The sequence below is a fragment of the Zootoca vivipara genome, chromosome 3, assembly GCF_965207765.1.
Source record: "Zootoca vivipara chromosome 3, rZooViv2.hap1.1, whole genome shotgun sequence".
Lineage (NCBI taxonomy): Eukaryota > Metazoa > Chordata > Lepidosauria > Squamata > Lacertidae > Zootoca > Zootoca vivipara.
This window is the reverse complement of record NC_142586.1, coordinates 28,913,881-29,202,238: the sequence shown is the minus strand read 5'-3', so window position 1 is coordinate 29,202,238 and position 288,358 is coordinate 28,913,881. Positions and strand designations below refer to the sequence as shown.

At 42.3% G+C, this 288,358-nt stretch overlaps 2 protein-coding genes and 1 non-coding gene across 6 annotated transcripts; 2 read left to right on the top strand and 1 right to left on the bottom strand.

Annotated features, from left to right (window-relative positions):
* Nucleotides 1-57,592: 57,592 nt before the first annotated feature.
* On the bottom strand, nt 57,593-75,475 carry DDX1 (DEAD-box helicase 1). Of its 3 annotated transcripts, none has more exons than XM_088665742.1 (26): nt 75,142-75,475; nt 73,790-73,841; nt 73,349-73,412; nt 72,856-72,885; nt 72,501-72,597; nt 71,928-71,975; nt 71,064-71,147; nt 70,672-70,755; nt 69,563-69,639; nt 67,980-68,052; nt 67,809-67,885; nt 67,247-67,361; nt 66,947-67,085; nt 66,750-66,810; nt 65,963-66,061; nt 65,233-65,322; nt 64,220-64,408; nt 63,562-63,613; nt 62,880-63,026; nt 61,983-62,074; nt 60,330-60,402; nt 59,696-59,768; nt 59,573-59,615; nt 59,136-59,231; nt 58,297-58,417; nt 57,593-57,904 (listed from the first exon to the last, which is right to left on the bottom strand). In XM_088665742.1, the coding sequence occupies exons 2-26, from the start codon at nt 73,837-73,839 to the stop codon at nt 57,774-57,776; spliced, it is 2,205 nt and encodes a 734-aa protein (XP_088521868.1). In that variant the 5' UTR covers nt 73,840-73,841; nt 75,142-75,475; the 3' UTR covers nt 57,593-57,773. The 3 variants fall into 3 exon arrangements, with proteins under 3 accessions (XP_088521868.1, XP_034965713.1, XP_088521867.1); XM_035109822.3 differs by having other exon boundaries at nt 75,425-75,475; XM_088665741.1 differs by having other exon boundaries at nt 75,153-75,365.
* A 1,513-nt stretch (nt 75,476-76,988) lies between these two features.
* On the top strand, nt 76,989-251,630 carry NBAS (NBAS subunit of NRZ tethering complex). Of its 2 annotated transcripts, XM_035109823.3 has the most exons (52): nt 76,989-77,205; nt 81,194-81,248; nt 83,505-83,541; nt 84,127-84,204; nt 86,766-86,813; nt 87,921-87,964; nt 88,524-88,657; nt 90,136-90,269; nt 91,558-91,656; nt 100,660-100,804; nt 101,844-101,909; nt 108,530-108,658; nt 110,832-110,895; nt 113,093-113,286; nt 116,337-116,594; nt 117,932-118,057; nt 119,474-119,625; nt 120,461-120,598; nt 121,642-121,720; nt 122,365-122,469; nt 123,967-124,103; nt 142,568-142,651; nt 144,476-144,629; nt 151,651-151,836; nt 152,675-152,848; nt 155,837-155,970; nt 156,929-156,991; nt 157,793-157,915; nt 159,944-160,046; nt 163,133-163,362; nt 165,357-165,469; nt 169,461-169,574; nt 180,439-180,552; nt 181,243-181,400; nt 183,815-183,919; nt 190,748-190,915; nt 191,642-191,755; nt 192,272-192,395; nt 196,726-196,802; nt 197,715-197,852; nt 202,490-202,719; nt 205,690-205,800; nt 209,617-209,867; nt 210,606-210,940; nt 215,927-216,148; nt 216,369-216,571; nt 217,989-218,078; nt 222,466-222,661; nt 231,082-231,221; nt 233,190-233,334; nt 239,021-239,149; nt 250,865-251,630. In XM_035109823.3, exons 1-52 carry the CDS (start codon nt 77,050-77,052, stop codon nt 251,138-251,140), a joined length of 7,182 nt encoding a protein of 2,393 aa, XP_034965714.3. In that variant the 5' UTR covers nt 76,989-77,049; the 3' UTR covers nt 251,141-251,630. The 2 variants fall into 2 exon arrangements, with proteins under 2 accessions (XP_034965714.3, XP_034965715.3); XM_035109824.3 differs by lacking the exon at nt 190,748-190,915.
* TRNAT-CGU (transfer RNA threonine (anticodon CGU)) lies at nt 226,814-226,888 on the top strand. The gene has a single exon. It is a non-coding gene; the product is annotated as a tRNA-Thr (tRNA).
* Nucleotides 251,631-288,358: the final 36,728 nt, after the last annotated feature.

The following is a 288,358-nucleotide window of genomic DNA, read 5'->3' as shown; positions in this document are numbered from 1 at the left end:
TTTTGCATAGTCAATGAAGCAGAAGTAGACGTTTTTCTGGAACTCTCTAGCTTTCTCCATAATCCAGCGCATGTTTGCTATTTGGTCTCTGGTTCCTCTGCCCTTTCGAAATCCAGCTTGCACTTCTGGGAGTTCTCGGTCCACATACTGCCTAAGCCTGCCTTGTAGAATTTTAAGCATAACCTTGCTAGCGTGTGAAATGAGCGCAATTGTGCGGTAGTTGGAGCATTCTTTGGCACTGCCCTTCTTTGGAATTGGGATGTAGACTGATCTTCTCCAATCCTCTGGCCATTGCTGAGTTTTCCAAACTTGCTGGCATATTGGGTGTAGCACCTTAACAGCATCATCTTTTAAAATTTTAAATAGTTCAGCTGGAATATCATCACTTCCACTGGCCTTGTTATTAGCAGTGCTTTCTAAGGCCCTACTACATCATCACTACTACTACTAATTGAATGTACTGTATATTCCTGCGTATAAGACTACTTTTTAACCCAGGAAAATTTTCTCAAAAGTCTTACACGCCAGGTCGTATTTCTTATACGGCACGTATATCCCAAACTCTATATTTTAACTGGAAAAGTTGGGGATCGCCTTATACGCCAGTCGTCTTATACGCCGGAATATACGGTATATACCGACCTAAACCCGCAGGTCTCAGAGCGGTTCACAGAATAAAATCAGAATATAAAACCACAAAGTACATAATAAAATAAAAACAACGACCCAATAACACACCCAACACATTTTAAAAGGGCATAGGATATCAATCAAATCAACCAAAGGCCTGGTGAAAAAGGAATGATTTTGCCTGGTGCCTAAAGGTGTTTTATGAAGGATGCATACCACTACTGCCACCGTTTGGGATAAGTGCCAGCTCATCCTCCTCCCCGAGCTCGGCACTGGTGGCACCGGCAGGAGAAATAGGGGCATTCCAGGATCAAATCAGAAGCTGGGGTGGCTTTCATAATTCTGGGGCTGTCCCTGGAAAATCGGGACACCTGGAGGGTATGGGATCCCTGCCAGAGGGGCAGCCCAAGTCTGAATACCACCTTAATCTGCCTGGTGTTCTCTCACAGTGATGGAAAACCTATGGCCTTCCGGATACTTTTGGGGTGATGACTACCACCATTCCTGGACACTAGCTTGTTTCCTTAGTGATGACGGGCAAGTTTTCATTGGTACATAAAAAGTTTGGGAACCCCTGAATCAAAGAGTCCTGTAAGATGTAACCTTACATCCTTGCATAAAACCTTGTTCTGAGAGGAAGTAGGCCAGGTTTGATTGCTAGGATTGCTCATACGCCGCAGTTCCGAACCTTTGTTGCACAGGCTCAGGGTGACACCTGATACTTGCTAGAACATGTGCAGAAGTACTTTTATCTCCCCTGTTTTAGAAGTTTGTTGTCAAGTAGAGTAGGGATTAGTTTCACATATCAAAAACAGATGTTGGGCTAAGAGCAAAGTTTGGGGTTTGAATTCTTTCTCTTCCTCCCCCCACCCTTTTCTCCACTGTAAAAGCCTATTCCCCACCACCACCTTTTCTTTGGATAAAAGAAACATGATGAAGCATTTCCAGCAATATACATTTTGCATTTTGCCATTGAAGATTCCAGTCTCTGGCTCTGCAGACAGCTAAATAGAACATCAGTGATCAATTCCACCACCACCGCCACCCCAACCGCTGGCTAAAAACTTTGCTAAAGCGTATGTACGGGGGCTTGGGGTGGGGGAAGCAGTAGAATGGAGAACTATAATGCTCTGCTTTCAGTGGGAAAGGCAACTCTAAAACGTTTCCTGCAGCCAGTGTGTTTGCAAGCACCAGCTGATCCTTTACTATTTTCTGCTCGACACAAGCTACTCTCTTCTTCCACCTATGGTATTAATTGCCATGACCTTGCTTGAGGCTCCCTCAGTTTAGTCTTAAAGCAGAGGTGGAGGACAAGGAAAACTATTGAGATTCTCAGCTGTACTTTATAAACTCTTCCCGCCCCCTTCAATCATATAGCATTCCCTCTCTTTTTTCCAACCCCCCCCCCCAGCTTTCTTAATTGGCCAGCCCTCATTTCCTCAAGCATCATTTCAGTCTTCTTGTCATCAGATCCGAAATCAAAGACGGTTTGTGCTGACAGTGGGGGCAGGGCGATATCCTATCACTGCCTGTCACTCAGGCCGGCAGCCAGCTCTTCCCTCAGCTGATGCCTAAAACGATAATATTACAGTTGAACCGAGCTTTGTCACCCATTAGCAGCCATTCTTTGAGGTAGGGAAAGATTACGCAGAAGAGTCAGCAGGTCCTCCTCAGCTCATACAATGATTGCTGTATTATTACTATTATTTTAAAGGGAAAGGGGGAAATAATAAGCATTGATGTCTGTTTTGCTCTGCAGTGCCCGACCACCGCTGGCATTATCCTGCCACAACGCTGACAGAATTTTAGGGGCTGCAAGATTCCCCCATGGCATATGATCTCTCTTTCACCACCCTCCCTCTAAGATTCCCCCGTGGGAATTTGCATGACAGGAGGTGTGATGTAATGAAGCAGAAAAAACAGAGATTTGATGACTCTGTGCCTTTGGAAATCCTGCGCTTTTGAAGTTTGCTTTTCATCTCAGAAACTCTCCACATGTTATTTCTTTCTTTTTGTTAAGGCTGCTATGATTTAACAAATATAAAGCGTGAATGTGACCAAGAGGTGTTTAAAAATACACGTGTATTAATTATACTGGCAAACTGATCAGCAACCTAGGATTAGCTGTGACTCCATATGCTCCAACATTTCTCTGATGAAAATAGGGGTGTCCTATTCAATTATTATTATTATTATTATTATTATTATTATTATTATTATTATTCTATTTATACCCCACCCATCTGACTGGGTTGCCCCAGCTACTCTGGGCAGCTTCCAACATATATAGAAACATAATGAAACATTAAACATTTTAAACAACCTTCCCTTTACAGGGCTGCCTTCAAATGGCTCAGGGAAGGGCTAGATTTAGATGAAGAGAGGCCCTAGGCTACTCCACTTGGGAGGCCCCTCCCCACCCCCCATACTCATGACTAGAAGAAAATGGAAGAGTGTTATAAACAAAACTGAGTGAAGCCAAGGATGATGACGGGCATTTAAAATTCTGCAATTCACAATTTCTCCTCTAAAGGACATAAGATATTATTGTTAAATACCATGGTGATTTTTAAAAAATGCATACAATTAACACTGAAAAACTTTTGCAATAGCTGAACTTTGTTAAAATTTTGTGGAATAAGCATTATTTCTTAGGAAAATGAAGTTGTAATGTTATTCTTAAAATAAGGGCTGGGCAGGCCGGGTCTTCCTGTTATAATTGACAAGGCATCTGACCCTCACCTGAATCTCATAGCTCTGCTGACAGGTGATTTGGTCTGCAGCCACAGTGCGGAAATAAAGGAGGAGATTGCTCACCAGGCACTCTACTATTCAAATTAGGCCCCAATGTTTCTTACAATCCCCTTCTCAATGAATTGATCAATTTTAATCTAGCATGTAAATTCTCAAAACTTTCTTATTTGCTAATTCGAGCAGCTACTGCTCTCACTTCATTGCAAACAGCATTTCTACCTGCAACACACTTGAGCAAACCTGCTCCTCCTCCTTTCACAGATATTTTGTTTCCATTTGCAACTGTAGCTGCCTCTGATGAGTTATCAACTCTTGAGGGGAATTAGCATCACACGTCATGTGCATGGAAGTTGCCTTATCAATTCACCAACTAGAAGGATTGCCGTTAATAGTACCAGTTTTCCTATAACTTGATATTGCTGGTTACAGGTAGGTAGCCGTGTTGGTCTGAGTCGAAGTAAAATAAAAAAATTCCTTCAGTAGCACCTTAAAGACCAACTAAGTTTTTATTTTGGTATGAGCTTTCGTGTGCATGCACACTTCTTCAGATACAGTGAAATAGGAGTCCCCAGGCACTTATGTAGAGAAGAGGTGGGGATGGGGAGGGGAGGGGAGGGGGGATAACTCAGAAGGGTGGTGGAAGTGGGTGATTGACTGACTGGTAGCTGTTGATGACCGAAAACGACTGCAAATGGTTTTGCATGAAAAAGCATGGGTTGAGATGGCTGAAGATCGCTTATCATGTATAATGAGATAAGAATCCGATATCTCTGTTCAAACCAGGTCCCTCCATGGTTTTGAGCTTGGTGATAAGTTGTAATTCAGCAACTTCTCTTTCCAGTCTATTTCTGAAATTCTTTTGTAGTAAGACAGCTACTTTGAGATCTTGTATAGAATGTCCTGGGAGATTGAAGTGTTCTCCTACTGGTTTTTCTGTCTTCTGGTTCCTGATGTCAGATTTATGTCCATTTATCCTTTGGCGTAGGGTTTGGCCTGTTTGTCCAATATAGAGAGCTGAAGGGCACCGTTGGCATTTGATGGCATACACAATGTTAGAAGATGAGCAATTAAATAGTCCTGAGATGGTATGTTGGATGTTGTTGGGGCCAGTTGATATTGCTGGATAGTTTTGCTGAACTGCAAAAGCATTTTTAGTTTGCTTTCTGTTGCCACCCTGGAACTTTTCTTTATTAGTGCCACTTTGTTTTGTACAATTCCTTGCAAATGAAGGAAAACAACTTTTCTGCTTGGCAGGGGGTTGGACTGGATGGCCCTTGTGGTCTCTTCCAACTCTATGATTCTATGATTCTATGCTTGTATATGTTGATAATATAATTTTGGTTACTGAGAACAAACAAGATTGTACAAAAACAAGATTGGGTGTAAGCCTGGCCAAGACATAGGCGTCCTGTGACAAAGGTGACCTGTGTGCTTGCTTGACTAACAGCTGTTGGGAACTTCAAGGTCCCTGCTCTCCCTTCTTATGGTCTTTATATTGGACCTGGAGACTCCAATAGAGAGCATTCCATGTCAAGAAGAAGGGCTAGTGGGCACCTTATCAAATGACAGGGCAGGAGCTACACGGAGCAGGGCCTTTTCACTGGTGGTGCCCATTGTATACCTCACTCTTTCCAGACCTGCTCTCTTTTGGCCTGTATTTTGGAGCTTTATAATTTAGGAAGACTTTGGAAGAACTGGTTGACAAGTCTTATCGGTCGCTGACATATGAGCAGATTTTATTTGCTGCTATTCTGGGCTCCTGGTGCACCAGGGTTTACACCAGTGTAATAGAGTTGGCCAGGATCCCAGAAGGGATAAAACTTATGAGCTTTCTCCATTATCTGCACAGCAGGGGGGTATTCAGTCAACAGTGCAAAGGCTGAGCTGAAGTGTTCCCTGCTGGTTACCTGCTTTTAGCAATAGGGGTCGCTGTTTGGTAGTACCCAATTGGTTAGCTGTCAGATTCTAGAGCTCCCTATTGGTGGCTCTTAGGTAATTCACAAAATACAGAGTCCATTCATAAAACACAGTTCATTCATAAAGCAATAACATAAATCTCCATTGCTACATATTGGGCCCTTTATTTCCACAACAAGTCCTTGATTCTGTACTCTGAATGGTGGCACCAGGGACCTAGAAAGTGCAGGGCTTGTCAGTCCAACCCCTGCACAGTCTCATCAGGGCTGACCTTAAGGCAATTGGAACAATTTGGCCAAATGGGCCCCACAGGCTGCTCCTAAGGGGGGCCCCGCACCAGGGCAATCTAGATGGATTTTATAAATCTATAAGATTTTGCAGACTTTGGCTGTGAACTGGGGCCCTACAGAAAACAACAACCTAAAGTTGGTCCCCACTTCTTCAAATTGGGCCCCACTGGCTAGCCCTGAGTCTCATAGTTGCTGGGCCTGAGTTGCCCTCCCCTTGCATGAAGTCTTGGGTTTGCAATTTTGGGAGAGGGGAGACTGCAGCACTGGGGAGATGGCAGGCTGGCGAGGCCCCCTAGATTTAGAGGCCCAAGCTGCCCTGCCCTCTCATGAAGTCTTGAGTTTGCAATTTTGGGAGAGGGGAGGTTGCCTGCTGGGGAGCGGGCAGGCTGGCAAGGCCCCCTAAATTTAGAGGCCCTAGGCTTCAGCCTACTTAGCCTATACATAAATCCGGCACTGACTCAGGGGTGGGATAACATCCATACCCTCCAGCATTTCTCTGATGAAAACAGGGACGTCCTAAGGAAAAGCAGGACATTCTGGGATCAAATCAGAAACTGGGAGAGCATTCCTGCAGATGCTCAGTTCCTGCTTGTTCTTTAAGGGTATTCTCCTCAGCATCGCTGTGACTGCACATCTCATGAAACTAGGCAACAAGGTGGGCACTTACAAATAATCCTGGGAGATATCATTTGTTAAGGCTTTTGGAAATGTAGCTCTGGGTTGGGTAAACTAGGGTTCCCTGGAATCTTTGGAGGGGAGCGAACTTTAAATGTATGGTGTGTGAACAACCTTAAAAAGTTACCTCGCAACACATACATTTATTGCTTGATTGGTTCAATATTTTTTTTGCCTTATTAATAAAAAAGCAGATTGTGTGTATTTACCAGTATATGGATTTTTGGGGTTATAGCTGTAAAACGTCAATAAGATATACAAATCAATCAAAAGGTTTTTTAAAAAACAAAAAACCCTGTAACCATAAATGAGTGAAGTACAAAATATGCAGTGATGGGTCAGAAGGTGCATAATTTCTCTGTGTGTAGCTTCTTTGTCACTTCACAGGCACCGGCCAATTAGTGCTGCCTTTGAGGCAATTGTGCAGAACTGTATTTCTCTGCTCCTCACTCCCCCACCCCACCCCCAACCCTCTGTCCTGGGGCCCAAATATTCATCCTTGGAAAAATTTCTTCAGACTGTTGCTTCCCAAACACCTCTGTTGCTCTACAACATCATCTCTCTTCACCTTTAGCTTAACAAATAGCTCTGTCATCCCTTTTGGCCTAAGAAGCAGTTCTGCTGCCCCTTACAGGATATAAAAGTGAGCTAAGTTGTCATGAATAGAGGCAGGAACTGAATGGGAGCCATTTCTGGACTGAAGGAGAAAGACCCCTTTCTTGGGAGTGAAGCTGTCCCTCCACCAATGGGAGAGCAAGGTCCTGATGTACAATGAAGCTTAGAGAGTCGGAGCGGCGATTGAGGAAGGCTTCGTTTGTGCCATGGCCAAAACGGCACACGCAAACTTTTCAGGGCAGCAGCTGAGAAGCTGTGTGGTTTTGTTCCACGAGCAGCCGGAACACATGCTGCAGCTACTGAGAAGCTGTTTTTCTATTTCTTTTCTTTTCCAAATGAATCTCTGGTATCTTTCCAGTGCTGTTTTTCAACACCTTTTGTGTTGGGGGACTCAATTAAACAAAGAATGAATGAACAAGATTGGGTCAGGGCTGTTGTTTTTCTTCTCCCCCCTGCGCAAGAATAAATTCTAACCTTCCCCTATTATAGGGATCCCACTAAGGTTTTCTGATAATAGGGCAGGACTCCAAGCTCCCAGTTCTTGTATTTTCCCGCTTCTATGCTTTCAAAATATGCAGATTGTACTTTTGTTTACCTTCTTTGTCCTTGATCTCTCTCCCCCCTCCTTCTTTTTCTCTTTAAAATCATGCCTTTGTGACTTATCTTTGGATTTCTTACATAAGGGATGACAACCAAGTGAAAATATGTAAAGTGTAAATTTCAGATGGAAGTTGGGCTTCGTGCAGCATTGTAGCAATCTAATTGTTTTCATAGCGATATACAATAGCTTCCCCCCGGCTCATTCAATTTGAGCTTAAACGAGGTCTTCCTGAAAGTTCACAGGGTGTCGGCCTCTGAAAAGACAAGGCTGCTGTTATATTCACAAGGTGGTGTCTTCACAGTAAATGTTAACTGCTCTTGCCTAAACATAGTCTTGTTTTAAACAAATAAAAATAAATAAATGTTAATCATAAGACATAATCTTATAGCACCTTAGAAATAGGTAAGGTATTTATCACAACATAAGGTTTTGCGGACTAGATTCCATTGTATCAGTTGTTGTGGACTTGAGCTCACAAAAGCTTATGCTGGAACCTTTGGCACTCCTGATATTATAGAATCATAGAATCATAGAGTTGGAAGAGACCATAAGGGCCATCCCGTCCAACCCCCTGCCAAGCAGGAAACACCATCAAAGCATTCCTGACAGATGGCTGTCAAGCCTCTGCTTAAAGACCTCCAAAGAAGGAGACTCCACCACACTCCTTGGCAGCAAATTCCACTGCCGAACAGCTTTTACTGTCAGGAAGTTCTTCCTAATGTTTAGGTGGAATCTTCTTTCTTGTAGTTTGAATCCATTGCTCTGTGTCCGCTTCTCTGGAGCAGCAGAAAACAATCTTTCTCCCTCCTCTATATGGCATCCCTTAATATATTTGAACATGGCTATCATATCACCCCTTAACCTTCTCTTCTCCAGGCTAAACATACCCAGCTCCCTAAGCCGTTCCTCATAAGGCATCGTTTCCAGGCCTTTGACCATTTTGGTTGCCCTCCTCTGGACATGTTCCAGCTTGTCAGTATTCTTCTTGAACTGTGGTGCCCAGAACTGGACGCAGTACTCCAGGTGAGGTCTGGCCAGAGCAGAATACAGTGGTACTATCACTTCCCTTGATCTAGATGCTATACTCCTATTGATAAACTCCTAGTTTATTGCTAAACTACAACTTCCCATCAGCCCTAACAAACATGGCCAAAGGCCAGGGAGGACAGGAGTTGTAGTTCAGCAACATCTGGAAGGCCTGAGGTTCCCCACACCTGCTGCAAATTGGACTAGCACAACTACTCCTCTGGAAATAGAAGTTGCCAATTTCTGGTACACATGACCAGGCTTAGTATACTGCAGGTCAGGGGCAGACTTTGGTCTTTCAGATTTCAGTACCGGTAGTACCCTGTGCAAAGCCAAAATTCAGCATGTGCCCACCTCTTGCTTTCTGTTCTGCTCAATTCAATATATCATAGTTGTGGCGACCTGCAGTACCCCTAGGCTCAGCATCGAGTATGGCGGAATTGGTTGCGCTGCCTTAAATCCACCTCTGTTGCAGTAAGATCAGTGTGGTGGCCCTGTAGCCAGAGTGTGGCCAATGGGTGCCCTGCCCCTCACCCTGAACTTTGCTTTGCTTCGGCCCCCAGGAATATTTTTTCCAGGGACGGTTTTATCTCATTTATTTGTGACATGATGGTCAGTGACAGTCTCTATAAAGCATGGCAGCTTGTTTGAAGAGCAGAAGCGTTTTAAGAGTAGGACCCTCTGAAAAAATTCAATGGAAAAAGCAGAGTGAGTGCACACCAAAAACATCATCTGGAACGGCCTCCAAAAATCTGCTCACTTAAGACTTTCCCTGGTTGAGGGTGGATTTTTCATGATCCCAATCACCCTATAATTAAGTGACCTTGTGTTTTTATTATATATGCTATAAGCCACCCAGAGTGGCTGGGGAAACCCAGCCAAGATGGGTGGAGCATAAATAATAAAATTATTGTTATAATTATTATTATTATTATTAACATGAGCTTGAAGAGTTAAATATTAGAACGTTGTGTTATGGGCTTGAGTTAGACTGCATTCTTTGGACTTTCCTTTGTTCTGCTATTCCGTTTCTGTTTCATTTGTGTTCTCTATCCAGCCCACAACAAAGAAGCATGTTTAAATGCCTAAGCAAGTACAGTGGTACCTCGACTTACGAAGACGATCCGTTCCGCGGCCGTCTTCATAAGTTGAGGTCTTCGGTTGCCGAAGCGCTGCTTCTGTGCATGCGCCGACCGCGCGCGCTGCTTTGCACAGGCGCAGGGCGCACACGTCGAAAAGACTTCCGGGGTTGTCGACTTCGGAAGTCGAAACCTTTGGAAGTTGAATCGTTCGGTTGTCGAGGTACCACTGTAAAGGTTTTTTAACCTGGTGCTGAAACAATGGTAACTTTGGCATCAGTCATACCCCTCCAGGGAGGGGCATTCCACAGAGAGGGTGCCACCACAGAAAAGGCTTTATCACTTGTCACATAACAAACTTCACCTGACAATGGGATAGTAGTAGAATCTCCTCTGAAGATCTTAATATAGAATTGGGGTGTGTGTGTGTGTGATACTATGGAGGAGATAGTATGTGGAGAATTAAAACAACAACAACAGTTCCACATACATGGGGAGCTCAGCAGCAAAGTCATTATGGTATCTGTTTCAGCAGAAGAGACGGGGGTGGGCATAAGAGATCAAACTTTTACGATCCTACAAACTGATTTCCTCACACTGTGATTTGATCCGGCGGTTGTCAGGCTTTAAAAATACAACAGTGCCTTTGTCCACCAGACCATTAGAGAAAAATAATATGTTTACATATTGAACGGGGTGGGGGACGTTCTCAGTTTTCATTTTTCTTTCCTTTACTCCCTTTCGTTTAAACTCGGGAGATCAGCCAAACCTACATGGATCCTTCCTTCCAGAATCAGCTGAGTGACCACATTCTAAACATAACGTAGCACACCATAAACTGTTTGACTTAATCGCCTTACAAAAACTGTCACACCCGCAATCCCCGCCTTAATGTACACACAGAACCTCACATAGGGAAGCTCGCATTTGGAAGTATCAGTTAGCACCACAAGACCAGCTCAGTGACAGGTCGCTTTGTTGTTAATGAAAAATGGTTACTATTGGGTTCGGAGAACCATCAATGTGCAGCTCGCCCGTCCTCTTGCAGACAAACATCTGGCCTGTGTTAGACACTAACACTTGGACTCCTATTTATACAGATACGGCAAGTACTGGCAACTTACCAATATTACTCAAGCGATCTGCGGTGCTTTATTAAGAAAAAAAAAGCATCGGTGTTGAGTTTACATATTTAATAACATCTGCATGAACAATAAGAACATGCATAATTAATTCCTAGTGCCATATGCAAGGTTCGATGCTAATGAATACATAAGTTTACATTTGGAAAGTGTTTAAGACAATGTCCCTACTGCTGAATTTCAAAATTAGTTAAGCAAACCTTCCCCCCTGGATACGAATATGAAGAAGCCATATGCAAGGATGTTGAGGAGTAGCAAGTACTTCACCACAAAAGAAGTATTTACCTTAAGCCAGTTATCTCTTTGACTTTTCTGGAAGCTTTGTGTGAGCTGCCTGAAGATGCCCTGTGTCATTATTTAGCCTAACTTATTCTGCATACCTGCCAAATCCTGGACCGCAAAATCTGGGATCGGCAGCTGCGTGACACCGGAAGTTGCGTAGACGCAACTTCCGGTGTCGCTTTGCCAATCTATGGGCACCAAAAATGGCCAGTGCCAGCAACGGAAGTCACATCTACGCATGTCCGTGTGTAGACGCATCTTCCGGTGTCGCTTTGCCCATCTATGGGTACCGAAAATCGCCGGCGCCGGCGCCGGAAGTCACGTCTACGCAAAACAGAAAAAACAGGCCGCTGGCAGGAGCGGAATAAGGGAGAATAATGGGAGAGGAACCGATACGGGGGATCTCCGGGAAACGGTATGAAAAAACGGGGGTTTCCCAGGGAAAACAGGGTACTTGGCAGCTATGTTATTCTGTCCACTGTTCAACATCTCTTGAAAGCAGAGCAAGGCAGTACAGTTACAATACAACCATAAATTAATAGACACCAAGGGGACCTGATGTTTCCCAAACTTGGGTCTCCAGTGGTTTTTGGACTACAATTCCCATCATCATCCTGTAGACCCAAAGCAGCTGGAGATTCAAGTTTGTGAAACACGGCACTAGAGCAACGGTAGCTTGCTTAAAATCATATTCCGCTTAAAAACGGAAACAACCGGAGAAAGCATTGATGAATGTACACTACAACTTTAATCATTTTTACTGAACCATGGCAATTGTTTAAACATTCATTACTTCAAAAGAATCCTTTTTGTTTCATATTTTAAAAATACATGATTTTTCTCATATGTGTGTCTGTGCGCGCGCGTGCATATATATGTGAAAAATCATGTTATATATACACATATATTTCTGAGGGCTGTTCTTTTTTCCATTTCCAATAAAATGGTTATGGGAGAGTGTGAAAGCTGAAATATTATTCTAATAAATAGATATGTATGTGACAAAATATTATTCACTGGGAACTCTTAATATGTGTTGAGTGACATTTTATTTTGCCTACCCATCTTACTCTTTTTTTTAAAAAAAAAACCAGAAATGTTATATATTGCACTTAAAGATCTGCAGCCTAAATTTAATATTATATACATTCATTTCTGTTTAATTTATCTAAATGGTCTGGGATGAATATTGGAGGTCTCTGTAGATAGCTATGTTTCTTGTATCGTTTGCATTTGACAAGGGAAGAACACGGTTCATATATCTGAGGAGTAGATGAACATGCAGACCAACCTGATATTATAGGGAAAGCCAATATTGTGCTCTTCAAGCATTGTAGGACTACAAGTCCCATCAGCCCTTGCCAGCATGGTGAATGATGGGAGTTGGAGACCAGCAACACATGGAACTGTTATAATTTTGACCAGAATATTGCTAACATATCTTGAAAAGAGAATGTTCTAAGTTGTCACGCCAAACAGACAAGTATATGCAAAGTGATCTGAATACTTCATGCAGGCGTAGAGTTGAAAGTGATCCAAAAGGTCACCTGGTCCAACCTCTGTCAATGCAAGATATTCCCCCCCCCCATTACAGCACCCCTGATAGATGCCCACTCCAGCCAAATAAATGAATGGGATGTGCAGCGCTATTTTTCTAGAACCAGAATTTGCCATGAACACCTCCCTCATCTCTTAGATTGGCAATGGCGCCCACCTGAGAGGCATAGCTGCCAAGTTCTCCCTTTTTTTAAGGGAAATTCCCTTATGCTGAATAGGCTTCCTCGCGAGAAAAGGGAAAACTTGGCAGCTATGCTGAGAGGTGCCAGAACTGAGTTCCTGTGAGTTTCCCCTGGAAAAAAGCCCAGGAGATGTGTATATGCACACACACACACACACACACACACACACACACACACACACACACAAACACTGAGCTCACCTAGTTCCAGTGAGAACACATTCGTTGCATTCAGTTCAACTCTGCGCATGCACTCTACTGAACTGAGTGGAGAACCTCTTACAACCAAACTGAATGACAACAATTGTTGTGCCCCATACCTGGTACCCACATCATTTACCTGTAGCAAAAATCACTATCATAACACCGGAAACAGCTGGATGCTCTGAAGATTGCAATATCTACCAGCTTAGCTGATTCTGAGGCAGTGATGTACAACAGTGAGATTGAAGGGACTATGAGGCGGACGCACTTTCCGTACTTAGGCTTTGAGCCATAACAAAATGCTCCAGATTAGACTTTCATTGGACCGAGCCACTCTGTGCATCTCCCCACTGTATTGTGAATGCCTTACAAGAAAAGCCAATTAAGTCATTTGTCTTTGGGCTTCATTTTAGGCTGGGTCTGCATATTCATCTGGGAACCTTAGCAGCAGTCCCCCCCAAAAAATAAAAAAATATGTGGGTAAAAACACACAGTGTACAGAAACTTAAGCATTCTTAATGGTAACAGCTGTGTTTCGAGGACAGGTTTGAGGGTTTTTTTAGCTTAGAAAAAAAAGACAGCTAAGGAGGGGGATGACATGGTGGAGGTTTATAATATCATTCATGGTGTGGGAAAAGTGGATAGAGAGATTCCTCCTCTCTCTTATAATATGAGAGCACAACTTCCAATAATATTAGAACTCAATTACACTCATCCAGTGACACAGATTAGCAGTAGATTTAGGGTGGAACAAAAAAAGTACAGCAATTACTTTATAGTATTTGTTGGCATAGGATATGGTGATGATGATGATGATGATGATGATGATGATGATGATGATGATGATGATGAATACCCCGCCCATCTGGCTGGGTTTCCCCAGCCACTCTGGGCGGCTTACAGCACATAAAAATTGTAAAACATTAGACATTAAAAATTTCCCAATACAGGATTGCCATCAGATGTCTTCTAAAAGTCAGTTAGTTGTTTATTTCTTTGACATCTAATGGGAGGGCATTCTACAGGGTGGGCGCCACTACTGAGAAGGCCCCTCTGCCTGGTTCCCTGTAACCTCACTTCTCACAGTGAGGGAACAGCCAGAAGGCCCTCAGAGGTGGACCACAAATTCATTGCGGAAGGTAGGCCTATCTGTGGCTATTAACCATTTCTACATATTAGACAAGAGCCATCACCTTGAGTGTTTCACTGAAAGGTTGCATATAAATATATTAATGATTTTTTTTTAAAAAACCATGGCAAAATGAACCCTCTAGAACAGTGGTCCTCAACCCCCGGGCCACGGACCGGTACTGGTCCGTGGATCAATTGGTACCGGGCCGCCCAAGGAACATTTAAATACAATTAAATTAAAATTATTAAATCAAACCAATCTAAATAAAATATAAACAATCAACGTCCCCTCCTCAGTGGGCCGCGGTAAAATGATCAAACGTTGACTGGTCCGCGGCGATAAAAAGGTTGGGGAGCACTGCTCTAGAAGAACAGTGATGGGGAATCCACGGTCCTCCAGATTACAATTGCGATCATCCCTGACCTTTGTTCATGTTTATAGGAGTCCAACATCTTCTGGAAGGTTCCCCATTACTACCCCCAGAATCAGAGGCAGCAGCCTCCAAATACAAGATGGGGAAAGGTGATGTGTTGGTGGTAAAAAAAATAAAAAATGGCACCACCACACCAGGTAGGCTTGAGAGAAAAATGTCAATTGAAATCCTGAGAGCCATTATTGGTAGGCAATATTGAGCTAGACAGACCCATGGTCTGACATGGTAAAAGGCAGCTTCCTGTGTTCTTACAAGATACTGGGTAGCAAGAGAGGGCTGTTGGCTTCATGCTTCGTCCATGGTCTTCCAAGAGGTCCTATGCTTGACTGCTGTGATAAATAACATCCTTATGCAATTTTGCCCCATAAAGTCCTGTTTTCCAAAGCCAATTTCCCTGAATGCAATGTTGTATGTTATTTTCACTAATATATTTACTTTTACACACACTTTACCCTAGTATATGATTTGGCTGGAGAAATGCACTACAAAATTGCTGAAGCTTACAAATTTCAAAGGCCGTGTTTCAGTTTGGGTGTCGTTTTGGAAAGTCCAAACTAGCTAGGTATGTTATTACATTTGATTTCTCCTCCATCCCTAGGTACAGCTAAAGGTTAGCATGTTTTCAGATATTTATTGTGGGATTTTTACCATCATGGCCAACAAGATATCTCAGGCCACGTCTGGCCACTAAGAACCGTTGCTTGGGCCATAGCCCAATGTGACTGTTGGCCCTCCCATGGCAAATCACCATGTTAATCTGAAGTATGCATTGCAAAGCGGTGCCCACGATGTGTGTTTGTGTAGCAAGATGTATTCCTCTTCCTGCGACCTGTGTAATAGGTGGTCTAAGAGCTGGAATGCAGATGTGAATAGCAGATGTGAAGATTGTACCTGAACAAGGCTGAATGTGTGACAGCGGGGGCCTGGGAAAGAAGCCGTGTAATGACTGTGTTAAGATGTTTTAATGAAGAAGTTACCTATTGTAAATAAATCCATATGTCTTATAATCCGTAGCTCCGCTCCTTCTTAGGCATCTGGCAGCGTGAGGGATTTGGAAGTCCAAGCATTAATGCTATAGGCTTATTAGGTTTAAAGAGAAAGTGGGATGGAAATTAATGACTCCTTTTAAATTAAAGTCCCGAGGAAGGACTGTAGGTTCCTCTATTAAAGGCAAAAAGGCATTTCTTCTCAAGGAAGCTGAACTCCCCGACAAGAAGGTAATTAACAGGAAGCCAGCTTCCATATGCACATGCAAATAATTCTCCTTGGTAGAGAGGTATAAAATAGATTGTTCTGCTCAGAAAAGAGCTCAAGGACTGGCTTCCATTGGACATGGTCACAAACACATTTTATCTTCGCAACAACTCTGTACACACCGTCCATTTAAAACACCTCCCCAAAGAATCCTGGGAACTCTACTTTAACTCTACACAGAGCTATCATTCCCAGCATTTTTAATAAACTACAGTTCCCTTTTTTATTTTTCATTTAGGAAATGTGCTTTAAATTTATGGCGTGTGCACAGCCTAACTCTCAAGTAATAGAGAGTGTAATTTAGTGGCTGAGACTGAGCAGTGAGCCAGGAACTCATTGGTTCAAATCTCATCTTTTTCCCCCCTTTTCTTTTTTAATAAACTGTCTTGGTGGCCTTAGGAAGCAACAGCCCTCTCAATCTCAGCTCCCTGATTTGCAATATATGCTTTCAGATTTCCTATAGAAATGCCATTTTGATTATGATGATGGTTTTGGTATTATATCCATGGACCCATCGTTCATCACCCCTCATCACTCCATCTGAAACGAGGGTTTTGTATGTATTTTTTTCAACCCACAGTGGTATTGTCTTAAATCAAGTCAAGATGTAGAGACGCTGAAAGGTTGAACTTAAACTAGATTTTGTCTGAATATGCTCAGAGATTTTTTTGGCATATCTCTAGCAAAGATCTTCAAAATGCTGCAAGGTGGTTTTTTTGTGTGTGTTTTTTTTAAATGTTGCTGTTGAAAGCCCTGTGCTGAAAATGATCACAGATTTTCCAATTTGTAAAGTCAGTGATTTACTGCCATGACAACATTTCTACTGTGAGAAATGTTTCAAAGTGTTTATTCCATCCGTACAGCAGCACTTGTTACTCTATTTGGGGCAATGAAGCCAATGTAAGGTGAGGCTATTCCATAGATACAAGTCCCCCTGCCCTGATACCTTGGTTCTCGAACAGCTTAGTTGTTGAACAAATTGGCTCCCGAACGCGAAAAACCCAGAAGTATGTGTTCCAGTTTGCGAACGTTTTTCAGAAGCCGAACGTCCGCTGTGGCTTCTGCTTGAGTGCAGGAAGCTCCTGCAGCCAATCGGAAGCAGTGCCTTGGTTTGGGGAGTCGAACGGACTTCCGGAACGGATTAAGTTCAAGAACCAAGGTAGCACTGTACTGTTTTATTTTATTTATTGAATTTATATACTGCCCTATACCCACAGGTCTCAGGGTGGGTACGTAATCAAAACAACAACAACAACAACAACAACAACAACAACAACAACAACCCAATAACCCCCCTCCAAAAAAACCCAACACATTTTGAAAGGGCATAGGATGTCAATCAAATCAACCAAAGGCCTGGTTAAAAAGGAACATTTTTGCCTGGTGCCTAAAGGTGTTTAATGAAGGCGCCAGGCGAACTTCCCTGGGGAGAGCTTTCCACAAATGGGGAGCCACTGCAGAAAAGGCCCATTCTTGTGTTGCCACCCTCCGGACCTCTTGAAGAGGAGGCACTCGGGAAGCTCTAAGAATGACCTTCCTTTATTCTTTTCTTAAATACTTCATTAGTTAGTGCAACAGACGCTTCTGAAGTTTCAGTTTAATATCCCTAATTGTGTACTCCTATACACGTCTACTCAGAAGTAAGCCCTACTGGGTTCAATGGGACTTTCTCCCAGGTATGTCTGTATCAGATTGCAGCCTAGATGGCTCTTACAGGAGTGGAGTTGCATACATAATAAATTCATCAGTATTGCAAGGTACTAGATAAAAAAAAGACCATTATTGCATTAGACAGTCACGTTTCTTTGGTACAAATTAGATTTCAATAAGATTTACTAGGGAACAGGCATAGAATCTCCAGGTTGCAAGCACTAGTCTTAAAAACTGAAGCAATGAACATCTTGCATTTCAGCCTTGTTTTATCTTCACCAAACAGCTAGTGATGATACTGTTATCTAATTTTCAACAGATGCTTCACTTAAAATTTCAACAGAACTCTTTCCCACTACAGCTATGAAGCCAGATTTTGTGCAGCCTACATTCTTCATTGTAGCCATATGCAGAAAGAGAACATGACAGTTCCAGACAGCAAAAGCAAACATTATTTAAAAAAGAGAAAAGAAAAGGACAATTACTATTTAACCCCCTCCCCACAACAAAAGTTCTTGATCAGTACTTCACAGACTGTAGTACTTACAGCCCTTTAACACAGGATTTCTGGCACCTAATTCTGAAAGTGCATATAACTGCAAGAAGTTTGCCTTCAAAAAGAGATATTTTTGTTTAAAAAAATCCTTGAATGGTTTGCTGGTGAATACACTTCAAAAGTTCATGGGCTGAGTGAATATTCAGCAAATATTATCCAACCAGCATTTGACAGTATCTGACAACTAGTATGCACTGCCAGTCAGTGTTTGACAGTATCTCACATCTAGCAACACTGATAATTGGCATGCAACAGCACATAGTATTTGGCAGTGTGTGACACATAGCAGCCATCATTTTGCAGTTCCTAAAACAAAGTTGACATTCAGCAGCGGTGAGCAATTGATATTGCCCAACACGTAGCAGTCAATATTTGCACTCTATCTGTGGTGAATATTTGATGTGAGTTAACAACCAGAATGTTGCAATAGTGGACATTTGACAGTACAGTATATGAAAAGGAAACAGCAGTATTTGACAGCTATTAGACATTCAATAGCATTAGAAACTCAGTAACCAAAATCTGACAATATGTAACAAAGAACACATAATGGCAATTGGTTTCCTACAGCTGGCTTGTCAGAATCCTCTGTGCTACTATTTCACACCGTAAAAACACAACAATATGTAACATAGTAACAAACAAAAACAAGAGACGCCCCCCTTTTAAAAAGGCCATAGGTTGTTTAATTCAGTGTTTCTCAACCTTTTTTGGGCCACGGCACACTTGTTCCATGAAAAAAATCACGAGGCACACCAACTCTGTGCCGCCCTCCCCTTTTCGGGGAGAAAACTGGGCCTGGGGTTCAATAGTAGTGTAATCAATAATGATTGTGGTGGTGGCGATGCAATCGGATCGTCCCTGTGACGGGTAGGGGGCTGAAGGCTCTTACGCCCCCCCTCCTTTTGAAGCGAATAATATTGGGGAGGGGGTCATCACCCCCAGCACCTCACACCGCCTGCCCCCCCTCGTCGATTACTATTATTCCTATTACCATGAATTTATTCGTCACCCGCCCCTCACCCTAAGGACCCAGGGCAGGGGTGGGAGGGGGCACTTACCGCCCGCAGGAGGAGGCGGTTGAGGAGGAGGAGGCCTGCCGGGCCCCTCCGGTGGTCTCGAATAGAAGCGCGCCGCCGTCGCTGCACCTCACAGGCGCTCCCCCCGCGGCGGCGGCGGGCCTCGCCGCTTGCTGCTGCTGCTGCCGCCTCCCCTTCCTCCTCAGAGGGGGCTTCTCAGCCAGAGGGCCGCTCTCCATGCCGGGCGAGACCAGACTCGCCTCCGCTTAAGCCCGGGACGAGAATGGTTAATGGCGGCGGCTGAGGGAGGAGGGCCGGCCGGCCGCCTCGGCAAAAAAAAAAAGCCGTTTGAAAATGGCGGCGGGAGCCGCGCCGGCCAATCAGCGCCGACGACGACCGGTTGCTAGGAGACGGCGCGGGGTGCGAGTGGGGAAGAGGCCTAGCTGCCAGGCCTGAGGTCTTCTTCGCTTTGGGGATTGCCCTTCTCCCCAAATCGCCCTTCTCGTCGCCGCACTCGCGGCACACCAGCCAGCGATTGAGAAACAGCGGTTGAGAAATGCTGGTTTAATTAGCCAAAGGCCTGGGAGAGGGATGGTTCTGCCTGACACCTAAAGATATGTGATAAAGGTGCCCAATGAGCCTCTCTGGATTGGTCCCAGAAGGTGAAGCTGGAAGACTGCTGTCTGACTCCTTGGCTTATGGAGCTCTGAAGGGTCACACTATGCCCCCATGTTTCTCAGCATCTACATGAAACCATTGGATGAGGTCGTACAAAACTTTTGGGTGACACACACTCTCCTTCTCCTTCTCCTTTGGGAGGCCATGTAAACCTTGAAGTTCTGCCTGTCGGTGGAGAGGATGAACAAATTTCAAAACTGAATCCAGCCAGTGAAATGTCTCCGTGATTACTCAGTCACGTGCCTAGATCTGTTTGAACTAGAATGGGTGCCAATTGTTTCTGCAAAATTGCAAAGATTTCTGCTATAGATCTCTATAACATGCATGAAGATTTGGTGTCGGTGCCAACAGCTCACTTGTTAGTACCGAGCAAGAATCACAGATATCACAGAAACACAGAGTTGGAAACCTCCTCATGGGGTGGGTTCCTTGGCCCCATTCAAAACTAACTTTGTAAAAGGCAAAGCTCATAGCTGCCAAGATATCCCTTTTTTTTAAGGGAAATTCCATTATGCTGAATAGGCTTCCTCGTGAGAAAAGGGAAAACTTGGCAGCTATGAAAGCTTCATTTTCTGGACAATCTTAAATATACACCTGGAAGGGACTTCAAAAGTAACTAATCTCACCTGTCCATTTGTACTTATACCTGTATCCTATAGTTTTAGCAGGCATTAACATCTCCTCATAAGTATCCCGTTGATCCTTTGTTAAGACCATTAATTCTTTTTCAAAGTGGAGAAAACAGCACACAAAAAGGACACCAATAATCTGTAGCACCTTGTAATTTAAAGTAAATTTGTTTCCCTTTTATATGTCTCTATTTGCATATCTTTTCACAGTTCCTTTTTTTAATAATGGGAAACATAGGATAGCATTTTCGTTGCCCAACAGCAGAAATAATTCTCTCTCTCTCTCTCTCTCTCCATTTAATTTTCACCTCACTTTTAATTTGTATACCACCTTTCAACATTACTAGGCACAAGGTGGTTTCCAGCAACAAAATATACAATAAAGAACACTTTATGATAATCTGATTCAATACAAAAAGTCATAATAAAACATAACTTTAAAACAGAACGACTTGTATCAAATTCAGTAATCTATTGGAATGTTACAGTATACAACAGAATGAACTTTCAAAACATTAACATATAATAATTAAACAGAAATTCATTCTTAACAATTACAATAAACTATTACTAAACTGTGATCAATAAAAAAATAACTGCAAGTCACGATGCATGAACTACCACAATACTGTACGTACAAAACCATGTAAAAAGATCAGATTGCGAAACAAAGACACACAATTTATAAAACTTTTTTTAAAAAACCCTTCTCTCTCTGTGTGTGTGGGGGGGGGGGGGCTTGTATGAACACTAATGGAATGAAAGAACCTATTACTGTCGCTATCCATCACATTCAACCAGGCAACCCAGGCAACTGGAAGGTGTGTAGCATAAATACTATGGTGTGATAAGGAATCTATTTTGCTAGTAGCTGTTATGAAAACCTCTGTCTGAAGCTCTGATGAAGCCCCTTGGCCAACGGGGTTGGAAACAAGTGATTTCATGAAATATTGACAGATATGCCATCTGCCGAGCGATGTTGTCACTGTTTGAACATTTATGGAATCCCAGCTTTGTGACTTGAGGGAGAAAAACCAAACCTCACATAGGATGTGAGACATAGGAAGTGTGTTGTGGGCAAGCTGGGAGACTGAAGACAGGAATGCCGGTGGAAGGAGGTCATTGGGAGAGATGCTTGGGTTAAAGAACTCCACAGGTAGGATAGCTGAAAGGCACAAGAAGTTAGGAGGCAGGCAGGTGGGCGCTGGCTGAGGGTAGACTGATCTTTGTGAGGCAGTGACCCACTTCCCCAAGTGGACCACAGCCTCCACTGATTGTATGAAAGTGTCATTAGTCTACTCATTGGATAACACAAGCTGTCTGTTCAGCTCCATCTTTTCTTTTTCTGTGTGTACAATTGGCCTGCAATCATCTATGCACTCTGTTTTTTTAGCGTTTTTCATAGGTACCATGGTGGGAGGTCCTTGATAGGATGCAGAGGTGACATCTGGGTGGCTGTGGGGCATGGTGGTCCCCAAAATTTTCCAGGGCAGGGCCAGGGCCCCTCAAAATTCCTCGGCAACCATGCATGTGCCATGATCAGATCCTAGCCTCACAAAGCACCACAGGGCTGACTCAGGGAGAGTGGTGTTAGCAGCATTCCCACCCCCAAAAAATGTGCCCTGGGGGTCTCGTTCCAGCAGCACACCCACCCTAAGGACCGCCTTTCCCCACATGAACTCATCTGGATCCTGCAATAATCATCAAAGGCCTTTATTCATGCGCCCCTTCCACAGGAGGTTCGGAGGGTGGCAACACAAGAACGAGACTTTTCATTGGTGTGAAATGCCCACTTGTGTGAAATGCTCTCCCTAGGGAGGCATGCCTGGTGCCATCATTACCTATTTTAGGTGTGAAGCAAAGACTTTCTCTTTCCTCAGGCTTTTGGCCCTTAATTTGAAGGGTGGGCATTATGGCCTCTCTTAGTGGGGCGAGCTCCGTAAGTCCTGCCTTTTCTCTGTATCGCTGTGCTTTCTAGGTCTTTCCTTGGTTGCTCTCAATGTAAGTTGCTCTGGGGCTCTCTGTGAGAAAAGCAACAAACAAAAACAATGTGCCACTTATAGATGAAATATTCCTTTACAGAGGAACCTGCCTTGTACCAAACCTGTGGTTGGTCTCAGCTCAGTATTGTCTACAGTGACTGGCGGTGACTCTCCAGTGTTTTTGACCAAGTCCTTCCTATCATTGTCTGGAGAGGCTGGAGGCTGAACCTAAGGCCTTCTGCCTTCGAAGCATAGGCTCTGTCACTGATCTACATTTGGGCATGGTTTCATGTGACAGTGGCTCCATGCAGTGGCCGTAATATGGAAGAGCTACCCACCCACATGGATCACAGATTGAGCACTTGGGTGGAAACTTTCCATGCACTCAGGACTGTCTGTAGGGCAAGCAACTATTGTATCTTATAGCAGCTGTCTGGAGCTGCCATCACAAATGAGAATTTGCAGAGAAGCTTCTGCATCGTGATGATGATGATGTCAGGATCCTCCCAGTTAAGTTGCAGTCTCTACTTGTCACAAACAACGTTTGGACAAGCTTGGAAAGGAGTAAAACGGAGAAGGCGTGTAAAAATTCATTTTTTAAAAATTTGGTTCATGCATTTTCCAGCCTGTCATTTATATGCATTTATCATTTTATCATATTCCTATACAGACATCCCAACCTACCCTTCACCAACATCCTAGTTTATACTTTTTAATTCGCTTCATCTCCATTGTTTTCTTCAACCTCTTTCATTCCTTCTGTTTGCTTATTTTGTCTACTGCTGATCACAGATTCATTCTCGCTTGCAGGTTAAACTTAATACCACCACACACACCCCTTAAATATTCTCCAAAGCAATCCCGTGCACTTCTTTTCTTCTTTTCATCCCAGTTTCTTATTTTGGCCGTCATACTCGCTAATTCCATAAAACATACACTCCAATTCTGTTTAAAAGTGTGCAAATTCAAACTCTAAGACGGAAAACAAAACAAAGAAAGAGCAGAAACCAAGCTACTTCTTAGGCAGAATTTGTTAACTGATCCTATCATTACTAGGTTTTTAAAAAAATATTATTACTATTACTATTATTATTTAAATCATTGTTGTCCCAGTTCCCTTTCTATAACCTCAGCGTGATGAAATTCAGTGAGTATCAACTAACAAAGGAAGAAATGGTGGTATTAATTATTCACTCCTCTCCCAGGCCTCCAGGCACTCAACACTTGCACCCGTCTTGTGTACATTATTTAACACTTCATAGTTCAACACAGATACAATTTGACTGAGCAACACACAGTTCAGTGAGCAGCTGAGAGGATGGCTGTAAAGCATGTCGTGAGTGCTTTTTGATATCAATAGGAGAGGCACACGTAACTAAGGTTTTAAGGTTTCACATTCCAGCTGTTGTTATGAGTAAGGGTAGATGGATGGAAAGCTAACACAGAAAAAGAGCAACTGCAATTTTGAACCCCTTGTTTCAGCAAGACGTGTGTGGAGAAAGTCTATGTGCAGGATTCCAGCCAATATACAATATAAGGAGTCCTATAAATTAAAGTGTTTTGGAGCTGCAGATCTGTGGAAATTATGGATATCCTTCTTCTCAACATTATTTCTTTGCTTTGGGAATCTCACACCTTACACTTGCCTTGCCAGGTCTTTTATTTTTTAGGTATGACATACACAGGGGTCCAAATTAAAATTCTAGACTGTGGGAGTGTAGTAACAACACAGGAAGCTTGCCTTATAGCAGGTTTGACTATACTTCTCTACATAGCTGCCAAGTACCCCGTTTTCCCCGGGAAACCCCCCGTATTTTCTTACCGTTTCCCACAGGTGTCCTGAATGGCAAAATACCCCGTATTCCCCCCCGGATTATGGAGCTCCTGTCGGCGGCCACGTTCTTCTGGTGCCACGCCGGCACTGGAAGTCGCTTCTACGCACTTCTGGACATGCGCAGAAGCGATTTCCAATGTTGCTGTGCCCATTTCCAAAATGTCCGCAGCACCAGAAGTCGCTTCCGGACATGCGTAGAAGCGACCTTCGGCGCCGCAGACATTTTGGAAATGGGCACAGCGGTGCCAGAAGTCGCTTCTATACACTTCTGGACATGTGTAGAAGCAACTTCCGATGCCGCTGTGCCCGTTTCCAAAATGTCTGCGGTGGCCAGAAGTCGCTTCTACGCATGTCCAGAAGTGCGTAGAAACGACTTCTGGTGCTGCAGACATTTTGGAAATGGGCACAGCAGCACCGGAAGTCGCTTCTACGCATGTCTGGAAGTGCGTAGAAGCGAGTTCCGGTGCCACGGCGCTGCTGATCCCGGATCAGAATAACAATTACCAGACCTTTAGAAGGCATCTCAAGGCAGCCCTGTTTAGGGAAGCTTTTAATGCTTGATGGATTTCTGTGTTTTAATATTTTGTTGGAAGCCGCCCAGAGTGGCCAGATGGGCGGGGTATAAATAATAATTTATTATTATTATTATTATTATTATTATTATTATTATTATTATTATAATATTTCAATCTGGAACTTGGCACCTATGCTTCTCTATCCAGCCCAGTATTGTCTGCAATGACTGGTGATGGCTCTCCAGCGTCTTAGGGAGAAAGAGGGTCTGAACTTGCACCAGGGAATTGCTGCATTTGTTTTGCATGTAGGAAGTCAGCAACCCTGAAAGCATCAGACTAACACTGTAGGAAAATAAGTAGTTAAGCACATGGACGGTTTAGGAAGTTTGGAGGTTCCTCTCTATCTACCCTTTCCATGCAAATATATCAGCCTACAGTGCAAGCCAAGTTGCATCCCAGCACCTCCAGCAGTTCAATCCCTAAGCATTTCCAGGTCGGGCTGAGCAAGGCCCCTACCTGAAACCCCGGAAAGCCACCCCTAGAGGGACCAATACTGAGCCAGCTGGACCAACAGTCTAACTTGGCATAAGGCAGTATCCTATGCTCCTACATTCTCATCACCTGTTATCTATCTTCTAAAATTAGAAGTATTGAACCGGGGATCTTCTACACCCATAGCATATGCTGCCCCAGTGATGATGGTAGCATGATATTCCCTCTCCAAAGGTATCAATACTCCCAAGTGCATTGCTATTTATTTAAGATTTGTGATTTAGCCATTACTGTACATGGAATTATCTATTTTCCTTCCTTCCTTCCTTCCTTCCTTCCTTCCTTCCTTCCTTCCTTCCTTCCTTCCTTCCTTCCTTCCTTCCTTCCTTGTCCTACTTAATGGTGACAATCCAAAGAGGTACAGTGGTACCTTGGTTCTCAAACTTAATCCGTTCCGGAAGTCCGTTCCAAAACCAAAGCGTTCCAAAACCAAGGTGTGCTTCCCCATAGAAAGCAATGCAAAATGGATTAATCCATTCCAGACTTTTAAAAACAACCCCTCAAACAGCAATTGAACATGAATTTTACTATCTAACGAGACCATTGAGCCATAAAATGAAAGCAATCAAGAATGTATTGCAGTCACACAATCAATCAATCAGTAGCTGAACTGGATTCCACACAGTCACAAAAACAAAAAAGAGAGAGCCACAAAAACGCAAAATCAATAGCAAAAACAGACAGACCTCAGCGTAACACTCAAAAAGGTAGAGTGGCACTCAAATCGGAAGCGTAACACTCAAAACGGAGCACGTTTGGCTTCCACAAAAAGTTTGCAAACCGGAACTCTTACTTCTGGGTTTGCAGTGTTTGGGTTCCAAGTTGTTTGAGTACCAAGGCGTTTGAGAACCAAAGTACCACTGTATATGCATGCAATATTGCCTCCTCCTTCCTCACCCCCCAACAATTTCCCTTCTAGCAGAGTGATGGAATGCTGCTCTGGAAGGTTCACAGCTCTTCAAGGGGTGGCTTTTCACGGAGTAGGGGAAGCCTGCTGGCGGAAGCCGAGCTTAAATGAACCCGTATGTGTGCCGTAGATGCTGCACAGACCCTTGGATCGTGGCCAACTGCTGGTAGCATATCTAAATAAGTGCAATAATTATGAAGGGAAAGGGGGTGTGTGGTATTTTCTAGTCTAGACAAGTAGTCTAGACGTCTTCCATTATGTGGAAACCACAATGTGCGTGTCTTTCTCTGATAGAAGACCCATGCTCATTGGAGCCATTACTGTCGTCTTTCCATTCAACAGCCACCATTCCAAGAGAAATGCACTTATTTACTTCTTACATTGACAGATACCTTCAGACAAAGGTGTAAACTTGTTGAGGGTGCACTATGTTTCCCTTCCTTTGAAAGCAATGTGAGGAAATGATCCTAATTGTAGCGCAAAGCATGCTCTTAAGAGAGCATGTACAACTCTCTTCCCATTAGAGCTGCCACCGTATTATTAGGGATTGGCAAACCCACCCATTTCTGGCTCATCTCACTTTTTCGGTGTTCGCCCATAAGTCTGTTCCATCCCTTTTACCTACACAAACATTTGAATTTCTGTACATATTTAAATTCATCATTTTTAAGCAAATGCGCTCTCAAGATACGTATTTCTGGGTGTATATTCTCTAAGCACAAGTTCTCTAAAAACAATTCCCTCTAAATATATTTTCCTTGAAAGGTATTTTGATATGTGTGAGCCAAGAACTGCATTGGAACATTTAGGAGGAGCATTGAGTAGCACTGACTCGCCAGGGTTCCTGGTCTCATCCGGCATTAAATTTAGCACCTTCTGTATGGAAATGTGTGCTCTGCCCCTAAATCACAGCCCCTCCCACAGTGTCCACCCAAGCCATTGGCTCAATGAGGTTGTGTTGAGACTGTCCATCATGCAGCCCATGTGGAAGCGGGGCAGCGTGAAAAGGGGAAAGTATGAGTAATGTAGCCCTTATTAAGAACAGATGATATGGCTTCTTGTCCCTATGGAAGGCACTTGATTCAATTAATTAACATTAAAATATCAATCTCACACATATTTTCAAAGCATGCTCACGAAATTAGCTTCCCCCCCGCTACTATCAAAGTATATCCTTTACACATTCCTGGCACTACATCAAGGTTAAGTTAAAAGCAGCACTTGAAGGCAGTTGCATGTGGTAATAGGGCGCACAACAAGGCTCATTAGCCCATGGTGAGTCTTATGAGAAGGCCTTTAATGTGGTACAATGGCATTTCTTCCCCAGTCTTCTATTAAAAGGGGGAGGGGAGTTAATAATGTGGAAGTTTTATTACTTTTTCTTCTTTTAAATAAGTCAATTTTATTTTGGTGGTGGAATAGTGCAGCTAGTTAGTAGAGAGAGAGAGAGAGAGAGAGAGAGAGAGAGAGAGAGAGAGAGAGAGAGAGAGAGAGAGAAAACCCAGGGATTTCCTTCACTCTAGGGGACACTGTAATTGTACACAGGGACAGGACCACAACAGTAAACTGGCCATGCATCAAGGTCTTAACCTCTGAGGCAGGAGGTGTTAGGCATCTTATCCAAGTCCTTCAAAAGCATAAACATGTGGTGAATCCATTACCTAAACTACAAAGAATGGGAGCTCCCCAATAAACCTAGTTACTAGGTTAAGTAAATACTGAAAGTGTTTCTTTCTCTCTCTCTTTTTAAGGTTAGTGGTGTGACTCTTAAAAAAAACAAAACCCGCAAACATTTTTCACTTGTCAGTATTGAACATTTGGAATCTATGAAACTGGATGGCTCTTCAAACAAACACTTTTGCTCGGCCCTTTCTCGGCACATTAAAAAAAAGGCTTCCATATGTTATGTGACTTGTTTAAGACTGCCCTTCCCTTGGTATATATTTGCTGGTGGCTCCAGCAGTGGGAGATATATCAGAATGCTTTCATATACACAGCCAAGCTGATGTATTGGAGCAGCTGGGATTGCAGAACCAGTTTTCCACAGATAAAATCGGAGCTGTTTCCCCACCCCCGCGGCTGCTTCTTATTACCGGCCCATTAGAAACTGCTACATCTAAAATGGGAGCAGAAGTAGTGTGTGTTTGGGGAAGGAATATATTTGAGGGAACTAGGAATATCCAGGAAGTACTGGGGATTGGATTGGCAGTGAGTTGCCATGGAAACAGAGCAACAGGAAGTAAGATGGGGAATGGGACATGGGGCGGACTTCACAACTGGTGGAGCTGGAATCAGTGCCTGGAGGCAGGGATGCAAGAAGGAGACAAAGTGTGGGTGTCATAGTAGAGTTTCCATATTTCAAAAAGGAAAAAAACAGGGCACCCCTGAGCTTTCTTTAGGAAGACCCTAAAGTTGTAGAGACGGACGCAGGTGGTGCTGTGGTCTAAACCACTGAGCCTAGGGCTTGCCGATCGGAAGCTTGGCTGTTCGAATTGCCACAACGGGGTGAGCTCCCGTTGCTCGGTCCCTGCATCCTGCCAACCTAGCAGTTTGAAAGCACATCAAAGTGCAAGTAGATAAATAGGTACCGCTCCGGCGGGAAGGTAAACGGCGTTTCCATGCGCTGCTCTGATTCACCAGAAGCGGCTTAGTCATGCTGGCCACATGGCCTGGAAGCTGTACACCAGCTCCCTCGGCCAATAAAGCGAGATGAGCACCGCAACCCCAGAGTCGTCCGTGACTGGACCTAACAGCCAGGGGTCCGAAAGCACGTCAAAATGCAAGTAGATAAATAGGAACTGCTACAGCAGGAAGGTGAATGGCGTTTCCATGTGCTGCTCTGGTTTGCCAGAAGCGGCTTTGTCATGCTGGCCACATGACCTGGAAGCTGTATGTCGGCTCCCTCGGCCAATAATGCGAGATGAGCGCGCAACCCCAGAGTCGGTCACGACTGGACCTAATGGTCAGGGGTCCCTTTACCTTTACCTTTAAGGCTGTTGAGCTCCCCCCCCAAAAAAATGCCAAAAAATCCCCACAGTTTTTATTTGCTGAAGATCATGTTACTTGCCGGACAACACTCTAGCCTTTGAAATCCCAGTAATGCCTGGAAAAATCCAGACATATGGGAGCCCTACATAAAGAAAATACATTTTAGTAAACCCAAGAATTGGAAGGCAGAAGGGGGAAAACCCTTTATGGAAATAAAACGGGAGCTGCAGTAAGTTCGCAGTACAATTTCCCCATGAAGGGATATGGAATAAAACACTGAACTGTGCTTTTTTAAAGGTAATACTTGACAGAAATGGCTTCGCCTATCACCTGTTAATGTCAATGGTATTAGTTGCATCACTTACTTGAGCAAAAGGAGTGGAATAACAGATAAATGGCCCAAACAATTGTTATTGCATTGTCTGATCCTTTTCGGAGTATAGGCTTCCCTGATCTGATTGAAATCAGTGGGCTTAAATATGTCTAAGTCTGAATAGGTTCAGATTTCCAGCAATGATCTACGTTGTAAGAATTCTGACCCAACTACAAGCAGTACCTAGATCCAAATGGTTAGACAAAGAAAAGGCAGTAATATATGCTGCTGGCCACTCCTCCGACCTGTGTGCCATGGACCATAAAAACTGTGCTTAATAACAGCCTGAAGACCCACAGATCATTAACCATAGCCCATTAATCATGGGCCATAAGAACTGCCCTTAAGTACACTAGCTCAATGAACTGGAAGCTTGAGGTATATTTTTCACTTCTTAAAAAACATCTATTTTATACCAGATGGTCTTTGAAGAAAACTCTCGTTGCTGCTTCAGTCTTGGATTGAGTCACCTAAACTTTGAAGGACAACCCCAGAACGTTTGTAAAGTCTAGCAACCCTTTTTGTTTTTTGTTTTTACAAGTGTGCAAACCAGTCTCTGCATGACACAGCGTCTTGCAATCTGTTGTGGAAAACAGAAGACTACAGGAAGCATTTAGCTAAGAGAAAATAAAACAACCTTTTGTTGTTACAGTGGTCGGTTGCGGTAGTTGGTCGGACCATAGACTCTCATATTGATATTTCATTGTGGTGGTTTCTGAGTGGATCCCTGCAGCGCCCCTGTGGGAGATCCACATTTGTGGAAGGTGGGAATGTGAGTCTGCAAAAGGGGTGAGGAGAAGAGAAAGTAGAAGCCACATTGCACAAGGAGAAGCCCATACATGCAACATTGGATTTCACCATCTGCTTCATTCTAGCGAATCTCTCACAAAATATATTATTGTGGGGATATGTTGACTTGACTAGAGTCACAGTTCCAAAATAGAATTAGGGAATAGCCAGGGGTCTTTAATGGACGTTCAGGATTATTTGGGCTCTTAACACAAAATGTGTGTCATATGCACTCCCTTTCAAGATGATTTGTGACCTCAGAACTTTTGAGGTGGTCACCTGGCATCATTAGTAATCTGTGCATAAGAAGCTGCAACTTCCTGCTGAAACCCCATAACTTTTAATGGTACAACGATTCTGGTTTTCTTTTTTGCGCTATAATACTAGGATGCCCTGACCGTATGCCAAATGAATCACAGAAGCACATGATTTGTAGAGCTGGAAGGTACTCCAAGAGTCATGTATCACGACCCCTCTGCAATGCAGGAATCTGAATCTGCATAAAAACCTCCAATGATTCCACTACCTCCAGGGGGAGACTGTTCGCACTGTTGAACAGCTCTTACTGTCATAAAGTTTTCCCTGATGTTTAGTCGGAACCTCCTTTCTTGTAACTTGAAGGCATTGGTTCAAGTTCTACCCTCCAAATCAGGAGAAAATAAGCACGCTCCATCTTCCATTCAGCAGCCCTTGAAGCCGGCTATCATATCTCTGCTCAGTCTCCACTTTTCCAGGCTAAACACACCCATGATGATTTTGATGATGATGATGATGAATAATGATTTCAATTTCTTATCTGAACTTCACCATTGGTTCTGGTCCTACCCTCCAGAGCAGGAATGATGCAGACACTCCCACATTCTTCCTGTTAATGATGACACAAACATTCCTGTGGGTGGTTTCGTGGAAACAATGGAAAATTTAGTGCTGCATTCACAGTACAAACATTAAAAGTGCACAAGTGTCATGGCACAAGTACTTTTAAAAAGAGGGAGGGGGAAGCTTGCACTTGCCTCGATCAATGGCAGAATGTGTAGTGTAAGAGAGAGAAGAGATAGCTCTTGCTGGTTGTCCAATCTCTGGAGTGAGGAAGGGTTAGAACCTTTTCCCATAATGCTTAAATATCCCAAAATAAAAGCAGTGGGTTTTTAAAAGAAGTGCTTAGCCTGTTCTAGATTGTTATCAATGGCATCTCTTCCAGTCCGATTAATACTGGTCTGAAGTCTACAGCCTCAATTTTACAAATTCAGACATCGGACTGACATGTTGACAATGCCTATGTCAGCCAGCAATATCTAGCCCGAAGTTGCTTTCCTTGGGGTGAGGGTGCAAGCTATAGAAATAATTTCTGGAATGAGCTAAGCAGCACCAGAATGCTTTTGTTATTCTACAGAAAGTAATTGTACATTCCTCTTCTATAAACAGAAAATATAGGTTATCGAATATCAGTGAGATTATCCACAGATGCACACAGGTCACTCCTGAAGTAGAATTCTTTCCTCGGTTTGAATAGAAGCAAGAAAACTATAAAGTGATGAAATTATATGTGAGTTTTTGTTCCACCTGGCTTTCCATGAAGCACTAGGGTAGGACAACAATACTGTGACATTTGAGGCAATAATACTATAGGTCTAACCTCATGAAGCTGCTAAACACAGGCTACAAATACTTTATTACAGCAAGAAACATACAGAGATACTTAAAACACAAAACAACAGCCTCCCTCTCCAGATTATGGTTGCAATTTATGAATTCTGACATTATCAACCATCCATATTCCGGGATGAGTGAATCTGCCATTATTGATTTCTCTCCATTTTTCATTGTTCCAACCTTAACTTCAGATCTCCACATTTCCACACATTTGCAATTCAAAACAAAAAAAGGTCACGTGAAAAATTATTTGCATTTTTTGGCAAATTTCTCCTCATGTGCACATTTTTTGTATGCAGTTTTCCCAAATGTACGCATTTGGGCAGTCAGTTTCCCCGAGGCAAAGTCTTTTTGTTTGTTATTTTCACTAATATTTTTACTTTTATGCAGACTTGATTCTAACACACATTTTTTTGCACTTATCACTTTGCTGGACAACTGCATTGTGAAATTTGAAACAGTGTGAACTTCACAGGATTTTAATTTATTTAGACAGCCCTCCATGTCCGCACTGAATTCAACAGGGTTTACTCCCAGGTAAGTGGGGTTTGGATTGCAGCCCAGTATGTTGAGGAGAGAAACGCCATTTCGCCACAGCTTTTCCAATGAAAGCATCAGGAAGCCTACCTTACCGTCTTGGCTACTGGATAACCAGTACCTACTTCGCAAATCCCCCCTTCTTTGGCTGGCCCCAGGAGAGCTTCCATTTGTCTGTCTCAAACAATCTGTTTTAACCACTGGCTTCAGCAACTGCATTTAATGAGCTGAAGACTTATGGGAATTAGGATGTTTCAACTTTATGATGCAGAACATTACTTCAAATGTCATTTCCACAGGGACATGGAATGTGATACTATGAGAGCACACTGCCTCTTTGTGCAAACTAGTTATCTACGTGTGTTGCTGATACATTGCCAGTGGTTAAAAACAAAGCAGACATATAGGAGTGCTAGCTGTTATGCTCGTATCTAGCAAAATGAATTGAATTCCTAGGCAAATGAAATCTAACAAATCTTTTAAGTATGATATCCTGGCCCTTATCTTTGAGTTATAGTTGCTTTCTTGGCACGACATGAAACATTTAATGGGCTCTGTGCACAAGAATCAAAAGAATGGACCGATGGAGGTAATTTGTGCTGCAACGATGAAGAATTCGGCTTCCCAACCCGTTTGGCACCTTTAGTATAATTATTAATTGAGCTAATGTGTAGATTTTGTGTGGGAAATGTATAGGCCTACCAAAAATATCTATGATGAGCAGCAGTACCTAATCAATAGAAGGTGCCCTCTCTCGATCTTACAGTTAGTAATGCTAGGCTTGCCGTATTTCTAAAAGTGAAAATCCAGCCAAAATCTCCAAAGCATTTGAGCAATTTAAAGGAAATTCACCCTCCAAAAATCAACACTTCCAACATGGGTTGCCATACGCCCGGGTTTCCCCAGGCATTTTAGCTGATTTCCAGAAATTCCACCTGGACGCCATAGCTGCCAAGTTCTCCCTTTTTTAAAGGGAAATTCCCTCATGCTGAATAGGCTTCCTCGTGAGAAAAGGGAAAACTTGGCAGCTATGCTGGACGCTATTTACGAAGGACGAATCCCAGATATATCCAGGGAATCCCAGACATCTGGCTGCCTTAAGTAATGCTAATGGACAGTATCACATAGGGCAGGCATGTCCAACAGGTAGATCGTGATCTACCGGTAGATCACTGGACGTCTGTGGTAGATCGCTGGTAGATCATTGGCTCCCCTCAAAGAAGCTGAACAACTGTGGCTCCCCTAAAAAAGCTCAACATTTTACCTCCTCCCTGAAAAAACTCAACAACATTGACCTGAACCCCCCCCCCAAAATGGACCTTCCTCCTTCCTAAAAAAAGCTAAACAACTTTGACCTGAACCCAAAAAAAGGGGGTAGATCACTGCCAGTTTTTAACTCTGTGAGTAGATCACAGTCTCTTGGGAGTTGGCCACCCCTGACATAGGGTGTTCAAGGGTATCAAATAATATAAAGTCCTGCTTAAAGTGCCAGGGTGCCAAGAAAAGAACTTCGCATTCATAGGAAGTTGGATTTCCAACCCCATTGGGGTAGGGGGCTGCAGAGGGGAAATGAGGAGCAGCAAAGGGTGTGTAAACCTTCCTGCATGCAATGATCTGCCTCTTCATCTCATACCCTCACATCTTTCCCCATAGCCACAAGTTTAGAATCATGTTTGTTGGGGAAAAGGTAGGAAGGCACAGCCAGGGAAGGGTTGCAGAGGAAACGTCGGTTCCCCCTTGCCAGTTCTACTGCTCTACGCCTCAGTACTTTGTGCGGTCAGGCGCATAGCTGCCAAGTCTCCCGTTTTCCCCGGGAAAACCCCTTTTTTACTTACCTGTTCCTGGTGGTCCCCCGTATCACTTTGTCTCCCGTTTTTCTCCATTATTTTCTCCTGCCGGCGGCCATTTTTTTTCTTTCCTATTTGCCCTTCTATGGGCACCAAAAATGGCCGCCGCCAGCTTCAAAAGTCGCATCTATGCATGTCCGGAAGTGCATAGACGTAACTTCCGGTATTGGCGGCGGCCATTTTGGTGCCCATAGATGGGCGAAGCGACACCAGAAGTTGCGTCGGCACACTTCCTGACATGCGTACAAGCGACTTTTGAAGCCGCCGGCGGCCATTTTGGGTGCCCATAGAAGGGCAAAGCAACACCGGAAGTTACATCGACGCAACTTCCGGTGTAAAATGGCTGCCGGTCCCGGATTCTGCAGTCCGGAACTTGGAAGGTAAGGTCAGGCGGAGACCCCCAAAACCCCAGTCAGCCCCCGAGTGGAATAATGATACCAGACAACGTTCTATGGGATTAAAATTGGCCACAACTTTGTTAAAATTCAGATGTAGGGAGACCTTGGCACAGGCATTGGGCGTTTATCCTCCCAGCCCCCCATCCGGGGGTCTGGGTAACTTCCAGGTTATCCAGCATATATGGGGGTTGGGCTAGCTCTGGAGAACATATGTTCAAGCAGATAGCCCGTCCCCCTTTTCGTCGCCGCTGGAGGGGGAGGGCAATGACGGCCCCTGGGCAAATGGTCAATGCCTCCCCCCTAGACCCCTTTAACGGGAATCCTGGTATCGCTGCCGCAATGGGGGCGGGGGTCCCCTCCCCCACGCCCCCCCATTTTGGTAAATATCTAAAGGATTCCGCCCAAGGCCTGCAACCACCAAAGTTGTGACAAATTGCTACGGGAAAGTCGAAACCTGCCAATGCAGGGAAATTCCTTTCCGGCCCTTCAACAGAGGCCTTGTTGTAGCAGCGCCTGCGTGCGTGTTCGCCTGCGGAAGAAAAGAGGTTAACCTGCAATGTTAGCATTAATTTTTGGGAGTGGAGGGTGGGAAAGCTCTGGAGCCGTCAACTGCTTCCCAGGTATGTCTCGCCTTCTGCTGTGGACACTGGATGGTTACCTCCTCCTACCTGGCCAATCCCATCCTGGTAACACCTCCCCCGGCCGGATTGGACGGCTGGTTGTGTGGGCGGAGACTACAGGTATCCAGCCTGGGAAGGTGGTGCCAGCCTCCGAACTGCTGGGGGCTGCCTGAGGCTCCCAGGGTGCTACGCGCGACCGTGCAAAATGTGCACCCCTTTTATATGGGGAACGGTCATTGTATGTTGAGGGTGAGCACAGTGTTGTGAATCCCATACTTGCCACCGAAAGGGCAGTTGTGCCCTGAGTTACATGAGAAATGGACATGTCCACTTGCAAATCAGTGGATCTAGGGGGTAATTCAACATTGTGCTAAGTTAATAGAAATATATTATTTATCCTAGAACGTTGTTGTTGTTGTTGTTAATTGGCTACATTTATTTCCAGGCAAAAAGGCCAAGAATGAAATATCCATAGGTTATATTTTAGGGTAGCTATGAAAAAGATTTAAATAGTCACCAGTTTCAACATTTAAAAAAAAGAAAGAAAAAAAATCCATACAACCTAGTTCTAATTGCATTTATTAATGTTTTGATAGCCACTACTGCGAATGGAATGTTTAACTGGTTTTTTAATTACAGAGCCTGAATTCACGAATACTTGTATGCGCTATTAATTTATGTGCTGTGAAATCTGTTAGATCATTTGCTAGTCAGTAGGTTGTCTAGAATAAAGGCACTTCTACAAAAGGATTTCGGGGTGAGGGTCACTCATATAATCAGAAACATACCCAGCTGGCCTCCAGCTAAACATTACATTGCTTCTAAATGTATTTCTGGTTTTGCAATGGTAGCCTTTCGAGGGAATAGCTATTTCAACAAAACACGATTGTGCTTGCGCATGCTTGTGCGCTCTCTCTCTCACACACATTTATGCAATTATTTAGCACAATTGTTATATTTCCCCCCCCTTAAAAATCTAGAAGCCCCCTATTGATCAAGTGTGAGAAATATGTAGCACTCTGGATTGACTTGTCTGAACCTCTGGAATGAAATCTTCAAAGCTGCAGCAACTGTTGGCATTAATGCTAAGTAAGAAAGGCTAGGGCAGGAGTCTGATTAAAGATTTTGGACTTACCCACACAATGAACTGAGCCAAATCACTGCTTGTCTGGAGCACAAAGGCGCTCTTATGTTCTCTGCAGTTTAGGGAAGGAAATGACATGGCTTGGACCTTGAATAGCAATTTAGTGTGTACATCCACACTGAAGCGTACCGTTTATTGGAACAGCCTTTGCTAATGCTGCTGCAAGGAGGAATCTGTCAGCATTTCCATTATAGGTTGTGTGTGCGGTGATTGGGGGAGATGCAGCTGTTCCAAATGGAATATGGGTGGCAAGGAACGGAGCTCATGTTGGGCTTGCTAGCTTGGACGTGCTTCTTGTAGAACAAAAACCTAACTGTGGTTTGAGTATTTTCAGAGATGTATGTTACTTAAAATTAAGAAAAGCAGCAGCAGTAGAGTGGGAGGCAGCCGAAGGAAATATGGGAAGTGCTCACAAGAGCTTGAGCCGATGAGCATCTTATCCAGGGAAAGATTGTGGTTTTAGCATGGGGAAGTGACAATAGGAAAGGCTTACGTCCGTGTGATTTTTCTTTTAATAGGTAAAGTAATAACAGCTGTCTCATATTTCATGACCTACAAAAATGCAACCGCAACATGCTGGCTAATAACTGTGCATGAATATATAATCGGTTATGATGTCATTCAAAATATACGAATAAGCCACTTCAAAATGGTGTATATACCAACACATCTTACAAAATATACAAGCAACTACAAGTTGTTATATGTATCAGAGTCAAACAAATCAATGAATGGCAAGGAATGCCAAGCCGTCTCTCAAAGGAAGACGTCTCACAAAAGTCTCAAAGGAAGACGTCTCTCCGAAGTCTCAAAAGGACAGTATATCCAGAATAGTTCAACTTGTTTCAGAATAAAGTCTTCATCAGCTGGAAATGGAATATAAGGCATAGCTGTCAACCCTCCCCTTTTTTTGTGGGAAACTCCCTTATTCCAAGCCACAGCTGTCAGCTTTTCCTTTTTTTGCTGGAAATTCCCTTATTCCAGCGCCGTTTCCCGCTGCTATCCTAGATTGTTAGATATACCGTAGACTGTCCCCGGGACAGGTGAGGCTGCTGATCCCTTATTTTCAAATCCGAAAGTTGACAGCTATGATATAAGGCATTGCAAGCAATGAATGACAACAAAACTGAGCAACCTGCATGCAAGTTATAAAGTAGAAGAAAATATATAAAGAGGTACATACCAAATAATTATCAATGAAATATTCGTACTAGTGGGGATCATGCTAGTGGATCAGTGCTCACTGGGTGGTGTAGCTGCTGATGCTTGCAACACAAATGCCTAGGACATATAAAGTTGACCACAGGTGTATTTGTCCAGTCCATAAAGCCCCACTCCCCCTTTTAGCAAACACTTAAAGAGCCAAAAAAGAGAGAAGTGGTTTGGGCTCCTCACCTGATCTCGAAGGTCCCCGCACATTATATGTGCTGCAACTGAAGGATGCTCTGGTGACATCTACATCGCAGCAGTAATGTAGGCTTTTAGGCTCAACAAAAATAGATCCCTCCTCCCTTTCCTCTCTAGGCAAAAGAAAATATCTTTTATTCCTCCCTCAAGAGTTAACACCCGGCGCCTGCAAAGGTACACACCACCAGTGTTATTTATTGGGTATGCCACTGTAGAGAACCCTGCGTGAAAAGTTTCTAGATGGGAGGTGGTAGCAATGGAGAGGCCGTGTTTTGTTACAAGGGAGATGGAACAGAACCTGGACAGTTGGGGAGAGGGGATGGGGAGAAGTCGTAATGGGATTAAGAAACTATAGTGCACTTATTTTCTCATCAGAAATAGTGATGGAATGACCTTCTGATTTCAGTTCTCTTGGTTTCTCATTATTCCACTCTTAAATTCAGTTCTCCAAAATTCTGTGGAAATTTCCAGATTTTCTTTTTTAAAATCCTTGTGAGCTTTCTTCTGCATTTTTGTGCAATTTTCTCCTCATAAACACATGTTTGCCAGCAATTTCTCCTAATGAAATGTAGTTTTGTCTGTTATGCGTCTATTCCTTTTTATGCATGCTCTCCCTCAACGCATACAGTTTTGGAGAACTGCATGGTAAATTTTGGACCAGTGTGAATTTCAGAGGATGATTTTCATATTGTTTGGAAATGTACAAATGTGATAAATTCAACCTTAAATGAGAACTGAATTGAATCTCTCCTCCACCCGTAGTTAGAATCCCAATTGGTAGGTTGAACACCCTTGCCCTGAGAAAATGCTTATCTTTTGTGCGCATAGACTGAGCCTTAGTCACAGTTGTTTGGAATGAAGCTATGGAGAATGTTTGATTTATTTTGCTTAGTTGTTTCCTTTTTAGCTTCTTGTTCCCCATTTTACTAACACATTGCCTGTCCCCCCCACCCCCAGCAGTTCTCAGACCTCAATCTACCATTCTCATTGGGGACCCTTTGGGGGATGTGGTGTTGTATATCTGTGAGAACCTTTGCACTTGGTTGCCAATGAGTGAATTGGAACAATTTCTCTTTGAGGAAGTGATTTATGTACGCACATCCATCAAGTGTAACCTGCTCTGCTCTGTCAACTTCCTGTTTGATCTCTTGAGGGTTGAGTACATTAGGGAGGGTCTTCACAGCCTCTCAAGTTAACCTGTCTTGACTCCTGTTTGGGGATGTCTAATGGGTGTGCTTCAAAAGTGAGGAGAGGGGGGAAAGATGTTAACAAGTGTCACGGTTTTCTACTTGAGGCAAAACACACCAGCAATACCCAAAGGGAAACCCTGTTGTTGACTCAAATTTGTTGGGTATAACTTGGAAGCAAGAGCACGTTCCCTCCCAGTGCTTGTAAATATGGCACCCAAACCTGTTTTAAACGCTCTAATTTCAACCATAGCGGCCACGTAGGGTCCGGCAGACCAACTCTGCAGCAGCTAAGCATCTCCTGGCGTCTTGCACTGCTGTGGCTGGTAGAACACATTTTATTGTGATGGGGAATGTAGACCAGCTGGATGCTGAGGTTATCACTACACTTTTAAAATACTGCCAGAGAATGAATGAATGAATGGATCTCTGTTTAACATCTGCTCAACAGGAGATTACCACAATGAGGACAGCACACTGCCCTGGCTCTATGCTGCTTTTGACTTGTATGAGAAATCTGTGTCTGACCATGACCCTTGAACCCAAAGCTTTTGGTAGAGGAGCAGGAGTGCTTGAAGGAAAAATACCAACTGAGGTAGGAGAGCTATATAACTTTTCAAGACTTCCACTGGCTGCTTCCACATTTCATGGCTGGCTATCTACAATATGCATTGCACCAACCTGGATCATATCCCTTTTCTATTTCAGGCAATTAACAACTTGCCTCATATCATCAACACTGCCTGCTTTCAGGCAGCTGGAATACCCAGGGTCACAAAAGGGAGTCAGATGCCAAGAGAGTATCTGCATTTACCGGTATTTGCTGATGTAGCCAGTTAGAATACATCAAAAAGGACACAACCCAATTGAACACATTCACACATAAACCATAAGATCTAAAATAAAAATATAAAAAATTAACAGCAACAACAGCAACAAACCTCCTCCCCCCAACAACAACAACCCCCCAAGGAATACTCCAGTCCAAGAATCTCTCGGGTTTTTTTGTAGCTGGAGTCAGTCAGGGCCCAACCCTCCCAGACTAGGTTGGAAAACGCGCCTGCAAGCAAACCCTCCAATTATCCTTATTTTCCAGGGACAGCCCTGGATTTACAGAAGCTGTCCCGGTTTCTGATTTGATCCTGGAATGTTTTGCTTTTCCTTAGGATGTCCCTATTTTCATCAGAAAAATGTTGGAGGGTATAGAGTTATGCAACCCCTGAGCCAAGGAGATACGTAACTATACAAGCTTTGGAAGACACATGAAGGCATCCCTGTATAGGGAAGTTCTTTAATGTTATATTATGGGTTTTTTTATACGCAGGAAGGTGCCCAGGGTGGCTGGGGCAGCCAAGTCTGATGGGCATAGTCTCTCTCTTTGGCGATCACTCGTAGCCGAGTAAGATTGTCTTCCATAAACACGGTTTTAACAATGGGTCCGTAAGTGACTGTGGAGGCCAATTCTGGATCCACACATCCTTAAGGCCACAGTGGGGACATTGGTTTCCAGGCAGGAGTTGATCACAGTGTGGATTTGCCAAGCGTGCCTTCCTCTCAGTACGTTTCTCCCTTGTGTCCTGAGATCGCGTTTCTTCAAAGCCCATGACACCTTTGGTAAAGGCTGTTCTCCAACTGGAGCGCTCACAGGCCAGGGTTTCCCAGTTGTCCGTTTTATACGCTGGAAGGTGCCCAGGGTGACTGGGGAAACCAAGTCTGATGGGCAGAGTAATGCTACTACTACTAGAATGGGACGTCTCTATATTCATCAGAGAAATGTTGGAGGGTATGCTGCAAGGTAGGGAGCAGATCATCTAGGATTCACAGCCTAGATGGTCCTTACTTTATGCTCTTAGAAACACACACACACACACCAAAAATATTTGCTGTATCTGTCTAACATATATTATGACTATTACTGTGGAACTCCCCACCTGTAGTGCTATGGGAGAAACCACCCTGCCTTATTTCAGATGTCATACAGATGTTATACAGACCTTGACATTACAATTATTTCTTTAAGCCAACCAGTATCTACTGATGTTTTTGGCCACATTTTATAGATATTTGTTGTTTGGTTTTATTGTTTTCCATACACTGTAAGCTGCCTTGTTATGTTTTACAGAAGAGCAGATTATCAGTTTTCAAATAAATAAATGCATTTTCTGTTGTTTTTAGGAGGTCAAATTCATAATTAGGAATGCAGTGAAGGAGAAGCGACAGAAGACTAAGAAAAACAAGTGAAGCCCAAGGTGGCTTATCTTCATATATGAAAAGACTCTTGTGCCTCAGCGGCTCACTTGCTCTTGTATCGAAATCGTTACACAACATATACGAAGCCAACATGTATTCAGGATGTTTCAAATGCTAGAAAAGTATGAAAATCGGGCTTGGGCTCTCTGTGTGTGGTGCTTGGCTTGACCAGTTGCACAATAACAATTATTGCAGAAGCAGATACATGTTGTAAACTCCAGCTGTGGTTTTACAGCCACAATTTTCTTCAAAATGTATTCAAATTAAGTCATTTGCATGCAACTAGATCTGCGAGTTTGCTGCCTCCCTCCTTCTAATGATATGCATCTTACTGTTGAACTGGATTATGTCCAGCACTGGGAACATAATCTAAAATACATCCTGAGAAGTCATATTAACATTAGAAAATGACAAGGTAATATTCACTTGGCTGTTTTAGGAAGTTGATGAAGCAGTGTTTTTGTCTACTGCAATGATTATCTTATGTTGACTTCCATGGTGGACAGTCTTTTTATTTCATCCATATGTTGCCGTTTGTCTTCTGCATGTTTGTTTCCAGGTTTTTTCAAGGCATGGAGTATGTTTTGTTTAGGGTTGCCACAAGTCCTCTTTTTCCAGGACATGTCCTCTGTTACAGGGGTAAAATTTCTGTCCAGGTGGATTTTTTAAATTTGCCAAAATGTCTCTGGCTATACTTTCTGGATGTGACATAGACATAACTTGGTGGTTGAAGACTTGCTTTCCTCTTTTATTCTCCTGCCCCCCCCCAAACAATATATCACAGCTTCATAGCCTACATATAGTAGAGGTATTTAAAATGAGAGTCGTCATAGTGTCCTTTTTTGCACTTCAAAATGTGGCAACCCTAAATGCAAACCATTATGTTATTTTTTAAATAAAACTAATAAATTTCAAAACATCCGTCAAGTACTTGAATGTCTATTAAGCCATTGGATTTCAGACTATTCTAGTCAACAGGTTAACTTAAAAGTATTGAGCACTACTCAGAAGCTATTATCCTATAACAGCTGTCCAGGGGTGGCTACGGTAATATTTTGCCCTCCAAATGTTGCTGGACTACAACTTCCATCATCCTCATCCGTCAGGCAACATCTAGGTCAACAACCCCTGTTCTAAATAAACCAGTTGCTCTGTGATGTAACAGTTAAAAAGGAGGGTACCCAAAGGGCCTCAGTCCCTGTCCAGTTTGACCAGTACTTCTGGGTTCCATTTGAATGTGCTGTTTGAGTAGTGACCAATGCCAGGAAAGTAATCCCCCCCTTTAGAGTCAGAATGTGTTGCTATATTGCCACATGTTCACCACGATTCAAATGACAACTTTGAGCTGAGAACAAGAAGGGAGGTTGGTGTGTTATTCTAGTCTCCCCCCCCCTTCTTACTTGTCGTCGTCATCATCATCATCATCATACAACATCACACACTAAAAACTTCCCTGAACAGGGCTCCCTCCTTTCAGATGTCTTTTAAAAACCCCATGGCTGTTTATCTCTTTGACCTCTGCTGGGAGAGCACTGTCAGGGCTTCAGGGAATCTGATCCTTCCCCTGGTGACAGTCAAAAAGCAGATAACCAAAAAGAGTTCCTACCATGTAATTAATTCAGTATTCACAGAGAGAGAGAGAGAAAGGAATGCAGTCTCTATTAAATAATGGTGTTGCTCTGAGTAAAGCCCAACCCCCTCCGTCTCCATCATCCCTGCGCCAGCTGATCTGAGCTTTCTGCCTCTGAATTTTCTGTTCTACCATTCTCAATGCCCACCTAGTTCTGGGAGAGGGGGGTTCAGGAATGCTCTCCAAAGGCACTGAATCTGTCAGCTGACTCTCCCCCGGTGCTTCTTCTTCCTGCTGTTCCTCTTCCAATATGTCCCAGCTTTTCCCCTCTGAACTATGTCCTTCTGCAAACCACTGTTCTAAATCTATATTGTCCTCCTGTTCTTGGGAAGGTCCAGGAGAAGGGTGGGCGGCCCCCACCATTCCTCCTCAGTCCAGTCACTGACAGGCATTCTATATCCCATGAGTATAATGCTAGAAGGTAGTTTGTGTGTGTTTTGCTTATGCATTTAAGTCAGGGCATTAACTTTACTCAAACACAGTTGTGATGGCAGCTATAATAATATCTCAGCATTAAATATACACAGAACCATTATCTAATAATAAGAGGAAAATGAAAGGCGTATGAAAGTAATAGCCTGCTAGGCATACAAGGAGATTAATATTTATGAATTGGAAGGTCTTGAGTGCTCTGGGGTGCATACATTTTGCATGGGGTGGTGGGGAAGAGAAATCCACTAGATTTATAGGGAGGGAAAATACTTCAACCATTATCAACAACCCAGGAGCCTGATAAGTAAACAAGAGGTCTGTGTGGTCCTTGAGCCACCTCTTGCTGTTAAAGGTTGAGAGGAAGATCATCAAAGGGTGATTCATTCAGCAGCTAAAGACCTGTGCACTTTGCACGATTTAAATCAAGGAGCTTGTTTTAAATGTCATTTCGGGAAGTTATATTTCATGTTGTTCTAAAGCTGAATTAATATGGGTAGGCTTAACTGGGAAAAGCAAGCATCTTTAATTTGGACTTGGACCTTTTTGGGCTCTCCTTTAATGTTATTGCCATCTATACGGCTCTTTCTGTGCATGATCTTCATAACTCTCACAACAAATGCTCTATAAGGTTAAGTGATTGTTTTATCCCCATATTTCAGATGGGTAGCTCAGACTGAAAGATACTGGCTTACCCGAGATATTGTGGGAGCTCACGGCCAGAAGCAAAATTCGGATCAGGAATTTTCTCGTTCACAACTCAAGACAGTGGCTGAGGACCAGCCACTGAAGATGATTGTAACAGACACTTTAAATGTAAAAAGGGCCATAAGATTAGGAGTGGGGATATTTGGAGGTGGGAGGGAGGTGAGGGCATTTAAGCCCTTCACCCTGGCTGCCATTTCCTTGCACCAAATTGCACATATGCCTCAAGCAGTTTTCAACCCAAGTTAGGCTGTACATGCTTATTTCTGGCATTTAAAACCCAGTAAATGTAAAGGTAAAGGTACCCCTGACTGTTAGGTCCAGTCGCAAATGACTCTGGGGTTGCAGCGCTCATCTCGCTCTATAGGCCAAGAGAGCCGGTGTTTGTCTGCAGACAGCTTCCGGGTCATGTGGCCAGCATGACTAAGCCACTTCTGGCGAACCAGAGCAGTGCACGGAAATGCCATTTACCTCCCCGCTGGAGCGGTACCTATTTATCTACTTGCACTTTGACGTGCTTTCAAACTGCTACCGTAGGTTGGCAGGAGCTGGGACTGAGCAACGGGAGCTCACCCCGTCGCGGGGATTCGAACTGCCGACCTTCCGATCAGCAAGCCCTAGGCTCTGTGGTTTACACCACAGCGCCACCCGCGTCCCTCTTAAAACCCAGTAGTGTGTGTGTGTGTGTATATATATGTGTGTGTGTGTGTGTGTTGTGGAGTGGGAAAACAGCAGACAAGGAATGACTTTTCCCTATCCAAAGCATCTGCTGACTTGCTGTTGACACTGACTTGCAAGTAGCATGTAATTTGGGACCTAGTCAAAAATGCTAAAATAGCTTATGGAACCTTAAACCAGACCCTGTAAGTGACCCCATTTACCAGGGGCAATTCCTAAGTTACAGAAGCAGTCCCTGTTTCTGATTTGATCCCGGAATGCCCTGCTTTTCCTTAGGATGTCCCTATTTTAATCGGAGAAATGTTGGAGGTTATGGAGTTATGCAACCCCTGAGCCAAGGAGATAAGTAACTAGACAACCCTTAGAAGACTTTCAAAGGCAGCCCTGTATAGGGAAGTTGTTTGTTTTTTTAAAAAAAAAAAGTTTAATGTTTTATTATGTTTTTATATATGTTGGAAGCCACCCAGAGTGGCTGGGGAAACAGCAGCAGCAGCAGCAGCAGCAGCAGCAGCAGCAGCAGCAGCAGCAACAACAACAACAACGATGGAATAGGATGTCTCTATTTTCATTGGAGACATGTTGGATGGTATGTACCGGTAGTGGAATGCCTAGTGCTCCCCTTTCCTCTTTCTTCTGATGATCTGAGCTATGAAGAATGAAGCCTTCTGGATATTCCCACCCTGGGTTCCTGATCACACTGAAATGTGGCAGGTCCGAGATAGGTGAACGCACCCCACATTTTCTCTTTATTAGTAAGTTTGGAGCAGCTTGGATGCAGCTGATCAGATCCATATCCTCTTGACATTGCCTAAATGCCAGGGCTGGGGAGACCGAGTCCATCTAAGCATTGCTGGACTCCAACTCCCATCAGCCCCTGCCAACATGCACAGTGGTCAGGAATGATGGGAGTTGGAGTCCATCAACATCTGGAGGGCCACAGGTTGCCTACTTCCTGTCTACTGATCCTGTATATCAATGTGATATGCATTCTTAATCATGCCTGTCAACTGCCCGTCCATCATAAATATTGGATTGCCACAGTGATGCTGCTAAAATGCTATTTATTTATCACTAGTTACAGGTAGGTAGCCGTGTTGGTCTGACGTAGTCCAAAAAAAAAAAATCCTTCCAGTAGCACCTTAGAGACCAATGAAGTTTGTCATAGGTGTGAGCTTTCGTGTGCATGCACACTTCTTCAGATATCAGTTAGGAAATGTATTGACTTTATTTCAACATTCATGGATTATTATTATTATTATTTTGATGCATGTAAGAAAAATGGCTTTTCTTTGTATTTAATGTTCATTTTGCAACCCATGCTGCCTCTGACCACGCCTCTTTGTATAATGATCTCCCCAGACAATGTTATTTAGAACAAACTGTTGTTCTGTTTCTCAGGCCCAGCTTGGCTAGGCTGTAATGTCATCCTCAGCTGAGCATCTGGTAACAGTCAACACCATAATCTACCTGAGGGCCTGGGTGGCCGTACAAACAGACACCTCCCACCCCCATGCCCTTTAAGGACATATCAGTATGCATTTGAGTTAATTAAGATCAACATTCTTTCAATTTCACCCCTTATAAAACGTCTGGGAGGTTTTGATTCGGCGTGAAGCGTGACCCTAGCACAGCCCAATGGGGACCGTTCTTCTTGCACCTCATCCATAAAACAAAAAACCCCTCGGTGCATTCCACCCTCAGCTGTTTGCTTTGAGCTCAGGACCAACACGGAGTGTGAAAAGAAAAGAAGAAAACCAGCAGCCAGTAAGTGGCAGGGATAGGTAATGCTCTCAAGAACAAAATTCAGACTGATCGGGTTACTTTCCTCTGGATTGGAGCACAGTTGCTCATGACCTTGTTCTTTTGAGCTGTTAATAGGTTTTAGGAGCTGGGCTAATATTCTGTGACTGGCGCAAAAGTGCATTTTATAGCGCATTGTTTCCAGTGTTGGGAATTCGTCTGGCTAAAAGCAGCCACTCTTAACCCTATAGACTCAATGTGGGCAACTTTTCTCTCTGTCTCTCTCGCTCTCTCACATGCACAGCCCAAAAGGATGGATCTTTGTCACCAGGAAACAAATGGAGAACAACCACAGAGAAATGGAAGACTTAATTGCGAGGACAGAGGGGATAGCTCAGTTGGTTAGAGTGTGATGCTTATAACGCCAAGGTTGCAGGTTCAGTCCCCATATGGGACAGCTGTGATTAGAAGGTCGGTGGTTTGAATCCCCACAATGGGGTGAGCTCCCCTTGCTGTGTCCCAGTTCCTGCCAACCTAGCAGTTTGAAAGCACACCAGTGCAAGTGAGGGAAGGTAAACGGCATTTCCGTGTGCTCTGGCTTCTGTCACGGTGTTCTGTTGTACCAGAAGCAGTTTAGTCATGCTGGCCATGACCTGGAAAGCTGTCTGTGGACAAACGCCAGCTCCCTTGGCCTGAAAGCAGAGATGAGCGCCACACCCCATAATCGCATTTGACTGGACTTAACCGTCCAGGGGTCCTTTACCTTTACCTTTTTATTCTTGCATTGCAAGGGGTTGGACTAGTTGGTTCACAGGGTCCCTTCCAACTCTACAATTCTATGAATCTGTGAAATGCTGCAGTTATTTGAGACAGGTTTTTTTGGGGGGGGGGTATCAAGAAAGCATGAATTGTCTCATAGGTCAGTTTTATCTGTGGGAATGATAGGCAAATACACCTTGGTGAGAGTGGAGTAAAAAGGATCAACTGAGTTGTAGGAGATTCTCTTCCTAGGCACACAGTTTATAACGCTTTGCATATAGGTGGGGATGGATCATGTAAGAAGTGGTGCATTGTGCAGAATCCAGGGATATTGAGTGCAGAATCCTACAGTGTTACTATCAATGATTTCTTTCAAACTGTAAATCCACAGGCCAAAGGTTTTGAGGCCTCTTCAGAGAAGTGCCGACACCCGAGATATATCTGATAGGACTAGTCCTATTCCTCTGATTGTAAATTGCTTTAACAGATTTTAATAATCTGTGAAGAGACAAGATGAAATCTTGATCACTCTCATCCTTCAGTACCGTCTAATGTTAGACTCAGTCATTTGAGTGCAACTATGTCATTTCGTGCCAGTTTGATTTGCTACTTTGCAACGGGCACATAAAAACACATAGAAACAACCTCATTTATTTGCCAAGAAATCAGTTTGTACACATTATAAAATATTTAACTTCTGAGCCTTGGAAGTATTTAGTTCCCCAGTTATTTTCTTCCTTCTGTTACAGCAGGAGTGGCTGATGTGGTGCCGGACCCCAGTTCCAAACAAACCCAGTGGAAAAGAAAAGAAAAACAACTTGGGGAGAAGTGATTTTGAGTTTTAAAGGAAAGAGAGGAAAACGGTCTAGTAACATCTCTCCTTGTGTTTTTCCTCCATTCAGGTATGTAGCCTGTCTAGGATGAATGGAGTTAAAAACCAGCCAAAGGATAGATGGAATATCACCAAATTAATGATATAGTCCTTAAAGATAAAAAAAATTATAGATTTAATAATGATAGATCAATATTGGAGACTGGGGTATTTCAAGGTCATACGAAGATGTTGTCTAAAGTATATGAATTTTTGCTGGAATGGCATACAAAAGATGAAGAAATTTAGTCATGACTAAATGGGCAATGGACCTAGGATATAATATCGAATATGAGAAATGGTGCTGTGGGTTAAACCACAGAGCCTCTTGGGCTTGCTGGTCAGAAGGTCGGCGGTTTGAATCCCTGTGACGGGCTGAGCTCCTGTTGCTCAGTCCCAGCTCCTGCCAACCTAGCAGTTCGAAAGCACGTAGCACGTCAAAGTGCAAGTAGATAAATAGGTACCACTCCAGAACTGTTGGAAATGCACTGTAAAAGAGGGTAATTTTTTCCACATATGGTGGTTGTGTGACAAGGTGAAGACTTTTTGGGATAGTGTGTATAATGAGTTAAAAAAGATATTTAGGTACACCTTTTATTAAAAAACAAAACAAAAACAGATGCATTTTTGCTAGGAATGGTTGGAGAGGGCATTAAAAAGGAAGATCAGAGATTCTTCCTGTATGCCACAACAGCAGGAAGACTACTCCTCGCACAGAGATGGTAACAACATGTTATTCTGATAATTGAAGAATGGCAACAGAAAGTATTGGAGTATGCAGAAATAGCAAGGCTAACTAGAAGAATCCGACAGCATGATGACGAGAAATTCCAAAAAGAATGGTCCAAATTTATGGTATACTTAGAGAAAACTGTACATAAATAAAGACACTCACAAAACTGAAATAAATACTCATAACGTTTATTGTAAACATTTGGTTAGATCATAAGATGTAATGCTGTAATATAATAAGGAATGCATGTTTAAAGTATAATACAAAAAATATTAAGGAATTATAGACATTTATAGAAGGTATATATATAGTAAACACGCTTAAGTAAGAGTAATGTAGAGAAGCCAGAAGAGGGGTGGAGGGAAGTTAATTCGGATATCGATTTAAAGGAGAATAATGTTGTTAAGTTGTATTGTGTTTAAGATATTTGGAAAAATTAATAAAAATTATTGCAGGGGGGGGGACCAGTCAAAGGATCAATCATGAACTCTACATATAAAAGAGTTCTGGGAGATGATATATAATGAAACGGGGGGGGGGGACCCAGAAGTTTTCTTATTAGGAATTATAGGTACAGAGATTCCAAAAGACCAGAAAAAAACTTTTCATGTGTGGAACAACAGTCGCCTGGACGCTTCTAGCCCAGAGTTGGAAAGAGGATACATTCCTTACCAGAGAAGAATGGCAAACCAATCTGATGGACTATGTTGAAATGGCAAAGCTGACTGGGAAACTCAGGAACCAAGAGGACAAAGACTTTATAAAAAGAATGGGGGGAAATGATAAGTTATCTAAGAGAACACTGTAAGCAGCTGGAAACCCTGGCAGGATTTTGATTTCACCTGTAGTGTAACAATTATCATGGAAAATATGGATTGATATAGTAGCTAGAGTTTGGAGAAGATGCTGTTTTAAGTGAGTAAAATGGGACTCCAGGGAAGGGGTGGGTGGGTGGAGTCCTGAGATTTGGTGGAGTCTCTTTATATGCATATGGAATAGAATCTGCTGTAATTTCGTTTTGCGAAAACGAAAGAGAAATGATTTCAAAAATAAATAAATAAATCACGAACTCCACATATCATATAGAAGATGCTGTTTTAAGTGAGTAAAATGGGACTCCAGGGAAGGGGTGGGTGGGTGGAGTCCTGAGATTTGGTGGAGTCTCTTTATATGCATATGGAATAGAATCTGCTGTAATTTCGTTTTGCGAAAACGAAAGAGAAATGATTTCAAAAATAAATAAATAAATCACGAACTCCACATATCATATAGTCTGAGCCCCAGTACATCCAATTTACAAGAAACCAAGTGATACACATGTTGGTAGCATAAGCCAACCAGGGGTTTCCCTTCTCCCTAACCTTTGGGGCAACATTCCCTGTTTCTTAATGGAATCCTCCTGAAAGGATTGCATGAAAAGGCTGCCTATGCTGCCCACACAATTGTTATTAATCATTCATTGAAAACTTCCCTGGCTTCTTCCGTCTTTCTTGAGTGCTGACCTTTCTGGCGATCGCAGGGGGCTAATCATGCATTCTTAAGGAGGTGCTGTCGCACATGAAACAACATGGTTTTCAAAACAAAAACAAACAGCACCATCACCTGCTTTCTATCCATTTTAAAAAGAAAGAAAGGAAAAGCGAGTCTTTCTTTTAGTGCCCGTACATTGTTTACGCACAGAGTCAGGGCCGGATTTAGGTTTGATGAGGCCCCTAGGCTACTGAAGGTAATGGTGCTCTTTATATGTCTAGCTGTCCATTGTCAACAACAAATTGTCGCTGTTTTTGTGTGTGTTGAAGATATGCCATATGGGAATTTATGGACCTAATAGGTATCTAAAGCCATAATGGGATTGAAATAAATAAATAAATTATGTATTACAACCAGCAGGCATAAGACTCATACCCTTAGTCTATGCTGCCTGGTCATCATTCTGCAAACACTCTTTAATATTAGATAACAGGTACAACAGCTTGACCTACATTCAACTGTGCTGCCCTGCAGTCTGAAGCTGGATGCTACCCATTGCCATGCAACCAGTCCATGCAGAATGTAGGCACCCTATATATAGAAATGAGCAAACAGGTGGTATTTTAGGGAGCAGGCTAGCAGGCGGGGCCCATTACTTACATCATGGGAGCCTACACAACACAAAACATGGTTGCTGTATGTAGATCTTATTTTATTTGTTTTTTATCTTATATTTTTGAAATGCACATCCAGTTTTTTCCCTTTATTTTTTTTTGGGCCCCCAAGACAGTGGGGCCCTAAGCCAGGGGTCAGCAAACTTTTTCAGCAGGGGGCCGGTCCACTGTCCCTCAGACCTTGTGGAAGGCCGGACTATATTTTTGGGGGGAGGGGAATGAATGAATTCCTATGCCCCACAAATAACCCAGAGATGCATTTTAAATAAAAGAACACATTCTACTCATATAAAAACATGCTGATTCCTGGACCATCCGCGGGCCACATTTAGAGGGCGATTGGGCCACATCCAGCCCCCAGGCCTTAGTTTGGGGGACCCCTGCCCTAAGCTATAGCACTGCACAGAGTACAAACCATTCTGGTTGTCAACGCAGCATTATTTCCTGCCCTGCTTAAGTTGCACAGGTATGAATTGCAACTTCTTTCGACGATGGGCCTCGAGACATGCAAGCAGAGTTAGGCCAGCTAGAGAGTCCTTTGCCGGAAATAAATCCACAGACTAGGGAAGCGGCCTGAACTAAGATTGCACTTTGAAGTTCAGTCGGCACATCTATTTGCATGTTAAGATTCCAGGAACATGAGAACATCGAAGCAATGTGCGGTATTGCCAGAAGCAAAACCTCAATTCCTCCTCTCTCTCTCTCTTTTTTTTTCATAGTAGTAAAACAAACCATACTTGAAAGTGGGGGGAAAAAGCACTGAACTCTTACTCTGGGAGTTGCTAAAAGCAACCCCCCCCCTCCCACTTTTGGATACTGAGTCACAAGCACCAGCTGTATCCTCTTCCCGTTCATAAAGGCAGCCTTTGTTTTCCACTTAAAAAAGGGAAAAGCTACTGGTAGTTGTCTAACTACCCGACTGGGCAGTTCATCACCCATCGGAACAGTTCTGCTCTGTTAATTGGCTGAGATTATTTTTACCATATTCGTTTCTCTACTTTTGTCTTCCCCTTGACTTCAGCGGAAAGAGCCCTGCACATTTATTTGTTGCATATATCAGCATTATAATCATCAATTGTAATAAAAGCCTGCTTAACGTAGGACAGACAGACATCCTTACCAGAATGGTTTGTAGATAGAAAAGAAATGCACAATATAAAAAGGAAAGGGAAAAGGCAAAAAAACGCAGAATTGTTTTCCATTCATTTTACTTGAAACAGGATGAGGATAGGTAAACGGTTGAGACAGGTATGGAGACCTATGAAATTCAGTTTAAAGGATGTGATCGGCATCGCACACATAGCTCACAGGTCGTGTTCTGTTCTGTTCCCTTTCTGATATGCCAGGTATATTCTCTCATTTAGGAGACTGGTGAAATTTCAGTTCATTTATATAATCGTTTATAGAGCCTGCCTCTTCCACCTAGGTAGGGAGCTCACAGTATAAACAAGATTAACGACGCTAGGAAGTTTTACTCCCTAACAACCTTGAATGCTGGAAATCTAAGTGGATGGGAGTTGTGGGGCGGGGGGCGGGGGGGAGGAGGAAATGAAGCTCTCTAATCACTTTTGCCGCCTCTCCCTCCAATTTTCCTAAAGACCACTGATATTCTGCCCTGCTTATCCCCCAGTTGCTAGAGTTATGTTGCAACACACACATCCTTCCCTCTCTCAGCAGGTGATATAATGAGTTGGTCTATTATAGATACTTGTAGCCCTCAAACACCTATCATTTTACCATGCTAGTTGGGGTTCATGGGAGTTGGGAGTTACCATAAGGAGTTGGGAGTTGGGAATTACCTGGTGCACACCAGGAAGTTTGTGGCAAGGGGAAATGCAGTGTCTCCAACAAGTTCTCGCTCGCTCTGCTTCTCTGCTCTCAGCGCAGCAACGTTTCTTACCTCACAGCCACTCTAAGGGGTCAGCCACATGCCCACCTGCGCCATTTCCCCATTGCCCCGCTCCTTCCCAAGGGAAAACCCATTCTTTTGTGATCGATCAGAACCAATGGCAATCTGGGGAAAACCCAAATTGCCGTTTGCTCCGACTGAGCAGTGGGAAGCAGTAGTGTGGATAAACCCAAAGTCCGACTCTTCACATCTGTTAGGACAGGGGTAGCCAATGTGTTGGGAGTCCAACCCGTATCAGCGAATGGTCTGGGATAATGGGAGTTGTGCTCCACCTTTGGAGGGCACCATATCGGCAACCCTGGTTGCTAGGATGTGTGGGATGCATCCTCACTGAAGCAGTCAAGTATGTTTTCCTGTTGCCTAGAGTGGACACAGCGAAATGTGGCTCCAGACAGGGAGGGCTTCCTGTCATTGTTCTGGAGCCTCCTCCCCTTGTGTGTGACCAGATAGATGGGTGTGACCAACAGACCCTGTAAAGGAGCTAGCCACGGAGCTATCTTCCCCCTTTCCCATTTTTCTCTTTTCAGACTTCTCCTCTTGGACCTCCTCTTCTGGCTCTGAGCCAGCATATGGCTCATCCTTACAGAGGATGGAAGCCACGAGGTAGAAAGTCTGAGGCCTAGCTCTCAGACTTTTCTTCTCTACAAATTTAACTGTAACCACAAAGCCTGCCTTCAGATTACTGCTGTGAACTGAATGTCAGTAAACTTTACTCTTACTTTTAAAGAAGACTGTTGTGTTATTATTATTCTAAGAGGGAAATAAAGGGGAAACTTAACAGGAGCAATCCAGACTGGATTGCTAAAGGATTCTAACGAATCCATCAACTTGCTCCCAGCAATCTGCAAGGGAATGTGCTCTGCTGCTTGTTCACTAGCGTGAGCGAGGACAAATAATATTTAATCAATATATCCTCTCCTACCTTTCTCAATGTTACCACAGGATGACCCAAAATCAGTGCTAGTCAATACACCGGTATGAGGTCCATCACCTTGAACTGCAGTACTCCCAAGTTGTTTAGCTGACTTGGAGAGAATGCTCAGTCTAAAGTCTTTTTTCTGGCAGCCTTTTGCCAGAAGAACGTACGCTACCTAGTTTTTTTACATGGAAAGTATTTTATAGTTGTAAATTAAGTGGGACCACTAAGTGGGATCTGAAGGTGATACTGCTCCAAAGAGGCTGGTGGAAATTGTACCAAAGTCTTTCCCTGTGTTTCTGTCAGCAGCAGCAAGGTGCAATAGCCGCTGCTGGAATCTGTTCTGGGAGAGGAAAACAAGGACCTTTCCACTTCTTCTTAGCTTTGTGGCTCTAATAGTAAGTACAGTGACAGCATACAGTGGTACCTCGGGTTACAGATGCTTCAGGTTACAGACCCCACTAACCCAGAAATAGTACCTCGAGTTAAGAACTTTGCTTCAGGATGAGAACAAAAATCATGCGGCGGCAGCGCAGCAAGCCCCATTAGTTAAAGTGGTATCTCAGGTTAAGAACAGTTTCATCCGATGCAGCTTCTGTGGCTTCCGATTGTGGTCAGGAATCTCCTGCAGCCAATCGGAAGCCGTGTCTTGGTTTTCAAATGGTTTCGGGAGTTGAATGGATTAAGTTTGAGAACCAAGGTACCACTGTACTCCTTAACTTTACTCAGAGGTTTGTCCCGTTCTGCTCAAGGGAGGTCCCTTGCAAATGTACTAATTCCAATAGTCCAAAACAGGCTGCGTTTCTTGAATGAGCTCAGACTGATGCACACCAACCCATATGGGAAAATTGACAATTATGGTAGATAACTGGCGCAAAAACTTAGGATCATGTTGGAAAGAAACTAGCAGGACATATGACAATGCATGGCAGTGCAACACCCAGCAGGAGGGCTGCAGTTCAGGGCTCCTGCTATCACTCCTGTCTTCCATCAGAAGTTAGGCACTGAAGAATGCCGATTCTTTTTCTCCCATTTAGCTTTCCCCCCAAATGACTCAACATTCCACGGCTTGTGGACCCGCTTAGCATGCTCAGGCCTAATTCTCAGCAGCTGGCAAATGCAAGTATGTAAATGTAGCTATGAAAACATCAGAAAGGCAACAAATTAAAGGAGCAGGTTTTCTCGGTTAGCAGCTTCGGCAGTGTTTGAGGGAGGTAGATAAAACAGTTTACTAGATTAAATTGCAAGCCGCTACAACATGATTCAACAAGTCAGTTATTAAGTCAGAATTTTATTCTTAACATTGCAGATCTTCGCTCCATACACACAAGCTCTTTAATTAAGAAAATAGCTCGAAGCTACCGATTTTATTATACACGTTAGCATGAAATGTAGAACTGTTACCAAGTATGAGTAAACTTATCTGAGGCAGTGTTCTTACTCTGAGGAAAAATGAAACATTAGTGCCATCAAGAGGCAGCCTACAGATTGCAAGAGAGAAGGAAATGAAAAATTTAATTAGGTAGCCCTGGAAAACTGGCTCCAATCAACAAGCCGGAATGCTTGGATCTCTTTATATATTTATAAAGTCCAATTCTACCCAAGGAACCAGCAAAAAAATGACAGATGAACTGCATTCTAAGAAATTATTTTTGTTTTAAAGCAGTGCAATTTGGGGGCTTTGCATGGATTTTCTTTTCGCTAATATGACTCTCCGCAACATTTCTTTCTGAGGTTCAACTGAAGTGTACACTTATTCTACAATTGACCATGCTTCTTTAAATGACATTTCCATTCTTGTCGTTCCCGTCCCCCCTTTAAACTCCTCATCCATGAACACAATGGCTCCTTCTGTCCATCAAAAGTTTAGGATCCAGTAGAAGGATCCTGGTGGCTGAAAGGGAGGGGAAGATAAAGTTGTTCATATTCTCCCACCCCCCTGCAGCCCCCAGACCACCTCCCATTCTGTTCTGAAGGGCCTTCCAAACCACTGGAGTGGTTTTGGGAGGGTTCAAGGGGGAATTCAGAGAAGTTACTTTAAATATACTTCTGGTGTGGTATTCAATTAAATTTTACCAAGACTGGACCCATTGAAATTATTGGACCTAACTTAGTCACATTCATTAATTTCTCTGGAACTTCTCTAAGTAAAACTTAGTTGAATACCACTCTTTCAGGCTGAAACTTCTTAATGTAGGTACTAAAACAGGGGTCCCCAAACTAAGGCCCGGGGGCCAGATGCGGCCCAATCGCCTTCTAAATCCGGCCCGCGGACGGTCCAGGAATCAGCATGCTTTTACATGAATAGAATGTGTGCTTTAAAATGCATCTCTGGGTTATTTGTAGGGCCTGCCTGGTGTTTTTACATGATTAGAATGTGTGCTTTTATTTAAAATGCATCTCTGGGTTATTTGTGGGGCATAGGAATTCATTCATTTTTTCCCCCAAAATATAGTCCGGCCCCCCAAAAGGTCTGAGGGACAGTGGACCAGCCCCCTGCTGAAAAAGTGTGCTGATCCCTGTACTAAAAGGTCATTAAAAAATAAATCACAAAACCCTGATTTGGTGACCAGAATGAAGTCTGTAAGTTTGAATCATTCCTTCGTTTCCAGATCGTCCCCATGAGTCTAGATTAGGCTGGGGAATCCACGAGTCATTGGACTACAACTCCCATCTTTCCTGACCATTGGCAATGCTGTTGCGGCTGTTGGGCCAGAGTTTCCCCACCTATGGCTTAAACAGAAGCCTTAACTTTGGCATGGGAATTACTGGAGTTCAAGATCTACTTCTGTAAGGGCCACACGGTTTCTCACAGGCTTAGTTTTCAATCTGTAGAAGATTGTTTTGGAGTCCCATTTTTGGCCCAGCCAAGTACAACTTTTAAGAGAGATCAATTCTTGGTGCAGCTTTCGGGCCAGATTAAAATATATATATGCATTTAGCACAAGTGTAGAACTTAAGTCATATGCAGCTGAGGGCGAAATGAGCCTTCTCTCAGAAAAAATGGCCTATTCACTTGAAACAACAAAATGAAACACAGTTACAGTCTGTCTTTAGCTTGAAGCACTTCACATACAAGTCAGTGCTGTGGCTCACACTTCTTCGCATTTGTGTGGAAGAAGCTGTGAAGCAGAAAGTTCTGAGAACCCTACCTAAGTTTTAAAGAGGTACAGGCTCCCAGTGAGCTAAGATAGATATTGCTTGAAGTTCTCTTTGGAGAAACACTTAAAATGATCGATTCATTGTAGCCACAACTTTCTCCATACACTTCTCTTATTCATCTGAAGAGCACTGTTCAAAATTCAATTTCAGTTTGTGCTTCCATTAAGATCCTCCTTTTTGGCACCCCTGCTCTCAGCTTAAGCTAGCAATGGCATTTAAATGAAATCCTTGGAGATACATTTTTAAAGTAAAGCAACCACTTCCACATCAGTGCATCTGATAATTCACAGCACTTTTGCTGAGCAAAAAAAAAAAAGTCCTTTCATTTACAAGAGGGCAAGATTTAAGATTTCAGCAAATTTATGGAAACAAAATAAAGGCTACAGTTGACATTTTTAAACCTCAAGATTTACAGAATCACTATATATCCACATCAGGGTGGAGGACCTGATGCTCTTCAGACATGGTTGGAATGAAGCTTCCTTCAGCATCATCAATGGTCAAGAATGCTGGGAGTTGCAGTCCAACAACATCTGACATATATCAATAGCGATCTTGCATTTATGTCAGGTATTCTAAGCCTATATCTTGGTAGGGTAGGGGGAAGAAACAATTAACACACAAATACATAGTTCTAAGCAGTTCCGTTTTTATTAGATCAATGCTAATAGCTAATTCATCAGGGTTTACATTTTTTCAGAGACTGCTCGGCATGCAAGATTTGTATATGCAAACATAGTCCTACTGCTACAGGGATTTTCGCATTTCCAGGCTAGAAGCTTAAAACCCAACTCTCACCTCGGCACCAAATCAAAATGTTCTAAACAGTTGATTGGGAAGGTAACCAAGGTGCAAGAAAGATGTCTGTGCCTCCTTTTCCAGGGATGCCAACTCTTGTACTGTAGGTGCCAAAATATCCACATGGCCTTTATAGGATCCACCTGCCAAAGAACCAAAGTCGAAATTACGGTTGCCTGCCTACTTATGGTTGAGCTACAAGAGCTGAGAATATTGATTATTCCCACCGTACTTATTTGTTAAAAAAGACCCTTTGCCCCCTGGTGGATGTAATCTAAAGAACTGATTTAGGGTTGTGCGGTGATCAGCAAAGTTTGTGAAATTGTAAACCCACGTGCTGCTATCAAATCACATTAGGAGACCTGAAGTTTCAAAACAAGCTTGCTGCTCCACTGGGTGTGCAGTAGTCTGGATGCACAGAATAATAATCCACAGAAAATAAAAAAAAAAACAAGAATAGATTCCAACTGGCCAGAAAACCCAGTTTCCTATTCCAAAATGCAGCAAGTTTTCTATTCAATAATTTTTCACTTACCTCCAGCAGCTCTCCTTTTCCCATAGGTGACTTTACCATCAAAATCATCTACTGGGACTTTTATATCTGGCTCAACCTGCGAAATGGTACAATTCAGATGCTCTTCTACTTCACCCAGCAGCTAAGGGAAGAGAATACAAAGGAAAACAAAACACAAAGATGGTTCTTGATTCTTCATGGCGGCAAATGCGCATTTGAAGTCCACTAATCATCCAATGTCTAAAACCAATGCTATTGAAATGTAATTCCATTAAGAAACCTGGCCATATGATTAAGATGGTCGGGTGAAGGCACACCATTTTATTCATGCCAAGCATGATCCGGTCAAGAAGCTAAGAACGTAAGCTCTGCTGAAATCAATGGGATATATCCAATGTCCTCTGAGTATAGGGCGGTATATGAATTCAATAAATAATAATAATAATGCTGCACGAGGGAAATTCTGCCCACTCCTTCTGCAGCAGAATGGGGTGGGGGGCACAGGGGAGAGACTGCAGCGGGAAGGAGAAGACTCACTGTGTGACACAATTGGATGCTACCCAATGGGAATTCAAACTTAAGCAAGATCATCCCCAGCTTTTAGGAGTTAATGTTGGCGCATTCATAGAGAGTCTTAACACAACCTTCTGCCACTGCGTGCAATATCAAAGGCTAGCAAAAGTTGTACACAGGTGTTAGTACTAGCATTCGAAACCTTAAAACAGCTTGGGGACCCTAGTATTTGAAAGGCCAGAGTTTAAAGATCGACCATGAACTCATTCGAGGGTCTGACATCAAGTTGGCCTGATTTTAGAGATGCAAAGTAAGAAACAAGGGCTTTTAGTGGTGAAAAAAGTTACCTGCATCTCATTGTACCAAATGGTGCAACCACCCTCATCCTTCAGTCGGGTGTTATAGCAACCTTTTCCTCGACTGGGGCATGAGTGATACCAAACCTAGGTAAGAAGTTTGAACAACATGTTAGGAGGCAAAACCCACAAGCATTATTAAGGAACCCTCCCCCCCCTTTAAAACATCAAATAAAATTGTAGCAGTATCAAAATTTCTGACTTGACTTTGAGTTAAGTACTATGGAAAACCTAAATTCTTAATGGCTATGCGGACTGTTCTTTGTGATTTTATCAGCCACTGTGGGGCAACTTTGGATCTGAAAGGTTAGATATATACATTGCATATAGGTGCACAAAATTAAGACAGTAAAAAGACAAAGAGATCTTATTTGCTGTACATTCCCTCTGCATATTCCCTCTTTCCCTCTCGGGAAAGTAGAACTTACCTTTTCTTTTTCTGTTGCCACAAGAGAAATAGCCAGACCCATCCTGAAACACACACATATTTTAGTTAATAGACTCCGGTATAAAAAGGAATAAAATGGGATAAGAAAGGTTTGAAAGCATACCGTTCAGCTCTTCCCACTCTGCCAATCCGATGGACGTAGTTCTGTTTTTCATCCGGAAGTGTGACGTTGATAACTGATCAAAAGAGAAAGAGTAGATGCTGAGTTGTTAAAAAACATTTTGCACACAATTTATTTAGGTGAAATGATAAATTATGGAAAACTGCATATATTTCCCATATTACGTTTTTCTTTCACCTTTCCCACCTGTTTGGCTTTTTCCTTATATGTGTAATGTAACCCAGGCAGGGCTAAGAGCATCAGGCAGTGAATTCATCTACATCTATGTTGACTGGAAGTAGCTCCCCAGGACTTCAGAAAAAGTTTTCTCCAGCTCTACCTAGAGATCCTGTGATTAAACCTAGTAGCTTTTTCAGGAAGAGCAGATGCTCTACCACTGACATACAGCCCTTCTTCCAAGTTAAGCACTTTTAAGTTTTGCTGATTTTAACGGGAGAGAATCAGCCTGTGCCCAACTCTCCCACTGAATTCTATGGGATTATGAATATTTACTTGAAAATGGGTTTGAGCCCATAATTATTATTATTTAAATAACATGAAAGAGAGAGGATTAAATAGGTGTTCAGATTTGCCATCAACAAACAGTTACTTGCTAGTGAGAGTTTTCAGTTCTTACCATAAGGAACACCAGAGATATCAATTCCTCTAGCGGCGACGTCAGTGCAGATCAAGAATCTGACATCTGCTTTCTAAACAGAGAAGTTCGTTAAACAGCCATTTATTTTAAGTTCATGCACATATAACTATTTCAGTTTAAAGGCATCACCTACAACTAAAAGACACATTCAAAGGAAAGACACGGGGTCAGAGAAAAAGGTGCCTGTCTGTGCACAAATTTAGTCCTTCTATGAATGGAAGGGCCTTTGACCAAATGGTATTGTTAACAGGGGAGGTGGTTGGTTGGTTGGTCTCCCTCTCTCTCTCTCCCCCCACCACTTCCAATCCAATTCCCAACTGTCCCCCTGCCCTCTGGAGAAGATTTCTTTGGGGGTTGGGGAACTAGTGTAAATAAGTAAAAACTGCCTCCTGTTGACAGTACCAGGACCACCATTTACATGTGTAGCATTCTGCTAATTGAATAATAGAATATAACCCACTCTCCCCAAACCATGCTACGGACAACACTGTCCTCATCTCTCTGTAACTGGAATCCTAATGTTTAGCCTAATGCAGAAGCTGCCACTGGACTATGACCAGATATGGGAGCAATATGCCCCCCCCCCCGTGGGTTGCAGTTCCTGAACAGAAGCTATGGCGACTGCTCAGACCAACTACAGTAGTCTTGGTAGATAATACACAGATGCTACAGGCTCACTGCTTAGGATCCAACGGGGCTTCACTGTCTGCATTGATTATAAAGTATACTAGTATTATTGAGTGGATGTGTCAGTGCATATGGGGTTTTTAACAAAGCCCAAAACTCTGCTGCAGTTTTACCAAAAGGGAAAGAGGAAAAGAAAAATAGGGTATAAAATCTTAGCTAACAGTTCAGCCACATGTAATCCTAGGAAAATTTGAACAGTAGTAATCTATTTGTTCAATCCTCTTGCTATATTGTTTACATCTCCTGTCTCTGTTTTTGGCTCTCTCTTTTCTTTAAGAATCTCCAGAACTAATTATGCATGATTATTGATTTTTGGTTTTCCCAATAATGATGACTGATTCGTATCATTTGCTGTCTGTTTTTGCTCTCTTTTTATTAGCTCTGAAGCTAAATGAACTAAAAATGAACGAACCATGCCTTATTGATATTTTTGTATTTTCCCAATTATGACGGCGACAATAATAATAATAATAATAATAATAATAATAATAATAATAATAATAATTATTATTTATACCCCGCCCATCTGGCTGGGTTTCCCCAGACACTCTGGGCGGCTTCCAAAAGAAATATTAAAATACAAAAAAACTATATTGTTTATACTGCTGTATAAAATAATTAATAAATGATCTAAGATTACATGTAATTACTAGACCTGTTTACCCTTTTTCTAACTGATTACTTCCTTTCTACCAAATGAACTAAAATATAGTGGCATACTAAATAACCCTCAAATATAGATGCCATTTAAAAAGACTGAATAAATTGCAAATTACAATTTAATCGTAAGAAACACAACTACTATTTGTGCTTAGAAGGATATCTTTCCTTTTTTTTCCCTAACAGAAAGCTATATCTCATAGCCTCACCATTTAAAATCCCCCCTTAAACAAATATTTTTTTTTACTGGGTTAGCCTATTCAACATCACAGCCCTAACCATTACCTTAAAGCGCTCCAAATTCTGTTTTCTTTCATGAGGCTTTCTGTCACCATGCAGGCAGACACATGAGAACTGATGTCCTTTCCTATCTGGACCTTAAAACCAAACAAAACCAGCATATTAGGACTCTCATATATTGCTATATTGCTACCAAATTCTGAAGATAAGGATAGCTAGATATGAAGAAGTATGCAAGAGAGCTTTATCTTAAAGCAAACGTGATGTGGCACTAGATTTAAAACAGACAGCTTGCACTGGGGGAAAGGTGGAATTTCTTTTTTTGTTTTAGTCTTTTAAAAAAAATCTTTATACAACCTTTGTATTAGATGGCAGTTTTCATGGTTTGCATGACACACTAAGCTAAACTTGGCAGCAAAAAGGATCAGAAAAGCAGAGCAGCTGCAAGTCAAAGTTTGGCACACTGTGTTGTGTGAAATGGGCAATATGAAATAAAGTAGAAAAACAGAAAATAGAAAACCGAACAAATTTATAAATATGCTGACCAAACTAAACTGCCATCCAAAGGAACATGCAACAATTCTAACTGCAGACTTCCTCCACTGCCATGCAAATTAACAGAGGAGAGTAACCACGTATGGAGATTTTCGGGTCAAGTTAGTTTAATTAAGCAAAACTTTTAAAAAGTATCTTCAAGGTAGTTCATTACTGTGAGGGAGTTTTTTTTTAGGGCTATAACTGAGCTATACCACTGCCTCTAGTTCTTTGAGAAGGCGTTACATGTACACAGCGGAAGCAGGAGGAAAGCTAACCATCATGGAAAATATCCAGGATGAAAAACTACCATTTGGAACCAATCAATCAAACCTGGAGGAAAGATCTACAAACTGGTATCACCTTGCAAATAGACAAAATGAAGACTAACAGGCATGAAATTACTACCTCCTCCTTGCTGCACAAAGTATTGCTCCATGTTATCGCAATCTATCTTGGTTCTGCAGAAGATTATTGCTTGATCCATCTTGTGTTCCTTAATGGCGCGGACAGTGTATTCTCCTTTTAAAATCTTAATCGCTTCTGACCACATCTCTAAAGAAGAAGATAAATTATTCCTACACACTGTATTAAGCATGCATACACTGAAAAATGACCGTTTATTCTGACACCATGTACAACATTGAATTGATGAGGCAACTCATCCTTCTAGAATGATAGCCATAGATTTCACCTATGTTCTAAAACTTAATTAAGAAATGCTGGTTAAAAGGCATTAAAAATTTCCATTTGGTGAGTCTCATCTTGAGAGATTTTTTATTTATTTGGCTATACAAAGATTCAGCCCCCTGCCTTGGTTAAGTGTAACAAGATCTTAGTACTGAAATAAAGTGATGTTGCTTTATTGATTCATGCAGCTTCTCCTTTACTGGAGAACTTTGCTAAAGCCATTGGCTTCTACAAATACAAAAGAATCAGAGTTGGAAGGGACCCTGATGATCATCTAGTCCAACCCCCTGCAAAGCAGGAATATGCAGCTTTCCCTTATGGGGATCGAACCTGCAACCTTAGTGTTATCAACATCACACACTAACCAACTGAGCTATGTGTGTACCAAATGATTGGTTACCTGCAGAATTAGTACCAGGTCTTGTATTGTCCTTTGCATGCACCTCATCAGTCTGAAAAGTAAAATTTGAAATGTTAAAAATGACCAAAGGCATTCAGAGCTAATGCAAAAGAATGCAGGGCTGCAGAAAGCACACAGTCATTTATATTTCATTGTTTAGTAATCCTTAAAAACAGTTATCTGCAGCCACATGGCTTTGTAGCCCAATCTTAAGGTTGAAATTGAAATGATGCAGCCAAACACAGGCATCCAGGTCTCAGAGCTGTTCACAAAAAAACAAACAAACCACAAAACACGTAATAAAAACAAGAACAACCCAATAATCCCCTCCAACACATTTTATTTGAGGATCAGATGTCAATCAGCCACACCAAACCTCCCAACCTCAGCAAGGAAATAGGACATTATTACAGTAAAATAAAAAGGTTGCAAGGCCCACCACACATCCTATAATATGTCCAACGAGTTTTGAGTTCCTGAACTACATTTCAAGCTGAAACGGGAATTTCACAACGTTCTTAACATTCATAATCTGAGTTATGAAATCCCATTTCTTCTTTATTCCACAATTCCAATTTAAACATTTGTGTGCTCCTTGAAACCATAATCCAGAATTTTTAACAATTCTGTCTATTCCAATATATTTTGTACTACTTACCCTGATGTGGTTTTTACCAATCTTTTCCCAGTATTTGTCATTTTTCGGATTTACAGGGACAACAACATGGTGCACTGTATCCGGGACAGAATCCTCTCCTTTCAAATCTACCCAAGTGGGGAAGTGCATGATCTTTTCAGATAATTTCTTCACATCAAACGAATGCAGAGTTGCAGAGCACACAATCACCTAAAAACAACAACAAACAAGCAGAGATGAAAAGGGTTGCTTGCACATGTCACAAGCCCCTCTGCGATTACAGTTCTCGACTTCTGTCAATCTGTAGAATTTACAAAATAAACCTCTTTTAGTCAAGACAAATACTGGCGGAAGCATCAGCTGCTCAGCCATTTATATCTGGTGAACTGGGAGTGATGTATGGGGAATCTCCACATTAAGAACTGAGGCATTTGGCAGAATGCCTAGGCAAGTTATTGGAAGGGACATGGATGCTTAAGCACAACACTGGGACACTGAAATGCAGACAAATAAATGAGTAAAATGCAAAATCCTGTTATTGTATACTGTGTGTGTGTGTGTGTGTGTGTGTGTAAAGTCTTCCATTCATAAAGGTTAGCCTTGTGGCGCATGAATATAAGACAGAAAGAAAAGGAGAGAGAAGAAAGAAGCCAGCAAGGCTTCTCAACAATCATCTTTTCCTCCAGAAGTTTGGATCAATTTCTTGCTAGTGTTACTTTCCTGGCTTTCGCTTTTCATTCACTGCCAAACAGCAGGAACCTAAGGACACCATCAATTTGAGTAGACACATGGAAGTGTTCTCAGTTTTTGTTTACCCTTCACACTATTTTATTATGAAATCTATTATTTCAGCTAGAGCAATAGAAACTAAATTGTGCAAGTTCCTAGTTCACATTGGCTCAGAAAACATTGTGCACAGTTTTTAAGTTCCCTTCGAGATGTTGAAGCTTGAGCTAACAACGTTTGCTACATACAACAGCTATGCTAAGTTTTGGGGAAAGGTCAACTAGGAAACCTTAAAGCGAACCTCATACCTGCAGCCTCTTCCCGTCTGAAGTTATCTGAGGAATCTGAGAATGAATTCTGTTTATGAAATCTGAATACCCCTGGCTGAGAAGGCCATCCTGTACAAAAAGAGAATTACACAGTCTCATTAAGGTATTTTACCCACGGGTTTCAAAGCTGAAATAAAAGTATGTAGTAGATCCAACTATTCAACAAACAGTCCTCCTGACTAATTACAGGGGTTTGCTAAACCCATCAACTCCTCCTCTGGTTGGAATAGGCTATGAAGGTATTTTGACAGAGATGAAAATGTAAACAGGGGCAGATGGAAGTCATCCGCTGACCAGTTGCAATTCTCTTATTTGTTCTGCACTCACTTTGAGAGTCAGATGAGAGGGGGCTCAGAAAACCAATGGTAGTTGCACACTAGGCTATTTCGAGTCAGGGGATCTTGCCAGGACATGCAGGGTCCCAACTTTCAAGTGCTTGTCTGCCCCATGCATTTGCCAACAAGTCACGTAGGCCAGAGTCCCAAGCATAAGCCTGAGGGTTGGCATCCAACTGATGTCTCTTCCCTTCTGTCAGGGAAGGAATTTTTGACAATTCCTCAACACTGCTGTTCCCTGGAAGGTCCAAGAAGCCTCACACATTTTGGGAGGAGAAGGCTCCCAGAAAGAGGGGTAATCCACCAGTGCATGGGGCATGTTGTATAAAACTTTTAAAAATATGCTGTTCAAAAAAGAAGTTCTATACACTTACAGCCTCATCAAGAACCAGGAACCTAACTTGCGATAAAGTCAGTTTTCCAGTTGACACAAGATCATCTAGTCTTCCAGGAGTTCCCACAACTATGTCCACCTGTAAAATGTAAATAGTGCAATAGTACACTGTGTCTATGAGAAAATAATACAAAAACACTAACATTTGGAATCTAGCCATAAGGAAGTCTTTCTCTTTCAAGCATTTTAGATTATGTCTGAAACACATTATGTACACACAGAAATTATTGCTTAGATAAAACTTTAAGGGTCGTTTTAAAGGTCTATACAAATACAGTGGTACCTATGGGATTCGACTTACAATTTTTTTTGACTTACGAATGTGCGTTCAGAACGCATTAAATTCGTCAGCAGAGGTACCACTGTATTGCAAGAGAGGCATTAACTGTACATAGTGCTTAACAACTCTTTATCTCATTCATGATACTTAAAAAGCCACAATCAGCTAAACTACTGATTTCTCAACCAACAGCTATATTGCTTTAATGCAGTTTTATGTTGCTTTTATTTATTCCCCAAAATTATAGACTGCTTTGTACCACACACAGTCACAAAGCACTTTCCACTTCAATAAACAATCCATCAATCAAAATAATACCAAAACACAAGCTTTTGTGTTTCCATAGACATCGTGCAGTGAAAAGGCAATGGGGGTCATACTTTTTTTTTTAAAGACACACTCACTTGAGTTCATCTGTGCACCTTTTTTTATAGAAATGAAATAGATATGTTTGTAGATATGCAAACTAAGAGCAATTAAAACTTACCCCTTGCTCCAATACAGAAAGTTGTTCTCTTGCAGCAACTCCACCAATAATTAGGAGTTCCCTGAAAGCAACATGCATTAGATTACATTTCGTGCCATTAAATCACCTTATCCGGCAGAGCAAGAGCATGACTGTGCACGGAATCACGGGGATTTCAGCGGCACCCTATGACTCCCCCAGTCCCAATTTTATTGTACCTTAATTTAGGATTATCAACATATTTTTTGAATTGTTTCACGTTGTTCAGAGTCTGCTCTGCCAGTTCCCTGGAAGGCTCCACAATCAAGGCTTTGGGAGCATTTGGCTGATTCTTTGTTTGTGCTACTTGTGCACTTCCTGAAATGGGAAATGTTGAGAAAGTTGCCTTAGTACCGAGTTGACGTCTGGACACATATTTATCTCCCCCCCCCTACCCAGACGGGACTGTCTCAAATAGCCTTTCCAAGCTTTTAACTTTATGTGATATGAAATATTTCTTATGGTGGCTCCGAGCGTACCTGCATGCTGGGATTTTACAGAGTTACCCTCGGGAGCCTTATCAAGAGCAACGAAGCCGTCTTTGGGTGGAAATTTAAAGTCTTCTTCGCCGAAGTTGAATTTCAATTCAGCGTTCTAAAAGAACACACACAACATAAAAGCTTGCGTAAAGATTGGCAATGGGAATTTATAGAAAAGTCACACAATGTTTGCTGCAAGTTAGAGTGAGGTGTTAAAGCTAGCCCTTTAAGGAGAAGTGGTTCACCTGTTTAGAGCATCAATAAGGCAGCTTTCATCTTTAAACAGTGACAGCCTGCTTGAAATCAAAAGGTACTTTTGCCAGCACAATGACATTACCCAAGGCCCTGGATCCAAAAAAAGCCATGTAGCTAATTCCATGGAAGCTTAGGACCTGAAATTTCCAGCAACACCACCCTCACTGTGCCATGTGGAACTTCTTGAAGTTCCATAAGCAATGCTTGATGAAATGGAATGAGGGTCTGGCATGATAGAAGCAGAGTATGCATATTTTTTAATCAGTTAGAATGAGTCTCATATGCTTTGGAAAAAGTCAGAAATTACCTTTAGGACACAGGCTGCAAAGAGTGCTTGGTTCTTTAAGTGCTGTGGGATTTCAAACGCAAGTCCAAGGTCCTTGCCTGGGGGGGGGGGGAATAAAGCATTATGTTTACTGTTTTTTAAAATGAATTTAACCCGTTACTTAAATGGAGTGGGGTGGAGTAGACCACTTACCATTTTTGGAGAATGTGATTTGCCCTTTATCAACATCTGCATAACACCCTATTGTGTCATGCATAGTGAATTCCTACCAAAAGAAATAATAATAAAATTAAGGTTGATTGAAAGTGGTATGTTTCACAGGAAATATAAAGCATCAGCAGTTGTATCAAGCACATTACTTATCACAATGGCTTAAATACTTTTGGCTTGGATACTGGAAAGTGCAGGAGTGCACTGGTAGAAGGAGATCAGGCATAGGCAAACTTGGCCCTCCAGATGTTTTGAGACTACAACTCCCATCATCCCTAGCTAACAGGACCAGTGGTCAGGGGTGATGGGAGTTGTGGTTCCAAAACATCTGGAGGGCCGAGTTTGCCTATGCCTGAAGGAGATTTTCCTGCTCCAGGTCCCTCTGCCAGCCTCCTCCCTGCAAGTATATCCTGAAAAGAAGGGCTATGCCCAGAAGACGTGAAGGTCACTGAAAATTGAGTGGAGGCACATTCTGTGAGCAGGGGCTCCCCTCTGCTCACTGAAGGTGCATTTGCTCTATTTTCAGCAGTCCTCATTCTGTATCACCACAGCTCATCTCATTCAGGATGGTCCCCCAATTCTCAGGAGAAGTGGGGTTTTTTTTGGTGGGGGGGAGCGCTCCCGGATAAGAGGGACCGGAAAGTCTCCTTCCACCAACTCCCTTCTAACAGCACTTCACTGGATCCAAGCCTTTTGTAAATAGTTATGGATCACACAAAAGTATTATACATAAATATTAAAAAATCTACTCAATAGAACGAATTTTATCAGTTGTATTGTAATGAAGACAGAACTGCTACTGCCACTAAAGCTATTAGTCCTATCCTCAGACATGCTTGTTTTAATTACTGTTGGCCACCTTACCATTTTAGAAGGTGGATATAAAGGGAAAGAAAAGTATCTCTAATTATCAATACTGAATTTTGTTGGAGGTGTAAAATAAACTTGCAGAATACCAGTACCCGCCAGCTTCCAACCCACACCAAGGAGGAGATTTTAAATGGATAACGCAACTTCTGAAGATCTCTAGATAGTTTGTGTGAAATTAGTTGGGAATTATGGATTTTCAGGGGAAGCAAAACCATACATGACTATTTGGACAACAGGTAGCCACCTAAAAGTCTCACTACTGCAGCTGACACTCAGTGGCTTCTCCAATGAAACAAAACAAACATGAGCATATGATGCCATAGCAAGGATTTCTATTTCAGCTTACCACTGCAAACACTCCAAATGCAACATTTCCACTGGAATGTCAGAACTGAACGCACACAATCAACCCAACTCAGGGTGTTGTCGCTAATGATTACAATGGGCAGGCTATTCTCATGACTACCACATGCCCATATACCTGTCCAAGTTAGCTTAAGTCCAACAGTTATACTCCACAGAATATTAATGCTCATCGAACCAAACTTCACCATGCACATTTCTGTTAAAACCATTTGTTCTTTCCTCCCTTTGAGAGCTACATGAATTTAACCTACATTTATGCATTTCATTGTTGGTTCACTACATCATTTAATCATTCTATTCTTTGGTAAAATGGAAAAAGAAAAACATACCTCCCCATAACTATCAAACTGTTTGTTATGAGATTTCTTTCCAGTTCCGCCATAGCCAAAGCCAAACTTGTCAGTACCTAAAAATAATAACAACAAATCATAAAACAATATGAATTATTTCTTTAAATATTAGAATCAAACCATTCTCCGCTATCTCCTAACTATACTTTTGGAAGATAAGCAAGGGTTCATAGCGCAGCAGTGATCATGCTATAATGCAGCAGACCATATACTTTTTGGATTGCTGTCACACTAGAAATTTGCTTTCCTCTTTGAAAAAACCCCTTTGAGACAAGGACAGAAAAAGTTTTTTAAACTGTGCACTACTGATTAGCATCACGCTGAAACTGGGAGCGGTTTCTGAACCCTCCATAAAAGCAGCCTCTTTCCCCGGTAATATTCTGTTCCTCTTCTGCTGAAGAGAAGCAAGGAACAGATCCCTGGCGAATGGGCAACGAGGCTGCCAATCTCTCACCTGATCCAGCGCTACACAGTTGATTACTTTCAGAAGAGCGTGGATGGGGATGCACACCCACATTCTGCCACAACTAGTGATGCATAAGTAATGCAAAGCAGAAAATCTTGCCGTGAAGTGCTGGGACACAAGAAAAGCCGCAGTTCAGAGTAAGAACGACGAGCAGGCTTTGCTTAATCTGTTAGATCAGGTGTTAAAATCTGACTGATGTTGCTGTGATGTTGCCACAGTTATTACTGATCCCTGATCGGATGGTCACATAAGTAAAACAAATGCTGAGAATGGTACTGAAGCAGCCACATATCAGATCTGCAAAAATGGCAGGCAAGATTATTAAGGTAGTATGCCTGCATAGGAAAGCATATTCCATGTCCCCTAAATATTTGAATGTCAAAATTTGGTGCTGCTCTACAGATGATCAGTTTTAGATTATTTTATGAAAGGAACAGAACCATTTTTTAAATGAAACCTTATGTCCTTTAGCCTGATTTCTAAGCTTGAGCAGAGAATCCCCCACCCCAGCATTGTAGTTATTTCGTTGCAATAAGAAGGGATGCCCTTAATAAGCAAGAAGAATCAGTGACTGCTAGCAGGTAACCTAGATTTCAGTGTAGTTCCTGATGTAAATACTCACCCAAATCTAATGACGCTTGCAAAGAGGACCACCCAACTCTGCATAAACCCTGGTCACGACAGGATACTTCATAATAATATTTCCCTAGAACATTTTAGAAACATTTACATGTAACTAATTTCAGCTTCACTAGCTTTTCAATAAAGAAGAGATATATTTGACTTAATATTAAAAATAACCATTTCAGCTGGCACAAACAAAAAGTTCTTTTAGTCTCAAAATGAACTAGCCAACTGGGTGATGTTGGCTACCATGTAAAATGCCTGTTTGCCTAAATCTGTTGTCAGTATTCTGAAGGCAGACAAGACAAGAAAGTAAATGTTTATTTGGGGCATTCTTATTTCAAAAACGAACTTTACATATGCACACAACCACTGCTGTAGTTTTGGTACCTTTAGTCACGCCTTTCGTTGATCGGCATCCATGCCATTCCTTTATCTCCCTGCTTTGGCAGCACAGACCATCAGACCCAATAGCTGAACAACAGAAAGGACATATCTGAAAACCCTGAAGACCTCTTACAGTCACAGATACAAAATACCAGCTTTATGTAAAGACAGCAAACCTTGCAAAAAATAGCTGTGTACAAACTCTCGTGAGAAAAACAACAAAGCTACGGATATGTGTAATCATCTCCTTGTGTTGACAAAGTTAATGCATCATCTGACAAGAATCAAAGACACCCCTCAAAGCTGTCCTATCAAATGTTTTGATTCCACTGAGAGCAGCCCAGAAGTAAAAAGTGTAGCAAACAAGTTTAAAAACAGCAACTACTACTATACCCTCTTTTAACCCCCCTCAAACTCACATGGTAACATTTTGTAGACACATGAAGCAAATTACTGTACAACTCCAAAGACTCAACCCATCACCCTCTCATGATCTTTGAACAGTTTTAAAATCTGCAATGGCATCTTCATATCACATGAAGATTTCCTCTTTTTTGTGTAAGTGCTAAGATCTGCAGGAATATGTACCCCATGTCCAATCTGCTAGGCTTAGACATACTGTTGGAAATCAAATAATAATAATAATAATAATAATAAACAATAGTCGAGCTTCTCTAGTGACACCAATGGGTAAAATTTAATTTGGTTATATGTATGTCATTCCTCTAAAGATCAGAAAGGCACACAGAGGATTTTCAGATCATCTTACCTCAGACCCAAGCCATAGTGATGAAACGTACCTATGTTTTGGGCTTGATTTTCAGCTAGTCACTGTTTCATTGCTAGAAAAGTTAATATCAAACTTACCAAAAGCAGATCCTCTGTCATATGGATTCATTTGCCATTTGTTGAGCACTGTTGAGAAGAAGAAAAAACAGCTATATCATACTATGAACTGGTAGGACGCCACATTTCTATTTGTTGAACAATTGCAGCATGTTTGGCAGGTGTCTTCATATAAAACACCCCTAGATTCAAACCATTGGTATTTACATACTACACAGGTATTACTGATATCACAATGGAAATAAAATTGTGATATCAATTAAAAATGTTAATTCCACTGATTTCAATTGAATTTATTGAATTCTTTTGTATTTAGAATTAAAGTTGCCAGTTATCCACTTTAACTGAGTGACTATCACATGAAGCCAAAACAGGGAAGGAATATAGGAAGCAATCAATATAGCAGAAGTTTCCAACAATGATAATTAGCCCAGTTAGATGTAGATAGGATAATACAGCTATTTTTGTAGATTATGCATTCAACTTGCCTACCATCGGCACGGTTTCAAATATACAAGCAAACTACGTTTGTAAAATTCAACTTGCATCAGGTTTCAGGTATTGGGACAGTGAATGTTTTAGAAAAAGGCTTACCTCCCCCACCAGTTTTTATAGTGGTTTTTCCCTTTTTGCCTTCCTGTTGGTCCTTAAGAGTTTCATAAACAATCTGAATAACTGGGATGCTGAATGCCTGAAATATGAAGTTGCTTATTTAAATTATACAATCTGAACCAATTATTTTCTTCTAGACTCTGGTTTCAAAATGCTTATGATTAAACAAAGAAAAAAACAAATGTTCAGTTTCTGAGTACTCTATGTCAACATGCTAAGAAAACTTTCAGGATCTATTGCTATTTAATGGAGTACTTTAAACTTAAGATAAAACTGTCCACAACCTGAACGTATGTCCAAAAATTGTCTTATACTTAAGAACGTAAATTTCACTTACACCAGTTTTTCCACTCCCAGTTTCTGCAGCCTGTGTAGAAATGAGATTTGATGAGAAAATTAAGATACAATGGTTACCTCTACAGCAAATAAATCACAAGTTTAATCCTTTTGTGTTATTAAAATACAGGGAGAACTCTCTCCCATATTTATTGAATAATAAAATAATACTCAAACATAACGTTTGTTCTATGTGGGCATTAAGAGTAGCAGCTAAGGCATAATGTGCCACATACATAGGGAATGAAGAGCAGTAATTTCAAAGAGGATTTGATTTTAGGCAGTGTCTTCTAGCAACATAAATATACAAGACCTTCCTTCTTCATGTGCTCATTACTTCTGAGTAAGCATGCTTATAATAGTGCTGCACAAATAATGAGGGTCATAGGGAACAATACTAGTCTATAAAACAGACTGTGGCAAAATTATTATATTTTAACTGGTATATACTGCTTACAAGCCAGAATGGCTTCTGGGTGTACAAATATACATACCATAAGTACATCACCACCTCCCAAGATTAACGGGATGGACTCTGCTTGGATATCTGTAGGAAGCCTACAAAAAAAAGGTAACAAAGCCCAAGCTGTAATAATGTGGCATTTATCAGGGTGTTTATATAAAAGAAAAACAAGAATGTAGCAGGGGAAACCCCTGCTCTTAATTTGCACAGTGCTGCAATACAAGAATTCTGTCTGCAATACTCAAATTAGCTTTGTACATGCATTTTACAATCTGAATCAGATTTTTTTTTTGGTATAGTGGGTGCTAGAGTCAAACATCAGCAGAGGTTATTCACCACGCATGCATGGTAACTTCACTATCATAAGTAACTTCCATTGAAACATGGCAAGATTTCCAGAAGCACCATTTGCAGTATTATTGATTACAACTCTGGAAGGCTACACATAAATGGGTGTGTGTGTCATACTTACAACCAGTCCATCTCTTCTACAGCTTGAGCAATTTCTGGCATCACACCCATCTCTGCAAGAAAATTAAACCAACAAAAGTGTTAGCAGTCCATGTTATGGGTAGGAGAACCATGTATGCCACCTTGAGCTTCTTGAAGGAAAAGTCACGCTATATAAATGCAATAACCAAAAGAAGAAAAAACACAGCAAATCCTAAGTATGTATACTGAGAAGAAAGGAGAATTATATGCAGTGAGACTTACTCCCATATAAACATGCATAGAATCATAGAGTTGAGGCTCGTCTAGGCCAACCTCCTGCAATGTAGCAATCTCCGCTAAAGCACTCATGACAGATGGTCACCCAACCTCTGCTTAAAAACCTCTAAGGAAGGAGATTTTCCCACCTCTCATGAGTGTCTGCTCCACTGTCGCACAGCTCTTATTGCCAGAAAGATTCTGACTAAACACCAGGCACAACTATTTCCTTGTAACCTGAATCCATTGCTTTGGGTCCTACCCTCCGGAGCAGGAGAAAACAAGCTTGCTCCATCTTCCATGTGACAGCCCTTGAGATGCTTGACAATGGCTATCATATCTCCTCTTTTCCATGCTAAATAAATTGAGCTCCCTCGACCGTTCCTCATAAGGCTTGGTGTCCAGACCCTTGATCCTCTTGGTGACCTTCCTCTGCACACATTCCAGCTTGCCAACACCCTTCTTAAACTGTGGTGCCCAAAACTGGTCACGGCACTCCAGGTGTGGTCTGGCCAAGGCAGAATCAAGCTGGACTATTACTTCCCTTTGACCTAGACACTAGACTTCTGTTGATGCAGCCTAGAATAGCCTTAGCCTTTTCAGTGTTTTCATGCTGGCAGCATTAAAATAAATTCAACAGTGTAAATAAGTGTTGATGGATGTAATAAGGGAATATTGAACGGTAGAGTTTTTGTAAAATATTAAGGGATTTATGATTTGTAAAATGAACCATGGAAAGAGAAGAATGGAAGTCACCTTAAGGATATATAAATGAGTACTTTAAATTGTAAAATCCGAAACAAGCACGATCAAGTCTTCCAAAAGGACTGGAGTAAATTTATACGACATCTGAAATATTATTGTAAGCAATTAACATCACTAGCAGGGTTGTCTGAAGACTTGTAATGAGAAAATTTCTATCTTTCTCTTTTTATTTAAATTTTGAGCTAATTTGTAATGAGTGTAATTAGAACTGGAAAACGTATAAAATGGAATGATATAAAGGTTAATTTTGAAAGCCATGAGGCGGGAGGTCGATAGGCTGTAAAGAGCCAAAGCGGTAAAGTGGATAATGATGATTATTTTGCTGCAGCATCACCACACTGTTTTGCTTACGTTCAGCTTACAGTGTCTACGAAGACCCCTGGATCCTTCTGGATGCTTTCCGCCCAGGCCAAGCCAGGTGTCCCCTTCCATTTGGGATCTAGCTGGATCCCAACCTTTCTGGGTCGAAAGAGGGCTGGCTCTTACAGGAATGAAGGGGCTCCCCGGAATCCGGGAGGGGGGGGTAAAGCTTTTAAGTCCAAGCGGAACCCAGAGGAAGGCAACTCCCCCCCCCCAAGCTTCCGTTCTTCCTCCCGCCTCCCCATTCCCCCCCCCCCCAAGCTTCTCCACGTACCTGAGAAGGCCGCCATGTTCGCGTGTCTGCTGGCAACGCCTGGGCAGCGGTAAAGGGCAGGACGCGTCACTGGGCTCACGGCGCCTGCGCACTCCCCATCCCCGTGCCCACCGCTTTAGTCCTCCGGTCCGCAACGCTGCCCGCTCAGCCGAGGTTCCGCTCGGGGCAGCAGGCTCTGTCTGCAGCTGTGCAGCTGAGTCCCAGAGTACAGGGCTGCGTGTTAGACTACTGGACGCTTGAGAATAATGCCTTAACAAGCCGAAATCATTCCAATACTGTATTACACTTCTGTTAGCTTTTTCATGCCCAGAACCCATTTGGGAAAGAGAGCAAGGGTTGGCTGCGCAAGGCCAATATCTGACCTGCCCAAACCACCGAAAACATAACTTGTAACTTGAATTCAAGTTGTGGGAAAGGAGGTTTTCAAGCAGATTCCTGCATTGCAGGGGGTTGGACTCGATTATATCAATATATTGATCATATCAAATATATAAAACACCTTTCATAATCATATATTTGATACCGTAATATATATCATAGATCAAATATGTGATTTTATGTGCTTTGATGATACATTTAAAAAGATATAATTGCACTGTTTTAAGATTTTAAGTGTATAAATATATATTATATAGTACTGTATTATAGACTTAAATCTATATACAGTATGCATATGTGTGTGTGTGTGTGTGTGTGTATATATATATATATATATATATATATACATATATATATACACACATACATATATACTGTATATAAAAGCTTAGCGGGGTTCATTCACACATTATTATTTAATATATAATAAGATATATAATATATAATATATTGTATAAAAATAATATAATATATACTGTAATGCAATATAATATATTTAAATTAGTATATGTTTATGAGCTCAGTGGGATTTATTCACACATAACCTATAAATATATATTGTATTATAACAATATATGATATGCTGATATAATAACAGATTAAAAGAGTTTATGTATATGAGCTCAGCAGGATTTATTCACGCGTAATATACCCAGGTGGCGCTGTGGTTAAACCACTGAGCCTAGGGCTTGCTGATCAGAAGGTCAGCGGTTCGAATCCCTGTGACGGGGTGAGCTCCCGTTGCTTGGTCCCAGCTCCTGCCAACCTAGCAGTTCGAAAGCACGTCAAAGTGCAAGTAGATAAATAGGAACCGCTACAGTGGGAAGGTAAATGGCGTTTCCATGTGCTGCTCTGGTTTGCCAGAAGCAGCTTTGTCATGCTGGCCACATGACCTGGAAGCTATACACCGGCTCCCTCGGCCAATAATGCGAGATGAGCGCGCAACCCCAGAGTCGGTCACGACTGGACCTAATGGTCAGGGGTCCCTTTACCTTTTTAATATATTAATATATTGTATAATAACAATGTGATATGATATGATCCCGCGCAGCGGGATTTATTCATATGTCAGGCAGCACAGGACGTCTGCAGCCTCCACCACACACACAACACACACCTGGCTCGCATTACCTAGAAGCGCTCGCTGAGGGATCGTAAAGGGTTAAAAACCGAACGTCTCTATCTCGAGAGAGAGTTTTGTCCGCTACGAGCCGCCGTAGCAGCTGCAGCCGGGCCCGTCGAGGATCATGGCTGCTGCTGCTGCTGCTGCTGTGCGAGGAGGCGAAGCGGAGACGGGCAGAGGCAGCGAGGAGGCGGCAATAGAAGCAGAAGAAAGCGAAGAGGAGAACATCCTCTACGACTTGCTGGTCAACACCGAGTGGCCGCCGGAGACGGAGGTGCAGGTGGGTCTCCCTGTCCCCCGGGACTCCCCCCAGGCAGGCAGGCACTTGCCCGGCGGCCCCCGGGGCTCCAGCCACGTAGGAGGAGAAGGGAAGCGGGACGGGTGACAAGCTGCCTATCAAACCAGTGGGGCTCTTGCTCTTGAGCAGACGTGTCCTTTGGGGAAGAAAATTTATTCAGCTATGGGTATTAAGCATATGTTTCTGGCCAGTTAAAACTGTCATCTGTAAATGGTGTACAATAAGGTTACAAAAGATACAATGAAGATAAAATAAAACACAACAACAGAAAAGCTTACTTAACATGCTTGCAAAAAGTACTGGTGGCTTTTTTTTGTTATTTTTTGTTTTTGTTTTTGTTTTGCAATCAACTGGTGTGTAGATTTTACAAAATAAATATATAACCAGGGCCTATCTGAACTCAGCAGGGAGGGAGTTCTACAGTGGACTCACAATGCTAAATGCATAGCCTCTCTTGGATATGAGCCATGCATCTGAACTAGTTTTTAGATATGCTGTAAACTGCCCAGAGTGGCTGGGGAATAAATAAAAAAATACTTATTGTTATTTAGCTTGGTAAGTCTACATTTCATGACGAAGTGCATAAACTGCTTTAGGAAAACTGAAGGATTTCAATTTTACTTTCTGAAAATGGCAGGAAATGTGTAATAAAAAACTAAATTATATTAATATAACCAAAATATATTTTGAATTCCCAGCCTCTGCTGGAATTATTACATCCTGCAGTTGGAAAGTGCTTTCCGTTTTCAAGCCTGGTGTGAGTCTCACATCTGTATTGGCTTTGCTTGTTCCTGGCCTTCTCTTACAAAAGGATGTGTGGTCAGCAAGCATCCTGAGGATGTGAATGATAGAATGTTTCCCTGAATATGGACACTAGCCATCATTCTGATGTTTTGGTCTTCTATGGAGATATTCACATTGCATTGTGTATTTCTGCTTTTCCCGGCTCCAGCTGAAGTGTGCTGTAAGAGTCAAGCTAGGTTTGGAACTTGAAATATAGACCACCGTTTGGAGGAAACACACCAAATTTTATCAAAACTATTTTAATATGCAGCACTATGATTTCTTTATTTATTTGAATTAATATCCCCCCTTTTGCACAAAGGTGCCCAAGGTGGCTAACAACAAATAAAATATAGCATCAAACAGCCATAGAAATGACAAAGCAGTATGTAAAACAAGCTGGTTGGTAAAAAAAACCTCAAACAGATCAATAAACAGCTAATGCAAAATGTGTGCATAGAGAGTCTTTTGGATATGCACCTGTGCAAATGGAGTATTAAAGGTTGCTGGGGCTAGTGGTCTCACCTCTATGCATTCTGTTTTTACATTTAATTGAACATCTGTACAGGATTTATATCTAGATGACGTGTGTTTCTTTGTTTTTAGAGGAGTGCTATATTCTGTTAAACCTAGTCACTCTAATTTGAACATACTGTAGTGCAGGGGTCCCCAGACTTACCCGCCTTCGGGCCGGAGGGTGGGGGAGTGCGCGCCAGTGTGCATGCACACACCCATTTACTGGCCGGAAAAATCGCTGAAAATTGTTTGTGCACATGCGTATGGCCTCCCCCGACCCAGAAGTGCACCTCCCCCGACCCGGAAGTGCACCAGAAATGACCTCTTCTGGGTCGGGAGAGGCCCATACACATGCGCAGAAACGATTTTCGGCATTTTTTTCCCGATCTGGAAGCGCGTCGCCGCGCAGCGCGCCGCAGGAGTGGGCAGCGGCAGCGGGCGGCGGGGGTCGTCGCGGGCCGGATTGGGCGGCCAATTGGGCCGCATCCGGCCCGGGGGCCGTAGTCTGGGGACCCTGCTGTAGTGAGATTTACAATGCTGTTGCTTTGCTCCTCCTCCCTGGTCCTTTTTGCTGCCACATCATGCAGAGCTAAGCCAAATGCCACCCAAACTGGGGCTCATGGTTGAGGACAAACCTTAGCTACAATTTGAAGTTGGTGAGGCGAGAGCTGAACCATCAGCCCTGGTTCAGACAACACTAAGCCAAATGTAGCAGCAAAAAGGACTGGGTAGGAGCACTTCTTTCTGGGTGTGCACAGAGTATCACTGAGCCAAAGTTAGCTTGGTGTGTTATATGAATCAGACAGTTGAATGAATTTAATGTCAATCAGGACTACAGCTAATGCAGTCTTCTATGTTTGTACTCAGAAGTAGGCCCATCTGTGTTCATTGAGACTTGTTCCCAGGTAGCATAGGATTGCACTGTAAGTCTCAATCCTATTCCTGTTTATTGGGAACAAATCCATTGAACGTTTCCCTCTGCTCTTTGATCAGGTCTAAGACTTAAAAGAGGAAAAACTGCTTTGTTTCCTTTCATTTTGTAATTCTCCAAATGTTTCTATTAAAACAATTCTATAGAAGCAATTCTATAGGGTGGTAAACAACATGTGTTGTCTCCTCCTCATTCAAAAATATTATTATCCTTGTTCAAAATACTATTTCCACAGGACAACCTAGGCTTTGGCACATAAACAAACAAACAAACCAATGATTGCAATAGTTTATTTGCAATAACTTTAGGTAGGAGGGAGTGCATAGCCCAGTGGATCTTTACTCTTTCTTTGTTTCTTTTATTAAATTTGTTAGTTGCTTTATCCTGCCCAGGATAACCCAAAACGACTTATAACCAAACAAATAGACAATAAACCACACATTGATACATTAAAATCAAGAGGAAAGAGAAACACATTAAAAACATCCCACTCACTTCTAAAAGGCCACTGATAGTTAAAGGCCAAAGACCTGGTTATAGAGGAAAATTTCCGCCTGGCGCCAAAAGGTATATAATGATGGTGTCAGATGAGCCCCCGTGGGGAGTGCATTCCACAAACAGGGAGCCATTCTTGTGTTGCCACCCTCCGGACCTCTCATGGAGGAGACACACAAAGAAGGGCCTCAGGTGATGATCACAGGGTCCAGGTCGGTTCATATGGAGAGAGGCGGTCCTTGAGGTATTCAGGTCCTGATAGGTCAAAACCAGCATTTTTAATTAGGCCTGGAAACTAATTGGCAGCTGGTGCAGTCAAGCTGGGATTGTCATATAAGTATATTTATATATTTTTGTTGTTTAGTCGTTTAGTCGTGTCCGACTCTTCGTGACCCCATGGACCATAGCACGCCAGGCACTCCTGTCTTGCACTGCCTCCCGCAGTTTGGTCAAACTCATGTCCGTAGCTTCGAGAACACTGTCCAACCATCTTGTCCTCTGTCGTCCCCTTCTCCTAGTGCCCTCAATCTTTCCCAACATCAGGGTCTTTTCCAAGGATTCTTCTCTTCTCATGAGGTGGCCAAAGTATTGGAGCCTCAGCTTCACGATCTGTCCTTCCAGGGAGCACTCAGGGCTGATTTCCTTAAGAATGGATAGGTTTGATCTTCTTGCAGTCCATGGGACTCTCAAGAGACTCCTCCAGCACCATATTTATATATTAGTCACTGGTAATAAACTCCAGCAGCTGTTTTGTCAGTGTAATCTAGTACACCAGCACTGCAGCTGATTTCTAAACAGGGGCCAGCCCAAAGAATTCTTTTTTAGTTTACCGTATATTTATATTCATACTGAAGAATTGGTCTCTGGCCTGTGTCATTAAAGAGAGTATTGAGACTCCAGTGACCGTAGCTCAAAACTGGGGTGGGGGCAGTATCCCAAGGAAGAGATTATAACTGCTAAAACAGGAGTGCATTATATTACCTGCACATTTATATCATTACCTATTTGCCTATCCTTACACTTGTTTTGGACTGATGGCCATCCGCAAAGGGGTTGGTAGCATCGTCAGGTGACCTGGGAGTGACAAGCATGTTGAATTGCTTGCCAGCAAAGTGCCCTTGGAGCCGAAAAAGAATTTTAAATAGTTGCACAGCCCAGCAGGTAATTCATGAACTTCATTTTCTTGGTAGGTTGGTGAATAAAGGGTTCAGTTGTTGTAGACTAATTCTCTTCTTGTAATTTCAGCCAAGAGGCAATCGGAAGCATGGCGCATCATTTATCATCACTAGAGCAATTACAGGTAAATATGCATGGCTTACACTGATGGATTGTTTAGTGAATCTTATGTGGAGGAAATGAATGGGGTGTGAATTCACTGGATTTGTTTATAAAGTTTGTTAACTGATATTGCTGTATACCTATTGTTTTGGGGGCCAAGGGCAACATGTGTTGCATAACAATTATTGGGGAAAGTATTGGCGCTGTGGGTTAAACCACAGAGTCTAGGGCTTGCTGATCAGAAGGTCAGCGGTTCGAATCCCTGCAATGGGGTGAGCTCCCGTTGCTCGGTCCCAGCTCCTGCCAACCTAGCAGTTCGAAAGCACATCAAAGTGCAAGTAGATAAATAGGGACCGCTCCGGCGGGAAGGTAAACGACGTTTCCGTGCGCTGCTCTGGTTCGCCAGAAGCAGCTTTGTCATGCTGGCCACATGACCAGGAAGCTGTCTGCGGACAAACGCCGGCTCCCTCGGCCTGTAGAGCGAGATGAGTGCTGCAACCCCAGAGTCGGACACGACTGGACCTGATGGTCAGGGGCCCCTTTAGCTTTTTTATTCTTCCTCTTAATGCCCTTCGTTTCTTTTCTCCCTTTCTTCCCTCTCCCAGCCGCCCACCCCTTGCCTTTTCTGCAACGATTGTGTCTCATTGGCATTCATTTATACACATACAGTCAAACCTTGGATCTCGAATGCTTTGATACTCTGACGTTTTGGCTCCCGAACAGCGCAAACCCAGAAGTGAGTGTTCTGGTTTGCGAACGTTCTTTGGAACCCAAACATCTGACGGAGCTTCCACGGCTTCCGATTGGCTGCAGGAGCTTCCTACAGCCAATCAGAAGCCGCACTTTGATTTCTGAACATTTTGGAAGCCGAATGGACTTCCGGAACGGATTCCATTCAACTTCCAAGGTACGACTGTATAGGCATAAGTCAGATCTTTTGAGATTTCATAGTAATGATTTTCTGCAAACACTTAATTCATGTTTAGATATTCCACTAAACCATGTGCTCTGTTCTCCTCCTCCTTTAGCAAGGGAGAGGTCAGAAGCTTTTGCTTCTGGTTTAGATTAGCCCCAGCCTGTCATGTTGGCAAAGCCTTGCAAACCATGGTTAATCTTACCTTGTTTTAGACACATAGTTGACTTCAAGTACTGTAATGGGTGATGCTGCTGCCTTGTTTAAAGAAACTGCCATTACGGTTACGTGCAGTTTAGCATTCAGATGGCCCATTAAACTATTTGATGGAAATCAGGAAGAAAACCGTCCAGCTACCCTGAGGCTTGTTGAACTTGGTTTTCTTGTGCTAAACTATGGTTTGACATGACACCCAAACATGCTCAGTGTACATTATCAAAAACTGATAGCCTGATTCTGTTTAATCACTGATAGCTGGATTTATCATGCAGTTGCCTTTGATGCTTGTATTTTGCATTGATAGCACACTGGGTCCGCAAGGCAGCTAAAAGTAGTGTTTTGTAGCACCAGAGCTATGCGACATTCTAGACTCCTCTGGTACTGAAGAGGTAAAGTCATCTTTCTTGTCAAAGCTCCTCCTCCTGCCTATTGTGCCCAACTCCAGCCACAGTTCAAATAAGTGGGCATTGATTCAGTAATTTATTGGTATCTGTTGCACTAAGAGGCACCTGTGGTTTTCACTTCTCTGGATCTATGATAGAATGCCTGGAGTTCTAGCATTTGCCAGCATGAGAACCCAACTCTTGTCAGTGTTGAAAGAGGAGTAGTGAGAAAGAGACTTTTAAGGTTGCTCCTTAGATACAGTCATCAATACACCTGGCACCAAGCTCCAGTGTATTCAGTGGGGCTTACTTCAGAGTTAATCTGCACAGGGTTTGCGTTGTTGGAGCCAGGCCTTAAGACTCTAGCTGTCCAGTGTCAAACTGCCCAAGGATAAACTGTCATACATCTTCAACATGTGCTGCAATGAATCAAAACAAAGAATAATATTGTTTAAGGTGATAAAACACTTTTGGATTTGCTTGAGTGTGAGAATGCGTAATGGAAATGAGTGTTGAAAGGTAAGATTGGCAGAGTAAGAGATGGGATTCGGGAGTAAAAGGAGGAAGGTAAGCAATGCCTCCTTGGGCTAGAGTAGATAAAGGGTGGCAAGATAAGGAGGTCCCATTCAATATCTCTGAGTTGACTTTGAAGAATGTATAAGAAATGTACAAAAAGCTATAGAAAAATAGCCCTTTTTTGCCAGTCTCTCTTTCAAAGATTTGAACAGGGCCTTCTGAACTCAAACTTTTTCTTCTTTTATAGGCCCTGCCTTATTTTTGCTCCGATATTTGTGGTACAGGTAAGTTTCTTTGTCATTTATTAAACAGAAGCTAACTCAAACCCTGTGTTAAGTTAGTTCGAAAGGATGCACAGGGTAAGACTACAATTTACGTGTGGCTTACTTTCTGGGGATAGCGCCTGAAGCTAAAATTGTGTATAGTCAAAACACATTGGGTGCAATGGTGGGTGCGATTTCTAAAGTCTTTTCCTCTGGACATCTTTTTTTCCTTGTCCACCCCCTTAATTTTTTATTTTTTATTTTGCCAAGTTCATAAAGCTGAATGTGCACAAGTTAGATGCATGTAAGTTGTGAGCTTACTGCAGGACATCTGCAAAGTATTGTGCCTCCCACTTGGTGGTTGGTTGCTGTAGTGAACATCTTTTTCCGAAGCATTAGTATTTGCAAATAACTTTTGCTGAATAGAAGGGCATGGATGTATATTGTGCATGTATCCTAGGGATACAGGATTGTTGCCAGTTTTTAGGGTGTTTTATATAATAACTTTGGGGATATAGCTCTGATCTGGGAAGTTATATGATGCTGACAGTGTTTTTGTATGTTTGAGCTTTGCACACACCAACATTAGCCCGTATCTACTTCCAGCCCTGCAAAATTTTCTCTCCCTGTTGGACTTGTCCGTCTGGTCAGCAAGCAGATCAATTGGCACTTAGTGCTCGCAAGGTAGGTGACTATGCTTTTCCTGTGTGTGTGTGTGTGTGTGTGTGTGTGTGTGTGGTGTCATTCGAAATTGCTGGTGGGAGATTATACTCAGATGATATTATCAGAAGCAATTCCCATCTTACGGTGGCTTTTTAAAATATAAATATTTTCTTTAATGAATAGACATTACAGTTGCCATGCAAACTAAATGTCTGCGCAGACATTTGTAAGCATATCATATAATGCAACACATCTGTTATATAAACCATTCAATATTCTTAAGGTCTCTTAATAATAGGGAAAAATCAGTTATTCTCACTGTGACTTATGCTAGTGTAGCTGAGCTTGTTAAATATGTTAGAATAATTTTGCATCAGACCCAAAGCACTATAAGCTAGCGAGAGGCAGCATAGGGTAGTGACTAGAGTAATTGATTTGCTGATGCCATTGTACTGGAAGAAGCAAAGGTCACCAGTGTCGAAGCAATGATTCTTCAACATCAACTTCATTGGACTGGTCATGTTGTGCGGATGCCTGATTATCGTCTTCCAAAGCAACTACTCTATTCCGAATATAAAAATGGAAAGCGTAATGCTGGTGGTCAACAAAAGAGGTTTAAAGACTCTCTCAAGGCAAATCTAAAAAAAATGTATAAACAACAACAACAACTGGGAAACACTGGCCTGCGAGTGCTCCAGCTGGAGAACAGCCTTTACCAAAGGCGTCATGGACTTTGAAGATGCTCAAACTCAGGATGAAAGTGAGAAACATCCTAAGAGGAAGGCACGTTTGGCAAACCTGCACCGTGCTCAACTGGAAATCTATGCCTCCACTGTGGAAGGACGTGTGGATCCAGAATTAGCCTCCACAGTCGCTTACGGACTCACTGTTAAGACCGTGTTCATGGAAGACAATCTTACTCGGCCACGAGTGATCGCCAAAGAAGGAGAAGACTTGCTGTGTTGACTCTGCTTCACATCTCTACTAGTTTGCGAAGGGTGCTGGGAGTTGTCAGGAAACCCCTGACAGAACTACAGTTCCCAACAGCCTTAACAGACAACACTTTCCAGGATTCTTTGTGGAAAGCCATGACCATTAAAGTGGCATAATGGGCTTTTAATGTATGGTGTGGATATGGCCTAATTTGTTCTTTGTTCTGTGTTTTATTTATAAACTATTGCTCAAATAATATATCTATTGCTATTGTGTATCCAGTACTGAAGTACATTTTCCTCAAGGCCCTTCTTTCCTTAACATTACTCTATAAAGGCTTGTCTGCATAGATGTCACAGCATATATTATTTTAATAAACACCCACCATTCTATATTCTGGAGATGTATTTCATAGTTTCAAAGTAGCTATGTGCATCTTGGCAGGGAAATAACAAGTTTCCTCCTAAACAATATTTCATTGGAATTTACTGCTCTGAAGCGGAAGGCAAGTTCTGTCATTCAAGTCAAGTTACGATGAAATGACTTTTGGTGGGGGTTTGTCCTCTGAGGCAACTGAAATGGGAGTATGAATTGGTTTAAAGGTTTCCATCACTAAATCTCTGTGTGAGTGCAAGTTGGAGGCTTTTATTTCCCATAGGCTTGGGATTCAAACAGAGTAATGACAGTTGGTATTGGGCAGGCCTACAGGGAAGAATATTCTGGAAAACTTGTCAAAAGCCATTTAATGAAAGAAAACTCAAAACATATCCAGAAGGCCGTTTTGCCTCGAGTTTTCCTTTCATTGTGTGTGATAATCTACAGTCATACCTCGGTTAAAGTACACGTCAGTTTGAATACTTTCAGTTTAAGTATTCTGCGGACCCGTCTGGAACGGATTAATCCACTTTCCATTACTTTCAATGGGAAAGTTCGCTTCAGGTTAAGTACACTTCAGTTTAAGTACGGACTTCCAGAACCAATTGTGTACTTAAACCAAGGTACCACTGTATTTCCAAAAGGCACTTGGTTTGTTGTAATCATTGTAATTTTGAAGACAAATACTTGGGCACAGAGAGTGTTTTGCTTCAGAGCTTTTCTCATGCCCCGTTTCCCTGCCTGCTGCACAAGGATGACTCCAGAAAAAGATAATTGCGAGGAGTTAATTGGTTGGGAAAAGGGAATAAGAATTTAACTTATGCTATATAGGGCGTTAAAGCACTGTAACTGAAAGTGGCGTAGCAAATGGGGTGGTGGAATTATTTTGTGGGGAGCCCTCATGGTCTTATGAGGGAGCCACATTGATCTATGGTTTAGCTCAGCGCAGTGCAGCAGCAGAGCAGTTGAGAGGAGTGAAGCAGCCATGGACTCCCTTCTCAGAGCTTGTGCATTTGTGCTAAGCCATGGTTTGGCTTACCATGACATGCAGACCCAGACCACTGGTCTGATCTTCGACGCATGCTGGTTATTGGAGAGCGATGGCATTAGGAATTAGGGAATTCTGATACTTTATATGATCCAATTCAGGTTCCAAAGGAACAGTAGCTTACCCTTTAGGTTTAAGACTTGGAGGATATAAAATTATTCCTGAGATCTTTTGAAAGCAGTAATTATTATGTGAGATTTTTTCATTCAAAGCTTTTCTCTTTTAGCAATGGAAAATTGTTAGCAGCTGTTCAAGACCAGTGCATAGAAATAAGGTAAGATCAATAACAGTAGAATCATATGGATGTCTATTCAGAAGTGAGCCCCATTGAGTTCAGTGTGGCTTGCTCCCAGGCAAGTGAATAGGATCACAGTATAAGCATAACAGAATGTGCATACCTATTTTAGTAATTTTGCCTTGCCAGTCTGTGAGGTCATATAACACAGTAGCCATGTTGCTAGTCTGGAGGTTTTACGTAAACTTCCAGACTAATCTAAACAAATCTTGTGACCCTTGTTCTTCCCTGGGTGTGAGCAATGAAATCACAGGGAAAATCATAGCTTCAAGTTATGTCCAAACTGGGAACTATGGATAATGGCTTCCAAAAATGCCAGGACTTGGAAGCCAACTTCAATTTGTGGCTTCATATCCTGGTTTGTTTGGAAGCCTTAAGCATAGTTTTCCAGTACGGAAGTAATAGTGAGCTCGCTCTTGGTTCCTGGTTCCTTTGCTGCTTGTGTCAAGGAAGGAATGAAATGGCTGCATCTGATCATGTGAGGACAGCCAGTATTTAGTTAAATTCCAAGTCAGAGAATGGGGGGAAAACTGGTCTGAAACTTCTGTCCTTTAGTTTTAATATTTAATCTAAAGAGCTTTAATATCTGATACATGTTACTGAATTAGATATCCCCTGCATGTTGAATAATGTGCTAAAATCGTAATAAAGTTACCATATTGTTATAGAAACAGCTTATTCATGTCAGATTCATTGTGAAGTTTGTGTTGTGAAGTTTACAATAGAGGTGGCCAGTGTGCTGCCCTCTAAATTTTGTTGGACTAGCACTCTTACTGTCCCTGACTGCTGAGCACACATCCTTGAACCGATGGGAACTGGAGTATCCATATATACTTGGCACATTTCAGTTTGCTATTAATGCACCAGAATCTGTTTGTGCATGTTCATTATCTTTAAGCCAGGGATGGGGAACATGTTGGACTACGTCTCCCATCATCCTTGACTCTCGGGGCTCATGGGAGTTTGAGTCCAACCACATTTGGAGGGTTGCATTTCTGCTTTGGACAGGAGAATTAGCGACACAGCCACGAATCCTGACAAATGTACATTGCATCAAGTTTTATATATGAAATTCAAATCCTGCAGGTCTGCTAAGGACGAGTTTGGGTCTGTCATTGGGAAATGTCAAGGTATGTAGCTTTTCATACCCAATAAACTATGAAAAGTAGCAATTAACAAGTGAGACCTTTAAAAACATTCCGTTCTCTTACCCTCCAGCCCCAGCCACACTTGCCCCAATCCTCAGTTTTTATTCCAGCATACTGTGACTACATAACATGCCTGCTATCATTGGGCTGTTTTTCACATACACAATTGCATTAGGTTTAATTTTATTTATTTACTTCTGCAAACTTCAGGGTCACCCAAAGCCTGCCTATACCTTTCTCGGTGAATGGATATTTTATTAGGGTTTGTCATGGTGATGTTATGGCTGCCTTGTGGTAGCTTTTGTGTGCTGTTTGTGTGTAGGGTTGCCGTATTTCAAAAAGTGGAAGCCAGGACACCCCAAAAGTTGTTGAGTTTTCTTTAGGAAGACCCTAAAATGGTTGGCAGCCCTGCTTGTGTGGACCAGTTCATATTGCAGCTGAGACTGCCCCCTCCACAGCCTACTGGAAATAAAAGTGGCACTGCTGACCACATACACCTTTAGTTCTGGATTTATTAACATGTCTCTTTCTGCCCCCATAGTCCCGAAGGATCCCAACCCGCAATGGAGACGTGTAGCGTGGAGTCACGATTGCACTTTGCTCGCCTACGGCGAAAGCGCAGGGACCGTGCGGGTGTTTGATTTGGTCGGCAGTGAACTCTTGGTCATTTCACCGGTATTTACTTTTCTTTTCCGGATTTTACAAGTCCAATTTGCATGCAAATGGAAGCTTTTTAGCTATTATGGTTTTAATGTGACGTACTTATGCAGAGAGCTTGCATTGTGAACGCTTTATGGCTCATTTTGTTGAATGGTCGCTTTGCATGTTTATTGGTGAATTTCCATTCAGTGCTTCACGTAGCCAAACAGAAGTACATTAATTTTTATTTGTGACAGCAAAGCTGCTGGTGCTTTAGGGTGGAATTGCTTTTGTTGTGACCCTCCGAAAATCGTTGTTCCAAGGGGATGCGGTTTAACATCTGAACTAGTATGCTGCTTCCTGTATTGCCGAAAATACTGCTTGCTGCGGCAGCTTCCCCCCCTTTCCTTTTATTTAATCCTAAACCTACTATTTAGGCTTTCTAAAAGGCAGGTGATTGCAGCATTGTAACATCTTGAAAGCTTTAAGAAGGGGTATGTTCTAAAATGGGTTGGGAAATGTCTGGTCTTCCAGATGTTATTGGACTGCTGCTGTCATGATCTTGGACCTTTCTCCTTGCGCAGCAGAATATGCCCCCCTTTCATACCCCCATATGCACCCCCTAAACCTGTTTGGCATTCCCTCGCAACCTTCAAGAGTAGATTTGCGGGCAGCACAGGGCACGGATGGGGGGGGGAAGAGGAGGCAAATTCCCATCGCACTAGTCCTAAGCTTGGTTCTAGTGCAAATAGCGCTAGCACATTTATTTTATTTTCTATATTTTCTGTGTGTAATATAGAAATTTATGAATTTTAAAAAGCATTTTAATGGTTTCCATCATATCAAATAGCTACATTGTTTTACGAATTCACTCATTTCTGCAGTATTTTTACTCAAACCTTTTCTACTGTGTTACATCTTTATATATTAGAAAAAAGTTTCTCTATTACAGTTGCTTTATCCTTTTTCTTCTGCTGCTTTTATCTCAAATCCTGCCGGCGATTTCATTTGACTGTAGTATTTTTAAAAAAATTTCACAAAAAGCCTCCATTCTTCTATGAAAAGTTCATAATTTGGATCTCTTAATTTCACTGTTGACTTTGCCATTTCTGTCCCATTTCAAAAGCCACTCTTCCTTCATTGGGACCTGCTCCTCTTTCCATTTCTTTGCTTATAAGATTCTAACTGCTGTGTTTTCTATATTTATAACCCAATTTGCCTCCAGGCAGCTGCCAGTGGCCTACATGGTTTTTCTTCTCACTCACTCTTTTATCTTCACAACAACCTTGCGAGGTAGTTAGGGTGACAGATAGCAACTGGTGCCAGGTCATCCAGGAGGGGATTTGTACCCTGGCATTCTCAGTGTTTCCATCAAGCAACAATGACATTCATTTTTATTTTTTTGGTTCAGCGTAGAAACATTCCTGGAATTGTTTTTTTTTTTTTAACTCCTTTCCTTGCCGAATAAAATTGTTTTGAAACTTGTTTTTAAGAAATGTTTTATTTTGGTACAGGGCGCTAGCTTCCCGGGAGACTTGACCTATGCTATTGCTGGATTGATTTTTCTGGAATACAAAGCAAGTGCCCAATGGTCAGCCGAGCTGCTAGTCATCAATTACCGTGGCGAACTGAAGAGCTACCTTGTCAGGTAAGTGCTCGGTTGGTGCCACTGCACCAGCCGACAGTATTACCTGGGATTAACTTATTTTAGTGAAACAAACCACACATCTAATGCATTATTGCAGTGCATTTTCTGCTTTAAAATCACTTTGGGATACATTTTGGGAAGTGATTCATAAGTGGAATGTAAAAAATTAAATTGTGTGTGAGGTTTCCTTTGGAAATGGTCTGGGAATTTCAGCTGCTCCAGAATAGGTAAAGGTAATGGTAAAGGACCCCTGGACAGTTAAGTCCAGCCAAAGGCGACTCTGGGGTTGCGGCACTCATCTCACTTTTCAGGCCAAGAGAGCCAGCATTTGTTCACAGACAGCTTTCTGGGTCATGTGGCCAGCATGACTAAACTGCTTCTGGCGCAACGGGACACCATCACAGAAGCCAGTGCGCCCGGAAACGCTGTTTACCTTTCCACTGCAGCGGTACCTATTTATCTGCTTGCACTGGTGTGCTTTCGAACTGCTAGGTTGGCAGGAACTGGGACTGAGCAACGGGAGCTCACTCCATTGCAGGGATTCGAACCCCCAACCTTCTGATCAGCAAGCCCAAGAGGCTCAGTGGTTTAGACCACAGTGCCACCCGTGTCCCCCCCGGGTCCACAATAGGGCATTTAGCAGGGGAGTTGCAATTGTGATCACGTCGTGCCTGCACTTTGTTATATGCACTGGCTTGCAGTCTGTTTATGGGCCCAACTCAAACTGCTGGTTTCAACATTTAAAGCCCTTGATGGCTTGGGAATGAGACCCGGTTGACCAAAGGGATTGTCTTCTCTCTGCTTGATCCTTGAGATCCCCCTCAGAGGTCCTTATTTAGGTTTATTCACCTAATGAAGGGAGGCAAGTGGTTACCAGGGAGAGGGCCTTTTTGGCACTGGCCCCTCAATTATGCACTGCCTTGTTCTCACATTGTTGATTTGTACCTGCCAAAAAATAGGCAAAGATCTATCCCCCCCGCCCCCAGGCCATTTATTTTCCAACAAGTACATACAGTCTCTTTCGCTTTTTTAAAATTCTTGCACCAATTTCTTTTACCCTTCCTGGTTTAATGCTGGTCTTGAAATGATTTCTTGTTGCTGCCTCCACGCTGTCTATAAGACGGCCTGCTTAAATGGTGATTTCCACCGCGTATAGTTATTTTAACATTTTATTGAATTGTTTTGTTTCCTTTTTAAATATTTTGCAAACTGCCCGGAGGACTTAACCGTGGATGGGCAATATATGAATGCAACAAATAAGTAAATAAATACCTTTAATTTTGTCCAGTGTTGGAACGAATCAGAGCTTCCAAGAAAGCCACAGTTTCAGCTTCAGCAGCCATTATGTCCATGGAATAACTGCAGTAATTTATCATCCTGCACATCGGTAAGTTTGTTAGCCTTAAATCCCCCCCCCCCCATCTTATAGGTTGCAAATGGTTTGCTGTGGAAGATCAAGTTTGCTGGCATTTTCAGAAAGTGGTGAAATTCTGTTTCATTTTTGGGATGGGTGGCGGAAAGACTAGCATAGTTGCAGTTTGTTCTAGGCATGCCAGGGGACCTAGAAATGCCTAGAAAACTGACCCTCCAGAAATTGTTGGGTCTTTGTGGGGAGACCAGCTGAAGGTACTTGTTTGTCCCATCAGGCGTGCTGATATAGCTTCAGGTTCCTTTCGATTTGCCTTCCAATTCATACAGTTATTTAAACATCAAGGAGAAATGATTGCAGCCTAGGCTGCAATCCTATTCCACGCTTACCTGAGAGTAGGCACAACTGAATATTTTGTTACTTCCTTCTGAGTAAACAGGCACAGGCTTGCACTGTTAGTCATTTACGTCTGATTGCTATTCTGAAATGGCAGAATCTAAAAACTAAGATCTGTTTGGCTAATTTCAAAACATTCAAGGAGGGATGTTCCACAAGACAGGTTGTTCCATTTCTGCACGGATCTCTTCTCTTAATGTTCAAATCCATTGTTTTGCACCCTATCATTGGCAGATATTAGCCTTATTTGGTTGGTGCCAAGATCCAAGTTGGGGGCAAGTACTCTTTGGTGAGACAACCCTAGCAGAGATTTAAGTTTACCAAATACACAGCAAAGTAGATGCAGAAATATAGGCTGTTAGCCCTTTAAAATGTGCCCTTTCAAGTGAGTCCCAAAGTTTTCCCTAGGAAAAAGACCACATGTTTGGTAAGTATAAATATGGTTCACTTACAAACTCTCTGGAGGTCAGATTCATGTGCTTCAGAATTGTTGCACAGGCAGTAAAACTTAGCTTCGTTTCAAAATGGTGAAAGTTCCTAGATAATTGGTATAGGACTTGAGTCACCAGCTGTTGTTGCACTACAACTCCTATCATCCCTAGCTAGCAGGACCAGTGGTCAGGGATGATGGGAAGTGTAGTCCAAAAATAGCTGAAGACTCCAGTTTGGAAGAGCGACTTGTGAGAGCTATGCGGTTCACCTTTTGAGATAGTCTGGGGTAGAGCAAAGGCTTGATTATCTGGTTCCTTCAAGGTGAGGGGAGCATAGCTAAGCTTGGCAGTACAGTCCACTCCACAGTATCAATTCCCTTTCCTCTACCCTTACATTATAGTTCCTATGTAGCAGAATACAGTTAACTGACTCGCTGGGTATAATAATTGAAGCTGGAATACAGGACACAGGAAGCTGCTCCACACCTTGTTAAGCCATTGGCCCATCTACTGTCTGGCCACAGACTGGGGAGTCTCCAAGGCCTACCTGGAGATGTCAGAGATTGAAACTGGAATTTCTGGATGCAAAGCAGATGCTGTACCACTAAGTTATGGGCCATCTCAAACAAATAGAAGGGCTGTTGTTGCAAAGATAACAGAACAGCCTCCACAGGATCCAGAATTGTTAGTCCTTCTCACTAAAAACATTTCTTACTAGCAAGGTAATCCATGCTGCTAAAATGGATAAAAATGACTTTTGCATACTACAAGAGCTGCTGTCAGAAATCCCCAGCCTCCAAATGATAGCTTTTTTCCTGAGCACAGAATCGTCATGTGCTCCCCCTTTGGTTGTGTGTCTGTCTGGTCTTCAAAGTTTTTGCAGCTGCATTTGCGGATTTGAATATCACCAATGTGTTTCTGTCTGGTTTCGACACAGATTTGTTTTTCAGCCCAGCTTGGTTGTGGATTTTGGAATTTTCCCCATTGTGCAAAACAGAGCTGCCTGACTTTGATAACCAGAGCTTTCCGCTCTTCTTCTTTTCTTTGTAATATGTCTGGCTAAGATAGCGAATATGAAAGACAAGCTCATTATGACTATACTGCTCAGTGGTGGGATGTAATCTGCCTTTCGCCGTTCTCCTTTCTTTCCGTTCTTGTTTCTGAATGTTTGGAACTTTGCTTCCGATAACTGGCGTCAGTGGCTATGCTATGCCTCTGTAGTTGGAGTCAGTAATGCTTTTGAACATGGGTTGCTGGAAATCTTGGGAGGGCAGATTGCTCGTGTGCTTAGGCCCCTCTTCTGGGTTTCCCCCCTGCATCTGGTTGGCCGCTGTGGAAACAGGCCGCTGGGCCTATCCAGCAAGCTCTTCTTACCTTATGCTTACAAATATTACCCTCATTCAATTCCTTTTCACCAAAGCTGCCTTTCCCCGTGGATTTCTGTGACGATGGCAGCTGACAGCAGATTGACAGCTTAATCTATTTTCCGAGGGAGTGCAGATTATTTCTTCATCTTGCAGAATTGATATTGTTGTGTTCCGCCCCCTTCCCTCGTGTGTTGCAATAATCTTTAAAGTCCCCCAGAGAAGACACCTACCTTCCCCAGTAAAGTGCGAAAAGGAGTACGGCAGCTGTGTGGATTGGAGCTGCAGTTTACAATTTTCCTATGTCAAATTCTTTTTCATGCTCTCCGAGGCCATCGTGCATTTCGTGGCCTCGTTTTTATATGTCTCTCAACGGAGAGTGAGGACATATAAACCCCAGCGAGGTAAGTCACACTCTAGCACACCTTCAGCGGCATATGGTTGGAATCACTCAAGTTAAAAGTGTGTAAAATGTGACCATCATAGTGTATGTGTACTCGGAAGTAAAGTCCTGTTGAATTCCATTGGACTTAACATCCAAGTAAGCGGGGGTTTAGGATTGCAGCATTATGACTGGGGTAGAAGAGCTGAAATACAAATCACATCTGGCAACCACTGTGCCCCCTTTGGTTTCAGATAGCACATGGGTAGATGAGTCTAAAAAACCTGGGACACAAATTTTCACAACCCTCCAGTGGCTATGGTGGCTCCTTTTCCAGACGTGATGTATTTCACGTTAACAATGAACAGTTGTACCTTGGAAGTTGTACTTTGGAAGTTCAAAGTGGTTTGGAAACGAAGGCGCGGCTTCCGATTGGCTGCAGGAAGCTCGGGCAGCCAATCGGAAGCTGCGGAAGTTGTGGCAGACCTTCAGGTTCCAAAGAAGATTCTCAAACCAGAGCAATCACTTCTGTGTTTGCTGCGTTTGGGACCCAAAACGTTTTACTCACAAGTTGTTTGAGATCCAAGGTACGACTGTACTTGATTCTGACAAAACAAAGCTTCCTGAGTTACTGGTATATTTTGCTCTAGGAGGCTTAGTTTGGTCAGAATCAAGTATACGCTTCCAGAGTTAATGCTAAATACATTACATCTGGTAAATGAGCGATCATAGCTGCTAGAGGACTGTGAAAGTTTGTGTCCTGGGCTTTTTAGACTCATCTACTCATGTACTGTCTGAAAAGGGGTGCATTGGTTGCCAGATGTGAAATATATTGGCATTATTTTCAGCTCTCCTATGCTATTATATTTTGTGGGAAAATACTTGCTGTGGTATTTTCTTTCCTTATTGCAGTTGCTAACATTTTTGTACCCAAAATTGAAGATCAGTGATGAAAGGCAGCAACCTTGCCTGACTTCCCTCCCCATGGTACAAGAGATTTTGAGATATGCCCATTGGTGATGGGTTTTTTTGGTAGTTGATGAACCAAATGAGAAATTTGACTGTCTTAAAACATTTATCTAAAATCTCATTGCTTTTAATGTTATTTTCATAAAAGAGTGTTCATTGTATGTGTCCAAATGCCTTTCTGGTCCCAGCAAAGAACAGCACTGCAGGTGTTTTTGCTCTGTAATTGATATGGATCATTTCCCCTTCTATGCTCTTTCAATTGTTTTCTCTTTAAAAACCTGAGAACACTCTCCCTGACTATAATAATCTAACGTTAGATTAAATCTTCCTGCTAGAATTGTTAACATTTTATAATTGGTATTCATCAGTGCTGTATTCCTGTGTGAGTCTATTGCTGAGACATTTTTGTCACATTTCAGTATTAGAATAGTCTTCGCTTTCATCCAGGATACTGGTTTGTGTCCAGCAAAGTCGTTGTGCGAGTAGAAGTCATTTCACCTCCGCAATGAAACTTCTCCATCTTCTTTCTCAAACTATTGTGGCACAAGATCTGTAACTTTGACCATTAGGTCAAAGACTCTTCTGTGAATTAAGGGATATCACTGTATATATATCTTAATAACTTAAAATGGCCACATTTGGATGATGATACCATGACTTCATAAGATGAGATAGGCATGAACCTTCCACCTGCATCCTCTGTCTGGTCTTCTTTGCCTGACATGTTTAACCCGGGAGATCTTCAGCTAAACAGAGTTTCCCTTACACCCAATCTGGAAAACTATGTTTACCAGTACAGTGGTACCTTGGTTCTCCAACGGAATCCATTCCGGAAGTCAGTTCGACTTCCAAAAACGTTCAGAAACCAAGGTGCTGCTTCTGATTGGCTGCAGGAGCTTCCTGCACTCAATCGGAAGCTGTGGAAGCCACATCGAACATTAGGCTTCCAAAGAACGTTCGCAAACCGGAATACCGGTATTTACTTCTGGGTTTGCGGTGATTGGGAACCAAAATATGTGGGTACCAAGGTGTTTGAGAACCAAGGTACGACTGTAATGGACATACCAGGATCTTAAACCAAGGTACGAAGTTGGTTTAAGATCCTGACTTGTCTTATGGGCACAATAGTAACTTGCACCTGAACAGGGTCGATAATACTATTTCTCCAACTTGATATTATTCTCATCTCTCAATACAGGGGCAGCCAACATGGTGCCCTCCAGAAATCCCAACACCCCTTACTATTGAGCATGCTGCCTGGCGTTGAAGGCTTTTGGAGCCTGAAATGTATCAAGGGGAGAAACTTGGCTAGCCTGCCTTAGACGTTCAGTAAGGAAAAGTAGAGCTTGAACAGCTGTTTGGGTGTAAAAGTTGCTTGCCTGCTCTCCACAAAAGAAAGAGGGAGAGAGCAAGTAGGTGTTGTATCCATGATCCTTTCATTCCCTCGGTTCCATTGACTACTAAATTACAGGTCATTCATGGTGCAGGAATCTAAGCTCAGCCAGCTCGAAGTATCTGGACACTTTATGGCCTCAGGCTATCTGTCAACTTGTTTTGGTTATTCTTTTTTTTGGTATTATCGACTCTCTTGTCCAGTCCTTTAAAAAGTTAATAATTCATAAGTGAGCTCAGACCTCCTCAATGGAGCTCTAAGGTTCATTTGAAAGCTCTGCGTCTTGTTCTCTTAATATAGCTCTGTCTGCTTTGTGCTGCACTTCGCCAGCTCTGTGAAGAGTTGTTTAAAATTTTAAGCATGTGCTGCAATGATACATATGTCTTCTTTTGTTCTGCGGGAGCAGGGTTTTTGTCTAACCTGATATGGCAGCTTTACTCCAGCTTTCATTAAATCTCTCCCATCCTGAGATGAGACGCTTAAATTATAAATGATATTGTGGTGTCTGGTAGTGTTATGAACTCGAATGAATTCAGCTTGGGCCTTTTTTCTAATCTTTTCCCACCTGAGCTTCTTAACCCAGCAGCAGCAGCAGGCAAATGCACACGGCGCTTCCATATGGCCGCTGTGTGTGGATTGGAGAACTAAACCAACACTTGGGGTTAGAAAAGAACAAGGAGATAGCATCTTGGCAGAAGGGGGGAAAGCCCCATATGCTCATTGTCACGGTCAATTTCTTCTCTGTCAGTAAGCATTTTCCCATCTTCGAGCTGCTGCCACAAGTTAGCAGAAGGTACTTTGCAAGTTAAACCAACAGCACAGGCTACTAAAATAGATTTGACTTTTCTCGGGAACTTCCTCTAAGACATGGCACTGAAACCTAACTAAGCGCTGGAAGCATGGAATAGCGCTCCTCCTGGTTGGAGGTGTTGCTTACAGTTTCCGGCCCATGTAAAGCCTCCAGATTTCTTTGCTGCTAGAAGGACAACACCTCTGCAGGATCTCTCCCTCTCGTCAAAAGCCTTGCGCTAATCCCCAGTGCCTTATAGTTTGGGAACCACTGACATATGCATTGAATATTCCTAAGTGTCTAGGACAGGCACCCCCAAACTTCTGCCCTCCAGATGTTTTGGACTACAATTCCCATCTTCCCCAACCACTGGTCCTGTTAGCTAGGGATCATGGGAGTTGTAGGCCAAAACATCTGGAGGGCCGCAGTTTGGGGATGCCTGGTCTAGGAGAAGATTTGGGGCAATGGTGATTTGGGGCTATCTCAAGGGAGGCAGAACTTGTGGCAGGGTTGAATGGTCTGCTGTCACCATTTATTGCGAATGGGAGTATGTTCACACTGGCTCTTTAACTGCTGGACTTTGTCCTATTGCTAGAGTTTGCCCTTGACCATTGGTGACATGCTTAAATTGAGGATAGGTGATCCTCTAGGCCAGACATCCCCAGACTTCGGCCCTCCAGACTACAGTTCCCATCATCCCTGACCACTGGTCCTCTTAGCTAGGGATCATGGGAGTTGTAGGCCAAAACATCTGGAGGGCCGCAGTTTGGGGATGCCTGTTCTAGGCCTTGCTGGACTACTGCAACCCCTGATGATTGGCCATATTGACTGGGGCAGGTGGGATTTGGGAGCAAGGCACTGTAGAGGGAAAGACGAATTAGTGAAAATCGCATCCACTGCCTTTCCAGCAGTGCAAACAGCCCATCAAAGGAGTTGAGTTCAGAGGATCTCCTAGTATAATCAGCAAGAAGAGTAAAACTTTACACCCTACTAAATGTAGGAAATGATGTTCATATTACACCATTCATTTCTCTTTATTAGTTTCCCTACCAATTTTGGTTTGGACTGTTTCTCTTCTTAACCATTGCCATTAAGTTAACTACTGTTTTTTGTGAACCTGTTATGACTTTTACTCAGTACCATAAAAGAAACACTAAAGGATCTAAGAGTAGAATAAGATCAGCTATGAATTGTTTCTTTCACATTTTTTCAATCGGATGTAGATACCAGATGCACCAAAATTAAATGTTATCTTCAATTTCTGCATTTTGGAATCTCCAAAAATATTTCTATGGTAACCTTTACTTAAGACTTGTCAAGATGGAATGCTTTAATGCTGCTAGCTCAGACCAGTTCTGTACCTGATTTGATACAAGTTTTGGATGTAGCATTAAAACTAACCTATATTTTATAGTTAGCTATAAATACAGGTTAGCATCACGTGCATGTATTGCTTTCACACCGCAAATGAAATCTCTCAAGACCAGCTTGTTGACCATTTATTCTCTAACAAAAGGATTCATTTAACACCTCTTAGCTTTTTCCTTCAACAGTTCTTTGTTCCCCAAAATAATTTACCGTAGTTTCTTTTTATGGTAGTGTCCGGGGCAGAAACTTGAGCTGCTAAAACAGGGGTCCCCAAACTAGGGGGCCGGATGCAGCCCAATCACCTTCTAAATCCGGCCCGCGGATGGTCCGGGAATCAGCATGTTTTTACATGAGTAGAATGTGTCCTTTTATTTAAAATGCACCTCTGGGTTATTTGTGGGGCCTGCCTGGTGTTTTTACATGAGTAGAATGTGTCCTTTTATTTAAAATGCATCTCTGGGTTATTTGTGGGGGATAGGAATTCGTTCATATTTTTCCCCCAAAATATAGTCTGGCCCCCCCACAAGGTCTGAGGGACAGTGGACCGGCCCCCTGCTGAAAAAGTTTGCTGACCCCTGTGCTAAATCAAAGCATGGCACTTACTGAATCCATTTTTGTTGTTGTTGATCTATAATAGTTATGAGTATTTTTTTGGGGGGGGGAGGGTAAACCATTTATTAAAAAACTTCTGTATATAATTTAACCACTAGATGGTGATATTTTGCCAACTGAAATAAAATATGAGTAATCCGGCTTTTTATTTAATGATTTTACTTGGGTAAAATAATGCTCATACAAGCCTATTTCACATTTGTTTTTATCTGAAGAGGATTTCTGAAAAAATAAATAAAATTAAAGCAGGCAATTACTTTGAAATATATCCCGCTAGGTGAATTCACAGTGCAATCCTGTGCATGGTGTAAGTCCCGTTTAGTTCACGGGGACTTACTCCCAGGTAGGTGTTTACAGGATTGCGGCCTTGGAGGTTTAAAAATATTTTAAAATCCACATGATTTTTCTTCCCCTTGCTCTGAGTAGCGATTTGAAATAGTAAATGTTATAACTGATATGCCCAAGTGCGGAATTATTGCTATAAATATTTTCAGCAATTGTCAAGTCATCGCACGTACCTGTTTTTATTTATTTCAGAAATGGCAAACAGCTTCCCAACAAATAAGTATGGCCAAATACAACTTCCCTGCTCCGCTAGTGGAAAGTTTAGACAAGGGCTAGATAGCTCAGCTGGTTAGAGCATGGTGCTCACAATGCCAGGGTTGCGGGTTCGGTCCCTGTTTGTGGCTGCTGCATATTCCTCTGTTGCAGGGGCTTGGATCCTGCGGGACCCTTCCAACTCTATGATTGTTTGACCCCCGTGACTCCCGCTAGTGCAACAGAATTCCCCCTTCCCCCTTGTGCCTTCCTCAAATCCACCCTGGAGGGTAGAGAAAACCCCCAGAACAGCAAGGGGGCCCAAGAGAGGGGAGATTCCCTCCTATGGTCAAGGAGAAATCCTTGCGCTGATTGAACAATCCTAGGGCTGTCATATGTCCCAGACCGTACCTGGATTTTAAAGGCGCAATTGACGTACAGGGTGAATTAGTGAAAGGCGTCGCTTCGTCCTGGATCTTTAGGCAAGTCAATCGAAAAATTGCAGTTTGTAAAAAAACAAAAAAACAAAACGCACAACTCAACAATTTCGGTGGTTTCCTTAAGAAAATGTCAACAATTTTGGGGTCTTCCTGGTTTTTACTTTTTGAAATATGGCAACCCTAAACAATCCCCTTAGAGCTATATTGCAACCTGCCCATATTGTATACTACAATAGACATGGCAATCTTTTAAAAAAGAAACTTGCTGCGATTGCTCGTTGCTCAGAACAGAACTGGAGCATGTCAAACTCAAGATTCGATTCCTCTTGCTTGTGATAGGCTTTTGATCGTAGGTGGCTGCGAAATGGATGGAGAGGGATCTGGAACGTCCAAAGCAAGTAGCTGTGGTCTGTCGGCATGGAGAGTTCTTTCGGGATCCCCCTATTACAAGCCGGTTACGAGTTACGAAGATGATATCGGGACCGTGAGTAGTGCTGCTATCATCTCATAGCATCATTTGAGCATACTATTGGCCCTAAAGCTGCAGATCTCATGTTTATTCTTTACAAGAGCAACGGTTTCACACGTGTCGTCTTCCGTTTTAATATAAAGGCAGATCAGAAAATGCTCCCCCCCCCCCCCGTTCTAACATTTTCAGATGTTGGGAAAGCTGAAATGTATCATCAGCAAGCTCACAGGATGTTGCTGTTACTGCACTGGGAACTGAATTTCCGAATTCTTCCTCCTCCACCTATTTTTATCAAACATAACTTAGGGGAAAGAGCTAACCTTCAAATCCCACTCCCACCAGCAGTCTGCACAAGAGACTGGTTTCACTGAATGGCCCTATTACTTTTGTGTATTGGGCTACAGCCTTATACACACACATCTGGGAGTAAGCTCCAGTGAATACAAAGGGAATTTACTTCTCAGGAGGCATGCATAGAATTGTGCTGCTGGGAGAATTTCTGTTTCTGTTGCCCACCTTGCTCCTTCTGTGGCTGGGAAAAATGTACAACCCCCCCCTCCCAATTTATGTGGCATAAATGAAGTACACCTTGTGTACCCGATGGTCAAATGTGAAGCTGCGGTTTTTGCTGCCTTCCCAGTTCTTGACAACTGGTTGGTTAAAATGCTCTAGGCAACAAATACCCAGAACCCCTGTTCTAACTTATGTCATTCAGAATCTTTTTTAAAAAAATACTTTTTATTAAAGATTTCTTTTGCACCCAGTGCTACTTTTCTAGAAAAAGAGGTGCTGGACCCCTCACCACAAACACTTCCCTTGTTCTCTTATACTAATGGCAATGGCACCCGCCTGAGAATTGGTGGAACTGAGTTCTGGATGAAAAAAGACTCGTTTGCCCCTATTTTAGAGGCGTGTTACTGTATTATTTGTTGCTTCCGTGGTTTGCTTTAGCTTCTGACAAAGAAAACACTTGCACACACGTGTGTGTGTGTGTGATAAACACACACACATATACATACACGAGGTTAATTTGATATGGTTCCTTTTTTAACAGGCCAAGAGAAGGTCATTATTCAAGATTAGGGGTCTCAGCTTTTACAGCAGACAAGGAAGAGAACAGGTAACAGAGGATGTACATATATATCAATACCTTATGCTTTTGTGAGACACATGTCAAGGGCAACTTTTGCGTCAGGGGTGGCAGTTCTATGGCACTCGAGATTTTGTTGGGACTCCCAACTCCCAACCAGCATGGTCAGTGGCCAATATTTATTTGTCAATATGTGGTTTGTCTGTGGTGGTGACCTCTAAAACCTGCACCTCTACTTCTGTTTGTTCCATATCTGAGCACAACCTAATATTTCTGTTTCCAGCAGCCCGCAGTGGCAGAGGAAAGAAAGCTGTTTCCACCGATGGTCACATGCCTGGTTTGGTGGGGCTGCTGGATTGAAGACAACCGAGTCCTACTCAGAGTAGACTGGTTGAAATTAATGGCCGTGCCAAACTGAACTTCATTCATTTCAGTGGGTCTGCTCTGACTTAAAATTTAATTAAACATGGCCCATTCTCTCCAGATCCCCACACATTAATTGTAGGGGATTTCCTGGGAGCTTGTAATTACAGTACGTACATATAGTGGATGTAAATAACAGTAATAACAGATGATATTGTTGCCTATTGCCATTTTGCACAAGACCCACATTTTCAAAAGAATCGCAAATGGAAATGGCTATTGCCTCCCCATCCCCCATTTTGCCCCGTGATGGGGTGAGATCCCGTTGCTCGGTCCTTGCTCCTGCCAACATAGCAGTTCGAAAGCATGTCAAGTGCAAGTAGATAAATAGGTACCGCTCCGGCAGGGAGGTAAATGGCATTTCTGTGCGCTGCTCTGGTTCGCCTGAAGCGGCTTAGTCATGCTGGCCACATGACCTGGAAGCTGTCTGCAGACAATTGTGCCAACTCCCTCGGCCAGTAGAGTGAGATGAGCACCGCAACCCCAGAGTCGGCTGTGACTGGACCTAATGGTCAGGGGTACCTTTACCTTTACGTGTGAACTCAGGTACAGAAATTCCTGTGCGCATACCCAAAATGAAAAAAAAAAGTTGTTGAGGTTGGGTGAGTGAGTGCGGGAAATGATGGGAAAACGCAGCTCAGATGTGGATGGCAAAGCAGCAGAGTGGTAATTAATATAATGACTGAAAAATGGGAATGTGAAGAACATCACGTGCCAAATGTGTACATAGAAAAAAAAATGATCTGAAAGACTCACTTGTGATATAGCATCTCCTTCTGGAAGCACGTATCATAAGATGTGTGGTGACAATAGTCTCCTTTCTCCCCCAACTTGTTTGCCTGTGCGGTGGTAGCTGCTCATGGTGGCAGCTGCATTCCCTCCTGTGACCATCCAGAGTGAGGTCAATGCAATACAGGAAGCATTGCCCTTGCTCTGAATTGGCTGTGTGTTTCCCTCAGTGATGTCACAGTGTCAAATCTGATTGTATATTAGACAACATGATGTCATGACATCCTTCATTGCAGGGGCCTTCCTGATGCCTTTGGACTCCAGCTCCCATCAGCTCTGGCTAACTTGGCCAACGATCAAGAACGATGGGAGTTGTATTCTGCAGCACCACACATTTCTTTCTCTATTGGCTGTATTGTGTTGTGAGGAAGAAGCCTAGTGGAAAACGAAAAACAGCGCTGAAACAGCAGCCAAATGGGGCAGGGAATAGTGGGTGAATAGCTTCACTGTGTGCTGAAAATGTTTGCCTGAAAACATTTGGCACCGTGCTAAAACACCCTCAGTTTCTTACATTTGAGTCAGTTTAGTATTTTATATTCGAGAAATTCCCCTTCATGGATCAATGCCTTGTCGTGGCGAAGGGGCTTGAATAACTCAGAGAAGCTATGAGCTATGCCATGCAGGGCCACCCAAGTTGGACAGGTCATAGTGGAGAGTTTTGACTAAACGTGATCCACCTGGAGAAGGAACTGGCAAGCCACTCCAGTATCCCTGCCAAGAAAACTCCATGGACAAAGACAACAGGCATATAAAAGTTATGACGCTGGAAGATGAGCCCCTCAGGTCGGAAGGCGTCCAACATGCTACTGAGGAAGAGCGGAGGACAAGTACAAGTAGATTCAGAGCTGATGAAGCGGCTGGGCCAAAGCCGAAAGGACACTCAGTTGCGGATATGCCTGGAAGCGAAAGGAAAGTCCGATGCTGTAAAGAAAAATATTGCATAGGAACCTGGAATGTAAGAACCATGAGTGGAGGTAAGCTGGATGTGGTCAAAAATGAGATGACAAGAATAAATATCGACATCCTGGGCATCAGTGAACTAAAATGGAAGGGAATGGGCGAATTCAGTTCGGGTGACTATCATATCTACTACTGTGGGCAAGAATCCTGTAGCAGAAATGGAGTGGCCCTCATAGTCAACAAAAGAGTGGCAAAAGCTGTAATGGGATGCAATCTCAAAAATGACAGAATGATCTCGATACGAATCCAAGGCAGACCTTTTAACATCACAGTAATCCAAGTTTATGCACCAACTACCGGTGCTGAAGAAAGTGAAATTGACCAATTCTATGAAGACCTACAACAACTTCTAGAAATGACACCAAAGAAGGATGTTCTTCTCATTACAGGGGATTGGAATGCTAAAGTAGGGAATCAAGAGATAAAAGGAACAACTGGCAAGTTTGGCCTTGGAGTTCAAAATGAAGCAGGGCAAAGGCTAATAGAGTTCTGTCAAGAGAACAAGCTGGTCATCACAAACACTCTCTTCCAACAACACAAGAGACGACTCTACACATGGATATCACCAAATGGGCAGCATCGAAATCAGATTGATTATATTCTCTGCAGCCAAAGATGGAGAAGCTCTATACAGTCAGCAAAAACAAGACCTGGAGCTGACTGTAACTCAGATCATCAGCTTCTTATAGCAAAATTCCAGCTTAAACTGAAGAAAGTAGGAAAAACCACTGGGCCAGTAAGATACAATCTGAATCAAATCCCTTATGAATACACAGTGGAAGTGAGGAACAGGTTTAAGGATTTAGATTTGGTGGACAGAGTGCCTGAAGAACTATGGATGGAGGCTCGTAACATTATACAGGAGGCAGCAACGAAAACCATCCCAAGGAAAAGGAAATGCAAGAAAGCAAAATGGCTATCCAACGAGGCCTTACAAATAGCGGAGGAGAGGAGGCAAGCAAAATGCAAGGGAGATAGGGAAAGATACAGGAAACTGAATGCAGATTTCCAAAAAACAGCAAGGAGAGACAAGAGGGTCTTCTTAAATGAGCAATGCAAAGAAATAGAGGAAAACAATAGAATGGGGAAAACCAGAGATCTGTTCAAGAAAATTGGAGATATGAAAGGAACATTTTGTACAAAGATTACCATAATCAAGGACAAAAGTGGTAAGGACCTAACAGAAGCAGAAGACATCAAGAAGAGGTGGCAAGAATACACAGAGGAATTATACCAGAAAGATATGGAGGTCTCATACACCCCAGGTAGTGTGGTTGCTGACCTTGAGCCAGACATCTTGGAGAGTGAAGTCAAATGGGCCTTAGAAAGCATTGCTAATAACAAGGCCAGTGGAAGTGATGATATTCCAGCTGAACTATTTAAAATTTTAAAAGATGATGCTGTTAAGGTGCTACACCCAATATGCCAGCAAGTTTGGAAAACTCAGCAATGGCCAGAGGATTGGAGAAGATCAGTCTACATCCCAATTCCAAAGAAGGGCAGTGCCAAAGAATGCTCCAACTACCGCACAATTGCGCTCATTTCACACGCTAGCAAGGTTATGCTTAAAATTCTACAAGGCAGGCTTAGGCAGTATGTGGACCGAGAACTCCCAGAAGTGCAAGCTGGATTTCGAAAGGGCAGAGGAACCAGAGACCAAATAGCAAACATGCGCTGGATTATGGAGAAAGCTAGAGAGTTCCAGAAAAACGTCTACTTCTGCTTCATTGACTATGCAAAAGCCTTTGACTGTGTCGACCACAGCAAACTATGGCAAGTTCTTAAAGAAATGGGAGTGCCTGATCACCTCATCTGTCTCCTGAGAAATCTCTATGTGGGACAAGAAGCTACAGTTAGAACTGGATATGGAACAACTGATTGGTTCAAAATTGGGAAAGGAGTACGACAAGGTTGTATATTGTCTCCCTGCTTATTTAACTTATATGCAGAATTCATCATGCGAAAGGCTGGACTAGATGAATCCCAAGCCGGAATTAAGATTGCCGGAAGAAATATCAACAACCTCAGATATGCAGATGACACAACCTTGATGGCAGAAAGTGAGGAGGAATTAAAGAACCTTTTAATGAGGGTGAAAGAGGAGAGCGCAAAATATGGTCTGAAGCTCAACATCAAAAAAACCAAGATCATGGCCACTGGTCCCATCACCTCCTGGCAAATAGAAGGGGAAGAAATGGAGGCAGTGAGAGATTTTACTTTCTTGGGCTCCTTGATCACTGCAGATGGTGACAGCAGTCACGAAATTAAAAGACGCCTGCTTCTTGGGAGAAAAGCAATGACAAACCTAGACAGCATCTTAAAAAGCAGAGACATCACTTTGCCGACAAAGGTCCGTATAGTTAAAGCTATGGTTTTCCCAGTAGTGATGTATGGAAGTGAGAGCTGGACCATAAAGAAGGCTGATCGCCGAAGAATTGATGCTTTTGAATTATGGTGCTGGAGGAGACTCTTGAGAGTCCCATGGACTGCAAGAAGATCAAACCTATCCATTCTTAAGGAAATCAGCCCTGAGTGCTCCCTGGAAGGACAGATTGTGAAGCTGAGGCTCCAATACTTTGGCCACCTCATGAGAAGAGAAGAATCCTTGGAAAAGACCCTGATGTTGGGAAAGATTGAGGGCACTAGGAGAAGGGGACGACAGAGGACAAGATGGTTGGACAGTGTTCTCGAAGCTACGAACATGAGTTTGACCAAACTGCGGGAGGCAGTGCAAGACAGGAGTGCCTGGCGTGCTATGGTCCATGGGGTCACGAAGAGTCGGACACGACTAAACGACTAAACAACAACAATTCGAGAAATTAATGGCAGGAGTCCATTACTCTTTGGAATGATTCACTCATCGCTTTTCCATTTCTTACTCATAAATATGTTTGACAGCATTTGCAACTCCTTTATATTATTTTTAAAATGTCTCCTAGTCTAGTTTTTAAAATCATGTGGATCTTTCCCCCTCAGTATTTCATCAAAGTAGTTTCTAGCAATAAGAAGACATGACTTATCATTAAAAGCCACTGTGAGTTCTGATTGATTTATATTTTGCCCATTGTATGCATGACACAGATTTGACATGTTGCCCACAGACTTCTTTTTTCTTAGCCAACAACCTGACATTTCCCTGAATGTTCTGCTACTTCACGTCTATTCTGTCCTAGCTGATGGGTGATTGAATGGAACCTCCAAGAAACTGTATTTAGGATTCAAGTGCCACTCTATTATCCACTTAACTGCACTGCAGTTTATGATCCCCAAATTTGCCATCCTCAGTGGTGCTGTAGTCTAAACCACTGAGCCTAGGGCTTGACGATCGGAAGGTCGGTTGTTCAAATCCCCGCGACGGAGTGAGCTCCTGTTGCTCAGTCCCTGCTCCTGCCAGCCTTGCAGTTTGAAAGCACCTCAAAGTGCAAGTAGATAAATAGGTACTGCTCCGGCGGGAAGGTAAACGACGTTTCCGTGCGCTGCTGTGGTTCTCCAGAAGCGGCTTTGTCATGCTGGCCACACGACCCGGAAGCTGTATGCCTGCTCCCTCAGCCAGTAGAGTGAGATGAGCGCCACAACCCCAGAGTCGTCCGCGATTGGACCTAACGGTCAGGGGTACCTTTACCTTTACCCCCACTTGAGATGAGGGTTTGAGGATTTACTGCAGCATAGGCCAACTGACCCAGAAACTAGGCCTCTGAGCCAGAGATCCACCACAACCTATCACACTCACCCCAGCAGATCTGGGGTTAGGATTGCACCCTAAATCACTTCCAGCAAGCTGCATGGTCCCAATGACTCAAACATTACTTGCCCTGTGTGTGTGTCGGTTTTGACGGAAAAACTGTCTGCGGACATGCGTCAGCTCCCTCGGCCAATAAAGCGAGATGAGCGCCGCAACCCCAGAGTCTTTTGCGACTGGACTTAATTGTCAGGGGTCCTTTACCTTTACCTTTTTATATGTTTTGGACTACAACTCCCAGCATCCCAAACCATTGACCATGGTTTCGGGGAACCATGGTTTGTGGTCCAAAATATCTGGAGTGCATCAGGTTGGGAAAGGCTGGGCAACATCTTCAAGGCTGCAGTCCTTTACACCTGGGGAGTCTTAACACTTTTTGGCTCAAGGACTGCATTCAACCATGACCAACCCTTTGAGGACTCCCCCACCCCAAAATGGTGGGAACTTGGGATGTCAAATCAGGCCCTCAAACTAGGAGTTAGCCACACTTGTTTTACACACTTACCTGGAAGTAAAACCCATTCATAGAACTGCCCTACTAGTTTCAGGAATTGTGTCTCTTACTTGATGCTTCAACGTACCTGTTGTACAAATTTTAAGGAGCACTTCATGTTTTATAAGATCCGGGAGCTGTGCAAAGGGAAGCTACATTGGAAATGGGGGGGGGGGATGAGGCCTACGAGCTTAATGCTTCTTTGAAATGCCTTTGCTTTTAATCACTCATCAAAATCTTGCGCAGGATGGTGTTTTCAAGATGAGCCTTTCTCCAGATGGGACTCGCCTAGCAGCTATTCACTTTAGTGGAAAATTGACCATCTGGGGAATCCCTTCTCTAAGACAACAAGGAGAATGGGAGCAGAGCGACCAGGTATGTGATGATTAACAGTTTGTAAATACGGGAATCTATTTGATACATGAAAATTGTATGGCATTTCTTGTCACCTCCTTTTTTCTGCTTTTTAAATGGTGGTATTTATTTTTTTAGCATGTCCAAAATGCTAAAAGACATATATGCCTGTTTATATGCACAACATATTTGTTCATTATCAAGAAACGTTGTGCTTCTTAGCCATTGGAATGGTTATCCATATGGAAATCGAATCAATTGTAGACAATTCTACACATGCCTACTCGGGAATAAGACCCATTACTCACAGCTAAGAGTGTCTAGGATTCGCTTAAAGGATTCACTTGATCAATTAACTAAAATTTCTTTAATCGTGTAACATACCCACTACAGTTGCTATTTTTTATAATCGTCTATCTACGTTATGCAGCTGCCAGGGTCATTTGAGCTATGTGCTACAATGCGTAAAGATTAATATTGGCAAAAAATATTTGCAGCTGAGCTGAATTTACAGTCCAGTATATCTTACAAGATGGTAACATCATTAAACTTAAGATGATTGTATTCAAATCCGTTTGTTGTATACCTGGAAAGACAAAAGAGAGATCCACACAGGAATATAGACCAAGGTTCGAATCAGTATTATTTGCTTAATCACTTCTTCCCCAGAAACACTTCTTGGAGTACCAGAACATATGTTTCATTCATTGTTTTGATTCTTGATACTTCAGGGTTTATTGTCCCCCCCCCCCAAAAAAAACAATGCTCAGTTGTGTCCCATATACTCTATAACATTTTAAAATCGAAATAATTTAATCTGATATATAGAAATGTAGTTTTAATATCAACATGTGCGCACACACTGTTTGGCGGAAGTATTTTATGCCCCCTTGTGCTCAATTCAACACTGCTTCCCACTCTGTGTTTGTTTCTGTATGTGGGGTAAGATTTTTTAAAATGCTCGCTGTATATCTATCTTGTCATAGCAAGATAGACATTTGCAGTCATTAAAGCTTTGGAGCTGGTTCCCAATAATACACAGACTGCTGAATGCATACTGCAACTAAAAAAAGTTAGATGGCATCTTCTTGTGAAGTGACTAGGGTGGGTGGGAATCCTAACTGAAGTAAAAATGAAGTTCTATTTCATATCTAGCGTTGTTGTAATAGATGATTCAGCTACAGTAGAAATTTTGTTGGCAATGGTAGAAGCCTCCTTCATTGTATATAGTTATTGCATTGTACCAAAGTTTTGTTTGGTTGAAATTGTGGTTCAAGAACAAACAGTTTTGGGAATTGGAATTATAGGGACAGAGCTACCCAAAGTGTATAGAAATTTATTTTATACAGCGGCAAGAATGTTACTTGCCAAAAAATGGAATGAAGAAGAAGTCCCAGCGCAAGAAGAATTGATACAAAACCTTACAGAATATGCAGAAATGGCGAAACTTACTGGAAAAATAAGAAATCAAGATAACAAACTTTTAATAAAAGAATAGAAATGGTTTATTGAATATTTACAAAGTGTAAACAAATAAGAACATTGACAGGATTATTGTAATAACCTGCAGTTTTATAGGAGTATATATTTAAAGTAGATGAATAAATGAGTAAGTTGTTAATTTGGAATATGCAGAAAATATAAAAAAATAAATTTAAGGGACTGCAGAAAGAGGGGGAAGGAAGTCAAGTTTTGAAATGTTAAAATGATTGTAAAATTATTGAAATGTATAAAATTGAAAATCGTATGTATAAGAACAAGAACAGTTTGTGGAATCCAGGACTGACTATTTAAAGTAATAGAAGAATCCAGGCTTTTAACTTCCATGAAATTGGATCCCAATTCATATGTTAAACTTTGGTCATTTTTCTGACAGTGCGAATTGCTTGGGATCGGTTTAGGCTTATTGTACTTGGAAACTTTCATGTGTTTTAATTGTGCAGAAGTAATAATTTAAAAATGGGGCCTGATTGCCTTGCCAGCTTGAGTGATATTCCGTTCTGTCTTGCTCGCTTAACTCACCACTTGCTTCCATGGCGCCTTCTTAATGTTCAACCAATATAAGGAAAGTTTTCAAAAGGATGGCTCCACCTGTTCAGAAGTCATAAGACATTGCTTGCTGGTAGTGTTGTTTATAGTGTACATGAATATGTATAAAACTTAATTGGAGATTTTCTCCTCCTCCTTCTTTTAGCCGGGCTATGATGAAATCAAACCGGAATGGCGACTCTCTCTTGAGAAACGGAAGAAAATTAAAGGTTGGAGCCATAGTTTAGTTTCGTATATGTGTGTGTGAGAGAGGCCAAGACCTGAGTGAGCAGGAGGATGTTAATCCACCATTGTGTGTTCAAGTTATTGTAAGGGCTAACGTTATAATGCTGCCTTCCAAAATGCTAGAATAGCACATTTTAGGGACTCTGTCCATTCTGAGGAAGCAGTACTTAAGAATGTGTGAGTGATGGGCGCATCCCCTTTCTATTTCTTTCCATTTCCCTGAGCAATGTGTAAAATGTGTAGATATTCTTCACCCAGTTTGGAATCTGTGAGGAGCTGTCCATGGGGCCAGGCAGCCTGGAATTGGATCTCTGTACTGCTTGTGTTCTAGACCCAACACCTTTCCTTCAAAAGGATCAACAGATTTCATCATTCTTGCTAGGTTCTGCCCCAGCTGCATTTCCCCCCCTTTGCCCGCAACAGGGATCCCTGGAGGACAGCTCCAACAAGACAATTTACCCCCACCCCACCACCACAATACACATTCTGTCATTATCTTGATGGCTTCTCATTATGTGAAATTTTGTTTTGTGTATTTCTAAGATGAACTTGACTGTTACTTTTAGGCCGCGTTGGAAGGTTTTATATCTTGAAAAGTGGAGTGTAAATAATCTCAGAAATAGTGCAGTTTTGCGTATGTTGTTGTTGTTGTCTATTTACGATGCCAGTTTAATACACAATGTTTTGTTTACAAAGGGTGCCTTCAAGAGTGTACAAGTTGCTACCTTTTTGTGGAAGACCCCATTTCACTTCCAAACTGATATTAAGTGTCTCTCCTATTCTTCCTTTGCCTATGCAGAGTGGCTCATAGCAATTTAAATTTAGCCTCTTATAAATTAAGAACTCCTGTGTAATCATAAATCCTGCAAAATATATTAAAGGCAGAAACCAAAATAAAGTATAACCTTGAAATAAAAAAGCAGATCCTTAGCAGGGGAAAAAATATGCACCCATAAAAATGTGTTTTACCAGCCAGCAAAAGATGGATAGGCTATGTACATTCATCCTAGGGCAAAGTATTTGATAATATTGCTGCAGCTACTTGAAAGGCCCTGACACTTGTAACTAACAACCGGGCCTCCTCAGGCGAGACACAATAATAACAATAACAACAATAAGAATAAAATAAAATACAGCAACAATTTTATTACTTGTACCCTGCCCATCTGACTGGGTTGCCCCAGCCACTCTGGGCAGCTTCCAACATATATAAAAACATCATAAAACATAAAACTTTAAAAAGCTTCTCTCTACAGGGCTGCTTTCTGATGTCTTCTAAAGGTTATATAGTTACGCATCTCCTTCACAACTGATGGGAGAACGTTCCACAGGGTGGGGACCACTACCGAGAAGGCCCCTGCCTGGTTCCCTGTAACCTCACATCCCGCAGTGAGGGTACAGCCACTACGCTGGAGCTCAGTGTCCGGGCTGGACGATGGGGGTGGAGACTCTCCTTCAGGTCTTTCTGTGTATCTGAATGCCAATACCAAAAAAAATAATAATAAATTGGTTAATGTGAAAAACAATCTACCCTAAGATATTATGTCAGAGCTAGTCTTTAGGACCCAGAAAAAGGTGATTCTTCACACTGGCAAATATTTTTCAAGCGGCGTAATTCTGCAACATAACTACATAATAAGCAGCATAACAAAGTAGAAATCTCTAACTCAGCCCCTTTATGGATATTTCATTCCCTTTGGGAGAAGCCATATAGATTCTCCCTCCTCCCTTCCTCACTTGGTTGTGACACCTTTCCCAGATGGTTTCTGCTTGATATAGCTTCATCGAGATTCCATGAATAATGTTCTGAGCATTTGCCAGAGAGATTGTTGCGCAGTTGGCCTGAGGAGCCATAAGTCCATATCTATCTATTAATTTTTAAAGTTCCACCCTGCTTTGTGTGAGCAGATCTGCCTAACACTTAGCTGCATTATTTTTAAAATATTACATGAAGAAGTCTGTCAGAATGTTTAATTATTCAGTTTTGCTTTAGTTAATCCAGAGATAAATTTAATTAAAATACTAACGTAAAAACGTAGCGAAGCGAAGCTCTACGCAATGCTGATACGGTATATTGTCGTTAAAGTTAGACTCTCTCGGATGATTTTTTTATTAAATAATTGAAGCTGTTCTAGTTCCTGTTTTAAAGCTTTTTTTCCTTCACTTTCCCCCACCTTCAAGACAAGGAATCTTTTTACCCAATGATAGACATCAACTGGTGGTCAGAGAATGCGGTCATCCTGGCTCGCTGTTCGGGTGCTTTGACAGTGTCGTCAGTGAAGACCTTGAAAAACCTGTTGGGCAAATCCTGTGAATGGTTTGAAAGTTCCCCTCAGGTCACCTCTGCTCACGATGGTGGATTTCTAAGTTTGGAGGTAGGGATACAAATAACCAAAAACCTAAACAAATTATACCTTCACAACTACAAGCCCCTATGGTGACAAACAAACAAAGACCTAAAGAGATGGAACAATATGAATTTCACTCTCTCAGACAAAATGGCCATGATCAAAATGATCACCCTCCCAAAACTAACCTACCTATTCCAAACCCTCCCAATCTGGATTCCCCCAACCCAGCTTCAATACCCCTCCTCACACCCAGAAAGAACTCACTAAGATCTACTTCATTCTGTTGGGTTTCGATGAAACGGCAAACGGCCCTTAATTAAAAACAGACACAAGACATTCCAATCTCCTCACCCATGCCGGGGAGTTGGGGAATGTGTGAGATCAAGGCTAACTGTGGCTTATCCCTGTTGGGATAAACCATGGTTTATTGTGACAGCCAAAGTAGCTGGGTGACTTTAATTTACTGGCAAAAAAATAAATTAATTTTATCTATAGTAAAGGGGCACACAACTATGGAAAAGTTAATTCTGATTACATATCGTGGGTTCTTTTTGTTGAACTCAAAACTTCTGATGGTATGAGTAACAAGCACTAAGTTATCCATAGTTAATAAATCTCATCTACTGTATCAACTTTTAGGAGCTATTCCTGCCCTCACCCCAGCCAATGAGACTAAATTAATTTGTTTAATTTAGCTCACTCCCCCCCCCAATCTTTCGATTTGCAGTAGCGTTCTGTCCTAACACCCCTATATTTATATACTTCTGGAACATCTAAAATGAAGCATACATCATAGGAAATTTATGAAACACCATAGAACGTAGAATCTTCAAATCAGGAGAACACTGGGAATGTGAAGTAGCACAGTTTAAGGAGCAAGTCCAACATAACTTTCAGTCCTCCTTTTTAGCACCAGCTATGCATTGGAGGGTTAAATCAAGAGTCAGCAGTGTCACATCTTTCACTCAGCGATTTAGTGGATATTTTTAAAATGCCTGTTTTCTTCTGAATAGTTGCCATTGTTGACTTTTGTTCCCTTTGTATTAAACATCATGTCTGTGCATATGACGTTTGTGTGCACCTTTTGTTAACCCTTTACCTTGTCATCTTGTAATTTCCTCAAGGCTGTCTGCACATTCATTGGGCCTTTCAAATACTGAGGTGTTGTTGTTTTTTTAAATTCCCCCTCTAGTTCTTTTATTCCTGTTTCTTATGTTTCTTTGTATATCAGCAGTGCCACTATTTCTCTTCAAACTAAAGACCTTGGTGCCATCCTTTTCACGATGATCTAAGTCTCGCTTTCAAGTTGTCAGATAATGTAAATTCCCTTTTTTCTGCCCATGCTCCATTCCCTTATTAAATAATGTCTTGATTTTTTGTTGTGGGTTTTGTTGTTGTTGTTGTTGTTGTTGCAATTTTGTACTCTCTTACCTGCGAGTAGGTACCATTAAGCTCCCTGAGGCTTACTTTTGAATTGACGTATAGGAATGTTCTCTTAGCCATCCCTTTCCTGCCTAAGCCACTTGCTCCTATTTTGTGTTCTGCTGCCCACCTGCTTTCTCTAGCTTTTCCATATTATTCATTTGATTTTGTTTTTGTATTCTCTTTCGTCCTTGCTTCTGTTCCCTATCTTTCGGGGCTTTTTTCTTCTTGAACTCTTCAGCAGCCTATATAAATGTACTTGTTCTCATTCTCTCTCTCCCTCGAATGCTCGAGGTAGTCTATGCTCAGTTGTTTTTAGTGTTATCCTATTTTTGTGTATTTTTAGCCCTTCCTCCCCCATTAGAATGTAAAACTGCTGGGCAACGTCTGGCTACCTGCATTGCTGAAGCTCTAATCATACATGGCACTGTGCAGTTTAGAAGAAAGGTTTGAGGCAAAAGTGCAAAGCTTTGTGTTCCTTTTTCATTGTTGTTCATTCAGATATACATGAACTAAATTACATGTAATGATAGATCTTTCCACTTCATAATCTTGTTTTAAAACATGTATTCAGTTTCAGATATTTCAGTATCATACGCTTCCTATGTGACCTTGCAATTAGATGATATAGTGCAGGGGTGGCCAACTCCCAAGAGACTGTGATCTACTTACAGAATTAAAAACTACCAGTGATCTACCTGCTTTCTTGAGGTTCAGGTCAAAGTTGTTGAGCTTTTATAGGGAGGGGGAAAGCCCTGTGTTTTTGTTTTTTTTGGGTGCAGGACAAAAAAAATGAGCTTTTTTAGGGGAGCCAAAGTTGTTGAGCTTCTTTGGGGTGAGCCAGTGATCTACCTCAGACGTCCAGTGATCTACTGGTAGATCACGATCTACCTGTTGGACGTGCCTGATATAGTGGTATCTATATATTTATAACAAGAAAGGGAACTTCTTTCTTTTCAGAATGTCAAAACCCTAACCCAAAACACGAATTCTACAGCAGTTTACAAAAAGATATAAATACACTATTAAAGCAACCAGTAAAAAACAAAACAAAACCATAACCTGAGAAATGAACTAGAAAACACAACTACTGTACTATTCAGCCAACTAAGATAATACAGGTTTCTTTTTTAAAAAAAATTCTAAAAAAAAAAGGTCTGGGCAAATGAAAACCTGGTACCAAAAATAATGCAATGACAGTGCCGGTCTTACTTTTAATACCAAACTTGGCCCTCCAGCTGTTTTGGGACTACAACTCCTATCATCCCTAGCTAACGGGACCAGTGGTCAGGGATGATGGGAATTGTAGTCCCCAAACAGCTGGAGGGCCAAGTTTGGCCATCCCTGGCATAGGGCATTCCAAGGAGACCCTACTAATTCTTACAAAATGTATTTATTAAGCATGTCCTAGTCCTTATGAATGTATTTAGCACTGGGGTTGTCCTAATGGCCCTTCCACGCGAATAACTTGGCTCTGTATGTAGTCGCTGCTGGGTGCTTGAGAAGGAAATTCATTTTCTGGTGCTGGCTTCTTTTTGCTCCCAGAAGCTTTGAGAATTGTGGTGGTGGCTTATTGCCTCTCTGTGTCCTGAAGCCTGACAGACTTAAGTGTGATACATTGTGCTGTTTAGTAAGAATTGCTTTCCTCGTAGTGCGAGGTGAAGCTGGCTCCAAAGAGATCGCGCTTGGATAGCAGGCCCGGTGATGAAGACGAAGGAGAAGATGACTCAGATTCGGATGACGAAACTTCTGCCAAGGCCCGGTATTTTGGCTACCTTAAGCAAGGCTTGTACTTTGTGACCGAAATGGAGCGCTTTGCTCCTCCGCGGAAACGTCCGCGCACTATCATAAAGAATTACCGCCTCGTAAACCTGAGGTCTACGACTCCTGAGGAGCTGTACCAAAGAAAGGTGAGAGTGAGACATTCTGCCCTCCCTTTTCTCACGAGATCATTAATTTTCATACAACGGGGCACTTCAGCTGGACATGTTTCGGTAGCGTTGGTTTAAACCAGGGTTTCCCAAACTTGGGTCTCCAGGTGGTTTCGGACTACAACTCCCATCATCCCTAGCTAGCAAGGGTCAGGGATGATAGGAATTGTAGTCTGAAAACAGCTGGAGACCCAAGATTGGGTAACATTGGTTTAAACAGAACTATCTTCTAAGTTATTTTGATGCGTCTTAATTAGTTTGCCATTGCACTCGTATTTCGAAGAGTACTGGGGTTATTTGTTTGTTTGTTTATTGCATTTGATATTCCACCTTCCCTGCAAGGAACTTAAGGTGGTGCACATCATTCTCCTGTTTTTCATTTAATTCCCACAACATCCAAGTGAGGTAGATTAGAGACAGTGACTGACCCAAGGACACCCAGCAAGCTTCATGACTGAGTAGGGATTTGAACCTTGGACCCAGGTGGCGCTGTGGTTAAACCACTGAGCCTAGGGCTTGCTGATCAGAAGGTCAGCGGTTCGAATCCCTGTGACGGGGTGAGCTCCCGTTGCTTGGTCCCAGCTCCTGCCAACCTAGCAGTTCGAAAGCACGTCAAAATGCAAGTAGATAAATAGGAACCGCTACAGTGGGAAGGTAAACGGCGTTTCCATGTGCTGCTCTGGTTTGCCAGAAGCGGCTTTGTCATGCTGGCCACATGACCTGGAAGCTATACGCCGGCTCCCTCGGCCAATAAAGCGAGATGAGCGCGCAACCCCAGAGTCGGTCACGACTGGACCTAATGGTCAGGGGTCCCTTTACCTATAATGTACCGTGAATAGCAGGAGGTACTTTCTAGTTGTGATGCTGAAGCAGTATAGTTTCTGTAAGGTCTTTCTAATGCATTTTTTCCCTTCCCAATCAATAAATGCGCAGGTGTTACTTGTTTGTTGCAAATGCTTTCCCCTCAAGATACAATTTCTGCTATGGGGGATCTCACATTTCTTCCCCTGAGCATTTGAAGCATATTATATTGTTCCTGGATGAAATGAAACCCTTCCTCTTAAGATTGTGCAGCCTTTGATTTGAGACTGCTGTGTAAAATGAAGGGTCGCGGGCACCTGCTATATATGGATTGTGATGTAACACTGCCCAATTGTTTTTGACTGGCAAAAGGGTATTCTGGGTTGGGAAATGATCTTCCCGATTCTCTGAATAACGCTAATCCTGCTGTACATGCTGCTTTTCTTATAGAACACTGGCTCTCTTTGAATGGAGCCCGCAGCGATGGCTTTGATTTCATTATGCTTTGTTTGTAGATTGATAATGAAGAATACGGAGAAGCTTTGTCACTTGCTCAAACATACGACCTTGATTCTGACCTTGTTTATCAGAGGCAATGGAGGAAATCGGCTGTTAGCATTGCTTCTATTCAGGATTATCTGGTATGTTCTCTTAGGGGAAGGTAGTTTTTATGTTAGCCTTTCTGAAGCTAAGGCCCTGCACTGCAGATGTTTTGCACTACAATGGTCAGTGGGTGGGATTCACCTAACATGCCTTTGCCAGCAGAAACTTCCACTTGTGCAACAGGACTTCCCCCAGCTGTCTCCCCCAACCCACAACACCAAAATTGACTCTGAAGGGTTGTGCGGAGAGCGAAGGACAATTCTTCTGTCTGACAAGCGTCAATGCTTGTGCAGGTGGAATGTTCATAATAACTCAACAGTGAATTCCACCAAATGACTTCAGGGCTGATGTGTGTCCCAGTCCAAAACATCTGCAGGGCGCATGTGAAATTTCCAGTGTTCTCTTATGGGGTGTAAAACTGGATTCGAAAAAACCCACAATTATTTACTAGTACAATGCAGAATAAACGGGGTTAAGCAATTTATTATTATTATTATTTGTAATTTGCAACATTAGTCATACTCTGAAAAGCCCCATTGAATCACCATTGGGTAATCTCCTGATGTGCCTTAGCCCATGTGCCTCCTCTTCAAGAGGTCCGGAGGGTGGCAACAGGAGAATGGGCCTTTTCTGCAGTGGCTCCCCATTTGTGGAATGTTCTCCCCAGGGAGCTTCGCCTGGCACCTTCATAGACACCATTGGGCGCCAGGTGAAAACATTCCTATTCAACCAGGCCTTTGGCTGACTGACATCCATTTTAAAGGTGTTGTGGGAAGGGGGATTATTTGTTTTTGTTATTATTATTATTTTTGTGGGTTTTATATTGTAATTTTATATTGTGAGCTGCCATGAGATCTATAGATGAAGTGCAGTATACAAATCTTAACAACAACAACAACAACATTTATAAATATCAACTGATGTGTTCTCTGTAGTCCAGTTGATTTGATCTCCAAATCACAATTGGGGGGAGTGGGAGGTAAAAAAAAAAAGGTAATTGTTAGTGTAACATAGCTCTTCCCAAACATGGGTCTCCAACTGTTTTTGGACTGTAACTCCCATCATCCCTAGCTAGCAAGACCAGTGGTCAGGGATGCTGGGAATTGTAGTCTGAAAACAGCTGGAGTCCCAAGTTTGGGAAACACTGGTGTGACGTCTGCAGGAAGGACTAAATTGTCGAGCAAATACTTTGAATGTAGAAAATCCCAGGTTTGAATCCTGGTATGTAGGATTAGGTGAGACCCCTCTCTGAAAACCCAGAGAGCTGTTGTCAATCATTGAAGATTATATTCAGCTAGATAGACTGAAGAGTTTGTATCTGTTAAGCACAGAAAGCTGCCTTATTCAATGTGCTCTCATGATTGTATACACCCTTGCTATCAGTCTACTTTAATGAATCATTTGTCTCTCTCTCTCTCTCCCCCCCCCCCCCGTTTTTTTTTGTGTGGCGTCAGAGCAAAATCAATAAGCGTTCTTGGGTCCTTCATGAGTGCTTGGAAAGAGTTCCTGAGAATGTGGATGCTGCTAAAGAGTTGTTGCAATACGGCTTAAAAGGAACAGACCTGGAGGCTCTCGTAGCCATCGGGAAAGGAGAAGATGGTGGCAGGTTTGTGGAAGCAGATTGTCAGCTCTGCTCACTTCGGTTGCTAACCAGATTCAACAGAGAGCGCTACAATGGTTGTTTATTGTTTATTAATTTATTGTTTTATTAAACAAGAAACTGTGATGGATCAATATTAAATGAAACTTCCCCCCTTTTTTGCATGCCAGAATCCTGTGAAAACCAGGTTGGCATGTATCTGTCTGTCTGTTTGTCTGTCTCTTTACAAACCTGTAAACTTCCAAATTAGTAAATTGATAAGTTGGGGGAAGAGTTGGATGAATGCAAAGCAATCCCCCCCCCTTGAAGTACCATTCTAAGTGTGAAAAATTCCACAGGAACACTCTCTTTGAAACCTAAAGAAATGTCACAGTGACTTCATGGAGCTTTTAAACTAAATCTGGCCACGAGTCAAGTCCTAATGAGAGAAGGTCATACTAGTTATTTTACTGTGCATACACAAGCCCCTCCCAGCATCTCTAAATCTACTTAGATCTGATAAGATTGGGGACAGAATTGCTAGGGGTGCAGGCCTGACTGTCATCGCTAAGTTCCCATTCACAAATGCCACAAATTCTTATTTCCTTTCATACTTTTTTGGGGCTGATGTTTCATATTTGTAGATGTTTCCAGTTGCTTGCTTGTTTTTAAGGGATGAAAAGACCTGTACTTGTGAGAACTGTCCTTTTTTAGTTGGGTACTATTTCAGGATATATATATATTTTAATATATAAAAAAATCAATTGTAATCTAGAAGATAGAAAGCTCTTTAAGAAAAACCCCAAACTTTTCTTGACCAAATAACCAGTTCCCCATTCATTGATTTTCGTTCTCCTCCCAGGTTTATCTTGCCAGGTGATGTGGACATTGATGAACTGCTTTTTGAAGAGTTTTTAACTCCTGAGGAAGAAGCAGAGAGTAGGAAGGAGCGAGAAGCCATGAAGCGTCAAGAACTTCTTCAATCAGTAAAGTTCTCCAAGTAAATGTCAGGCTGGGTGTCCTCTTCTTATATTGCTAGATTTATATATGCAAAAATCCCAACCCAAAGAGAGGATATTTTAAAATACATGTCAGTTCTAATTGGATCAAGGTATAAATTTTTAATTGGCAGTGTATTTTGAAAATAGCTCAGCTTTCTGAATTTCCCATTCGGATTTAAAATATGGAGAAGGATTCTACTATGCAGCTCTTAATTGCATGCAGGCAAGGGGCCTGATCCAGCCCTCATTGCTCTGGATTCAGATGAGTGTCTGAATTCACATCATTGGCAAGTCATAGCAGTGCAGACAGATGATACCGACATATGAATACACAACTCTGTGTGCATTCCTGCTTATGCCTTTGAGGGCACCTCTGAACCAATTGAATCTGAATGCATTGTATGTACATTCATTCATTCATTCATTCATTTATCATAAAATTTACCCACCGCTTGATGGTGAAAAACCTCAAAGCAGTTTACAAAGAGATGAAACAGTAACATCAGGAAAAATCCGGAATGCATCAAAGAATATGGAAAGTTAAAATAAAAATTCACAGACTTGGCCAAACAATTATGTTTTTAACAGGCACTAAAAAGAGTACGGTGGAGGCACCTGCTCAATAGCAAAAGGCAGGGAGTTTCAAATCGTAGGTGCTGCCACAGTAAATGATCAAGTTTTTTTTTAAAACAAATAGGGGTTTGCTTGTATAAAATCGTACACCTCACCCCCCCCAAATCCCCCCCAAATACTCAGTGCTGCCGATTCTGTATTTCTTTATACAATCATACCTCATGTTGTGTTAGGTTCATGTTGTGTCTTTTCGGCTTGCGAACGTGGCAAACCACGCGTTTTGCCGCGTGCGCAGAAGCGTTCTGCGCTCCGCACATGCACAGAAGTGCTGTATCGTGCTCCGTTCTTGCGCAAAAGCGCCGCTTTAGTTGTGGACTTTTCGGGGTGTGAAAGGCACCCTGGATCGTGTCCACAACTAGAGGTACCACTGTATATTGCCTTTCTCTCTCTTCTCCCCCTTTTAAAACAGGCTAACACTGGAACAGAAAGAACTTTGCCGGAGCAGATTGAAACTGCTAACCTATTTGGATCGGCTAGCAACGTACGAGGTGTGGAAAATTGTGGATTGCCTTTGTTATATACAACTCACTATATAGCGCCTTCAGGACCTTCCACTCCGATAGTTTAGCTTTCATGTTTTCAGCTCTGATTTTCAGTGGTTATAAATAACGAGGCAGGCAACAGCATTATTGCACTCCAGCATATTCTTCTCATACGTTAGGTTGCATAATTTGCATTGCAGCACATTCTGTCTCTCTTTCTCTCTCTCCTCCCCATCCTATATTCTTTCTCCTAGCAAACTATACTTAAGGCCCCGGGATTTAAAACCTGTCCTTATGTTTTTAGTGTATTGCATGTGTGTGAAAACTGTAGTGAAAATATGTAACCAACTTACCGGCCTGTGGTGCACCCAGTTACACGGACTACTGCATCATTGCTTAAGAGTGAGCAGGACAGTCGGCCTTTGGGTTGTTAAAATCCCAGATATTCAGCAGAAGGCAGGGGCATGTATAATGGGAGTCTGGAGCTCTCCTCTAACCCAAGCTCAGTGTTCCCTTCCCGTTTCTAGTAAATCTTTCTCGCTTTCCAGAGGACCACAAGTGCCAACAAAGTTTTAGGGAGTTCACTGTGTCGTGTGCTTTGGAGAAACCAATAAGCCTTGTAAAATGTTTCCGGTGATTTTTTCCTTCAGGAAATTCTTGGTGGGCCACACATTGCCGAACAGAGATATGACGCAGAGTTCTTCAAGAAGTTCCGGAATCAGAATATTGTTCTTTCTGCAAGGACATATGCTCGGGTATAAATTCTTTCCCAACTTGCTCATAAAGTATTTCACATTGAGCAAAAATTTGATACGTGACTTGCATTTCTATTTGTACAATTCTTGTCCGGCAGAAAAAATGGGTTGCATTTGGGACAGACCGTAATTGATAGAGGTAATGCTTTTGTGGTTTATCTCTGATGAGAGGGAATAATAGGGCCTCTTTAGGTTACTTTTCCCATGGTTTTATCCCAGGCGACAGGTGTAATGTCCGAAGAAATATGGGAAAGTTGTCAGTGAGGCCATTTGCACCCATACCTGTCGCCAGTGGTAATATATGAGACCCTTTAGGTCAGGCATCCCCAAACTTCGGCCCTCCAGATGTTTTGGACTACAATTCCCATCTTCCCTGACCACCGGTCCTGTTAGCTAGGGATCATGGGAGTTGTAGGCCAAAACATCTAGAGGGCCAAAGTTTGGGGATGCCTGCTTTAGGTAATGGGCAAAGCAATCCAGTCCTAGCTGGGCTTCAAGTGGAGCTACATCCACAGTCCTGCTGCTGTGGGTGGAGGATGGGAAAATCCTGCTCTGGCTACGCTAGCATAGAACTGGCATAGTTATTGTGTCCAGTTATTGGGCCCAGTGACATCAACTGATGCAGTAGGACTGACTCAGAGCACAACACTTTAGAGCAGGGATTGGGGTTGTTATAGTCCCTCTCCCTGCCTTTGAGTAATGGATATATACCTTGGATGAAAGGCCATCAAGTGGGAGACATCCGTCATCTAGTGGCTGAGGAAAGGGAATTCACCAAAACTGAAGAAGTAGCGGTTGCTTCATTGCCGTTGGACGCAGTCCATTTCCAGGATGGATACCTCTGGTGTAGCTGCTCTGTTTCTTCTTTGAGCGTTTCATTGGTGTTTTCTTCCTTCTCCTTCTTTATTCAGTCGTTCCCTTCTTGCCCTTGGGAGTAAAAAAAAAAAGAGAGAGTCCCTTTTGTATTTACCCCACTCCTGCTTTCCCCTCAGTGTGGTGGTTTGGCTGCCTGTCCCAGCTGTTTGTTTTCTTTTCACGCTGCTCTTCATCTGTCCTAGATTTCCCGCTCAGTCCACTTGGTTGCTGTCTTCTCCTGTCATCACCTCTCCCAAAAAAAGCAATGCTTCCTTCCTTGACATTGGTAAATTTCCTGTCCTCATCCACTATATGGTAGGTGTGTCTTTGGTCCAATAAAACCACCAATGGCATATTTCTTTCTTTCTTTCTTTCTTTCTTTCTTTCTTTCTTTCTTTCTTTCTTTCTTTCTTTCTTTCTTTCTTTCAGAGCATTCATGAAATATGTTTAGTTTCTGAACAGCACAAGAACAAACAGAGCAAAAGGGAATGGATAGCTAATGCTCTGGCCTGTTTTTTTTAAAAAAATTATATGAGAATTATGTCATATCCCATAATTGAGGTGTGTGTGTGTGTGGTTACTTCTTAAACAGACTGGTCCATAAGCTGTCTCTTGAATATTAAAACTGAATTATTGGTGCAGGAAAGCAATGTACGAGCCCTGGAGATTTTGTTCACCTACCATGGGTCAGACCTCCTTCCACATCGGCTGGCAATTCTCTCTAATTTTCCAGAGACCACCTCTCCGCATGAATATTCCTTTTTGCTACCTGAAGCTTGGTAAGTGCATACGTGTGGAATATCAATGCAAAGCTGCACCTTTATTTATTTAATATTGAAAACTATTTTCAATAAAAAGCAACAACAATTAGTATTCCTTATTTTAAAAAGTTATACTAAAAGCTGCATGTGCAGCTGAGAAGAGAGAGAGAAACCCAATGGATATACAGTGACACCTCGCAAGACGAAAATAATTTGTTCCGCGGGTCGTGCCGTCTTATGAAAATGTTCGTCTTGCGGAAACAAACGGCAGACGGCAAAAAAAAAGTGGCAAAAAAAAATCGTCTTGCGAGACGCGGCCATAGACAGCTTCATCTTGCGAGGCAACAAAGAATGTTTTTCGTTGCGCGAGGCATTCGTCTTGCGAGGTACCACTGTATTTTCAGCCAAACATGCTCTGTTTGTTGTTATCTCCTGGAATTGGACAGCGGTCTCAATACTTCCTGCTCCTTCCCTCAACCCCTTCTTTTAAGAACATATTTTACCCTCCCCATTACCTCAATAGCTGTTAATGGATACATTGGGCATTAGCTAGGACATGAAATTGTTGTTTAATGTTGGGTTCAGATCCTCATTAAATAGTAACCTTGGCTACTTCATGACATAAGCCTAGAATGGATAGCAGTTTTAAGTGAAATTATCTGCCCTCATTTACCCAGTGAATTTCTTCTGTAAGCTAGTCTGTTGGCACCCTTGATTGAGGCCTGCCATATTGTAACTCTTCCTTGCAGCTAGCATGGTGAGCGCTTACAAGAATGCTGTGGAAATGCAGGATAGGTTGCCCTTAAAAATATGATATGAACTTAGTTTTGGAGTATGTAAGACAGGACTGTTTTAGATGGCACTTTCAAAAATCAGTTCCTAATAGCATTCAGCTGTCTCTGAAGTCCAGCAGGTATGTAATAGCTTGCCAACCCTATTTCTTGCAACCTCTCCAGCACTTAAGTAAAAGAGTTTGTTAATCCTGTGAAGCTTTAATGGTTGCAAATGCCATTGATGAATTACATTTTACCCATTCTCTTGTGCAAAGGCTGAAATGCATTTGAATGGTAGTTTGTGTCATATCCCCTTTCCGCATTATCCACACATTGTATATTTTAGATCTGTCTTCCATGTGTATCTTTGAAGTGCATACCGGTAGCAGGTTCAGATCTCATTTGTCTCCTGTTTCCTGTTTGTTCGGTGACTATGTATTCTTATGAAATGCTGTAATGACTTTGGCACTTGCCAATGCTGTCTGGTAGACCTTGTTAACTTAGCAATAAGATAAAATAATAAATCTCTAGGCAAACCTGCCTTTTGAACTACAGTCCGCAATGCTCCATTGCAATATTTATAGCAAAATATTATCCTCAGAAGTTAAGTTTATTGTGTACTCATAAGTTCAGCCACTGTTGAATTCATTGGGGCTTACTCCCAGGTAACTCGATGCAGGATTGCAGCTTCAGGAATTTACAGAATTCCTTCCATGAAATAATAATAATAATATCTGGGCGGCTTCCAACAAAACATTAAAATACAGAAATCCATCAAACATTAAAAGCTTCCCTAAACAGGGCTCCCTATCATTTCATCTGAAGCTGTTTCCTGTTGGGCATATTAGTTAATAGAAGTAGACTTGGCACACATTGCTGGAAGTGTGAGAATCAGAACGGAATAGATTGCAAAGATTTCTGCCTTATCACTAAATGTGATATTCTTATCCTTTTAAAAATGGTTACGAGGCAAACGTGAAGTCCTCTTGTAGAAAAGAAAAGAAACCCTTCCAACCTCGGTAGCTTTTGTATTGAAGCTGAATGATAGTACTTTCTGCTTAATGCCACAGCTACCTATGCGTCTACAAAGGCCTTTTTTGTGTTCATCCCCAGCTGAAATTAGATTTGAAAGAAACATTCTCTTGTAGCTAATAGAATAGGTTGTGGTGTGCGCTTGGTTGCAGGATGTGTTTATGTGTGGTGCCCACAGTGATTGATCCTGTTTGCAAATGCGCTGATGGTCCCGGGGAGGTTGATGTCTCCTGTTTGGAGCTACACAAAAAGGCCGGTGTCTGGCTGTAGCTCAGGCAAAGGTCTGACCTTGGAAGTATATATGGCCAGGCCATAATGAGAAACAGCAGTCACCCGTCAGAAGGTGGGTCCCATTCAGGGATGCAAAAGAAAAACGCTGCCCTTTCCTTTTCCGCTCCTCAGCCGCAGAGTGACAGAGCATAGAGTAGGAGGCTTGTCTTCTAAGATGAGGGCTTTCCTCAAAACAAACCCTAAATTATCATGGGTTACATAAGCACCTGCCTTTAATTTGCATTTTTGTTTGGTCAGTGGGGCAATCCTAGGGGAAGTGAGTAAGGGCTGTCAACTGACTAGGCGAAAAACGCAGGCAAACATAGGGTTTCATAAGTGGAAATCACCAGGCAGAGGTTTTCATAATAGCTACAGTAGCTGATTCAAGAGTTAGCCACCCTAGGATGGATTAAAACACCTGCCAGTCAAGGGATGGCTATGCCCTTAAAGGTTATCCAGTGCTGTGAAAGCATTTCATGCATTACGCTGGAGGATTTGAAGTGTTGAGCAGGCTTAACATGCTTGAATTGGTTGAAATGGAGCCAAGGAAGGCAAGAGCTCTTTGAGTGCGTCTCTAATTAAAGTTGGCTGGATATTGGCAAAGATCCCACCAGAGGCAAGACAGTTATGGTAACAAGCAACCCCCCCCCCATTATTTAGAGTTATTTCTATGTTTCAAACCATATTATAGCAACAATTTAGAAATGTTCCTTTTTCTGAGATCATTTTCCCCACAAGAGTTTCTGCCTTCTTTAAATGGAAGATGAAAATTATTTGATGGTTCATTGGGAGTTCTGTGAAGGATGAAAACGTACAGGCGACCTAAGACTGTTGGGCAGGTGGTCTAGAAATTTAAAGAGGGGGTTTGTGAAGGAGCAGCCCAGATCTCTGATGTTTCTGCTGCACCACTGTTGCAGTTTATCAAGAAAGCAGATTTCTAAACTGAAAAGGGACTTCCTTGTTTTCAGCTGTGCATTCAGTTGTTGAAAGAAGGGCCTTCCTGGATCGCATCAGAGATCCAGCATCCCAAAATAGCGAACCACATGCTTCCAGGAAGGCCTGGGCATGAAAGCAACAGCCATATTCCTTGCTGCTTTCAAGCAACTGGCCACAAGCAGAGCCATATTGTGGCTCTGCACCTTGGGCTTTTCTGCAGCCATTCTGACTAGTAACCATACTTCTACACCTCTAAGCTATATCTTGTGGAATAGAATTGCATAAATTAATTATGCACTGTGTGAAGAAATACCTGTTCTCATGAAAGTGGCCTGCTTCATCTACTTTGCTGGGGAGTGGCAGAAGGAACAGGCACGGTGTCCTCCCCTTTCTTATAGAAGTGTGTGATGTAGCAGCTCTACCCAAATGACTTGTTCATTCATCTCCTCCTTCCTTGAGGGAACAATGCATGGCCCCCTACTTCACCATGCACAGCCTGTTGCTGTCCAAGTACAGTGGTGCCTTGGTTTACAAACTTAATCCGTTCCGGAGGTCCATTCTTAAACCAAAGCTTTCTTAAACCAAGACGTGCTTTCCCATAGCAGCGGGCCACTCAATTTACAAATGGAACACACTCAACAGGAAGTGGAACATCTTCTGCTTCCAAGGCAAGGTTCACAAACCAAAACACCAACTTACGGGTTTGCAGCGTTCTTAATCCAAGTTGTTCATAAACTAAGCTGTATGTGTCTGAACCGGACAAATGGGCTGTAGGATTCTGATTCATACCAAATCAGGCCATTGGCCCACCTCATTTGGCATTGATTAGACTGGCAGAGGAGCTCAAGGGTTTTCTGAAACTTTCCTGGAGATGCCAGTGATTGAACCAGGATTTGCTGCTTGCAGAGCATGTGCTCAACTGCTAGATTACAGGCCTTCCTCAATAGACTTCTGAGATGGTGGTTTTTGTCTGCTTTTGGGGTTCTTTTGGTAGAAAAATGCACTGATTGGCCTTATTGTTCCACCTGTTACAATTTGGTACCCATCATGATCTGGAGGTGCGACACTAATGTGATACTTGTAGATTCCCCGAAGTGATTCCCTTCCCACTTCCTTTCTCTTAGAAAAAGGGGGGAGGGAAAGGATTATGGCTGCATTAGCACAGTTTGGTTGAAAGAAGGCTTGTTATTGCACGGACCACTCCTAATTGTAGATTAGTGCAAAGAACTAATATGCTTGTGGTGTCTGACACGACAGCAAAATGCAGTATCAGAGTGCACAACAGTAGCTATGGGAGATATCTCTAATGAGGAGGGTCACCTCTCAATGTGACCTGGTTCAGTAGTCCCAAATTCAACACCTGGTGGTGCCTAATTATTTTACTAGTACAATGTGTTCCACTGAAAGCAAATGACATGTTGGGTAGATAACATTTCCTGGGACCTAAACTAAAAGGCAGGAGACACAGCCGAGAACACCATGAGACTCTTATATGTGTTCATGGTTCTATACAAGCTGGGGCTGCTCTTTTTTATTTTTTAAGGTTTAGGAGCACTTCATGCATCCCATGCCTCTTCAGTTACACACACACACACACACACACACACACAGGACTGAGACAGCCGGTGTGGTACTGCCCTGCAGTTGCTGTTCATCGGTGACTCCTGTCAGCTCCAGCCAGTATAGTCAATGGTCAGAGATGATAGGCTTTGTAGTCCAACAACACCTAGAGGACACCCCATTGGCTATGATATAGGAACATAGGAAACTGCTTCCTACCGAGTCTAGCCATTACTCCAGGGGTCAGCAAACTTTTCCAGCAATATTGGGGATAGATAACCCATGGCCTCCCAGATGTTGTTGTACTACAACTCCCATAATCTCTGATCATGGGCCATGTTGACAGGATGTATTGGAAGCTGGAGGTCATCAACATCTAGAAGACCACAGGTTCTCCATTCTTCGTCTACATTGATTGGAGGTGGGTTTTAAGGTTCTCAGGCTGGACTTTTTTCTGACCCTACCTGGAACCCAATACCTTTTGTGTGAAAAATAAATGTACTCTTCTCACTGAGAAAGAGGCAGCTGTGTATTTTGTCCCATCCTTCCTCCAAAAGGAGCCCAGGAACTTCTTATGGGTTTGGGAACCACTTGAGAATGGTGATAACTGCTCAGTCCTAATCTTGATTTGTGTACTTTTTTGTACACTGCTTCTTCCCTCCCCACCCCCCAAAGCATTACTGTTCAGTGCTTTTGCAGAAACCACCAGCTATGTAAACAAGAGTTCAGCAAAGCCAAGGTGGGAATGCCACCCCACTCTACTTGCTGTAACGGGGGGCAAAAATCTTGGGTTGAGCAAAGCCTATAAGCATTTGGGAAAGTGAGTATTCTTAAGTTTTCCCATGGGGCAAGGAGGTATATGGTGTGATATGAGTTATTCTTGGCAGAGATATGATCAGTGTTTGGAATAGAGGGACCTAACCACCCCATCCCAGTTTTATTTTTATTTTTTGTATTGTGTTTATATACCTCCCTATACCGGAGGTCTCAGGGCGGTTTCAGTTCAGGGCTTCATGGTGATGACATCCTGTTGGTCAGGAGAGAAAGAGGATAGGCTGGAGAAGAGAGTTGTCCACTACTTTGTATGGCCTGTGGCTTCTTCTTCTTCAAGCAAAAAAAAAAAGGGAGAAATTCTTGGCTATCTCGTAACGTTAAAATAAGGTAATGGGCACAGCTCTAGGCGAGAGTACCTGGGAGCAAGGATGGATGAAGACTTAATTTCTTCTGCATTTTAATGTGAATGGATCTAGTTCACCCCACATGGATTTATGAAGGAACACACTCAGAACTGGCACAAATCCAACCATCCCTACTGTTCACAAAGGAGCTGACCCCAAACTGCTTTTACAGCTTAATCTGTGTTCTTTGCAGTGTATTTGTCCCCTTCTTTTTTATTTTATGAAATCCCACTGGTTTCTTCCCCTTGCCCCCTTGAAAATTTTGATATTGTTTTTGTTTGGGGCCATGGAGTCGCTAAATAGGCCTTAACAAACTAGTTCGGGAAGTCCCTTGAAAACAACAGTTCACATTTTTGTAACTGAAAGCAAAACTCAGAATGAATGAAAAAGACAAAAATGATTTTTTTAGCTTGGCCCTAAGTTTAGATGCTGTCTTAAGCAGTCTGTCTCTCTTAAACCAGATGAATGCACTCATAATGATATATCTGGTATAGATAGAATGTGTTATAATTCTATTGCATTTGATAGCTCAAAATAAAACCCTTACTTCCAAACCCTTATTCCCTTACTCACTTTCTTGCTCAGTTCCTCAAAAGAATGTGAAGTCTTTAAAAGGTAACACACTTTAAAGGATTATTAACCTTCTGGGGAAAATGGCATCTGGTAGTCTAAATTATAGGATTTTTATTAGATTTTATATTACCTAATTCAGGCCATGATAGCTTCTCCCTTCTATTGTGTTGGAGTCTTTTAAAGTAAGTTTATGAGACTTTTTAACAGCGTATTTTTAGATCTCGCAGACAGTATTGTCACATGTGAGAGCACTGGTGTGCTGCGTAGTGGATAGAGAAATAAGATTACAGCGCTACATCCGGCTTTGTCACTCTTGCGAAACGCATAATGTGATTTCCTTTTTTCCCTATAAAAGTGAAAAGCCGATTAGACAACCTAATCAAAATCTAACTCATGAATGTGTGGTTTGCTCCTCGGAAGCTTTTAAAGTAGCACCGGAGATAAAACACGCTTGGCTTTGTACTTCGGTGGCAGTTTTGTTCTCTCTTTTACTGCATTTTCTTTTAATGACGCCACCCCCAAACTTTGATCTGTGGCAAAGAAGTGCTCCTGCTATATATTCAACATTGCAAAGCAGAAGGCAGCTGGCACAGTTCTGCGCATGTGCCGAACGCGCACACCGAAAAGACTTCTGGAGGCTTTGACTTCGAAAGTTGAATTCTTCGTAAGTCGAAGCCTTCGTAAGTCGAGGTATGACTGTATATCACAATGTCTGAAATAAGGATGGAGATATATAGAGGCATTGGCTGACTTCACGTTTTCCCCCACATGGTGATTTTTGCATAGCACACACACACACATCATGATTTGCGATATATTGCCAGCTCAAAAACTATGAAACCGACATCACAATATGGACTTTTGGGTGATATATGGACTTACTTCTAGAAAGTAAGTCATGGAGTAAAGTGTGCAGGTACCTTCTAAATGATTTACGTGAAATGTGAGTGATTTTGATGTGGCCAACTTGTATCTTTTTCCTGGTACTGTTGTTATTAGACACCAGGAATGTGTGTGTAATCAATATTGTGTTATCTCTGCAGTCAGGACCAGCAATGGCTTCCTATGGTAAGCATAAAGCTGTTAGGGGTGGTTGTCTCTCTAATTATATGCTAGGTTGCGCTCTCCATGCCAGCCATGTTTGCTGGATCAATCCATCAACCTTTGATGGATGATTTAGAAGGATTGGGTCTGGCAACACTTTTGCTGATCATGTGTGCAGGTATCCATACTCGGCAGAGTTACATCTCAATGCAGCTCCTTCGTTGGAAGCGCCTTCGGGGTTGAAGGTACACACAGTAGGCAATAGACACTCATGACGCCATAAAGATTCAGTCAAGTATAGAAGTTTACTTGACAGGCATAAATGCAAATTGGTAGCAAATATATACAGGCATTCACCACTGCCGTGGTCAAGGCATGCTTAGAGTCCAACAAGAGTCCAAGACGCACACTCTGCTTCTCTCAGAGCAAGGCAAGAGACTCACAACAAGTTATAACAAGTTTCACAGAACCGTTATTGGTACTTCCTGTCACACTGTGCATGTCCAAAAACAGTTCCCCCAGGTTACTTCTTCCCTGTTTCTGGAACAAATGATTCTCACACACAAAGGGAGAATATCCAACAATTTTGTGACTGATGGCCCCAGCACTCTCAAAATTTGAAATGTATCCACTGGTTCAAAAAATGTTAGCAAGCCCTACTCATCAGCTCCAACCACTCCTGGCTGGGGCTGATGGGAGTTGTAGCCCAAAATTTCTGGAGGGCGCCAGTTTGGTGAAAGTAGCTTTAAAGAATGTGTTTTACAAAGAGGTTTGACAGAGGACAAGTTTCTTCCTGAGCAGCACGGCAGAATCACAAAGGTGAGAGTGGGAGGACAGGAAAAAGGGCCGATGAAGCGCTAACATTTTGAAAATGTATTTTCTTCTTAATGTGAGTTCAGGGTCAGCCTATATTTCCAGCAACATCTCGTCCAGCTATATTCTTGGCTGTCAGACTGTTGTCACCTTCTCTCCCTCTTTGCTTTCATCATGATAATAGTCATATTTGTGAGCTACTTGGCATTGCCAGAAGGCAGAATTTGTTATCTAGCTAAATGGCGATATTCCTTCCCTCCCCCTAAAACTCTTTATCTCTCCCTCCCTCTTCTCCCTTCTCCCTTTCCTCCTCTAAACGCACACAGGCACGGGGAGACAGAATAATGAAAGCATCAACTTCAGACAAGTTCGTTTTCGATCTTGGTGGGATGCAGCTGATCACTGAAAACATAAATTTATTACCATGACTAACAAAACAGAAATTTTAAATTATTACAGCAAAATGATTCGGCTTCTGCCTTCAGTTGCTATGATAAAAATGATGCTGTTTCGGAGGTGGCGGATATAGAGCTTTGAGCTATCCACAGAACGGCTTCGTTTTTATCGGAACAATTAATGAAGGCAGAAGTTGAAACATTTTGCTATGAGAATTTAAATTTAATTTTGTTAGTATATCTATCTATCGTATCTATCTGCTGGCAAAATTGGCGTATAAAGTTTAGCTGCATTTACAGGAGAGACATTCTTTTTTCGATTTTCCTTTAAAATTAGACAATTGGAAGTCTTGGTTTATTGTGAGAACCATTGCCATTTGAATTTAAGAGGTAATCCATCTGGAAAATAATGGCCTTCCCCAGCATTATAAATGCACATAGCCAAAGCCTTGCGATTTCCTGTTTTTGTTTGTAATGCATGAGACTACAATATTGCTGTGCTATAGTCAACATATTAGTATCACCAAAGTCAGGAAATTCAAATAAACGACTCCCTTAACAGCTGTAACTTTGCTGAAGAGCATATTATGGCTGCAGTAAAAACAGAAATAAAGGAGGGAACGCTCCTTTAAAGCAGAAAGCCATGCACGTGGTCCTTTGTCTTCAGCGAAACTTTCTCAGATTTTCCTCTTAGGCTAAACCATTTCATGTTTTGTCCAGTGGCTGCTGGTGCCCATTGGGTGGAAGGCAGGATATCGAACAGGTGACAGGCAGGGCCAGCTAATTCTGGAATTGTCCCCACCTTCCTCCTGCTGGGTTCTACAGGGGATGGCCAAGGCCATGCCAAGGTTGTAAGTAAGAAGGCAGCTGGGCTTGGGGGAATCAAAGCAGCTTGGCGAGGCATTGCCCTAGTTCGCCAAATAGACCAGCCTCCACTGCCTTCATCTCAGTCCTGGTAGTGACTGCTTTGTTAAATCTGCATGAAATCCAATCACCTAAATTATGGGGCAAAGAGAGAAAAGTGCCTATTACAGCAGAGTACAGCCTCCTTACAATGGATATGGCGGTGCGTTGGGTATGCTTTTTAGGTGCCTGAAGGTTTTTCTAAATGCAACTCACATATTCCAACTTGATATTTCCTTCTCTCTGTTGACTTCAGGATGATGATGATTCAGAGAGTCGTGGGGTCACCATAACCCAGCGGTCGGCAAAGTTTTTGTGGCTTGGGCTGCTTCACGGTCTTGCAGATGCTGCGGTGGGCCAGAGTGTGCGTGCACGGACACATGTGCAAACACTATTTCCGACGCTCCTTCTGGCACGGAATTTACACGTCTGTACAAATGAAATGAAATTCAAAAGCCCGTGACCAGAATCCCATTCTGCTCACCTGAGTGTTCAGTGCTTCAGCCCTGTAATTAAAAGATGCCTTTCTTCTTAAATGCCATATTTAATCGGCCATGACGATTCAGATTATCCCGACATTTATTTTGCAGAGCACCATAATTTAATATCAGTACTGAAATGCAAAGAGCAAACGTAGGGAGAAGGGGAACTTTGTTGTAAGCGTTTCAGGGTCGTCAGCCCCCCCCCCCGCTTTTAACAATCTGCAGCTCGACTTGTGTACTAACATTGGAAAACCTCTTTTATGTATGTGGACAATTGCTGTTATCTTCGTGTCACACACAGAGGTGGAAGCATTTTGTCTTTTTGACACAACCTAAAGTGAATTGGCATGTTTTTCTCCGAACGCTCAAGGTTGTTTGAATCCAAGCCATTACCTCGGCAAGATATTGTTGCTTTGAATTAAAATTGTGAGCCATAAGCTACCATCCTCAGTAATTTACTTATTTAAATTATTTGTTTGTTTACTAAAATATCCTCAAGAGAGGCAGGGTGCATTTTGATTTGCTGTTTGAATAAGAACAGATCTATTGGAGGGAGTTTCTTTGATTTCCAACTGGGTAGTTTACAAAGCCACTTGGCAGGTTACACAAAGGAAAAAAGGTGTGTGGAAGGAACTGTCCATTCCATATCTGTTGCGAGGTGTATGGAAAACGTGTGTGCATTTCATTTTGTGCGTAGGTACAGAACACCAAATTTGAAAATTGTGGTGCCTGTTTTTTGTTTTTAAAAAAGAAAGATCTCTGCATAAACTGATAATAGTAGAACTGCTTTGTCTTGTGTGTTCAGGGCTCAAAAATGATTGCACATACCCCAATGCTACCATTCCATCTTGGAAGTCTGCACACCAGGGTGAAAATACTTTCAGTTCCTGGGAGCCAGCTTTATAAACAGTGCCTGCAAGTTTAGTAGCGCAGCAGTGCCATTTTTCTTTGACTTGCAAAGCACCTAATGGAAACAATAAATAAATAGTCATGATGAGGGATGTTTTGCTGTTTGACAGACTTTTTCTGGCTCTCAAGTGCCTGAGGTGCATTTAATCTACACTTTGATATGCTCCCTAGTTGGCACTTTGGAATATTGTGCTTAATTTTAGGCAGCATAATTTTCTCTTTTTCTAGCAGAGCACGGATATGAATCCTTGGCGATTTGAAGCTTCAAACCCTTCAAGGACAGATGATAAAATTATCTATTTACAGGGGGAAATGTTATAAATGGCTCATTTTTAAAAAACTTGGGTTACTCATGTTGAGACGAGAGCTAGGCCTTCGATGGCTTATAAATGTGATATGCTGTTATGTTGTGGGTGCTTGGTGGTTCCTTGCCTTCATTAAAAGATAAGCTAACTCTTTAACAAGCTTCATTCTAAAGACCACAGAAAGGGTAACTAGCTAGAAACTTAAAAGGGATAATGTACGGTACATTGTTCAAGTGGGCTCAAAAATGAGTTAGACTTTCTAGTTTCCTTGAAACATTTAGGAGGTTGAAATTATAATTGCGAAGGCTAATGACTTGCTCAACTTTCAATTAGGCATTACAATGTCAGGAAAACGTACAAGCCAACTGTTTCTTTTGGCTACATCAATTAAACAATTTTATTTATTTTTGCTCTGCCCTTTTATTTCTTTTTGGTAAAAATAAAACTTTTGTTATGACCTTAAGTGCCAGCTACACGTCAGCAGGGGAACCCTGTTTAGCCCAGCAGGGGCTTTTGGTGAGATTTCCTGGGGTACAGCGGCTGCTTTGTCTCCCAGGCTTTCCTATATGGAAAATACAATGTTTTCAAAGCCATTGGCTTGCAAGGCAAGTTGAGAGTCTCTCCCCCCCCCATCCAGTCCTTTCCCTTTAGGGAAAATCAGCGCTCGAAATTTTCCAGGTGCATTTTCTTCCTGACTATTGGGCACTTGCGACCAAGTGAAGATGCCCGGGCGCCAAGATGGCTCCTGACGTCTCCACCGCCTGGAGGTACATGCCTGGGAACCCTTGGATCTTGACTGTTTTCACACACCAGCAACACATCCTGTAGAATTCTACAGGATTTATCTGCACAAGCAGTATGAATTTCAGGAACCAAAAAGTCGTATTGAAAAATACGACTTTTGAGCCACCTGGCCCCCAAATGGCAACGTGGCACTCCATTTTGGTGACAGCAACCCTGGTTTAAGGAGCCACTTGGCACCTAACATATATATCTGAGTTTCTAACACTGGCTGGAAGATACTGGCTGCTGGTGAGCAACTGCTCTCTCCAGGCCTACAGTACCTATGTGGACCTATGGAACACCTCTCCATTGCCATTACCAAGGGTGCCCCTCAGCCCCTAGGACAGGCATCCCCAAACTTCGGTCCTCCAGATGTTTTGAACTACAATTCCCATCTTCCCCGACCACTGGTCCTGTTAGCTAGGGATCATGGGAGTTGTAGGCCAAAACATCAGTTTGGGGATGCCTGCCCTAGGAGCTGGGCTTCTCTGGGGCAGAGGGAGCTGCAGTGGTGGAAAGGATATGGGAACCTCCCCCCCCCCCTCGGTCTCTTCCCCTCCATGAACTGTGGAAGGAAAATTAGAATGCAAGTCAATACCTGTGATTCTGCCACCCCACTTCATTCAGCCATTGATCTCTCATCCACTTCTATCATAAAACACTCAAGCTGGCTTGACAGCAAAACCATAAAGATACAGTTCCTGTTGCTTTGAAAGACAATGGAGTGTGCCTCTGGGAGTGAAGTCAAACTGTTGCAATAGGAACACCAAAGTAACCTCCATGGGGTGCAAGCCTGGGCAGTGTGTATGGAAGTCCTGGGCTGCTCAGTTGATAAGACCCCTTTCTCAGCCTTGCTGATGTGGTCCAAAGGAAAACAGAGCAATTGGTTTGGCACCATCCTGGCTTCAGGAGTTGCTGGAAGGCAACATCCATCCACCTTAGGTACTCCACTCTGGATTTGTGTAGGGTTTACTCCTTTACTCCTTTTTCTTCTCCCGAAAATGTCCCTCAAGGCAGCAGAGGTTTAGGACCAGAGTTTTCCTTCTCCTAGAAGGGCAACCTTCCAAGGTTGTAGTTACAGGTAGGTAGCCATGTTGGTCTGTCGTAGTTGAAACAAACAAACAAAAATTCCTTCCAGTAGCACCTTAGAGATCAACTAAGTTTGTCATTGGTATGAGCTTTCGTGTGCATGTGTGTATCTGAAGAAGTGTGCATGCACACGAAAGCTCATACCAATGACAAACTTAGTTGGTCTCTAAGGTGCTACTGGAAGGAATTTTTTTTATTTTGTTTCAACTTCCAAGGTTGATGAGCCCCATCAGTAAACAAGTAGTAATCAATGAGAAGAATAAAGCACCGATCAATTATTCTAAAGAGTGATGTTATAATAACACTTAAAACGTAGCAGTCTGAATTTTCAACTTAAGAAGCAACCAAGGCCTTCCTGTCAAAAGGCCTGCTGTGTGGCACTGTTGCTGTTGAAGCAGCAACACAATCTAGTCCTTGGACATCAAGAAGAACTCATATTCCTAAAACACGGTGGATCTTAAACTACAGTGGATGGTAGCCAGTAGTGACATATGCTTGAGTGTGTCTCCCATTAATGCCCCTTTGCAATCTTTATTGTGGTAGCTATGATGTGTCTGTGTCTAGTAGTTTCTAGTAGGTTTGCTTTGCTTGACTCTTTCTACAATGAGCTACCTTTCATTGTTAGGATAGCAATGTGCAGGAGAAAAATAATTTTGCTTTTTTTCGGGGGGGGGGGGAGTGATTCAGCATCCAGCCACAAGGTGGCAATATTGAGTTCTATACAGTACAATGATTTTTCTGTATTGAAACAGCGTGCATCCTTGCATATTAGCATGCCTGTGTGTCGGCATGCATGGATTTGTTAGACTTCCCACAATACTAGAAGAAAGGAACTTTGCCAGCAAGTATCCATTGACATTTTAAAACTGTAATGATACATGCTTGGGACTAGATTGATTTCTCTTATGCCTACTGTGAAGGTTCACACTGAGAAAGCAGCCTTAGGTCTGCTCATTTGTTTGTATATTAAGAGTGAAAGAAGATGTGCCAACTTAAATTTCTAAAAGCCAAAGTGGATTTGTTCAGCTTGAGCAGTTCTATAATAGTCTTTGACAAGCACTTAACACTATTCTTTTAGCCGGCTGATATTAAAAGTACTGCCTGCTGCTATCTCTTGTAGTCAGGCAGTGCTGTCCAAAAATAAGTGCAAAACAACAAATTTGCAGAAGGGATTAAAACTGTTCCTACGACTGCATGGCTAGGATTAACTGGGCGGACGGTATTACATATTTATGTTGGAATTCATCAATTGCAGAAACGAGTTCAGTTGGCAACATGAAGTTTATGTACTGCTCTAAAATAGCTGTGCCATTCAACGAAAATTCATCGAGGCATCATTAGATCATACACAACCTAGAGATTTGTCTCGGACTTCTGTAAATGGGAGAATATCTGTGCTTTTTAATTGTTTTGTTTTCAAGTACTGTCAGCAGTGTGTAGCAGCTTTGGCAAAAGAGCGGATGAAAAGCCCAACAATAAATAATTGAGAACAGACTACAGCTCTGTAGGCATCTTGTGCATAATAAGCACAGAAGGATCCCAAAGCCCTGAGAATAAACAGTATAAATCAAGGGTATAAAAAGCTGAGCAGATTTAGATCGCTTTTGATTTGAATGGGTCTAGTTGCAGCTAACTGTTGGGAAATTCCATTCCACCTTTAGTGCAGACATGGAACTGTTGCGTGTCACATGTCTGTTTACATACCAGCACAGATTGCTGGGAATTTACATTGTGTATAGTTTTTGCTTGTGTGACACTCTCTGAGGAGACGAAAAAGAGACAATATATTTTCTTTGTCCTGATTTATGCTTAATAAATCTGCTTGTTATTATGCTTTCACAAGCCGCCTCATACCGCTTCTGTTCGTGCAGCTCACTCTGCTTAATATAGTGTACTCAGACTTTAGAAGTCTGGGTTGCTGGTTTACGTCGCACCAAAGATCAGGTGATCGTCCAGCATGTCGGTTGGAAGGGCATGATCCAGCTGGGGGCTAGCCAGCTGGCCTCTCGACCCCCCCCCCTGGATGCTGACACTAACTGTACCGTGCTGCAAAGGGAGTTGAGACACATTTTAAATGCAAGTTATATTTGTTGGATTAAAATGTGGAGCAAGCATTCTGGACTGCTGTTGGGATAGCGGCAAAGATAAGATCTCCCTAGAAGCTGCACTTGCTGACTTGAAAGTTCCTCTTGTCAATTAAGCATGGTAACTATAGATATTTAACAGATGGATGAAGGAAAAATATGCAGAAAATTTTATCTTGAATAGGGAACCCATGGAGGGAGGGAAGGAGGTCCGGAGGTTCAATAGAACATTTTATTTTAATGTTTGAAAGGGTTAAAGTTAGAATGTATAAAATCTTGTAAAGCCAACAAAAAAGTTACTTAAAAAAAATTCATCTTGCCAAAGCCAAATTACATGTGTATTTGTATTTAGCATGCAGTTGCTGTTTTTTTTTAAAATGCAAATTGCATTAGCTGGATTGTGTTGGTAATTGATGGCACGAGAGCAAAGTGGGTGGGGGAATTTCCAATGGAAGATTTCCTTCCAAACCAAATAAAATACAGTCATACCTCGGTTTAAGTACACCAAGGTTTGAGTACTTTCAGTTTAAGTACTCTGCGGACCCGTCTGGAACGGATTAATCCACTTTCCATTACTTTCAATGGGAAAGTTCGCTTCAGGTTAAGTACGGACTTCCAGAACCAATTACACTCATACTTCAGGTTAAGTACACTTCAGGTTGAGTACTCAGCGGACCCGTCTGGAACGGATTAATCCACTTTCCATTACTTCTAATGGGAAAGTTTGCTTCAGGCTAAGCACGCTTCAGGTTAAGTACAGACTTCCGGAACCAATCGTGTACTTAAACTGAGGTACCACTGTATTGAGGATTTTTCGTCAGGACTGCACTATAAGGGGAGTCACAGGCTAAATCCTTCTGCACGCCTCCCCTGATTACATTACCTCCCCCCACGCACCCCATTACAACTTCCCATATGTAGGCCCCATAGTTTGTAGGTAGCAATGCAATGGCTCCAGAAACACGTCCTGGATTGCAAACAAGTTTTAGAGTCCGCCCTGATGTCTGACCAGCTCTGCTTAAGTTGCAGGATATATCATGGCTTTCGTGTGGCACAATTTTTTTCTTTCTGGAATATGTGGCAGAATCAATAGTATAGCAGAATGGTTGGGCTAATGAGAAACAGAATGGCCATTGCTCAAACAAAGACTTGCTAAAATGGTAGAGCTTTGTTTTCTGTTTCCCTTTCATTACGTTTTGTCTTTTTCATTATGTTTTGTCTCTTAACAAGTAGTTTTTATGGCTTTTGAGAATCCTGGAAATGTCACGGCAATGATGCTTTTAAAACCATAACGGATCAGTCTGGTAATAACTCTATTTGTTGTTAATCTTTATCTTTGTTGGCAAGCACCCATTCTGTTTGTAGATGTTTTTTTTTATTACCACAGGAAATATTTCACCCTAGATGCCTATAGCAAGAAAGCCACATCTGACTTAATTGAGAAAATCAATACAGGAGGGATATCTTGGCTCTGGAGAATAATTTGCTCAGAAGTTGGTACAAAATCCTATTACTTCAAAGAATCCACAGATGTCATTTTCTCTCTCGCTATTAATTTAAAAGATTTGCAGTAGTGAGGTTGAGACCCTGCTGTGGAAGCAAGGCAAAGCCATCTATTTCTAAGTGAAGAGGTTGTATACATGTAAGAAACATGTGATGCAACACATGTCAAAATAGCTCTGCTACAGCCATGCAATTTGCTGTTCACTTGTAGCAAAGACCAAGGACGGGCAACTGACAGCGGTCTCTGTGTCCTCACAAACCTGCCGCCTTTCTATTCATTTAGTTGGAACTACCGGTATTTCTTAGTGCCCCTGCTGGCCTTTTTAAAGATAGGTTTGGCAGCGTAAATTGCCTGTGCTTGAGCTTCAAGCTGAGAAAACCATATACAGTGCCATCTTTGTGTGTGCTGTATTTTAATGCTTAATAATAATAATAATAATATTAATAATAATATTATATCCCGCCAATCTGGCTGAGTTTCCCCAGCCACTCTGGGCGACTTATGGCATATTTAAAAACACAACCAAACATCAAACATTAAAATAACAGAATATCCTATACAACAACAGTAACAACAATAATGATAATAACGGCAATAATAACAATAAAGATAATAACAATAACAACAGTTTACAGCTATAACCAAATTAACCACGCACGCGCACACGCTCTTCAGGGCTGACAGGCATGGCACACTTACCTCAGCCCTCCACCCCACCTCCTACCCTGCCTTACGAGAGAAATAATAACTCTCAATGCATAAAACGCAAATGAAGCAGCATGGGTGTATGCGGGACCCCCCCCCCAAAAAAAATCACATCTGGGCAATGTTGGGGTTGGTCCCAATGCGGGTCATAATCATGGCAACATACAGTCTGGCCCCCCACAAGTTCTGAGGGACAGTGGACTGCCCCCCTGCTGAAAAAGTTTGCTGACCCCTGTTCTGTCGCTGTGCCCCAAAGATAATGGACTGTATATCAGTTGAGAACGTAGCATAATATCTGAGCAGTGCCATGAAATTATGTTGCCATAAGACTTGAGTGGTACTTTTGAACCTTGTTAGGCCTGTATTGTTTTGTTTTGGAGCGTCTCCTCCTGTGTACAGATGCCAATTCTGTTTTTTGATTTGTGCATTCCTGTCTCCTCCGTATGCCAGTAAAGATTGGTTGATTGATTGATAGTACAGTGGTACCTCGACTTACGAACGACTCGACAACCGAATTTTTTGACTTACGAATGGGGGTAATGGCCGTGTGCTTACGAATGTCTCAACATCTGGAAAAAAGTGGCGGTTTTAGATAGGGATTTTTCGACTTGCGAATTTTTAGATAGGGTTGCTTCGACTTATGAATTTTTCCGTTTTCAATGCATTCCTATAGGAAATCGCGTTTCCAATGGCGTTTTCCGACTTGCGAATTTTCCGACTTACGAAGGTGCCTATGGAACGGATTAAATTTGTAAGTCGAGGCACCACTGTACATCAGTTATCCAGGTGGCATGGAACAAACTCAGGAGACAGCAAAACTTTGGGTATTAAGAACCGAGCCAAGCTGATATTAGTCCACTTGAAGCTGAGCTCCTGACAGCACGATCTGAAGCACCTTTACTCAGAAGTAACCCCATTAGGTTTAATGGTTCTCATTCTCCAGTTAGCATGATCAGGATTGCAGCATCCATGACTTTTGTTTAGTAAGGCTCATTGGCTAGTGGATGTACTAATGTAGAAGAAAGTGCTGTTTCTATCTTTCACAATATTTATTTATTTTTCCCAAATACCTGTTACTGTGCATTTAATTAGTAGACTGGTTTTCAACACACCGTTGATCTTTTTTTCTTTTCTTTTCTAACAGCCACAGAGATGGAGCAGTGAAAATTCTTCCCTGGAATGAACAGAAGCATAGGGAGGAAGACTGGTGCGAGAGGTCACCGTGCAAGTAGGTGTATGAAATTGGTGTGTGTGTGTGTGCGTGTGCGTGTGCAATATATCAATCCATCTTTACATTTGCACTAGTCCCACCTAGCATAGCTGTCAAGTCTCCCGTTTTTTTGCGGGAAACCCCCGTATTTAAATCCGTTTCCCGCTGTTATCCCGAATGGCAAAATATCCCGTAATTCCCCCAGATTTATAAGGAAGTAGCTCCTGCCAGCCGAAAATTGCCTCTGTGCAGAAGCGATTTCTGGTGCCCAGACATGCGGACACGGGCAGGCCGGCACCAGAAGTCGCTTCTGTGCATGTCTGGCAAATTCCGGTGCCGCTCTGCCCGTGTCTGGGCACTGGAAATCGGGCAGAGCTGGTACCGGAAGTCACGACTTGCGGTGCCACTTCACTGCTGATCTCTTATTTTCCAATCCAGAAGTTGACAGCTATGCCACCTAGCCTTACTGTCTTTGAAGAATCAAGTGTAGGAGCTCCTCCGTTTCCTTATTGGAGAGGAAAACGCATGTGGATTACTTCCCTTTTTTCTGGAGGAAACAGGAAGTCCCAAAATGCACAGAGCTCTGGGCTGTGGTCCCGTGATACATTCCCAAGCTTTGATCATGTTGTATGCATAGCTGCCAAGTTCTCCCTTTTTTTAAGGGAAATTCCCTTATGCTGAATAGGCTTCCTCGTGAGAAAAGGGAAAACTTGGCAGCTATGGTTGTATGAGGTGAAACCTGTATAAGTACACAGAAGATTTGCTATGCGCATGGCGCTGTGGAGTGATGCAAGCTTCCCTTTATGGCCTCCGCAGTGATTTGAACGATTATTTACTTAGCAAGCCTTTTCACTTGAGCCACATGATTTTAATCATAGTGAGATCAGAATTGGGCCTCAGGCACACAGGGTCTTTCTGCTGCTCCCATCACCGTGAGTAGAAGTGAACAGCTGAACCATGTGGCCCCTGTTCTTGCTTGGGTAAAATCCTGACAGCCAAGTACAGTGGTACCTCTGGTTAAGAACATAATTCATTCCGGAGGTCTATTCTTAACCTGAAACTGTTCTTAACCTGGGGTACCACTTTAGCTAATGGGGTCTCCCGCTGCTGTTGGGCCGCCGCCACACGGTACTCTTCTCATTCTGAAGCAAAGTTCTTAACCTGAGGTACTATTTCTGGGTTAGCGGAGTCTGTAACCTGAAGCGTCTGTAACCTGAGGTACCACTGTAATAACTCACAGGCTCAGCGTGTTAACACTGAGGTTGCAGGTTTTCATGCCTGCAAAGGTTTTTGCACATTAAAGCATTGCTTCTGCTTAAATAGGTAAGCTTGTCAATTCACTTGGAGCACTGTAGTAAATTGCCTCTATTATGTAAACACCTGTTGATGTTGTGATACAGTTAATTACCAGGAACAGCTGGAAATTCAATAGGGGTAAGTATGTTTTCTCTGCCTAGGATTTTGCATAAAGGTCAAATGCCCATTATGTAAATAACAGTGGTGACCTCCAAAATTAGATTTTTTTTTAAAAAAATAAAATATATTTGTTTATAGGCGCTAGTTTCTCAGAACAGAACTAGTTATCATTTAACATGATTTTTTCAGAAGATAATTAATTCTAATGAGTCTGCCTATGATGTAGGTTAACATCCATGCCATACATTGAAATCATTCTTATACCACTTCAACAGCCATGGCTTCTTACTGGAACCTGTAGTTTAAGAATCCGAGGGATTTTAGCTCTGTGAGGGGTGTCCTCTAGTTCTCAGCACATTTGACAAACTACAGTTCCAAGGTTATCATCATTTCTACATTTAATGACTGTTTATCTGTGATGCTCAGACTGATGGTTGAACCAGCTCTTCAAGACGAAGGCGAATTTTTATACGAGTCTCAACCCGAGTTGCTGAAGTACAGAACCACTGAGCTTTCCATAAAACTGGTCACGGACTGGTATTGGAAACGAGCAGAAGAGATAGAAAACTACTCTATGCAGGTAAATGCAATATTCTACCGTATGTGTACTGCCGTGACTTCAAATGCTTGTCCTATAAAGCGAATCGGTTATGCAGACATTTTTGAGTGTGTGTATGCCCAGCCTTCCACACACAACCTGGTATCCTCTAGAATTTTGTTGGATGATGATACAGCTCACTCGGTAGAGCATGAGACTCTTAAATCTCAGGGTGCTGGGTTCAAGTGTCACATTGGGCGAAAGATTCCTGCATTGCAGGGATTGGTCTAGAAGACGACCCTCACAGTCCCTTCCAACTCTACAATTCTATGGGTTCCATAATCACTGATCATTGGCTGTGCTGCTGTCAGGAACTGGCTGGATGACAAGGAGTGGTGGGAGGCCTCAGCTAAGGAAGCCTCAGAGAATGAAGGTTCAGAGCACGGGGAATAGTGGTGGGACATTGAGGACAGGTCAGAAGATGAAGGTGGTGGGGAGGCAACAGGTGTGAGTGAGAGAGAAGAGCGAAGGGCAGAAAGCAGTTCAGACTCAGCCCATGCAGCTTCCCATGAGCTTGCCTGCCCTACTGTGTTAGGTTCCGCTCCCCCTTGTCTCCAAGGACACGAAGAGCTATGCATATGTGGCTGAACAACAAGCAAGAGATCCCTCCCACTATAGTTTATGTCTTTGTGGGCAGCCTCCAGAAGAAGGAGATGTCTTAGGGGGAAGCAGGAACTGTCAGTCCTGGCAACTGTGCCATGGAAGCTGGTCCTGCCTTGAGGCTTTTCTGCATTCTTTTCTGCTTTCTTGACTCGAGAACTAAGCTTCTCACTCATCTCTGTGTTTGAATGCTGACCTGCATCTGAGCCAGCCCTAACAACTGCCTGGGGCTGCTGGGAGTTGTAGTCCAAAACATTCGAAGGGCACCAGGTTGGAGAAGGCTGGTGTATATTCTGCACTGGGTTTTATTAGCATGCAATACATTAGCATGTAAAGTTATGACTGAGTTAATGTTCTTTTGTGAGTTGATGTTCTCTTGCTGCTAGATGGCTCCAGTTTTGGGGTGGTGCCTGCTTGCCAGGCTACTGTGGAAATGTGCAAAAGAAATCATATAAAAAAATTCATTCCAGTAGCACCTTAGAGACCAACTAAGTTTGTCATTGGTATGAGCTTTTGTGTGCATGCACACTTCTTCAGATACCAAAAGAAGTGAAGAAGTGTGCATGCACACGAAAGCTCATACCAATGACAAACTTAGTTGGTCTCTAAGGTGCTACTGGAAGGAATTTTTTTATTTTGTTTTGACTATGGCAGACCAACACGGCTACCTACCTGTAACTAAAATAAATCATGTGATATAGGCATGTATTCAGATACAACCATAACAAGGAGAAGATGGAGTGTCAAACAGCTTTTTAAAAAAACGGTTATGATTCAAAAGAGAGACAGAGAGAAAACAGGAGCGCATGGTGATGATAGTTCATTGTGGGATGTGAAATGGGAGGAGTAAATGTGTTGGTTTTGATTGGAGGAACAAGGCCGTCCATCGTGGGATGGGTATGGTAAGAGGAAGTAGAAGCTATTGTCACAAGTCTTCCATCACTCTAGTCAGCAGACTTTTCATTGACAGTGCTGCCGACTCTTGGGACCACCAAGAGTGACTTAGCTTTGCTCCACATGTGGGGAGCTGTTATTCAGGAGCCATTGCATCAACTGCCTAGTCATTTCCCGATTCCAGAGGTTAACCAAGGATTCAGCAGGATTGCCACTTTGAGTGACAGAAACAATTACATTCACTAATGCCTAGGCTTATCCGAGCCTGGTAAAAACTAGGAGCCAACTGGAAATGTGTACTTCTGGTTTTCCTGTAGTACTTTTCCCAGTGGTGTGTTGTCATAACTTCTGCTGCCATTAATAGACTTGCCATTAAATGTTTCGAATATAATTGGAATTCTCCCCCCCCCCCCCAGATGACCTTTCAAGCTAATGTAACAGAATTGTTAAAAGATTTTCTGAAATATTTGTTGACTAGTATTTGGCCAAGTATGTTGATTACTTATTTCCAACATGCTTATGTTTAACAACTGGGCAAATCAATCTTATGTGAAAATAACTCTCCTGCTTACTGAAGCTTTTTCATCATTGTAAACTTAATTTACAGGCTATTTTTAATTCCTTAGGTAATTATTAGAGGTACATTTAACTTGGAAGTAAGCGTCATGTCGGATTATGATTGGATTCCATTTTTGTTGCTTTGTAATCATGTAAATTCAGGCGGGCAAAATTGGCACCATACATGATACCCAAATCCAGAAATAATTAGGTTGTGTGTGTAAAGTTCTAGTCCTGAGTTTTACATAGAAGTACACAGAGAGAGAGAAATTAAGGGAGTGGGAATAAAGAGTCAATGGATAGTTGAAATCAAACTCCATTAATTTTTAAGACCTAATAACAGAGTTTATTTAGACCTGAAGTGGCCATTCTGAAGCTCTCAGACTTGAATATAAAAATAATTAATATAGGGACAAGACCTCCGATGGAGAGACTGCCAGGAGCATATAGACACTCTATAAATGATTTATTTATTTATTTTGTGTTTTTGCTTTACAGTACAACTATTGTATAAATATGTTCACTCACAGCCAGGGCTCCTACTCCTACATAATATTGGTTATAAAGGTACTCTGTGTTTCATGTGATGCTGTGTAATCAAAGGAGCAACTCGCGACTTAATGTAAATAGTACGCTTTATTAAAATTGTTTCCTACAGAGCAGCTACTGGGGCTGCTGTTTTTGCCTTTCCTCTATATTCATACTCCTCTCTGATCCCACACTTCCTGTTCTTTCTTCAACATCCTCTGCTATTGCTAGTTTTACTTTTGAGCTTCATTCATATTGTTTCACTCTACCTTTGCACTGTCACCAGGAGGTAGCTGAGGAGGGCAGAATGGGTATTTGCCTACATCTGTTTGATTGCACAAATGTATTTATAACCTTGACATGTGGATAAAAATTAATGTGCTGCTTGTGAGGCACTTACACCAAGACTGCAAAATGCAGTCCTTTATATTAACCTATTTTTTTATTTAAAAAAAATGAGCGGTTCAGAAGAAGAGTTTGGATTTGATATCCCGCTTTATCACTACCCGAAGGAGTCTCAAAGCGGCTAACATTCTCCTTTCCCTTTCTCCCCCACAACAAACACTCTGTGAGGTGTGTGGGGCTGAGAGACTTCAAAGAAGTGTGACTAGCCCAAGGTCACCCAGCAGCTGCATGTGGAGAAGCGGAGATGCGAACCCGGTTCCCCAGATTACGAGTCTGCAGCTCTTAACCACTACACCACACTGGCTCTCAGTGTTAATTAAACAGAGGGTGCCCTGATTAATTAGGCAGTAATTTTAAAGAACAATTCCATTGTTTTCAATTCAAGTATATATGTAAAAGCATCCTCTTTTTTAAAAAAGTGATTCCCACTACTCCCTCACACAGGAGGAAATGCTACTTCCAAGATGACACCTGCTGCAGGCCAAACATACACCATCTAAAGCAAAAAAGAAAAGAAAAGGGAAATTGCTTTATTATGCAGATGCATGGAAATTTAATTGAATAAAACTGTGATTAATTGACTAAGATTTCTTTAATCAGGAGACAGCCTTAATTTGACTGTTAATTATTGTAGGGCAAACGTGATGTTCTCTTTTGTAAAAGAAGAGGCAAAGCATTATTCCCCCTCATTTTTCATGGAACAGTAATAGATCTTGTCAGGGGATTGTTGCGGCTACTCTCGAGTAAAGACGCTCCAGCCCGCACTGCCTTTAAGAGTTTTATTGTTCATACTATTTACAGTGCAGAGATAGAGGAAAACATGACCGCCTAGTCCGATTCAGAACCCGGCAATGGCTGCCGCCTGCTTTTCAGCCAGCATAAAAGCCTGGGCACCCCAAAACGCCGCCCCTTCGCCCTATGTGTGTGCGCACGCCTCAATTCAGGCGCCGGAAGGAGAGGTCTCCCATCTTGCTGGCTGGGGTGACGCCTGGGCTCCGACGTCTCGCTGAGTCCCTCATCTTTTTCACGTCTCTGAGCCCTTCCATCAGGCTCTGTTCTCCATAGCGTTGCCAGGGCTCAGACACCTCACTGAGCCCTCTCTCAAATCCGCTCCATTCCTCATTCCCTCCTCCTGACTCGCTGCTCGTGCTGTCGCTGGGCGAAGTGCTGGTCAGGATGACGGGGGGGGGGAGGCTTCCTGTAGGGAGTCCCCCTGACAGATCTCTTCTTCCATGCCTCCTTAACCCCAGTGAAGGAGGAGGTCCGGGTTTGAAGATAACACTAAGCTATGGTTAATGTTCACTTAGGTTTATAAACCCCAAACAAAACTAGGTTAACAAATGAATTTTAACCATGGTTTATAAACCATAGTTAAGTCACAGGCATTTGGATGGCTAGCTAACTGTGGTTAACTAAGCCAGGCATCCCCAAAGTCGGCCCTCCAGATGTTTTGGGACTACAACTCCCATCATCTCTAGCTAACAGGACCAGTGCTCAGAGATGATGGGAATTGTAGTCCCAAAACATCTGGAGGGCTGAGTTTGAGGAAGCCTGCAATATACTATGGAACTCACTCTTACAAGGTATAGCAATGTCCACCAATGGAGTGGCATTAAAAACTGGTCCTGCTAGCTAGGGATGATGGGAATTGTAGTCCCAAAACATCTGGAGGGCCGAGTTTGCCTATGCCTGAACTAAGCCATGACAGCATTACATATGAAACAGGCTACTCCTGTCTGTTGTGTCTACCATTAAAATTGTGGATTTCTGGTTAGAAAATCCCAGGCACTGAGTTGGTTGGCTGTCTAAAGTTGATGTTGGTGCTATGTTGGTGCATTTGGTATCGAGCAGGAAATCAAATTGAACCTTAACCTAAAAGCTGGTTGGGAGAAAACTGCTTAGTTGAACCAGAACTTGGAAGTGATTGGAGGACAGGGAGAGAGAAATCCATTATTTTCCCCCAAGTTGCTTACTGAAGCATGTACTGTGTTTTTGTATCCTTGAAATAGAACAAAACTCTAAATATACAAATGGATAAGAATGCATGCTTCAGTAAGCAGAAGCTCTCTTTTCTATCTCCTTCAACCTTAGAGAGAATATTTTCCCCCAGATAACCATTAGAATGGAGGATGGAGAAGCAGGAGAAAGTGCCCTGGCATTGGCAACATTCTAGTTTCCAGCATTTATTTTACGCCCCCCCCCCAAAAAAACTGTTTCTTTCAAAGGAATAAAGGCATATAATCCACAGCGACTTACTTTTTTCAGTCCAAAATTAGCTAATTCAAATTACAGTCATACCTTGGAAGTCAAATGAAATCTGTTCCAGAAGTTCGTTCGATTTCCAAAACGTTAGGGAACCAAGGTGCAGCTTCTGATTGGCTGCAGGAAGCTCCTGCAGCCAATTGGAAGCTGTGACAGATGTTCAGGTTCCAAAGAACTGGAACAATTGCTTCTGGATTTGCGGCGTTCGGGAACCAAAACGTTCATCTTACAATGTGTTCGACTTCCGAGGTATGACTGTATGACCTTGAAGTGATTCTCAGAAGGTTCAGAGTTATGGAAAGTGAGACACTTTGCCAAAGGGAGGTCCAAAAGCACACCTTTCCTTCCCTGGATGATTTTATCAAGGAGCCTCATCTCGGTGAAAGTGAAAATAAGGAGTTAAGAACTGGGTTGCTAGGTTGGCAGGAGCTGGGACCGAGCAACGGGAGCTCACCCCGTCGCAGGGGTTCGAACCACGACCTTCTGATCGGCAAGCCCCCTAGGCTCTGTGGTTTAACCCACAGCGCCACCTGCGTCCCTCTTCACCTAGGTACACCTAGGTAAATGGCGTTTCCATGCGCTTTGGCACTCGTCACAGACCTCCTTGCGCCAGTAGCGGTTTAGTCATGCTGGCCACATGACCTGGAAAGCTGTCCATGGACAAACACCGACTCCATTGGCCTGATAGCGAGATGGGTGCCGCACCTCATAGTTGACTTTGACTGGACTTAACTGTCCAGGGGTCCTTTACCTTTTACCTTTTTTTACACATAGGATAAGGTGGCTGATGATCTGTGGGTTAGATCCAGAATTGAAGGCTTGTCGCAGTGTTGGAGAAGGTGGCTTTCTTGCTGCCTTCCAAAATGCTCTGCTGAGATTTGGGGCTGAATGCCAAGGGAGGTTGAGGAGGAAGGGTATATACCCCCCCCCAAAAAAAACCAGTCTGTGTGAGCAGGATCTCCGTTCATTGAAATTGGCTCCACTTAATTTGGGGGGTGGCTACTTCTTTCAGCAGTGTTCCCTGTTCCTTGGTGGACCATTTGGTGGGGTTACACTTCATTCTGGATCCCGCATATTCCGGATAGGTCTGGAGCAGAGCACCCTCTCTGACATATGGGGTAACCAGAAATCTACACCATACTCTAAATGTGGTGCAAGGAGAGACAAACAAATAGAAATATCTCCAATGAGCTAAAATTAAGTTCCTGCTATGCTAGTTGATGCAGAAAGGATAACTGGGGTCTAAAAATATTTCTGTCCATTCATTTGTCATATATAGCTGACAGGGTTCTGGAGACAGGGACATTACTTAATGCAAATTGCATGTTAAATGTATGTGTGTGTGTATATATATATATATATATATATATATATATATATATATATATATATATATTTCTGTCAAATCCCATGTGTTCATTTTATAGGAGTTATGCTGCAGTTATAAGATTTTGTATTAGTCCAGGCATCCCCAAACTGCGGCCCTCCAGATGTTTTGGCCTACAACTCCCATGATCCCAAGCTAAGAGGACCAGTGGTCAGGGATGATGGGAATTGTAGTCCAAAACATCTGGAGGGCCGAAGTTTGGGGATGCCTGTATTAGTCATTCTGTATAAAACATATTTGGAGCAGTTATAAGTTGCTGAGCCAGTGGTCAAACCATATTTCTTCTTTCAAGTTTAACCAGAATAAAACCAATTGCTGATGGTTACAAGCTGTACATTTTTCTTTTTCTCTTAATAATAATAATAATAGGTGGACTGTGCTTTATCCCTGGTTCGACTGGGCATGGAGAGGAATATTCCTGGTCTGCACTCACTTTGTGACAATCTGGTTACACTGGAGACGTTGGTCTATGAGACTGGATGTGACATCACCCTGAACTTGAAAGAGCTGCAGCAGATGAAGGATATTGAGAAACTAAGACTCTTGATGTTAAATGTATGTGCTCTTTCTTGTGTTACAGTGGGACGGGGTGGATTGGGAAGGGGGCTTTTCTGCTGCATCAAATCTCATCCTGGGCAGGATTAAACTCTGTTTGCCCACCGCCCTTCAGCTCAGCCTTTTCTCTTCTTCTTTTTTTGCTTTTTTAAAAATAATCATTTTATTTTTCATTTCCAGCTTTTACAAATATTTTAACAAGAAAAACTAAATCTTTACAAATCTAATTTACCTCCCCCTTGACTCCCCTCCCCTCCTTTCTGCCGTTATTTATTTCATATCTTTTTATTGCTGCATATCCGATTCAAATATATTTACAAATTTCCCCTTATCTTCCCCTTGTCTCTTGCTGGCACATGTTTATATCAGTCCCGCTAATGTTTTAATTTGTTTACAATGTATCTTCAATAAATAGCTCAGTCTTGCTTGGATTTGCACTTGTCTGCACTCCAAAAAAGTCCCCAGATGCTGGTTCAAGGTGCCACAATGTTACAATGCATTAAGTGCCTTTATCCTAATTTATTTCGGTGAGTTTAAGGGTGCCTTAATTCTTGTGTGGGATTGTGGCCTGACACCCCTTTCTGGATGAAATAGAATGAGACTGGTTCACACCGATGAGCCTGTTTGTTAGTTTATTTTTCATAGATAAATTTGCATTAGCGCAGTTCATTACTTTATGCTCGCTATTTATGATACCAACCTTTTAAAAAGCATTGGGGAGATCAGAGGAAAAATATATTGCTATTCCTTTAACTGCTTTGCGATTTTAGTTTGCATTTGGCTCATCTCTTAATGTGCGTTCATATTTTTCTTTAATTTAAAACCTTTGCCATTTCAGTCATCGGGAGAAAGGTATGTGAAGAATGCCTATCAATGGATGGTCCCATTTCTACACCGCTGTGAAAATGAATCTCCAGGCATCGCTAATGAGCTTTTAAAAGAGTATTTGGTAACACTGGCGAAAGAAGACCTGACATTTCCTCTGAAAATCTTTGAACATTCAAAGCCAGCGGTAAATTCAGATGATTAGTTGTTTATTCACATGTGCCTGAAAGTTTATCTCTCCTCCACCCCGCCTGAATTGCATTTGCAAGTATACTTAATAGTGCACCTTGTTTCGCTGATCAGTTTGGGAGATGGCTGTCACTGTACAGCTTGGTAGAACCAAGCATTTGTCTTGCCGATACAAACATTTGTTCCCCAGACAAGGTTAAAGTGGAATTTCTAATACACGGCTAATCTGTATTGGGATGTCAGAATGTAGCTTTAATCATTAATCTTTTCTGCATTTATCCAGCAGAGTGGGTATTTTAGCAGGGGGAGACTCTCCACTGAAAGCCACTGTTCTCCGTTGTTAAATCTAAATATATCTTCCATACCTTTGCCCAACCATGCAGCATCTCTGTGTTTTAGCCTGCACTGCATCCCTCAATTAGTCCCTGCTAAGCATCTCTATAAGCTTTTTCCTCTCTTGCATTGTGGTGGGGGAGATCTGTGAATTTTATTGGGGGCCTGTGGGAGGAATTCAATGTAGCATTATGACAATTGTTCCCCCAGCGCAAGCGTTTCAGCTGGCTAGATGGAATGATCCTGCCTCTACTGTGGAGTGGCACTGGGGAGACAGGAGGTGAGCCGTGTTGCACAGCCTTCCACTAGCAGGATTCATTAGTTAAATCTGGCCCTATTGTTCGCTAGAAGGAAATGCCTTTGCTCAGGACACATGCAAAACCTTGCACTGGAAGAGTAAGGGACACGAGCCCTCTTTAAGGCATTATTGCTCCCATAGGGACGCGGGTGGGGCTGTGGTCTAAACCTGAGCTTCTTGGGCTTGCTGATTGGAAGGTTGGCGGTTCGGATCCCCACGACAGAGTGAGCTCCTGTTACTCTGCCCTAGCTCCTGCCAACCTAGCAGTTCAAAAGCATGCCAGTGCAAGTAGATAAATAGGTATCGCTGCAGTGGGAAGGTGAATGGCATTTCTGTGTGCTCTGGTCCTCTGTGCGCCAGAAGCGGTTTAGTCATGCTGGCCACATGACCTGGAAAATTGTCTGTGGACAAACGCCGGCTCTCCCTTGGCCTGAAAGTGAGATGAATGCTGCAACCCCAGAGTCGCCTTTGACTGGACTTAACCACCCAGGGGTCCTTTCCCTTTTTATTGATCCCATGTTGCGCAACACAAGAGCAGGGAGTGGGGACCTGGCACATGGGCCTGCTCCCCAGTGCCCATGCGACCATACGTACAGCCATTAATGCAGAGGCTTCCGTGCCGCCCTGGAACCCTGCGCGATTGACTCCCATCACTGCAGATAGTTCCACTGGGGCTGCGGATTCTGCTGACTGGGGCCACTCAATGCATCCGTGTTCCTGTCTCTTGTGTCGAGCAGCAGGGGAACAATAATAACCCGGAGAGAGAGAGAACTGAAATGAGATGCAGCGGACATTGTTTGTGTGGATACAACCTAAGTGCCTTGTGGTCCCTTTTTAAATCATCCGTAAATCCCCCCCCCCAAAAAAACCCTGAACTTCACACCTGCCCCGTAATATTTGGGGGGGGGGGTTAGCGCTTGGGAGAAGAGCAAACTGAGGCACAAATGAGAACGAAGCGCTGAAGGTCCCTGTTTTCCCTTTCACACACTTGGGAAATTGAGTACACATTATTTAGGCGAAGAATGAGGCAGTAGGATTCTCAGGTGGCAGAGAGGGCTATTTCAGAACAGAAGTGTGCAAGGTTGCTATTTTTGAATCCCTTACATAAAAACGAACCCCTAGCGTGTAGAAGGAGAGAGATTCAGCACCAGCCTGTTCCCTACTGTGCTAGTTTCCTACCTGTGGGAATGTTCTGTTGGTCTATGCTGTGAAACATTCAAAAAATGGATCTGCAGGATAAAGTAGTGTGATTCATTCTACCACCTTCCTGACAACTAACTTCCTGACAACTGTCAAATACTTATTGACAACTAACTTCAGCCCAAGTAATCAAAAACCAGCCGAAATGCTTCCAAGGTCGCTCTAAGGCACTAGGGTTTGGTAGATCTCCAGGGGCACAGGATTCCACAGTTCTGGGAGCCCACCAAGAATGTTGTTTTTTGCCTGTGTCTGTGTCTTGGTTCAGCAGTTGCTGTTAACTGGGAACTCGTGGTTGACTCTTAAAGAGGCACAATGGAATCTGTTGAGAAAGTCAGGCTGCAGTCACGTTCCATTTACCCGAGAGTAAGCCCTGTTGAGCTCAGTGGAGCTTACTTCTGAGTCGGCATGTATAGAGTTGGATTGCCTCCGTTATTTTACACAAGCCACTTGCTCTTGATATCATCGTTGAAAGGCAGAGGAGAAGGAGCTCTTTTGAGGGAGATTAACTTGGTCTTTACATAAATTTGTAGTAACTTTCATTTTCTCGGGGCATTGTATTATAGCCAAAGATCCAGACTAAATTCACATTCCAGCATCCTAATAGCATCTTGATAGGATGTTCATTAATTCTTTACTTTTCCGGCTGTGTACAGAAGTAGATTGGCTGTAAACAACGAGTCATGGGAAGCTAGTGTTCTGGTGCATATTGAAGTTATTTATGTGCAAATGAAGGAAATAGCATAATGCAGCTGGGGGGGGGAGAGCAGCTTTAGAATTACATTGTTATTTTAATAAATTGTCTGATGAAAAATATTGTGATTTGTGTGTGGGTGCGTGTTTTTAAACGAAACTAGAAATACCTTGTTGTTCCAACCGGCTGCTGTGATCACTGGTTTCAAATGAGCTTCCATTGCCAGTTCTGTAATTATGAAAGATATTCAACGGAGAATTATTAAAGAGCCAGGAAGGCCTCTGCAATTAACAAAAATCACTAAATTGCCTTTATGGTTGTAATTATGCTGTTCAAGACCCGGTTGTCTTTCACACAGAGATATGGAAGAAAACAACTCCAAATTTGGGGATGGGGGACATGCATGTACTCACAGACGTACTCTAGTGTACTGCAATGAATATAGTGTTTTCTTGTTCTCCCAGTGTCAGCAAAAAATAATTTCGGATCAAGACTTGTTGATGACGATTGCTTTAGACTGCATCTACAGCTGCCAACGTGACGACCAGCTTTCTCAGTGCTATGATATCTTAGAATGTCTCCCCCAGAGAGGTTATGGGTGAGTATTGAAATGTTCCATTGTTTATTTTCAAATTTAAAAAAATGAATGTTAACCTAATAGAAATCCTTTACAAATGCTGCTTTTAATCAATTAAAATGTCAATCAGTATTCAAAGAATGATGTGCACTAATTTATACAATCCGTATAATCTAGTGGTAATTGCTGACACCCCCCCCCCAAAAAAAACCCCTCATGCTTCAGTCTGCAGCTGGGATTACTATGTGCTGCAATGCTCCCCACATGTAGAAAGCCTGGATGAGAACTTAAAATTTCAATCAGGTTGAGAAAACGGGGAATGCAATGCCATATCCTTTATAAAAAAAAAACAGTTTGGCCCTTTGGTCACTCCATCCTGCTGAACTGCTCGTGTTTCAAGTTCCCTCTGGGTGCCATCAAAGTTTAGGCAAGTTGTATTGCCCCTCATAACTGGGCTACTCTCCCCTTGTGGGAAGAATAAATCTTGGCCACACAGCCTGTCTCTGTAGCCTGATCCACTGGTCATGGAACGGGACTAATGGAATTGGGTGAGGAGGAAGCATGCAATCTCAGGATCACTCCCACCTTCACCGAGGGTAGATTGGAAGGGTATAATGGGTGATCTCCACATAAGTCAAATTCAGAAATGAGTAATTGAAATCAGTGAATGTTCATTTATTTCAATGGATCCACTCTGAATATGACTTACCATACTTTTTCATGTATAAGACTAGGTGTTTTTCTTTTGTTTTTTTTACGATAAAATAATATAAAATAATTGGGGTCTTCTTATACAAGGACAATCTCTCCCCCTCCCATTTTCCCATTTTTAGTCCCCCCAAAAAGGGGGCATGCTATACATGGAAAAACACGGTATTTGGGCTATTACTCAGTGTTGGTTTGTATTACATTTTTTTTCATAGTATGCAGAATATACTAATTTGTTTGTTTTGTTTTTTGTTTTTTTACATCCTTTCAGTCCTGAAACAGACATTACTAATAACCTTCACGACAAAGTTGATGAATTGGAACAAATTCTTAGGTAAGAAATGCGCCTTTCTTCATTCATCTCTTCCAGTACATTTTCTTTATTAACCTAGCGCTAGGTTTTACAGTTCAAAATGCCAGGATTATTACAAAAGAGGGCTTGTAGGTCAAATATTACTGCAGGCTTAGTGGAAATTACTTTTTGGACCTTGACCTTTCCATACACACATGTTTATAGCCAAAGGGGTCCCCCCCACCCAACCTGTAACATTGTGAAGGGTAATGTAGCATTGTGACAATATAGTTAACAGGAAGAATGAAAAAGAAAGGGCCCTCCATGTAATTTCTTTAAACGGCTCAGCTATATAGGCCAGGCATCCCCAAACTTCGGCCCTCCAGATGTTTTGGACTACAATTCCCATCATATCTGGCCACTAGTCCTGTTAGCTAGGGATTATGGGAGTTGTAGGCCAAAACATCTGGAGGGCCGCAGTTTGGGGATACCTGATATAGGCTGTTTCATTGTACTCCCCTACTTCCCGTAGCATCTCCTTATAAGGTTCTGTGTGTGTGTGGATCAAGTTTTATATTGTTTTATGGAATATAATGATAGGGTGCTAAATGTTTAGAACAAAATGGCTTCTCAAATGGTATGTGTGGTTGTGTGTGTACTTTTTGTATAATTTCAAGTCATCATTGATCAGTGGATAAACATCACCATCCCTCTTGGTTTTGGTCTTAAATATATATTTATTCGAATTTTACACATAAACAATAGTTTGCAATAATGGCCACAGGCAGGATTTAAGATTTGGCTGAATGGCTGATGATGCTTTTATGACTACTATTATTTCAGCGTATCAGAAATCTTAGAGAAGCATGGACTCCAAAAGCCTGTATCCTTTGTAAAAGAGACACAGGACAGCCCAGAAGAAGCGCGGAAGCTGATGATTCGATTGACCAGGCACACAGGCCGCAAGTGAGTAACGGGTGGTAGCACACAAAATTATGCGCTTTAATTGGCTGGCTGGTACCCTCGCAGATGAAATGTTCTCTGTGGTTTTTCCAGGTCAGAACATGAACAGCTGAAGCTGTGGTCTAAAGCAGGAAAGACAAACAATTCTAAAGACACATTTCTTTGTAAACATGTCTTTAGCTCCTCAGGAGGCAACTCAGTTGTTTGCTTCACAAGGAAGATTGTTTAGTGGTGGTAAAAATTCCCTTTGACGCCCTTCGTCGAACATAAAATAATTGGTCATGTCTTGCCCTATGCAAGATGGTTCCTTTAAAATTTAGATTCAGAAGCAACAGGTTCCAACCGGCCTGATCTTAGTTCCATTTCAAACCGGTCTTAACTGGTTCCAACCGGTTCAGGCTGGTTGGAACTGGTTGGACCGCAGTTGGGTGAGATGATTAAAGATTTTATTCCAAACAGCAAGCAAAAATTCACATTACCAAGCAAGCACTTTTATCGGCCATTGGGGAGCCTTGAAATAGCGAAGCAACCCCCAGGTAGCCTTCTTTTGAACAGCACTCTGGCCACAAGTCGGTTCCGAACTCCTACTTAGCATGCTCCAAAACTAGATATTTTATAGAGCTGTATCCTATTGAACTAACACAGGTTCAACCAGGCTTTGCTGACCAGTTTCATCAACACATCAATGGCCTTTTCACAAAGGATATTGAAAGCAATAAAACACAGAAACCAGAGTCAGGATGGAATAACCAGAGACGGAAGAGCTGACCAGGCCAGATCACTATCTCCTCGAAGTACAATAATCTTCTGTGATAATCATCCCATACAGCTCATGACCCAAGCAAAAGTGGCAGATTCCAGCCCATGTCTTCTGTTTTGGCTCCATGGTTCATCAAAGCACAAATATAGCCCCATTGTCAAGGATTCATTGCCCACGGTGTGCAGAATAGAATGGTACCACTCTCTTGATGGAGGCATGGCAAAGCAATTTAAACCTTTCCGAATGTAGGCCTTGGGTCAGATTATCTCCCAACAGGTAGAATGCTAGGTAGCGATACATGGGGATATGTGCATAGGAAAATGTCTGCTTGTAAAACATGACCTTTCTTTCCTCCCCCATGTCACCCGACCTGTTCTGGGCAGCGGTGCCAGGTATATGGGCCGCAGGGGGCTTCAGATCCCCCAATATTATTTATTGGGGCCACCACCCACTGCTGCCTCCGGACACCCCAGCTCCAACCTCCACCCGGCAGCCCAGGAGCCAGGCGGCGTCTGAGAAAACCACAAAGGGCGATCTCTGTGCTGGTTTGTCCCAGTCTGGCGCATGTTGGCGGCATCATGTGACATGTCACATGACCGTGCCCCCTCAATGTGGGAGCAAGTCAGCGCCCCTGGTTCTGGGGGTTCCCCTAACTCTGCAGAGCAGATTTTTTATATATATTTTTGAGGGGAAAGTCCTGTTGTGTTAGTGGACCTTGTTCCATGCATGCAAGAAGTTAGCTGAATCCCACCCAGTATGTGTGGCTGGAGGGTTTGGTCTGAAAGCTTTGGGGCTGGGGGGAAGGTGTGCAAAACTGTTGGATAAGAGGCATAACAGTGAGCCACTAAGTTCCTGGATGAAATCTCCCTTTGGTCATGGACTCACTAAGCAAGCTACTCTCTCAAGCTCAGTTCTCCATCTTTCAAATGGGGATAATTATTCTTTATCTTCCTGGAATGTTATAAGGACTGCTGATGTTTTAAGCACCAATGTTGTTTTTCTACACATGAATTTACTCTTAACCAGACATCCCCAAACTTCGGTCCCTCCAGATGTTTTGGACTACATTTCCCATCTTCCCCGACCACTGGTCCTGTTAGCTAGGGATCATGGGAGTTGTAGGCCAAAACATCTGGAGGGCCGCAGTTTGGGGATGCCTGCTCTTAACCTTTGGGGTGATATTTTAAGAGTTTTAAGAGGGAAACATTTAATTCTGGTAATCACACTTCTCAGAACCTGCTTGTAAATGTTCACTTCTTTGTGTCTTACAGGCAGCCCCCTGTTAATGAGACACACTGGATGGGATTGTTGCAAGATATCCTGGATATGCAGCGGAATGTCTACACATGCATACAACCAGACACTTGCTATGAGGTGAATCTTGCTGCTTTTCAGTATGTTTTTGAATACAGTTACAGTGGGTAGAATTCTAGGTACAGTCATACCTCGGTTTAAGTACGCTTCGGTTTGAGTACTTTCAGTTTAAGTACTCCGCGGACCCGTCTGGAACGGATTAATCCACTTTCCATTACTTTCAATGGGAAAACTTACTTCAGGTTAAGTACGCTTCAGGTTAAGTATGGGCTTTTGGAACCAATTACACTCATACTTTGGGTTAAGTACGCTTCAAGTTAAGTACTCTCCTGACACATCTGGAACGGATTAATCCACTTTCCATTACTTTTAATTGGAAAGTTCACTTCGCTTCAGGTTAAGTACAGACGTCCGGAACCAATTGTGTACTTAAACCGAGGTACCACTGTAAGACATACATGCATTTTGCTTTATTCAGAATCTGTACCAGCAGATGTACAATCCTAGTTTAAGTGTTTAAATATATGCTGAGTTTTCCTTTCCGTGAACATATAAAATCATGCTGCTATCAAGCTTTCTTGACAATCGTGGTAGTTTCTACAAGATCCAGAAATCCCATTGATGGTGAGTGGCCTGGTTTTGTTTCAAGACACCTGAATTCTAAGGATTTCCATAGCTAGGGTTTCATAGAAATAATTCTCTCTAGTCCTTCATACTTGGGGACTGGTGCTCATATCTAGATAAGAATCAAACTCAGGTTACCAACTTTACTCCTTTAAAGAAGAGGAACTTTGGGGTACCACATTACCTACTGATAAATTGCAGCCAAACCAATGGCCAGTTCCTATTACTCCTAGTGTAGAGAGTAGAGGCCATATCAGAGGGGGGGGGGAGGGGGAAACAGGTATCTTCTGTTGTAATTTTTAAATGTTTGCCGAAAACTTATTTATGGTGCCAGGGCTATGCAGGCAATTAAGTAGAAATATTTCTGTAATTAAATGGTGATTTCAAAAAATAAAATAAAATATGGCTTATATTCAGCATAACTCTAAGGTACCATCATCTCAGGGATTTTCCTTGCACAAAGGAACCTTCTCCCCTCTCCTACCCCCACGTGCGCACTAAATCTGTTCTGGGGATCCTCTCAACCCTCCAGACCAGACTCAGAGATGACTTAGGGTGTGCACAAGTGGTTGAAGGGGGGGGGGGAAGCCCTCTTGCGATAGTGGGAATCCCTGCAAGGGCATCTTGTGAGATTAGTTGAATATGACCCAAAGTATATAACTGCTGTAAATTGCTTTGGTGTTTTGCTTTGTTTTGTTTTTTAAAAAGACATTAAATGACATTATTTATAAGATTTATATGCTGACCTTATTCAGGAAAAAAAACCAAAGACTGAAAATACACTGCTAAAATTACCCAATGCAAACCAATACAACCTATTCAGCTATCTGGGGTGCGATTGTCAAGAAGGGAAGTCATAGATCCTCTAACCACTCTCAGGGATGCTGTTGTTGGGAGGGAGGGAATATGTCACATTAATCAAACGTTCCCAGCCAGATTGGTCAGGGAAGACAAAGATGACCTACTCTGGCCCCTCTCCCTAGCCAGCTCCAAGATATAGGATTGCTACTGGGGCTGGAAACAAGGGCACTCAGTGAAGATAAGGAGTGAGGGGAAGCAAATTCCTAGAGTTTGTGCTGTTATACTTTAAAAAAACACACACACACACACTCAGAATTCCATGCATTCAAACAGAGCTGTTATGAACTATGGCAGAATTACAGAAGATATGAGATGTATAGATGGGAAGCTTGGCTTTCTTAATATACAGAAACTCTTGCCATAAAATTGCTAACTAAACATTGGGAAGACAAATGGCTCGCCGCTTCCCTGTTATGTTTATTAAATGGTTCACTGAGCTGAAAGTTCATTTTTAATAACGTCACTCAGGGTGCATATAGAACTTTGATAGATGTTTTCCTGTTTGCATTTAAAGTGAAATGCAAAGTTCGGTTTCTGCAGAAAATAATCTGCATTCGAGGCAACCTAGTTATTAAGATTCGTGAATTACAATGAAGCTGTGTGTGTTTGAATAGGTGCAGTTTACTTGAAAGTGCAGCACTTTTCTGTTTCATAGTGTAGTACTTGAGTGAGCCTTCATGTTGTATAATTTACCTTCAAAAATTTGACATCTTTTAAACATTTCAAATTATTGTCAGTCTTCTTTTGTTATAGCATGTAGACTTTCTTGCTTATGGCTGCTAATTTCTATGGCTCCTGAGAGATTTTGAAAGCAAATCAGTACACTTCTGAAGAAATTGCAAAAAGAAAATGGCATCTGGGATTTAACTTTGAAATGTGCTGCTTAAAAAAAAATAAAAATGAATAGCAATACGTACATACATCATGTTAGGGAAAATGTGATATAATTATAGCTCTTACTTCAATATATTCGATTCGACTGGAACGCTGAATAGACTTTGATATTAGCAACCTATCAGAGTACCTTGGCAATGGGGTTGGGAATTTGATGCCTTCCAGATGTTGCTGAACTGCAACATCTGTCATCCCTAAAAATGACCATGTTGGCTGGGGCTGATGGAAGTTGGAGGCCATCAACATCTGGGGGGGCGGTGATGGGTCCCCCTTTCTCACATTCGTGTTGCTTCTAAAGGAGGAAGATTTTGACTTACATATACATTATTGGGTGGTGTTGCTTTTTGGCTTGTCCAAAACTGATAGATTATTTTCACAAAGGATACTTCTGTTCAGATGTTTGTGTGGTCTTTTAAACTATGTGAACGTTCACTGCACAACCTCTTTGCCCCATCATCCTGAATAATCCCCGGCATAAAGAGTGGCTCCTCGGATATGTCTCTGAGTTTCCTGCAGAGATTCCACTGTCAACTCCGTAGTGCTGCCTTGGTAGTCAAATGAATGGAAAGGGTTTCTTGAGGGCAGCAAATTAGATTGCGTTTCCATTTCAGCACATGATTTGTTGAAATCTAATTGGTATTGCTCTAGATTTAGATCAATGCTGTTCCAAATTACACACACACCCTCCCCAAGCAGATAGCCATACTCGGGTATTTATCAAATAAAAAAAAATTGCTTGTATGACATTTGCTCTTGTCAATCTTCAGATCTTTACAGAAAGTCTTCTGTGTTCAAGTCGACTGGAGAACATCCATTTAGCTGGGCAAATGATGCACTGCAGCGTTTGGTCAATAGATCCCCCCGTCAGTGTTGCTTCTAAAGGAAAACCACAGTACAGAGTTTGCTATGAGAAAAGCATTGAATTGGTTTTGGCTGCTAGCAGAGAATACTTCAATTCTTCCACCAGTCTAACGGATACATGCATGGATCTGGCCAGGTAAATTTTATTCCCCCCCCCCAAAAAAACAATCTTTTAGGCTTTGGTATTTGCTTAGAAAGGCAAATCTTTTATGATTTTGTACTCTTTTGCATACTTGAGCGCTTTCCTTCGATGCTCAAGCATTTCTAAGGCAACTTGTTCTACTAATTAGTCCCTGATGCAGTTAGAATGAGGTGATATGTCTTTGCCTTGATTATGCTTGGCTCATCATGAAATACAGGCACCAGCACCAATCTGCAAATACTAGCCAATGGTTTCGGAAGTGGAAATTATTATTCTACGCATGTAACCATTACAGCTATGAAAAACCAAGATGTTTGCTGTAAGGCTCGTATAAGTTCAAGGGACAAAAATGAATACAGTTGTACCTTGGTTTTCAAACAGCTTAGTGCTCAAACGTTTTGGCTCCCGAATGCCACAAACCCAAAAGTGACTGTTCCGGTTTGCGAACTATTTTTGGAAGCCGAACATCCAGCGGGGCTTCCGTGGCTTCCAGTTGGCTGCAGGAGCTCCCTGCAGCCATTCGGAAGCCACGCTTTGGCTTCCAAACGTTTTGGAAGTCAAACGGATTTCCGGAACGGAATTCCATTCGACTTCCAAGGTACGACTGTATTTATTTTATTGAAGGAGGCGGTGGGGACCTTTGGCTTGTGCACCAAATTTTGTCTGCAAGGCCTCCGCGTTTTACTCAACAGACATTTCCCTCATAATAATACCCACCTTTTAGGTGTGCAGTTGGCCGAGACGTGGATGCATGAAAGCACGATTGAACAGCTGATGGGCAGGGTATCGAATCCTGTTTGGAGTGTCAGTGCAAACCTTTCTTGGCTAAAATGAAGTCTCCCCCCCCCCTTTGTTTTAGCAGAGGTTTCAATTGTACTCCTGGAGCAAAATGTGCCTTCACCGTCCATCATAGATTCTACGAGAAAGCTGCTTTAATTGAAATAATTGTTATTCACTGTTGATTTTTGTTGTTGTTAGGGGGGACGTACACCACCTTAGCTCAGATGAAAGCTCTCTTCTTCATTATCTAGCATTAGCAATTTTCTAGTGATACTTTCATTTAAGTGGAAATCATTTCAGAATGGTTTCTTCTCATTGATAAGATCAGCACACAATTACAATGCGTATTTAAAAATCAAATCAAATCTGGGAGTACAAAATTAAAGGATTAATTTTTTAACATTTTAAAAGTTAGCACATCCCCACATCAGCCCCAGAAAGATATCTAAATCACCTAAACAATTTGAATTGAATAATTTAGGTGTTACAGTTCAACTGTGCAGTCATGCAATTCCACTAGAGTTTCACTTGGAGGAAAAAAAATAAACCTACGCCTAATGAATTCTATTTTTCCTCCTACTTCATCCATGTACAAAATGATTGCTTGCTAAGTACAAAGCTTCTTTCTTTTGGCATGTAAACTCTTAGTAGAGTGTTAGTTAAAGATAGGTACCTGTGTTGGTCTGGCATAGTCAAAACAAAGTAAAAAAAATCCTTCCAGTAGCACCTTAGAGACCAACTAAGTTTGTCATTGGTATGAGCTTTCGTGTGCATGCACACTTCTTCAGATACTTCTTCTGAAGAAGTGTGCATGCACACGAAAGCTCATACCAATAACAAACTTAGTTGGTCTCTAAGGTGCTACTGGAAGGATATTTTTTTACTTTGTGTCTTAGTAAAGTGCTTAGCTTTTGCCATTGATAAATGGACATTATTTACAATAAGAAATGATCTGCATAGAAATATGGGGTTATAAAGGGAATCACATTATATCAAGTGGCAAATTTTTAAGCCTTTATAAGAGACCCACCACTTTGGACCCATTGTAATGTCACGCTAGTGTATGCTTTTGAGGTTTCTGTGCATAGCAACAAACCATAGTTTAGTGTTGCATGTTTATCACACTAGCCTTATATAATGAAGATGCTTCTTTTTGACTAATTAGGAAAGCTGTTTGAAATCCTTAAACTTTCCCCCCTTCTTCTAAGATCCTGCTTACAGCTTATTACAGACTGCCCGCCTGTTGTTCAAGAGGAGTTGGGTCTTATCCGTGCTCTTAGCTATCTTGAAGAATTTGGTGTGAAGATCTTGCCATTACAAGGTAGGGTGTGATAGGGTTTGTTGAAATGTCTTGAATGCTAGTTATATAGTTTCAAATCTTCACATTTATATTTGCCATATACACTGTGCTATTTTTCTAGGAAAAGAGGTGCTGGAACTCACCATGAACACCTCCTTCATTCTCTTAGAATGACAATGGCGCCCACCTGAGAGGTGCCGGAACTGAGTTCCGGAAAGTTCTGGCTTATGAAAAGCTCTGCATATACATCATCTTGTATAATCAATTTTCCTTACAGCGTTTTTTTTAAAAAAGAAATTGTTTGCATCAGGTATAATCCAGTTAAAGAGAAACATTTTAAAGTCTCATTGGATTTTATTAAAGTCTTATGCACCAAATTTCCCTGTTTAAATCATTTGGGTTGGCTTGCACCCACAATTACTTCCCTTTTAAATACACACATGCACACTTAATATATAGTTTCTTCACCCATCCCCTGCTTGTGCTGCTCTTGTGCTATTATGATTAACATAATCTTTTTACTAGTAATCTCTGCAACAGTGCTTTTAAATACTTGGTCATTCTGGCAATAGCCTGGTTGGGAGGTTTATTGATCTTCATCTTAGTCTAGGGAGTGGACAAATGGGCCTTTCTATTTTATTATTTTGTCAAAACACATGTGCCAAGAAGATTAACTCAAAATAGTTATCATAACCCATAAGACGTCCATTGCACATCACGGCTTTGCAGTAACAATTTAGTTATGTTTGAAAGGAAGCATTTACTGCTCTTTGAAGGTGCCTCCAGAACTTGGGCTTTTATTGATCCCTTTTGTTCCCATGCTTTAGTGCCCAATAAAACTCTATTTTTATTTTATAAATCATAACAGCCTTATGACAACTGACATATTTTACAGGTGCTATCCTGCATTCAACTCCCGTGACCTTCCTGTCTTCACTGTTGTGTTAATGGATTTGTACTGCTAGAAACTGGATGAATAGTCCACACATTTTTTAAAAACAACAACAACACAGTTATGTATTACATAAAGCTTTTGTGGTATTTTAGGTCTACCCTTTAAAAGTTCAAACCGTGTTCAGAATATGCAGGTAAAGGACTAGAATTGGGTGGTGAATTTTGTGTCTGGTGTTTCTTAAAAGTTTTGTCTTACTTGGTTTTGAATGTGTACCTATTTGTTTTAATCAAGTCAACCTGTTTTTAGATATTTAATTATGCCCGCTGGAAGCAAACATTGTAAACGGGCTTGAATAAGAAATAGTACACAATGGTTGGTCTCCAGCTAGGTTTTACACAAAGTAGACCCATTGAAGTTAATGAACATGACAAAGTTATGTTAATTTCAGTGGGGCTACTCTAAGTAAAACTTTATAAATAAGTAATTAAAAGTAAGTAAAACCACCCAGGGAGTTAATATGCTCAAATTGACAGCTATTATGTGTAATAGCTTCACCTCTGATCTGATGCCCTTCACCAAGACACTTTAGTAAAAGCCTTCCTGGATCAGGTCTTTCCTTTGAACCCTGGATTCGCCCTGAGGCATGTATTCCTCACACAGTTCTTATTAATCCTTCACCGAAAAGCCTTAACCCTAATCAAATATATAGAAGATGATGCGCTGCAAGTTTGTGCTATTTCCAAACCATTGGTACTGGGATATTTCGCCAGAACACAGAAACCCTGTCTCATATACAGCTTCTTGAACATTGAGGGCAGACAGGGACAGTGTGGAAATGAATTATGCATTCAAATAAAACGTGGATGGATTATTTGAATCTTTTAATTGATTTATATTATTATTTCTGATTGTTTCTAATATGCATTTTTTGAACCGTTGTACTTAATTGATCCACTGGGATGCAGGTGGCGCTGTGGGTTAAACCACAGAGCCTAGGGCTTGCTGCTCAGAAGGTCGGCGGTTCGAATCCCTGCGACGGGGTGAGCTCCCGTTGCTCAGTCCCAGCTCCAACTTAACAGTTCGAAAGCACATCAAAGTCCAAGTAGATAAATAGGTACCGCTGCAGTGGGAAGGTAAACGGCGTTTCCGTGCGCTGCTCTGGTTCACCAGAAGCGGCTTAGTCATGCTGGCCACATGACCTGGAAGCTGTACGCCGGCTCCCTCGGCCAATAACGCGAGATGAGCGCCGCAACCCCAGAGTCAGTCACGACTGGACCTAATGGCCAGGGGTCCCTTTACCTTTACTTAATTGATTACATGTGATGTTGTGAGCCACTTTGGGCACAATTTTGTGGGAAAGTGGCGTACAAATAAACAAACGATGATGACGGCTTCTTAGTTTCTTGTTTGGCTCTCATTGTTGGGGTTTTACCTTGGCCAGAAAGCTTCAGTATTTCTGTGTGTTTGCCATTTGGTGGCATTGAGGTACGGTTAAATCATGAGGTGAGAAGGGCCAAAGCTCATAAGCAGGACCGAGAAATTCTTTCTCTGAAAGAGTGAAGACAATACCAGCATATCTTCAATTAATGGGCATGTGGTAATTCTGTGACCTGTATACATAAAATAAGACCCAAAAACTGTGAACTTCCTTCCCTTTCAAACTAACACTAGCCTCTTCCACTAGCCAAATTACATTTTGGATGTTGTCCATGGATTACAGACAACTGCTATCCTAAATGTGTGGTTTTTTTCCTGCGGATATATCAGGGTGGTTCCACTTTGCCATTTTCAAGCTTAGATTTTTCTGCTTCATAGTTCGTTCCCTGCAACCTGCCATTTTGCCTCTGACACATCACGTCGTTGTAAACTGTGAATACTTCAGTGCTGGTACTGCTTTCTGGGGTCTTTTTTCCTTGAGAGATTAAAGTGCACTGTCAAGTTACTTTGTGATCCTTCTGTCACCTGAAAATGACTAATGCTGCAATTTATTTCCGAAAAAGTACCTTTTATGTCATGAATGTGTACACAAGCACGTGGCTATATAACGGAGGTTTAAGTGGCTCCCGAAAAGGGGACAGGGTCTAATTCTCAAATAATTGCATCTGTTATGTTTTGGACACTTTAAAGACTACCACGCGGAAGTTAAAATGGGCGAAAAAGCTGCCTGCGGGTTCCTAATGCTAAAACTTTCTTAACTTGGAAAGCCACTTTTAAGCACGAGTTGTTCTTCGTAGAGCGCACAAAATAATTCGTACTGCTTCTTGCATTTTTGAATTCGTAGTCATCTGAACTAAGGGGAGGTAAAGGAACCAGCTTTTCCTTCCCAGAAGCAGAGGCCTCTTTCTCAGTGATATGGTAGACCTGTGTCTGGGCTGTACCACCCCAGAGTGAAGGCATTCACAGGCTCGAATGTTCTCCATCTTGTTAAATGACCAACCTTTGCACACCAGTGGTGATTTCCTCTCTCTAAATAGAGATTCTCTGTTTGCTTTATAACACACACACACACACACACACAACCTTAATAAAAACCAATTAAATGGAGATTTTCCCACTAAAATATTCCTTGGGGCATATCTGCAGCATAAGAAATAAAGTACTTTAAAAAATGTATTAATATTTTATTGAAAGAATTTCATTTATAAAATAAAGTGTAACAAAGAAAAAAAAGAAAAAGAACAAAAGTGTGCAGAAAGAAACAGTATACAAAAAGCAGTGTAATACATAGGTTTTTTAAAAATTGTTTTTTTATTAAAGATGCTATTAACAGCCTACTACATTCTGTATAAACATTCCAAATGTTGTCATATTTATCCAAACAAAGCCTATGTCTGTAAGCTGTCCGTTCATGAGTTGTGAGTGTCGTCATATTGTCAATCCATTGATTGAAGAAACAAAGCACTAGAGATACTGTTTAAAACTTCTCTCCCTCCCGCCCCAATGAGTGAATGCATTCAGTTGCAATGGACTTTTAAACCCAGATTTTAAACCCCTCCCGTGAAGTCCGTAATGTTTGTGTATGTAGCTTGCGTGTGCACTTAACTTTATCCTGCCATCATAAAAAAATGCACTGTCTTTTGTGACATTGCTGCTTAATATAATGTATTTTCTTACTAGTGCGCCTGTGCTCTGATCGACTCAGCCTTATCAAGGAATGTCTACTGCAGCTGCCAACAAACTACAAGCAATCTGCCAAGCTCTTGGGACTTGCAAATTTGCTGAAGGTTGCAGGTAAAATAAATGCTGTAATGAAATTTACCCATGTTTTATGTTGAAGGTGTCCAGCTTTATGGGGGATTTCTTCAAGGACTTTACTCAAAGATCCTGTATTCAGTGAAGATTCATATATTGCATCATTGCAACCTTCCTTTCTAGATAAATACAGATTTATTTATTTATTTCAATTTAGATATAATTTGGATTTCACACACAGCCCTTCAATCACAAGTAGAATACACACCAGCGAGAGAACAGTTACCACCTAGTCAGAGGTTGGTATTAAATCCCACTTTAACCCCTGTCAAATATGAAAGACAGATATCGTTTCTGTGCAAACAAAATATATTCTATATCCTATAAAAAAACGTAGGTTTTACTTGCAGTCCTTCTATGGCCCTGTTGCATCGTATTAGTGAACTGTGCAAAGCATTTAAATATATATTTAAATATATATATATATATAATTGTTGTTAAATCTCAAAAAAATTCCAAAACAATTATCATCATATACAGTTTTCCCCCAACATCATCATAATAATTTATTATTATTATTTCTTCTTGACTTCCCACTCCTCCTTTCTTGATGTTTGTTTGTTTCACTCTCATTAGTTCTTTCAGTAATCCACTGCTTATATTTCATATCCTGCCCACTCTGATGCTGGATCAAATCCAGAATTACATTTTTTTGTTTTGCTGGCTAGCAAAGGTAAATATTTGATCAAACTTTCACTTGGAGAAGTCAGATGTAGGTGATTTTACTATATCGTCCACTTTCCTGATCTTTCACTTAATCATATCTCCTTTGTCAATCTTTACACCACCACCACCACCACCACCACCACCACCCGTGAGTCAAAGGGCAGTTTACTGAAGTGGGGAGCATCTTCTGCTTTTGCAGCCCTGGGAAATGAGGTCTCTAAATCCAGTGGTTGTCAGTGTGCCCCTGTGCTGCCTTGCTCATGTGAGTAAAATCAGCACAGGGTGTTGATTGGGAGTATGTCTCAGTGCTCGGTGGGGCTGGGTGGTATGCATCGTCCAAAACTGGTTTGAAGTCCATATTGCCATATCGGTTTCATAATTTTGAGCCTGGCGATATATTGCGAATCATGATGTCTGTCTGTGTGTGCGTGCGTGCGTGCAACAATCATGATGCTGGGAAAACCGTGAAGCCCACCAATGCCTCTACATAGCTCCATCAATATTTCAGACATCGCTGGTGATATATCAGAGTGTTGAAAACCAGATATTGCCCTGACCTAGTGCTCAGGAGACACGCTTACTGTTTATTTCCTTTTCAAAATGTTTATTTCCAGTGAAAATGTGTCTTCTACTGCAGGTATCTGTGAGCTGGATTTAAGGATGGGGGTAGTTTGTTTGTTTGTTTTTTTAAAAAAAAATCATTCAGACTAAGCTTAAGCCATGGGTTCACTTGAATGAGTTAAATAAAAATAATCCTGGTTGAATTCTATATCAAAAAAATAAATAAATCATTTTGTGGTTTTATTTTGGTTATAGTAGGCAGTGTTTTTGCCTTTAAACTTATATCCTCATGGAGCCATTGTTCATCAGTCCTGCTGGTTTCATAATATAAGTAGGAATAATTCCATTTTTTTTGTCATCAATGTTTATCACAGCAGCGTCTGAATCTGTTCACTTTTGACATGAGTAGAAAATGTACCACAATGGGCCTCAGTTCTCAGCTTCTTTGAATCCCTGTATTTCTTTGTTACACAAATTCATTTAGAAGACTGCAACTCCCTGAGGGGCAGCTATAACTCTGTGTAATGTCTTATCCAGCTATTTTGTATACCTTCCTACCTCCCACACAGGATACTTGAGAGTGTAATAGATCGTTAGTTTGAAGCACACTGCAAACTTTAGATAACTATCAAAGACTTTAATTAGGCCTCTGCTCTTTAAATTATGCTATGCTGGATATGTTCTTGCCCTTCACATTAAAGTCTACAGCAGCTTGCAGATACTCAGGAAAACCTAGGTGTTCCTTGCATTCTGTTCTTGGTAGCTTGTTAGAACATTTATTTTAAAAATAGACTGCCTTCCTTCTGAAGTAATAATAGCTTTTTATATACAAAAGCAGCATAAATATATCCTCCTTAAACCATCAAAGACGAAAACATCTTGAACCCTCTCTTATTGCTGCTGGAGGTCTACTTTGAGGAAGGAATGTGCAGCCCTGCCCAGCTAGTTAGTCACAAAGCTACAGCAACCACTCCTTACACCAGTGAGCTTGGTGTGTCAAAATTCGCCAAAAAATCGAGCATAACCCGGGTGGTGTGTCACTTCGAGAAAAAACACCATAATTTTGCGATATTTATAGTTTAAATAACAAAAATGTATAATTGTAATATAAATCTGTATTTAATAAACCCAAAACTAATTATTTAACCAAAACAAACCAAAAACCCCTTATTTATCACAATGTGCCCAGAGTTGTTGAGCTTTTTGGGGGAAGCTGCTGACCAAAGTTCTGGAAGTTTTTTTGGGGGGGAAGTTGCTTTGCTTTGGGGGGGGGTGCCCCAAAGCTGCTGTGCTTTTTGGGGGGAAGAGAACAGAAATAAATGATGAATAATACCTTCGCTGGAACTAACATGCAGCACCAACATAGTCTGCCCAAGCGCCAAAAAACCCCCAGCACAGAACGGGTTAAAAATGAACGCTGTTACACCCAATCATCCTCTGCCAAAGTGCCAGAAAAAACAGCACAGAAAGGGTTAAAAAACCGATCTCTGGCTACCAGCAACAACAGCAAAACGATCCGGGTTTTAACAGCGGAGACAATGGGTTTTAACAGCGGTGGTGTGAGGAGGAGTGGGAGAACAAATGATGGTGGGGAACAACAGCGTGAATGGGCCGAAGGGGCGCGTGCCAGCAGTGAGGGCTCTGCGTGTCACGTCTGACACACGTGTCATAGGTTGCCTGCTAGAGCAACATGCTTCTAAAAGCTGCCCCATCATTTTGCACCAGCTAAAGCTTCTGAGTGCTTTCCATGAGCAATCCCACATAGACCACATTGTAGAAATGGAATATGGATGTGGCCACCACGGCAGGTGTAACTGTGTCCAGATCTGCCTTATCCAGGTGTTTGAACCTTGGCTCTCCTAATTCACTGCAAGGAATGCCTTTCTGTATGCCCTCCCAGTGGCCTACACGTCCTTGGATGGGGCACTTGATAGCCAACAACGGCCACCTCAAACCTCTAAGTCTGCAGTCCTATACACACGCCTATGGAAATGTCCTACTGAGCTTGATGGGACTTACTTCTCACTGGGCATACATAAAATTGCACTGTAAGGGTTTTATAGATCAAAAACCGCTCTTCCGATTGTGCTCCCTCCCCACCCCCAAAGGGGAGCTTATCAAATTCACTTTAACCACTTCTTCCTTCCTTTTCCCCAGGCGGGAAAATGAGCAGCCTCATTTTAAACCAGCAGAAGATTTAGGGAAGACACGATTGCCAGTACAGCCAGATTGTGGTAGCCAAGCATGAACGATGGTCTTGGGTCTTTAGAATAACAACTTGTAGAGGCTTACAGCTGAAATGTGAGCCTCATCTTTTTGACTCCTGAACTTTGGCTTAGAGAAAAAATGCCAAATTGCTGCAGAATGTGTTAGCAAATCGCAAGAGTGGCAGCAGCGATTGTCACGGTGCGATTTCAGACAATTGCTGTCGGAAACTGGCTATCAGACAAACTTGAATAATTTTATTTTCAAAGAACTTCCTCCAGTAAAGCAGTATTTGCCTCAAATGTTATTGCATCCGAAACACTCCTAAGGATAGGGGTGTGTGAGAGAGATGTGAACTTTGTTTCTAACAGCACACAACATTTAAGATTTACAATGGTTTAGCTCAGGCATCCCCAGACTTCGGCCCTCCAGATGTTTTGGACTACAATTCCCATCTTCCCCAACCACTGGTCCTGTTAGCTAGGGATCATGGGAGTTGTAGGCCAAAACATCTGGAGGGCCGCAGTTTGGGGATGCCTGGCTTAGCTTAATTTAAAAGAAGCAGATTACTGCATTTTTTTCATGTATAAGACGACCCCTATTTTTTTTAACCCAAAAGTTAGAAAATGCACTATGCACTCTCCATGTATAAGACGACCCCTTATTTTAAACTTCAGAAAAGTAGGGAAAAATATAGTCTTATACATGGAAAAATATGGTAATTTAAAAATTCCCAAGAAATAGCCTGAAAAACTAAAGCTGATGCTGGAGGGTTTTCCCCCTCCTTTTTCATACCAATACAACTAGCACTGTTCTTCCTCTAATAATCTTATGCTGGATATAAAGCATCCATATTCAGCTTTCAAGAGTGCAACTCCCTAAATTGGTTAATAAACTCTTGCAGTGCATGGCCTCTAATGGAAACGCTGACAAAGCTTTTACTATATTATGTGAATGTTGCCTCCAATAAAACTTAATGGCACCTATAAACCATGACCATAAATTAAAATGTAAAAATCGAGATTACACTTATTTGTTCTTTATTATATGAGGGCGGAAGGTGCTGTTCCATATAACCTGTAGTGTTCTCTGCTATAAGAATAGCAAAAACGAGCTATTACTGCACGGTTTGGGCATACTTGAAACCAAGGTTTCCTGACCCTGCCTCATTTCTGGCATTTTGTGTGATTGTTGCTAGTAAGTTGGATGTTCAAGGAGTTGGGACTCTGCTTTGGGTTTTTTGAAGCAAACTCTGGTTAAAGTAAACCCAAGCTCCTGCAGCCAATCAGAAGTCGCGGAAGCTCCGCCGGACGTTTGGGTTCCAAAAAACGTTTGCGGAGTCCAGGAACCAAAACATCTGAGTCATAGCTGTCAAGTCCTCCCTTTTTTAAAGGGAAATTCCCTCATGCTGAATAGGCTTCCTCGTGAGAAAGGGGAAAACATGACAGCTATGATCTGAGTACGAAGGCGTTTGGGATCCAAGGTACGGCTGTACCTCTATAGGGCTTGCAACATCCTAAAAATATCACAAATAAAAGTAAAATGCAAAAAAAGAAGAAGCACAAAATACAGTCTTTAGAGTGGCACAGGTAACAGTTAGGCAATATACCCTCTGAAACATCTATAAAGGGAAACAACTAACATAAAGGGGCCGTGATAACTACTGGCAGATCCAGAGTACTGAAATTCAGCAGAGACAGCAAGTCCCACATACCATATAGACAAGTATGTGTTTATAGGTCTGCTATCTCACCTGTAAGACTGAACAGAGATGGGGAAGAATCCCACATTTGATAGATGGGGACAAGTTATCCCATGCAGCCCTCTCCAATTCCAAGCATCCAAACAGGGCATAATGTTAAGTGTGTCTCTTCACTTAACATTTATTATTATTATTATTATTATTATTATTATTATTATTATTAAAGAAGATAATTATTGGAATTTTAGAAATTGGGAGGGAAGGAGTTTCTTCTTCTGTAGTCCTGATGAAAATTGCTCCATTGGAAATCTGGCTGGGGCACTAAATCAGATGGCAGGATGACTTGACTTTCCCTACCCATCTGCCAAGGGTGCTTCCCAGCCCAAAGGAAAGCACACAGCAGAATTAACACTTTCATTGTCAAAGATAACACAGTTGCTTCTACAGCTCTGGAGACCTATGCACACCAATCTAGCATCTAGGCAGCTATTCCCAGGTCTGCCGTCTATAGAGCAGTTGCCGCAACTGAGGACCCCTACCCCTCCACCAGTTTATGTACCTTCTCCAAACAGGCTGTACTCACATAGCCGGAGACTATGCCGTCATGCAATCTGCTTCTGCTTTTCCCATTTCAGTTCTCTTCTGGTTCTGGGAGACAGTGTTTCATTTAGTGTGAAGAAGCACCCAGCCCATCACTTACCTGGCCTGCCTCTTCCTCCTCTTTCTCCATCTCTGAAGTTTCCCCTGCCCCTGATGTTTGCCTCCTGGTGGGTACAGGTCCCCACAGACCACTGCCCCCCCTCCCAGATCAGTCCCCCTTCCCCTAGTTCACACATACCAGTGTCCTGCCAGTCCCTTGCGCCATTGCTATCTCCCATAAGCAAAAGCTATCTCCCAAGCATAAACACCAGGAATCCTATTGATCTTCTGGCAAGAACCCCTTTAGCATTCCTTGCCCTCCAGGAATTTCAGACATCATATCTGACATCTTTGTGATTACTATCCCATCTCTGTCCGTCAACTGAGGCCTTCTAAAACCACCCCCAAGATCTTTTCTTGGAGCTGGTTGAGCAATATTGTTCATCATCTTTATTTTTGAGTATTGCAAAAGGCAGAAAGCTTCCATGCTGTTTTCGAACTACAGCTCCCACCATCCCTAGATAGCAGGACCAGTGGTCAGGGATTTGGGGAATTGGAATCCCAAAACAGCTGGAGAACCAAGTTTGGGAAACACTGGCTTAGATCTTTGTTAAAGGTTATCTGGTGAGAGCATCCCATAGGCAGAGTTTGGCTAAAGGCATTCCTGTGTCACAGAACAGGGGCAACATTTAGCACCAGTTTCTTTGCTCCTTGAAAATCTGTTCCACTGGTTTGGAGGACCCTCTGGAACAGCATGAGGAGCATGCAAAAGCCCCCCCCCTGCCCATACCCCCCCTGCCCATACTCCAGGAATGAAAAGAGGCCTTCTGCTCCCGGGGCCTATATTTTCCTCAAACATCTACTTTTAACAGATAAATTCTGTAATATATATGCATTTGGAGGGCAATTTCAAAGGTGCAAGGAATCTAGGACCGCTTATCTTTTGACAAAGCAATCTTCAGCAGTGATTCTTAATTACTGTTTGTTTATTGCCTCATAACGTTAAAAAGACCTGGCACAAATGTTATTCAGGGCTGCCACGAAGCTGCAGGAATTGCTATTTGAGTCATTAATTTCAGAAATCTTTTCTAATTAATTTTTGCTTCAAAATGACAGTGACATTCATGGGAATGAAATTAGTTTAGCAAGCTAATGCCAGCTCTGGCACTGGTGATTAAAAGAGGTTTTGTGCCCCCGAATCTGAAGAGAAATGGTTACATTCTGAGCAATAAGTAAAGATGCAACCTTATTTGCCTGCAGATTTCTGTTCCCTCCAAAGTTTTTATAGATGATGACTGGTTTTGGGGTTTGGTACAAGGATGATACATCCAGGTTTCCCCCCCCCCCCCCGCCCCACTCTTCTGAGCACTTCTGTTGTGTGGAAAGTGATTTTTCTTGCAACAATTTCGGTGGTTACGGTAGTATGGGGGGTATGACTGCAGGAACCCCCCACTGTTCTCCAGTGGTTCTGGTTTTGGCAGCAGGTAGACTCATATTTTCAAAATCACCAAAGGCATCAGCTCTACATTCCTGCAATAAAATATTCTAGACAGGTCAATCTCGAATTCCTTTAGAATGGCCTAGCTCAGAGCGAGTGTTTCCAACCTTTCAGCAAGGTTGTTCCCACCGAGGGGCATTGCAGCCCATGCGTAATGCAGGGCAGCAAGCTTTTACTGCCTACAAGAGCTGTCCCTCAGCCGAGCAAATAAATCACGCTGCTACATAGAAATTTGTTTGGACCTCAGGCTTGCAGATTCGGCATTTGGTATATGAACTCTACAGGTGGTAGTAGCTTAGCAGAAATCCTGCCCTAGGGATGTTTTCCCCTCTTTCCCAGATATCATCAGTTAAGAATGTCCTTCACTAGAACCAGTGGGAAACAGGACTGTTATACATTTCCATTCTCAGCTGTTTGGGGGATGGGGTGGTCTATTCAGACAGTAATTGGGATTATATATTTCCACATGTGCAGGGTGTGGTGGAACGACCTTTTCTTATCATCCATGGTGCTAGTTGTTCTTTAACAGGTCACAGTTGTAATTTTACCAACTGGAGCCTCCTTTACTGAGCGGTATGGGCTTTTCTTTTTCTTTTCTTGTTTGCATTCATAGTTTATGGCTGTTCCAAGTTCTGGGCTCAGCATGAGATGAAGTCCTTCCTTTTGGTATGATCTGCAGTGTGACTTAGCCTCTCTTCTTGGTCAGCAAGCCATACATCCCATAACCACTCCAAGCAGACTGCAACATTTAATCAGTTAAATTGATTGATTAGCTGATTGTGTGTGTGTGTGTGTGTGTGTGTGTTTAAGGCAGTGAATTCACAGGGCATCCAATTTTCCAAGTGTATTTTTAAAAAATATAAAATTACATACTAAAAACCTGCAGATGGCAATCGCCATCTTAAGAAGCACCCCTCCTCTTTCACACACAAGGAGGAATGCATATTCTAAGATGATTTAGCTGATGCATTCTATAGCACATGGGCGCATCACGTAAATGACAAAGGAAATACTCACTGTTGTTTTACCCATGCAAATAACTAAAACCCACGTGGTTTGTTTGAAGGGATATGTACTTAATATTCGTTGGAAATACCAGATTTCCCTTCACTTTCGAATGTTGTTTTTGAGGGGAAACGATGCTTAAAATGTCTTACGGGATGCCCAGTGCATAGTCTTGCAGTGTTCAAGTTCTAGTAAAGACTGACAGGCCCAGGGGAGGGGAATGTGGCCTTCCAAACTTACCAATCCGGCCCTTGGAAGTGTCTGCAGCCACAGCTCTTCATCGACCATGCTGGCCCTGCCTCTTGCCATCCTTGAGTGTGTGTTTTTTTGCCTGGCTGTCATGTGTCCTCACACTCTGATAATGCCTCTTTCTTTCCTGGATGGAAGACACACACACACACACACACACACACACACACACACACACACACAAAACTACCCTACTGTGAAAAGGTAAAATTTGCATGTATTTCTCCATCCACTTTCGCCCCACCTACCATTGAAATATGGTCCAGAGGGGAATTCTGCCCTTAGACTCCTGTTCCTGTTTTAGTGTTTTTCCTATGTTTGCATTTGAGAAACCAAATTTGTCCTTTGCAATTTATTTAAACTCTTACCGCAGGTGCATGCAGTCTTTTTCAGAACAGCAGACAGGACCACCTGCCCAGTTCTAGATGCTACATGTCTTAAGACATGGCACTTGATCAGTGTTTAAACAGCAAAGGTGATTCAGTAGGGAGAAGATTGTTAAGGCCTCATTGCGTCCTTTTAAAGTGGCAGTTTGACTTTTTAAAATTGTACCTGTCAGGCATTCAAGCATAAAACTGTCATTAGGAAACAATTTTGCTTTTATGGTCCTTAGCTATATGTACATATGCACACTTTTCCAATGCAGGATTCCATGAGGTTGTCAAAGGGCTGGTTTGATTGGAAGAATGAAAGGGAGATACTTGAAAAATCTTCATCAGGGTATGGCTTCAAGTGACGCCGTTGTGAAGCCTGCGGAAAAAGCTCATTAAATTTAATTAAACAATTCAAACTGCATGTTGCAGGACTCCAGTCATGATGCTTTTAGTATATCAGCAAGGAAACTGTCAGGGAAAAGGAGACTGTCGCAGGATAATTCCTGCATTTTTGATAACTCTTGTAAAAATATGTAGAGCAAGAAAGAGGCTACAGTTGTTGTTGCTGCTGTCTTATCTTTGGCAAAATGCTCAGCTCAATAAAGGAAAAGCAATTTCTCCCCCACATCTAAGTACATCCGCGTTCCTTTCAAACAGAAACAAATCATTCTTTATTTGTTCCCTTAGCGGATACCTGAGGAACAATTCAAGAAACTTACATTAAGCACTCACATTGGACTATGGCTCCTTCCATTCTCTCATGGCGGTTGAGAGACTCTTCTCCCAGTTGGGTTTTAAATCTATTAGGAAAAGTGCAGGACCCCAAGGAAGCCACATGCATTTCACCACAGCTGAATTGGTTTTAAAGGTCACGATTGCTAGATATTCCTAATAATGAAGTTATCCCTTATTTTAGAATGGGGAACCTGCGGTGCACCAGATGTTTTGGGCTGCATTCACGCCATACATTTAAAGCACACACCCCTACCCCAAAGAATCACAGGAGCTGTGATTTGTTCAGGATGCTGTGAATTGCAGCACCGTGAGGGGCAAACTACAGTTCCCGGGATTATTTGTAGGGTGAATGTGCTTTAAATGTCTAGTGTGTGTGCAGCCTAGGACTGCCAGCTCCAGCCAACACGGTCAATGGTCAGTGATGATAGCATTCAAGTCAACAACACATGGGAGGGCACAGGTTCCTCACCTGGAACTTGGGTCTCCAGCTGTTTGGGGACTACAGTTTCCATAATCCCTGACCACTGGCCCTGCTAGCTAGGGATGGTGGTCTTTGACCGCAATAAATTATTATTATTATAGCTAGGGATGATGGGAGTTGTAGTCCAAAAGCAGCTAGAGACCCACGTTTGGGAAACACTGCTCTAGAATGTACTATACTTGTACAGTCATACAAGTTTGCGAGCGCAATCCGTTCCGCGGAGCCGGTTGCTCCCTGATGCATGCGAAGCGCGCATGCGAAGCGCCGATAGAGCACTTCTGCGCATGCACGTGATGCGCAGATCGCTACTGCGCAGATCGCTTCTGCGCATCTGAGCACCGCGGAACCCAGATGTAAACACTTCCGGGTCCGCGGTGGTCGGAAACCGAAGCGGTCGCAAATGGAGGCAGTCGCAAACCGAGGTTTGACTGTATATAACAGTCTTGGAGTGTGGCCTAAGGCTCACATCTACCTCTTTGGTTTTGTGAAGACACAATAGTGGGGGATTCCGGGTCTGAATAGGCTCTGGTTTGGAGCTTTAAGATAAACTATTTTGGTCAATTTGCTTTGTGGCACCTCTTCCTCTTCCTGCTATCGCCATCCTTTGCATTGTGTTCACACATAATTGTGTGGGCCGCCCATCGCGTTCTTTGTTACTTATTTATTATTACGAATCTGATGTTGATTTTCTAATCGTTTAACAATAATTATTCTTCTAACTTTTGTAGGTGATGACCAGATGGAGAGAAAAGGACAAGTTTTGATTCTGTTAGTTGAACAAGCTCTTCAATTTCAGGATTACAAAGCAGCAAATATGCATTGCCAGGAGCTTATGGCTTCAGGTGGGAATGAATTTCCTCTTCTCCGCCCCCGCCCCCCCCCCAAAAAAAATCTTGTGGGTTTTCTGACATTGTATAAAATGGCAAATATTTTGAGAGGAGCCTGATGAAGTCATTATCAGAGTAGAACCACTGAATCCAAGGGACTTGAGAAACAATTAATTTAAACAATCTATTTCAACGCATTTACTCTAGAATATAAATTGGATGAATAAAACTCTATCCTTATGCAAGCTGGCAAATTGCTGTTTGTTTTTTTTAATGCATCTGCCTCAAAGTTGGATACACGAAGTCCCTCTTTTTGTTTTGTTTTTTGAAGCATTTCACGGTGATGTCTACTGTAGGGTGGTGGAAGTTGTGTAGCAATGAAATGTAGCTGGGTTCTTTACAGGAAGAATAAATTGAAGGCAGGATGGTGCCTCTGATAGCTAATGTACAGACATGATCATGTTTCTGAGCTCTTAAAATTTATATGCAGGGTGCAGAATCAGTGTATCTGATAGGGAATGAGGTCAGGCTTTCATAACCATTCCATTTGAAACTGAATTGTGGTACTCTTCAAATTTGAAATGCTGGTGTAATTGCAATTTTTAATTTTTAATTTTTGTAATCTCAGTCCTTAATTTGAGTTTTCTCAATCTTTGATCTTAATCTCAGTTTTGTAATTGTTTTGTTTTCTTTCATCCGTATCAGGGTACTCTAACAGCTGGGAGGTTTGCAGCCAGTTAGGACAAGCTGAAGGCTACCAAGACATGGCCATCCGACAGGAGCTCATAGCCTATGCTTTGACACATTGTCCCCCAAGTGCCATTGAACCGCTCCTGGCAGCGAGCAGTGCTCTGCAAACTGAGGTCTGTCTAGATTCTCTGAAAGCCTTATTTAAAATGCAAACAAAACAAAAATAAGTCTGTTCTGAAGTCATATCTCCTACTCTTTGTTGCTACTGGAGTGAAATGCTGCTTTTAACAAATACCTGGGGTGAAAGCTTGTTCTTTATATATACTGTATTTATCTGTGTGTTTTTCCCTAGGTTCCCCCCCCCCTTAAAAATAGTGTCAAAATTTGGGGGCGTCTTATACACAGATTCACCTCTCCCCCCATTTTCTTAAATCAGAGTCTTATAGACTGAAATATACAGTATATGGTTTTGTTTTTGTATGAAGTTCCATTTTCAACACATGGCTTCCACAGTTCTTTCTCAAAATGCGTGTTAGTTCTAGAGTCCCAAGCCCTCGAGTTACAACGTTGGTCAGAGTGAGCCTGCACCATTGAAAAATGTAAAACAGGAGTTTCGAGCTCATTTTAATTTATACTGTAGCTGTTATTAAACAAGCCTTGTAACTAGGTTCTCTGTGTGTCAGGTGTCAGTGAAAGGTATGCCCTCACAGGCATTTCTTTCTCTCTGGGACAGCAGGATTTGTTCCAAGAAATCTCCCAAAGGGTTAGTGTCATGGGAACAGCTTAAGTACAGTGGTACCTCGGTTTATGAACACAATTGGTTCCGGAAGTCTGTTCATAAACTGAAGCGTTCATAAACTGAAGCGAACTTTCCCATTGAAAGTAATGGAAAGTGAATTAATCCATTCCAGACGGTCCGCGGAGTAAGCGTTCATAAACTGAAGCAAACTTTCCCATTGAAAGTAATGGAAAGTGGATTAATCCGTTCCAGACGGGTCCGCGGCGTTCATAAACCGAAAATTCATAAACCGAGGTGTTCATAAACCGAGGTTCCACTGTATCATTAGACCCTTGGAGACATCCTGGCAGGGTCAGACAATTCCGAGAGTGGTTTAACAGTCCATCGCTCTTCTCCCAGAGGATTGGGAACTGCCATTCTGTGAGGGGAATAGGGGCCTGCTAACAACTCCTTGATGGCAGAAAGTGAGGAGGAATTAAAGAACCTTTGAATGAGGGTGAAAGAGGAGAGCGCAAAATATGGTCTGAAGCTCAACATAAAAAAATACTAAGATCATGGCCACTGGTCCCATCACCTCCTGGCAAATAGAAGGGGAAGAAATGGAGGCAGTGAGAGATTTTACTTTCTTGGGTTCCATGATCACTGCAGATGGTGACAGCAGTCACGAAATTAAAAGACGCCTGTTTCTTGGGAGAAAAGCAATGACAAACCTAGACAGCATCTTAAAAAGCAGAGACATCACCTTGCCGACAAAGGTTCGTATAGTTAAAGCTATGGTTTTCCCAGTAGTGATGTATGGAAGTGAGAGCTGGACCATAAAGAAGGCTGATCGCTGAAGGATTGATGCTTTTGAATTATGGTGCTGGAGGAGACTCTTGAGAGTCCCATGGACTGCAAGTAGAACAAACCTATCCATTGTGAAGGAGATCAGCCCTGAGTGCTCACTGGAAGGACAGATCCTGAAGCTGAGGCTCCAATACTTTGGCCACCTCATGAGAAGAGAAGACTCCCTGGAAAAGACCCTGATGTTGGGAAAGATGGAGGGCACAAGGAGAAGGGGACGACAGAGGATGAGATGGTTGGACAGTGTTCTCGAAGACACCAATGTGAGTCTGACCAAAGTGTGGGAGGCAGTGGAAGACAGGAGTGCCTGGCGTGCTCTGGTCCATGGGGTCACGAAGAGTCGGACACGACTAAATGACTAAACAACAACAACTCCCACCACGGTTCACAAACTACAGTTCCTAGGAACCTTTGTGAGAAGCCAAGACTGCATAAAGTGGTTATGATACCGATTTAAATGTTTCCTCCAGGTGGGGCCCCCAGTTTCTTGCTATCAAGAATCACATCCATCACAATCCTTCATGGTATATTATTACTAGTTTGATTACAATCTTCTGTGAAGATGTCCTCATGAAATACGTAAAATGCCTTTAACAGTGTACCTTCACCCATCCCAGCCAGGTTCTTTCATTTATTTATTCATCATTGTAAGCTCTGTTTGATATCTGACTTGTCATCTATTTAGGGACAGCTATATCTTTCTTTAGATTTAGATGAACAGGTAGATGAGGTTTGTGGTTCCTTCGGGATCAGAAATCTGGCTCTTTTTAAATTTTTGTTTGGAACTTGATATTGTGTTTGTGTATGATCTCTCTTACACACACACACACACACACACACACACACACACACACACACAAATAAACCCTGGGTAAGCCACCCTCTGCACATAAGACAGAGCTGGATTTAAATAAGCAATCTTCAGAAGGGATGTGCCTCACCACATTTTATAACTTATAAATTATAATAAGCAATATAACGGATATGTTATTCGTTTTGCCTTAGATTCTTTATCACACAGTCAACTACCAGATCCGGCCTTCAGAAAAATGGGAAAACATAAATACCTCCAGACCTTCAAGTGGAATGAAAACAGAGTCTTCTGTAGAGGTAAATTGTATGTGTGCTTGTTTGTTTTTTTAAAGCACTGAGGATTTTTAAAATTCATTTGGATCTTTTAGTCTGATCACTGGTCTAGCAATGGAAACAAGGCGAGCTTAGAAGCTCCTGGTTTCTTTCCTCTGCTCCCCTTTCATCAGGCCTTTGCCTCTTTCCCTTGTATTTCGGGTTGTTGTTTTTTTGTTTGTTTCTCAGCACATTACCAGCTTTATATCTGCATTTAATTGACCTTCTGCAGTCCCTGTCCCTTTAGCTTTTCCGTCTTCAAAGCCCTTTTATGCAGAGTCAATCAGTCAATAAATTTTATTGTTTATAGCCAATGGGCATCACAATTATCTAGAGTCTCCCCACCTTGGCTCACAACCTATGTTGTCCTCAGCACTGCTTGGGTCTTTGGGATCACACAGCTGCAATTGGGTTGGATAATAATAATAATAATAATAATAATAATAATAATAATAATAATAAATTTATTGCTTATAGCTCGCCCATCTGCCTGGGTTTCCCCAGCCACTCCGGGTGGCTCCCAACAGATGAAAAACATAAGAAAACATCAGACATTAAAAACTTCCCTAAACAGGGTTGCCTTCAGGCAGAATTTCGATCCAAACTGACAATAAAATAAAATGCCAGTTTGCCACTCTCAGCGGTTAGCGTGTTTATGCATGTGGGTGGGGGACACACAACTAAACTTTTGGGGCAGACAAGAGCCAAAGAGCTTGCTCTTAAATGCATTCAGTGCTAAATTGGAATGCATTCTAAATGTACTAAATGCATTCCAGTACTCAATTGAGAGCGCTAGCATGGTGTAGTGCTTAGAATTCTGGACTATGACCTGGGAGACCAGGGTTTGAATCCCCACTCAGCCATGAATCTCACCGGGTAACCTTGGGCCAAGTTGCTGTGTCCCAGTGTAAGCTATCTCACAGGGTTATTGTAAGGATAAAATGGGGTGGGAGAAAAGGTGGGGTATAAATATAATAAATAAACAAAAAAAAATCACATTTTCTTCTGTTTAGACCTCACAGTAACTATAATCAAAGTCATATTTATGGGAGGACAAATGGGGCAGTTGGCCAGGGTGGCAAATTTGAGGAGGGGGCTTTGTGTTGTCAATCTTAATTGTGGCTCTTTCTCAACTGTTGTCCCGGAAGAGAGATAAAAGAGAAGCTGGCAGATGTTTGTGTGCACAAAACTTGTATACAAGCTCCATGTTGGTTTCATAATGGTAGCTAAGTCCTGTGCAGTGACACTATTTTTTAAGGAAAAAAATAGTCCTGTGCCAACTTGAAATCCTTATATATGCCTCTGTATTTTATTTCTATTTTCTAAATGGCTCTATTTTGAACAGAGGAGCTGCATCATGAGGATCTATGTCACCTAGCCTGATTTATTATTGTTTGGATGGGATTTTACCTAAATATTTGCTGAAGTTAGACTGAGATGGCTAAATCACCCATTTCATTACACTCGGGTTACAAAATTAAGAGAGATGAGCCTTCTGTGTGACCATGCACAACTAGCAAAATGGGAAAACGGGTATGCTGTCTTTGCTGTGTGGTTTGTCATGTATTTAAGACTTCTTTTTGAAGAGATCTTTCAACGAGATACAGAGAACGCCTCTGTAATTGCCTCTTTTCTTCCTTTTACCTTCAGCTGCAGTTACACATTGAAATAATTTCTCCATCTACTTTAGAACTACTCAGACAAAACCAAAAATAACCCTCATTATAAGCAGTTAAGGCCTTGATTAGTCAAAAGTATTTTAGAATATTATAGCCACCATTATAGGATTATTTAAAATATGGTGTTTAGCCGTAAAATGGTGTGTGTTAGTCATTAATGGTTAAAGTAACAATTACAGTAAATCACGACAAGTAAATGGGGGGCAACTTTACGCTTAATCCGTTTAATACTAACGTATCTTTTTGTAGAGACAAGTGTTTTATTCATATGCCATGGTAATATGAAAGTATAATTACTGAGCACAGTCTCATCAACACGGGAAGGTGCTTACAAGTGGCCGTGTATTGCTCTAGCCCTTAAATGCCGTTTTATTTGCTTTTTGTAATTGCTTCACTGTGAATACTTGTAAAAATTGCAACTTGCTTTCTTTAGGAATTCATCTGTAATGATAGAGCTACAGATGGGATTATTCACATATGTGGATAAATAATTGGGTGGGCTTGGTGATGGAGAAGGAGTATGCATGGGATTTTTTATTGTTTTGGTCCATAGTTTCGTGGGTTTATTGCGCCTCATGTGCATCTTTATAGACACAGGTGTTACTTGATCTTAAAACAAGGCACCACTGAGGATGCAAAATACTGTTTTGTTAATAAATGGCACTGTTACCTGGCATTGGATTAATATGGGTTGACCCTGACAATTGCCGGGAAGATCGGAATCCCCTTTGTATGCAAACACCAAAATTTGCCATTTTCATTTGAGGGAGGTTAGGGCAAAGGAAAAGAAAGAAGCTATGGTGGTGATGGGTGCTGTGGAGGAGAGAAAGACGAGAAGTTGGAGGTGGGTAGAGAGAGAGATTTTCTGGTGATCTTGCCCAGCTGCACTGCATTACATGAACTGCATTGCATGGCAGTGATCACTGGGTAAGAGTCTACTACTTGTGTTAGCTAGAACTCTTTGAGCTAAGCTTGGTCTTTAAAGGGGTGGTCTCTTCCATCTCCTACATAGAAGTAACATGTAGACGGTTTGTGCACCACTCTCCCACTCTCTTGCATGGTCTTCCCATCTTATCTTTTTTGAACTTGGATAATATGAGCCCAGCTTGCTGCTGCTTTAGCCTAGCCAATGCTTTGGCAGTGCCAAATTAAATTTCATGATATAAGTGTCACATACCTAAATTGACACTGGACATGGTCTCCAAGCAATGACTGTGTGCAGTTTGCAGACTCACTGCAGCTTTATGAGTTGTGTGGTCCAAAAGTCACTTCCGCCGTAGGAGGAGGTGAGGTTGTGGGCAGCAACGAGCCCGAACACATGCTGGGAGAATGGCTGCCATTCTCTCAGCCCATTGGCTGGCTCCCGGACGCAACGCTCCCTCGGCACATCCAATCGGGACGTTCCAAGGGGGCGTGGCTTGCCGATTTTCTCTTGTTTTGACCACCAGCCGCGATGTTTTCCCGCCCTCCCCCCCCCCCTTAGGCAAGGCTCTCTTGACATTGCTATGGTTGGTCACCGTTGAGGGGCCTGGTAGGAATTTTCCCACTCGGCAAATTGGCTCTGGCCTGATGGTTTTCGCCTACCTCGTCACAACTTTGGTTTTGGCGGTAGGCATTGGCTTAACTCTGGAAAGGTTACAGGTCGGGGGGTTCCTGCCATCACCTCCCCCAAAATGCTGAAGGGTACTCCCTTAAGGAGTCCGGGGCGTGGCCAAGTCCGAAGCCGTGGTAGGTGAGGGCCAAAAGGCACGCCCCCTAGCGGTGGCCCCAGGGTGAGTCCTAGTTGATGTGCATTGCAGGACTCACCCAACGGTGGTTAACCCTTCACAGACTGCCAGCAGAACGGGCTGGAGTCGGATATAGACGGTGATCTACATCCGTAATCAATAAAGTTGTGGCCTTTTACGCCCATTGTCCTTATGCAATTTGTCCAGTGTCTTTATTTACTCTGGGAGGGATCAGGGTATTGCCACACAACTTCAGGCATAATGGCAGGAGTCTTTGAATTCAATGGAGATTAGTAATGTATTCAATATAAACTTCCAACTAGCCAAGAAATTGCAATAGGCTAACAAGCACAATTCTGTGCAAGTCTACTGTGTTCAGTGGAAGTTACTCCCAGAAAAGTTTGCGTAGGAGTTCAGTCTGAATCATGTTGACATCTGACTACATTTTCTCAAATATTTGTACCGATGACCTGTCCAGTATCAACAGGCAGGATGCCTCGGATGAAGTCAGGAGAGTCATTGTGTTTTGCACAAATATAAGGTTGGATTCGGGGTGAGTTAGTTAAACTTAAGCTCCACAGGAATCAATGGGAGAAGTTACTCGTGACTAACTACTGATTTCATTGGGAACAGAGTGTACCTAACTTAGTCTTGGATCCAAGCCTGTTATATGCATCAGAAGTGTTTATGGATACATGCATATATAAGTTGAGTACTCTTCCTTATCATTCAGGAAAGTGTCACTCTAGAACAGAGCTTTCCAAACTTCTCATGATGGCAGCGCAGCACACTTTTTAGACATGCATCATTTCATGATGCAGTTGTACTAGCAAACCGGATGTTAAACTAACCCCCTTCCAGCCCCGGGAGGAGCGTGGTGAGCATTCGCACGGCACATCTGTGTGCTGCAGTTGACACACTAATGTATCGCGACACACAGTTTGGAAAGCTCTGCTCTAGAAAAACCACTGCTTATGCCACGCTCCCTCCCTCCCCCCGCCCCGCTCCGCTTCCCCCCCATCTTTTCATCTTTTCAGGGCTAAGTTGAAAGTTCTTTGATCTAGATTTGAAAAAAGGTGGCTATAGAAAGCCAAATGACGAATTAAAGAGGAATTTTTTTGACCCAGCAAATATTACTGTTTGCATTGTGCCCCTTCCTCCCCGGCCTTGGCTTGCACTGGTGGTCAAGCAATCTAAAGTTCAGCAAATAGATCATAGATTTCCTTTTTTTGCAACTGTTCTTTTTCTCACCCTTTTTTTAAGTGTATAAAATTAGCTTCTTTGTTCTTTCTTTAAATACAGCTCAGTGCATCTTGTGCCATTTATTTTCTAAGCAGAGTGGAATTTTTGCCAGATTTTGCTCAGCATGGGGTCCCTTCAGTTAGAGAAGCAAGAACTAAAAATTCCAACTGATTATTCAGTGGTTGGCAGGAGGCCTCCTCTTTATATCTTTTTACTACTATTAATAATGGAAAGCTTCACACTTAGGCATTCTGTTGCTTATAGAAATGTTATTCTCTCCCCACCCCTTTAAAAACCTCACCACAATACTTCTTTTGATATCTTTTTTTTTTACCCTATACTTTCAGCTTTTCAAATCATCATCACAATTATGGGTTTGTTTGTTTTTCAAAAAAATTTTAACACATGTTAGCACTTGACACATAACTTTTCCATCCAAATTAGTGGAATTAAGATAGAATGCTAGCTGAAATGTGATATGATGTTCATGCATTTACTTCCCAGGAGATGTCATTTAATACATACTTAGTTGGTACCAATAGGTGTATTTCTGTGGTTTCCAGAGTTTCCTTCCTTCTCCTCCTCCTTTTCACATGATCTTCTATTCAACATAATCTTGATTTGCATCCCAATCTGGTCAATATGTGCAGGAGGAATATGGGGGCATGGGTTCTGTCAGGGGTGCCATCGGGGGGGGCAGGGGCCAAGGCCCCCCCCCTGGCCTTTTCCTAAATCTTTATTTGCTGAGAGTTTACTGATATGGCTGGTATACTTTTGGGGGTGCTGTTGAGGCGTTTCTCTGCCAAAAAAAGCAGTGTGTTTAGAGAGGAGAATGAAAAAGGGTTCTCAAAGAAGTGGCATACTTTATGTACACTTACAAGTAGCATTCTTTATTATTAATTTACTTCCTCAGAATATATTATTCTTAAGTAGCCAGAAATATATTCAGTGTACTACTCAACCTGTCGTTGGAGAAAATGTCCTCATTCCAGAGTGGCATCCAGCCTTTCACGAAGGACTCAAAATATCCTTTTTCAAAGTGACTGGAAAGTATTGCCTTTTGTGTGGACAAGTATGCCATTTTCTATAAACCTTTGAGTGAAACTTCAGGCCACCTGATTTACCGCTGAAACTCTTTGGACGCTATAGCTGCAATAAACTCAAGGAGTTGAGAATGAAACATTTCTGCTTTGAGCAATCTGCTGTTTTATGTCCTCACTCTTTTCCCCAGTCACTGGTAATTGGGCAAAGCGCCCATAACTTCATCTGTTGCTGGATTCATTAGTCTGTTATAATCAGTGGTTTGCTATCTTCTAGCGCTAGTGACTGGGAGCGGCCGCCGAGACCGTATAACACCGGTCCTGAAAGACCTACATTGGCTCCCAGTACGTTTCTGAGCACAATTCAAAGTGTTGGTGCTGACCTTTAAAGCCCTAAATGGCCTTGGTCCAGTATACCAGAAGGAGAGTCTCCCCCCCCCATCGTTCTGCCTGGACACTGAGGTCCAGCGCTGAGGGCCTTCTGCCGGTTCCCTCACTGCGAGAAGCAAAGCTACAGGGAACCAGGCAGAGGGCCTTCTCGGTAGTGGCGCCCGTCCTGTGGAACGGCCTCCCATCAGATGTCAAAGAGATAACTACCTGACATTTAGAATACATCTGAAGGCAGCCCTGTTTAGGGAACTTTTTAATGTGTGACATTTTAATGTATTTTAATCTTTGTTGGAAGCCGCCCAGAGTGGCTGGGGAAACCCAGCCGGATGGGCGGGGTACAAATATTATTATTATTATTATTATTATTATTATTATTATTATTATACTACACAATCTGAACAATCTTTCATAACAGTGTGAAATATAAATGACTATTTATATTTATATGCAAGGCTTTATTATTATTATTATTATTATTATTATTATTATTATTATTAAAGAGTAGAAAATGCAGTGTTAAAAATATTTTCAGTACTAATTTCAGTGTCTGTGTGTTTACTGCACTTCTGTTAACCTGTATCAAATCCTGCCACTTACAAGGAGTGTGGTGGTTGAAATTGCCCCAGCTACAACCTTTGAAAGACTTTTGATGCATGTTTTTGCACCTGTTATAATAACAAAGTAACCTTTTTTGGCAGCTTTATATTAAGGATTGTGTGTTGCATAAACTCATAGGTTGGCACCAGCATTTCCTCTGGTCAGTCTGCTGACCTACTGCAGTGGACCACAGCTAAAACCATGAAGGTGCTTTCTAATACAACTCTGACCACAAAAGCTATGCTGCATGCCGTCAGTGATCGACAGTGGTGGAAGAAGTCACTGACCTATCTTCGGCCATTACATGTAAGAAATAACCATACCCTTTTCTTTCAGCTGTTCGACCGTGGCAATTCACTGTTGCTTCATTCTTCACATGCACTTTCTACTGCCACCCTTAACACTGATTTACTTAAAGGGACCTGGGTAGAGGAATGAGAAGTACAAAGAAATGTTATTCATGTGGGCCCTAGACAGTGCTGTTTTTCTAGAAAAAGAGGTGCCAGAACTCACCACCTCTCTCATTCTCTTAGAATGGCAATGGCACCCATCTGAGAGGTGCTGAAACTGAATTCCATTGAGTTCCGGCTGCAAAAAAAACCCTTGGTCCTAGACATGAATTTTAATTTGAATGTTGCAAATACAGTGGTACCTAGGAAGTCAAACGGAATCCGTTCCGGAAGTCTATTCAACTTCCAAAAGGTTCAGAAACCAAGGCGCGGCTTCCGATTGGCTGCAGTAAGCTCCTGCAGCCAATCGGAAGCCGCGGAAGCCCCATCGGACATTTGGGTTCCAAAGAACGTTCACAAACCAGAACACTCACTTCCTAGTTTGTGGCGTTCGGGAGCTAAAGCGTTCGAGTTGCAAGGCGTTCGGGGTCCAAGGTACGACCGTAATAGGCTTTTATCATCACTACTTAAACATGTGCACTCATCTGTTAGGATATTTTTTTGAAATGTGAGGACTTTTCCAGGTAAGAGCTTACAATGTCTTAATATTTGGGCTTCTCCATCTTTTTCCTCCCCTAAACAGGGTCAAGAGTTTGGAGATGCATTAAAAGGCACCACTGGAGCAAATAAAGCAGTGGAAAAGCAAGGCTGCCATCCATTTTATGAATCTCTGATAGATGATCCGTACCTTGCAGATGTAAGTTTACAACCTGTTAAATAGTTGGTAAATAAATGAATAAATAAATAAATGCCTACCCACACGACCCACCCTCCATGTATTAAAAGGAGGTGCAGAGAGGACTGTTACAGCAAGCTTCCCACCTTGCGTGGAGGAGCCCTACTTGGATACATTGGTACGGAAGTCCTCCTTCTGATGGAGTTTGAATGCACAAATGTCAGAAGAGGACAGACAGAGGGCAGAATTTATGCACAACCCCTTTCACGCCTTCTTTCAGCATGTCAAGAGGGCATGCGAAGCCCCCTCACCAAAAGGCAATGAAACACTTGAGTCTCAATGTTTAGACTTGAGTCCTGTGGTGGTTAAATTAAAAAAAAAATTACTGGCTAGTCAGTTAATCAGATCTGATTAGCATCATGGGCAAGAGAGTGGTTGGTGTTAACGGCACCTAATTGGAATAATGGGCAAGAGTAGAGAAATCAAACACGCAGCGAGCGCTGGTTATAATTTGTGCTTCAAATTGGTGTTCTGTAGAATGAAGTTACTTATACCACGTATCAGCACAATCCTTTGGAAAGTTTTGCAGAAGTATTGCTGAGAACTGGGAAGCTTGCGGAGACTAAAAGTGAAGGCCATGGTCTCTTTCCTGCCACAGAAGGTACAGTGTGTGCTTATTTGCTTTTTTCATGGATGTATGGTATATATTTGTCACAGGGTGGTGTTCTAACTGTCTAGAGATCACTGATCTTTGACATTTCTACCTTGAAGCTGCAAGAGCTGGTCCAGTGAGGTAGCCTTGCATATCTGCCAAGGAAATCCAGTGTGGGGGTCATGTACATTTCTCACATAGGATGATGGCCAATCATAGTGAGTTTCACTCCCAAGCTGTTTGACACCGGAACCACCCTTCCAAAGGTTATGGGAGAAAATTGGTGTGGCCAGCAGTCTTAAGAAGCTGCCCCACCATTATTAATTTTCTCATTTGAGGAATCCCTTGTAAGCTTCTATGGGACCCCAGCATTCTTCAGAGCACCGTTTTTTGGGGGAGAATTCTTCTAGATTATTGCTTGCATTGTCAGTGCTGATTGAACATCCCTCTCCACCCCCTTGCCTCTTCATCTGATGTGACTTGCATTGCAATATCTGGTTTGTCGCAATGTCTGTTTTAATGGGCCTTTGTGGTCTTTGAATAATTAACAATGGAGATCAGAAATCAGGGACTTTTGGAGAGAATGTTCTGCAACCCAGGGAGAATCCCAAATGCTTGATGGTGCTCTGATTGTTAGAAGACACATGTTCATTAATTTTACTGACTTGTCGGAGAACTGTGGCTACCTGATGCAGGTTGCTCATCCAACCATCCTCCTTATTCAGCATACAGGTAGTATGGGCACATAATTCTGCTTCAGTTATTAATTTGATAGCTTGACATGTGCCTTGGCAGCTTTGTATGTGTGAGTGAGAGAGAGTTGAGCGAGTGAGATGCATTCCTAATAATGCAGTCACGCTTGGAACTTGATATTCTTGGTGCTTTCTTTTAAGTGATGTGATACACAGCCTCAGCTTGATGAGCAGTGATGTGTAATTTTGCTGTTGCCCTCTCTCAGCAGAGAACATTCCACTTTTGCAATCACAACCCTTATTGACTATTCCTTTCTTTTTCTTGCCAAAATTATAATTGACTTGACTTCAGATTCACTCCTCGCATTTACACTTTTTTAATGCATAGATTACAATCGAGTAAGTATTTTATATAAAGATTGCACTTGGTGATTCATAAAACGATCAGTGTTCTCCTTTGTGCTTCATTGAGTGGGAGGGAGGGAGTGGAGAGGGGCTCTTAGCGACCTTCTTTCCCAGTTGAAAATTAAACTGTTGAAAGTATTTGCGTTTTGTAAGTATCCTTTGAAAAAGGATGCCTCAGTTAGGATCCTCAAATTGTCTCAAGAAGGTGAAATATGCACAAGATGTACGTTTTCCTGTTTGCCTTCATATTGTCTGTCTCCTCCTCTCTTCTTGGATTCACTTTCCATATTTCTCACTCCATCCAAACTGGGAAACAATGATTACTGTTAGCTGGACAAATCAGGATAGGGAATCATAGTCATAGGTTGGTTTTAGACCCTAGCTTATTCCTGGTTTCCTGGTTTGACTGTAAAGGGAAACTATGGTCAACTAACCGAGGAAGTCTTCAGTTGTGGTATGCATCCCTCATCTTTAGAAGCTGAAATATGTGCATCCAAATTGGAAATATTCCAATGCTACTTGCCATGGGAAGTTTTGCCACAAAAAATTAGGGCAGCTTGATTATGAGAAATTAACGCCACCCCACAAAAAACTAGTTTTTTTTAACACAGCTTCACGGTCCTATCTAATTAATCGAGATGTCCACGAATCTTAGGAGGAGTATGAGGAGAAAGTCTTCAAGATCCAGAAGATCCAGAACATCCTAATAAAACTTGGAAATATGATGACATACCCAGTAATTGAAACAAACACTCACTCCAATTGTACTGGCGAGCAATTTTCAAAAGGGTGTTTACTCAGCCATGGTTACTAAAAGAGCATAGCTGCCAAGTTTTCCCTTTTCTCGCGAGGAAGCCTATTCAGCATAAGGGAAAATCCCTTAAAATAAGGGATAACTTGGCAGCTATGAAAGAGAAAAATCACACCAATTAATTCTGCTAAACACAATTGTACCCGTATGGACATTTATACAAGCCACTCATTTATAACTGACTTGATGTCGTGTAGATAAATGCTACTTGCAGTTCTGAGAGCATTGGCTCTCCAGGAAAATCAATCACCATTGACAAAGCACGCAAGCAAACTGGTGTATTTATGTGTATAAGATGCCATTGTGTGATCCATTGAGTGCAATAATTCACCAGAAAAGGGCCCAATCCAGAAATCAATTCTGTACTGTACAGAAGAAATAATGTGATGGCTATTCTTAAAAAAAGGTTTTGCAGATAAAGTATTGCAAAAAGCCTTATGAGAGAGAAACTCCATTTCCGTACCATTTTGTTATCCATGGAGGCCTTTGGATAACCACAGAAACATGACAGAATAATTGTCATGGAAGTCTTGAATTGTGTTACTAAATTCTGATCTGGAGACAAGTAGCATTGCTTTTTAATAAGAAAAAAAGAGCGCTTAGTGGATCAAAGAAAACAGGAAAAACCTGACAAAAATCTAGAGTTTCTTATGCAGTTTTCGTGGAGGACATGAACATTTATTATTTGTTTTAGAGCAGGCATCCCCAAACTGCGGCCCTCCAGATGTTTTGGCCTACAACTCCCATGATCCCTAGCTAACAGGACCAGTGGTCAGGGATGATGGGAATCACTCTTTGAAACCCAGGGCAACGTGAAGCCTATGATCTGTATCTTCTGCCACAGTGTCGCACCAGCTTGAGCTACATAGTGGAACCTTGGTTGTCGAACGTAACCCGTTCTGTAAGACTGTTCAACTTCCGAAACGTTCGACAACCAAGGCGCAATGGGCGGTCAGCAATTTCAATGGAGAAAATGGAGAAGCCGTTCGACTTCCGAGGTGCATTCGAAAATGGAAGCATTCACTTCTGGGTTTTCGGCATTCGGGTTCTGAACCGTTCGGCTTCCGAGATGCTCAAAAACCGAGGTTCCGCTGTATTGGTCTAGCCATGTTGCCAAGCCACTTTATTGGCAGTTTAAGTGAGAGTGAGAGTTTGTGATAGATAGATTATTCCCCGGGTATTCTTGTCTGTGTCTATTTCCTAATGGCTTGCATCAATAAGTCATCCCAGAAATGTGGATTCTGCAAAATGGCGTTCCCTTCTTAACCATTCTCACAACACAGGGCAGTAGGAGTCGGAGGTTAATTTCCGAAATTGGGGGTGGGGGGAGGGGTGTCTCTGCAGCTCTGTCGCTATAGTTAAGGAATTGATATCTGCAGTTCCTTTCTGTCTTCTGCAGTGGATGCTGTTCTAAAGATGGCCTCCTTTCCTGCGCCAAATATCACTTTGCAATGCTCTGTACCGATTTCCAAAGATGTTTAGGATGTTAGAAAATTGAGATGTTTGTTGCTTTTTAAGATGTTTGTTACCTTCAGATACTGTCAGGAGTTATAGGATCTAGTTCGAGTACCAGAGAAATTTAGCCTGCAATCATAAACACACTTACCAGGGAGTAGGACTTAAGATTGAGATGCATAAGATTGCACTCTTGGTTGTGAATAGATACAATATTATATTTGAATTGAGGTCATTGGTGTAGTCCAGCAGCATCTCAAAGGCCACCCCTGAACAAGATGGACCAGTGATCTGGCTTAGTATAAGTCAGCTTCCTGTGATCAGCGTGGCTTAGGAATAATTGTCGATGCTACTTAATTCCTTTCATTAGCCTAGGAATATTTAGCATCCCAGCCTGCTGCTGTGTATAACCATATATTTCCAGGCGCACCCATAACTCTTCCATTGTAATGATTTGCAAAATGGCAAAATGCTTGCTGCTTTCTTCCTCGTGATAAAAAGTTGATTAATAATTGAGTCTCGTGGCACATAAAAAGCAGGTGATAAGAAATACAGATGTTCAGGCTGTAGGAAACAACATATTTCAGGCTATTCTGCTGCCTGTTTTCCTAAACGTTCATAACTTACATTGTGGTTGTGGTTTTACAGCCAGCCGGTTTGGGTGCTGTAAATCAGCATGAGAGATGTTCCAGCCATTCTGTTTTAACATCTGCCACGGCACTATTTCATCTTGTTCTGATAACGCGTAAACACTTTGGCTGGGAGTTAAGCTAAAGCGGGCTTGCAGTTTTAATTACACATTATCTGTTTTTGGCCCCACTGATCAGTGCTTAATTGAATGCATGCAGGACACATGAATCTAGAATCTTCAGAAATATAGCAAGTGAGGAAATTTCCAACCTTGGTATGTGGGAAGGGCAGAGTGGGATCAGTAGCTGAAAGCTTTTATTTTTATTTTTATCTTCCTCTGTTGCAGTGCTGTTGCAGCTGGCCAGTGAAGCTTTGCCAAATGACATGACCCTATCCCTTGCATATTTACTTGCATTGCCTCAGGTATGTTCACAGCAGTGGGAGGCCCCATTAGCTAAAGTGGTACTTCGGGTTAAGAACGGTTTGAGGTTAAGAACGGACCTCCGGAATGAATTAAGTTCGTAACCAGAGGTATCACTGTATTTGAATTTCAGTTAGCATGCACACATGGAGATCCAGGTGGTCCCATCTTGTGAGCTGTTCTCCAAAGCCGTGAGAGTGTAGCAAAATACTTTTTCTTACAGCTTTGAAAGTGGTGAAGTACCTTTGCCCCCCCCCCCCCCCGTTAGACCTGGCAGGGATCCCAATTTGGCCTGTGAGGCAGCTTTCCCAAAGCCCTGCCCACCCACTGCACATTCAACATTTTCCAAGTAAAGACACAGCTGCAAAGGCATGATCAGGAGCCATAAAATGCGCTCCCAAGTTATTCCTTGGTGCCAAATGCAATGCCGTCTGGGGTTGGTTCTGCTTGGGAGCTCTCAGTTCACTATATTCTTTTCCACGCCCGCTAAAAACGCTTTTGTTCAGACATGGAGAAGTTGGGGTGGAGATGAGGAGGCTCTTTGAAGGGAAAGGAAAACTTTTTTGTGTGTCTGTCTTCAAAATAGATGCTTAAAAAATAATAACAACTTGACATGCCACATTCCCTTCTCTTCTTCACAGAGCACATTATTTGACACTGATGTCTCTATCTCATCATTCATAGAAACATAGAACTGTAGAGTTGGAAGGGACCATGAGGGCCATCCATTCCAACCCCTGCAATGCAGGGATCTTTTGCCCAACATGGGGCTCGAACCCGCAAACCTGAGATTAAGAGTCACATGCTCTACCGGCCGAGCATTGAAGAGCAACTACTAAAGAGTTTGGTGAGCTTGCCATTGTGATATTGTTTTAGCAAAGTTAACTCTCTCCTTTTTTTTCCCTCCCTCCTAGGTGGTGGATGCCAACAAGTGCTTTGAAAAGCAATCTCCTTCTGCTTTATCTCTCCAGCTGGCAAGTTATTACTATAGCCTGCAGATCTACGCTCATTTGGCACCATGTTTCAAGGACAAGTGCCATCCCCTCTACAGGGTCAGTTTTCAGGAATTTGTTTTGCCCATTCGCATGCAATATTTTTAAGATGTACTATAAATCTGGTGCGTAAGTCAAGCTCAGATCAGGATCAGACCTATTTTATTCCAGCCGAGTTGCCTATCGCCATTTTAGCTGGTGTTCTATAAAGACAGAACTGCTTAATATAGGCACCCCCAAACGTCGGCCCTCCAGATGTTTTGGACTACAGTTCCCATCTTCCCCTACCACTGGTCCTGTTAGCTAGGGATCATGGGAGTTGTGGGCCAAAACATCTGGAGGGCCGCAGTTTGGGGATGCCTGGCTTAATACAATGTTTGCCAGAATGGGTTATGTGCTTCTTAATTAATATTACCTAGCAGTTAGATTTTTTTTTTAAAGGATAGCCATGAGCGATGCAGTACTTTACTATGCAATGTTTAAAATCAGCCTCATAACCTATGGATTGGAATGTAGTCGGAGTATCTATTCCCAAAAAATTATCAGAGGCAGTCCAGGAAATCGCAGTCTTGTCAACCTACTGTTGCCACCCTGGGCTTCTTTGGGAAGAATAGAAATCTAATAAAGAACAGTAACTTACAATCTCCTGAAAATTGGTAGGAGAATGAGTAAAGCTGGAATTGTTACATGTGTAGAAGCACAAACCTTGATGGCGAAGGATCAGCACATTTGTTTATTGCATGCAGCCACTGTGTGCAGTTCTGAAAGCCCCATTTCAAAACAGAATGGTACCCAAAAAAAGATAATACAGAAGAGAACGGCTAAACTGGATTCAAGGGATGGTGCACCTTCTTGCCAATGAAAGGCTAAAAGCGTTTTGCTCAACACTTGATTCTATACTGAGCTCACTAGAAGAGCTGGCTTTTGGGTTGCTTGTTCTCTCTTAGGAATTTTGTGAAGTGCAACATAAGCATACTCCCATAAATGAAATACTTTGGGGCATGTGCAGAGTGCCCATCCTCATGCACAGCGAAATGTGCCAAAAGAACAGAGAAACACCAAAAAGTGCTAGGAAGAGTCAGTCGCTGTACTTGGACTGTACAGTGGTACCTTGGTTTACGAACTTAATACGTTCTGGAAATCCGTTCTTAAACCGAAACCGTTCTTAAACCGAGGCGTGCTTTCCCTAATGAGGCATCTCGCCGCCAGTGCCCTTCCACCATTCGGCTTCCATTCTTAGACTGAGGTAAAGTTCGCAAACCGGGACACTACTTCCGGTTTTGCGGAGTTCGTAAACCGAATAGTTCGTAAACAGGGCTGTTCTTAAACCAAGGTACCACTGTATACTGCAGTTTCAGTTACATTCAGTTGTAGATACAGTTTTTTCAACAGCATGCAGTCTTCTTAACAGAGTATGAATGTGTTTCTAGCTGGGAAATTAAGAGTAGTTACTATATTGACTGTAGTTAAACTTGATTCTTCAGCTAAGCTTTAATCTTTGCTACTCGGGGATGAACATTGCCCATTGATTTGCCTATAAATCTCCCAATACTTCATAGCACTCAAGTTTCCCATATGCCAAACTCAATATAGTGGGGTGCAATGGTGATGAAGACTTAAACATGCAGGGATGCCCTTCTGTTCCTGCTTCTTTGTATGAAGTTGCCGCAGCTTTCCAAATGTGTTTGTAACTCATCCTACATCTTTCAAAGTTTTCCTTGTCCATTTAGAATGTATGGGAGGAGCAGATTTTTGGAAGACTGAACACAGCAATTTACCATACCGGTAAATGTATATGGTCCATGGGGTCACGAAGAGTCGGACACGACTAAACGACTAAACAACAACAACAAATGTATATACCGTGGTTCGTTACTCTCTCAGGGTAGACACCAGTGTGTGTTGATCTGTTAGTGGATGGCACCTGTTTCTAGACCGGGGAGGGAAGCATATTTCAAGTGATTCATCACACACACACACCCTGCATTTTAGGAGGACTATAACATGGGAGGAGGAATAGATGATCACTACACACAATAGATGATCGTTCGCGACTGGACTTAACTGTCCGTGGTCCTTTACCTTTTTACACATCACTATGTGTAAAATAATGATTGCTTTCAACTGCAAAAAAAAAAATTGCATTCTCACTCCCAGTTGTTAAGACAAGATTACATAATAAAATGATTAGGAGAGTTCAGATTATAACGTCTTGGCTTAATAAATCAAGATGTGAAGGAGCCTTTTGGCTTGCAGGCATGCACATGCTAAGCATGAGTTGGTAAACAAACCAAGGTGTCTCCCATTAGATATTGTTTCCTGTTTCATCTGAACCTGGGAACTACAGTTGCATAACGTTGAACTATGGTGCACTGCTATAAATGCTTTGGGAAAGACTTTTTTTTAGGAATTGGAGCAAGTGTTAGGAAGACCAAAAAGAAGTTCCTTTAAAAGAAAAGTCACTTAATTTTTTTTAATGAAAATTACACAGTCTATTCCTGTAGGAGGTTTAGACCGTGGGTAAGACAACAATTTTGTTCTAATGAAACTTACTTCTGAGTAGACAGGTATATGGTTGCAAAGTAAGTAAATTTTTAAAGCACTTATTTCCAAAGGAACTAATTTAGTACATAGCTAGGTAATTACTTTCCTTTCTCCATCTTGCTGCAATATGTATATCTTACTTGTCCTTGCCATTTATTTTTCTTCAATTGCCTAAAATGGATTTTTTCAAAACTCAGAGCAATTAAGTTACAAGTTGCCCCTGAGAAAAAACAAGACACCGCCAGACGTTATTTAGAGGGAGTGGAAGGAAGCGCGCTAATATTTGAGTTCTTCCTTACCTATCTATTTAGAATATAAAGTAGGGAATACCTGATCACAAATTAGCAATCTCTCCATTTTTAATCGTTACCTTGGGGATCTGTTAATCTCTTTACTTTCTATCACAATGTGCAATGCAAAGCAAATGTTCACTTAAACTACTTTTGCTAATAACGAAGAAATATGTTTCCTTTTGTTAATGTTGACAAATACCTTTCAGCGCAAGTAGATATTGCATTGGTGCCCTGATTTGATTAGCCTCTCTTGTATAAACTTGTTATTTTGCAACACCGTTTGTGATTAAATGTTTACCCTTCCAATATTCTCCTGCAGGGCTTGCCATGCCTTCTGCACACTTTTTAAAAATTGGAAACACAACACGTTTACACATGCAAAAGAGCCTTCTTTTAACATATGAAGAAGAATCCTAGAGTCCAGTCTAAGACACTCTTTTATAGCCTAAGAGCAAACCAAAGGGAAGAGGTATTCTCACTCCCAAGCCAAGCCCCCAGGCCACCAAGCAGCCTGTAGGTTGACTTCCACTGTGAAGCCTGGGCTCTCTCATGTCTAGACTGAGCTCCCAAGGCAGACTGTTGCTTGGTTGTAGCCCCCAAGTGCAGACTCTCCATGTGTTCCTATGTTCCAGGGACAGCCCCAGATTTACAGAAGCCGACCTAGTTTCTAATTTGATCCCGGAATGTCCCACTTAGGGTGTTCCTATTTTGGAGAGTGTGGAGTTATCCAGCCCCTGAGCCATCTGAAGGCCGCCTTGTATAGGGAAGGTTTTTTTTAAAAAAAAATGTTTTATTATGTTTTTATCCATGTTGGAAGCCATCCAGAGTGGCTGGGGCAACCCAATCAGATGGTTGGGGTATAAATAGTAAAATTATTATTATTATTATTATTATTATTATTATTATTATTATTATTATTGAATAGGACATCCTTATTTTTATTGGAGAAATGTTGGAGAGTATGCAAGTGTCTCACCCACCTACCAGCCCCACACCATTCAGCCAACCACAACTGAGCTCCCTAGTAGCTTTGTCAATTTTTAGCATGAGTAAAAGTCTGAGCTATATTCTCCTTGAGAGGAACTGCCTGGGCAGACCTGCACTGGGAATGAAGGAAAAATCCAACCGTGTTCAAGAGATGCACCAAGATTAGCCACTTCTGGCAGAGGGAGAAGAGGCAGGGCAGGACATTAACCATCCAGAGGAGTAGTTAATCATCTCTCCGTGGAGATTGCCTCACAGGAGCATTTAGTTGCTTCCCCCTCTTCTAAGCACTGTAGTGTACCCTGCAATGCAGTTTAGGAATTCCTGTTCTACTGCTTTAAAAAGAGGGGGCATTTCTGTGTACCTGTGGCCTGAGCACATATGCGCCATTCCCCCCAAGTATGTGAACCCCCAATCTTGATGGTCCAGACCCCACCGGGCCTCCCCATGGTGGTGGAGGGCCCCGTAGGGCCTCACAGCCTCCTCTCAACGCGGGAGGTGCGTGGAACTCGGTGCCTCTAATGCGAATGCTGGACCTTGGACCTCCTAAAATACTGACAAACAAGTGGGTGGCAGCTATGGCAGTTGTAGTCCAGCAACATCTGGAGAGTTAGAAATTCCCCCCATTCCTGGTAGAGGAATCTTCATCTCTACCTGCAGGAGTGGAAAGTGGAGCAAAAAAAAAGGAACACCCCGCTTGCTAGAGAGTAGAAATGATGTGCGTACAAATTCCTAAGTCTTGAACTAAAGCTTGGTGATATTTCCCAGATTGTTTCGCCAGGCCGCTAGAAAATGTCACGGGATGAAGCTTGTTTGATGAGCTTGGTTTGACAATTCCAAATATCAGCATGTGTTTTGTCTCAACCGATTCCGCAGGCTGACCCCAAAGAGTTGATTCAGATGGTCACGGAACACGTTACCCAGCGCAGCCGTGCGGACTGGCCCGAGGAAATAGCGACTCTGATTAAACACCTGCAGTATTACAACGAACGGCTCTTGGACTTCACCCAGGCTCAGATTCTTCAAGGCCTCGGCAAAGGGGTGGATGTGCAGAGGTTTACAGCAGATGGTCAGTACAAGAGGGAAACCATTTTAGGTCTGGCTGAGTAAGTACAATCTGCTCGTCCATTTATTTATTTATTTATTTTAACACGACATATTTAAATTGCAAATTGGCAGAGTAAACTTTCAGCGACACCGACCTTTAGAAAGCCTGATTAGTCATCGCTCAGTTTGCATGGTTGTTTTTCAATGGGATTCATCACCCCCCCAGCCATAGTCATGTTTTGTCCAGCTGCATGGATCAATACATAAAAGAGTATTGTTCCCCTTTAACCTCTTTGTGGGCTCTAATAGCCAGTCTTCCATTATTTGAGACCCATTGGCCAGTAACACATTTTGAACTACACATTGGTCCATCCCCCCCCCACTTCAAATGGGTGTGCATCTTATTAATGTAGATTCACTTGAATGTCTCTTCTTATTTATATAGTGTTATTTATGCACGTAGCACTTTACAAAGATTGAGAAACTCCCCAGAGGCTTAAAATCTTAAGGCACAAGAGAAATATCATAGGAATATATTGGTTATTCTGTCACACATGTTCGTTTCAGTCCCCCTGTGGCTTTCCCTACATGGGTTTTAGCTTCTTTATTAAACTAGAAGTCAAGTAGCTTGAAAGGCATAGAGAACTGAAATGTCTGTACATTTCAAATTAAGCCAGGGTTTAAGAATGTTCAGTAACTTTAAGTTGAGCATCTGCATGTAACATACCTTGCGAATGACTCCATCTTGCATCAGGTTGCCTTGAGATTGTTTCATGTGTAATAGGCAATAACTGGGTTTCCTTAACTCATGGTAACTGGGTAGCCAAATGCACGCTCGTTGTGTTGTCAAAATTAGAATCCCATGCCTATTCTCATTGCAGGGTGACCACTGGGGCTGGGCGATATGTCAATATGATCCAAAACTGGCTTGAAGTCCATATAGTGATACCGGTTTCATAATTTTTGACCTGGAAATATGCCACAAATCATGAGGGGTGGGTGTTTGGGTGTTATGCAAAAATCACAATGTGGCAAAACACATGAAGCCAGCCAATGCTTCTCTCAATTCCTGCAGCTCCTGATAACTCTGCCGGCTCAGGGGCAGAGAGTCACAAGAGCAGGCACCAGCAAAAAGTCATGATACGGGGAAACCCATGAAGCCAGCCAATGCCTCTATATAGCTCCATCCTTATTTCAGACATCATGATATATCGGTATATGGCAATGTTCAGCTAGTGATATATTACGATGTTGGAAACCGGATATCACCCAACCTTGGCGACCACATAATACTGAGAAAACAGCTGTCCCATTCCATGGCTTACTGCTTCCTTGCCTTGCGTAGTGTTGTCTTCATCTGCTGAATATATTTTATAGAGGCTATAAAAATTACTTCTGTAGGTGACTTCTTCTTAGCATGGATTGCCATCTGTATCCAAGAGCTTTGATTGCAAAAACATGTTTTTACAGAGAGTGAGTTGGGGGGTGGGGGGGAGGTTCTCAGGATGAATCGGCTCCTGACGTCCGTTAAACTCTGGTTTCAGAACCTACAGTGCTTGTAAATTCTTATGCATTTCTTTAATCCAATGTTAGTCAAAGTGGTGCCCTCTAGATGCTTAGGACTGCAGTACCCACTACCCCCAACTAGCAGGGCAAATGATCAGGGATGATGGGAGATGTAGGTCCACAACATCTGGGCGGCTACCCCTGTTCTCACCTATTTTTCTTGTGCTGCAATCTCAGGTCCAGGAAGCTTTTGTTTTCCCTTCAGAGATAGGTAGCTACTTACGGACACAACTCTGATACAGTGGAACCTCGGTTCTCGAACGTTTCCATTGACGAATGATTCGGAACCCGAATGTCGAAAACCCGGAAGTAATTGCTTTCGTTTTCGAATGCGCCTCGGGAGTCAAACGACGTCCGCTATGTGTTTTTCCATTTTTTTTCAATGGATTTTGCCAACCACCCATTGATCCTCGGTTTTCAAACGTTTTGGAAGTCGAACGGTCTTCCAGAATGGATTACATTCGAAAACTGAGGTTCCACTGGAGATAGTAGGGGACTCTGAGGAAAATGCAGAGTCCAAATATAGTTGTCCTTGTTTATTATTAATTAATTAATTAATTAAACATGTATTCCACCCTTCATGAAAAGATCTCAGGGCAATTGACAGAATCAAATAGAAGATAAAACACAGTAAATAATTAAACCAAAACAACAACACAAGAAAACCCCCTTCCCACAGATACATTTAAAAGACTGTAGAATATTAATCAGCCATAGGCTTGGTTAAAGAGGAACAGTATTGCCTGGTGCCTAAAGGTGTATAATGAAGACACCAGCCAATCCTCCCTGGGGAGAGCACCCTGCAAATGGGGAGTCACCACAGAAAAGGCCTGTTCTCGTGTTGTTTTCAGCTTTGAGCAGGGGAATGTTCTGAACTATAGCAAAATGGTTAGCAGCAAGACCACCGAACCCGCTGAAAAGGGCTTGGCTCTCTAGGGGCTTGGTCAAATCTGATACCTTCCATGTTGCTTGGTATTCCTTGACATCACATGCTCGATAAGAGGAATTGTGAGATGGGGAAAGGAATAGGAGTGTTTATGCCCTGGAGGGACTTTGATAACAGTTAGTAGTTCATGTTGCAATTTCACGATTCTTCTGTATTAAAAGTGATGAAGTTTTCATGCTCAACTACATAAATAATGCCCTATGGTTCAAAACAGCAGCCACCTTTACTCTTAATAAAGAAATTTATGAAAAGTGAGTGTTGCTCTCTCCCATTTATTGTTTTTGAAACCTCTCTCTCTCTGTGAATTCATCACTTTCTAATATATTATACTTTGAGGAGAAATGAAAGATGGTGGAATTACTGCTGTTGGGCCTGCTTATGGAAATGGACTGCATGGGCGTGCTGAAAAGTGATCAGTTTTCTTCCTTAAACAGTTCTCCTATTGATTATATCCTGGAAGCCTAATCAAACAGGGTCCCCCCCCCAAAAAATGTATTTTATTGTTTCTCCTTAACAGAACCCTTGAAGAAAATGTGTATAGGATAGCTCTCTCCTTGGCACAACGGTACGATGTCCCGCTCTGGGAAGTTTACATGACACACCTGGAATTCCTTTTCAGTGACAGCGGGTAAGTCCAGCAGCTCATTCTACTTTGCTTACCATTATTGCTGAGAGCCCAAGTGAGATTCAACCGAGACAGAATTCAAAAATAAATCACAGTGTAACAATATGGAAAACGCCCACAGCAGACATGAAGAAATCCTTCCCTCCCACCATGAAAATAACATACAGAAGCTAACCAAACCTACCCTAACATGTTGTTGTTGTTGTTTAGTCGTTTAGTCGTGTCCGACTCTTCGTGACCCCATGGACCATAGCACGCCAGGCACTCCTGTCTTCCACTGCCTCCTGCAGTTTGGTCAAACTCATGTTCGTAGCTTCGAGAACACTGTCCAACCATCTCATCCCTGTCATCCCCTTCTCCTAGTGCCCTCAATCTTTCCCAACATCAGGGTCTTTTCCAGGGAGTCTTCTCTTCTCATGAGGTGGCCAAAGTATTGGAGCCTCAGCTTCAGGATCTGTCCTTCCAGTGAGCACTCAGGGCTGATTTCCTTCAGAATGGATAGGTTTGATCTTCTTGCAGTCCATGGGACTCTCAAGAGTCTCCTCCAGCACCATAATTCAAAAGCATCCCTAACATAGTTGGGCATATATTACCCGAGGAGGCAATACCAAAATCATTTTCAGGTCCATATATTATTAAAGAGTACCATATTTTCATAAAGTCATTTTCTGTTGCTGTTCACTTAGTTCTTTTGTTTGGTGAGCTTTTCCCTAAGAGTAATTGTACAAACCTTCTGTTTCCAAACAGTCAAGTGTAAATTATCCAAACCTTATCCAATTTTGAGCAATCGATTGTCAAGCTGCAACCAGCAGAAATGTGATCATTTATTTGTGTAAAAAGGTTCTTTATTTCATCCTTGAAGATCGTTAATAAAGCTAATTGTGGAGTGCATTGTGCAATCTGTTTTGTGATCAAACTTATTTCCTGAAGTACTGCAGTCCAAAATGTGCAACCAGCACCAGAGATCCACCACTTCTGGCAAACAATCCCAAATATATCTGCAACCTCTCCAGCCTAGCAGTGAGGCCTGCGCATTAATCTTATTGCATCTTTGTAGATGCAATACATCACTATGGAAGTGATGTATGGAAGTGAGAGCTGGACCATAAAGAAGGCTGATCGCCGAAGAATTGATGCTTTTGAATTATGGTGCTGGAGGAGACTCTTGAGAGTCCCATGGACTGCAAGAAGATCAAACCTATCCATTCTTAAGGAAATCAGCCCTGAGTGCTCACTGGAAGGACAGATCGTGAAGCTGAGGCTCCAATACTTTGGCCACCTCATGAGAAGAGAAGAATCCTTGGAAAAGACCCTGATGTTGGGAAAGATTGACGGCACAAGGAGAAGGGGACGACAGAGGACGAGATGGTTGGACAGTGTTCTCGAAGCTACGAACATGAGTTTGACCAAACTGCGGGAGGCAGTGCAAGACAGGAGTGCCTGGCGTGCTCTGGTCCATGGGGTCACGAAGAGTTGGACACGACTAAACGACTAAACAACAACAACAATCTTTGTAGCATCAAATACCACCTACGCATGGTTTTAAAAGTATTTTCTCTACCTCTAGCCAATACAAAGTCACACTGTTCAGCCAGCTGAGTATTGAATGCGGTTGTTGACAATGAATATCATAAAACACCTGTAGCCATTGATTGAATAAAAGGTACTATTTGGTGGCTGGTAAAAAGAATGCATTTGCATCAAATGTGGATGCTGGCATTCTCCGTGTTGAATTCTAAAATGTTATTTAGCATTTGGTTCTTAAAAGTCTAGGACAAGGTTTCCCATACTTGGGTCTCCAGCTGTTTTTGAACTACAACTCCCATCATCCCTAGCTAGCAGGACCAGTGGTCAGGGATTATGGAAATTGTAGTCCAAAAACAACTGGAGACCCAAATTTGGGAAACCCTGAACTAGAATATTGGCTTGGTGGTAATCAACATGGGTTTAGCTAGGCTTGATTGTATTAAGCAGTATCTGGTGGTGTTTTGTGTCCCTCTTCGCTAAAGTATAACTGGCAGTCCATAGTTATGATATCCTGAATAAGGATTAACTTCTGATACCACCTTTGTTTTAGTTTGTTGTTCTAATCCATTTTAGTGTGTTGTTAGACGTTGTGCAATAGTTTGTGTTGGGTTGAGATGGGGTTGTATTAGTTTATTTTTCTGTTGCAAGACACCTTAATTTTTTACTTTGCCTTTTGGCAACAATATTCACCACCATCATCCAGCACCTGTCCATGTAATGTTCAAGATGTGTGAGTTTTTCAGCACCCCTGTCTGCCTTTTTCCACTGGAACCTATTTGCTAGCCCAGGCTGAAGAGGTGTCATCAAAAAATTCATAGGAGTGGGGGAGTGAACAGGCTCCATTGGTCCTTCCTCGGTCCACACGTCACTGAAATCTCTTCAAATGTATTGTTGTCCCACTTGAACCATAGAGTAGAAAGCTACAGACAAACTGGTCGGGCTATGTAGGCTTCATTGCCTTTTTGACACCACCAGCCAATTCTATCCCTATTAAATAAGATTTCAGCAGTACACAGGCAAGTTAGTGGAGTCAACAAACTGCCCAGCAACCACATAGCTTAATTAAACACACACACACACACACACACACACACACAAACCACCCAACGTGTTTACTAGGTATTAGAGTGAATTCTGCAGCAGTAAAGAAACTTTGTCCGGAAGCATTGGCAACAGGATGGATATTTAAATGCTTAAGCTTGGAGCAGAAGCCTGTTACGCAAGTAGCACAAACAAAATCCCTATTGGGCAAAGCAGGCAACCTAAGGAACAAAAGATGGTGAGGAAGGGAAGCTGAAGCAGTACCAGGTGGTCACCCTCACAAGAGGAGGGGGAAGCAGGGGACATGCAGAATGGTGATGGAGGTGGCAAGGGCCTGGGGGATGGAGACAGATAACAGCCAGCCAGCAGATGAAGCCTAGAGGGAGGAGGGGGTTTAAGGAAGGCTAGCTGAAAGCTGAGTAACCAAGTGAAAACTCTGAAAGCATCCAAATGATTGAACCCATATTTGTTAGGGGGGGGGAATCAACTCCCTGCTAATTTTGAGAAATTATAGCTCTTTGATGCAAGAAACTATTCACCTAAGAAAATGTGTTGTTTGTTTGTTTCTGTTTTTGCATAATGCATATTTCTAAAGAATGTTTTCCTGCTCCATTTTGGATTTCTCTTTCTGTTTTGTGCTTATTCTCCCGGTGCTTTCATTCCAAATTGGTTTACTTGCCAGAGTAACTATTAAAAGGGTGTGTGCGGAAAGATGTGTTTGCGTGATATATAATTTCAGAAGTCTGCAAAACATCAGCAAATTATGAGTTAGCTTGAAAGCTTGATTTTTTTTCCTTAAAAAAATCATGTCGGGAAGAACTCGAATACCCACCTCGATGAGAGATTTGGTAAAATGTAATTATGAGCAAGCAACTTACACTTGAGCTTTTGTCACTAAAAACATACTCTTAAGAGTAATACTTGTTACAACTGTCAGTGGGAAAACCTGTTCATAATTTAGTACCACTTGCTTTGTAGACAACAGTCTGCAATTTTACTGGCAGTGCAAAGTAACACCCTTCATGAAAATCCCGCCATGCATAATCTTGATGTCTCAGCCTCTACTACAAAGTTAGAATGTGGAATTTGCATGATAGCTATTGACTTGGTGTTTCCTGCTTGGCAGGGGGTTGGACTGGATGGCCCTTGTGGTCTCTTCCAACTCTATGATTCTATGACTTAAGGTGGGAGACACAGGAACTTGTGCCCTGTTCTTTGCAGTGACCAAATTTGTTCCATTTCCCTACGCAGTTTATCCACAACTGCTATAGAAGAACGAGCCCAAAGTCTTGGCCTGTTTGAGACTTTGAACACAATTCCTGAAGCCTTTCATGAACATATGGCCAAATACGTATACCCGACTATTGAAGGCAGAGATCATCAACGTTTGCTGTATTATTTCACACTCCTTGAGAATTGTGCCTGTCCTGAACATGTGAAATCAGCTATCAAGCCCGAAACACACATACGCCTGCTGAAAAAATTCAAGGCAGTTGCACCAGGTACACAAAGTTGACATTTTGCCTTTTACATTTGTATCTGCTACGCTCATTCCTTTTTTTTCCCATTCGCAAAATGTGATGTTTGTCCTCCCCTCATTGCGAGTGGGAGGGGCACTCTGTTGCAACAACAAAATGCGATGTTAAAATGGGTGTTCATGCATCTAGTATATGTTGAATATCGTATTTTACAGCAGTTGTAACATTTATTTGTCGGGAATGTGCAAACACAGGAAACTTGCTATATCTGAATTATGCTTAAAACTTGAATTAAGACTTGCTTTTCTTCATCTACATAAACCAAAGGAATAAATTTCAAACTTACCCAGAAAAAAATACTTGCGTTCCCTTGCTTTTGTGTAGGATGTTTATGGATAATACTTAGTAAGTATGTGTCAGCCTCATTTGTATATTTTAATGTGCATCAAATTTATGGGGCAGTGGAGTGATAAAATTCTAAGAAACTGTATCAATATGCTCTCATGAAGGCAAACGTTATATGCTACCTGCTTGTTGGTCGTTTTAAAATAGATCTGGTAAGATTTTGAAGTTGGAGAATAGACTTCTTTTTAAATATTAAATTTTGTAACAAGAAATGTTTAAGAGCTGCAATTGTTTGTGTGAAACTAGGCTTTATATTTTGACATATATGTGCTATTATGTTATTAGAGTTTGCTAGTTGCGATACCGATATTTAACGATCTAACTTAAGGACTTTTGCTCATTTCTTTCCGCTGTTAGGTCTCAATTACAAAAAGCTTACGGAAGACAATGTGAGTCCCCTGGAAGCTTTGGGTCCTGTCCTCACAAGTCAAAACATTTTATCCATTTCCAAGCTTGCTCCTAAAATCCCAGAAAAAGATGGAAGGATGCTTTCCGCAAGCTCTGTCTATGCCATCTGGATCAAAAAACTCTTCTGGGATGGGGACCCCCATCTTATTAAAAGAGCTCCAGAAACCATGGCTGAATGGCTGCATTCATATGATATCTGTGCCAAGTACTTTGATAGACTCCACCCAGGAGATATTATCCATTTCATAGATGAAATTACTTTTTCCTCAAAGGCTGCCACCAAGGTAAGTACACGTTTTCAGCTGCATTGTGTAAATTCAGATACTTCATCTGAAGTGCTCAAAATCTTTGCTTCTCACTTGGATATATATGAAGTTCAACTTTTTAATTGGAATATTTGCTAATGACTTAAAGAAATTACAGGGCTATTTTTATACATATATATATATATATATATATATATATATATATATATATATATGGTAAACGGAAGTAATGTATTGGCACGTCCCAAACTCCAGGTTCCTGCAGATTTCTGCTGGTTCTAAATATTTTTTATCATATGCTGTGTAGTCTGGATGCCTGGAATATTGGGTTGTATGCAATTGCACCCGTCCGTGAATGTAAGAATCCCCCACACCAACTTTCATGCTGTTGGGTGAGATTGACGTCCCCCGATCCTCGGCAGCAGAGTTTCACTGGATGCAGAAAGAAGGAGGAATTGGATAAAATCACTCCCGTTATGTTAGCAGAGAGGGATCAGGAGCCCTTCCGAAAACCTAAATAATTGCATTCAATTCATTATGTGGCTATGACCCCTCAAAGATTATTTTTTCAGTTGGACTTTCAAAATAGCATAGAAACATCTATCTTGGATTAGTCACAGAGGATTCCTAACAGCCCATTATGTTAGCTGAGGAGCTAAAGGATTATGCAAATAGCCAAGGGGGCTTTGTCTTGTTTTTCAAGCAAGAATTCGAGTAAACTTGTGTGCTTCCTGTTCCTTCTCCAGAGAGCAGCAGAAAGAAGCAATTTAGAAGATTCCAGATTAGATTAGCAGCAGCTTGTTATATTATCTTAATTGACAAATGGTGATTAATCTACCTAATGTGTGTTTGAAACCATGGTTTATGAAGCTGGTTTGCTAATAATAGAAAAAGCATAGTTAAGATAAGATGAAGTTTAGGGTTTTGGTGGTAACTGGAAGCAAAAGCTTCTGAGTTTCTTTTCATAATAATAATAATTTAATTACTTATACTCCACTCATCTGGCCGGGTCTCCCCAGCCACTCTGGGCGGCTCCCAACAGAATATTTAAAACACAATAAAACATCAAACATTAAAAACTTCCCTAAACAGGGCTGCCTTCAGACGTCTTCTAAAAGTCAGGTGGTTGTTAATTTCCTTGACATAAGGGCGTTCCACAGGGAGGGTGCCACTACTGAAAAGGCCCTCTGCCTGGTTCCCAGTAACTTCACTTCTCGCAGTGAGGGAACCGCCAGAAGGCCACACTGAAGGAAGGAAGGGGAGAATGTGAGCCGAAGTCTCACTGTGGCTTGTTCTCATCATTCTAAACTATGGTTTAGTATGATATCTAAAACATAGCCTTTGTGCGAGAGCACCATTTTCAGCTACGGTATAGAACCCGATTGAATGCAGTTGATAAGAATGTGCAAGCTGGTAGCTTGTCCCTGATAATAAAGCTTAGGAGTGAAATTTCCTTTATGTTTCAAATCAGTTGCCTCCTGCTCATGTAAAAGAAGGCTGCATTTGACCCGTTTTTATACATTTTGGATAGTGGGAGCAGATATCCTTTACCCCCAAGAAAATCAAAACCCTTTCAATAAAGGAAATTGCTTTTCACATATTTTGCAAAATGCAGGCAATGATGAACTGTAGCACTATCAAAACGTATTATCGCTAGGCAGAAATGAATGTACAATTAAAGCCCTAGAATTCTTCTTTTAAATGGACTAATCTCTGCTTTCAAGATCATTGTGGCTTCAGGAGCATGGCAAACACTTTCGCTATTCTTTATCACCCAGCGAAATAATCCAACTGTGTGCATAATGCGGCTGTCTGCATCACTTTACTCAGATTTTGAGCATTTTAATGCAGAGAAGAGAAGGGAAGGGTTGGGAACTGTTCTCCTTAAAAAATAATGGATATGTTAATAAAAGATATTTTGCATAATATGTAAGCACCAGATCTGCTTTCTTATGCTTAAAGTATAACTAGAATTTTTTAGCGCTGGAAACCAGAGTTCCCATAATTGGAACTCTGCTCCTGAAGAGCTCCCACTAAAGGAAAGGGGATGATCTCCCCATAGTTTCCCCTACCCCTTTTGTCTCTTGAAAGCTCTTCCAGAGGATGGGCTGACCCACTGGAACAGCATGGGAGCTGCTTTTGGGGCTGCAGGTGAAAGGGGAGACTGAGAAGAAGAAGAAGAAGAAGAAGAAGAAGAAGAAGAAGAAGAAGAAGAAGAAGAAGAAGAAGAAGAAGAAGAAGAAGAAGAAGAAGAAGAAGAAGAAGAAGAAGAAGAAGAAGCCCTGTCCCATTTCCTACAGTGGGCGCTCCCCCTCGAAATCAGCTCCTCCTGTGAAGTAAAGGAAGCCTCTTTCCCATTATCTCCATGATCTGATGCAGGTCATGTGACCTCCAGGAAAGCTGCTTTCTCCTACACACATACCGTGTTCAGTACAAAATAGTAGCTGGTGTCGTTTTTCTAAAAGGCAACACGCGACCTAGCACCTGCTATCCAAATTGGGGCATTGACGAGGGGTTGGTTCCCACGTACATTTCCGTAGAGTGGTATTAAGCCCAACGCTTGATTTTCAGCAGTGCCACTCAATGCATTTACCAAGTGGTTGAATGTGCATGTGTGAACCCAGGGAACAAGAATACCCTCTTGACTACATCTGTGCGCCTTATCCTGAAGATCAGGGGTCAGCAAACTTTTTCAGCAGGGGGCCAGTCCAATGTCCCTCAGACCTTGTGGAGGGCTGGACTATAATTTTTTTTTTGGGGGGGGGAGATCCAAGAGCACCACAAGCCCCAGTGGCTGCTTACCTGTGTCTTGCAAGTGGCAGGGACTGGCGGTGGCAGAGGGACAATGAGCGGTGTGCGAAAGGGCTCTGGAGAGGGGCTGCTTAAAATGGCGGCCGCTCAAGCACTTCTGCTGCTGGCACCAACCAAGCTCAGCCCCATCCTCCTCTAGGCAGGGCAGGGAGAAGCCAGGAGAAGGGAGGAGGTGCTGCCGCCGTGGGAGGGAGAGGGAAGGAGAGAGAAAGAACGTGCATGCTGGTGATCCACGCAGCGACTCCCAGACAGTCCACAGGCTGGATCCAGAAGGCAATTGGACCTGATCCAGGACCTTAGTTTGCCTACCCATGCTGAAGATGTCCCTAAGAAACGTTTCCATGGCTCCTGCACTTTTGAGAGCTTGTCTATAAGCGTTTGTTCATGGGCAGCGCAACTGTATACGTGTCTACTCAAAACGTACGCGCCCCACTGAGCTTAAAGGGGGCTTGCTCCCAAGTAAGCATGCCTTTTCCAGCAGAAGTGTGGACAGCAGAAATAAGAGTGAGGCCCCTTTATGTGCTGCCCCACCCCCCACCCCAACTTAGGAGTCTGGAACCGACAGTAACATTTTCCCACCTCTCCCAGACATTTTATTCTTAACTTTCTGCTGCTTGGTAGGTTTTTATGAGATCGCGCTGCAGGGCAGGGGATGGTTCTTAATTTTGGAGATTTAATGTACGATCATTTTTATTTGTTTGTTTACTTTATAACAATTATACACCGAATGATTATAAGAAGGGGGGGGGGGAAGCCCTCAAAGCTGTCTATGAAAAGATAAAACGGTGAACGTTAAAACGTACAAAAACTTAAAATACTAAAACAGATTAAAATTCAAGCCAACTTCCAAAGCATCTGGGTAAGCTTGTCTAAACAAGAATTCTTTTAGCAAGCGCCGAATGGAATACAGTAACAGTTGTGCTTTAATTTTTTATGTAACTGCTCAATTTGTACTGTATACTCTGCTCTGCGAATTAAGTTACTGTGATAATGTTTTGGTACGAGGCGATGAACGAATGAAACATAAACACATTCCATGTGTTTTGCAGACCCTTTGTTATATGAGCATTGTTCCTTGGCCTTGGCCTTGGCCTTTGGAATGAGTCAGGTTATTTGCAAGCTAAATAAATAGTTATGCATTAGCTTGCGGAAAGCACTTTACAGCACCCCGCGTGCGAAAAACGCCACATAAAAGATGAAGACAGCCCAATGAAGTACATGAACCGGAATTTATCATGCATATTGGGCATTCAAGAACTATAAAGCCTGAGGATAAATGAGCCAGCGGGATAAAAACTCAATTTCTCTTTCTCCAGGCCAGTTGACACACTGCAAATGAATTAAAAATAACTCGCCTTGTAGGAGGTATACTCAAGAGTAGCTTGCTCTGCTATTGAGGATAGTTTATGGTTCAGGAGTGAGGTTATAGCTGAGAAATGTTCTTTAGTATGTTGGTGCCTTTCTGGGGCAACAATTTCTCGCTCGCAGACGACGGACACATACCTGTGGCGCACGGCAGTCCATCACCTCACCTGAAACAATGTGGTTTTGTGAGGTGGCGTATCCAATCCTAGGAATATAATGAAAGCCGCATTGTGTAATTGGCTGGAAACCACTGTGTGCCTTTGAGATAGATTCATTAGAAGAAGAAGAAATGGAATTGTACAGGCCTTCTGCTGCCTCTCTGCTTAGTCACCTTTTTTGACATGAATATTTAACATGATTTTATTTTTTATTTTTTTAAAAAGCAAACCCATCTTCCAGTAAGAGTGGAAAGCTTCCAGCTGTTAGCTTCAAATGAATTTTTGAAACTATTTAAAGCATATACAAAGTTATGCCTCAAGATTGTTAGAGACTATGATGCTTTAGGAGAGGAAGTTATTTGTCTTGGTTCTTTTTTTAAAAAAATGAAGACTTTTAAATCGAGATAATGGAATCGCTCAAGAAGATGTAGGCGTGACAAAAAAAAACAAGCCAACATGGGATTAGGAATTTGAAAGGAATGGCTCCTTTTAAGTAACAAAGCCGCTCTCTTGCTCATTTTCTGTTATATTTAACACGTTCTTGTCCTTTAGAAGCAAAGACAATTACCTTAATCAGTGTTTATGTATTGCTCAGCTACTCATTTGTATCCAGATACACCTTGCCTTGCATATGACAATTTATGATGAAACGTGTGTTATCTTTTCTCAGCTGTCGGTTGATTCCCGGGTAGAGATGACAAGGAAGGCTATTAAGTCAGTGAAACACACTGCCGAAAAAGCTGGGAAAAGGTCCTCTGAGGGAGACCATGCAGAAGACACCCCTGACAGGCACATCACTTATGAAGATGCTTTGAGTCACCTACAGCAATCTCTTGCACATCTGGAAACACTTAGCCATAGCTTTATTTCTTCCCTAAAAAACAGTGACCAGGTAAATGATTTTTATGGGGGGAAACCTGACCAAATCAGTGTTACACATAATAATTATTTGCAATGCTGAACACACACACATGTGCATTTCTGTAGGCTTTCTCAGAAGAATGGGTGGGTTTACTGGCAGTATCATTTTGGGGAACTGTTTTTAGATACCTTATATATTGTATGTTTAAAGTTGACTGCCCCATGTGCATTTAAAATACCTCTCTCTCCAGGATATACTAAGAGAATATGGGCACCAGTATGATTTATCCCGGTCAGAAAAAGAGAAAATCAATGAGCAAGCTGTAACTATGTGTATAGATGGTCAGCCCCTGGATATGATCCAGAAACTATTGGATGTTGCTGTTGGAGATCTGGGACTCTCACCTAGCGATATTGTAAGGACAGCGGTAAATAAAGTGGTGGGTGCTTTAAGGTAAGTTAAATTTGCACACAAACAGACCTTTGAAAGTGTATTCTTAAATTTAATTGAATGCTTAGGTTTACTTTTTACACAAGGCCCACCTAACCCACATTCCATTAATGAAAAGCTCTGAAATATATTTCCTGGATTCAATCCAACAAACGGAGGGAAAACCCCACCTATAAACTAATCAGGAACTACCTGCTTAAATTGTCATGTATTGGCCAGAGAATGGCAGTCATCTCTAGGTTTGACACTCTGGGGTCAAAGACAGAGAAAGCTCTCCAACTTGACCTCCCCCTACACCACAATCAACATTACAGTGGTACCTCGCAAGATTGCCCTGCAAGACGAATTTTTCACAAGACGAATGCGTCTTGCAATCTGATGGTGACTCGCAAGGTGAATTCATTTTGTGAAAAATTCGTATTGCGAATCGCGGTTTCCCATAGGAATGCATTGAAATTTAATGCATTTGAGTGAACATGAACAAGGTGCTGCTCATCTTGATTCTGCCCACTCACTGCTTACCCCTGTCCCCTGAACCAAGTACCTAGTTTCATAGCCGGAAGAAGAAAACCCACGTCCTAAGTGGAAGAGATGCGCAGGCTGGCCATTTTCCCACCAGGGATAATGAGACTGGTAGTTTTGTCCCAGGCGTGGAAACATGCTTGGGTAACCCTTGCCATTTCCACTGCTGCCACCTTTTCCCTAGCCTAGTGTTGCCATATTTCATGAGGTAAAAATCTGGACACACAGAGTTCTTGAGCCCGAGCCACTCCAGAGCCCAGGCTGCCCAAGACTGAGACTGAATCCGAATCTGAACCAGAACTACATACAATTTTTTCCTGAAAACATGGATTGCTATAAATTGTGAGAATCCCCTCAGATGGGCATGTCCCCCCCCCAAAAAAAGAGGACATGTCTGGGATTTCCTGAATGTATGGCAACCCTGCCCTAGCCTGAAGATAAGTTTTTTTGCAACATGGCAAAGGAATAGAAGGTAGTGAAATTTCTGGTGGGGGCTCAAGCATTCATGAGCCTTTTGCAAGCCCCCGATTCAAGCGCTAGATTCTGCTTCTCAACACACAAGCCATTCAGCAAAAGTGGTACGGGAGTCTGACTCCACCCGTGAGTTTTATGGTGACTTAATGGCAAGCAAATACAGTAAAACTCTGGCAACAAATTATTCCAGTCTTTCTCCCTTTGGCATAATCGGGGGTCTGGCATTATAGCTTCATATTTCCTTTTTTATTTGTTGTGACAGTGATAAAAGGCAACATCCACGCAGGAAAATGTGCCATTTGCCATGATTTGCTGCTGGATAAATAGCATAGAATTACACACTCTTAAGCATTAAGGATTCTGAAACGTTTCTTTCTGGAGCTTGTATTTCTACAATCTTGCTTTTGTTTCTTTCCCTCGATAGTGAAAGCAGTGGCCAATCTCCTTTCAAAAAGGATCCTTTCCAGATATTAGAAAGTATTGTGTCTGCGGTCCATACGAGTGCTGAAAACGGGTAAGAGCTTTGTAGGTGCATCGCAAACAGAACCACACTTGTTAATCCTTTGTAAACTATTTGTCCGGGATGTTAGAGTGGAAGCATTGTGGTGCTGATCCCTTTTCAGTAGTGGCACCCTCCCACTGAGATCCATCGCCGAGGGCCTTCTGGCGGTTCACTCACTGTGAGAAGTGAAGTTACAGGGAACCAGGCAGAGGGCCTTCTGTGGAACGCCCTCCCATCAGATGTCAAAGAGATAAACAACTATTTGACTTTTAGAAGACATCTGAAGGCCACCCTGTTTAGGGAAGCTTTTAATGTTTGATGTTTTATCACTTTTTATTATTATTAATATTCTGCTGGGAGCCGCCCAGAGTGGCTGGGGGAACTCAGCCAGATGGGCAGGGTATAAATAATACATTATTATTATTATTATTATTATTATTATTATTATTATTATTAGTTCACTCATTCAGAAGTGTGGTTGAATGAGCATTAAGGTCTCCTGCCGTTGACCACTGTTTCTGTGGTAACTCTGTAACATTGTTCAGAGATTCCTATTTTTGTTTTTTTGTTTCTTGTTATTATTGCAGCTTTTAGCTCTACTTTGATATATCAGCATAGCAACAGACAACGCTCAAAATCGATATTTTATGAAACGTTATTTACCTCCGCCTCCTTTCGTTCGTTGTAGAGAACCAAATATAAATTGCGTCCTTCAGAATGTTGCTGTCATTTGAAAAATGAGTCTGGGTAACGTTTGAAACCAGGGTCTCCACAGTTCCCTTTTTAATTTTTCAACTTTATAATTTACGTTTTGAATGCCGATCACTCTGAAGCCTCATTTCTAATTTAGAACCAGTTCTCCGAGAGATGGGGCATAAAGAGAATAGCAGGCGCCAAATAATTTTTTTGAAGTTTTCGCAAAATGATAACTTAAACTGTCGGCTCATATTATTTCAATACTTCCAGACAGGTTGAATTGGTGTTTTCTGACTGATATTACTTTCCCATCTGTCTTGTTAGGATGAATATAGCACCCGTTAGTTACAATATAAATCACATTCTACCTGCAGCCTCTTTCCTTTGAAAAGCTCGGTGTCAGTTTGAAATATCGCCAATGAATACTACAACATTATTTACACATTTATTTATAGCCGTTTGGAACTGTAAAAGGACAAAGGGATAGGGAGTTGGAGGGGGGGAGTGTAAGGTGTGATTCTTCTTTACTGCTCCTAGCTCAGTCAGTAGAGCAAGAGATTGTTCATCTCAGAGTTGTGGGTTCAGGCTCCATGTTAGGCAAAAGATTCCTGCATTGGACTAGATCAGGCATCCCCAAACTTCCGCCCTCCAGATGTTTTGGACTACAGTTCCCATCTTCCCTGACCACTGGTCCTGTTAGCTAGGGATCATGGGAGTTGTAGGCCAAAACATCTGGAGGGCTGCAGTTTGGGGGTGCCTGGACTAGATGATCCTCACGGTTCCTTCCAGCTCTACGATTCCTGTTGCACCTGAAGCCGCTTGCCGCTTGTTGAAAACTATGTATTAGACATAAAGATGTCCGATGATGTAGACCAGTGATTCCTTCTGGGTAACTGGCGAATTGCCTCCTTCCTAATTCTCTTCCCTGTATGCGGTTTTGCCAATGCTTTGCTTTGTATCAGCCTCTCCCTGCAAAGGTCAAATAGATACTAGGATGTGTCCATTTGAACCAAGTTTGTGATAGAGCACATCAGGCATGAAACAGTAAATGTGGGTTTTAAACAGTAAATATACGTGATTTCACTTAGATGTGTGGTGCCTCAGAACATAACCCCTGTGTAAATGGGGAGTTGCTGGTATCGATAATGTTATTGTCTGCTTTTTAAAATCTTTTTATTCCTTTTTATTTATTAAAGTATTTTACATTGGGGTGTAAACTGCTTAGAGATATTTTCTGATTAAGTGGTATATAGAGATATTTTCTGATTAAGTGGTGTGTGTGTGTGAATGTGTGTGTGTACACACACACACACCTCTGAGGGTAATTAAAAGATGTTTAGAAGACGCAGCTTCTCCTGTCACAGAACCAAAGATAATGTTGTTGAGGGCAGAGAAGAAGAGATAATTATAATTTTATTTATTTGTAGGCATATTTACCGAGAAGGATTAACAAATTCATGATGGTTAAAGAGCTGTTCGACAGTGGAACAGTCTCCCTAGGAGGTTGTGGACTCTCCTTCCTTGGAGTTTTTAAGCAGAGGTTGGATGGTCATCTGTCAAGGATGCTTTAGCAGAGATTCCTGCATTGCAGGGGGTTGGACCAGATGACCTTTGGAGTCCCTTCCAACAAGATTCTGTGGTTCTATGAAACAGAACCTCTTTATTCGGCCAATTCTTAGAAGGATCTTAAAGCCTTGATTTTGTCCCAGAGACCTGTCACTGACCATATGGAAGTGGAAGGCTCAGCTTATTAGGCTTTGGTAGGACCCAGAAAGAAAGCTGAGTGCTTAAGCTAGGATCCTGACGCCCCATGAGTGTGCCTTTCATGATCACCATAGGTGATCTGTAGCTGATTTTAGTGCAGAAGTATTGTGACAGGAACTCAAAACCTATAAGCTGTCCATTTCCTTTGCCAACCAGGATTTAATTTTGCTGGCCGTTGTTGAGCAAAGACTTGTGCTGAAAGGGATAAGTTGCCATAGCATTTCCTATAAAGAAAAAATACGTTCCGTGCTAATTAGTTGCGGTGGGACACTTTTTCTAGTGCACCTTTTCTAGGGAAGTAGAGAAGTGTATCAAAGAGAACCTTTTGCATCAGTAGTTCATTCTCATGCAAATAAGGAAAAAAGTCAAAATTGCTTGCTGCCACAGAGGAGTTTGTGCAAGAGCCTCCAAAGCTAACACAGAAGCAAGGAAGCTTTTATGCAGATGCCTTTAGTAGTAAAGGGAAAAGAGAAATGTTGAAAATATTTTTATAAAAAATATCATTTCCCCCCACTATTTTGCTCCTGGGCATTATTGTTGGTTTCTAGACAAGGAAATATTATGTCATTGAAGTTCTGGTGTGTTTTTCTTTGTCTATTGATCTTGTGACTTCTAACGTATGAAATAAGAAGAATTTAAAATTAGACATCAGTATCTTTGCTTGCTGATTAGAGTTTTTAGATCAAATATTTGAGTGTTTGATCTCTGCATGTTCGTTGGTCACAAGCGACTTTCTTAAAAGGGCTTTTTTTGGTTTGATTTGCAGTCTCTTTGTAGAAGTGTCTGTTGACATGTCTCATGTATCTGTGTGCAAAAACCCCCGAAGTGCTGCGAAGCACATTAATTTCACTTGACTGCATGCTACTTCTACAAATGTAGCTTTTGAGATTCACTCGAGGGGCCGAGAAATTAAGATATTAAGAGAGGATGCACATGCTCAGTGAGATTCTCCCCAAAGAGATCTTTGTGGAGATTCTGGGTCAGAGGTGGGTTTCAAGTACCCTTAAACATAACCCACATAAATCCCTTTGTTTTGGACATAGAAAGCTCTAACAGGATACTTAAATATTTGCAAGGTGGTATCATCATCATCATCATCCCTGGAACATAAATCCCACATAAGTTAAGAGTCACCTGTATAGAAACACGACTTTAGTTCCCCTGCACCCCATATCATATGGCATGCTGCTTTTGGACAGTTCCTTTTTTTCAAATCATTTTTGCAATGTTGTAATGAAGTGCCCAGAACGGTTCCTATACATTTAATTTGGAACCCAGTCTCAATAACTTGTACATTTACTGCATGGAAAAGCTGAGTTGGGGTTTTTTTTTTACACTTAGAAATCTAAGAGCAACCATTGTATCAACTTTAAAAAAAACCCTTCCCTTTATCACAGATGAGTGCACGGATCTGCTTCCACACCTCAAGGGGTTACTCGTTTTGTGGAGACATTGAAACACATATGATGGAGCTTATGGATTAATTTCTTGATGTACCTGGGAATTTTCTGGCTTAGCGCTTTCAAACCACTGTGGATTATCTTTGTAGATGTTCTAAGTGTCAGAAACATTGTCTGCCATCCAGACCTATTTCTAAGAAGATTAACTTTGAACAAAATAATGTAGCAATCAGTGATTGTCAGCTCTGCCCTTTTACGTGTAATTTTTTTGCATGTCTTAATTTTTACTAGTCTTCATTTTTAATAAGAAATATTCCTGTTACATTCATCATCAACATAACAAAGTTTAATTCTTGGGAGTATAAAAAGAATCAGGTCCTTACTTGTAGACAGTGCTTTTGGGGGGGGGGATGGGACGGGATGCAGGGGTATGCATACCCCTAAACATTTTGTGAATCTAAGTTTGGCCTCCTTGAGGGGAAGTATTTCAATATGATAAAAATATTTTTTAACACATGTGACTGTTGATCTGATTGCAGTGAAAACCTAGTGTCTTCAGATGATCTCTTGGCTTGGCTTAGACCGTTTTGTGGAGATGATTCTTTGCCCGTGAAGCCTCGCATTAAAGTCCTGCAGATTTTGGAGCAAGCCTTTCACCTTAGTGACGAAGACAGCAAGCTGCTCGTGCTCTTCAGAACTCAAGCTGTTCTCAAGGCCTGTTGGCCCCAGACACAGGTAGGCCATCTTGAATGGTGATGCTTTAAAACGACTCTGGGTTGCCTTTAAAGAAAGGACAAACAATTTAATGTATAGAAATTAGCACTATCTTTGGCTGTCAGTGAATCAGTTTCAGAATACTGGGGATGAGTATACTTTTCTTGTCAAAGATTATTCTATTTTTAAAAAAATAAAAATTGTACCTGCAGGTCTCAGTTCACAACATTGGCTTCTTAATGTTTTTCCCAACCTCCATATCAATGTACAGTATGTTGCAATATTTTTCATTTGCTAATGGGTTCCCGAGCAGCATTTGTAACATAATCATTACAAATGGGGGTGGGGGAATTAAACTAGAAAAAACAACTGCAGCTGGGTCATATATTATGAAAAGTTGTGTATATGGTGTGGATCGTTGCTATTGCGTTGTGCATAATAAGTCTAAATGAAGAATAACCAAAAAGTCTCAGAATAACCAAACTAGAACGTCCCCTTCCCCTGCTTTGTGTTATATTCAAAACCATTTGTGGCTCCCATATTATTACTGGTGGGAGTTGGGGGTGTATGGGCTGGAAGCATTCAAGTCTAATGGGGTTCTGTAGCTCATGGCTTATTTTTCTTTGTACTTTATATTCAAATATGTATTGCTCCTGCCTTCTGGGTCTGTTTTGATCCTACTACGAAGATTATGGGAGTGGTATTTTCAGGAGCAGTCCAAAGCATTTTGCTACCTGAGTCGGAGGAGCAAATAATCTTCAAGTCAAGGCCAGCCAACTTATTCTGGTACCTGAGACAGAAAAATCTCACAAACCCCTCTCCCTGGCAGTAAAAAAGGCAGTAATAATAAACTCACAAAATCTGTTGCAGGTTTTCTCAGTCTGCCTCATGGGCCTAGAGATTTTCATGTCCTCATTTTACATTTGATGGCTTAACCCCCCAGATCATCATTGTTCTATACTGATTGTCAGTGAAAACACAAGGATTGCTCCACTGAGATATCCAACAGTTAGATATTCAGCAGATAGCTATGTCTTGTGGTAATAATGAATTATTACAAGGTTTTGAAGAAATACATTATAGAGGACATTTCTTTCAGAAATACTGGAATGTCATATCTGATTTTAAAACGATGAAAAATATTACACCCTTATCATTAACACCAAAGATGACCAGTGGAAAGGCAAACTAACCATTACTGTTGATATCAGAACTATATACAGTGGAACCTCGGTTTACGAACACCTCGGTTTACGAATTTTCGGTTTACGAACGCCGCAGACCCATCTGGAACAGATTAATTCACTTTCCATTACTTTCAAAGGGAAAATTCACTTCTGTTTATGAACGCTTCAGTTTATGAACAGACTTCCGGAACCAATTACACCCATGCTTCGGGTTAAGTACGCTTCAGATTGAGTACTCTGCGGGCCCGTCTGGAACGGATTAATCCACTTTCCATTACTTTCAATGGGAAAGTTCGCTTCAGTTTATGAACGCTTCAGTTTAAGTACTCCGCGGACCGTCTGGAACAGATTAATCCACTTTCCATTACTTTCAATGGGAAAGTTCGCTTCAGTTTATGAACGCTTCAGTTTATGAACAGACTTCCGGAACCAATTGTGTTCATAAACCGAGGTACCACTGTACTGTATTTTTCCATGTATAAGACTGGGGTTTTTTTCTACATCATCATCATCAATTATTTATACCCCACCCATCTGGCTGGGTTTCCCCAGCCACTCTGGGCGGCTTCCAACAAAACATTAGAATACAATGATCTATTAAACATTAAAAGCTTCCCTAAACAGGGCTGCCTTCAGATGTCTCCAAAAATTCCGTTAGTTGTTTATCTCTTTGACATCTGGTGGGAGGGCGTTCCACAGGGCAGGTGCCACTACCGAGAAGGCCCTCTGTCTGGTTCCCTGTAACTTGGCTTCTCACAGCGAGGGAAGCACCAGAAGGCCCTCGGCGCCTCAGTGTCCGGGCAGAATGATGGGGGTGGAGACGCTCCTTCAGGTATCCTGGACCGAGGCCATTTAGGGCTTTAAAGGTCAGCACCAACACTTTGAATTGTGCTCGGAAACGCACTGGGAGCCAATGTAGATCTTTCAAGACCAGTGTTATGTGGTCTCGGCGGCCGCTCCCAGTCACCAGTCTAGCTGCCGCATTCTGGATTAGATGTAGTTTCCGGGTCACCTTCAAAGGTAGCCCCATGTAGAGCGCATTGCAGTAGTCCAAGTGGGAGATAACCAGAGCATGCACCACTCTGGCGAGACAGTCTGCAGGCAGGTAGGGTCTCAGCCTGCGTAGTAGATGGAGCTGATAGACAGCTGCCCTGGACACAGAATTGACCTGCGCCTCCATGGACAGCTGTGAGTCCAGAATGACTCCCAGGCTGCGCACCTGGTCCTTCAGGGGCACAGTTACCCCATTCAGGACCAGGGAGTCTTCCACACCTGCCAGTTTTATTTAAAAAAATGGGGCTCGTCTTATACATGGGTAGTGCTGAGGGGTTTTTCTTAATTTGGAGCCCCCAAAATATGCATGGGGGCATCTTATACACGGGAAAATACGGTATATTGGGAGGGGGGCTATTGGGTTGTTTTCATTTTGATTATGTATTTTGTGGTTTTATATTTTGATTTTATTCTGTGAACCGCCCCGAGACCTCTGGGTATAGGGCAGTATATAAATTCAATAAATAACATAAAATATCAGGGGTGGGGGGAATACTTATCCATATGCTGAAGCCTTTGGCATGTGAATTAAAATATTTCACCTCTCTTTGGAGTTTGAGGGTGAACCATAGCTGCCAAGTTTTCCCTTTTCTCACGAGGAAGCCTCTTCAGCATAAGGGAAAATCCCTTTAAAAAAGGGATAACTTGGCAGCTATGGGGTGAACATAAAACTTTGTATGTTGTTATCATCAGCACTTCCTATTTTGGGTTTGGGAAATGCCTGTAACTTAATTACACCTTCCCATTGTCTGTTACACTTATTTAAATAATTATTCCATCCTTCTCTTTGCCTCCTTTTGGCATTCTTTTTTAACAATATACTCCCCACACACACACACACACATTCCTGCCCAGCACCTAAAGGGACTCTAGATAATGCCAGTGAGGGATGTGGATTCTTATTGTGTAAAGATAATTTTAATGATATTGCAATGTTCAATTACCAGAAAGTGTGTGAAAGCCACCCTCGGTGTGTCTAAGTAATCCTCTTAGCCAGACTTTGCATACATCAAAGTGGGACTTAATATTTAATTATGCTTTAGGTGCTATAAGTTAGCGGTCCCACAAATCAATGTACTGCTGGGAAGCAGGCCAGCTTGTGCAGAATTAAAAATGTGCTTTATGAAGGAAGCTACCTATCTCACAGTCGGAAGCACAGCTATTTCCAGTTCTCTAATGATTAGTTAACAAAATTTAAAAATCCAGATGTCCCTGGTTTTCAAAGGCTTGAGAGACCTTAATGCACATTCCAATGGCATCCCACTGGGGAAATGCTGTTTGGGGACCAGGGTAACTAGGGAGTCCAAGGGTGAGTTGCGTTGTTTTGTAATCCCCATGATGCGTTTTATCTAAGGTCTTCAGGTTCTATAATTTTCTAGTTAAACGGAGCATTAAAAATGTGCCTCAGAATGGTGACATTTTCTTTAAAAGGGAAAAAAATAGCCTGTTTGGAAGATTTCCCCTCTTTTCTTTCTAGAACAAACCTATGTAGCTGAGCTGTTTTGTTACTTTAGTATATCTGGGTGCAATGGGTTCTTTTCTACTGTTGTCACAACACTTCTCCGCTGCTCTTTGCCAACTGCTTGATGATTTAAAGCACACTCTCGGGCTCAACGTTTGCATTCTGGGAAGGTCGGGCATTAAAGAGGAGGTTGTGAGTCAGTTGAAAATGGGGCATTTCTCACAAGCATTTCCAAAAGCAGCAAAAACCACTCCCTTCCCTGGAGATTTTAAGAGAACGGCTTCAAAACCGGGCAACATACCTAATCAGCAAGCATTGTTTTCACTCCGATTTACTTACCCCCAGTAATGGCGTTCTGCAACCAAATCTAATTGATCTGTGTACTGTGGCACTGGACTAGTTGGGGTTATCCATAAAGACAAACTGATCCACGAAGAAGGCATTGAACTAAGAAGAAGTGATGCCGCCGAAGCTGGGATAGCTCAGTCGGTAGAGCATGAGACTCGTCATCTCAGGGTCATGGGTTCGAGCCCCACATTGCAGGCGCTTGGAGTGGGTGACCTTCGAGGTCCCTTCCAACTCTACAATTCTGAGAAAGGTAGCAATGGAAAGGGAAAAAACAATAGCAGTGAATACAAATGGGGGAAAGGTAGAAACACACATAGTGTGCCCATGTTCTGCTTCAGCTCCTCGCTTGAAAGTCTGCAGCACCCACCACCTCTGATCATTGGCCAGGCTGGCCAGGACTGATAGGAGATGGTATTCAGCAACATCTGGAGGGCCACAGCTTCCTCGCCCTGATCAGGAGCTTAAATCTTGGAAATGGCTGGCTTTGTAGCCATTCTGTAGTAAGTAGGGCCAGATCCATTCTGAGATAAAGCGTTCTGCAGTGTTACTTTATCACACCTTTACCTTTATGCCTATGAATATGTGGGCATGTAGACCTACAGATGGACTTGTTATGGTAAACTTGCCAACAACACACATTCTAAAAGAACCCTTAAGAACTTGTAGTAGCAAGAGGAAAAGGTGGCTTTGTTTTTCACTTAACAAGAATAACATCTCTATTTTCATCTGCAAAACAAAATTATAAAATCCTTCCAGTAGCACCTTAGAGACCAACTAAGTTTGTCATGGGACCCAGGTGGCGCTGTGATTAAACCACTGAGCCTAGGGCTTGCTGATCAGAAGGTTGGCGGTTCAAATCCCTGTGACGGGGTGAGCTCCCGTTTCTTGGTCCCAGCTCCTGCCAACCTAGCAGTTCGAAAGCACGTCAAAATGCAAGTAGATAAATAGGAACCGCTCCAGCGGGAAGGTAAACGCCGTTTCCATGTGCTGCTCTGGTTTGCCAGAAGCGGCTTTGTCATGCTGGCCACATGACCTGGAAACTATACGCTGGCTCCCTCGGCCAATAATGCGAGATGAGCGCGCAACCCCAGAGTCGGTCACGACTGGACCTAATGGTCAGGGGTCCCTTTACCTTTACCTAAGTTTGTCATAGGTATGAGCTTTCATGTGCATGCATGAAAGCTCATACCTATGACAAACTTAGTTGATCTCTAAGGTGCTACTGGAAGGTTTTTTTTTAGTTTTTTTTGACTACGTCAGACCAACACGGCTACCTACATGTAACTTCATCTGCAAAGTGTTGGAGTATATATATTGCTGTTTTTTCAGATGTGCTGCAAAGATGAACCGTGAAATAACAATATAGCATCTAATTCAGCCGGCAGTTCAACTTCCTAGTGACTTTGGAACACTTTCCTATTCTTTGACCTCAACTTTTCTGTCCTCAGGTTTGCAGATTATAGCTTTCTGCAAAAAAATAAAATAAAAATTGACTGCCTTAGGGAAATTTGAGTGAACCCAGGAGCTCCACCAGTTACCTGAACTAAATAGCCAGCTTTAAAAAAAAAAAAGCAAAAGCAAAATGTTTACCGTGCTAATTTCCAGGTTAAATTTCCAGTAGCGAATGCTTTTTAGAATGAAGGGGTGCACCTGCAGACTTGACAGGATGGATGCCGCAACTGAATAATTTACACAGCGCCCTGATAGTATCAGAACATTCAGCTGAAAAATTCTGCGCTATCCAAAAATCGCATTAGTATGTATTGCAAGCTCTGAAACTGATAGATACCAAATGTTGTGTAAGTAATTCCATGGGCACTGAACAAAAATTGTCACTTTGTGTGCACTGCAGAAGCTGAAGTCTCTGAGTGGGCAATGATTGTGGTCTAGCTGAGGTACTCAGAATAATTAATTCCTCTCCATAAATCTAGCACTTATCTAAGATACTAAAGAGGAACCTGAGCCAAGCCAATAATTTACCTACCCTGCGTTTCCTCTCAGTGAAGTTGGAATAATAGTTTATCAATCAGCGTCTTCCATTTGAAGTTAACCTCCTCTGGAGGAAGGAACCTCCACCACAGCTTCACGTTGCCACGGGCGTCATAATTGCCTACATGGCTCAATAAAGCCACGAGTGGAGACTGAGGTGTAATTGAATCAGTGGGAGATTGCATTCAAGTCCACATCCCTATTTCATGTCTCTACAGCACAGCATCTTAAGGTAAAGCGCATACCCCATTTCAAATTTTATTTATTTATTTTGAAAGCCCTTCCGCTGCAAATAAATCTGAATGTGGCGTTTCTTTATAGCAGCGCTTCACCGCGACTGAGAATGTATTGTCGCAATAAGGGACTACTCTCAGGCGCCTTCTTTGCGATTCTGCATTTAATGATATATTAATTCACATTCACGTTTGCAGTCAAGGGCCTCAGAATATTTGTGAGATACTTACTTGTACACAGTGCCGCATGTATTAACATGGATTTTGCTGGGGCATTAGTAAATCTTCTGCTTTGAGACTTTGTGGGTAGTAGTTTTGCAAGCATTTGACCAAGGAACATAGTTTCTCTAAACATCCAGTAATTCTATGAAAGGAAAATGCTCAGTTCCTACAAGTCCTAGGCTACATCAGTATCATTTCTTAGCTCTCAGTCTGTTCCTGAGAATGCCAGTGCTTCTAATGAAAACATTTCTTTTAGAAGGTTTCGCCACTTATATATGGATTGTTGTGAGCTAGTGAACAAGGCTACATTTGGTGGGGTAGGAATCTTGAACCTTTACTGAATCATCTCCTTTCTACTGAGTTGCTTACATGGAGGATAGCTTCAGATTATCAGGGAAGTTAGTCACATCATATGAATTACCTAGTAAGCCTGCATTTTAAGAAAACTTGACTTATGTTTTTTACCTTGAACTACTAGAGATGGGTTCAGAAATCTATAGTGCTGAATATACACTGTATTTTCATATGAAGGAAAACATGCAAATGAAGGTTAATTGCCAGCTCACTTGTTTATTTAATATTTTGCAATGTTAATTTTTTGCATTTATTCCTTTCTGCCTGGTGCAGAATATAATCACCATGCTTGTATTATGTATATATTCATTGATATGCAGTAGTCATAAAATACCTGACAAGTTGAACCATTTCAGTTGCGTTTTGCCTTGGCACAGGGATGATTTAGATTTATGGTTTATTTATTTGTTTTAAAAGCCCACTGTATTTTCTTGATTTGAATTAATTACCAAACTTGTCTATTGTATTTCACTAGTTTTGATATTTGTTTGTCCTCTTGGGTTATGATTTAAATTTAATTTACATTGTAATGATATTATCCCCTCCACTTACCTTGATGCCCCAGCCCTTTCCAAGAGATTCTGCTAGAATCTTAATAATAGGCAGGAATTTATTAAGTGACTAATTTAAAAATGTGTATATACTGCCCTTAAATTCTCATGATTTTACCCAGACAGTGAATCCCATTTAGTTATTTCCAAACACACCCAAATAATCAACTTTTAACAGTGCCTAACACACACACACACACACACACACACACACACACACACACAGAGTCATTTGTCTGCAGTTTGGCAGGTTTCTTACCTGGGGGACACAGTTTTCAGACTAATTCTCCACAAACACAGGAAAAGGATAAATGGCTCCTTTTCTATCCACTCAAAACTATGACAGCTGCTCTTGTGGGGAAAACAGTGCACCCACCCTCATGAAACTAGTTCATGCCCTCAGAAGGAGCAAGCTTGTCTACAAATGCCGTTTAATTCTGTTCCCCCCCCCCTCCCCCAGGAAATTTGTTTCACCAACGTTTTGTTGTCCATTTGATAATTGACGTAAACCCCCAAAATGTATTTTCGGTACCTTTTATTTTATTTTATTTTATTGCTATGGCTAGTGGCTGATACAAGTAAAGATTCTTATTCTGATAGATGGTATTTCAGTATCAAAGCATAAGATCTTTTAAGATGTAATGTTACAGTACAAATGTTCCATTTTATATACAGTAATCTGCATTGGTAAAGTATAATGAATTTTGTTTGTCTAGGGAATTCAAGGAGGTGGGAGAATCATTTGTACTATTCCATTAATCTGCTTGCATGGGTATAATGTTGTTTGGAGAGCATAACTCCTAGTAATTTCATATTATCTCTGTGTTTCTGTGTGTTCAGCATACATAATTGCAGATGAAACTGAATAAAATGTTTCCTAGGAAAATCCCGTTGACTGCTTCTGTATTGTTTCAAATGCGACTTCAGTGCAATATAGGAATATTACCGTATTTATTGCTGAAAAATTACACCATAGTCGGCTCATTAATCTGAACCCCAACAAACCCTACACTTAACATGCTTCATTCTCTCAATTCCTTAGGTGGAAATAACTGATATTGAAAATGAAGAAAAGAGGTACAGCCTTTTCCTCAAACTTTTGGGATCTAGTAAGGATCATAGAGAATTCCAGCACTTAGCCATGCTCCTGCAAGCCTGGCCACCTATGAAAAGTGCAAATGTGTAAGTATTTGGTCACAGAATCTTAGAATTGTAGAGTTGGAAGGTACCCTGAGGATCATCTAATCCACCCCCTGTAATGCAGCTGTCCTATATGGAGATTGAACCTGCAACCTTGGCGTTATCAGCACCATGCTCTAACCAACTGAGCTATTCAGGCACACACACATATCCATGAGTTAAATATTAATCCTCTTTATATAAAAAAAGTATGTATTACAGTACTAAAATGGCCCAAGAAACTAATTCCTGCAGCAGTTGGCATCTTAGAATCATAGAATCATAGAGTTGGAAGAGACCACAAGGGCCACCCAGTTCAACCCCCTGCCAAGCAGGAAACACCATCAAAGCATTCTTGACATATGCCTGTCAAGCCTCTGCTTAAAGACCTCCAAAGAAGGAGACTCCACCACACTCCTTGGTAGCAAATTCCACTGCCGAACAGCTCTTCCTGTCAGGAAGTTCTTCCTAATGTTTAGGTGGAATCTTCTTTCTTGTAGTTTGAATCCATTGCTCTGTGTCCGCTTCTCTGGAGCAGCAGAAAACAACCTTTCTCCCTCCTCTATATGACATCCTTTTATATATTTGAACACGGCTATCATATCACCCCTTAACCTTCTCTTCTCCAGGCTAAACATGCCCAGCTCCCTAAGCCGTTCCTCATAAGGCATCGTTTCCAGGCCTTTGACCATTTTGGTTGCCCTCTTCTGGACATGTTCCAGCTTGTCCGTATCCTTCTTGAACTGTGGTGCCCAGAACTGGACACAGTACTCCAGGTGAGGTCTGACCAGAGCAGAATACAATGGTATCTTAGATAGTACAATGGCACTGTGCTAAGTACCTTACTTGGAGCTAACTAATCTGGAAAACTGTTGTGTAAGGACTTAAGTGTTCCTCTTCGGTATTCATTTTATGTTGAGTACATTCACCAGTAATTTGCCTGTGGAAAAATTGCTTATTGATGTTGATGGATTCGACGCTGGAGATGGAGAAGTATGTACCTCCTTAGTCGTTCCTTCCATTCCAGGCAAAATTCTATGTTGTTCACTTTTCATATTGTGATCCCACATGGACCCATTTCACCTGTATGCGGCTCGGCAGACACAAAGCCAGCACATCTTAGCATTGTAAGGAAAGCAGATGTGTGTGATTCAGTCTTCATAATGCAGCGATCTGCCTCAACGAATGCCACCGCTTTTAATGTGGCATATAAAGATCTTCCTCTTCCTGTGAGTGCACGCATTCATTCATAGTCTTTGTTCTCGGTTTATAAACTTTGCTTTTAGCTGGAAAAATAGAGCAGTAATTGCTATTCATTCTGATCTCGGAGAGCTTTTGATTAAGCCTTCAGAGGAACACCGGAAGCTGCATTCTGCTGAGCCAGTGGATAGCTCAGTTGGTTAGAGCACGGTGCTGATAACACCAAGGTTGCAGGTTCGATCCTCATAAGGGACAGCTGCATGTTCCTGCATTGCAGGGGGTTGGACTAGATGATCCTCAGGGTCTCTTCCAACTCTATGATTCTGTGATTAAGCTACACTGCCTGACAGCAGCTGTCTCCAGGGTTTCAGAGAGGGATCGTTTCCAGCCCTTGCTGGAGATGCCAGGGGTCGAACCTGGGGCATTCTGCATGTAAAGCGGGTGTGTGTGTGTGTGTGTGTGTGAGAGAGAGAGAGAGAGAGAGAGAGAGAGAGAGAGAGAGAGAGAGAGAGAGAGAGAGAGATATGGTGGTACCCTATGGTGTCAAACAGATATATTTCTCTTCCATTTGGATATCTGCCTTACTGATGGCTGCAAAGCAAAGATTCTTTCCACTTTGCAAAGATCTTGATTCTTTTTCTTCTGGATCTCAGTTACATGTTGTCAAATTGTGCTCCTCGGTTTATATTGCTAAGCAGATGGTCGTGGTATGTAATGTTTGCTTGATCAGTTTGCTTTCAAGAAACATCTTCTTTCCCCCCTGCATTTTAGAGCATGCCCTGGTAATAACCCTTGGGTAAAACTGGGAACCATGATGCTTACAACATGCCCGCAGGACCAGAAGGAGAACGCAGGGAATGAAATTTTGAAAATCTGCCGCTCTTTATATGAGACAAAGCACGTGCTCTCCGTAGAGGTGAGTTTGTTTTCTTAAAGAGTCCTAGCAAGAGATGAGCCTGTTTGCATGCGTAGTAAATTCACCAGTGGCTGTATTTGCTGTCAATGTTCTGCTTGCGAACCTCACAGAGGCATCTGTTTGGCCGATGTGGGGAGCGCACCTGATCAAGCAGGGCTCTTTTCCTTCTTCAACATAGGAATATATTTGTAAGCAAGTATTGGAATACATTTGCCTTTATTGCAAACTCCTTCCGTGCAGGCAAAGCACTATTTCCTCTGTTCACCAGGCATTTTTGTTTTCTAACACCCATTTGTTTTCACTGGGCTTTGCTCTGCGTGCAAGCCTTCTTACACAACCCACTCACTAACAGATGGTGCTCCTTCAGGGTGCGTTCCAGCCAGCCATACATCCTTTGGGGAAAGTATAAGCTGAATTTTCTTCCCATTGTTTTCCCCACTCCAACTGACAATCAGTACCACATAGTTCCTGGTGACTACTGAGCCTACTCAACCCTCAATGGGCCATTTGAGAGAGCGAGTTTGCTCCTTTATTGAGTTTTTTGTTGTTTGGGTTTTCTTTCTAAGATTTTCCTTTGTACCACTTCTGCTTGCTGATACCTCCCTCTTGTTACTCAGTGGCCCCGTTTTGACTCTTATTTTCCCCAGCACAAGAATTTTGAGTTTACAGTTAGAAGGAAGGGTTGTTCATGGCATCTCCTACCGTGATGTTGAAGGTATTTGGCAACCCATTTTCAAGCTAACCCTATGCCAAACATAGGTGGCGAAGGCAAAACAGAGGTGCAATGTCCTGGGATTTGGCTGTTCATGCCCCACGAGTGTTTTGTTACTTCTTTATCAAATGAATGGTCTAAATCTTTCATTCACCAGCTGTACTCTCGGGACAGCACTGCACTGGAACAATAAGTGACTGAAAGCACTAGTCAAATTTAAAGTATTTTAATTTAATTTTCTAGTCTTTTCAAACTTGCCTCTTTTCCACTTTATTTCTGGTGAAAAGCCACAACGAAAGCGTTACAGAGCACAGGACGAAACAGCGAATATTGTATTTCTCTAACTCTGAGCATTATGCGTATTTCCACACAGTGCATGTCTTGGAAATGCAGTTTCTGCGTGTCTTGGAAGTGCAGTTTATTGCCATGAGCGCAATGTTTGCAAAAATAAATGCTGATGGCTGTTAGAATGCAAAGCCTGGGTAAAGCAGCAGTTTTATCGCGTCAGTAAACATTTTATATCTGCAAACCCATCAAAAGCGTCATCATAGCAGGCTTGAATAAAATTTCTTTCAAAAGAACCCCAAAGAACATTCTTGTTCTTAGAGCTTGGCGGGGTGGGGTGGGGGAGGAATATGTAACTAAAGCACACTAGCAAGGAGCTACAAGAAATACACGCAGAACGGTTTCACTGATGCATCTAAAATAGTGGTGACTTACAGACTGGTGCACGCATAACACTCTGTCCCATTTAGCAGGGGCTAATGGACAGGGAGCCAAACATGGGAGCATCCTTCGCGGAGCAAAGTCCCCTCCTGCTTACTCACGGTTGAGACCCTGAGATTGTTAGGCTGCTGTTAAACTGTGATATAGACTAACCCAGGCATAGGCAAACTTGGCCCTCCAGATGTTTTGGGACTACAACTCCCATCATCCCTAGCTAACAGGACCAGTGGTCAGGGGTGATGGGAGTTGTAGTCCCAAAACATCTGGAGGGCCGAGTTTGCTTATGCCTGGACTAACCCAAGAAATGTGGAAACAAAACAAACAAACAAAATCCTTCCAGTAGCACCTTAGAGACCAACTAAGTTTGTTATTGGTACGAGCTTTTGTGTGCATGCACACTTCTTCAGATACCAGTAACAAACTTAGTTGGTCTCTAAGGTGCTACTGGAAGGATTTTTTTGTTGTTTTTTTGTTTCCACAAACAAATCCAAGAAATGTGATTATCCTAAATTTGCATGGTTTGAGCCAGCCAAGCACACAGTGGGCATTATGAATACTTCTGCTTATTATTTTATCTAGAAAAATGTAGAAACCACTTCATCATAAGACGTGTCTAGATAGATAGATAGGATAATTAGCAGTAAAAGCACAGATAAAAGCAGCAGAACTTTAAAAGCAAGTATGCGTAAGTAACAGGTAGGTAGCTGTGTTGGTCTGAGTCGAAGCAAAATAAAAAAATTCCTTCAGTAGCACCTTAAAGACCAACTAAGTTTTTATTTTGGTATGAGCTTTCGTGTGTATGCACACTTCTTCAAGTGTATCTGAAGAAGTGTGCATACACACGAAAGCTCATACCAAAATAAAAACTTAGTTGGTCTTTAAGGTGCCACTGAAGGAATTTTTTTTATTATGCGTAAGTAAGTAAACTCGCTGAAATGAAAAAAGTTTACTGCAAGCGTCTAAAACAATAGCCTTGTTCACACATCACAGTAATACTAACTATGGCTTACCAGGACCACACACTCCAGGATCCCGGAGAAGGATTCCCAACCACTTTGCTTCTTCCTGTTATTTTCCCCTACTCCCCACCCCCCACCATGTTATGCTAAGCCAAGGTTTAAGTTAGTGTGTTGTCAAGACCTGGACTTGAAGTTAACAAGGAGAGAGAGATTAACCATGAGATGCAGCAGCACAAGACTGAAAAGAGCCAGGAGCAAAGTGGTTGTGAGATGCTTTCCAGAAGCACACATGTTTGTCCAGTCCTGGGAAAGCCATGCTTTGAATCTAGGCCTGAAGCCTGAAGCCACCAGTGACTCAGCAACCTTGCCCAGCCACCCCAAATGATTTTTAAATGTATAGTTCCTTGTAAGTGTCTATAATTCATGTACAGTGAATGAGGATCTCAGTACATTGGGTAACCAACAGCTAAATCCATTTTTTTGTGTGTGTTCCATGTGATTAGGAAGTATCCTGGTGATACTATTGAGTTACTATGGCTTTATTGAATAGCATTAATCCACTATTTGCTTTATATGCTATCGTGTTTTAGATTAATAGCGATTGTAGTGATTATTGTTTTTCAATGCTATTTTGGGCCGCTTTGAGCTCAACATTTTCACATTTGCATTCTGAACGCAAATACAAATATTAAATCAAATAAACTCAACAATGTAGCCTGGCATGTGAACCAGGCCAGGATAGTGAGGGTGCCGGAAGTTCTAAAAAAACAGATACTGTCACACAGCAATATTGGCTTCTGACAACTTCTTGTGTTTTTATTCCAGTCTTTTTATTCCACAAGGAAATAAATATTTAGATGCTGTCTAGTTTCCGGCCTTCCTGTCCATTTCCATTTAAATGTGAATAGGCATTGGTAGTAGAAGGACGTAGGGCTGCTCAGCTCTCGTTCATGATCTCACTCATGACTTGCCCACCTGCAAGTAGTCCCAGAACTGACTTCATTGCCAAGATGGGGCTTTTAAAAAGTTATTAAAAAGTCAGCTTGTTTTTGGAGGTCCCAGTAAATCATGGTCGAATCCTAGTGGTTTTGCAATATTTTCTCAGATACATTAGCATTCCTGCCTGCGGTTGCAGATAGTCTTAGTGAGACAAGAGATGTACACTAAAGAGCTTTAGGTAAAAGTAAAGGTACCGCTGACCATTAGGTCCACTTGCGGACGACTCTGGGGTTGCACGCTCACCTCGCTCTTTAGGCCGAGGGAGCAGGCGTTTGTCCACAGACAGCTTCCGGGTCATGTGGCCAGCATGACTAAGCCGCTTCTGGCAAACCAGAACAGTGCACGGAAACGCCATTTACCTTCCCGCTGGGCGGTACCTATTTATCTACTTGCACTTTTGGCGTGCTTTCGAACTGCTAGGTTGGCAGGAGCTGGGACCGAACAACGGGAGCTCCCTCCATCCCGGGGATTCGAACCGCCAACCTTCTGATCGGCAAGCCCTAGGCTCTGCTTTACAACACCATAAAAGGAGATTTTGCAACAGCATAATGAAGAATTGAACTTTGGCATATGTTGCAGCCCAGTGGCCATCCCTTGGCCCTTGGGGGACAATGCAGAGCAAGGTGGCCAGAGGAGGAGCTGCTGAGGCTCAAAGCCACAGGGCCTTTTCTTTCCCGGCAGAAAGAGGAGAGGTGTTCAGTGGGAGAGACAGGGCAGGGGAGGAAGTGAGGGTGCTGCAGCCAGTTACCTGACATAGAAACAGCACAATCTCCTCACATCTCAGGCTGCTGGGTACAGTGGTGCCTCGTAAGACGAATTTAATTCGTTCCAGGACTCAATTCATCCTACGAAAAATTCGTCTTGCAAGTCGCGGTTTCCCATAGGAATGCATTGAAACTTAATCAATGTGTTCCTATGGGCTCCGGGGGACTGGCGGCGGCATGGGATGGGGCTTCGGAGAAGGCGCAGCGTCCAATGCCGGTTGTGTGCGAGGCAGCGGGGGGGGGAGAGGCACTTCTCCCCCCCCCCCGCCTCGCACACAGCCGGCATGGGACGGGCCTTCAGAGACCTTCTCTGAAGCCCCGTCTGATGCCGGCTGTGTGCGAGGCGGGGGGGGGAGAAGCGCTTCCCCCCCCCGCCGCTGCCTCCCGCCTGTCTTCCCCGGCATCGGACGGGGCTTCGGAGAATGCTCCCGGGTGCCACGCCGCCACGCCGAGGACACCCGGGAGCATCAGACAGGGCTTTGGAGAAGCGCTGCGACTTCTCCAAAGCCCCACCCCATGCTGGCTGTGCGGGGGCAGCCACTGCACCGCCGCGCTTCGGCTCCGGGGGATGGAGCTGAAGCACGGCGGGCACCGCTTGCCCCCGCCTGTCTTCCCCGAGCCAAGGGGAAGACAGGCTGGGGCAGCCACCGCACTGCCGCGCTTCGGCTCCGTCCCCCCTGGCAAAGGAAGATTAGCTGTCAGCTTCCCGCGCTGACAGCTGATCTTCCTTTGCCGTCTTCCTGCACTACATTCTATGGCCGCGCTTCGCAAGATGAAGCGGCGGCCATAGAAAACCTCGCCGTCTTGCGAGTCCCTCGCGCAACGCGAAACTCTTTCGTCTTGCGAGTTTTCCGTTGTGCGAGGCATTCGTCTTGCGAGGTACCACTGTACTTCATTTCCCAACAGGAGGAGGATGTGGCGGCGAAAGAATGGCCAGCCACTAGCAGTGGAAGGTGTGGGGGAATTTTGGCTCTCTGGATGTTTCTGAACTACAACTCCCATCATCCTTAGCCATTGGCCATGCTGGTTAGGGCAGATGAGAGCTGTACTTCAGCAATGTGTGGAAGGCCAAAAGTTCCCCAACCCTGGACTGTAGCATACACATGCTCTCAAGTCATGTGCTGGAGGAGGAGGAGGAGGAGGAGAAGGAGAAGCAGCTCTTACATAAAACTGTGAAACTCTCTTTAGTGTCTGGCTGCCTTCTCTCTTGATGTGCACAGGCACAGTAAGTGATTTGATTCTTCTCTGTGCAGATCACATAATAGGAATCCCCAGGTTGCTTTTTATCTACAGTGCAGCAAGCAATCTCTTTTACTCGATTTATTCTTTAGACGTCTCAGGCTTAATTTCCACTGGAGGGTGTTCCTCCTTTCTCTCTCCCCGCCCACCCCTAAGTTTGTTTTAAAATGTTTGACTTTCATTTTACACTTGACGCAAGGTTGTCTTGAACTCGAGTTCGAGTTGTGTCCCTTTGTTCCCGTCCCTCCTGATGCCTGACTACGCAAGATTTCCTTTGCTTTTTTCAGTGCATAAAAGATTTCAGTTTGCTGCTCCTCGACCAGTCCCTTCTGCTGCCATCCCTGAAGCTGCTTCTGGAAAGCAGAGATCAAGATCTTCACTCTGTGGCACTGGAGCAGATAATGGCTATTGCTAAGGTATGAACAGCTGAATTAACCATCCTTTCTCGTTTCAGGTAATAAATTAGCTCTTTTATCTTCATGCAGGAAACCAGGCCCCTTGAGTCTGTTACCGTTATTATGACTTTCGAAAGCTTTTGTGTCTGCAATCTGCAGAACCATACAGTTAGGCCGCGCTCTTTATGTGCTCAAGGTGATTAAAACTAACAATCTTTTATCATCATCACCATCATCATCATCATTATTTTATGTTATCTGCTGAACCAGTTATATATAGCAAAATAACAAAAGACCTTTGTGGCTGCTTCATGCTTCGGTTGCTTGGTTGTTTTATGCGTAAGCCATTAACGCTCTATAAATATGAATATCTTGAAGTATATATAGCGGTTTTGTCTGTAGTTGTTCCCTGTGGATGTGGCAGAAGTATTCGGCTAATGCAAATGTTAATACTGTTGTTGTTTTGTTGTTTAGTCGTTTAGTCGTGTCCGACTCTTCGTGACCCCATGGACCAGAGCACGCCAGGCACTCCTGTCTTCCACTGCCTCCCGCAGTTTGGTCAGACTCATGTTCGTAGCTTGGAGAACACTGTCCAACCATCTCGTCCTCTGTCGTCCCCTTCTCCTAGTGCCCTCCATCTTTCCCAACATCAAGGTCTTTTCCAAGGATTCTTCTCTTCTCATGAGGTGGCCAAAGTATTGGAGCCTCAGCTTCACGATCTGTCCTTCCAGTGAGCACTCAGGGCTGATTTCCTTAAGAATGGATAGGTTTGATCTTCTTGCAGTCCATGGGACTCTCAAGAGTCTCCTCCAGCACCATAATTCAAAAGCATCAATTCTTCGGCGATCAGCCTTCTTTATGGTCCAGCTCTCACTTCCATACATCACTACTGGGAAAACCATAGCTTTAACTATACAGACCTTTGTAGGCAAGGTGATGTCTCTGCTTTTTAAGATGCTGTCTAGGTTTGTCATTGCTTTTCTGCCAAGAAGCAGGCGTCTTTTAATTTCGGGACTGCTGTCACCATCTGCAGTGATCAAGGAGCCCAAGAAAGTAAAATCTCTCACTGCCTCCATTTCTTCCCCTTCTATTTGCCAGGAAGTGATGGGACCAGTGGCCATGATCTTGGTTTTTTTGATGTTGAGCTTCAGACCATATTTTGCGTTCTCCTCTTTCACCCTCATTAGAAGGTTCTTTAATTCCTCCTCACTTTCTGCCATCAAGGTTGTGTCATCTGCATATCTGAGGTTGTTGATATTTCTTCCGGCAATTTTAATTCCGGTTTGGGATTCATCTAGTCCAGCCTTTCGCATGATGAATTCCGCATATAAATTAAATAAGCAGGGAGACAATATACAACCTTGTCGTACTCCTTTCCCAATTTTGAACCAATCAGTTATTCCATATCCAGTTCTAACGGTAGCTTCTTGTCCCACATAGAGATTTCTCAGGAGACAGATGAGGTGATGAGGCACTCCCATTTCTTTAAGAACTTGCCATAGTTTGCTGTGGTCGACACAGTCAAAGGCTTTTGCATAGTCAATGAAGCAGAAGTAGACGTTTTTCTGGAACTCTCTAGCTTTCTCCATAATCCAGCGCAAGTTTGCTATTTGGTCTCTGGTTCCTCTGCCCCTTCGAAATCCAGCTTGCACTTCTGGGAGTTCTCGGTCCACATACTGCCTAAGCCTGCCTTGTAGAATTTTAAGCATAACCTTGCTAGCGTGTGAAATGAGCGCAATTGTGCGGTAGTTGGAGCATTCTTTGGCACTGCCCTTCTTTGGAATTGGGATGTAGACTGATCTTCTCCAATCCTCTGGCCATTGCTGAGTTTTCCAAACTTGCTGGCATATTGGGTGTAGCACCTTAACAGCATCATCTTTTAAAATTTTAAATAGTTCAGCTGGAATATCATCACTTCCACTGGCCTTGTTATTAGCAATGCTTTCTAAGGCCCATTTGACTTCACTCTCCAAGATGTCTGGCTCAAGGTCAGCAACCACACTACCTGAGGTGTACGAGACCTCCATATCTTTCTGGTATAATTCCTCTGTGTATTCTTGCCACCTCTTCTTGATGTCTTCTGCTTCTGTTAGGTCCTTACCACTTTTGTCCTTTATTATGGTAATCTTTGTACGAAATGTTCCTTTCATATCTCCAATTTTCTTGAACAGATCTCTGGTTTTCCCCATTCTATTGTTTCCCTCTATTTCTTTGCATTGCTCATTTAAGAAGACCCTCTTGTCTCTCCTTGCTATTTTTTGGAAATCTGCATTCAGTTTCCTGTATCTTTCCCTATCTCCCTTGCATTTTGCTTGCCTCCTCTCCTCCGCTATTTGTAAGGCCTCGTTGGACAGCCATTTTGCTTTCTTGCATTTCCTTTTCCTTGGGATGGTTTTCGTTGCTGCCTTCTGTATAACGTTACGAGCCTCCATCCATAGTTCTTCAGGCATTCTGTCCACCAAATCTAAATCCTTAAACCTGTTCCTCACTTCCACTGTGTATTCATAAGGGATTTGATTTAGATTGTATCTTACAGACCCAGTGGTTTTTCCTACTTTCTTCAATTTATGCTGGAATTTTGCTATAAGAAGCTGATGATCTGAGTTACAGTCAGCTCCAGGTCTTGTTTTTGCTGACTGTATAGAGCTTCTCCATCTTTGGCTGCAGAGAATATAATCAATCTGATTTCGATGCTGCCCATTTGGTGATATCCATGTGTAGAGTCGTCTCTTGTGTTGTTGGAAAAGAGTGTTTGTGATGACCAGCTTGTTCTCTTGACAGAACTCTATTAGCCTTTGCCCTGCTTCATTTTGAACTCCAAGGCCAAACTTGCCAGTTGTTCCTTTTATCTATTGATTCCCTACTTTAGCATTCCAATCCCCTGTAATGAGAAGAACATCCTTCTTTGGTGTCATTTCTAGAAGGTGTTGTAAGTCTTCATAGAACTGGTCAATTTCACTTTCTTCAGCACCGGTAGTTGGTGCATAAACTTGGATTACTGTGATGTTAAAAGGTCTGCCTTGGATTCGTATCGAGATCATTCTGTCATTTTTGAGATTGCATCCCATTACAGCTTTTGCCACTCTTTTGTTGACTATGAGGGCCACTCCATTTCTTCTACGGGATTCTTGCCCACAGTAGTAGATATGATAGTCACCCGAACTGAATTCGCCCATTCCCTTCCATTTTAGTTCACTGATGCCCAGGATGTCAATATTTATTCTTGCCATCTCATTTTTCACCACATCCAGCTTACCAGGGTTCATGGTTCTTACATTCCAGGTTCCTATGCAATATTTTTTTTTACAGCATCGGACTTTCCTTTCGCTTCCAGGCATATCCGCAACTGAGCGACCTTTCATCTTTGGCCCAACTGCTTCATCAGCTCTGAATCTACTTGTACTTGTCCTCCGCTCTTCCTCAGTAGCATGTTGGACGCCTTCCGACCTGAGGGGCTCATCTTCCAGCGTCATAACTTTTTTATGCCTGTTGTCTTTGTCCATAGAGTTTTCTTGGCAGGGATACTGGAGTGGCTTGCCAATTCCTTCTCCAGGTGGATCACGTTTGGTCAAAACATAACTTCTCTAAGTTATTTAAGCCCCTTCGCCACGACAAGGCAGTGATCCATGAAGGGGAATGTTAATACTACTGGTGTCTGAAATGAAAATTCTGAGATAGCAAAATAAAAAGTTTCTGTTTGCTGCATTGTTACGCCTTGAAGATTTAAATAATCAGAGCTTTATTAACGCTGCACTGAATGTTTGCCATTTTCTTATTTTCAGGTAGAAATGTGCAGTTTGGGGCAGGTAGAGACTTGGCTTTGATCAGTGGTGTAGTATCAACAACAACACTTTATTACGGTCGTAGGACAGCATAAGGAGGGAGGGGTACAATCTTTTAAAATCAATTTAAATCTTTTAAAAAACACTGAAAGGAGTTAAAACATAATATAGATGATAGATAGATAGATAGATAGATAGATAGATAGATAGATAGATAGATGATAGATAGATAGATAGATAGATGTCCATAAGAATCCAAAAGAAGCTAAGAAAGTCTAAAAGAAGGGTTAGGAACATCAGACAAGAGTGAAAAGGCGCAAAAAGCTAGTATATATAAGACCACAGATATCAGTCTACAGAGCACTCCAATACCCATTATATCTAGTTTGTGGCACAGGTCAACATCCATCAAATCTTGAGCGCTGCGGTGTAGTATGTTTTCATGGTGCCCGGGGTGCACACTTCTGCATGTTGGGGGGCGGGGGCCTTGGAGGGCGAACAGAGCCCACTATATCTCAGCCCTCACCACCAATCCCAATAGAGCAACACCATCCCCGAGCTACTTTGTGAGGCTGGAATGATCCCAGCCTCACAAAGCGGCACAGGGCCCTGTGCCACCTTGCAAGGCTGAGATCTTACCAGATTCCGAGCCTGGCAAAGTGGCACAGAGCTGGATCAGGGAGGGCAGCGTGAGCAGCGTCCCTCCTCAAAAAAAAATGTTGCCAGGGCAATTGCCCCGGCAGGCACCTTCCCCCGTTGTTGTTTTGTTTTGTTTTGTTTTGTTTTGTTTTGTTTTGTTTTGTTTTGTTTTGTTTTGTACTCCACCCATCTGGCTGGGTTTCCCCAGCCACTCTGCTTGGCTTCCAGCAAAATATAAGAAATAAAAAAATGCAAACCAAGTTGATGGAACTATGCCGAAATGTCAAAATTAACTGGGAAAATCAGAAATCAAGAAGACAAGAACTTTAATAAGGAATGGGGGAAAGTTTGTAATTTATTTACAAGACCACTGTAAGCAGGTTAAAACTTTAGCAGGATTTTAATCCTACTTGTAAAGTAATGGAAAGTATAGATAATTTAGAAGGATTTTTTAAAAAATGGATAAGTATTGATATGCAGTTGTAAATAATACCATTGGGTGGGGGGAAGTCAGGAGATTCAGGGTAATCTGAATCTGAATCAGGGTGATATTTGGATTTGGAATAGTTTTTTGCTGTATGTTTATACTAGGCACCCCCAAACTTCGGCCCTCCAGATGTTTTGGGCTACAATTCCCATCATCCCTGACCACTGGTCCTCTTAGCTAGGGATCATGGGAGTTGTAGGCCAAAACATCTGGAGGGCCGCAGTTTGGGGATGCCTGGTTTATACTTTTTAAAATTAAATAATAAATATACATTAAAAATAATAAATAATAATAAAATGTCAGACATTAAAACGCACTACACCCCTGGCTTTTAGTTCAGTCCTTCCCCCTGCCCACCCCCAACACTAGTGTCTCCTGTTTTCTTAGTCACACAGATGGTTCTCCCTAAGCAGGTATCACACTGAACGGGATGGGGCCCTACTATAACCGAGTAAGCTTACATTAAATAATTTTACTGCAGTGATCAGACATTCTTCCTATGGAGACTCTTAATTTGTTGTAGCAGGTTGGCTGAAGGCTTGCACTGAGGCCTGATAAAACTAAGGGGCTTGATTCCTGTCTATCGCTGCATCTTAACGTCGCCGAATCGCGTTTGTGCCATGTGTCAACTAACAGGGCTTTTTTGGTGCTGGGCCCTATAAGTAATTTTATGTTGGCCATAGGTCTTCTGCCCATGATGGGCTTTTGTTTTTATATGCGCCTGAAGATATTATTTTCTCCTATCCAGAAGGTGGGAGCTGGGGAAGGGCCCGTGAACGTTGCTTTCTGTTTCACTCCCAAATCTTAACAAAAGAGGCTGGACTTTCTAAATACTGCAGCGAAGGAAGAGAATTGATGGTAGCTCAGCTGTTAGGAAAGGTGGAGCAGGAAAGTGGGAGCACTCCTTATGCCAATTTAAGTGTTTGTTTGAGCTGGGTTTGTTTTTGTGTTTCAAAGTATTGCGGCTTTCTTTCGCAAACTCAACCCCTGTTTACATTAAGCAGGAGAATCGTAAGTAGCATCTGGAAAGGCAAATCAGAGCCTATTGATTTCCCCGACACAGAGCTAGCACATCTTACAAACACAGCTATAGGAGAGGAAATGCACTGCTCGCTTGCTGATCCAATGTATTATTTAGCCATTCGTTGCATGATGCTGACAGCTTTATGGATGTTTACATTTAAAAGGATGGTGCTGGAAAGTGCTGATGCTAGGAATTCGACAGCTTTTGCCTGCAGTAAAAGGACCAGCTCCTTTCCCAAGCTTCTCTGAAATTGCAGAATCCTTGTGTTGTTGCCTAAACTTCTGCAAACTGCCAATTCCATCTTTTTTCCCTCATCAGAAATAAGTAGGCCTTCTCCGACAATGAATATGGCAAATGAATAATTGAAATAACTCTAGTGTTGCCTGTTTAAGTGGTTTGTGGTAGTTGGGTCTAATGTTTGCTTTTAAGAATAGTTTGTCTCTAGGAAAAGGCGTACTGGTTTTGCATTGTTATTATTATTATTTTGAACTTTGATGTATGAGCGGGAAAAGTTTTAAGACGGATAATATTTCTTTGAGTAATGCTGAGTGGCTTCCAAATTACATATTTAACCCTTCAGACAAGTATTACTTTCCTCATTTTGTCCCAATACTGCTGCTGCGGCTGCTAATAATAATAATAATAATAATAATAATAATAGATTTCTAATATTCATAGGAAATGAGATCATTTTCACCAGGCAGTTTACAATACGATTAATAGAACAAACCATCAATCAAAATAATATAATGTTTAAAGCAAACGAAGCGTTAAGTTCAGACAGTAGACATCATAATGCAACTTACCTAAAATACCTGCTGAAATAGAAAGCTCGTCAAGCACCTGCAGTTTAATAGGGAGGAGGTCTCAAATGGGGGCGAGTTTCACGGAATCAGGCCCACAATACTAAATGCTCAGCTTCCAGTAGTTACCAGCAATGCTCCTGTGCTATGGGGGACCCCTAACAGAGACTCAGGGATATAAGGATCAGATGCGCCTTATAGTATCCTGGACCCAAATAAAATGAGAATCTTGAACTTTGCCTCATGAGATATAATTATTTTATTTATTTATTTAGTATTTATTTATTTATTCCACGCCTATCTGGCTGGGTTTCCCCAGCCACTCTGGGTGGCTTCCAATAGAATATAAAAATATGATCAAACATTACAATCTTCCCTAAACAGGGCTGCCTTCAGATGTCTTCTAAAAGTCAGCTAGTTGTTTATTTCCTTGACATCTAATGGGAGGGCATTCCACAGGGCGGGTGCCACCACCGAAAAGGCCCTCTGCCTGGCTCCTTGTAGCTTCACTTCTTGCAGTGAGGGAACTGCCAGAAGGCCCTCGGAGCTGGCCCTCAGTGTCCAGGCTGAACTATGGGGGTGGAGATGGGGTGAGCTTTCTGCTCACAGAAGGGTTGGCAACAGAAGACCCCTGTGCACAGAGCCCATTGCACGCAGGTGAGGTGAGGGATGATGTGATCATGCCCTGTATCTTTATTAAGCATTATCTCTTACTTCCACCCATCTTTTGTAGCTTCTGCAGAGCGCTGTTGCTACACAAAAGATCTGAAAGGAAAAACAAAACTTTTAAACACCCTTTTCCATCACAAGCTAACAAAAAAAAAATCATTGCTGGCAATGGGCCACTTCTCATAGTATTTTATATTCATTGCCAGAGTATTGAAGGTTACATCTGACACAGTTGGCTTGTTTTCCAATCAAATTTATAAATATAAAACATTAAAGGAGAACATTTGGAAAATGAAAATGAGCTTTAGCTGCGGATTTCTTATACTGATCCTATGTTAATAAGCTAAATAACAATTAAATAGTTCTCCAACTTAATTCTTTTTCTCTTGCATGGGCAGTGGTTTCGGAGCAAACAGCTTTATCCCAGTTCTTTCTTTGGGAAGCTTTTCCATTTTTCAATAATGCCTTTGTCCTTAAGCCTCGCCTTTCCACTGCTTCGGAAACAGATTTCGCTCTGTGTGAGTTTTTCACATTCACCTGGCTAAATAAATGAGCATCAATTATAGCCCAAAACATTTCCTGCCTGCTGTGCAGAAACATACCTTGCGTGGTGTTGCAGTGGGCACACCATATGTGCAGTGCTCTTGGGTCAAGGCCACCTGAAACTGCAGATCCCCGGCACAATCATGTGCTTTCAGCATTTAATGGGATCTCGTTGTTGTTTAGCTTGTTATAGTCCTCACCGTTTGCATTGTGTAAGTCTATAAAATAAAACCTAAGGTGAGTGGCGGCTTTCCTATTAATAATCTTAAAAGTTAAGTATTAAAAGATTGGCCCTCAAGACACCTATTGAAAAGAAGTGGGGGGAATACCATGTGACTCTTAATGTTCTAATACCTTTCCATAAAAAAGGTAAAGGTAAAGGACCCCTAACAGTTAAGTCTAGTCACAAACGACTATGGGGTTGCGGCACTCATCTTGCTTTACTGGCCGAGGGAGCCGACATTTGTCTGCAGACAGTTTTTCCAGAAAAAAACCAGAGCAGTGCACGGAAACATCATTTACCTTCCCGCTGGAGTGGTACCTATTTATCTACTTGCACTTTGGCGTGCTTTTGAATTGCTAGGTTGGCAAAATACCTTTGCATATTTGCCCCTTATTTTGCATTTCTGTTCAGCATGCCTCCCCTATGTCTGCATTCCTCTTTCCCCTAAAAGCAGCAATGGGGAACCTCTAGCCCTTGGGCTTAAGTGGGCATTTCTTCCCTGGTTGACCCGCAGCATGCTTTGACTCAAGCCACACCCACCTGCCGATCAACTGATGTCATACAACATCAGGCGTGGGACTGGTAAACCTGCAGGGCCAGATAGTAAAGGAAGCATCATTATGAGCACACTACAAGTCTGCTCCCAATTCGTCATTCCCAGCCACTGGTAGAATCCAATGTTTGTTTCTAATTGGACACCATTTTTTCGTTGTTCTGTGATGACAGAAAAAGGTGCCCAATTCAACAGGTGCCAAGCAAGTCACTAAGGGTCCTTAGGTCCCTCTTTTCCAGCTGCAGCCCTCCAGCCAGATCTGTTTCCCTTCCCTTGTTTTCTTTTGGTAGCTGCATCAACTAAGAGGCAGGCTACACATTACGTTTGCCAGACAAGAGCCGCCCGCCTCTTGCCTGCTGAGAATTTTTTAGGCTCCCCTGCTGACAGAAAGCAGAGAAAGCTGGAGAGGACTGCAGTCACAGAGAGAGAAAGAGGAGCTTCTGGCTGGTCTGTTATTGTTTAGCTCTCTCCTTGGCAGTTAATCTTCACCTAGGAGTTGAGAGAGGGATGAGCAGAAATTATCCTCTGGGGAGAGAGATGGGCAAAAACCACTAGTGAATTGCCCAGACACTCCTCTTGCCTGCATGTTTAATTGAGAACTCCTCTGGTTTTCTCCACCTGTCTTTAGTGCAGGCTTCAGAATTATCAAACATCAGAGCCCAGACAGCACATGGATCCAGGATTCCAGTACATTGGCATTCATCTGCTTTTCTTCGCCTTCTTGAAATGAAACTATAATTCCATGCGATAGTAGGGGTTTGTTGGGATCATTCCTTCAAATAAGCAAATACGTTAGCACCTCTTCTCTCAGTGTGTCTGTATTTATTCTTTAAATTCAGTATTTAGGGATCAGAATGCACTCCTAACTCCACTTACTCAGGAGTAAGCATCACTGCATTCCAACAAGCCCTTCTGAGTAGACGTGGTTAGGATTGTGCATTTGTGGGCACAGTTTGCAAACCTGGGAAACGCCGCCCCCTCCACTAGCACATAACTTTCAGATTGTCAACGGATGGAAAGTCAGTGAAGCAAAGGAATAACCTTGGCATTCAGTCTGAATGAAACAAATAAGTGGGGGATGTGACTTGATGAAAGCTCAGAGTGTGGGGTCCTGCCTGGGGGCGCCAATGAAGAACTTTGCAGTCACCATGACACCAGTAGGCATTATGCAGCTACTAAAAAGCTAAATAAAAGCATGGATGGCTAAGTCCAGTCAAAGGCCACTATGGGGTACAATGTTCATATCGCTTCAGGCCGAGAGAGCCGGTGTTTGTCCACAGACAGCTTTCCGGGTCATGTGGCCAACATGACTAAGCCGCTTCTGGTGCAACAGGACACCATGATGAGTGCCAGAGCGCATGGAAACACCATTTGCCGCCCCGCCACAGCGGTACCTATTTATCTGCTTGCACTGGTGTGCTTTTGAACTGCTAGGTTGACAGGAGCTGGGACAGAGCAACGGGAGCTCACTCCGTCATGGGGATTCAAACCACTAATCTGATCGGACAAGTCTGAGAGGTTCAGTGGTTTAGACCACAGCGCCATCTGTGCAACTATGCAGCTACTATGCCGTACTTAAAGTAGAATTAGCATGTTTCTTTTGTACAAAGTATTCATAATGAAGTACCCAAACCTACTTACTTGTAGAATCATAGAATTGTAGTGTTGGAAGTGATCCCCAGGGTCATCTAGTCCAACCCCTGAACTGCAAGAATCTCAGCTGAAGCATCCATGAGAGATGACCATCCAACTTCTTCTTTAAAACCTCCCAGGAAGGAGAGTCCACAACCTCCCGAGAGAGACCATCCCACTGTCCAACAGCTCTTACTGTCAGAAAGTTCTTCCTGATGTTTAGTTGGACTCTCCTTTCTTGTAACTTGAAGCCATTGGTTAGAGTCCTATCCTCCAGAGCAGGAGAAAACAAGCTTGCTCCCTCTCCCATAGGAAGTCCATCTGATTTGGTGATGACTGTGGTTTGAAGGCTGGGATTCAGGCCATTTTGCAGTAGCTCAAGGGGGAGACTGGCGCTGCCTCCCTCCCATTCAGCAGCTGCCCTCCCTGCTGAGCGAGTGTTGCCCAGGCATCCGGCTGCTGGGCTGGAGACCACTCTGTGTTATACACTGAACCATTGAGATAAGACAAGCTGTAATTCTAAATAATTTCCACTGTGGAGTCATCACGGACCATTGAAGCATTTCTGTCAACAGTGGGGGACCACAGGACATTTCGGCTGCTGCCACCTGAATAATTCTTCCTGCTGTGGCAGTCATCAGAATACAGAAAGTGGCCACACACTGAGTAGCAACAATATATGTTTCTATATCTTTTTAAAACATATGCCAGACAAAGAGGAATTCGCTCTTACTAAACATAGTTGGATAATTAGTGTTTAATCTGCTGGAGTTGCACTTGTGGATGAGTGAGGTTTTATGCAGCATCTTAGAGTGTGGATTGGCTTTTTTATGTGCATCTTCTAATGGCTTCTTCATTCGTTTTTTACCTGGAGGTTGAAAGTGTGCTTTGTTCTGTTTAAAACAAGTGTGGCATTCTATGACAGCACCCTGCTAAATCAGCTAACCTTTAAATAAGATATACAGATATGCACATATCAGCATGAGGCCAGCTTTAGAGTCAATTCACCTTACCTGATAGGTTTTGGATATATTGTAGGGACAGGGCATGCTGTTCACAAATCACTTAAGCTTGCTGTACTGGCAGTCAAACTAGCTTAGTCTGCTGGAAGCCAGTTTTGCCACCAACTCATCTGGAAATCAGCGGTAGGTTGAGGTTCACAACCTCATGAAGCACTCTTGCAAACAAACTAAAGCTTGTGGGATTGATCTTAAGGGTGCCAACCCTTGTGCAAGGGCAAAAAATTGTATTTTGGGGTGGGCTGACTGGTAGATACGCATGAACACCAACTACATATTCGCATGATGAAGTCCTGGAGAACTGTACTGGTCCTTTTTGATAAGATTATCTTTGTGTTGTGTTCTTTTGCCCTCCCGTATAGGCTGACGATTCCAACTGTGACTCCGAACTTCTTTCCTTGCTCCTGGATGAGAACTTGGTTGCAGACTGCATCTCCACTGTCCTTTATCCCCACCTGATTAACCACTTGCTGGCCAAGCAAGAGGAAGGACGCTGGGATATAGAAGAAATAGCAAAGCAGCTGCAAGGAGCAGGTTTTGTTGCAGAGGCAGGTTCCCTCCTGATGGCTTATAAAGGAACGCATCCTGCACTCCGGACCTTTGGAGCAGCCCTTGCAGCTGTTCGCCGCTGGATTTAAATGGCTAAGCCTTTAAAGTTATACTTGGTGCCTAAACTACGTACTACTTTTCAGGTGGAAAGATGTTTCCAAAGAGACATCGTTTGAAAGGCTATCCTTCGAAATAATCATTGCTCCTTTGCGTTGCATAAAATCCTAACAATGTGCATACTTCCTTGCAGTGTTACCCGTCCTATCCCTAGCTCTTTTCCTAAGTTATAGCTTACATCAGCAGGTTGGAGTGTATTCAGTGCAACCCAAGAATTATATTTGGGTAAAGAAACGTTTTCCAAATCGTACCACAATGGACAGCAACAATGCTCCACACCTTCACCTCCAGTATAAACATATAGATATAAATTAAAGGAGTTGAATAGGACTAATCCCCTCACTTCAAAGGGAGCAGCATGTTCAGGGCATCTTAAGAGTTTGCACTTTAAGCTGTTTGGAAGTTAATTTCTAAATTTAATTGCAATGCATTGTGTTAATTAAAGGCTTTCTTTTCAACCAACTCGAGCTGCTTTTGTTATGTGGCATCTTCCTTTCCCCGAAAATATAACATCTTGCTGATAAATTGATTCTACTGCTAGATTGTGTACATTCTCAGAAGGCTTGCTCTGTATTATCAAACCTGTTGTGATCATTGAGGACGTAACTGAAGCATTTCTGTTTTCTTGAGAGGGAAGTGCATTTCTTCATTTGCTGTGGGAGCAATAATAGACCTACTTTTGTAGACAGGCAAAAGAGGGAACTCCATCCATTTTATCTCCATACACAGACCCAACCTACAGACCTTTAAACTAAAAGTGACCTGGGATGCCCATTCACACAAGCGCTTTGCTGTGCAGTAAGCACTTGGGAATCAAAACTGACCTTGGGGTTGTTCCCACCTGGCAAGGCATTTCTGTCAGTGGCCTTTATTTAAAAAAAATCCCAGCATGCAATCGCAACCCGGAGAAAAAGGAGGCAATTGCAATGGATTGGGGGAAATAGCTGGAATTGTGTGGGAAGCCATTTCAGATTATCAGCTTTCTGCACATTTGTTTTTTGTGCACACTGAGCAGCAGAGTGCATGTGGGCATCACGCTTACGGTATTCTGAGCATTTCTGGAAAAAGGCGATCTGAAAATAAATGAGGATTGGAATGCTCTAAAGTTGAGGGCCACTTTAAACATTTGACTGCATAATGAGGATGCCAACAGCACCCCCCACACACATATGTGGTCCGTGTGACAGGCATAATGTTTAAAAGGCTTTTTTTTACTGTAAAAAGCTTGTAACATCCACACACCAGTGTAAGCACCAGAAAGGAATAAGCAGCCCCTTTATTGAATGCGCCAGCACACATAATAGGAACACCTGCCCTATGGAGGGCCTGTGAATCACTCCATCATCAATTAAATGTATACCATGGAATAATAGTGGCCATACTACCAGTTTTATGCTGGAATGTGTGTTATAGCATAAACAAGCCCAAAAAGCTGTGAGGAGAATGGTCGATACTATTGACCGCAAATACAGCATGTCAGCAATCTGTTGCGTATCACAAATTAAGGAGGAGGGGAAACATGATAATAGCATTGTAGAGTTGGAAGGTGACCCAAAGGGTCATCTAGTCCAACCCCCTGCTGTGCAGGAATCTCAGCTGATGCATCCTTTTTTTTGTAAGATAGAAAATAATGTTTATTTTTGTATACCTCCACTTTACTTAAATTTGAAAACAATTCTCCTACTTTCCCCCCCTTTCCTTTCTTTTTTAAAACAATCATAAATATAAGTAAAAATGAAAATGTGCACCCCACCACCGAGGCCATTCCATTGTAACCATCCAACCTCCCAAAGTTTCAACACCTCTTGTGATGGTTTTGTTGACCCCCTTTCCGTTTTAACAGTACAAATTCCACAGGCAACCTCCATATCTCCTCAAAATCATTTCTCCTGCATATTCCCCGTCTTGCCTTAATGGCACATGTCGTTTTATCATTAATAGCTATATCCCACACAGCTGAAGCATCCTGACAGGTGGCCACCCAACCTCTTCTTAAAAACCTCCAACGATGGAGAATCCACCGCTTTTTGAGGGAGTCTGTTCCAGTGTCAAACCGCTTTTAATGTCAGAAAGGTCTTCCTGATATTTAGTCAGAATCTCCTTTCTTGTCACTTGAAGCCATTGGTTCAAGTCCTACCCTCTGGAGCAGCAAAAAACAACCTTGCTCCATCCTCCACATGGCTATCATATCTCCTCTTATCCAGGCCAAAAATGCCCAACTCTCTCAACCGTTCTTCATAAGACTTGGACAAGTTCACCTACGGGTCGTTCTTACAGATTTATAAAATTTATTAATCACTATTCCTCATACAAGATTCTCAACATGTGATCAAGTCATCAACCAGATGCCACCCTAATAGCATTTCAATCACCACAAAGTACTCCCTAACAATAGCTTTCAGAATCCAAAGGGCTCGAGACATTATCATTCAGATGTCAAGAGGTCGTGCCAACATGCATTCTTACTATGCACTGTTCATCAACACAGAAGACACTTGGAATCTCAAGGATTCCCTTTCACTTCTTCTTCTTTGGTGATCACTCGTAGCCGAGTAAGATTGTCTTCCATAAACACGATTTTAACAATGGGTCCGTAAGTGACTGTGGAGGCCAATTCTGGATCCACATGTCCTTCCACAGTGGGGACATTGGTTTCCAGGCAGGAGTTGATCACGGTGTGGATTTGCCAAGCGTGCCTTCCTCTTAGCACATTTCTCCCTTGCGTCCTGAGATCGAGTTTCTTCAAAGCCCATGACACCTTTGGTAAAGGCTGTTCTCCAACTGGAGCGCTCACAGGCTAGGGTTTCCCAGTTGTTTATACTACATTTTTTTAGATTTGCCTTGAGACAGTCTTTAAACCTCTTTTGTTGACCACCAGCATTACGCTTTCCATTTTTAAGTTTGGAATAGAGTAGTTGATTTGGAAGACGACCATCAGGCATCCGCACAACATGACCAGTCCAACGAAGTTGATGTTGAACTAGCTAGCTAGCAGCTAAAATGGCTAAACTGCATTCTGTATGGTTCTGGTGCTTTTCTAATGGCATAGATGTGCCCCTCTTCCCAAGGCAACAGCCCAATTCCATATGCAGCTTTGATACTTTGAATAGCCTTGGAGCTGTTAATAATAATAATAATAATAATAATAATAATAATAATAATAATAATAATTTATTATTTATACCCCGCCCATCTGGCTGGGTTTCCCCAGCCACCCTGGGCGGCTTCCAACAGAAAAATGATATAAAATAATCTATGAAACATTAAAAGCCTCCCTAAACAGGGCTCCCTTCACAAACCACAGTGAGGGGGCAGGTGTATGAAGGTCTTTAAACCACACTTTGTGGACCTTTTTATCGCTCTCTTGTGCACCTACGTTATTTGTCGCTATGGGTGGAACAGATGTATGCTGTTTAAAAGTACAGGTGCAGCACTGCAAATAAATACAGTGGTACCTCTACTTACGAATAACTCTACTTACAAATTTTTCTACTTACGAATGGAGCTCCGTCCGCCATCTTGGATGCGGTTTAGATAGGATTTTTTCTACTTACGAATTTTTAGATAGGGTTGCTTCGACTTACAATTTTTTTCTCCCAATGCATTCCTATCGGATTCGACTTACAAATGTGTGATTTGGAACGCATTAAATTCGTAAGTAGAGGTACCACTGTAAATGCAAAAATGTTGAATAAATGAGAGACTACGAACCGGGGAATGAAACCTGAGAGGGATTGTAATGGATACAATTGTGCCATCTGCAGAGTACTTGGCAAGAGGAAAGAAAAGGTAAGACTAATTCGTGTTGATTCTGAACTGCCGGCTTTAAAAGTCAAGAGGCCCTTCTGCAAAAAATGTTGCTTTAAAAGCCAGTGTATTCTTCAGAATAAAAGGTGGTTCTTGGAACTGAAACACTTCTATTAATGCGGCATTTCTGATCATTGGGTTATTGCAAGTTACTGTTCCAAGCACGTGTGTGCGCGCACACACACATGTAAAATTGCGAACTGAATAAACGATGGGCTTCTTTGGAAGCAAAATAAATCACATGGAAGTTGAGGATATCAAAACAATTTTTTTTATTGCTGGCAATAACTTGGGACATGAAGAACCAAGGTAGCAAGGACTGGGGCTCAGCAGCAATGATGGGGACAAGGACTAAGAAGGAGTTCTTTGGGGAACTGGAAAGGCCAGTAGTCTCAGTCATCAGTTATCTCCTAATGTGACAGAAATTCGTCTCTCAATAAGAGACAAGAGACAAGGTGGGAGGGAAAGATCAATACAGTCAAGCTTCCTGTCTCTGTGCTTCATTGAAGCATTCAGTGAAATTTCTAGTTTCTCCAGTCATTGTTCAGCGTGGTCTTGAGGTTAGTGTCAATCCTCTGTATCAAAATCAAGCCGAACAAATTCTAAGGATATTCTAGTAAATGTATTCACCTGAGTCTCTGCAGGAGTGGATATGACCTTGTCATCAAAGAATACAGGGTGCATAATATCCGTAGAGTCAAACACAGCGGGAATGAGAAGGAACCTCCTTTTGAGAACCTCTCAAAAGGTCAAGAGGCTATTGGAGCACAAACTCCTGGGGAGCAACTCCCTCTGGTAATATGCTGTAAATGTGATGTTTTGCCTTCTGCTCGTCCTTAACCTTGGATGTTTTACAATATTATTTGGTGCTCTTTAAGTGCTAATCATTACTGAACCGGCTTGAATATGTTTTCCCCTCTCTGTGATATATGAGCAATTTATCTAAATGCAAATCTGGTAATTAGAAATTGCATTCATCTTAATTCATGTTTCTGTATGAGGAAAGGATCCTTTGTAGACTTGTAGGACATCTTATTTATTGTTTGGAGGGCTTTTTATTATTATTTCTGCAGTATAATTATTGCTACATGTTATGTAACTTATTGCATATCTATTAATCTGCATGATGCATATAATTTTCAGTCCAAAGAAGCTCTTCCATGGTGCTTTTGATGCAAGCATTGGGGGTGTTTTTAGAACAGGGGGTAGGCAACCTAAGGCCTGTGGGCTGGATGCGGCCCAATCGCCTTCTCAATCCAGCCCACGGATGGTCCGGGAATCAGCGTGTTTTTACATAAGTAGAATGTGTCCTTTTATTTAAAATGCATCTCTGGGTTATTTGTGGGGCCTTCCTAGTGTTTTTATATGAGTAGAATGTGTGCTTTTATTTAAAATGCATCTCTGGATTATTTGCGGGGCATAGGAATTCGTTCTTCTTTTTTCAAAATATAGTCCGGCCCACCACATGCTCTGAGGAACAGTGGACCGGCCCACAGCTGAAAAAAGTTGCTGACCCCTGTTGTAGGAAGTAGCTGCCTGTTTGTTTGCTTGCTGCACCCTTGGCTAAACAGTTCTGCCAATGAATTTATATTGTTATTTACAGACATCCTGCTACAGTGTTCCTGTTTTGAAAGTGAAGGTCTTCACTGAATGCTGTTTGAATCCAGTAGTGTGCTGTGGAGCTGGTTCTCTGTTACATGCTTGTTGTTGTTGTTGTTGTTGTTGTTGTTGTTGTTGTAATGTGAGTGGAAGCCCATAAAACTGTTTTGGTGTGAATGCCAATTCAAGAGCATGGGGAACTGCTATCTGGACATGTAATCATTGTCTGGTTCTCATGTTGCCAAGTCAGTCAATCTATGCTGTGCAAATGCATTGCTCTTAGGTAAATTATCATTAGCACATGATAGCTCTTTTTATTGTAAAAGAATTAAGCCTTTTTAGATGCAAATGCCCTGAGATGCAAATGCCCTGAAATGTTGATGGACTGCAGTGGAAGTGGGAGAGTAAATTTTAAATGCATTCCCAGTTTTACTCAGCAAGTCTCCTGTTTGAAGCTGAAGCCCACAAGAAGCTGCTACCCAATGAAACATAGGCGCATGAAATATACCAGCCAAGTCAAAGTAATAGAAAGACTGCCATATTTATAAACTTTTGGTGTTTCTGTCCTGCCCTTTGCAACATAGTCTCTAGGCAGCTTACAATAAAAACAGAAATGCCAGCAAATAGTTAAAACAGAAGCTAAAACAATAAAAAACCTGCAGTTGAAAATGTAAATCAAAGCATCCTAAAAGGCAATTTGCAAAGATCTCCAATGCAATTAAACATTGTTAATGTAATATGGGAATCCGGGGTGCATCTGAGCAGAACAGCCAGAGGTTAGGGATTTGAGAGCTTTAGAGATAGAGTTAAGATTTCAGGACCAAGGACAGATCACAGAGAAGCAGAACTCCAGGCATCTCTGATCAGGAACTCGGTGAGGACCGAAATATTTTGTTGGGGTTTGAGAATTTTGGCCACATATTAGCCCTCCTCTCCTCCTCCTCCTCCTCCTCCTCCTCCATATGCCATTTTAAATTTACAAAGGAACACATTGAGTTTATAGGCACATTCAAGCACCCAAACATATAATTGCAGTTACAGGTAGGTAGCCGTGTTGGTCTGAGTCGAAGCAAAATAAAAAAATTCCTGCAGATTTGTGTCCATTTATCCTTTGGCGTAGGGTTTGGCCTGTTGCCAACGGTGCCCCTCAGCTCTCTATATTGGACAAACAGGCCAAACCCTACGCCAAATGATAAATGGACATAAATCTGACATCAGGAACCATAAGACTGAAAAACCAGTAGGAGAACACTTCAATCTCCCAGGACATTCTATACAAGATCTCAAAGCAGCTGTTTTAGTACAGAGAAATTTCAGGAACAGACTGGAAAGAGAAGTTGCTGAATTGGAAATCATTGCCAAGCTTAAAACCATGGAAGCACCTGGGATGAATAGAGACATCGGATTCTTATCTCATTATGCATGATCAAGCTTTCTTTAGCACCTCAGCCCTTGCTTTCCCCCCGCAAGGACTAATTGCAGCCATCAGCAGCCATTAACAGCCATCTACAGGTTTACCACTCCCATCAGCCCATCACCCATTCCCACCCACCCCCACCACCCTCTGTATATATATAGGGTCTGACACTTCTGTTTCTAGTGTATCTGAAGAAGTGTGCATGCACACGAAAGCTCATACCAAAATTTAAACTTAGTTGGTCTTTAAGGTGCTACTGAAGGATTTTTTTATATATAATTGCAGTGTTCGGGGGAAAACAGCATCGGTCCCCACCAAAGCAAACTGCACCAACTTGTCCTCCAAAAACTCTCCTCCTTCTGCCTAATTCAAAACTTTGCATTGTCCCCACCCTGCTGAAAATGAGGGTCAGGTCTGTAGGACCAAGGGGGAGAAGTGTGTGGTGCATGGGGGTTCTGTTGTAAGCAAAGCACAATAAGAGAGACTGTGGAACTGATTATGTTACATGGAAGATAAGCAGGTGCTTTAACTTGGAATCTCCAGGAAAAGGGGGGGGTGGTTGTACACCAAATTTGCAAATGTCTCAACACTTCCCACTGTGGCTGCTTCCAACTCTGCAGGCAAAAATAAAATAAATACTTTATGAGTTCTTCAGTGTTATCGCAGAAACTGTTGTGATATGCTGCTCATAGCCAGGTCACCCTTCACGTTAACCATGAAGAATGTGTAAACCGTCAAAGCTGTTAAAGACACAGGCGTTCTCTTTGGGAAATCTGTCTCTTCGGATCTCATCTTGCCCCCATTCTAAGTTGCAGATGTACTGCGATGCATGTGTCCTCTGCAAGACTTCCTTGCAAGACTCTGCAAACCAACCTCTTAGGTCCAGAACACACCATGCAAGTTGGAGACTGGGCTTGAAGAAGCAGATAAATTAAATGTGGACAATTAAATTATTCCAGTGTAGTCAACTGCATCCTTTGAAATCATATCTGAGGTGAAGAATTGTCCAAAATTAACTTCCAAAATAGTGGTCCCCCCCCTTATTTAACACAGAATCGTAGCAAATAACAAGTACACGCCACACTATTTTATACAGACAGCATGCATTTCCCAGTAATGCTGTTTCTATGCAGTTGCGATTTTGTAAAGATGATGAAAATCTATTTTAAAAAATAAAGAAAATTTGCGAAGCGACTGACTGTGTAAGACTGTGCAAGAATGCAGTCCTGCTGGGTGGACTTAACAAGCTCCCTGGTTAAAATCTGCTTGCTATGAATAAGCCAAAAGACTTCACACCCAGGAAAACTGTAACTGACAGACAGCCTTGCAGGGTGAACATCTTTAGAGAAAAACAGGCAAAGCAGTATGTTTTATTGGATTGTCTTGTTTTAGCACCCCTTTTTTTTGGTCAACTAAACTAAGCCCTTTTTCATGCGAAAATTGTTGTGCGGCTGGTTGAGTCCAAACCGTGAAGAAAGAATTTGGAATTGGCAACATGACCAACCACAGTTAATGTCACAAAGAGTGTGACATCTTCAATTCCCTTGCTGGTCAGTAAAAACAAAACAAAACTAGTTGACTACTGATTTTACTGCATTTATTAAATCTCCAATATGTTATCTGAATTCACTGAATCTCCAATGTGTTATCAAGGACCAGAATTTTAATAGCATATCAACAGCTTCAGTCTTTTGTATATGTACTTGGTAATACATTCTATTGAAATAATGGGTGACTGGATTCAGAGACAATTACAGTACTATTTTGCTCTATATTTTTCAACAATGCAGTGACGCAGCCTGCAGATTACCCAAACTGAATGAGTCACATGAAGTCTCAATTTTGGACCTTTTTCACCATGCAGACAACTGGAGGTCTGAAGAGGGCCCTCTCTGTCTGCATAGATGATCTCTCCAATAACACACGGCTCCCAATTCTGTGGAGCACCAATGCACATAACAATGCAGGTGTCCCTTTTCAGACTTACGATTCCTCTGTAGATCTGGGGGCAAATCCTGCAGGGGCGTTGATGGAGTTGGCTGAGGACACCAGGAACAGTACTGCTTCCCCTTCTATGCATTTTTCCCTATGGGGTGGAGGGAATTTGTGAAAGGAGCTTGTATCCCTAGCTATTGGTCGCCTATAGACATTCGCTCACAACTATTAATGGTTTTTATGAATGGCTTTTCTGCTATAGGCAACACCGACGGCAAGAGCTGGAGAAGTCATTAATCCTTCTGAGCCTTCAAAAAAAAGAAGCTTTGCTCAAAAATACATACAAAACCACATTAGAACAGCTATCCCTGGTTGGAAGCCAGAGCAAGCAGTCAAATAACTATGCCGCCTTCCCTCCCACCTCCGCTTCCTCCTGCACTTAAATGGAGTATTTGGAGCTTGGGGAAATGTACCCATTTTAAAGAGACAACAAATCTGAGGTCTATAGGATCTCCAAAGCTCTGAGGTGTCCCAACTGGGTACAGGCTTCTCGAATTTTGCTTGAGAAGAGGCCTGTATCTCTCTGAATCTTAATCCAAATCTGAACCAAATCCATGCCCCTAACTATTATTACCATTAAGGGTGCAGAATGGTTGCCTTAAGATGTTCCTTTGGTTCCTTCTTGAGACAAAACTAGGTTTCCCCCCACCTATTTCCAGTTCCCTCAAGACTCCCCCTTTCCACCACCAATTTGCCACAGACCTTTTAATCTCCTTTGCTGTGCGCGTTTAATACATCCCGGAAAAGCACATTTAGAACAACCGTTCTGTGCCAGGAGTGCTTTCCGCCCTCAATAAGATTTGTTTCACACCGTCCTCTTTAAACATGTATACGCACCACAAACCAGGCTTTATTATTCCTTGGGCCACACACCTGCAATTGGTTTCCATGGCGACAAGAGTTTTGCAGCCCCCATCTGTTTTGTTCTCAGTTCCGATTAACAGATCACTAGCTGGCGGTAAAAATGCAATTAGCGGGGAAAGGGAACTTTTCAGGTGGGTTCGGGAGTTTTAAAATCTCTCGGCAGTTGCAAATGCTGTGGGAGGAACAACAACAAAGACCCCTTTAAACAAAACTTCTGTGGACAGAGCCCACTAGGCCTCCCAACGCTTGGTTCAAAATGGATGGTCTCCCTGGCTCCTGACATTGGGGAGGAGTACAGGAAATGTGCAGGGAAGTCAAATCGGTTCCTCTTAATCCTCATGGAAGATATATTTGGAGACCCACTTTTTAATTTTTTAAAAAATCATATATTTGAATGGTAGCAGATCCATCTTGGATCTGGCTAAGACCCGGTACTGGGTGTTGACCTCCCAGTTGAAGAACAGTCTTCTATGGCAAGGATGTGGAACTTGTGGGCTACAGCTTCCATCACCGCTGATCGTTGACCACGATGGCTGGAGTTGCTGGGAGTTGGAAGTCCCAACAATATTGGGAGGCCACAAGTTTCCCACCCTCGCTGCTCCCCACACATTCCACAGTTCATCCCAAGTCCCACCAAACCCTTAAACCCGAGCTGTTTTAGATGCTATGCTGACTGCCCTGGCTGAGAGAGGAGATTAAAACGAGACAGTGCCTTGCTCCTTGTTCTGCCTAGGCAGCAAATTGGCACACCCAACTCAGTCAAGGTGTCATTTTGGCACCTGAGGAGTCTCTCTCCCTTCCTAGGAAACAAGTAACAATTGGTGACCATTTCATGACCAACAAAAACAATTGCCCAGGCAACCATTTCACCCTGCCCTATAATTGGGCTGGCTCTTTTCCCCCAGTGGGAATCAATTATGCTTTTTTCACATGTTCACTCACGCTTGCGTATGTGTGTGTGTTGCTTGTGTGTGTGTATCTGTGTATCTGTCTGTAATCTCACTCACTCACTCACTCACTCACTCACTCACTTCTAGTTCTGCCTATTCAAGCCCAGATTCCTAAATGTATGTAAGAAGCTAGGCCTGGCCTCCATTTAATAATATCTCCTTCCATTATGCATGAGCACTTTAGAGTGACAAATCAAACTTTATCTCGTCTTCCGGATCCAAGTTTTGTTTTATTTGCCAGCCACGACGAGAGTACATTTTCTCCCCTGCTTGCTTTCTGTGTCACATTCTTAGAAGGCAATATTGGGATCTCATTTTGTCTGTCTGTCTCTTCCCGCTCACTTGCCACATTACCAGCGCCTCATCGGTTCTGAATACCCGATCCTTTTAAATGTTTTACAAAGGAGGATCTAATCTGAAGCACCGGGTTTTGTGCAGGGCTATTTTTCTAGGAACACCTCCCTTGTTCTCTTAGAATGGCTATGTTGCCCACCCGAGAAGCGCCGGGACTCAGTTCCGGCTGATAAAAAGCCCTGGTTTTGCGATGCTTTCCTCAATACCTTGGACAAGGCCTGCCCTTTGATATGTTGCTTAAGCACATGAAAAGTTATGGGATTATAAGAAAGGTAGGGGTGTATGTTTCTGTGTTTGTGTGAGAGAGATGGATGATGTGTGGACAGGTTTCTACTGAGCAACGCCACCCCTCAGAATCGTCCCTGAATGTTCCCCTGCATGAAACAGGCTACGACTGTCAGAGAAATTAGACCTTTCAGAAGTGACTAGTGTCTTCCCCGCTTGCCTCCGGCTCTGGTGTACTATTCACCCTTTTATCTAGGCCGCTGAGGGTGTGCGGCATGAGAAATGCAAGCGAGTGCAGCCGGGAGTGTGGGGCCTGCACAATTATGGCGGGTCCCAGTCAGTGATCAAACACAGGAGAAATAGAGATTGACAGTTGTCAGCACTCAGGCACCAGCATGTTCCCAGATGTGTGTCCCTTGAGAGGCTTTCTGTGCCAACCTCTGTCGTGGGAAGACTGTAGCTATGCATCACTGTGGAGGGACAGCTTGAGCAGAGTTCTCAATATTTATTATTTTTTGAGATATATTTCTCTTTCTGAAAGCTGCTGTATGTGTCATGTTCCCCCCGCCGCCCTGGTGGCGTGCTGGTGCTAATCAGTGTCAAGTTCCTGTCAGCTAATGCTTTTGCTGCTTTTTGGATGGCAGCTCTGTTCTGGGAAGCGGTGAGGGATTCGGGGAGGCTGAAGCCATCCAAGGCAGCTTTTTTCTTTTAAAGGATTGTGTATTTCTGAAGAAGGAAGAATTGTATGAAATGAAAGGGGAAGCGCTGCTCCCAAACATGGTGTCGTTTACCACAGGAACTGACAAGCAGTATTGGAAGTTAAGTTCCCTTGATGTTCTTCTGCTGTAACAGGTTGAATCTAGACATATATATTAAAAATAAAACGCTGTGAAAATGCTTTTCAAAAAAATAAATACGGAATTTCTCATTAGCTTACCATCGCCATCTAGTGTCACATTTGTATAAGGCGCTTAAAACACACTTAAAACGTTTTGTTTGCAACTTTATTGCTGAGTCCACAGTTTAGGCTTTTCTTTCTTTTCTTTTTTCAATTATATTTTATTTAAAAAAATTAAAATCACATATACATTCCAATTCATACATTTTTTTCTTTCGTTTTGCCTGAAAACCAAGCCATTGTTGTTCTTCCTGCTAAACATCTTACCTCCCCCGTTTTACAAAGTCAGCGGCTTACAACTTAGTTCCAGTTACTGAATAGAAAGACCAAATGGTTACCTTCCAATCATCTGAGATTTTACAAGCCAGTGACCACACATCTTTCAAACCTTTCTCTGTGTGTAACCTTAGAGACTAAACAGGGTTCTCTCTCTCTCTCTCTCTCTCTCTCTCTCACACACACACACACACATACACACAAAAGAAAGTCGAAATAGTCAGGATGTAGATTTCTGTACCCAGTGCCGTTTTCTGTATTTCCATGGTGTGTCTGTGGGAAATAAGATATTCAGGCCAGAGTACATTGCATTGCAATCCGTACTAGGATTTATTTTTAACCGCTTCACAAATGTTCTCGGAAAGCGCCAGCTTTCAAATGAATACAGCTGTGATTTGCCTTACAGGAGCTCTAATTGCTAATCTGGTTTTTAGATGTTCATAATAGTCCCTACATGCACCTCCTTAAGAGGCATATTGAGTTGAAACTGAAGTCCTAGAAATGCTGACGTGACAGGAAAAAAATGGTCCTTTTCACTGCCTGCCAAATGTCTTGCAATTCTATAAGAACCTTCATTGTGAAAAAGAAGATAAAACAAAAGTGGCCTTTATTATCCTAATGGCAACTACATACCTTTCTGCAGTGGTGTATAAACCTTCTGTATTTTTTATATATTTTTATTTGGCACTGTAACTTGCAGTGTGGTAGTGTGTTTTGTTCTGTTTTTTGAATGCACCATCTGTCTGATGAAACTTAACATCTATAGCCGAGGATTACATGGTAAAAAAAAATGGGGCAGGGAAATGAATGGAATCTTCTGAACAGTTAGTTTTAATCAATTGGAAAACAATTATGCTCGCAATGTTGGCAGGAGTTAAACTCTCCACCACAGCAGTGTGAAAAAGCAAACTACATGAGTAGAATGTGTGCTTTTATTTAAAATGCACCTCTGAGTTATTTGTGGGGCCTGCCTGGTATTTTTACATGAGTAGAATGTGTGCTTTTATTTAAAATGCATCTCTGGGTTATTAACACAATTATTTATCATCCCGCCTCTTATATAGCCGCTGTTGTGTGTGTGTGTGTGTGTGTGTGTGTGTGTGTGTGTGTATACACGCATCTATGAACTTGGCATTGTTTTATTTCCCCTCTTCTGCAGAATAGGAGAAAGCAGACTTTCTTCTTAAACTGAGCGGCAAGAGTTTAAGCACATCTTCCCAGCCCCTTCTTCCACACCTCCGAGTCACAAATCAATCTGTGCAGACTAGGCTTGACATTATTAGTTTGTTATAATTCAAGATGGGCAGAAGATAAATGCTGCTCAGGCAGAGAGTCCCTCATCTCTTATTTCAGTCATGCAGGCAACGCAGGCTTCATTCTCGCTTCTTTTCCATTTAATTGTCATGAACGGATCTTCTGGGATAAAATTCTCTATGGCCTTACATTATTTGTACTTGTGCAATTTAGCTGCATGTTCGTTTCTGGCTTTGTTACGTTTCATTACTATCTGCTATCGGGGTTGCATATACAGAAGATTATACGGAAGATTAACAGAATTCAAGGTTTACTATTGACATGGCAGAAGCTCCTGACAGAGCTCAATATTGCGTTGTGCAATAGGCAGCACTCAGTACAAGAGCTGCTTAACTTCACAAGGTGTCACTTTTAGATCCTACTTCCTGTTTCTGGGATCCTGGCAATTACAAGTTCCTGGCCCTCACACTGAAAGAATCGTGGGAAATGTAGAGTAAGGGTGCTGGGAGTTATAGCTCTATGCTTTCAATGTATGCTGCGACTGTGACCATAGTTTTAAAAGGTGATGATAAAAGAAGATAGTAGCAAATCATCACAAAGAAACAAGATGATAGTTTGTGTGACAGGTGTTATTCTTGCAGTGTTCCCAGTATTAAGAACTCAGTATCTTTTGGTATTTTGGTATTTGGTATTTTTATTTGGTGCTATGGTCCATGGGGTCACAAAGAGTCGGACACGACTAAACGACTAAACAACAACAACAATTTTTATTTACATTTGTAGTTTGTGGGTGTATAATCTTTAGAAAAAATAGTTGGTGTGACCAGTGCTTTTTTTCTTAAAAAAATGTTTAGGGGCACAGTTGTACCTTGGTTCTCAATCAGAATGCATTCTGGGAGTTTGTTTGAGTGTTCGAAAACCAAGACGTGGCTTCCGATTGGCTGCAGGAGCATCCTGCAACCAATGAGAAGCCGCGGAAGCTAAGCCAGATGTTTGGCCTCCGAAAATCGTTAAAAAACCAGTATACTCACTTCCGGTTTTTGAAACCGTTTCAGGAGCTGAAACGTACGAGTTCCAAGGCGTTTGGCAACCAAGGTACGACTGTACCCCCATTTTCCTACTCATATTGAAATAATGCCCCTCAATGAGGCCAAACTTAGATTCACATAATGTTTAGGGGTATGTGTACCCCTGCATCCCTGTAGAAAAAAAGTGCTGGGTGTCACAGATGGCTCAGGAAAGGAAGTGTGAGTCTGGAATATTCAGTATTCAAACCATATAGCTACTTAACAAAGGACAGTTCTCTATTTGAAGGCCCGCCTGACCCAAGTCAGCTTTCAAGATAAAGAACCATAAAAAACAGCAATTAAACATATATTTTAAAAAATTCAAATCCAATACAGGAATTTAGAAATAACAGGTTTCAGTTTCTGATTTAGCTGCGATTGTGGGGGGTTGGACCAGATTACCACAGCTCCACATTTCTATGATTCAGTCTCATGTGGCAGCGAAAGTCTGGGCAAAAAGATATGTTTTCAGAAGGTGTCCAAACCAACTAACAGGTGTTGTTGAACATGCATTTGACATGATTTATTGGGCTGCAGCACTCTCTGAATTGCAAGTCCTTCACACATTACGTGTGAGAAGGGAACGTGTGAGGACACGTGTTGGAAAAGCTTCCTTGAATAAAAGCTGGTGTCTTGCCGACCACTTCAAGGGACACTGCCATCCACTTCAGATCAGAGATTTAGTCCCTCCCCGCTCTGTTCCCTCTCCCAGACTTATGCCCTTGCAGATAGCTGCCTCACATGCTGTGGTTGGTATCTGTGTCTTATTAATTCAATCCCAAGGCAGGAAACCTATCAATAAAGGAAGCCGATTGTTCAGACTGTACAATTCAAAGTTGGTTTTAAAAGATCTGAGGTGTTTTAAAGAACAATTAAGAGGGGGAGCCCATTAAGATTGAGCCTCCTGTAATAGTTTAATGTTTGGCTGTAGGGATGGTGCTTTCTATACTGTGTGCACCTGATTAAGTGACCTGCCTGTGAGAACCTGCAGCCTGTTAAGCAAAATGCCCATTTTCTGTTTGTTAAGTTGCATTCATAAATAGATTTCAGAAGCTATACAAAACTTTTTTGTTTCGTGCCATACATTTTAAAACAACAACATGGTTGTATTAATACTTTTTTCCTGTATTAGTTGTGTGTGTGTGTGTGTGTGTGTGTGTGTGTGTGTGTGTTTAAGGGATTAATATAAAAGATAACACAGTTTTCACATTCCTCTGTTTGGCTTGCTCCCATCACCCAGTCCCAATACAGTCACTCTCTCAGCCCATTCTATACTGAAAGCAGTGCTTTTTTTCTGGGGGGATGCAGGGGAATGCATACCTCTAAACATTTTGCGAAACTAAAGGGAGAAGAAACTAAAAAAGAAAAGTTTCTTTTCTAGCATGGTGAATCGTCAGTTTTGTTGCAACTCCCAATGGTGGCTTCCAGGGCCGGCTCTAGGTAAACCCCCAGTGGCGCGGTGCGCCAGGGCGCCTGGCCGGTAGGCAGGGCGCCGCGCAACGAAGCCGTGCGAAAACCATGCTGCACCCTGCGAGGGCAGGGGCGCCGGAGCGATCTCCGCCCCTCAGCGCCAGGGCGGCCAACCTGCTCGAGACTGCCCTGGTGGTTTCCTTTCCTTTCCTGGTGTTTCCTGAGTCTCAGATGGAAGCGAGCGTTTAATGTGTGAAGCAGTGTGGAATCCGGATGTGTGGTGCTTTACTGTTGAAATTCAGGAAGATGTCAGTGCACACAACCTCATGCCAATGTGGAAGTTACTGTGAGCTGTCAGCTGCATAATATGAGGTAATGCATGTTCTTTGTACTTTTGTCCATTTACTGTATTTATTTTCCCTTATTTGAACTATAAAATGGTGATTTTCTGGAGTCAAAATGAGAGTACCCCTAACACACACACACACACACACACACACACACACACACACACACACACACACACACACATATATATATATATATATATATATATATATATATATATATATATAACTGACTGGAAGTGATCAAATTTCCACAGAAGCTATTACAAGAAAGGAGATTCAGACTAAACATCAGGAAGAACTTTCTGACAGTAGGATATTTTCAACAGTAGAACGGAGGCCCTTGAAGGGTGATGAGCTCTCCTTCCTTGGAGGGTTTTAAGCAGAGGTTAGATGGCCACCTGTCATGGATGTTTTAGTTGAGAGTCCTGCATTTCAGGCAGTTGGACTAGATGACCCTAGGTGGTCCCTTCCAACTCTATGGATCTACGAAGCACAAAAAATGGACTCGTCAGTGCTCAACAACAACAATATTGAGGATAATTCTAAAATAAATTTTGTCCTCAGCTCCCAATTGCCGTCATGGGAAAAATTTCAACTGACAGCACGGCACCCCGAAATGTGCATTTTGGAGCTCTGCAATCTTGTGCATTTGGGGGCGTCATGCTGAGAGCACGGTGCCCAAAAATGAGATGTCCCGATTTAATTGGGGCAATTGAGGAGTGTGTGAATTTACTGCAACATGAAAGCACTCTCATAGAATCATAGAGTTGGAAGAGACCACAAGGGCCATCCAGTCCAACCCCCTGCCAATCAGGAAACACCATCAAAGCATTCTTGACATATGCCTGTCAAGCCTCTGCTTAAAGACCTTTAAAGAAGGAGACTCCACCACACTCCTTGGTAGCAAATTCCACTGCCGAACAGCTCTTACTGTCAGGAAGTTCTTCCTAATGTTTAGGTGGAGTCTTCTTTTTTGTAGTTTGAATCCATTGCTCCGTGTCCGCTTCTCTGGAGCAGCAGAAAACAACTTTTCTCCCTCCTCTATATGACATCCTTTTATATATTTGAACATGGCCTTCTCTTCTCGTGTGACATTGAGTGCCCACTGTAACCTCTGAACTGCAAGCACCCTGCTGGAATAAGTGTGTAGGACTTCGCCATGGTCAACATTTTGCCAGATACTTTCCCCAGCAAAGGGAAAACAGAGAGAAAAAGGCTTCCATCCTCCTAGCAATGCACACAGATCAGTCAATTATTATGCCAATATATCCGTGGAAGTCATTTCAAGAAATTAAAAACCCTACAACAACTAATTTAAATTAATATATATTTAATATGATATATAGATGTTATGGTGTGAATAAAATTGAGAAGGCTATGCTTATATAGAAATCAAATTACTGGAAATATGGACATAAAAATTATTAGCATACTTGGTAGGATTGTCCTATAAATGTTTGCTTCTGGAAAGATGTAAAAGAGATACTAGGTCAATGACTTCCATTAAATGAATTAAATCATTCTAGTGAGAGAAGAAAATAAAATATGTTTAATTTATTGCTAAAAGCCAGGGTTGAAATGGCATCTAAATGGAAATCAGTTATTTTGCCTAGTGAAGATTGGCTAGAAGAGGATAAAACACATTACTAAAACCTACTTATTTAATGGATTCAGAGAAGAGAAGTTTGTTTACAGGCAACTGGAATTTAATTTTGACCTTCTGGAATAGAATACAGTATTCAGACAAAATCCTGCTAGTAAAATTACTGTGTTGATTTGTGTTGTGGTTGAAGAGGGCTGCTTGATTAAGAGACTGTATTTTTTAATCTTATTTCTTTGTGTGTGGAAATGTTTAAGCATTTTTTTTAAAAAAATAATTAACATCAGCAGTGATAAACGCTTGCTGTGTGAAGCTTGCAATGAATGCTTCAATAGGCCTAATCTGCCTTTTATTCACCTGAATGTTCCATATCCTCTATGATAACTCTTTGTCTACTCTGCATCGGTGGTAAGGAGGGCAGGCCACAAAATTTGAAAATGAGGCCGTTCCTAATTTGAAAGTGAACACTTCAGTCTAAGGCAACTTCCTGGAAGGCTTGCATTAGGCACACGATATATTCATGTGCTGAACTGTGTATCATAGACTTTAACGGTCCGTTTCTTGTTTTTAAGAGTAATCTTGTAAACTAGTGGCGTTACGTTTTATGGCAGATTGAAAGCGATTTTCTCTATGCTTACTTTACATATTCTCCTAATTAAGGTAGACTAAAATGCATTTTTGGACCCGAAGAAAGCCATTTCTTTCCAGCAATCTGCATTTATGAAGCGAATTAGCTCGTTTCAATCAAACCCAACCTCTAATTTAAAACCGTTGTCAGCTATAGTGCATAATCATAAAAAGATCTCAACAATGAGCAGCAATCTAATCCTGAAGGTGACATTTCAGAGTTAACAAACTTCATTCCCCTGTATAATCTGGTACGTGTTCTTGAAAAGAAGTGGTACCACTCGGCCATTTGCAAGTGACACCTTAAGACTTGAGACCAACTCACTGTCCTGAAAAGCGTCATTTTCATTTGAAAGTTGTGCAACGAAGCATTCATAATGGAGTTGCCAGAGTATATATCAGCTCCACCTCTTTGTGGGGACACATTGCTGGTGAGCAGCCAAGCCTCCTGCCTCAGCGTGGGGGGCGTGGGACTGCATCCCACCAAGTGGCCAATCAGGCGGCTTGAGGGGCATGACCGGGGCCAATTTAAACCTTGGCATGACGCTGAATTGTCCCCTTTCAGCCTCGGGCCGTGGATCTCCCTCCCTCCCTCCCTTTGTTCAGGTTGTGTCATTGGCCTTGCTATGGACTTCGGTTGGTTGCCTTGAGGGGCCTGGTAGGACTTATTCCACTTGGCAAATTGGCACCAGCCACTTGGTTTTCACCTACCTCGTAGCAATCATCACAACCTTGTAAGGTTTGGGGGTTAGCGATGTGTGGAGGAGGGGAGTTGCGGCCATCACCTGCCCCTCCGTGCTCAAGTGTATTCCATTAAAGAAATCCAGGGGTGTGGATCTCGTCCGAAACCCGGTGAGGGGCTAGGGCCCTGCCATGACCCCAGCAGGAACCCAGGCGGGCTCGAGTTGATCCGCATTGGCAGGGCTCCCCCTACTGGTGGTTTACCCTTACCAGACTCCCTGCAAGGTGGGCGGGAGTCAGATATAGTCTGTTGATGCCAATGCCTAAGCCAGTACCGCTCACATTCTGTAACCAACAAAGTTGTGGCCTAAATTTTGCCCATTAACATTAACGTAAAATTCTGTGTCCTTGTGTCTTTATTTTCATGGGGGTGGCTTGGGGGTTTGACACGCAAATCTGGCTCAAACGTAAGAACAAGAGCAAAGCAGGATTGTCTTTAGGACATGAGAATCAACCCAAGGCTCACTTGGTCTTGGATCTGACTCTCAACATTGGCCAGTCAGATATCTCCAGGAAGCCCTCACACAGGGCATGAAAGCAACAACCCTCCCCTCCCTGTTCCTTCCCATCAACCAGTTTTCAACAGCATGTGCCCTCTGAACATGAGAGCCCCTTCCAACCAGCACAACAGATAGCCTTAAGTTCTACTGCACTTGACAGTAGCCCCTCCTCCATTTCCCTACTTGAATTGTAAATTCCATTCTGGTGAGCGAGAAGGAATGTATCACCACATCACCTTCAGCCAGGAAACCTGCATGAGCTAAAGAACCACCATCTGCTCTTCTCAATTTCTATGCAAAGCTCGTCAGTCATGGTTGGCCAGCCAGGTGCATGGGCTTTGCATTACTCTTGCCCCACGTTGGTGCTGCCATCAGGAGGACCCTTGGTAAAAGCAGGGACCCCCAGCTTGCTGCATGATGATGATGATGATGATGATGATGATGATGATGATGATGGGTGTTCCTGTATTGTATTATTTTATTGCCAAAACGATGTAAACAACAGTGGTATTTCAAATAAATATGTTGCAAAACCCAAAGAATTGTCTTTCTGTCTGTAATTATATCTACAGTGGTACCTCTACTTATGAATTTAATGCGTTCCGAACGCACATTCGTAAGGAGAAAAAAATTGTAAGTCGGATCCCATAGGAATGCATTGGGAGAAAAAATTCGTAAGTCAAAGCAACCCTATCTAAAAATTCATAAGTAGAAAAAATCCTATCTAAATTGCATCCAAGATGGCGGACGGAGCTCCGTTCGTAAGTAGAAACATTCGTAAGTAGAGGTACCACTGTATATATAAAATTACAGACAGAAAGAGAATGTGTGTGTGTGTGTGTGTGTGTGTGTATTAATTACAGACAGAAAGAGAATTCTTTGGGTTTTGCAACATATTTATATATATATATACAGTGGTACCTCTACTTACGAATAACTCTACTTACAAATTTTTCTACTTACAAATGGAGCTTCGTCCGCCATCTTGGATGCGGTTTAGATAGGATTTTTTCTACTTACGAATTTTTAGATAGGGTTGCTTCGACTTACAATTTTTTTCTCCCAATGCAATCCTATGGGATTCGACTTACAAATTTTTTCGACTTACAAATGTGTGTTTGGAACGCATTCAATTCGTAAGTAGAGGTACCACTGTAGATAGGGGGGGGGGAGAGAGAGAGAGAACAAGGGAGGGAGGGAGGGAGGGAGGGAGGGAGGGAGGGAGGGAGAGACTGAAGCTTGCAATGAATGTTTCAATAGGATTATTCAATAGGATTATTATTTTGAAGTCTCATGGTTTCTACTTTCTACTCCAAAACTGAAAAAGAAATACTGAATCTGTATGACTCCTGTTTCCAAAATTAACAATGTACTACTGGGTCTTTTGTTTGTTTGTTTAAAAGTGCAGCTAAAACAACAGATTTTTAGAAAACCTTGCAAAGAAAAGAGTCCAGGCTAAATTTGTTGAACAAATAATGGGAGGAAAACAAAGTCAGATATGACTTAGGTGACAGCTTTCCCACCTGCTCATTTCAAGATACAAGTTGCAGGTGCTATAAAAGCTTGTATTGTGCCAAATCTTTATTTGAAAACCTCTGTCTGCCATAGCAAAACCCACAATGATTTTGTTGAATGCACTGCATAGTTTTTTCTGTGATTTCTATGTGTAGTGATTCCATATTCTTTCACTGCATCTATATCTATTTAAAAACAGCAACACATAAATAAGAGAATACCTGGTTCTTGGAGTTTCTTGTAGTGTATACTAACTACAATTTTGTGTATATTGGGGGAGGAGAGAAGGACAGACAGAAAGAAAGAGAGAGATTTGTTTTGTGACTGTTTTTTGCTGGAATAAAAATCCAGTGACAATCTCTCTGTGGGTATAGACACACACACATTCATGCACACACAAACACATACACATGGCACTAGAGCATCAACACAGATGGGAAGAGAATCATGAATAGAATAGCATGAGGAAATGGAAACTTTTCTTCCCACTTGATCACCTTTCTTGGACATCAAAGGAAGGCAGAATATTGTGTGGTGGACACGGTGGGAATTAATTATTAGAGACTGCATGCCAGATGTGTGTGTTTGTTATGCAAGAGAAAGAGAGAAGTGCTCAAAGTTCACCTAAAAATTATAGCTCAGACTCACGCAGCATCAATGACTCTTATCTCAGTTCTCCTGCAATGCACAGGGTGAAGTATTTTCCTCAGTGCTTCATTAGCCACCACTCTCTTGGAGAAGTGGCCTGCTAAGCCTTCCTGTTTTCACCAGCAAACAGCATTCATCTGACCAGGTTCTGGGCTAAGGATTTGTAGCTTCATTACCACAGAAAGGACTTTTTATGGCTTTGTTTCCAGTTCAGCTTTGCTGTGCTATTAATCAAATGGAATAAAAAATGGGAGTGTAAAAAAGAAAAGAAAAGCCTGAAAATTGTCCATCTTTAAATCACAAGGAAGAGTCTAGGCTTGTTTTGTTGGACTGTTTTGGAAGAGTCCAACTTGTTTTGTTTTGTTGTGTTGTTTTCAGGGGGTTGGACTGGATGGCCCATGTGGTCTCTTCCAACTCTATGATTCTATGATTTTATGTTGATATGTTACACTGAACAATAGAATCAGCTAAAGATCCCTTTAATTTCACCTGCATGCATTGGGCATGCCTTGAACTGTTGAATTTAAACTGTGTTGAAGATCACATTGCTGTGATGGGTTTGACGCAGGAGGCTAGTCTAGCGCCACAAAACAGTGAGATTTCAGAAGGTTAAGCAACCACAATTCTACATAAGAGCAGACCTCTGAGAGTTGTTTTTTTTATAATAATTTTTTACAAGTTGAGTAATGCGGCTATAATCATTAATGACTTTGAATCTGTAGTGGTATTTTGGAATCCCAGCAAAGAGCCAAGTCCCACTCTCATGTACATCTGTAATCGTGTTGAGAAACAGTCTGTGCAAAAAGTGATTTATTTCCATACTGATGGAACTTTGCAGAAATTAAATGAATGGTATTTTGCAGAAATGTGCCTGATCCTGGGGTCGTAGTGATTGGGAGGTTGTGACAGCCTCCTCCCTTTAAATTTTGGTTCCATGTATAGAAATGCCCTTGAACTCCCAGGTATTGAAGAGAATGGGATAGTCTTTACTTACTGTTAGGGAATTTTATAGGGGGGGGCACCCAAACGAGGCTTCATTTGGGAATCAAGATTGGCACTAATGCCCTCAAGGGGACCCCATTTGATCCTACAACACCACTCTAGTATCGCACCAACACGAACACCCTCAAGATCAAGCCCTGAGTAATAAAGGCTCCCTTTCCTACCCTTTCTCTGTTGCCTGAGACTCTATGTAACCATATTTCTTTATGAATGAATACAGTGTATCTTTATTTCTAAATGAAACCCCCTTTTTCTACTCTGGCCAAGGGCTCTCAGGGATGCAGGGAACAGCCATAATCCCTTAAGCAAGAGGTCAGGTAGCCAGGGTGGTGCTCCTCTGCATATCCATAATCCATTCAGGTACCATCTCCTGCCATTCCCAACCCTCCGAAGCCAGAGGCAATACTCACACCTGGACCCATTGTTTCCCCCCCCCCGCCAGGTACTCAAGGACCCCCTCCCAGATACTTACTGGTACTTGCTTATCAATGTCCTGGGACATCGTGCATTGTTACCTTATGTTAATCCTGTTTACCTCCTGTTTACCTGTATGCTAATGCCCCTTGCACCTTCCCCTTTTCTGACGTTTTACCCTGTCACAAGTGATATATGTATGATGCTTTCGATGTGCATTATGGGATGGTGGTGGGAAGTTTTAAAAGTTCTTGCAGCCCTGTTCACGGTGTTCAGTCTGGCATTGAACCTGCTGCGCAGTAATAAACCTTGCTGTTTGCTCCGGATCATGGCTGGACTCCTTCCTTTTATACTCCGCAACGACCACAGGCCCTTGCCTGATGAGCTGGGTGGCTGAGCATTCTCGCACCCAGAATTTTGCCCTAACCATAAGTGCACAAGAGCTCTCCTGACTCCTAAATAAATTTAATTTATTCCACTGCTCCTCTAAGGTGGTTCCCCATTTCATCCTAACAGTCACAGAGAAGCCTTGGGATGTGGGTGGGGGAGTCGAACCCTTTCTCTTTTGGTCACAGTCATGGGAAGATAAACAAGGAAGCCTCTCAAAAGCTGTGTTTCAGGGAAATCTGCTTTGGTACCAATGGGAGATGAAATGGAATGAAGCTAGCTGCTTTCCCTTGCCCTGGAGCCACAACAATGGCTGCAGAGGGCACTCTTTAGTGTATATAGAAAAGGGTGCCAATTTACATTTCATCAACAGCAGCAGAATTAAGGGCAAAAGGGCATGGTGAAGTTTCCCCCAAGAAATTATCTCTTCTAGAGCAGATTATCCATTGTTCGAGAACTATGTGTTATATAATTAGCACTGAATCTGGCTACTGCTAGTATAGTTTTAGCTGAGGGATGAATAAAATAAGAATAGCCTTTGTGTTGTCATCCGGAAGCACCTTTAAATTAATTGTAGGTCGTTAATGGCTGTGCCACAGAACGGCTAAGAAATGACAAGAATAAAGAGCCAGCTGAAGTATTTTAGGACAAATAATTTAGTACTCAATATAACTACGAGTTCATTGTTAAACTATTATCATCTGTTTATCCTCCTCAGTAAAATGTGTTGGCAATCTATAGCTGGGGTAAAAAAACAGTAATTCTTCATCTGTATGATTTACAATTGGTGAAGAACTGGAGAAGGAAGTGCTGTTATTAATTTTCCATATCTTTGTTTTTAGATAATATGATGTGGAAATTGTTCAAGTTGGTTGCGTACTTTTTGATGTGGGAACACGGGTGGTGCTGTGGTCTAAAACACACAGAGCCTAAGGCTTGCCGATCAGAAGGTCGGCGGTTCGAATCCCCACGACGGGATGAGCTCCCGTTGCTCGGACCCAGCTCCTGCCCACCTACGGTAGCAGTTTGAAAGTACGTCAAAGTGCAAGTAGATAAATAGGTACTGCTCCGGCGGGAAGGTAAACAGCATTTCCGTGCGCTGCTCTGGTTCACCAGAAGTGGCTTAGTCATGCTGGCCACATGACCTGGAAGCTGTCTGCAGACAAACACCGGCTCCCTCGGCCTATAGAGCGAGATGAGCGAGACAACCCCAGAGTCATCCGCAGTCAGGGGTACCTTTACCTTTACTTCTTGATGTTTTCCATTTATTCCGAATGACTACTTTTGTAATGTTCATGATTATGTAAATCTTTTCATGTCACAAGCTGGCTTGGGTATGGTTTTGACCAGTGCTTTTTTTCAAGAAAAATAGGTGCTGGAACTCACCCTGAGGTTGGAACTCACCCATTCCCCCCCCTCTGTATATACATAAGGGTCTGACTTCTGTTTCAAGTGTATCTGAAGAAGTGTGCATGCACACAAAAGCTCATACCAAAATAAAAACTTAGTTGGTCTTTAAGGTGCTACTGAAGGAATTTTTTAATTTTGCTTCGACTCAGACCAACACGGCTACCTACCTGTAACTCACCCTGAGGTTGTTGCAGTAAATGGCTGGGAGACTCGGCGTAGCCCTGAACAGATGCCAGTTTGACAACAGCTACAACCACTGCCCGCAGAGGTGCTATAAACTGTCTCCCTAGCTGGTTTGGGGGTCACCCCTGGTTCTAGTGCAGGTCAAACAAATGTGCCCCGTCAAATACAAGGTGGTTCTTTTAAATGAGATTCAGAAGTAATACAGAACACAAGTGAGTGAGAAGATTAAAGATTTTATTTTAAACAGCAAGCAATATATACAAACCAAGCAAGCACCTCAATCTGCTACTTGGAAGCTCTCAAGAAGTGGCAAAGTGACTCACTCAGTTTGCACGGCCCCGTGGCCATCAGTCTGTGTACCAGCTTCTTAAACTCTGCCCAACACCATCTGATTTATAGATAGCTAGCCTGTTCGCCTGCATGGCTTGCTCAACTGGCTACATGCAGATTATTCATTAGCCACCTCTCCCAATGCCTCACATTCTCCAAACAATGTCTAACATCAAAGAAGGTGAAGGTGCGGAACACTATCACTTCCTTCCACAGATTAGGGCATTAAAGGCAGTCCTCAGCCATCAAGGAGCTTAACAAAAGATAGGGAAAAGGAAGGAACAGGGGGCAGGAAGGATAACCATGTCAAATCACTAACTCCATACAAATAGCTTCCGGATAGATTGCCTGTCTCCCTCGTTCTCTTACGGTAGATTTAAGTGGATGCCTAGGGCAGCGCAGAAGTGCCCTTGCACAGATGTGTAGAAGCCTGGCTAGAAAGCTTAAAACCCTCCACTGCTCCATAGGAGATGGATTGAAGAAAAGGAAGTACCGTATGAATTGGCCCTACTCAGTAGCTTGACCAATTGCAGCTAGGAGCGGTTAGGAGCTAGGTGGAATCACAAATCTTAAGAGAGAGAGAGAGAGAGAGAGAGAGAGAGAGAGAGAGAGAGAGAGAGAGAGAGAGAGAGAGAGAGAGAGAGAGAGAGAGAGAGAGAGGTATAGACTTGCACATGCTGGCTAGCTTCCTTTTTGACTTGAAATGTTCATTTTGGGCTTCTCAGAAGTACATAAAGGCATGAAGTGGGCGGGGGGAGCACCAACCCACAATGGCACCCACCTAAGAGGTGTAAAAAATGCGCTCCAGTGTACTTCAGCTGAAAAAAAGCACTGATTTTAACTATAAAATGGCAGCATATAAATATGATGATGATGATGATGGTGAGGTTCATGAGGGCCCTCACATTTCCAACTCTTCTGAATATTTTCACTCATCCCCAGTTTTTTCTTATTCTTCCTCTCCCCAGTTGTTGAGCAAGTCAAAATCAGTACAGTGGTACCTCGGGTTACAAACGCTTCAGGTTACAAACTCTGATAACCCAGAAATAGTACCTCAGGTTAAGAACTTTGCTTCAGGATGAGAACAGAAATCATGCTCCAGCAGCAGCAGGAGGCCCCATTAGCTAAAGTGGTGCTTCAGGTTAAGAACAGTTTCAGGTTAAGAACGGACCTCCGGAACGAATTAAGTTCTTAACCAGAGGTACCACTGTATGTTGCCACCCTGAGGAACTTTGGCTCACTTTGAAATGGCTGCAGTTTTGAAAGAAGCTTTGTAGAGAGTTAATTACCAGGTATTTCTGCTTCGCTAGTTTGCCACCTCTTTCCCTCTTGTAATCCAGATGAAGAGCTTGACCTACCATCTGCTATCTTTCGTAGTCCAGCCTCTTCACCAAAGAGGCTTTGTACAGTGGAAAATAACATTGTTTTAATATTATCAGTTAAAAGGAAAAGTGAGGGTAAATTTCCTTGTTACTTAGAAAGCGCGTGTGAATGTAGTGTGGCTGCTTTTATCTCCTGACTTAACATTTTTACTGCTTCGCTGGAGCAGAGAAAGCATAAAATGAAATATTAAAGGGGGGTGGAAATGAAGGAAGGGAGAAATGCTATATGAAATTAAGAAGTAACGCGGATAGAGCAGAAGTTAGATGAGACCAGACAGATCTGTTTATTCAGAGAAGATAGTTAATAACCTAGTTTCATTCTGACATGCAGTCATCAGTTCCCGTTAAACCTTTCAGAATCAGCTAAAATCATGCCCAAAGTGATGAAAGGACGCTTGCTTTTCAGGCAAAAAATGAATTGCTTTAAAGTCAGCTTCTTTGTTAATTATTTCAATATGGCAAGCAAGAAATTCTTATCCTGGGTGTAAATTAAAGGTGGGCAGTTTAAAATAATTCTTCCCCCAAGAAATTGAGTTGCTACACTTGTTAAGTATCATTCTGGTCTTGGCATATGTTGGGAGGGTGCTCTACCAAGTTGCTGCTCCCGATTTTGGATCTTACTTGGCTTGGATAACTCTCTGTTCAGCCTGGAGAAAGAAATTCTTTCTCCCATCCCTTGGCTATGTAGTGTTAGAACAGGAACAGTCAACACTGTGCCTCCGAATGCTTTGGTGCTCTCAGCATCATCAGGACCAATGGATGATGGGAGTTGAACTCCAACCACATCTGGAAGGACTGTGTTGGCTATCCGTGTTGGCTCCTGCAGCCAATCAGAAGCCGCGGAAGCCCCATTGGATGTTCGGCTTCCAAAAGAACGTTTCAAACCCGGAATACTCACTACCGGTTTTCGGTCGTTTGGGAGGCGGAATGTAAAACTCCCAAGACATTCGGGAGCCGAAGTATGACTGTATAACAATCACAAACACCACCTTTTAGATGTTTTTAGCTGGTGCTATTTTTCTAGAAAAAGAGGTGCTGGAACCCACCATGAATATTCTCTTAGAATGGCAATGGTACCCACCTGAGAGGTGCCGGAACTGAGTTCCTGTGAGTTCCTACTGAAAAAAGCCCTGTTTTTAGCTAAGTATGTTTTATTTTCATTTTTGTGAGCCACCTTGGGTTCTGGTTCTGGGAGAAAGGCAGAAACAGTAGTAATAATAATAATAATCTAATTTCTTGTGATCACTCACCCCTATATAACAATAATTTAGTTTCTTGAGATCATTCATCCCCAAATAATACTAATAATTTAGTTTCTTGATATAATCTCCAGTAAATTACCATCTGAAATGTTAAGGTAACAACCAAATCCTTAAGAATATTCAAAATAGCCTCAAGGCAAAATGTTTCATCCCACTTACCCTCTCTGAAGGACAAGAAGCAATTATATGTTGTCATTGACTCTGTTGTTCAGCAGCGGCAATAATTAGCTGGGCGTTTGCTCGTGGAGTGATGCTGCAATTTTGAAGCTGAGAAATGTATCTTTGATGGGTAGGACACATAACAAATGCTGTAAAAACTGGGGAAATTGGTACTTGAGTGCAGAACAGCCAGGAGGAAAACAAAAAAGGCTGATAATATGTAGGAGAAAATGAAAACCAATTAATCCTTTTCCACTGAGTAACTGATGAGTTAGTAAATCCTTCCTTGAACTACACAAATGTTTCTGTCTTTACTCAAGGTATGGTGCATTTAACATTTCTCACACATAATTAATTTACTGTGTGGCTTCCTCCTTCTCCAGAGGCACACCATTTATTTTGTCAAACTCAGAAACTGTGTGGCCATGATTCGACCAAAGCTAAGCATATTTTCAATTTGATAGTTAGGTATGCATTTGGTTTTCTCCCATTTACTTTGATAGAACTGAAAAGAGCTTAGCTTTCGGCTGGATGAAGCCCTATCTGTATACAGTTGTACCTTGGAACCATTCCAGAAGTCCGTACAACTTCCAAAACGTTCAGAAACCAAAGCATGGCTTCTGATTGGCTGCAGGAAGCTCCTGCAGCCAATCAGAAGCCCCGATGGACGTTCAGGTTCCAAATAACACTTGCAACCTGGAACACTCATTTCCGGGTTTGTGGCATTTGGGAGCCAAAACGTCCAAGTACCAAGTCATTCGGGATCCAAGGTACGACTGTATGTACATAAATTAATGCAGCCCACTTTAGCCATTTTATCCCGCCTCTCCAATAATTTTTCTGTGTACATATAAATTTATACTTAGAGAAATTCACAATGGGAAAATTTAGTGACCTCTCTTGCCCCTGCAGTCACCAGCACTCCCTGGAAAGCATTTTCAGAGGCTCTGGTAGACACTTCTGACCAATGTGGCCTGCAGTGTTAGGCATTATTGGGCAGGAAATCAGGTGCCCCCCCAGCAGCTACCTAAAACCCATCTTCATTGTTCATGAGGGCCTCTACCTTCCAAATGAGCTTTTAGGAGGGGATCAGATAGCTGGCCTGGGAAGCATAGCTGCCAAGTTTTCCCTTTTCTCGCGAGGAAGCCTATTCAGCATAAGAGAAAATCCCTTTAAAAAAGGGATAACTTGGCAGCTATGCTGGGAAGGAAGGACTGTGAATTATTGCCTCCTTTGGGAAGGAGGTTGGGATATAACTTGAACCAATAATAATAATAATATGCTAAAGGTGCTGTTATAAGAATTTTGAGGTCATATCTATATATATATAATAATTGTTCATAAAACATGTACATGAATGTACAGGCACATGTCTGAAGCAGCACAGGAAGACAGGCCTTTCTGACACCATTTTGACTCTCTCTCTGACCAGGTGTTCCTCTGCAAGGAAGAAGTGGGGTGGGGGGAACCTTCTCATTGTCTCAGGAATTAAAGTGATAATCCCTGGCATCCTGATACCTGACTGCCAGACAAAAGGGTGTGATTAACTTGGCTGGGAAACAGGGAAATGTAAATATCTCTCAATTTTGTTGATTAGGTTTTGGGGGGCAGGGGGCAGGGTCCAGACTGCTCAGATTACTGCCACCAGACCTCCCCTTTCATGATGTACCTATGATGAATCTAGGGAGGGGGGTCTTGGGCTACACCCCTTCTGTGACATATGGATGATGCTTCTGGGGGGTGGGCTGAAACCAATTTCAAATTTCTTTTTAAGGGCAAGACATCTTTGTTTGGGGTTCCTTCCTTGTTCTCCTGTGTGAGAGGAAGGACCCTGTTGCAACAGCAAAAATAAAAGTGCCTTGCTTCGTACGTCCTGGTTTGGTCTCTGTTATTTGGTGGGCAGGAGACGCTTAAATTCGTCTGCTTGCCTGGATCCTTGAGCTCTCCCTGGGTCAAGATCCATTTCTCTGGGTTCATAGGAACCAGCTTAAATTTTACAACAGTTTGGCGACCACTTCGGGGACCCAGTTTTGCCTTGAGCTCCGGGTTCACTGAGGAAGGGGAGCCCAGCGCGCCCTTGCCTCTTTTGCAGGGGGGTAAACCAACCTCAGGACCCGAGGCACTTGGTAGTAATTGAGAGTCCAAGCGGGACCCCCAGGACGAAGCAACGTTTAAAGGGACAAGGCTGTTTTTTTTTTTTCAGGAACCAGTTGGAAGCTGGAGACAACGGGATTCGACTGAAAGGATCGGTCGTGAGTATTAAAAGGGGACACCTTGGGTGAGCTAAGAACCACAGCAACTAAAAATCTATTTCTCCACTTGGACTATCCTTTTCTACTCTCCTCTTTGGACCTTAGTTGCAGCAAGGCTGCCAGGCACAGTTACAAGGTAGAACTGAGGTCCAGGGCAACAGTCTTTACGTTAAACGCAGAGCTCAGAAAGACTGTCCCAGCTCCCTTCTGCCAAACTGAGCAGAAGTCTGAGCAAACTGTCGCTTTTCTACCAATCTGGGAATCTGGCTATCCCAGCTCTGTTTCCTATTCCTCTGCTCTTAATCTTCGGGTGAAGACGCCCCCCTGCCATGGCGACCTTTGTTAGGTATGACCCATGACCAGAGATTGCAAGTGCGCCCGTTCCTTTCCTACTACTCTGTATCTCTGTATTCCTCAGTTCCGACCTGACATTGCGTAGGCAAGCGTTCAGTAGGATATGAGTCTAGTGTGTAAGAGGCAGGGAAGTTGCTGTGGAACCCTCAGGCAATTGATGACCAGTGGGAGGGTTCCAATAGGGTTTTAGCTGCACCAGGCCGCCTAGTAGTTAGTGCACGCGAACGGCAGGCAGGAACACCACTAGGACGTGGGGGTGAGTCATAGACTCGGGAAGTTAAGAGTGTCCAGGAACAGGGTCGGGGACCCGAACTGCAGTATAAAAAGGCTTAAGTAAAATGGGTGCAACCCACTCTAAGGAATTCCTTTCCCAGACTCCCAACCGAGGCAAAGCACAACTGAGGCTTGGCTCCGGTAAGGACTTTGAGGATGAAAGTCCACTCCAATTCGTTCTCTTAAATTGGCACGAAATCCCCGGGGCGGACAAGCTTGAAGGGAACCAATTGCAAAAACTTTGTAAGAAAAAAACACTGGGTCCGCTTTACTATGGACCACCCAGATGAGGGGAAATGGCTACCAGGAGGTTCCTTTAACATACAGTGAATCTCCGCTTTAAAATTAACCCTGGTGAACTCTGAATGAGAAAAGTTTTGTGAGGAATCCTACAAAGTATGTTATGGTATAAAATTATATATGTTTGCATGTTACATGTTGTCTGTGTTGTCTGTGAAGTGTATGTGCGTCTGATCCTTGTGTCTGCTATAGTTCATTGTTCCCCTTAAAGTAAATGAGAGATATAATCCAGGTTTAGGAAATTAGGGGTTTGTGTAAAATTTGGCCATGACACCCACAGACTGCCTTTTTTAAAGCATGCATAGTTTAAAATAATATAATAATAAGGCAAGCTTGCTTAAATAATCTTATGTAAGGGCTTGATCAACCCAAAAACAATGGCAAATATTTAAAAGAGTGGAGGTAGTGTGTAAAGGTTTGTTTTAAAGAGGCTGTAGAAGGCCATTTTTTCCTCTCCAAAAGTAAAAAGAGGGGGCAGGATGAAGGAAAATAAGAGTAGTAAGTTTGAAAATGCTTGCTCAATGCTTTGAAAATATTTTGAAACTTGAAAATGTTCACTTCATGAGGTGTGCAAATGTTTGTTATTGAGAGAGGCTCTAAAAGGGAGTCTTCCTCCAAGTGACTAGAGGAATATTGACTAAAGGAAAATTGAACAGCTATTCCTATAAAGGTGAATTGTTTGTCAAAAGTAGAGCTTCCTTAGCCAGGAATTGTCTATCTGAGTCTAGTTTTAACTTCAATTGTGTTGGGCTCCTGATATCACCTCTTAAGGAAAAAAACTCATCTGCTAAAGGGTTCTATATAAAGTTGGTATTTTCATTCAAATCTTGTGAATCCTGTATCTTAGAGGGTTAGACTAAATGACCTCAGGGTCCCTTCTAACCCCCATTTTAGAGCTATGTGAAAGGCAATGTGTCTGATGTGGTGATGGGTTGAAATTCAGCCCAGCTCTGCTTTCTGGCAAGGAAAGATTATTGGTTTTCAGAGTTGGAACAAGAGTGTAATTGTTGTTTTTGTGGAGTGATTATATAAGTTTTTATCACTTTCTCTATTAAGGGTTAAAGTTTAAGCACATATGAAAGTCTTGAACATTTCCCAATCTTTCTCTAGAGAGTAAAAGTGGGGTGTATGTGCATACCTACCCCTTTCTGTACAGAAAGGGGGAGCGGGAAGGGAAAAGGGAGATTGTAACCTTGAAAATGTTTGTTTGTGAACTCATAATATTTAAGGTCTGTGTCACAAGGGAGCCATGTGCTCTGTATGTAATGTTTCACCATGTGACTATGGAATATGGTGTTCCTTCTAGGGAAATGTTATTAAAAGTAGAGGATCCATAGCCAGCAAATGTCTATCTGAGTCACTTTAACCTTGATTCAAATGGACAGAATGGTTTTAGTAAGGAAGTAAATTCCCTCTTAAACTGTTTATCCAATCTTAAGGTTTGCTAAAGGCTTCTATATAACGTTGGTACTTTTAATCTTCCCCTTCCTTATTTTTCCCTTAGTACACACATGTGCTTCCGTGATAGGGCATAGCCTGTGTTTCCTTCCCAGTCAGGCGTCTGTACTCAAATGTATGTGTATCCTAAGGGCAGTGATAGTGTTGAGATCCCCATATTTCAGAAGGGGTGGACTAGATTACTCAAGATCCCTTCCAACCCTTTCCAAACTTGCAAAAAGGAGGGAGAGAAAATGTGTTTGTAAGCACTGAAAAGTGAGTTTCTGTGTAAAATCTAACCCTATTTTAAAATCTACTCTTTCCCCTTCCCTTCCTTTATTCAGATGGTAATTTTGTCAAGAGGTGCAGCACTTTAAAAAATGGTACAATAGACTGCCGAATCATGAACTCTGTACATGCACAGAGGCTATGTCAGCTTGAAGAGGAAAATAGAGGAGAAAAATGAGGTTTTAACTAAGGGGCGAAAAGGTTATAATCTGCTCATGAAATATTATTCAAATTTCTTAATGTAAAGCTTTGAACCACTGAGGGAAAACAACCTCATGTGTGTTACTGGTCCATCAAGGTTAAGTGGTTGCCAAGTTCCAAAAATCTTAACATGCCAGATTCTTTCCACAGGTATAAATAGCAGAGTACTACTATAAGTCTGTCTCTTGAGTAGTTTATAAATTAATTAAGAGGTTCAAGGTTATGCTTTGCACATGAAACTTAAATTTAAATTTCCTTATGTAAAAATAAATAGATAAAGAACCATTGAGAACCATCAACTGTTTAGAAGCTGCCAATTCCAGTTCAACATGCAAAACTCTGTACATTTTAGGAACATTTCCTGACTGATTTTCACATGAAATAATTTTCCCTTTCCAGCAGAATACTGAGATTCAGGGTGTGGAGAAATTCTTTCAGAACCTTAATGCAAAATTATCTCCCAATGGGGGGGGGGACGCCACCTAAACAAGCCCCTCCACACTTGGAAATTCATAGAAAATTGCTGTCTACCAGTTGACAGACTATGCAAACAAAAGGCTCCATTTCTTTCCTAGCAGGTACTCAGGATGGATACTTATCTCCCATTTGCATTTCACCCCGAAGCATTACCCTATGTTAATATAACCCTCCCTTTTCTAATGTAGCAATGATTGAGTGTTTTGCCAATTCTTTTCTTCCACAGCAAAAAAAAAAAAAAAAGTGAGGAGTGAGGAGATACAAACAGTAATTTCATTTCTCTTTGGCGCTTCTCTTTAGCTTATAAATAATCTGCTTCCATTTATTATATCAGTTTTTCCATTATGTCTATGAAATTATTCTAACAATAACCAGGTAAAAATTGTTGTGTGAGTGGTAATCTAAATTTTATTTTGTTTTATTTTTGTATCTTTTTTTTTTTTGGTATTTCTACTTTTTCTTTCTGTACATACAAATGTAGCATCTAAGTCATTCTTTCCTGTAAATAATAATAATAATAATCCCTTTCAAACAAGATACGTGAACCTCAAAGAGAATTCAGAACCACATAAGGAAAATGTTAATAACTTATCGATTGTGTCCTAATTAACAAAATTTTTGTCCTTTGTTTCCTCCACAGCCAAACTAGGTGAAGTAAATTAAACTGACTGAGCAGACAATAACAGCAGTAATTAAATATGAATGATAATAATAATATTTAGATGAATAAAATGCTTAACTATGATCTTATATTCTTTGCAGCTTCCCAAGAAGAAATTTCTAGAATATTCTCCCCTTTCTTGACTTTATCATTATTATACTATTTATTATTATTATTTTTTAACTAATTATATCTTCAGACCCCAACCCCCTGCAGGCCTATTTTCAAAAGGATGTTTTACAGGAAACCAAATTGACATTTTTTCTCTTTGATCACAACCTAAGAAGGAGGACCTAGAAAGCTATAACGTTTCAGCAAGGTTTAGAAGTGCTGTTATAGAAGTACTGTTAACTTCCTCCCAGTGACTCGAAGGCAGACAAGAAAACCCCCTTGTTGGAGATACATGCAAAAGCAGCAAGAATTATCTCAAGTTCACCTGATTGCCTCAAGATATACAAATGGCGTATAATTAATAATTTGAAGGTTTTGTGCATTATGTGTTATATAGGAATACTGAAATGTGTCAAATGACTTTGGGACAAAGGGGGAAAGTGAATTGCAAGGACATTCTCTCTCCTTGACCTCAAGACTCTGTGCCCTAGGATTTAAAAGCAGCCGGAATTGTCTCAAGATCATGATGGCCTCAAGACATACAACTGATATATAATTATTAGGTCTTATGTTGCGTGATATTCGACAGAAACATTGAACTATGTCTGACAGTATGTTATTTCCACAAGGAGGGGGAGGTGAACCAATTTTGTGTTTAATTGTTGGGTTTTTTTTTTAAAAAAAAAATGTATAGTGTCCCAATGTTTTTTTTTTTGTATTATTGCCATGCATTGTATGCCTTTTAAAGGATCAGGATATTGCATAGTTCAGTATTTAGATTAGATCAACTTATGACCACATTTTCTTGTCCCACCTGGCACTCTGCAGTGTGCCAACCTTCTCTACACATTTTTTAAATTTGTTTTTACTCATTTTACCAAGAATAAGCTCCAAGATCCATGAAACACCAGATAAATGAAGGTATTTATGTCTTGATTTAACAGGAATGATCCCTTTTAGAGTTAAATTTGACTAATTTGGACATGTTTTATGGGGCTGTATAAATTTTAATTTGGCTTCAGTTCTAATTGGGCAAGTGTATCCAAGGTGCAAGTAGCTTTCTTCCTTTAAGAGCAACTGGGCAACTCCCTACAGTGCAAGGCCAGAGCCTATAATAAAGGCCCATAGAAAGCCCAAGGCAAAGGCATCTCTCTCATGACATGTCCAAACCTGTGGCAGCTATGGTGAGTGCCAGGCGACATGGTCAATATGAAAGCCCTAAGGGGATTCACCAGGGATTGTTGCTGTTGTGCCACGTTGGAGGTGTGCAACCAGAGGAGAGCTAGCTTTTGACACCTGAGAACACACAAAAGGGTAAACAAGCAAACTGCACTTTCCAGTCAATATTGGTGGACCATCCTGTTAAGTGTAATACATAGACCATTTTTGAGAAATGCTTCTCCCAAAGTACTAAAACAACACATCTGGTTATTCTTTTGTGGGGCAACAATTTTTAAGAAAAATTATAGCCCCAAATGGGGAATTGTTATAAGAATTTTGAGGTCATATCTATATATATATAATAATTGTTCATAAAACATGTACATGAATGTACAGGCACATGTCTGAAGCAGCACAGGAAGACAGGCCTTTCTGACACCATTTTGACTCTCTCTCTGACCAGGTGTTCCTCTGCAAGGAAGAAGTGGGGTGGGGGGAACCTTCTCATTGTCTCAGGAATTAAAGTGATAATCCCTGGCATCCTGATACCTGACTGCCAGACAAAAGGGTGTGATTAACTTGGCTGGGAAACAGGGAAATGTAAATATCTCTCAATTTTGTTGATTAGGTTTTGGGGGGCAGGGGGCAGGGTCCAGACTGCTCAGATTACTGCCACCAGACCTCCCCTTTCATGATGTACCTATGATGAATCTAGGGAGGGGGGTCTTGGGCTACACCCCTTCTGTGACATATGGATGATGCTTCTGGGGGGTGGGCTGAAACCAATTTCAAATTTCTTTTTAAGGGCAAGACATCTTTGTTTGGGGTTCCTTCCTTGTTCTCCTGTGTGAGAGGAAGGACCCTGTTGCAACAGCAAAAATAAAAGTGCCTTGCTTCGTACGTCCTGGTTTGGTCTCTGTTATTTGGTGGGCAGGAGACGCTTAAATTCGTCTGCTTGCCTGGATCCTTGAGCTCTCCCTGGGTCAAGATCCATTTCTCTGGGTTCATAGGAACCAGCTTAAATTTTACAACAGTGCCAAGCACAAATA

Bases quoted from the DNA above. Each gene is read 5' to 3' on its own strand.
- DDX1 (XM_035109822.3), bottom strand. The intron at 73,413-73,789 runs GTAAGTATGACA...TTTTTTTTGTAG, and splicing joins GTAGAAGAGATGGACTGGTT to GCTTCCTACAGATATCCAAG. The intron at 71,976-72,500 runs GTAAGCCTTTTT...TCTTCTCAACAG, and splicing joins TATAAAAACTGGTGGGGGAG to TGCTCAACAAATGGCAAATG.
- NBAS (XM_035109823.3), top strand. From the start codon at position 77,050: ATGGCTGCTGCTGCTGCTGCTGCTGTGCGAGGAGGCGAAGCGGAGACG. The intron at 101,910-108,529 runs GTAACAGAGGAT...AATCTTGCGCAG, and splicing joins GCAGACAAGGAAGAGAACAG to GATGGTGTTTTCAAGATGAG. The intron at 183,920-190,747 runs GTAAATTGTATG...ATAAACTCATAG, and splicing joins AAACAGAGTCTTCTGTAGAG to GTTGGCACCAGCATTTCCTC.